Source organism: Lynx canadensis, chromosome C1 (assembly GCF_007474595.2).
Source record: "Lynx canadensis isolate LIC74 chromosome C1, mLynCan4.pri.v2, whole genome shotgun sequence".
Classification (NCBI taxonomy): Eukaryota; Metazoa; Chordata; class Mammalia; order Carnivora; family Felidae; genus Lynx; species Lynx canadensis.
In genome coordinates, this window is record NC_044310.1 from 57,560,678 (window position 1) to 57,831,985 (window position 271,308).

Sequence of the window (271,308 nt, forward strand, 5' to 3'; positions counted from 1 at the left end):
AGGTGTAATTAGTTAGGGTGGGTAGGGAAGCTTCACTCAGAAGGTGACATTTTAGTAAAAATCTAAAGTAGGAGAAGGAGTGGGGCACCCAGTGAGCCACTGGGTGGCTCAATTAAGCATCTGACTTTGGCTCAGGTCATAATCTTACAGCTTGTGGGTTTGAGCCCCACATCAGGCTCTGTGCTGACAGCTCAGAGCCTGGAGCCTGCTTCAGATTCTGTCTCCCTCTCTCTCTCTCTGCCCCTCCCCCCGCTCACACTCTGTCTGTCTGTCTCTCTCTCTCTCTCTCAAAAAATAAACATGAAAGAAAGAAAGAAAGAAAGAAAGAAAGAAAGAAAGAAAGAAAGAAAGAAAGAAAGTGAAGGAGTGAACCATGCAAATATCTGGGTGTAAGATTGTTCTAGACAGAGGAAACAGGTATTACAAACATCTGATATGAGAGCAAGACTGACATGTGAACAGCAAGAAAGACTAAAAGGGATCGTACAGAATAAGTTGGAAAAGTAGGTGATAAGTTAATTTTGGAGGGAAGGTGGAGGTAGAGAGAATCCTGTAAGACATTTTAAGGATTTTGTATCTTATTCAGAGAAAAATGGAAGCCCTTTGGAAGGTTTTGAACAAGTAGAACCTGTGGTCTGACATATTAAGTTATATTACATCACATTGCATTATATTACAGTATGTTACATTACATGTTACATTAATTACATTACATTACATTACATTACATTACATTACATTACATTACATTACATTAATTACATTTCCAGGATCACTTTGACTGCTGTGTTGAACGTAAGTAGAAAGTGGGGCAAGGTGAAGTCAAAGAGACCAGTCAGAAAGCTATAGCAATAATATAGGCAAGGAATAGTAGTATCCTAGATTGAGGTAATAGCTAGCAGTGGAGACAGTAGGATTTAATTTTGGGGTAAATTTGAAAGATATAGCCAGAAGTAGAATCTGAACTTGTAACTTGGACATACTCTCTTTCAATAAATAATATAAAAATTAGGAATACATAATTAGTTACAAAAGTGAATGCCTAGTTAAGATGGAAAAAGAAACTATGAATTGTTTTGAAGCTGTAAATTTTAAATTACAAATTGAAGTTAATAAAATACAATTTTGAAAAATTAGCAAATGACATAGACATCATTAAGTCAAGGAAAACAACATAATGACACATATCTATAATGTTCTCTTTCCCCCTACATTTTGGCTTCATGCTCTTTGACAGTCTTCACATGACACACATTTTGTAATACAATTTTCTATGAAAATAATAGAAAAATAATCCAATCTCTACTCTACCATGGTTTTTATTACTGATAATTCAGAACCATTCATTTCAGCTTTACAATTTTTCACTGATATGCTTTGTAAAATTTTAGGATTGTTGCCATATTTGGGGAAATGTCTGGCTCCAAACATTTCAAGCCTGTTTCTCCTCCACCACCTACGTACTTCTGGTGCTGGGAACCAAAGGAATGTTCATCTTCCAATATATCCTCTGGCCCTGCATTTTCATGTCATGATGGTCAGGGGAGTTTGCACAATGAGCAGGAGTATTTCTGAAAGTCTTTTCTATCCTAGTTGGCTAGTAACAAGTTAACTATATGCAAGCAAGATTGCAAATCATAAAATATATTCCACTAAACCTCTATTGCCATGAAGATTCCTTGTGTCCAGCTCCCAAAAATGTCTGTGGCCAATCCATCACTACATGACATGAGGGAAATTACAACATAGGGAAAGCCATGATAGAAATTATAGAAACATTTTAACATGTCTTACTTTTAACCCAGCATTCTGGGACTGGATATATACCTATATCCCTTTCCTATTGCAGAATTGTAAAAATCTCAGTGGCTTAAAAAAAATACAAATTTATTATCTTACAGTTCTGGAGGTCACAATTCTTAAAATCAAGGTATCACCATGGCTTTGCTCCTTTCAGAGGCTTCATGGGAGAATACGTGCCTTGCCTTTTCTAGCTTCTCGAGACTGCCTACATTCTTCCACCAGCAGCCCCTTCCTCACATCACTTCATTCTCTATATCAGATAGTACATCTCCTACTCTGAATGCTTCCATTATTATATTTCTTTCTCTGTCTTCTCTGACCCTCCTGCTTCTCTCTAGTAAGAACTTTTGTGATTTCATTGGGACCACCCAAATAATCCAGGAAAATCTCATGTCGAGACTCTTAAGTTAATCATATGTGCAAATTGTGTTTTACCATGTAAGGTAATATATTCACAGGTTCTGGAGATCAGGACATGGGCATCATTGGAAGTCCATTATTCAGCCTACTATAGTCGGGCCTCTACTCCCAAAGATTCATGCCTGACCCACATGAAAATGCTCACCCCAACCCAAGTTTCTCAGAAGTTTCATCCATTATAATATTGACTCGAGTGCAGAATTCCATCTAAATCTTATCAGCTCAGAAGTCCCAAATTTGATCATCTGAAGCATCTAAATTAGGCATGGGTAAAGTTGTGGGTATAGTCCATCCTGTAGCAAAATTCCTTCCCATCTGTAGACTGTGAAACTAGAAAACAGTTCATCTGCTTCCAAAATACAATTGCAGAATAGGCATGGGATAACAGTTATAGGGCGGGGGCATGGGGAATAGGAGTACAAAGGGATTCTACACTCAGAAACAATTTCTGAATCCAACCAGAAAAAAACCCATTAGGTTTCAAGGCTTGGGAATAACTTCTGTAGTTCAAGATTTATTGCTCTGTGCCTATGTCTCCACCCTCAGAGTCACCCTTCCCTTTCCAGGAAGGAACACAAGTTTTTGCAGTCAAGTAGATTGAACAACCTATTTTCTACCTCTAGAATTTTGGAACCCTTCAATATTCTTTCATTTTGTACTCTTTCTGTCCCTTTCAGTCCATGCTGGCAGTAGTTCTGTTGATGCAGCAGTCTTAAGGACCTTGTGGATCTCCCTTGTATATCTTGACAATTTCTCCACTGCCCAAGAAGTTCCTTCACAAATCTTCCTTGGATGATCCCATCTCTATTCCTGGCTTCTTCTAAGATGGCTGACAGGTTCCGTGAGAAACCTACCTGATAGCTTCAGAACCCTCTGTGTGAATGAATGAATGAATGAATGAATGAATACTCTGACTTTTTAGTACTTACAAGGCACTGGCCAAAGTCTGACCAGACACACCCTTGACTTTCTTTCTGGAGCACACTTTCCTGGCAGTAAAATCTCCTAATTTTAGCTTTTTTTTTTTTTTTTTTTTTTTTTTTTTTAAATCTGTATAGCATGAGGATCCCATCAAGTCCTGGTTTCTTTTTGCTCAAGCGATCTTTCAATGTATCTCTTTCCTCTTGCAATTATATTGTAATTAGCAACTAGAAACCAGGACACACCTTCAAAACTTTGCTTGGGAATCTTTTCAGTGAAATATTAAGTTTATGTCTTGAAAGTTCTGCTTTCCACATAATTGTATGACACAATTCAGCTACTACGTAACAAAGACCCCTTTTCCTCTATTTTCCATGTTAACATGTTTTTTCATTTCCTTCGGAGCTCTCATTAGGGGGCGCCTGGGTGGCTTGGTCAGTTAAACGTCCTACTTCAGCTCAGGTCATGATCTCACGGTCCGTGAGTTCGAGTCCCGTGACGGAGTCTGTGCTGACAGCTCAGAGCCTGGAGCCTGCTTCGGATTCTGTGTCTCCTTCTCTCTCTACCCCTCCCCTGTTCATGCTCTGTCTCTCTCTGTCTCAAAAATAAATAAACGTTAAAAAAAAAAGTAGTGCTTTTAGCATCCATGTTGCTATCAGCAGTCTTTTCATGATGATTTAGGTATTCTCTAAGATGATACAGATTTTCTTTACCATGCTCTTCACTTCCTTCAGAGTCTTCCTTAGCAGAGGGTCATTATCATCCACACTTCTGCTAACACTCTGTTCAAGGCAATCTAGGCTTTTTCTTTCACAAATTTATAGCCAGAATTTTTCTAGCCCCTGCCTAATTCCAAGACACTTCTACATTTTTAGGTATTTATTATGGCAGTAACCCACTTCCAAGTTCCAAAATATAATTCCCATTGTCAAATGATAATAAATGATGACAAATTTAGTGGCTTAACATAGCATAAATATATTATTTTAAAGTTCTGTAGTGTCATTAAAGCTGTGTTCCTTCCTGAGAACTATTCATTTTCTCTTCTTTTGTAGCTTCTAGAAGCCACCTACCTTCCTTATCCCATGGCCCCTTCCTTGCATCACTTCAGTTTCTGTTTCTGTCATCATATCTCCATTTTTGCCTTCTCTGACTTTCCAGCCCCCACTTATAAGGACAGTTGTGACTACATTAGGACACTTGTATAATCCAGAATAATCTCTCTTCTCCATCTCAACACCTTTGAAATAATAATACCTCTATTCTCCTTTTCCATGTGAGGTAACATACTCAGTTTCTGGACATTAGGATGTGCACAACTATCAGGAGCCATTATTCCCTTTACCATGTTACCCCCCCCCAAAATTTAAAGTATATGTCCACACAAATCTTATACATGCATATTTATAGCAGCATATTCATAATAGCTAAAAAGTGGAAAAAATCCAAATGTCCATTAACTAATAAATGGATAAGTGTGATGTAGTATACCCATACAGTAGAATATTTGGCAATAAAAAGATAGCGAAGGACTGATATAGGTGAACCTTAAAAACAGTACGGTATATGAAAGAAGACAGAAATAAAAGACTATGTATTGTACAATCGCATCTATATGAAGTTTCCAGAATAGACAAATCCACTGTCTATGTGGCAGAAAATAGATTTATACTTTCCAGGGTATTAGGGGAAGGGGAGAGAGGAGAGACTGAGTGTGGTGGAGGGAGGTGATGTATTCTGGGGGAGGTGATGAAAGTGATCTACAATTAGATGGTTGTTACGATTGCATAACATTGTAAGTATACTAAAAGTCACTAAACTCTATATTCTAAGAAGGTAAAACTTATGGTATGTGAATTATATTTCTATTTTTTTTAATCTTAAAAAAGAAAACAAGCTTAAAAAAGAAAACAAGCTTAGTTTTGCAAATTGCACACAACATGGCCATGTAAACACACTGCCAGACTTCCTCCCAGGATCTGGCAAGGAGTTCATGCAAATAAGGTCCTGAAAGTTTGAACCTCATTAAATTTAAAGTACACCTGCCTCTAGGTAGAAGCAACAGGATTTATTGACAGATTGGATGTCAGGGATGAGAGGGAGAATAGTTAATAATGACTTCATGAGTTGAGACCTAAGCAACTAAAAGATAAATTTTCTACTTTTTTTCAAGTTTTTAAATTATATAACTATATAACTATAGTTATATATAACTAAACTACCATCAACAAATATGGTAAAATTGGTTTCAGGTGTAGAATTTAATGATTCATCACTTACATATAACACCCGATGCTCATCACAACAAGTGCCATCCTTAAGACCCACCACTCATTTAGCCCATCACCCACTCACCTCCATCCATCATCCCTTCTGTTCTCTACAGTTAAAAGTCTCTTATGGTTTGTTTCCCTCTCACTCTTGCTTTTTTTCCCTTCCCATATGTTCATCTGTTTTGTTTCTCAAATTCCACATATGAGTGAAGTCATATGGTATTTGTCTTTCTCTAACTTATTTTGCTTAGCATAATATACTCTAGCTCCATCCACATCATTGCAAGTGGCAAGATTTCATTCCTTTTGATAGCTGAGTGATATTCTGGGGTGTGTGTGTGTGTGTGTGTGTGTGTGTGTATCACATCTTCTTTTTTAAATATTTTTTTTTATTTGAGAGAGAGAGTGCAAGCAAGGGAGAGGGGCATGGAGAGAGAGAGAGAGAGAGAGAGAGAGAGAATCCCAAGCAGGGTCCATGCCTAGGATGGAGCCGGATGCGGGGCTAAATCCCACCACATTGGGATCATGACCTGAGCAGAAATCAAGAGTCAGATGCTCAACTGAGACACCCAGGTACCCCATATATATACCACATCTTTTTTACCCATATATATACCACATCTTCTTTATCCATTCATTAGTCCAGGGCCATTTGGGCTCTTTTCATAGTTTGGCTATTGTTGATAATGCTGCTATTAACATCAGTGTGCATGTGCCCCTTCAAATCTATATTTTTGTATCCTTTGTGTAAATACCTAGTAGGGCAATTACTAGGTTGTAGGTTTTTAACTTTTTTGAGGAACCTCCATACTGTTTTCCAGAGTGGCCGCATCAGTTTTCTCTTACATTGTCGGTGGAAATTTCTATTTCTGGGTAGACTACCCTACCAGATGCAAGGTTGTTGTTTATTTTTTCAATTCTTTTTTGTTTTGGGGGGGAAAGCACATAACGTTAGCTACCCTCTTAACAAATTTTTAAGTATACAGTACAGTATTAACTATGAGCACAGTGCTGTACAGCAGATCTCTAGAACATTTTTATCTTGCATAACTGAAGCTTTACACCCAGTGAAGAACAACTCCCCATAAACCCCTCCCCCTGGAAACCACTATTCTACTTTCTGCTTCTATGGGTTTGAATACTTCAGGTACCTCACATAAGTGCAATCATGTAGCATTTGTCCTTCTGTGACTGCCATGTTTCACTTAGCATAATGTCCCCAAAGTTCATCCCTGTTGTCACATGTTACAGAATTTCTTTTCTTAAAGCTGAATAATATTCCATATATATGTGTGTGTGTGTGTATATAAATATATGTGTGTATACATATGAGTATGTATATATATATATATATATACACACATATGAGTATATATATATATATATGTGTGTGTGTGTGTGTGTGTGTGTGTGTATCACATTTCCTTTATTCATTCATCTGTCCATGGACATTTATTTCCACATTTTGGCCATGTGAGTAGAGCTGAAATGAACATGGGAATGCAAATAAATCTTTGAGATACTGATCTCAGTTCTATTTGATGTATATCCAGGTGTGAGATTTTTTAAGACACCTGTATACTGCTTTCCATAGTTGCTTCACCATTTTACATTCCTACCAACAGTGCATGAGAGTTCTACTTTCTCCACATTCTTTTCAACACTTGTGATTTTTTTGTTTTGTTGATAATGGCTATACTAATACATAGGAGATGATCTCCTTATGGTTTTGATTTGCATTTCCCTCATGATTAGTGATGTTGAACATCTTTTTATATACTTGCTGGATATTTAAAAGTCTTCTTTGGAGAAACGTCTACTCAAATTTTCTGTCCATATTTTAATTGAGTCTTTCTTCCATCTTGTAGGAGTTGCTTTTTTTTTTTTTTTTTTTTGCTTTTTTAACGGTTTTTTATTTATTTTTGAAGGAAAGACAGAGCATGAGTGGGGGAGGAGCAGAAAGAGAGAGGGAGACACAGAATCTGAAACAGGCTCCAGGCTCTAAGCTGTCAGCACAGAGCCCGATGGGGGGCTCAAACTCACGAACTGTGAGATCATGACCTGAGCCAAAGCCGGACGCTTAACCAACTGAGCCACCCAGGCGCCCCTTGTAGGAGTTGCTTCTATATTTTGAATAGTAATCCTTTATCAGATATGTGATTTGTGAATATTTATTCTCATTCCTTTGGTTGCCTTTTTACTTTGTTATTTCCTTAGCTGTGCAGTTAGTTTGATGTAGTCCCTCTCGCCTATTTCTGCTTTGTTTTCTATGCTTTTGATATTATATCCAAGAAATCATTGCCAAAATCCATGTCATGAAGTTTTTCTCCGATGTTTTCTTCCAGGCATTTCATTGTTTCAGGGCTAATATTTAAGTCTTTAATCCATTTTGAGTTGATTTTTATGTAGAGTGTAAGATAAAGGTTTAGTTGCTGTCTTCTACATGGAGATATCCTGTTTTCCCAACATCATTTGTTGAAGAGACTATCCTTTGTACATTGTGTATCATTAAACCCTTTTTGAAGATCATTTTTGAGGGATTTATTTCTGGGCTTTCTATTCTGTTCCCTTGGTCTATATGTCTCTCTTTACGCCATTACCTTACTGTTTTAATTACTGTAGCTTCATAATGTTTTGAAATCAGGAAGTATGAGACCTATGCCTTTGTTCTTCTTTCTTAAGATTCTTTTGGTAATTTGGGATCCTTTGTGATTCTGTAGAAATTTTAGGATTGCTTTCCATATATCTGTAAAAAAAAATGTCATTGGGATTTTCATGGTGATTGCATTCAATCTGTAGATCGCTTTGGTTAGTATGGGCATTTAAAAAATATTATGTCTTGCTATCCATGAACCTAAGACATCTTTCCATTTATTAATGTCTTCTTCAATTTCCTTCATCATTGTTTTGTAGTTTTCAATAAAGAAGTGTTTCATCACATTTGGTTAAGTTTATTTCTAAGTATTTTATTTATTTTGATTCTATTGTAAGTGGGATTAATTTTCAGATATTTTATTGAAAGTGTAAAGAAATGCAGATTCTTTTTGAATCTTGATTTTGTATCTACAACTTTGTCAAATTTTTTTATTAGTTATAATGAGTCTTTTTTTTTTGGTGGAGTCAAGATTTACTACATTTAAACCATCTCATCTGAAAACAGATACTTTTACTTCTTCCTTTCCTATTTGAATACTATGTATGTCTTATTTACTCTTGCCTATATGTTCTAAGATTTCTAGTACTGTGTTAAATAGAAGCGGTGAGAGCAGGCATCCTTGCCTCAGTCATGAGTTTCAGTTTTTCACCATTGAGTATAATGTTAGCTGTGGGCTTTTCATATATGGCTTTTATTTTGTTGAGATACTTTATTTTTATTCCTAATTTCTTGAGTGCTTTTATCATAAAAGAATGTTGAATTTTGTCAGTGCCTTTTCTGAATCTATTGAGATGATCATGTTATTTTATTCTTTCTTATGCTAAAGTGGTGTATCCCACTGGTTGATTTTCTTATGTTAAAACATTCTTGCATCTTCTGAATAAATCTCATATGGTTTTGGTGGTTCATCCTTTTAATGTGCTATTGAATTCTGTTAGCTAATATTTTGTTGAGGATGTTTTTCAATTATGTTTATCAGGGCTAGTGGCCTGTGATTCTCTTTTCTTGTAGTATACTTTGCCTGATTTGGGCATCAGGGTAATGCTGGTTTCATAAGTGAGTTTGGAAGTGTTCCCTTTTCCCTAGTCTTTTGGAGAGATTGAAAAGGATTGGCTTTAATTCTTCCAAGACAAGTTTGGTAGAATTAACCAGCAAAACTCTCTGGTCCTAGATTTTCTTTCTTGGGAGGTTTTGATTACTGATTCCATCTCCTTATTTGTTTATTCATCTGTTCAGGTTTTCTTTTTCTTCGCAATTCAGTCTTGGAACGTCGTGTATTTCTAGGAATTTATCCATTTCCTCTAGGAATTGTCCAAATGTTGGTGTCTAATTGTTCACAGTAGTCTCTTATAATTGTTTTTATTTCTGTGACATTAGTTGTAATGTCTCCTCTTTTATTTCTAGTTCATTTTTTTGAGTTTTCTCTCTCTCTTTTTTTTTTTTAGTCTAGCCAAACAGATGTCCATTTGTTGATCCTTTCATAAAAACAACTTTTAGTTTCATTGAGTTTTTTCTTATTGTTGTTCTCTACTCTATTTCATTTTTGTTCTAATTCTTATTCTTTCTTTTTGCTAAATCAGGGCTTTGTTTGTTTTCTTTTTTCTAGTTCCTTGTTGTGTGAAGTTAGGCTGTTCATTTGAGATCTTCCTTCTTTTTTAATATGGGCATTTATTACTAGAAGCTTTTCTCATATTACTGCTTGTGCTGCATCCCATTAGTTGTTTTTTGGTTTTTTTTAGCATTTATTCATTTTTGACAGACCGAGAGAAGAGAGCTTGAGCTGGGGAGGGGCAGACAGAGAGGGAGACAGGATCCAAAGAAGGCTCCAGGCTCTGAGCTGTCAGCACATAGCCCTACATGGGGCTTAAACTCACTGAACAGGATATCATGACCTGAGCTGAAGTCAGACGCTCAACCAACTGAGCCACCCAGCCGCCCCCCATCAGTTTTTATTATGTTATGTTTTCATTTTCTCTTGTCTCCAGATATTTTCTAATTTCCCTTTTAACTTCTTCTTTGGTCCATTGCTTGTTCAGGAGTGTGTTATTTAATTTACACATATTTGTGAATTTTCTAATATTCCTCTCACTATCAATTTCTAGTTTCATTCCATGTGATCATAAACTACACTTGGTATTTTTTTAATCTTCCTAAATTTGTTAAGACTTGTTTTTGACCTAACATGTGGTCTATCCCAGAAAATGTTGCATGTGCATTTGAGAAGAATGTGTGTTCTGCTGCTACTGTGTGAAATGGTTTGTATATGCCTATTAGGTACATTTGGTCTATAGTGTGATTCAAACTTCTTTTTCTTTATTGATCTTCTGTCTGGATGTTCTATCCATTAGTGAAAGTGGGGTTGTAAAATCCTCTACTATTATTACATTGCCATATATTTCTGCCTTTAGTTCTTTCAATTTTTTTCTTTACATGTTTGGATTTTCTGATATTTTCTGGGTGCATATATACTTATCCCACTTGTTCACATTCAGCCTGTGTGTGTCTTTAAATCTAAAGTAAATCCCATGTAGACAGCATATAGCTGTGTCTTATTTTTTTAATCCATTCAGCCAAAAAACAAAACAAAACAAAAACAAACCGAAAGGCCATGACTCTGTGTCTTTTGACTGGGGAGTTTAATCCACTTACATTAAAGTAATTATTGATCAGGATTGACTTACCATTACCATTTTGTCAATTGTTTTGTGTCTGCTTTGTAGCTTTTCTGTCCTTTTCCTCTTCTTGTCTTCTTTCTGTTTTGTTAATTATTTTTGTGGGGACATATTTTGTTTCCTTTTTTGTGTGTGTGTATGTGTGTGTGTGTACTATAGATGCTTTTTCTTTTCTTTTCTTTTTTTTACTATGAAGCTTACATAAAACATCTTATAAGAATGAGAATTTATTTTATTTATGTTTATTTATTTAAACATCTTATGAGAATTTATTTTAAACTAATAACAACTTAATTTCAATTATATACAAAAGCTATACTTTTATTTCTCCCTCTACACTTTATTGAAGTGTATTACATCTTTTATATTGCCTATTAATTTATTTTTATAGTTAATTACTTTTGTACTTCTATACATTTAACTTCTATATCAGAATTGACAGTAATTTGTGTACTACTGTTACAGAATTGTACTATTCTGCATGTGTTTATGTATTTATATTTACCAGCAAGGTTTATACTTTTGTATGCTTCATGTTCCTGTTTAGCATCTTTTCATTTCAACTTGAAGGATTCTTTTTAGGATTCTTGTAAGGCAGGTGTTGAACTCTCTCAACTTTTTTTTAAATCTTTATTTCTCCTTTATTTTTGAAGCATAGTTTTGCCAGATATAGTATTCTTGGTTGGCAGTTCTTTTCTTTTATCACTTTGGATATACCATCACACATTATTCTGGCCTGTAAGGTTTCTGCTGAGAAATCCAATAAGAGTCTTATGGATGTTCTCTTGTATGAGACAAGTGACTTTCTTGCTATTTTCAAAATTCTCTTTGTCTTTGACTTGATACTTTGATTACAATATGCCTAGGTGTTGATTTCTTTGAGTTCATCCTACTTGGACATTTACAGTCTTCTTTAGCTTAGATGATCACTTCTTTCCCCAGATTTAGGAAGTTTTCAGCCATTATTTCTTTAAATATGCTTTCTGCCCTATCTCTCTCTTAGTCTTTTTCTGGGATATCCATAATGCACACATTAATACATTTTATGGTATCCCATAAGTCCTTTAAGCTTTTTTCTTAAGTTTTTAAAATTTATTTATTGAGAGAGAGAGAGCATGAGTATGGGAGGGACAGAGAGACAGGGAGAGAGAGAATCTCAAGCAGGCTCCACTCTGCCAGTGCCAGACCAACACAGTGCTTGATCCCACAAACAGTGAGATCGGCCTGAACTGAAATCAAGAGTCAGATGCTTAACCAATTGAGCCACCCAGGCACCCCAGTTCCTTAAGCTCTTTTCACAGCTTTCACTCTTTTTTTTGTTTCTTTTTTTCTTTTCTGACTGGATAATTTCAAATGACTTATAGTTTATTCTCCTTGATCAAATATGCTTTCTTCTGCATGATCAAGTCTGCTGTTCAAACCCTATCGTGAATTTTTCAGTTTAGTTACTGTATTCTTTTTTTTTTTAATTTTTTAAATGTTTACTTATTTTTGAGAGAGAAGAGAGAGAGAGAGAGAGAGAGAGAGAGAGAGAGACAGAGCATCAGTGGGGCAGGGGCAGAGAGACCCAGAAACACAGAATCCAAAGCAGGATCCAGGCTCCCAGTTGCCAGCACAGAGCCCAACGCAAGGCTCAAACCCATGAGCCACAAGATAATGACCTGAGCCAAAGTTGGACACTCAACCTACTGAGCCACCCAGGCGCCCCAGTTACTGTGTTCTTTAGCTCCCAAATATCTGGTTTTTTAAATATGTATATTCAATATATATTTACATATTAAATAAGTATTTAATATATTTATATTTTCTCTACTGAAATATTTATTTTGCTCATATATAGTTTTCATAAGTTCATTGAGAATTTTTATGATGTCTATTTTGAATTCTTCATCAGTTAATTAACATATTTCCATTTTTTAGCATTGATTTTAGGAAATTTATTTTGTTCCTTTGTTTTGGATATATTCCCTGTTTCTCAATGTTCCATGACACTTTGTTTTGGTGTCTGAACAAAACCACCTACCTTTCCCCGTTTTTTACAGATTAGTTTTGTAAAGGGGAAGACCTTCATCAATTAGCCCAGCTAGAGATTTGGGTTACAAGAAGTGTAGTTTTAAAAGGGGAGATCAGGAGTTCTTTTCTAGAAATCTGAAGTTTAATATGCCTATTACAAATCCAAGTAGAGAATTCAAAAAGTCTATTAATTATGAATGTGGGCAGAAGTTCAGGCCAGATAATATATATATATATTATCACATATATATATATGCACATATATATACATGCATAGATAGACATATATATATGCATGTATATATAAATATATATATACATATATACATACAATATATATGTATATATATCTATGTATGTATACACACACACATATATATATACATGCATAGATAGACATATATATATATGCATGTATATATATACATATATATGTCTATCTGTGCATGTACAGATATACATATATGTGTGTATATATATACATATGTATATATGTACATATATGTGTGTGTGCATGTGTGTAATTTAAAATCATGAGACTAGATGTGATTACCAAAAGGAGGGGTATGAACAAAATGTAATAACAACAATTTATACAGACCAAAATTGTGTATAATAGATAGAAGTAGAGTCACTCTGGTAAAATGAGAGAGGGGTCTGGTACCAAATAGTCTTCTACTTTCTCTAGCTCCACAAAATGCAATTCTATGATTTGTATTAATAGGCTCAATTAACAAATTGAAGCCATTATGAAAGACAGAATTCTAAAATGACCCCCAAGATCTGTACCTTCTGGAATACAGAAGTCTTCTCCCAGTTATTCAATCAAACATTAATACAAGTACTGCTAGGAAGCAATGTTGCCGATGTAATTAAAGTTCCAAGTCAGCTGACTTTAAATAGAAAGATTATCCTGGGTGGATCTAACCATGAGGTTATTGTTAAAAGGGAATGGATTCTTTTTAATTAAAGAGATTGGAAGTGTGAGATGGCCAGGGGAAGAAGCCATATTTCAAGGAATGTAGCTAGCTTCTGCGACCAGAGAGTGACTCCAGCAAGGAAATAGCTGACAGCAAGCAAGGAAACAGGGACCTTTCTCTTGCAACCCTAAGGAACTGAATCTTGCCATATCCACCTAAGCTTGAAAGAGAACTCCAAGCTCCAGATGATAATGCAGCCTAGCCATTACCGTGATTTTAGCTTTTTGAGACCCTCAGCAGAAAACACAACCATACCACGTCCTGATTTCTGACCTAAAGACTGACAACTAATAAGTGAAAGTTGCTTTAAGCAGCTAAGTTTTCAGTAACTTGTTATGCAGCATTGAAAAACTAATACACTATGTTGTACTCATTGTTTTTGCAAAGATTACAACATGTTGGATAATTGAAAGGATTTGCAAGTCTCCACAGAGCATACTCACATAAGACTTTCAATAAAGGCAAATGATACAGTAGAGCAGTAGAAAGAATGCGGTCAAACGTCAGGGGACCGAGAACCTTCCAAGTGCAGCTTCCCAAGATCCTTCGCATTCACACAAGTATGTGCTTCATCTGTAAATAAAACCACCACAATTTGAATGATAAATCTTAGTTTCAAGAGAGCTCCTAAAAGTTATACCTTTCATGCCTTTTGTGCCCTTCTGTACGCATAGCTAGATCAGGCTAACTGGTGATGCCAGGCATAAGCCCCAAAAAACAGATCAGTGCTGGGTATCACCAGGGGAGTTTCAAACTTTAAATAGTACATTATAAATTATTAATTAGCTCATTGCCCTTATCTCAGCCAAGGGTCGGTGCTAGACTTATAGTCTTCCCTGAGAGATAAGCATAGAGCTGCAGCACTTCTACTGTAAAATAATTGCTTAGTTCGGTTTCCCTTTCCTTATTTCACTCTCCCTGGGTCCCCGAGCAGAGTACTACATATTGGCTATGGTAAGTGAGCAAGTAGGTAGACCAGCAAGCAAATGTCATTTGGGGCCTGCAAGAAAGGTAGATGGCAGCAGAGGGCCCTTCTTTACATGAGAAACCTCCAATGCAAAGCCTGCTGCCCATTCCTAGATAATTAATGCTGTGGTCAGCCACCTGTAAGGAGACACTCTAGTTAGGTTGCAGGTCCTCAGAGCAGTCCTCAACCCATCATTTTGTCTAGCCATTGTCAGGGGATTCTTAGGGGCTACAGCTGCACTTGCTAGCAAGATGTGGAGGAATAATTACTGTTGAGGATAAACACATTATAGAATTTCACTGTTGCTTTGATTGTGGCAGCCTGAAGTTAGCTGGAATACTGCCTCCTTCTCTATTTGACCCTACCACTCAGATTAGAAGCCAGTGGGCAGATCTTTAATGAGCAGTTCCAGCTAGTGAAATAACCGAAGTACTAATCCCCAACTATCTAGAAGTCCTTCAATTGCTCCTTATGGGCTGACCATGGCCTATTTTGCTCTCAGCCCCTGCTATTTCACATCTGGAAATTTTCTTTGTTTAAATTGTTAAACTGTTTATATGGCACTTTAGTTACAAAAGTGATTTTAATACAGAGGTATAAAAAGGAAAAAGAGAAAAAATCCCCCCCAGCAACTTCCTGGTCTCACTCATCAGAGGTAAACAAAGTTTAATGTCTTCATGCCTCTTCTTTTTCTATGCAATTACAAAGGTGCATGCGCATATGCATTTTTTTTCCACTGGAGAACATAAAATGGACACTGTACATCTTTTATTCTGTTTTAAAAGTTACATATGGTTTCCTAGAGTGGGCATGACATTATTTATTCTGTAGACTATTGGTGGACATCTATGTTGTTTCCAATATTTTGCTATTTTAATAAGGCGATGACCAGTTTTTCCATATACATGCAAATATTTGCCAAGAACGGCTTGTTAGAGGAGAATTGCTGGATTGTCTGTTACACATGTTTTGTTTTAGTGGGTCCTGCACATTTTCCCTCTCGAAAGCCGTACTAATATACACAAACTTTTGGAACTCATTAGAGAAACCAAACAATTCTGACTTCCCAGAGAGACCCCTTTTGGTTTGTAGTAAGTCACAGGTGATTAGCATTGAATTTTTAAAAAATATAATTGAATCTACTTAGTATCTTCTAAAAAACTCTAAGTTTCTGGCTTCTTAATTTTACCCTTTCCTGTTCACTTGCAGCACTGTTTTTTTCCCTTTTGTTTGTTTTGAATTTTGTTTCTGTTTTGTCCTCTTAATGGAACTCAGAGAGAGATGGGAGATAAAACCCACTTTGACATCTGAATAAACTTGCTGTTTATTCATTCACCATACATTTGCTCTGTATTTATGCAGTCGCTGCAAGCACTGAGAATACAAAGATGAATAAAACATAAATTTACCTTTCAGAAATTTTGAAAATGCAAATGATAGCACCACAATTAGTAAATAAAAGGTAGTTGGAGAAATGGATTATAAAATAGGAGAACCGAAGAGTGACTTTGGGAGGAAAGACTTGAAAGATAAGTAGAGGAGAGAGAACAGCTCATGGAGGTTTCAAAAGAGTAGAAATTAGAAGAGTAGCCTTGGAAAGCTTGAAGTGGTTAGATATGGCTGGAGTATAGATTCTGTTGTAGGATAAAGGGAGGTGAGATTAGAAAAATGAACTAAAGTAAGAGCATCAGAGGCTTTGAATGTCATGCTAAGAATCTGGCAGTTATCCCATGAACGACAAGGAGCCTGAAAATCGTTGAACAGAAAAATAAAATATGCAAGTCTGCTTTTTAAAATTTACCTCTGAGATGAAGGATGAATAAATCACCCAATGAATATTTTATGGATAACCTACTACGTGTCAGAAATTGCAGTAACAACTAGAACTTTAATAGGAATGGATTAAATACAGTGATAAGCAAAAGTTATTGTAATAGTTTAGGAAACAGATTATATGGACAGAAGTAAGAAATGAAGACAGGAGAAATGAGGAGGAACAAAATGTTGGATTCAAGACATAAAGAACTAGCAGAAAGGGATTGGGTGAAAAGAATCAGGTATGTTGCTTTTAGTTGTAACTAAATGAGAAGCCAGAGAGTATTATGCTAAGTAAAATAAGTCAGAGAAAAATAAATAGTGTGTGACTTTACTTACTTATATGTGAAATCCAAAAAACCAAACCACACCAAACCCATACTCCTCAATGCAAAGAATAAATTGGTGGTTGCCAGATGCGCAAGGGATGGAGAGGAGCAAAATGAGTGAATTTTTTAAAAATAAAGGAAACATGTATACAATCAGAAGGGAAGGGTGTTGTGGAAAATAACAAAGCAAATGAAAGTTTTACAAATTTAAGATATTAGACAGTATAACTAATTACTGTTTTTGCTATTATTGCTGTTGCTGAAACAATTTAACCAAAGTACTAGATCTTATCAGAATTTAAGTTTCACAAAATCAGAGATTTTGTTTCCCTTGTTTACCAACATTTCCAAGAACCTAAAACATTTTCAAATAAGGGGTAGGTTTTCAGTAGATATTTCTTGCCTTGTCTGGATGTATTTATTGAACGTGTTATACGTGTTTGTTATAGGGTGGATTAGGGATCATGGCTCTTCAACAGTCACAAATCTATGAAGAGTTTGAGAGCCAGTTCTATAACTTTGAAAAAAAATCTCCAAACAAAACAAAACAAAACAAAACATGTCTTCCTTAAATGTGTAGCCCAAATAAAACTACAACAATCAGTTATTATTTTTTAAATGTTAGAACAGTTAGTTGTATAGAACAGTTACTATTTTTTCCATCCCAAGTACCCATGTTTATATTATGCTAATAAGACAGATACAAATTTAAGAAAATATTTATAGTTGATGTGAAGAAAACAAAAAAGGAGCGTGCCTCTGTAGTAAAGTTCCCAGTGGGCTGGAATTGCATTATTCATTTTCTGACACTTCCAACCTACTCAGAGCATGACCCCTGTGATTGTTGACAGTGATAGTCTTCTCATATGTGGTGTCAACAGAGTAGAGAAAACCCCAGTGGTTCATGGCCTTCCTGCATTGTATGGAAGCCTTCCTTGTGGAAACAAAAGCAATCCCTCTTAATCATTCAAGAAAATTTTTTGAACTCCTGCTGTGTGCCAGACATTGCACTGCATTCTGAAGGACTTATTAAGAAGTATGAAACATTTCCCTTTCTCCAAGAAAAGTATAAGCTTGCTGGAGAGACAAGGCATAAAAAGTAGAATATATTAAGTGTCAAATGAGCTGTCCAAGGAATAAATGTTACTCTGAGTTCTAGTACTCGAAGTTTTCTGAGATCTGGTCCAGTTTACCTTTCTAAAGTGTTTCCCTAAATCTAAAACTACAAGAAAAATAAAAATTGTCCTTCTTATGCCTTTCACTAGCCCACACCGAACTGTTTGCTATTCTCCATACATGCAGCTTGCTTTCCTGCTTCTGTGTCCTTGACTGTATTAATTCTTCCTTCTGGAATATCCTTGCCTTTCCTCATCTCTATATTATAGTTTATAAATCTTACCCATCATCAAGGTTCAGCCCAAATGCAGCACCTCCTCAAAAATTCTCTGATGTTACTAGCTGGAAATTATCTTCCCCTTGTGTAAATTTCTCTATCAAGAAATCTCTACAGTACCCATTACTTCCCTCCTGATGTTACAGCTGTCCCTATCTATGTAGGTACATGATCACAATACACAACCTTCCCTTCTCCCACCCCTACTGCTTGGCAGATATCGTCCATAAAAGGATTTCAATCCCTCAGAAGTCAGTGAGGCTAACTTGTGGTTTCAGTGCATCCAGGGATATTGACTCTTTCTATCCTCTATGATCCCTGAAATCATTTCTCAAGCCTATTCTATTTTTTAATGTAATAGTTACATAATATTTGATTTGTTTTGTTACTAACCACCTGCCCTAACTAGGATGTGAGTTCCTTGAGGGCAGAGAATCTGTATATTCATCTTAGCAACCCCTATGTACAAGCAATGTGTATTAAGGAAACATCCTTAAATTACCATCAACACTTAAAAATTTTTAAGTTGAGACTTCTGGGTCATACTTTTAGAAATTCTGATTCAGTGGGTTTCATGTGAATCCTAGGATTCTACATTTTATCAAACATCCAAGATGATTCTTATCCACAATAAATTTGAAAATGGCTACCAGTTAATAAGTCTTTGTTAAATTAATGCTGACTTTTTTCTCTCTCTCTTAAACTATAGCATCATAAGGGAAAGACTTAATTTTTGTGTTTTTCCCGTCTATGGCCTAGCTATTGGAAAATAGTAGATCCTCAGACTCTGTGGGATTGATGTATGTTAATGGGATTACTGATGACTGGTGTAATTTTAAAAAGTTTTCCATAAGAAACAGGATTTGCTGGGCTTCAAAGAATGAGCTGGATTTAGATAGGTGGGGAGGGAAGAGAGCATCCCAGCCAGGGGATTGACAAGATCATAGGAATGAATGCAGAGGACGAAACACAAACATGCTGAGGGTTGATGATTAGATTAATTTAACAAAAGCAAAGTTTCTTAGGCAGAGGAATGAGAGATGAGGCTGCTTCCCCACTCTATAAAATAAACCTTTGTTAGCAGAATTCTCATTTTCATCTTAATTTAATAAAAGCAAAAATAAGTGGTTTTGATGTGATTAATGACCGACAAGGGAGCTACAGTGCAGACTTGGCAAGCATCCACCTCCATGGCACGTGTAGAAGTACAAGATTTAATACAGAATTAACCTGCCCAAGCATCTGTTCACAACTCCGTATTAAAAAGAAAAAAATAGACTAAAGCATATGTTTCAAGTTGAAGTATGGACAACTTTTTTTTTCATATTACGTTGGCTGGAATTCACATTTTTAGCAAAATCCCTTATTGATGTGTTCATGTGAATTTGAATATTAATAACCATAGTAATGATAAAGCAAAATTTAAAAAAAACATTCTGTTCACACGTGAAGAAGAAATGAACTTGTTATTAAAAGGATAATAAATTTTCAGTTAAAATATATTCCTTTGATCTTATAACACAGCTGGCATCACCTGTGCATCTAAAATTAATCCACTTAGAAATTAATTCCTTCACTAATCTGGCAAATAGTCATTAGCAATCTACTACTTGCAAGGCACTGAACACACAATGTTCATCATAAAGCACCATGTGTAAGATCCAAACTAAAAGATTCATCATTACATGGAAGGCAGATATGGAATCATTTGTTTCAACAAATTGTCCCTCATTCCTTTATCCATTCATCCTTGGATGAATGGATGTAGCTGTATGAGTTTACTTTGTTCTCTGCTTCATCCCACACACTAATATATTTTGGTTGAATATATTTATTGATCACTCTGTCAAACTCTCATATACAAAAGTAAAGTGAAAACAAAGATAGTCCCTGCCCTCATGGAGTTTATAGTCTAGTGAGGGAAACAAATATTAATCAAATACACTCACAAATATAAAATTCCAGCTATGATAAGTGTTGAGGAGTCTATAAAGGAATGTGGCCAAAGACTTTCCTGAAGAAGTGATCTTGAAATGAAATCTAAAGGATGAGTACAATTAACCAGACAAAGAGAAGGAGGAGGTAGGTAAGGTGAAAGTGTATTAAGACAACTCTCAAAGAGTTCTGGAATTATAAATATTATCCAAGGTTATATAGATAATGGAATATCACATTTAAAGTTGACATAATACAAACTGTTTCCAGTTATAATCTTGAAACTCATTGCTCATTTGTAATATAAAAAAAGTTGTCCAATAAAACATACAATTTTTTACAGAGATGAGCAAAACAATCAAGCATGTAATTTCAAATTACATAGCCTTGATCTTTGTAGATTGCACCAATAAATATTATAATTTTACTAAATTACATATTGGCAATTAGCTCACAAATGGGGGTTAATAAAGGAATCAACACAGTACCATAAGAATAATTTGGGTGTACTGATGTGGAACTATATTGACAGTTTAATAAACCCTGGCAAACAACTCATTCAACTGTTGTATAAAACTAATAAAAAATATATATATTTAATTGTGTAGTTCACATAATAGAATTTGTGCAGGAAAAGTAAAGCTAAGACTTTTAAAGAGCTTTAAAGCAAATGTGGAAAAAATGAAATGTTAAAACCTGACTGAAGACACAATTGAATTTATTTTCTCCCTAGTTACTATAAGGTATTTGGTCAGGTAGACTAATATTATTTTCCCCAATTCATTTTGTTTTTCTTTGGCCCTGTATACTACTATAATTTCCACTACAATAGTTAGCTCTCGATCCTATGCCTCTCTCCATTAACCTGTATCGACATTTTGTCTGAGATTGTATTACAATACTTGAGTTTTCCCTCCCCAACATGCACATGCACTTATATCCCTTAACACAGTGCTGGATATGAAGTTAGTGCTTGGTAAGTACTTACGAAATCTTCAGAAGTGACCAGTTATACTATTTATAAATAAATAGTGTATATTTTAATACTAATAATGAGAGGTAGTATAAGCTGTTAGGTTTAGTTTATTATTATTATTATTATTATTATTATTAATTATTATTATTATTTAGATAATAAGTATTACAGTAACCAGGTTTAGGGATAGATGTTGTAGAATGTTATAAATTTTCCTTACCACTTTATATTGTTTATTAGGGATATGGAAAAAATATAAGAAATATCCAGCAATCCTTCCACCATTTGTGTTCTGATCTGATTCTTAACTAAGAATAACTGCATAACATAATAACAATAATGTGCATAACATAATAATGTGCATAACTGGAGAGTAAGAATATATTATAAAAGTATGACATATGACATATGCACAAATGAAGATGACATATGCAGGAACAATAAACAAAAATATATTAAGTAATAATAAAAGAATAATATGCAAAATAAATAACTCAAATTCTACTTAAAATAACCCATAAAACTAATAATGTTTATAAATATTTATGTCCTCAAAATGTAGTTTAAAATCCCATGATGTAGGCTTCTAATTTTCTTTTTTCATTTAACAAATATTTATTAAACATCCACTAGGCTAGGTGGTAAAGATACAATGGTTATGACTCAGTATTAGAATTTCCTAACTGCTACAAATTAAAGACAGAATGGCTTTGGAATTCAAATATAAATGGGTCTTGTCTGAATCCTTTCTTGCCTGACTTTAATGAACTACCAAACACAACAAAATGGTCTTTACATGGAAAGATTTACAATTTTTAATATAGGTCCTCACTTCCACTGAACAAACCTAAGACACTGACATAAAATGTAATTATCTGCCTTATTGTTGACTGACTTTCAGGCAGAAAAGTTAATGCACACACACTTGACAGTTCAGCTTCTTATTTGCTACAATTCTTACTGTTTAGCAGATTAGTGGAAATTTCTTTGTTATTTTCTGTTCAAGTAATTGGTCATTCTGTGGTTTATGGAGAACTAATTATCATATATGCCATTGATTGATTACTGACTTTCAAGAAATTTAAATCCTGAATTTCATTGAAATCACTCTGAATAGAAGTAGTCTTAGGTTCAAGAGTACTTCAGTTTTGCAGTACACCTCTATGACCTTCAAGGGTCATTGCTGGTATTTTTTGCAACAGGCACACTGCTCAGTGTTAGGGATTCAGAGACGCAAGATATGCTCCAGAAGTTAGTTCAAAATAGTGAACTTTCAGTAAAACTGAAAGTTTAAAGAAATTTCAGGTTATTGGCTTGCTGGATACACTAATATTCACCATATTTAAGTGAAATCCAATAATGATATCAAGAAGTACCAAGACAAAAAGTTTTCCAGTACCTATAGAAAATCAGACTAATGCTATAATAGATTCTTATGTACATCTCATCAATTTCATTAAAAACATTTCTCACTGCTATTATAAATTAATCCATGTCAGGGGATTGATCAATGGTGATAAATAAAAAATAGTGACTCAGATATCTATATTGGAAAGATACTTACCTGCTACAAAACAGTTTTAGGTATTTTCAGATTAGCTCATAGAAATTTGTAAATTATGGAATATGTTATAACTATAAGTATATGTATATATTTGCAACATTTCAAACATTAATAAGACATTGGGAAAATAGGCATAACATAGAAATTATACAGTTTAATATAATTATAATTTGCATTAATTAATATCCATACATCACCTGAAGATTCTAGAATTTAAAATTGCATTAGCAACTGCTAATTTTTTTCTCCCATGAAAATACTTACAACCATAATATTTCCTTTATTTAATTGGACTTTAATGTAATTTCTTCATTTCTACATTTAATATTTTCCCCCATGATTTGCTATTTACCCTGTACTATCTGACTTTAGCGACTAAGCACGAAGTCTGATGTATGTAGTTGTATTTTAGGGACCCTCCTACAAAGTAGAGGTAATAATGACTTTCACAAGAGCAGTTTTCAGTGATACCTCAGAGTGTCTTAAGGGTGAATGGCAAATAAGGAAGCCAAGGCAAATAGTGACAAAACTTTTTCTAAGGTGTCTCTGAAGAAGAGCAGCAAATGGGAAAGTAGCTGGAAGAGGCCATAGAGGCAATGAAAATAGTTTTATTTTTTTGTTTTTTGGGGTTTTCTTTAATGATGAGAGAAACTAAAGCATGTTTGTATGACCTGGTAGACACACAGATTGATGCATGTGAGAAAGGGATAACTCCAAGTCTAGATCCCTGCAAAGACAAGACATGGAAGAGACGCGATCTAGAGCTCAAATGGACAGGAAGGGGATATGCATTTGGAAGGGCCAGAGGTGGTTAATGAAAGAGAACCATAGAGGTGACTACAAAACACATAAACATTTTGTGCTAAATCCAAAATAAATGCATCCCCAACTCAGTTTCAACTAAGCCATCTCCTGAACGTGCCACATTATGCCCAAGGAAGTATGATGGAGGGAAAGTCTGTGTAGCAAACCACAGCAATCTTAACCGATTGTCTCTACAATGTATTCCTTTGAAAGTTTGTCTCAACATGTATGTGAGAGGCCTGAAGTCTAAGCTTCATTACCTCTGGAGTGATTCCACTTCTGATTGCTTGTTTGCTTATTTGTTTGTTTGTTTCAGTGAACAATAGAGTAGGTTAGGAACTGGAGTTAAGAGGAGCATGCAATCTTTAACAAGACTGAAGAACTCTGAAATAGTCTCAGAGAATTGAAAAAAGACTTCTTGAGGAAAAGTAATATGGTTGTCTAGCAGTATTCAGTCCTCGTTTCAGGTATTTGTCATGAATTTAAAGTGAGACAAACAGCCACCTTGTGATTTCTTCCAACAAAGTTTAGTGCAGTAAAAAAAAAAAAAAAAAAGCAGAAAGTTGGCTTGGACCCAGGTTAAGTTCAGTTAGGTGAATGTGACGAAAGGAAAGAGGACAAATTTGCCAAATGATGTTTGCAAGAAACCATTTATAATGATGTAGGTTTTATCATGACTCTCAGCTGAGTAAAGAAGGAAAGATAGATGAATAAAGGTAGATTTGGCATGTCAGTCGTACCAGTAACTGCTCCAGGGGAGTTCTATGTTACTGAAGCAAGTGGACTGGCAATATAGGAGCTGATGGTCAGCCAGTGGGGTATTTGCAATTGAGATTTCAGAGTTGGTACAGATACTTGTGTTGACAGTTTAAGTGGGATATTGGGAGTGAGTTACTGAAACAGAGTCGAGGAAAAGATTGATTACGAATGTGGATTGTTTATTTTGTTCAATTCAGATAGAATGTGTGAAACACTAGCATGCACAAGTTACTATGGAAAGTGTTAAAGATACAAAGGTAAATAAGCAGTTCCCTGCTTCAAGGAGCTCACAGTATAATATGCAAAGTGCTCCAGTAGGAATTCCAACACGGAAGGAAGCATACCTAATGCAATCCATGATCAGATCAATAGGCTTAGAGAACAATATTTGCAAAGGCCTGATCGTGAGATAAAGCATGATGCCTTTAGGAACAGCAGAGTTAGGTTTTCTTTGAGGCTCCAGTTTGAATGAGGATGTAGGGAAAGAAAAATGTCAGATGACAGTTGTTTTGTATTATATGTAAAGGTATATGAGATGTGTATTCTTTGGATGGTAGGAAAGCTTTGTTTCAAGCAAAAGCAGACATAATGAAATGGCCTACTGGCTGCAGTGTAGATAAAGAATGGAGGAAGGAAGTGGATGCAGTTTTTTGGAGAAAGAACACCAGAAGACCAGTTTGAATTATGAGATGAGAATGTATGTGTTATACACTTTTCACTCTTAAATTTCGATTTAGTCAAGATCAAAAACTTGTAATCTCTCTGGGGTAGTAGGTAGCATATTAAAATGGAAATTATGTAATCAGAATTGCTTCCCTTATCTAATTGTTAATGTGTTATGGGACATTAGGAAACAGGAAACACCAGAATGTAATCTCCATGAAGGCTTGTTTTGTTCACTACTGTTCCTCCAGTGCCCAGTTCAAAATAGACTCTGAATAAATACTAATTGAATACATTGAGTGAAATAAAGTCCTCTGATTAGCATCTGATCTCCTGCTTGGCACCTTCATTTTAAACCTACCTGCCCAAGTAGCATCACACTAGGCATGAACCACTTAGTCCTTTTCTCTGGGATACCCCTCTCCTTTTGAACCTTACCATCTAACAAAACTTCAAGATCAGGCTCTTGCCTCCCTATATATTAGCCATAAAACTTTGAGCACAGTGATTTGCTTCTTTATGCCTAATCCCCTTGTCTGTAAGGTAGGGATAATAGATAATACTCATTGAGCATTATGCACAAACACTTTTTAAAAACCAGTGTTCCAAGCAGTTTAAATATTTTAATACAGTTAATCCTCATTAACGTGCCACTGCCATTCACCTAGTAGAGATTAGGAACCCAAACCAAGATTTTACAGCATATAATCAACAAAACCTTGAGCTGAACTCAGTTTAGCTCCTGAAAACTTGCTCTTAACCACCCTGCTTACTACCTGTCCAATAATCATTCCTCCCTCATCGGATAGTTGTTGAGATTCAGTAACGTGGATGGAACTGAAGGGTATTATGCTAAGTGAAATAAGTCAGTCAGAAAAAGATATATGATTTCACTCATATGTGGAATTTGAAAAATTCAACAGTTGGGCATAGGGTAAGGGAAGGAAAAATAGATAAAAACAGAAAGGGAGGCAAACCATAAGAGACTCTAAATACAGAGAACAAACTGAGGGTTGCTGGAGGAGGGTATTGTTGTGGGGGGCGGGAGGGTTAAATGAGTGACAGGCATTAAGGAGGGCACTTTTCGTGGGGCGCCTGGGTGGCTCAGTCAGTTAGGCCTCCAACTTCGGCTTAGGTCATGATCTCACGGTTCGTGGGTTCGGGCCCTGTGTCGGGCTCTGTGCTGACAGCTCAGAGCCTGGAGCCTGTTTCATATTCTGTGTCTCCCTCTCTCTCTCTGCCACTCCCCTGTTCACGCTCTGTCTCTGTCTCAAGAATAAATAACATTAAAAAACAAAGGAAGGCACTTTTCCGGATGAGCACTGGGGTCATATGTAAGAGATGAATCACTGGGTTCTACCCTTAAAGCCGAGACTACACTGTATGTTAACTAACTTGAATATAAATAAAATTTTTAAAAAGAATAATTTATGTAAAAGCACTTTGAAAAGTGCTTTACTGTAGTCAGTACCCAATAGAAGTTAGCTTTTGTTGTTATTTTTTTATTCTTATTATTTATATCTTCTTAGGAAACTATGTGTTCATTTGATAGAAGAGTCACTCTCTACTACAGAAAATTAGATTATTTCATTTTAAACAGATCTAGTTGGGAGAAAGTCACTCCTTTTGCAATGCTTACTTACATCTACCTTCCTGTAACTTTCCTCACTGATTCAAGTTCTGAACCAGGGAGGAAGATACGACAAATCCAACCTCTCTGCATACAACAGCCCTCAGATATTCAAAGACAGGTGTCTTTTATGCCTCCATCTTCCATTCTCCAACCTAACCAGTTTACGTCATTTCAGCCATTTCTCCTATGGCATGGTTTCCAGAAATTTTGAGTAAACTCTGGTTTGTTGAAGATACCTTTACACTTGGGCACCTAGAGGGGATAGAATTCTGTAGTCCTTCAGTGGGTTGATGATTGCATATACAATGGGGCATTAACAAAAAGTATCTTAACACAGCCCTTCACAGTCTGAATTATATTCCCAGAGATCATTATAGTGCCTTCTTTGCATGGGGCAGACAGTATTTCTTCACTGAATGAATGCACCTATAAACAAATGAATTCACCAACACTGAGCTTACTTTTGACTTAAATCCTGTTTTCTTCATAGGTACTTCTTCTTCTAATTTTTATGTGTATAATTGGTTTGAGACATATGGCAGGATTTTACATTTCTCCCTATTGAACTGCACATAATTAGAGCTATCCAGTCTTCCAACATTTTCAGATCATTTTGGATACTAATTCAGTCATTTCATGTATTGTTTCTCCCCCCAGCATCATGTCATCAGATTTTTTTTTTTACTGTGTGCCATCAGTATACTCATCTGAGTATTTAAATGGATTATATTTCATTCCTATTCATATTAAAATATTCATTAAACTTTATGGCTGAAAGTGTTTCAATTAATTATAAATTAATCACATTTTCTCAGCAGTAGATTTTATTATTAATTGCTGTTAAGAATATCTATTTATTCATTCAACAACTTATGGAATATACAAATATATTCTTAAATATTAACTAATTACAGTAATTGAATTAAAAACACGGCTTTAAAATAAAAACATTGTAGTGGGAATGACATCTGAAATAAAATTGAGAACTAACGTAAAGTGGAGATAGGTTGAAGAGACAGCTAAACTTTTCATCACCAAAGAAATTAACTGAAGAAGTTAAATGGTCTCAAGGCATATAGGAGAAAACAATTGAGAGAATGAACACATATGCTTGTCATCAGAGCAGAACAATTTTAATCATCCGATTTTGTGTATCAGAAAGGGTTTCAACTGTGCACTCTTAAATGTGTGAATGAAAAATTTTCCAGTTATGAGATTAAAGGGCTAGTAATATTCCAAGCATATTATTAAATAAAAGATTTAAAGAAAAATGGGAGAAAGTTTCTTAAAATGTAATTTTTCTTCCTTGGCAATTTGCAAACACTAAAGATTATCATTTTTTACATTTACAAAAATGTTAAATGTAAGAAAAAATTAAATAAAAATAATAATTTGAAGTACTGATCTTAAAATTTCAAAAAATGTAGTAACTGAAATATCTCAGTTAAATATCATAATTTATGTCAGTTTGTTAGAGAATATAATTTTTCAAATTTGCATTTAGTACTTTACATTTGTTGGTTTGAGAAAACACCTTTTTATTTATCTGCAGTCTATTTCAAAATGTAGATTCTATCTTACTGCCTTTTCATTATACATATTTTCTGGGAGTAACAAGTTGCTGTATCACCAGATCATCTAATCAACTTTAAGGCAGTTAGAGTTTAAAGTCCTTTTCCTAAAATTTAAGATTTTTAATTTTCTTAGTTTAATTTTAACAAAATTAGATACATTTCAGTTAATATGTTTTTCTATTAGTATTTCTCTTAGTCTCATTGAAGGAAAAATTTAATAGATATAAAAATGAATACAAACTAACTCTATTATGCAAATTATTGGAATAAAAGTATTACATATATTCAAATAAATAGAACAACAGACAATTGTATATACATGATGGGAGTTATTGCAATTTGTTGCAGTATTACAAAATATATGTTCCATTTATGTTAATACTGATGTGATAGTTTTCTTAGCTTATTTTAACTAACCAAAGTAAGGTCACTACAAAAAGAATCCTAAAGTGGTTTAAGTGGGTATAAATTTAGAAGCCTAAAACGTTCTCTAATATCTTTATTATTAAATGTAATACCTACATGCTGTAGGAAATTTGTAAAATATAGAAAAAATGTAAAAGAAGGAAATTTTTAATCACGCGTAATCCCACCACTGATATTTTTAAAATTAATATTTTGACATAGTTTCTTCTGATATTTTTTCTTTTCTTTTATTTTTTAATTCATTTTTTATTTATTTTGAGAGAGAGAGAGAGAGCAGAGGAAGGGCAGAGAAAGGGAGAAAAAGAATCCCAACCAGGCTCGGCGCTGTTCAGTGCAGAACCCAATGTGGGGCACGAACTCAGGAACCTGTGAGATTATGACCTGAGCTGACATTAAGAGTGGAATTTAACCAACTGGGCCACCCACGTGCCCCTTTCTACCTTTAAAAAAAGTAAAAACATATAAAAAAGTATATTTTTATAAAGTATATAAATATTTAAATAAAATGTCTTTATAAAATGTAAAAATTTTAATTTTTTAATGTTTATTTTTGAAAGAGAGAGAAAGAGACAGAGCATGAGTGGGGGAGGGGCAGAGAGAGAGGGAAACAGAGAATTGGAAGCAGGCTCCAGGCTCTGAGCTATCAGCCCAGAGGCCCATGGGGGGCTCAAACTCACAAACTGTGAGATCATGACCTGAGGCAAAGTCAGACACTTAGCCAACTGAGCCACCAAGCACCCCTAAAATATAAAAATTTAAAGTAATAGGTCAAACTCCTACCAACCCAAATGAACACATGTTAACTACTTTTTGTGTTTGAGATCAATCTTTTTTTCAAAGAAATAAAACATTATAGATCAAATGGAAGTCTTTTATGTTCTCCCTCCTAGTCTTGTTCCTATCCCAGCACAATTTCAACTTTGAATTTGGTGTGCTTCTATTCCATATATTCCTATTTTAACTGCATGTATATATTTGTGGTGTATGAATTTTTATGCCTATTTTTTCACTCAATATGTCTGCAAGCTCTATCCATCAGCATACTTAAAAATATAGATAATTCACTTTCATTGTTGTGTACTATACCAACATATGATTTTATCATAATTTGGTATTCTGTTCCCTTAGGCTGTTGTTTACTTAGATTCTAACCAACTTTTTAATATTATCAATTACTCTGCAATGATATTTTTCTACAATAAGATTTTTCTATATTTCAGAGCATCTCAGTAGAATAGTTGCCTGAAAGCAGATATGAACATTTTTGAGACATTAGGAACATATTTGAAAATGTTTTCCTTAGAAGGCTATGCTAATTTGTAATCTTCAGAGCACTTTATGTGAGTGCTCAGCTCACACACCTTCACCAGCATTGAATACACTAAGCCATTCTTGAGTAAATTCATTCATTTTTAATGGAAACAACTAACTTTGATATGACATTAAGTACAGATATTCCTTGACTTCACATTGGTTCCACACAATTTTCAACGTTAAAATGATGCAGAAATGATACTCATTTCGTAGAAACCAGATTTCAAATTTTGAATTTTGATCATATCGCTAGCAATATGTGCTGGGATGCTCTCTTGTGATGTGGGGCAGCAAGAGTGAGCCACTGCTCCCAGGCAGCCAGAGGACCACAAAGGTAAACGGCCAATACATTTATAACCATTTTGTACCCACACAACCATTCCATTTCTTACGTCCCCTACAGTATTCAATAAATCACATGAGACATTTAACATTTTATTATAAAACAGGCTTTGTTAAATGGTTTCGCCCAACTGTAGGCTAATGTAAGTGTTCTGAGCATGAAAGCAGGATAGGCTAAGCTATGAAGCTCAATAGATTAGGTGTATTAAATGCATTTTTGACATATAATAGTTTCAATTTCTGATGGGTTTATCAGGATGTAACCCCATCACAAGTCTGGGAAGATCTATAGTGTTTTTAAAAAGTCAGTTTATGGGGCGCCTGGGTGGCGCAGTCGGTTAAGCGTCCGACTTCAGCCAGGTCACGATCTCGCGGTCCGTGAGTTCGAGCCCCGCGTCGGGCTCTGGGCTGATGGCTCAGAGCCTGGAGCCTGTTTCCGATTCTGTGTCTCCCTCTCTCTCTGCCCCTCCCCCGTTCATGCTCTGTCTCTCTCTGTCCCAAAAATAAATAAAACGTTGAAAAAAAAAATTTTTTTTAAAAATTTAAAAAAATAAAAAGTCAGTTTATGTGTAAGGTTGAGTGTAAGCCACATAGTTTCATTCGAAGAGCCACTTAAAATTGTTGATTGATCATGAAATGCCATTGCATCATCTTCATGTTATGGCTTTTGTTTCATCAAAGTCATATATTGATCTACTAAATATATTTTCTCTCTGCTATTATTAGGAACTAGCTGAAATTTCTTCTGTGGCATATGTTATTATAACATCCAGTAATAAAAATATTATATATTTTTTAATCCAGCATATGCTTTACTTTCTTTATTGGGTATCTGTGATCACCAGCATGCTTCATTATTTCAGGTTTTCAGTTTTAAGTGGTAACATGATGTCATCTTTGGAGCTAGAAGACCTGAGGAACAATCCCAGCTATAGTTATGCAATCCCCATAAAATCATTCTCATTTTCCTCAGGAAATGATTATTGGATTCTTCATCCATAAAGTAGGACTATGATTATCTTATTATGTTATTAAATAAATTAAATGAGGACCTTTGAAATAAAGTAGAAATATAGATTGACATTAGTTATCCTTTTCCAAGTAGTCATAGATGCCTCGGGTTCCCAGTAGAACCCAGTGTGAGAGATATTTTAGAGGTATAATTGGTCAGTTTTATCTGCCACTTTATCTGACACAGCCAAGGGACCAAGTTATACAGTGCATCAAAGCCTACCCAAAGTTGTAGAGACCATGCAAGGCCTTATGTTCCCACAGCATCCTCCCCTGCCTACACACCAAAATTTCATACTACCCAAAGTTCCAGCTTCAAGTCTATCATTGCCTGGAACCACTTGAGAAATCTTAAACTCCTAACTCCTGCTCTCATTCCAATTTTTTATCCTCCTATTTCTCTCAATGCCTCATTTCTACTACATTCCTCACTGACCTCATTGGAAATCTGAAGTCTCTTGCTTCTTCTTTTATTTTTCTAGACTTTCAGCCCCCACATGGCCCCCAAAAAAGTTAAAATAATTATCATCGACAGGACTCTTTTGATTGCCCTTACCTTCCTCTTTGACTCCCCTCAAACTATGCCAGTGTGTACCATTCTCCCCAAGTGCTGTATGTGTACAAATTGCTTGACCCCTCCTGCTCAACAGGTTACTTTGCTCTCTACTTCATCAAGAAACTTTGAGACTTTCACACATGCCCTATTTCCACTTTCAGCCTTTCCCCAGTCAAGCCCACCTACAACCACACCACCTTTACCATCTTCCCTGGAGTCTCAGTGAAAGAGATGTCCTACTTCTATTCAAGGCCAGCTTCTCCTCTTCTGTTATCAATTTCACTTATTTGCCACCTTTTAGAATTTACTTAATTAATTTTATACCATTTTATCTGTCTTTAATCTGCCTGTCTTTACTAATATCTTCTTATCAGCTTTCTTTTCCCTTGACTTCTTCAATTTCTTCATAGCCCCTCAATTTCTATCACTAAGGTTACCATTATACTACTATTTCCAAAATTAAGTGGACAGTTTCAGTCTCTTATTTAACTGGACATCTCTCCTGTAAATGATACTTTTATTCACACTTCCTTATTCCTTAACACAACTCAACTCATTGGATTTTAGTAACCTCTTTCTCTCCTGGACTCTATGCCCTCTTGCCTTCTTTTGAGCTTGCTCTTCCTGTTTTCAGCTCTCGAGTGTTAATGTTACCCAAGGTTCTTCTCTCAGCTGTACCTCTGGTTTCCTCACATTCTTCCATAGGAAACTCATCCACATGTATTTATACTTGCTCAGACATATTCCCCAACCTTCAGATTTTAGTAGTTAACTGATTCCTGGACATCTCCAACAGTATCTCACAGTAACCTAAATCTAATCATGGTCAAAACTTATTTCAGAGGAGAGAGTTAAGATGGCAGAGTAGTAGGGGGACCCTGGGCTTGCCTTGTCCCTTGAACACAAGTAGATTAACATCAAATCACTTTGCACACCTAGGGAATTGATTTGAGGATTAAGAGAAAAATCTGCAAAATTAGAGAGAGAAAATATGGTGGTTATGAGGTACAGAGATGTGAATTAGGGTGGGGGGGTGGGGGGAAGCTGTGGTGCCACAGAAGGGAGGGAGCCCTTTCCTTGGACAGAGAAGAGAGAGAAGAAAGGGGAAGAGGAGAGAGAGCCGTGCATTGGGTTCATACAAGAAAAACATCTTTCCAAAACCATTGATTGAGGAATCAAGAGGAACTGATTATCGCAAGTCTTTGCAAACAATGGAGATCAAATTCTGAGGTTTTTTAAAATTTATTTTTAATGTTTATTTTTGAGAGAGAGAGAGACAAAGCAAATGGGGAAGGGCAGAGAGAGAGGGAGATACAGAATCCAAAGCAGGCTCCAGGCTCTGAGCTGTCAGCACAGGGTGCAGTGCAGGGCTTGAACCCACTAACCATGAGATCATGACCTGAGCCGAAATTGGTCACCCAAATGACTGAGCCCCTCAGGTACCCCTAAATTCTGAGGTTTTCAAAGTCCACGCCATTCACCAGAGTCAAGCCAGGTGGGCAGCAGTACTCCTGGAAAGGAGGGCAGAGGCCAGGGAGCAGACAGCATGGTGTAGGGATCCACTAGGTCGCACTAGGAGAGAATACTACCCTTCCTGGAGTACATTTGGAAGAGGATATATTGCTTCTCTAAAGACAAAAGACCCAGTGGGCACCATTGAGCAGACATTCAGCAGCAAGGGACAGAAGCACGTGCAGAGGGCAGATAATCTGTTTGAAGCTTTTCATTGTGATTCACCATAAACTCCACGCACCTGCAACTGCTTTTCTGGGACAAAATGGCACCAGATACAGCAAAGTGAAGCTCTCCTCTAGAGGAGAGGAGCAGGTCTGCACCATGCCACATTCTTTAATATTTGGAGTTTTGAATCCCAGCTGCACACCAGAGATAAAGCACACGAGAACTGTGGCACTAGGCATGCCAATAGCCAGGGCAGATGGTGAGGGCTGGGATCTGACAGAAGCCTGGGACACAAGAGGGAGAGATTGTTTGCTTTTTTGGATGGGCTTCCCCACCAGTGACAGTCATGAGCTTCCATCTGCAAGGGTAAGAGAGCAGGGTGACACCATCCACCAGCAGGGTGGGACTTCAGTGAGCAACACAGTGCCTCCAGTAGAGACTGAAGCCACGTACACCAAACCCTGCCCCCCTGTGTTCTTCAGAGACATCTTTGCTAGGGCAAGTCTGATTGTGAGCCTCTCCCTTAGAGGACCAGCACAGCTCTCCCCAACCCACGCCATTCACCAAGTCTACTGATTATAGAGTATTCCAAAGCTTCGGTTCTGGTGAAATAGTACCAGGCTTTTTTTTTCTTTTTCTTTTTCTTCTTTTTCTTCTTCTTTGGAATCAGGCTTATAGTTTTTGTTTGTTTGTTCATTGCCTTTTCTCTTTTTTTGGATCAGTCTTCTTTTTTAACTTTATTTTCCTTTAGAACCAGGCTTACAGTTTTTTTTATTTAATTCTTTGTTTTAGTTCCTTTTCCTTTTCTCTTTCTAGGATCAGGCTTTTTTCTTTTTTTTATTTTATTCTTTATAATTTTTAATCAGGCATATTGTAACAAACAAATAAAAGCGCACCTCGTTAAAAGTCCAAACACTCCACACTGCAAGCAAGGAGGAGCTCTGCAGAGGACTGGCCTGTGGGAAAGAGCAGCCAAAACACAACAGCAGAGTGCATACAGCATACACCAGAAACACTTCCTGAAGTAACAGGCCCTGGACAGTGTATGACACCTTCTTAACATAGCGGTACTCTCAAGAGCAGGAAATATAACAAGCTTTCATAACATGTAAAAGACAGAAACCTAGACAAAATGAAAAGTCAGAGGAATTCTCCCCAAAAGAAAATCAATAATAAATCATAGCCAGGGATTTACTCAAAAGAGATACAATCAATACATCTGAACAAGAATTCAGAACAGCAATCATAAGAATACTAGCTGGGCTTGAAAGCAGCATAGAAGACATCAAAGAAAACTTGCTGCAGAGATAAAAGACCTAAAAATTAGGCAGGCTGAAATAAAAAATGCCATAACTGAGATGCAAAACTGACTAGTTTTAATCACAATGAAGATGGAAGAATCAGAGGAGCTAATAAGTGATATAGAAGACAAAATTATGGAAAATAATGAAGCTGAAAAGAAGAGGGAAATAAAACTATTAGATCATGAATATAAACTTAGAGAACTCTCTGATTCCATTAAATGCAATAATATCCATATTATAGGAGTCCCAGAAGAAGAGCAAGCAAAAGGGGCAGAAGGTTTACTTCCATAAAATATAGCTGAGAACCTCCCTAATATGGGGAAGGAAACAGGCATCCAAGTTCAAGAGGCACAGAGAACTCCCCTCAAAATAAAAAATTAAAAAAACCAAACAGGTCAACATCAAGACATCATAGTGAAACTTGAGAAATAAAAAGATAAAGAGATAATTATGAAAGAAGTTAAGGACAAAAGGTCCTTAATCTACAAGGGTTGACACATAGGGTTAGCAGCAGACCTGTCCACAGAAACTTGGCAGGCCACAGAACCTTGGCAGGCATGATACATTCAATGTACTAAATGGGAAAAATATGCAGTGAAGAATACTTTATCCAGCAAGGCTGTCATTAAGAATAGAAAGAGAGTTTCCAAGACAAGCAAAAACTAAAGTAATTCATGAACACTAAACCAGCTCTGCAAAAAATATTAAAGGTCATCCTTTGAGAGGGAAAGAGAGACCCAAAGCAACAGAGACTAAAAGGGAACAGAGACAATCTACAGGAATAAGTGACCTTACTGGCAATATAATGGCACTCAATTCTGATCTATCAATAACAACTCTGAATACAAATGGACTAAATACTCTAATCAAAGGACAGGGTGTCAGAATTGATGAAAAAAAAACCAAGACCTATTGATAGGCTGCTTACAAGAGATTCATTTTATTTATTTTTATTTTTTTAATGTTTATTTTCTTGATAGACATAGTGGGAGCAGGGGAGAGGCAGCGAGAGAGAGAGGGAGACACAGAATCTGAAGCAGGCTCCAGGCTCTGAGCTGTCAGCACAGAGCCCGCCATGGGGCTCGAATCCACAAACTATGAGATCATGAGCTGAAGTCAGATGCCCAACTGACTGAGCCACCCAGGCACCCCCTAAGAGATTGGCTTTAGACCCAAAGACACCTCCAGTTTGAAAGTGAGGACATGCTAATAGACATCAAAAGAAAGCTGGAGTAACCATATTTATATCAGACAAACTAGATTTTAAACAAAAGACTGTAGTAAGAGATGAAGGAGAGCACTATATGATAATAAAGGGGTCTATTGAACAAGAAGATTTAGCAGTGCCTGGGTGGCACAGTCAGTTAAGTATCCACTCTTGATTTTGGTTCAGGTCTCATGGTCATGAGATTGAACCCTGCATCAGGCTCCATACTGGGCATAAAGCTGCTTAGATTTCTCTCTCCCTCTTCTTGGCCCCTTCCCTTCTTACACACTCTCACTCTGTCTCCTCTCTCTCTCTCTCTCTCTCAAAAAAAGTAGATCTAACACTATTAAGTATTATGCCCCAACTGAAAGAGGCCAAATGTGTAAATCAATTAATAACAAACTTGAAATTCATTGATAATAATACAATAGTAACAGGAGACTTTAACACCCCCCTTACAACAATGGACAGATCATCTAAGCAGGAATCAACAGGACAGTATCTTGAATGACATTCTGGACTGGAATGGACTTAACAGATACATTCAGAACATTTTATCCTAAAGCAGTAGAATGCACATTCTTTTCAAGTGCACATGGATTCTCCAGAAATAGATCACATACTGGGTCACAAATCAGCCTTCAACAGTACAAAAAGTTTGAGATCATACCACCGTATTATCAGACCACAATGCTATGAAACAAAGTCAACCCCAAAAAAATGTGGAAAGACCACAAACACGTGGAGTTAAAGAACATCCTACTAAAGAATGAATAGGTTAACCAAAATTAAAGAAGAAATTAGGGGTGCCTGGGTGGCTCAGTCAGTTAAGCATACACTCTTGATTTCAGCTCAGGTCATGATCTCATGATTCATGGGTTTGGGCCCCACCTTTGGGCTCTGTGCTGACAACAAAGTCTGCTTGGATTCTCTCTCTCCTCCCTCTCTTCTGCCCCTCCCTCCACATATAACATTTAAAGGAAATAAAGAAGGAATTTCAAATACATGGAAGCAAATGAAATGAAACACCACAGTCCAAAACCTTTAGGATGCAGTAAAGGCAGTCATAAGATAGGAAGTTAGCAATATAGGCATTTATTAAGAAGCAAGAAAGTCTCAAATACACAACCTAATTTTACACTTTTAGGAGTTGGAAAAGGACAGAAAATAAAACCTAAAATGCATAAAGGAATTAATAAAGATCAGCAGAATAAATATAGAAATTAAAAAAAACAAACAAATCAACAAAACTAGTTGCTTCTTTTTTTTTTTTTTAATTTTTTTTTTTTTAACGTTTATTTATTTTTGGGACAGAGAGAGACAGAGCATGAACGGGGAGGGCAGAGAGAGAGGGAGACACAGAATCGGAAACAGGCTCCAGCTCCGAGCCTCAGCCCAGAGCCTGACGCGGGCTCGAACTCCGGACCGCGAGATCGTGACCTGGCTGAAGTCGGACGCTTAACCGACTGCGCCACCCATGCGCCCTTAGGAGTTGCTTCTTTGAAAGAATTAACAAAATTGATAAATCTTTAGCCAGACTTATCAAAAAAAAAAGAGAAAGGATCCAAATAAAATCAAGAATGAAAAAGGAGATTACAACCAACACCACAGAAATATAAAGAAATATAAACAATTATAGAGACTATTATGAGCAATTATTATATGCCAACAGATTGAGCATTCTGGAAAAATGGATAAATTCCTAGAAACATGTAAACTACCAAATTAAACAGGAAAAATGGAAAATTTGAACAGACCCATAACCAGCAAAGAAATTGAATCAGTATCAAAAATCTCCCAACAGACAAGAGTACAGGACCAGATGGCTTCCCATGCCAGACATTTAAAGAAGAGTTGATACCTATTCTGAAACTGTCCAAGAAATAAGATTGAGAGGAAAACTTCCAAACTCACTCTATGAGGCCAGAATTACCTTGATTCCAAAACCAAGACTCCACTAAAAAGGATTACAGACCAATATCCCTGATGAACACCAATGCAAAATTCTCAAAATACTAGCAAATCAAATCCAACAGAACATTAGAATTATTTGCCATGATCAAGTGGTTTATTTCTGGGCTGCAAGGTGGTTAATATCTGCAAATCAATCACATGATACATCACATTAATGAAAGAAAGGATAGAACCTTATGAATCTTTCAATAGGGAGACAAAGCATTTGACAAATACGCATCCTTCTTGATACAAAAAAAAAAAATCAAGAAAGTAGGGCTAGAAGGAGCATACCTCGACATCACAAAGACCATATACAAAGGCCCACAGCTAGTATCATCCTCAATGGGAAAAGACAGCTTTTCCCCTAAGGTCAGGAACGCAACAAGGATGTCCACTCTGACCCTGTTGTTCAGCATAGTACTGGAAGTCCTAGCCTCAGTAATCAAACAACAAAAATAAATTAAAGGCATCCAACTGGCAAGGAATTAAACTTTCATTATTCATAGACGACATAGTTCTCTATGTTGTAAACCCAAAAGACTACAAAAACTTTTTTTGCTAAAACTGATACATGAATTCAGCAAAGTCTTAGGATATAAAATCAATCTACAGAAAGCTGTTGCATTTTTATACACCAAAAATGAAGCCACAGAAAAGAAATCGATCCCATTTACAATTGCACCAAAAACCGTAAGATCCTAGAATAAGCCTAACCAAAGAGGTAAAAGATCTGTACTCTGAAAACTATAGACACTTATTAACAAAATTGAAGACACAAAAGTGAAAAACATTCCATGCTCATGGGTTGGAAGAGCAAATATTGTTAAAATGCCTATACTACCCAAAGCAATCTGCACATTCAGTGCAATCCCTATCAAAGTAACACCAGCAGTTTTCACAGAACTAGAGCCAACAATTCTAAAATTTGTATGGAACCAGAAAAGACCCCAACAGCCAAAGTAATGTTGAAAAAGAAAAGCAAAGTGGGAGGCATCATAATTCTGGACTTCAAGCTGTATTACAAAGTTGTAATCATCAAGACAGTATGGTACTGGCACCAAACACCATAGATCAATGAAACAGAATAGAGAACCCAAAATGGACCCACAAATGTATGGTCAACTAATCTTCAACAAAGCAGGAAAGAATATCCAATGGAAAAAAAAGACAGTCTCTTCAACAAATGGTGTTGGGAAAACGGGACAGTTACATTCAGAAGAATGAACCTGGACCATTTTCTTACACCATGCACAAAAATAAAGACAACATGGATGCAAGACCTAAATGTGAACAGGAAGCCATCAGAATCCTAAAGGAGAACACCGGCAGCAACCTTTTTGACCTCAGCCACAACAACTTCTTACTAGACATGTCTCTGAAGGCAACAAAAGCAAAATGAACTATTGAGACATCATGAAGTTAAAAACCTTCTGCACAGTGAAGGAAACAATCAACAAAACTAAAAGGCAATCTATGGAATGGGAGAAGATATTTGCAAATGACATGTTGGATAAAGGACTAGAATCCAAATTTACAAAGAACTTATCAAATTTAACACCCTAAAAAGAATTAATCCAGTTAAGAAATGGGCAGAAGATAAGCAGACATTTCTCCGAAGAAAACATACCAAATGGCTAACAGACACATAAAAATGCTCAACATCACTCATCATCAGGGAAATACAAATCAAAACCACAATGAGATACCACCTCACACCTGTCAGAATGGCTAAAATTAACAATTCAGGAAACAACAGATGTTTGCAAGTTTGCACAGAAAAGGAGTGGAACCCCTTACAATGTTGGTAGGAATGCAAACTGGTGCAGCCACTCTGGAAATAGTATGGCAGTTCCTCAAAAAGTTAAACTGGACCTACCCTACAACCGAGCAATTGCACCACTAGGTATTTCTCCGAAGGATACAAAAATTCTGATTCAAAGGGGGCACATGCACCCCATTGTTTATAACCTATCACAACAACGAAAGTATGGAAAAAACCCAAATGTCCACGAACTGATGAATGAATAAGAAGATGTAATGTGTATGTATATATGCAATGAAGTAGACAGAGCTAGAGTGTATTATGCTAAGTGAAATAGTCAGTTAGAGACAGACAAATACCATATGATTTCACTCAGTGGAATTTGGAAACAAAACAGATGAACACAGGGGAATGGAATGAAAATAAAATGAGATAAAACAGAGAGGAGGCAAACTATAAGAGACTCTTAAATATAGAGAACAAACTGATGGTTACTGGAGGGAAAATAAGTCAGGGGATGGGCTAAATGGGTGGTGGGCATTAAGGAGGGCACTTGTTATAATAAGCACTAGGTGTTGTATGTAAGTGATGAATCACTAAATTCTACTCTTGAAACCAATACTACACTATATGTTAACTAACTTTAACTTAAATAAAACCTTTGAGAAAAAAACACTAAATTCAGTCTCTCTCTATGTTTCCAGCCCAATATTCTGCATCTCCATTGGTGGCAACTACCAGGTGCTGTGAAACTGGGGGACGTGCATGACCCTCACTCTCACCACTATATTAAGTCACCAAATCCTATTGTTTTCATTGTCTAAGTGTTTTTTGAATTCAACTTCTTTATCTTTAGTCCTCATTATCTCTTTCGTAACTAGCCCTATTAAGATTTCCTGTTTTTGTTTTCTTTTCCTTTTTCCAACAGGATATATATATATATATATATATATATATAAAACACCTATCTGCCACAATCACTTCCTATTAAAAATCTTTTAGTGATGTTCCTTCACCCATGTAATAAAGTTCTATCTCCCTAACAAAACATGAGACCTTCACAGACCCCACCCTCTTTTGTTAGCCTCATTTTCTACTACTCACTCTATTTCAAACTTAACACCCCAGTAAAGCAAAGCGCCTGTTGCCATTCATACATCATGCTATTTCTCATCTCTCTGCTTCTGGCTAAAATGTGCTTCCTCTTCTCTCCTCTTTACTGACCAACTCCTTCTCATCTGAGCTCCATGAATAGTTATGTGGCTTCCTCATTACAAGGGCATATAGGTTCCCCTTTCTTCATTTTCCCATAATGCCATGTATTTGCTTTTTGCATATTTGCTGCAGAAATAAGACCATGACTTTCTTGAGGACAGAGACCACACCATGCGTTATGACTCTAGTGTAATGCCTAGAACTTAGGTGATGTTTAATAAGTACTTACTGAATGAAGGGATAACTGACTTATTGAAGTACTTTGTATCCATTCTTGCCATTCTTTTTTTTAGATATATATGGTGTCACCATGTAGCAGGGACAGTAGTGTTCACCAAATAATTCATGAATTTCTCTTATATTTCTTAGGCTTTCTTAAACTTGAGGCCATAGAAATAGTCTAGATAATTAGGTATAATCAGAAGTGATATATGTCCCTTCTAGTCTGAGATCTTTAAGAGCAATGACTAGTTTTCTATACTGTCTTCTCTGCTTTGGCTCTTCTGGAAGTCTTGAGATGGTGGCAACCCATGACACTGGATGTAGTGAGAGTGGGAAGTAAGCCTGTGGTGTTAAACCACTGAGATTTTGGGATTAATTTGTTACCACAGCACAATAGAGTTTATCTTGAGTAATGTTCACCATTCGAAGTTTATAAATTAATCTCCATCTTATCACATACATAAGGATGTATTGAAGTTTCCAGTATGCAACTTTTATCTCTTTTCATAAAGTCTGCATGGTGCCTGGGTGTAGGAAAATCTGCACCATATGACTGATGTTTTCCAACTGGCCTGACTATTCCTAGCCAGCCCTCTGCTTCAAAGTCTCTGCACATCAGAGTGTGCTTCCTACGACTTGATTTGTTTTCCGTCCTTGCCCAGCATATCATACAGTTGGAGTAGTTCACTGCCTGTTTGCTATTGGTGTTAGTAAAAGTAGGAATATTTTCCTACACACAAAAAAAAAAGTCCCCCACACTTACTCACACATGCCTCTGAGTCCACAGCTGATGCCACTCTCTAACTTTAGATTTTGATCTTTGTTGTAAATGGAATTTCTCCAAGGAATAGTACCATGTTTAATTGCAATTGCAAGCTAAAGGTATCAGAGCCTCTTTCCAAACTAGTCCTAGCAGTTTCTGAAGCCCTTCTAATGTGTCAAAGATGTGTGTACATAACTCCTGCTTACCCACGATTACCAATATTCTCATCTTAACATATATACAATTCCATTCTTTCACACTATTATTCTATAAAATACACTAGTTTTCCTAAGTAGGTCTCAAAGTTTACTGAACTATGGTTGTACTTTGTTTCAGTGATAATTTTTTTTTTAGTTGAAAGAGACAAAACATCTGATTTCAGGTGTGGCTTAATTTTGGCCTAATATGATGTCATCAGGATCCATCTCTTAACTGAAACAGCCTTCCCCTTTTCTTCACACCTGAAGCTCCCAGGGCTGTCCCCTTCGGGTTTCTAATCCAGCAGGGTAGAGCAAGTCTTTTCCCCTGAAGCCTCAGTGAAAGAAACATTGTTTCTCAACTGCTCTGAATGGATCATGTTCCCATCCTCCAGCCAACCCTGTGGCCAGGTGAATACTATGCACCAATTAGCTTAGGCTTTCCTCACTTCCCTCCTGGAAGGAATCAACTTCAAGGGAAGCTAGTGGCCTGAATAGGATAATTTCTAGAGAGAAATCAGAAAAAGGTCATCACGAATAAAAAGATGATGATGGTAGCAATAGCAACCTCTAACCTTTCCATATAGTCTGCTGCCCATGAGGTACAATTTAGAGAATGCTTCAATTTGGGAATTGAAATTTCATTATGCACTATGTGTTACACCTTGATCATATTCTCTCTCTCCTTTCTCTGAACTTCTCTACATTATTCTTTTCTCCCATATGCTACCTTCTGTTTCTGCTATTTATATGCATTTGTCTGTTCAATTAGATCATCCGTTACTTCAAGGCAGTAACTGAGTTTGAATAACTGTGGGTCGTACCCTGTGCCTTACCATAGTAGGCATCCCCACTGTTCAACCAATCAAAATTTGCTGAGTAAATGAAGAGATAAGAAATGAGTGGGTCTGATTCATACTATTATCATATCTCAGTAATGCAATGCCTGGGACGGTGGGGGAGGGGGCAATTGTGTGTAAGGCTCTAACACATACTCATGATAAAAACCTATTGTGTGTCAAGTACCATGGCAAGCAATGGGGATGTGAGGAATAGTGATTAAAAAATAAACATGGGAATGCAAGCTGGTGCAGCCACTCTGGAAAACAGATGGAGGTTCCTCAAAAAACTAAAAATAGAACTACCCTATGACCCAGAAATTGTACTACTAGGCATTTATCCATGGGATACAGGTGTGCTGTTTCAAAGGGACACATGCACCTCCATGTTTATAGCAGCACTATCGACAATAGCCAAAGTATGGAAAGAGCCCAAATGTCCATCAATGGATGAATGGATAAAGAAGATGAGGTATATATATATATATATATATATATACACACACATATATACACACACACACCACACTATATATATATATATATATACACACACACAATGGAGTATTACTCAGCAATCACAAAGAATGAAATCTTGCCATTTGCAACTACATGGATGGAACTGGAGGGTATTATGCTAAGTGAAATTAGTCAGTCAAAGAAAGACAAAAATCATATGACTTCACTCATATCAGGACTTTAAGAGACAAAACAGATGAACATATGGGAAGGGAAACAAAAATAATATAAAAACAGGGAGGGGGACAAAACAGAAGAGACTCATAAATACGAGAACAAACTGAGGGTTACTGGAGGGGTTGTGGGAGGGGGGATGGGCTAAATGGGTAAGGGGCACTAAGGAATCTACTCCCGAAATCATTGTTGCACTGTATGCTAATTTGGATGTAAATTTTAAAAAATAAAATATAAAATTAAAAAAATTAAAATTAAAATTAAAAAGACAATAAAGATGAAAAAAACAAACATTGCTCTGCTCTTCAAAAGCTTATATTTTAGTGAAGAACAGACACATTGAGTAATTAGAGTGTAATAAATGCTACAAAGGATCATTGTAAGGTGTTAAGAGAGAGGTATAGATTTTAATTTTTATTAATGTTGTTCTGATTGTTTCCAGATGAGTTCTAAGTTAGCTATACGAGGGACTCTCAGTTTTGATGAAAGTCTGTTAAACTTAGAACTTCTTAAAGGATTAACATTAGATTCTCAAATAAAGTTTCCAGATTCAAGAAATTACACTTCTGTTGTGCTAAGAAAAGACTAATTGTGTTGTCTTTCTCCCTACCTCTCTTCTAGCCTGAAGTTCTGGATCAAATACAAAATTTAAGGGAGTTATGGATGGATAATAATGCATTACAAGTGCTACCTGGGGTATGTAAGTTTTTATTATGCCACATTGTCTAGCATCTGTGCTATATATTAATGGTAATGATTAATAATCTTAATATATAAATATCAGTGTTTACCTTTCACAATAAAACATTTGTTTGGTTACCAAGTGTTTTTTCACTAGTTTGTTTGTTTGTTTATTTTTTGTATTTCGCATACCTTTTGTAAATAGTATAGGTATACGAAATGTATGAAAGATTCTCTTGTTCTCTTAGGATTATATTTTTCATCTCTCCACATACCGATTTTTAAAACTGAGAAAGTTATATTGTTATATACTGAAAAAGAAAATGCTACATATAATACCAAGTCTTATTTTTGCAAAATCAAACTTATTCGTATAGGTAACTAGATAATAGTTTCTGCTTATGTTAGAGCTTTTCCACAAAATAAAAATCTTTCTCTCAGTTTGGGTGATTTCCATTAGAACCCATTTGAATTTTCGAAATGGTAAATGGCAAATTATCAGGTGTTAAAAATAGAAAGTTCAACTAGAGTCCATTTTTTTTCTACTAACACGCAGACAATCCAGTAATATCTCCTAAGTAGTAGGTTTACCAGTTAACTCATTGAGTTTGAGTATTTAGCCTTTCCCACTCAGTGAAATAGTGGCTTCCAATGAAAACATTGCCTCTTGCCACTCATAACACATGCAGTCAAATAAGCATGTACACACACACACACACACACACACACGGCAACCACAATTGGGCTGAGTAGCCAGGGCAGCTGGATTTATAATAACTCTTCAGCCACTGAGATTTTGATGTGTGTTCCCAAAGCTAATTTTATTCTTCTTTTGACTTGACATTAAAAATTCCTTAAAATAATTGCAAAAGCAACAAGAACAAGAAGTGTTTCTCTTTTGAACAAGCATGAGACCACATAAAAGAGAAAATCTGGCCAAAGATTAAGGAAAAAAATACTTTCTTCTCTTATCAAAAGAATACATTTATACTATCATCACAGAAACAAAACAAAAAAGCATGCACATCTTTTATATATTGATTTATTCAAAAACCGTTTACAAATACACCTCTATGAACCAGAAACCATGCTAATGTTAGAGCTACAAAGATAATATAGTCAATGACCTTGAATACATTTGTTTGAGGAGCTCACACATAACAGGAGAGACAGATCTAGATTCCACTACATGTAGTAGAGCCCAATTTGTGCCATAGCCAAAGTATGTACAAATCCTGGGGCAACACAGGTAAGACACTCACCAATTCCCTGTGCAGAGATTGAGAAATCGGAATGTATGTCTAATAGAAAAGTCTATACCCGCTTCTTCAATATATTTACTAATTCAAAAACACCTAGATAATGCCTAACTCATGATAAATGCTAGATGTTTTACAAATAGATACTCCTTGAGTCCTCATAATAAGCCTATGAAGTAGGGTTTCCTACTATCCCCATGTTACAGATGATAAACTGAAACAGAAAGAATAAGAAACTGGCCCAAGGTCACACAGCCAGTAAATAGTGGAAGTGTAATTCAAACCAACACCAGGGGCTGTTGTTCATTCTCAAGCTCCAAAATCCTGCTGCTAGAGAATCAACAAAGGGCACAGATGAGAATTAGGTTCATCTTATTTTTCATAGTCATTACATTTCCAAAATCCAACCTTAACAATCAATTCAGACCTCATATTGTTTAGTAAGCTTTTTATCTAAATAGAAAAGTAGTGTTGAAACCGTCTGTGAACAGATAAGTGTTGTGAGAATAGATTTTTCTTACATACTGCTTTACGTAGATTTATCACTTTAGTACACTTGAGTTTTTATATTTTATTTTATTCCTTGTGGGAATACCCCCACCTCCCTGCCATAAAGAGGCATGGCTTTCTGAATGTCTGTGCTGGCAAATAGTTGTTATGCAAGGACCTAGAAACACGTGTCTTTGAGAGACTAATGTTGAATGTAGCCTTAAACTAGCCAGTCTATCAGTTTCACAGAATGATTAATCCTAAATATTTAGTGTTATAAGACCCAGGGAAAAAAGCAAGATCATCTTATTATTAGTTCATGTATCATTGTACATTAAAGTAACATACTTTTAAAATACTTTTGGAAGCCTGAGCTATCATTTTACTACTCCATTTTTCATAAATCAGAGAAGAAAGAAGATAATGATCAGAAGTTAGTCTTCTACATAGCTATCTTGTTCACTGTCACTCTAAGATCAATCAACCAAAATGTGACTAAACAATGCATTGAATCACTCTTTATTTTTAAACAAACTCCAGTATCTTCTTTTGTGATGGCTTTTACTTTTTTCATTTACTATCTACTGCTCACTTATAGAGCCCTCTGTATCGAGAGATGTTGGAGCAACATTCAATATCCCCAAGGATTCTGAGACATTAGACTTCAAAGGTCTTTATCACTGCAGGCTACTATTGCTTTTATAAGGTGTTTGAAAGTGAGGGTTTAGAAAGACTCAAAAATAAACACCAAAGCGTTGTTTTGCTTCTAAAAATGATGTTTAGAAACTTCACACCAAAATATTGAGTTGTGCTGGAAATAACAATGAAGGGGGCTTCAAAGAGTAAAGAAATTTCCTCATGATGAAAGAACAAAAAAGAGCCCCCCCCACACACACACATCATTCCTTCCTTGCTCACCAGAAGAGAAGAATGGTTATGGTATCATAATAGCTCCTTAGGGTGGGAATCTATAAGTAAAGTGACAGTATTTTTCCAAGTGACATATTTCCAGGTGTAGGGAGAATTCAGCCCTCTGGCTTCACTCACCCAAAGTACTCAGTTCCTAGCCTAGCAACTATTCATCTATTCCAAGACTTCACACATTCTGTGCCTCCATGGGGCATGAGGTCACAGACCTAGAGATATATGCTGGGTTAATTAGGGAGTTAGAGGTCAGTGACTGCTGATATAATCAATAGGCTTTGTGGTCTGTAATCTGAGAAAAGTGATTTGAATTTTAGCTCCACCCCTCATTAATGGGGTAACCTTGGAATGTTATTTGTAATAATTGCTGTCATGAATCATCCTCCTGGAATGAAGAACTTAGTCTCTATTCCTGAAGCTTCTGGGAATACTGTTTGCAGCTTTCCACCTTCTTCAGGATTTGCTCCAGCTGAAAAGAACCTCCTTACCCAGGGTCACATCTCTAGTCTGGGAGACCTGTACCCAATGACCAGTGATAAAGGCCTGGCTCCTCATCCTTACTTAGACTCACCCTACTACTGCCAGGCAATCCAACTCAGTGACTCTTAAAGGGCCACCCAAGAAGTTCCTCAAGATTTCATTCCAGCTCAGCTGCTTCATCTGCCTAGCTGTGCCTCCTTTCTCCTCTCTGTCTTCCCACTGGTATTGATCCTAAGAACACTCTCTCATAAACTTCTCCTTGTCTCTGCTTCCCATTGTGTGACATTAATTACGAAATTTCATTGTGCGTTGAAGTGCAGATTCTGAGTCAGTAGGTCCAGAGTGCGTCTAAGATCTAAGACTGTATGTTCCTGACAGGCTTCCAGGTGGTACCAATGCTGCTGGTCTGCAAAACACATTTTGAGAAGCAAAGATATGAAGTATTAAATCAAATAATATAGCCAAAGTACTTGGCACAGTGCCAAGTGTGTACTTGCGTGTGTAATAAGTTTATTTATTTTTTTATTTATATTCTGTCAAATAAGTAGAGACAATATATTAAAATGGATACGGGTGGATTAAACAGACAGATGATCCACTGAACACAGTTATGTGTAGGGTATTTATTTGCAAAATATGCCCTGAAAGAAACTGAAAATGAGGACTTTTATCTTGTCCTGACTCCTGTGCTCCATGTCCCAGCTAAGCGGTCCCTGTTACTCCTGTTCACAGTATGACTTTGTTCCTTCCCTGTCCTCAGCAACTAGTTACTAGTTTAATTCCACTTCTGATTTTTTTTTTGAGCCCATCCCTTCTTCTTCCTCACTTCCGCTGCCTTAATTCAGGCCCTTATCTCCTCAGCTAAATTGTTTCTAGGGGCACTTGAGTGGCTCAGTTAGTTACGTGTCCGACTTTGGCTCAGGTTATGATCTCATGGTTTGTGAGTTCAAGCCTGGCATCAGGCTGTCAGTGAATACTCTGCTTGGGATTCTCTCTCCCTCTCTGCCCTCCCCTGCTTGCACACTATCTCTCTCTGTCTCAAAATAAATAAATAAACTTAAAAAATAAAAACTGTTTCCAAATCCTTGTGATGGGTCTTTGCAACTCTCATCAAAGAATCTCTCCTTTGTAGTTCCCTGAAGCTGGATTTTTAAAGCACAAATCTGATCATGTCATTCTTTGTCTTAAAAACCTTGAATACAGACACCTGGATGCCTCACTCGGTTAAGGGTCCAACTTTTGATTTCGGCTCAGGTCATGATCTCGTGGTTCCTGGTGTTGAGCCACTCATCGGGCTCTGTGCTGACAGAACAGATTCTGCTTGGGATTCTTTCTCTCCCCTCTATCTGTGCTCCTCCCCTACTCCCACTGTGTTCACAGGCACGCTGGGGCACACATGCATGCTCTCTCTTTCAACAAAACAAAACCAACAAACAAAAACCTCTTGAATAGCTTTCCTTCCTTAAAGGGTAGAATTTACATCTCCTCATATAATATGTAAGGCCTTTTAACACATGTCTTCTTATAATCTTATAAATCAAATGTCCCACTCTTCCTCAAACATGCCATGATTTTTCACATTTTACTATGAACAGTATACATTTTCTCTTTTAGGTGCATGTTCTCCTTTTCTTGCCAAGCTGTGTCTTCCAGGCAGTTTGCAGCCCTGTGCTTCTATGACATTCTCTACATGTTTTTTTAATTGCATATATTATAGGGTATTGTAATTATTTGTTTGACAGTTTCCTCCACTACTGTGAGCTCCATAAGGGTACAGATTTTGTCTGTATCATGACACGTCTCTCCTCATACTTAGTTGACTTATTCATGATTGGTCTCCATGTATAACACAAGCCCTGTTACATAGTAGACTCTCAAAAAGAACTGTTGAATAACAGAATATTGAATCTGGTAGGATTTAAACCCTTTCTTATACATTTGAAAGTGTAAGAATCAATATGTCAACATATGCTGTTTGGGTGACAATTGTTATTTATTTTTTTATTATTAATTAATTTATTTAATTCAGTGGCAACTTTGAGATTGTTGTGTTTTGTTTTAACTGTTGTACTGAGATATAATTCACATACCATAAAATTCACCCATTTATAATATACAATTCCGTAGCTTTTAGAATACTCACAGATTGAGTAGCCATCACCACAATCTAATTTTAGAACATTTGCACTATCTCAAAAAAATCCCTGAAGCCATTAGCAGTCATTCCCATGTCCCCTTACCCCCAACCTCTAGAAACCCTAATCTACTCTCCATCTCTATAGATTTGCCTATTCTGGACATTTCATACAAATAGAATCATGCAACAGCTGTTTTTTTTTTATTACTGACATTTTTCACTGCATATATTTTCAAGGTTCATCCATTTTGTAATATATATTTGCATGTATTGCAAAATAATAGTACAACATATGGATATAACACATGCTGTTTATCCATTCATCAACTGATAGGCATTTAGGTTGTTTCCATTTTTTGGCTCTTGTGAATAATACTGCTTTAAAGTTTGTGTTTTTGTGTGGACATATATTGCATCCTGGAGTATACACCTAGGGACTGCTGGGTGATATGGAAACTCTATGTATAACATTTTGAGGTATGGCCAAACTGTTTTTCAAAGTGGCTGCACAGTTTTAAATTCCTGCTAGCAATGTACAAGGATTATAATTTCTCAACGTTCTTACCAACACATATTATTGTTGTAGTTGCTTTTAAAATTAGTTTTACAGTATTGTGGTTTTTACAACTTTCAAATGTCTTGTGAAAGTTTCTCAACTAATCCTGAGTTTATGCAATCTTATCAAGTCTATAGGGAAGTTAAAGATGTTGGTATACCTGGATATGTCAAAAAACAGAATAGAAACGGTTGACATGGAAATTTCTGGATGTGAAGCCCTTGAAGACCTCTTACTGTCATCCAATATGTTGCAACAGTTGCCCGACTCTATAGGTGAGAATATTCTATTGTGTCATGAATGTTTATATGAAATATATGAAATTTTCTTTTTTGGCATTGTCCTAGTTTATCAGTAGATATAGGGAATATACTGTTAGCCTGACTGATAATAATGAATTACAAACTTCATTATTTAAAGTTCATTATTACTGGTATAATAGTATTTTACCAATATCTTAAAATGGAATGGTAAATAATTGTCAAACTCAAGAAGGCTCTACTATTAAAATACATGATCCTACCAAATTGATATATTTTTCAATTCAAATCTTTTAAGTTGTAAAATGTTACTGTAAAAAGTAGATTTCTTAGATTTAGAGTAATTTGATAACCATGTATATCATCTTTTATCACCATAAAATTACAATAGCTTCTATCCACAGAGTGTTCCTATATCCTATTTTCAATACTGTTATAACACTGCTATAATCTGAAAATAACATAAAGATATAATAAATATAAAATCTCTTTGTAGTTCTATTATTTAAAAAAAGATGCATTTTCTTTTATATGCTGTTAAGATTCATGACAGCAGAGAATGTCTGTTAGTATTTATCAAGCACCCAATCCATTTTTGTTACAAATTTTTATATGAGTAAGGTAACTAAAGAATCTAATTTAATAATAAGTAAACTGTTTTGTGTACATATCTTACTATTATTTATGAGAGGACTTAGGAGGATAATCAGCAAATTGCCTAACTTTGGGTGTTAGTTTTTAAACACTCTTTGAATACAATGTGTCATATATTCTTGAACTTATTAAAGCTTCTGAAAATTAAGTTACACCTAGGTACTCTAATTAGAAGGAAGCTAGAAGATAAAGCAGTTTTCCAAATTTTTCTTCAGTATTTGATTGCTTCCATTTTCATATTTCTTCAGGCTAATAGAGGATACTAGTTTTGAAAAACAGGCTAGAATTTCTTTCTGTCTAGATTTAATAATTTTTTGATTTATATAACCACATACTGTACTATAACAGTATTTTTCCAACTCATTCCATTGTAAGACTTATCTGACAGTTTTATTAGGCACTTACACATTTCCAGGCTGTTTCTCTGAAAATTCTGATTCAATAAGTTTGTGGTAGGCCCTCTAATTTGTTTTTATTAAACATCCTAGATGAAACTTATAATTAGATAAGTTTAGAAAATACTCTTTTATGTTGTAGAAAGTGAGGAAGTGTAATGGTTAAAAAGAGCATCCTTTAATTAAGATGACAGCGATGATCATCTAGTCAAGATAACCACCTAGTCAAAATACATGCCTTATACTCCCACTCCAGAAACTTGGGAGTCAGGGGAGGTAACTACAAAACTATCAGGCAGGTAGGGGTGAACATCGGTAAAGAGAAAACATTCACTTTCACAAATGAGCATACAAATGAAAATTTTAAAGTAAAACTAATGTTATAACCACAACCAAAAACTCAAACAAATAGGAAAATTTACCCAGGAGAAACCGAAGTCACCAAGAAATGTAAAAAATGATTTTTAAGTATGTGTAGATTGTCAAATACACAAAAGTTAGGATGACATTCATAAAAATAATAACTAATAAAACAAAAATAAGAACTCTTACTAAGAATAGGTGGTTTTTAAAAAAATTAGAAATCCTGGAAATAAAAATGGCACATAGTTAGTAAAACAAAAGATGATATAATTATTTGTTTAAAATATCTTCCTTTAAGAAAGAAGACCAGGAAAGTAGTTTTCTGGTCTGGGAAAGACAGCATGGATAAGTGATAGAAAACATCAGATTGGATACTTGGCTGACATAAAGCCAATTAGGATAGACAGGTGATACTATGTATTTTAATACCTTAATTAAGAATCAGGTATCACCTCACGCCAGTCAGAGTGGCCAAAATGAACAAATCAGGAGACTATAGATGCTGGAGAGGATGTGGAGAAACGGGAACCCTCTTGCACTGTTGGTGGGAATGCAAATTGGTGCAGCCGCTCTGGAAAGCAGTGTGGAGGTTCCTCAGAAAATTAAAAATAGACCTACCCTATGACCCAGCAATAGCACTGCTAGGAATTTATCCAAGGGATACAGGAGTACTGATGCATAGGGGCACTTGTACCCCAATGTTCATAGCAGCACTCTCAACAATAGCCAAATTATGGAAAGAGCCTAAATGTCCATCAACTGATGAATGGATAAAGAAATTGTGGTTTATATACACAATGGAATACTACGTGGCAATGAGAAAAATGAAATATGGCCTTTTGTAGCAACGTGGATGGAACTGGAGAGTGTGATGCTAAGTGAAATAAGCCATACAGAGAAAGACAGATACCATATGGTTTCACTCTTATGTGGATCCTGAGAAACTTAACAGGAACCCATGGGGGAGGGGAAGGAAAAAAAAAAAAAAAAAAAAAAAAGGACGTTAGAGGGGGAGAGAGCCAAAGCATAAGAGACTGTTAAAAACTGAGAACAAACTGAGGGTTGATGGGGGGTGGGAGGGAGGGGCGGGTGGGTGATGGGTATTGAGGAGGGCACCTTTTGGGATGAGCACTGGGTGTTGTATGGAAACCAATTTGTCAATAAACTTCATATAAAAAAAAAACAAAAAAAAACAAAAAAAAAAAAAAAAATGGTTCTCAAATTAGGAAAGTAACTTTGTTATAGTAGCTTACGCCTCAGACAAGATCTTTAAACTCTATTGACCTTTCAGGGAAGATTACATTTATGCATCTGCAGAGTTGCCAGAGTCCCTGATTATACACGTACAATAGCTGACTTCCCTCCAAAAATCCCCTTCTTGATCAAGAGAAGTATCTGAGATAGGAGACTGAGAGCTGTGTCCTCAGGCCCTAAAAGAATTCATAGATTCTGATTGGGATTGATTCTGATGGGAAATTGCATCTTGTCTTCTTTATTTTGACATTATTGGGCTACCAACATTTAAAAGAACAAAAGATAAGAAATTCCATAGTACCAATAAAGGAAAATAGCAACTAAAATTAAAATCTTTACTTCCTTCACATCTATTTTAGTTCTACAGCCATGAGGTATTTGAATGGAGTGATTTACTCAACAACCCCTGCATGCTGAATCCCTTTCCTTGTCTGGTTCCAGGGAAAATGAAGGGGGCTCTTTTGCTCCTCTAGAGAGAGCTTTAATTAATTTTTTTTTTTACTTTCCAAAATAATTTATCTTTTTTACTTAATGGTTAAGGACACAGACTTCATAGTCAAGTTACCTGAGTTCAAATTCTGGCTTTTCTATCTTACTAGCTTTGTGACCTTAGACCAGCTACTTAATCTCTCTGCGCTCAGTTTCTTCATCTATTAAGTGGGGCAGTAGTAGTACCTGCATCATGGGATTATTTTCAGCAATAAGTGAATTCATATATATAGAATTGCTTAGGATAGTAACTGGCACATAGTAAGTGCTTGTATTAGCTATTATAATAATATGATTATTATAATCTCAGATTTGATGAGCACACAGCTATTTGGTTTTTCAAAGTTTTATTATATATCTGTAACTGTCGTGTAAATATTAGCTATTTTGATAACAAATCATATTAATGTTTAAAACATTGCTGCTTATTATATATTTATATGTAAGTAGCTAAAACCATAGTAAAAGGCCTCCTCTTTCTTTCTCTTCAATACTTCTTAGTTGGGAGTGTAGGATAAAGAGGTGGGGAATTAGGGAAAAACCCAAATAGAGGGAAGGAACAAGATAGAATGCCTTTGATTCCTGTAGAGTAGAAGAAGAAAGCCCAAGAAGATATGATATAGAAATGCAGTAAAGGAATTATCTGCCCGAGGAAGTCATGAGCAATGAAAGTAAGGTTGATGCTCTATTTCTGCTCTACAGACAACCATATTCCTTTAGAAGCTCCAGAATCTGTCCAAAGAGCATCCTCTTAGATAGAATATGTGAGTGACAAAGTTGCCACATCACAAATGAGTGAGATTCCTTTAAATCCACAGACATGGAACTAAGCAAAGAGACCTAACTTGCTTCCACCTTTAAAGCTGCAGAAGCTTCTATCAGCTGTCAGAGCCTCTACTCCATTCTTCGAAAAACTTTGTTGCATCAACCTTTTGGTTTTAGTCCCTAACATGCTTCAAGATTTTTTCACCACTACTTTTAGACTTAAGTACTGTCATTCTCTTAAAGGATACCTTGCAACCTGGCTTCATGGTGTTTGCACAGCCATTTGTGACCCAGCTCAAAACTTCTTATGACCCAGTCAAGTGATGTGGAGACTGTCAACCACCTTCTAGCTCCATTGGTGGGCAGGTGCAGTCGTTTGATTAGGGCTACCAAGTCATAAAAAATTTAGCTGTAATTCATCATCCCCTGTTTTCTTTTCACAGTTGATGAACAAGCTTAGGAGTTCTTTCATATTTCCAAGGTTGACATTTTTTACATACACACTAGAGAAGCTGAAGTGATTCACTCACCCTTTAAACATAGATAAATATGGCAGTGGGTGTGCAAACTTCAGAGACAAATTACCCCATTGAGAATTGTCGTCTTTCCCAGGTGCTGCTATCTTCAGCAGTGTATCCTGGGGGCACAAGCTGATGTATTAAGTTTTGATATTTTGTAGATATTTTCTCACAGCAGTTTCACAGTGAGACCCTTTCTCTTCACTAGAGATTCTGAGTGCTTCTACAGAATATGTAACTGAGGGTACTGCAATTTTAAGTGTAATAATTGGTTTTTATTTCAAATATATTCTGACTTTATGCTTTTAAGGAATCCTCAGAATATTTGAGGTGGATGGGCATGATCTACAGCGATGCTTTTCAAAGCACATTCATCAAACACTAGCTGAACAAGACCCTGCACACTTACACGCATTCTGCAATAAGTTTGGAGAGTCACATTGCTACATTAATATATTAAAAGCTCCTAGGAAAACTTCATTTAAGAAATATGTTTAATGTTGTTTAATTTAGTAATTCCCAAACACATTTTACCATGGAACCTACCATATCCATCAAAACTAGTTTTCTGCAAAACAAGTAGCCTATAGCTTATATGCATATTTCCAATATAAAAGAAAAATTAACCATGCTTTGCCCTTGGACTTTGGCTATTTAAGCCATATTGATACCAAAGATTAAATTATGGCTGGGTAAAGGAAGTTGTACTTCAATTACTCTGTGGCTATTACTCCTTAGAACCCTGGGAATAGGCAGTAAGGGTGGAAGGCATAAATCTGACAGTGAAATATAAACAGTTGAAACTTCAATTCTTGGCCACTTCTACTCGGTATATTAAAATTGCAAGTTTGTGTACTTTCTGCTGATCCAAGTTCAAGGATTTATGGTAACAAAAAGAGTATGAGGTCATATGTTGTAATTTTCCAAGTCCATAATTATAATCACTGCATCACAATACCTCAGTGCCCATTTGTTGATCATTAGGCTTAATTCAGATTTGTTTTTAATTTGTATCACAAATAAAAAATGTTATTTTTTAGTGCTTGCGAATTAATTATACATTAAATCACAGCTGGCTTAAAATTTTTCATCTGGTCCATTTGCAGCAAAATAGATAAGGGAAATGTGGTAGTATTGCTGTCAACTTAAGTTTCTATGGAGCCCTACATTTTGTTTATTTGTCTGCTTTGATGTACTTGAACTCCCACTGATGTAGGTAAAGTTTTTGCAACTGGACAGTCAAAACTAGAGCACATGCAAATTTGTAGGTTTATTTGTAGGTTTATATGAACAGAGTGCAGCCTATTGGCATGACAAATATTCCTCACAAGTGATTCCTTTTCTTTCATATTGTATTTTCTGTTAGAGATCTGTTCTTATGTATTAATAAAACTTCTTCTCTGTTTTAGGTCTTTTGAAAAAACTAACTACTCTCAAAGTAGATGACAATCAACTTACAATACTACCCAATACAATCGGAAAGTAAGTGCCAAAGTTTCATACCAGTCAGCCCTTCTAAGCCAGAAACAAAATGATATGTTAGATTTTTTACTTCAAAACATTTTCTACTATCTTAATTTACTTTTATATCTGAACATTGCATTGACATTTAATTATATAATATCACAAGAAATAACTATGACTTTTTCTTAAGCAAAGGGATTACATAGATCTTCAATTATGTTATTGCCTATAATTTCCCAGATACTATTAGCTTGATGTTTTTGACTGAGTAGAAGCTCTAAATTCACTTGGATATGTCTTACAAAATCAAATCAATTTGTATAAACTCTGTAGTCTATATTACCATTACACTATAAATGATTTATATATTATATTAGTAATTGTTTTATAGCAATAGTGCCATATAATAGTACTGTAAAGGTTACTTATAATAATATAATAAAGTTATATTACCAATTGATATTTATAGAAGTTCAATGTATTTTTAGAAGCTAAAGAGATATACACCTGTTTAACATGCATTTTTTAAATGGCATATGCCAATTTTATTATTTCAATGCTAGCATTAAATATCAAATACTAATGGGTGATGGGTATTAAGGAAGGCACTTGTGTTGAGCACTGGGTGTTGTAAGTAAGTGATGAATCACTAAAATCTAGAACAATATTCTATCTCAGGAGTAGAATTTAGTGATTCATCACTTAGATTTTAAATAAAAATTTGAAAGAAAATATAAAGAAAGAAAAAATAAATATGAAATACTAAATAATCAAATGGAAGTGCAGAGCTTGTTCAATTGAATTTTTATAGTTTGTAGTAAATTATATTGCATTTCTCTTAAATTTTTATTACAAATTTTAATGTGGTTATTCTTGAATTTTTTAATTCAGTTTTTATTTCCATTCCAGTATAGTTGACATACAGTGCTATATTCGTTTCAGGTGTACAATATAGTGATTCAGCAATTCCATACATCTCCCAGCAATCATCACACAAATGCGCTCTTTAAATCCCCATCACCTATTTCAGCCATCTCCCCACCCTTCTACCCTCTGGTTACCATCAGTGTGTTCTCTATAGTTAAGAATCTGGTTCTTGGTTTCTCTGTCTCTCTGTCTCTCTCTCTCTCTTTTTTCCTTTGCTTGCTTTTTTTTTTTCTTGCTTCTTAAATTCCACACAGTGAAATCATATGGTATTTGTCTTTTTGACTTATTTCATCTAGCATTATACTCTCTATTAGCTTGCATTTTTGAAAGCTTCAAGATGATGACCTCATAATTGCCTTTTAAGGATAAAATATATTCCATTTATTTGAGAGCAATATCTTCCTAATTTTATGTTGCCATTAACATTTGGTTCACGATTCTTTAAGAAATATGTATTGTTATCAATGTTTCACTGAAAGTGCTTTTGTTTATAACTTGTGTGAAGTGAGGAATTGATAGGCTCTCTTCATTCTAAAATTATGTAAGTTCATTGTATAGGAATCTTGCCTCACACATCAGTATGAAGAATTACAGAAATCCATAATTTAACAGATTTGGGTATATTTGGGGAGTGAGGGAAGAGTGGCCATTTTTTAAAGTGAGATTTGGGGCACCTGGGTGGCTCAGTCAGTTAAGCATCTGACTTCAGTTCAGGTCATGAACTCATGGCTTGTAAGTTCAAGCCCTACATCAGGCTCTGTGCTGACAACTCAAAGCCTAGAGCCTGCTCCAGCCTGTCTCTCCCTCTCTCTCTGTCCCTCCCCTGTTTGATCTCTCTCTCTCAAAAAACTAAACATTAATTTTTTTAAAGTAATATTTAATGTGTGTAATTGACATGTAATAAATTGCACATATTTAAAATCTACAATATTGGGGCGCCTGGGTGGCGCAGTCGGTTAAGCGTCCGACTTCAGCCAGGTCACGATCTCGTGGTCCATGAGTTCGAGCCCCGCGTCAGGCTCTGGGCTGATGGCTCGGAGCCTGGAGCCTGTTTCCGATTCTGTGTCTCCCTCTCTCTCTTCCGCTCCCCCGTTCATGCTCTGTCTCTCTCTGTCCCAAAAATAAATAAATAAACGTTGAAAAAAAATTTTTTTTAAATAAAATCTACAATATGATAGGTTTTGAAATAGATCAAAAGCCATGAAACCATCACCACAATCAAGATGATAAACATATTCTTCAATCCCAAACGTTTCTTGTCCCCTTTTCTCTCTTTCTCCCCTCCTCACCCCAAGTTGGCAAGTAACCACTGATATGGAAAATGGATATGGAAAATGGATATGGAAAATCCAAGAGTAGAACAATTTGACTAAATTCAAATAACAATATCCAAACTTTAGAAAGTAGTGAAAATTTCAGCTATTTTTAAAAATCTCATCTATTTTTAATATTTTAATGTTAATACCATGCAATATATTTCTCTCTGCATTTATTCACATTGTCTCCAATATAGAGAGAAATTAACTTTCCTTTGGGGTACACAAAAGTAATCATCTTTATCAGCCTGATGCTTTAAAAAAAAAACAACTCTTCCTATATAATTATATTCTTAGGCACTAATTTTCTTCTTTAGGTCAATACTCAGGAGAAACTGAATTCAAATCCATTTACGCCTACCAAGATCATGCTTGATATTTTACCACTCATGTTCACATAATTTTATATAAATATATAAATTAATTACCCTAGCTCTGTGAAGACAAATTAAAAAGGGTGGATAATCTAAAAATACACAAAGAAAAGTTGCTTTTTTTAGTATGCAACTTTTGGTGTAAATTTGGTGTGAATTTGGATGCTAGATTAGCTGTGAATTTGGATGCTAGGTTATTTCCATACTTAGTCTTCTTTTAAGCATTTTAATTTTTAAAAATTAATAATTATTTGCCTTTGAAGGTATGAAAAAATATTCGTCAAAGATAAATGGGCCTATTTAACTCAGAAGTTGATTACTGGTTTAGAGGGATAAAGGTTAAGAATTTTATCATAGAAGCTCATTTTTTTTTAGTTATTTTAAGTGTCATTATCTTAATTTGATTATTGTTTCAAGGAAAATAAAAGGAAAGTATTAGAGACATGGACTGAAAAAAAAAAGGTGAAAAAACAAACAAAAGTAAGCCACTGGGAAGTGTGTGGGAAATCTCTATACCTTCTATTCACTTTTGCTGTGAACCTAAGACATAGTCTTCAACAAGAAGGAGAATGACTGACAAACTGGTTATTTAAACTTGGGTTTTTGCCAGACATTTTGTCAAAAATGAACAAAGTGAGCTCATCACTTCAAGGAAAACAACTGACAGAATTTGTGACTGACAATAAAATTTGAGCTGTCAAGCAAAAATTGGAATTTTGGAAAATTCCTATCTGCCACTGTGAGCTTGACAGCTTCCCAATACTTATAGGCTTTTCTGATAAGACTAGTATGACATAAATTAACGTAATTTGTTGATAGTGTATTATGAAATGTGTCAACATCTGGAAAACCTGTGCAACTCAGTGAAGCAATGCTTTCCAAATAACCAACGCATGAGTTACAAGATCAGGCATGAGTAAAAGACCCATTCAAAATGCAGAATAGGCCAGTTGATTTTAATGGATTGGTATGAAGAATAAGAAAAGTTCATTGATATAGTTTCAGATTCTACATTGCAGTTATCCCCTAAAAAACAGCCACTTGGCGAGTTTTGGTGTAGTATCAAAGAATAATCACAATTATCCAAAAAGACTATTGAAATACTCCTCCCTTTTCAACTACGCATGTGTGTGAGGCTGGATGTTTTTATGCACAATTCAGTCAAAACAATATATCACAACAAATTGAATACATAAGCAGATAGGAGAATCTAATATCATCTATTAAACCCAACATTGAAGAGATTTGCAAAAATAAAAACAATGTTACCTTTTTCACTAAATGTTTTTGTTTAGAAAAATATCATTACTTTGAATAAAAATATGTTATTTATCTTAACATGTTATAGGTTTATTATTATTTTACATAATAATTATTTTTAAAATTCTTGTTTTAATTTATTATAGTAGATACCAATAGATATAAAAAATATAAACGCAAGTTTTTAGGATTATCAATAATTTTTAAGACTATAAAGACCAACAAGTTTGAAGGTATCTGTTTTATATCACATCATGGTTTGTATAGTAAAATTACAAGACCATTTTCTAACTTATATTCTCACTTCAATGTAGCACTTGCATATATATAATTTGAATTTGCATGTATGGCAAAAAATATATTATATATCTAAAATTTTATAATATACTTTAATAAGCAATCTGTATGAAGTAAAAATAATAACAATAGCAATAATAATAATAGTTTTATTTTTCTTAGGGAATTCAGAATTGATACATCAGAGGTTCAGTGCAAAGGCTAGAGGTGAAATTTGATTATGATGTTATTTAATGGCATCCCAGATCACATGCAAAAAGTGTTTTGTGAAAAGAATAGTCGGCAGTTTATTATTAAACATTCTACCTAGAACTCTCCAAAATCCTGGAAATGTTATGACCAGCTGTAGTGTTAATCTCATTCTACACTTAGAGTGTTTCAATATGTTAGACTTATCTTTGTTCATTTTTATTTTTATTTTAGAGAGGGAGAAAGCATGCTAGTGGGGGAAAGAGCACACGAAGAGAGAGTGAGAATCTCAAGCAGGCTCCATGCTCAGTGCGGGTGGACCTGACATGGGGCTCAGTCCCACGACCCTGGGATCACGACCTGAACTGAAATCAAGAGTTGGACACTCAGCCAACTGAGCCACCTAAGTGCTCCTCTTTGGTCATTTTTAATAGTCCAACTAGTAAAAAGTGCTGGAAGAATTAATTTTTCAACATTTTTCACAGTTGAAAAAGATTCCATGACTTTTGTGTGAAATGACTTGTAAAATATGATTATTTTTGTTGTCCAACATTAAATTGTACCTAGGAGTTCCAGCCACTCGAAGAGTCAAATATACAATGAAAATAATAATAAATAACTTTTTTTTTTACTCACATGGCACCAGATACCATGTTTTGTGCTTTACCCCAATTCTTATTTAGTTAAAGTCCCCATTAACACCATTCTATGTATATTATTATCTTCCCATCAACAGTTAGAGACTGAGGCTGAGAGAAGTCAATAGATTTCATAGCTAAGCTGTCAATTGACCTATGATGCCTCTTAATACTATATATGATAATTGTATCCTACATTTCATAGTATTTGGTAATTTAATGGGTCACACTGCTGTAGAGGCAAGGGATTTTCCATAGTAAGAAAAACTGCATACTAAGCCCTCTCTTTCTTAGCTCCATTGTCTTGGTCAAAAGTCATAAAAAGTTGGGGTGCCTTGGTGGCTCAGTTGGCTGAGCTTCCAACTTTGGCTCAGGTCATGATCTCACAGTTTGTGGGTGTGAGCTCCGTGTCAGGCTCTGTGCTGACAGTTCAGAGCCTGGAGCCTGCTTCAGATTCTGTGTCTCCTGTCTCTGCCCTTCCCCCATTTGTGTGCGCGCTCTCTCTCTCTCTCTCAAAAATCAATAAACATTTTTAACAATTAAAAAAAAGGAATAAAAACTCAAAAATGTGAATGGAAATTTTAAAATGTCATTCCCTCACAGTGTATGGTCAAACAAATATTTCTGGACTAGAAACCAGACAATCTATGTAACTTAGCAAAGCTGAGTAAGACCTTTCTTCTTGATGGGCCTCAGATTCCTAAGGGATAGTGCAAGGAGCACTGCCTGTGGAGTCAAACATCATGGATGTGAATATTGGCTATGCCACTTACTGTGTGAACTTGGACAAGTTATTTAACCTTTCTGTGGCTTAGTTTCCTCACTTATAATTTCTACCTGCATCTAAAATTCTCTAGTTCTCTGATCCCAATGTTTAGCTTATATGATATCAATACCCCAGATAGTAAATTCCAGTAGTCTATTTACTATACTGTTATCACAAGAAAATAGTGAGCTTTATTCTAGGTACCTGAACACTAAAAACATTCTTCCTTCTGTTTTCCTGTTTCATAGACGGATACATAAGAGACTAGAAATGTACACCAGTTTGGGGAGGAGAATGCGGGAGCTGGTGAATAGAGAAAAATAAGGAGACTTGATTTTATCAAATACTCTGTAGTTCTTGACTTTTCTATTATGTAATGTTTTTCTAGTCAAAAAATTAAAGACAGGGGCACCTGGGTAGCTCAGTCAGTTGAGCATCTGACTTCAGTTCAGGTCATGATCTCATGGTCTGTGAATTTGTTCCCCACATCGGGCTCTGTGCTGACAGCTCAGAGCCTGGAGCCTGTTTAAGATTCTGTGTCTCTCTCTCTCTGCCCCTCCCCCACTCTTGCTCTCTCTCTGTCTCAAAAATAAATAAATGTTAAAAAAAATTTTTTTAATTAAGCACAAAACACACACACACACACACATGCACACTTCACTGGATGAAACTGAAATCCATTTACATAAATATTCAAGTTTTCACATGGTCTAAACTGGTGGTTTTCAACATGTGGTTGTCTGATCAGCAGCATCAGCTTCATTCAACTGGGAATTTGTTAGAAATGCACATTCTGAGACAAACCCAGGTCTACTGAATGAGAAACTTTGGGTGTTGCGCCCTCAATCTCTGTGTAAACAAGACCTTTAGGGGATTATGATATGCTAAAGTTTGAGAACAACTATCTAGATTCAGCTTACAGTTATCAGCTATCTTCTCAAACCTGAATCTGTTGTGCCTGCATCAGAATTACCTGAAGTGCCAGTTTAAAATGAAGCTGCCTTAGAGAGGAAGTTTACCATAGTGTTGATAGCTTTGGTTCTGGAGCCAGACCTTCTGGGTTCAAAAGCAGGCTCTTTGATTCGTTATTGGGCAACAAAGCCTTAGATTCTTCCTTATAAATAGAAATCATAATAATAATGCCTACCTCATAAGAATGTTGTGAGGATTAAATGTATTAATAAATAGAAAGTGCACATATTCAATAAATGTTTTCAAAAAATACGTTTGATAAGTAAAAAATTACTGACTTATTTAATTTGCATTTCTGGGTTTTGGATTTCAAGAAATACGTTACTGTTTTTACAGCTTAATTCTTATTTTCTTCTGCCCCACCAGCCTGCTACAGCTTCCTCTTCTAAATCAAAAGCTCTAGTACACCTACAAGTAGACCAGCATTTTCTGAATTATATTACTCAAAACAGTTATTATTGGGAATTTTAATAGGTATGACACAAAGATAAGTTTCATGGATAGATAAGTTTTGGGAACTATATATATAAGGTAGAGAACACTCTTAACTTGTGATATTTTTTCATTTGTTATGTAAGTTCTTTATTTATCTTTTGTATCATGATTTAAACTTTTCCATTATTTTGCCACGTCCTCCAACTGGAATATAGGCTCCCTTAAGGTTCTGAGATCATGTTTTTGAGAATATTAATCTCCTCATTGTACCTAAGCAGTATGGCAGAGGGGATGTTGCAAGCCTTGGAACTAGACAGATTCCAATCCTGGCTTCTCCACTGATTTAAACTAATGACCTTGGACAATGTCCCTTCACATCTCAGAATGCAATTGTTTCATCTGAGAAATGGAAATAATGATTCATCTCAGAGGTTGTTGTGAGACATCTCAGAGGTTGTTGTTAGATAGCCTTCAATAAATTATAATAGGCTTAATAGTAATAATCAAAAAGACATTATTTACTGCTGTTTATGTTCTTTTGTGTAATGATTAATAACATGATAACATCAAGTTCTTAGAAAAATGTTTTATACTGATTTGCAAGTATAATAATATATTGTCTTAGTCTTCTCGGGCTACCATAATAAAATATCACAGAATAGGTGGCTTAATTAACAACATAAATTTATGTATCACAGTTTTGGAGGCTGGGAAGTCCAGAATCAAAGTGTTGGCAAGATAGGTTTCATTTTGAGGTCTCCTCTTTGGCTTACAAGCAGCTACCGTCTTTCAGTGTGCTCACACAACCTTTTCTTTGTGATGCACAAAAAGAAAAACAGAGAAAGAGGGAGAGAGGCTGGTTCTCTAGCATCTCTTCTTATAAGGGCACCGATCCCATTATGAGGGCCCCATCCTCAAAGACATCATCTAACTCTGATTTACTTCCCAAAGGCTCACATCTAAACACTATCACACTGGAGGTTAAGACTTTAAATATGAATTGGAAGTGGGACAAAACATTCAGTCCATGACATACATATTTGAACTTATAAAATATACTCTCAAGAAAAGCAGTGTTTTAGGGGTGCCTGGGTGGCTCAGTCGGTTAAGCGTTCCAACTTCCACTCAGGTCATGGTCTTGCCGTTCATGGGTTTGAGCTCTGCATGGCCTCTATGCTGACAGCTCCGAGCCTGGAGCCTGCTTCCGATTCCTGTGTCTCCCTCTCTTTCTGCCCCCGCCCTAGTTCGCACTCTGTTTCTCTCTCTCAAAAAATAAAGAAAAACATTAAAAGAGAAAAGAAAAGAAAAGAAAAGAAAAAAGAAAAGAAAAGAAAAGCAGTGTTTGAAATTATTCTATGCTTTTTAGCAGAGTCCTCAGAGATAAGCTTTTAGAATCATAGTATTTGGTTGAAAAGTCTAAGGAGCTAGAGAGAGAAATTTAAGACACAAAAGAAAAAGATTATAATCTATTTCCTGAAGTGGTCGAGTTATCCTTACAGAAAAAATAAAAGTTATTGAGAAAAGTACAGAGAAATGATCAAATGGAATTTCATTTATGATTGTATAAGATTCCAGTTAAGGGACAAAACCAGCAATGATTTCCATTTAAGAGCCATTGTCCTCTACTGCCTAGTTTCTCCTTCACTCCCTGTCCCAATATTTTAGGATTGTGACCATTTATGGGCTGTCACCAAATTCTAAATGCAGCATAAATGAAATGTTTCTACTTTTTTGTTGGTTAAAAAATCTTTCAGTATCCTATCTTGAAGCATATAGAATCTTTTTTTTTTTAGTTTATTTATGTATTATATTGAGAGAAAGAGAGCGTACATGCAAGCAGAGGAAGGGAGAGAAAGAGAGAAATCCTAAGCAGGCTCTGTGCTGTCAGAATTGAGCCCGACAGGGGGTCAATCCCATGAACCACGAAATCATGACCTGAGCCAAAATCGAGTCAGACACTTAACCAACTCAGCCACCCAAGCAACACATATAGAATCTTTTTTTAGTGGTCTTCTTCAATGGCAAAGCTATTTTCTACTCATGGGTTATAGATACGTTCACTTAAAACAATACTTTTAAATAGAATTTTACATTTGGGTGGTACTTTTCTCCTATAATAAAAAAAAAATTATAGATTTTCTTTTCAGTCAACTTAATTAACTTCCTAAAGCGTCCAAAGGAAGGGAAAGATCAGTGATTACTTTGGAAAAATGGGAAAATTGGGTCAAATGAAAAGTATATTATCTTGATAATGATGGTAACTGTTCAAAATCAGTTAACATAGATGTTTCACGGGTAAAATCTCTAAATGATTGACTACTCCTAACAAATGCTGTTTCCACCACAGTTTGACTGATTTCATCTTAGACTGTAGGATTTAGTATAAAAACTGGGTGAGTTTCATTTAATAAACACCATATAAAAGAATTAGTTTAATTTCTGTTAATTTCTTGCATTATGTAGTAGCACAAGTGACTTACCAAATATTAATGAGAAAATTAAGGGTAGAGTCTAAAACTCGATTCTTGGCCTAAATTAAATGAAATTTATTTTACAATATATGAAAATAAGGATAATGGCAAAAGTTACTTAGCATTCACTATGTGCCCATCCTAAATGTTCTCCAAACAAGTTTTATATCTCTCCCTTTAGTTATTACAGATATACCTCATTTTATTGCACTTCGCAGATACTGCATTTTTTACAAATTGAAGGTTTGCATTAAGCAACACTATCAGTGCCATTTTTCCAACATCATTTACTCATGTCATGGCTCTGTGTCACATTTTGGCAATTATCACCGTAATTCAAACTTTTTTATTATTATTATATTTGTTTTGGTGATTGATCTGTGATCAGTGATCTTTGATGTTACTATTGTAATTGTTTGGGGGCACCATGAACTGCACTCATGCAAGATGGTGAACTTCATTGGTAAATGTCGTTTGTGTTCTAAATTGTCTATCAACCAGGCATTCCCCCATCAACCTCCCTCTCCTCAGCCTTGTCTATTTGCTGAGAAAGAATAATATTGAAAATAGACCAATTACTAACCTTACAGCAGCCTCTAAGTGTTCAAGTGAAAGAAAGAGTTGCATAACTCACACTTTAAATCAAAAGCTAGAAATGATTTAGCTTAGTGAGGAAGTCATGTCAAAATCCAAGATAAGCCTAAATCTAGGCCTCTGGTGCCAAACAGACAAGCTGTGAATGCACAGGAAAAGTTCTTCAAGGAAATGAAGACTGCTATTCCAGTGAACACACAAATAATAAGAAAAACAAGACGGTCTTGTTGCTGATATGGAGAAAGTTTTATGGTCTGGACAGAAGATCAAACCAGCCCCAACAATTCCCTGCCCCAACAATGCCTAATCCAGAGCAAGAATCTCTTCCAATTCTTTGAAGGCTGAGAAAGGTGAGGAGGCTGCAGAAGAAAAGTCTGAAGCTAGCAGAGGTTGGTATAGGAAGCTTAAGGAAAGAAGCTGTTTCCATAAGATAAAAGTGCCAGGTGAAGCAGCAATTGCTGAGGTACAGGCTGCAGCACATTATCCAGAAGATCTAACCATAATAATTCCTGAAAGTAGCAACACTAAACAATAGATTTTCTTTTTTTATTTTTTTTAAAAAAATTTTTTTTTTCAACGTTTATTTATTTTTGGGACAGAGAGAGACAGAGCATGAACGGGGGAGGGGAAGAGAGAGAGGGAGACACAGAATCGGAAACAGGCTCCAGGCTCCGAGCCATCAGCCCAGAGCCTGACGCGGGGCTCGAACTCACAGACCGCGAGATCGTGACCTGGCTGAAGTCGGACGCTTAACCGACTGCGCCACCCAGGCGCCCCTAAACAATAGATTTTCAATGTAGATGAAACAGCCACCTATTGGAAGAAGATATCATCTAGGACTTTAATAGCTAGAGAGAAGAAGTTAATGTATGGCTTTGGAGTTTCAAAACACAGGCTGTTTTGAAAGGCCAATGCCTTTCAAGAGGCTAATGCCTTTCAAGAGGCTAATGCAGCTGGTGATTTTAAGCGAGATGCCAATGCTCATTTATCATTCCAAAAATCTTAGGGCCCTTAAGAGTTTCACTAAATCTCCTCTGCCTGTGCTCTATAAATGGAACAACAAACCTGGATGACAGGACATCTATTTACAAAATGATTTACTGAATATTTTAAGCCCACTGTTGAGACCTACTGTTCAGAAAAAAAAAAAAAAAGATTCCTTTCAAAATATTACTGTTCATTGAAAATGCACCTATCATTCAGGAGCTCTGATGGAGATGTAGAATGAGACTGATGTTGTACACAACATCCATTCTGCAGTCCATGGATGCAAGTCATTTTCACTTCCAAGTCTTATCATTTAAGAAATATAATTTGAATTGGGGCACCTGGGTGGCTCAGTCAGTTAAAAGTCTGACTTTTGACTTCCACTCAGGTCATGATCTCATGGTTCGTGGACTCGAGTCCCACATCAGGCTCTCCGTGAGCCTGCTTGGGATTCTTTCTCTCTCTCCCTCTCTCTCTCTCTCCCACTCCCCTGCTGGCTCTCTCTCTCTCTCTCTCTCTCTCTCTCTCTCTTTTAAAATAAATAAATAAACTTTTAAAAAAGATATAATTTGTAAGGCTATAACTGCATAGATAGTGATGCCTTAAATGGATCTGGGAAAAGTAAATTGAAAGCCTCCTAGAAAGGATTCATTCTTCTAGATGTCATGAAGAACATTCATAATCCATGGGAAGAGGTCAAATATTAAGATTAAAGGGAAATTGGAAGAAGTTGATTCCAACCCTCATGGATGACTTTGAGGGGTTCAAGACTTCAGTGCAGGACATACCTGCAGATGGGGTGGAAACAACAGGAGAACTGGAATTAGAAGTGGGGCCTGAAGATGTGACTGAATTTCCACAATCTCATGATGAAACATTAATGGATGAGGAGTTTCTTCTTATGGATGAGCAAAGATGGTGGTTTCCTGAGATGGAATCTACTCCTGGTGAAGATGCTGTGAAGATTGTTGAAATGACAACACAGGACTTAGGATATTACATAAACTTAGTTGATAAAGCAGCAGCAGGGTTTGAGAAGATTGACTCCTGTTTTGAAAGAAGTTCTACTGTATGCAAAATGGTATCAAACAACATCACGTCACAGAGCATTGTTCATGAAAGGCAGAGTCGATTCATATGGCAGACTTCACTGTTGTCTTATTTTAAGAAATTTTATGAAAACCTTCAGCAACCACCACCCTGATCAGTTAGCTGCCATCAACATCAAGGCAGGAGCCTCCACCAGCAAAAGGATTACAACTCTCTGAAAGCTCAGATGATGGTTAGCGTTTTTTAGCAAAAAACATTTTTAATTATGGTATGTATATTTTTTATACCTAATGCTATTGTACACTTAATAGACTATAGTATAATGTAAACATAACTTTTACATGCACCAATATATAATAGGAAAACTAAAATATTCATTTGACTCACTTTATTGCGACATTCACTTTATTTTGACAGTCTGGAACCAAACCCACAATATCTCCATGTTATGCCTATGTATCCATTTCTACTAAATCTTTGCAAATACAATTTAATTTAATTTAATTTAATTTAATTTAATTTAATTTCTTTCATATCACCTTAAATTTGTCTAGCTCCCATGCCTTACTAATCAATTTCAGGTAGTTTTACATTTTGTCTACTAGAAGGTTTTGTTTATATGAAAAAACTCATTTTAAAAACTGAATTACCACAGGATAACTTTTACGTATTTCAGAAACATTGTTCAAGATTTTTTTTAGGGTGCTTTCCATCTTGGCCATTTTAATGGAGTGCCATATCTATACCAGGGGCTTAGCATACATTTAGTCCTCTTTGAAACTCTATATAGTAAGCATTATCAACCAATTTTATAGATGAGAAAACAGGAAGTAATAGTAGACAAAATTACTCAGCTATTAAGTGGCCACACTAGAATTAGAACCCATGCCTGTCTGAATATTTTCTACTGAATTACATTATTTCTAATGAGTGAAAACTGAACAAGGAAAGTGAAGCCCAAACCTATTTATTTTTATGTTTTTTACCATCTACATTAATAGAAGATTTAATAGTATCTAATGGTTTCTAGTGGTCCTGAATGATGTTAAAGCGAAATTATAGATTATCTACATAATATATTCACAGTCTTATCATTTAGCTAGGTACTTGAAGGTAAATGTTACAGTAATAACTTCCCAGCCAAAACTAGTTCATGAAAACCAAACTAGAGAAAAACAGAGAGGGTAATTTTAGAAAATGAAGTCAATACCATTATTGTTTAATTTCAAGCATTACTACCTTCAGTAGCATACTTCAGTAGTAGTCATGTGTGAACTAAGGCAAAGCTTTACAGAACACAACTCTTGTAATAGTTATGGAGATTTTATCTTTTATGAGTATGTCTGTTTTGTGTGTGTGTGTGTGTGTGTGTGTGTGTGTGTTTAAGTGTAACTCTGGAAATATTTGTAAGAGCTTTATTTATTTAAAGCTTTACAACAAACCCAGTGTGTGGCCCTAGGACTAGGGGCATTTACATCACCTATGAGCTTGTTACAAATGCAGAATCTGGGCTCATCCCAACCACTGAATCTGAATCTGCATTTTAATAAGTTTGGCTGGTGATTCATAGGCACACTGAAGTTTGGGAAGCACTACTTTACACTTTCCTTGCTGTTGATTTTTCCTTTCAATGTGTCCAATTATAGACTATAGATAACAATTCTAAAAAAAGGGAACTTTTGGTCTTTCTCTTGCAAAAAGTATACCGAATGTGTTTTTTACTAAGATATAACTGATATAACATTACATTAGTTTCAGGTGTACAACATAATGATTCAATATTTGTATATATTGTGAAATGGCCACCACAAAGTCTAGTTAATAGTCATCACCAAACATAGTTACAATTTTTTTCTTGTGATGAGAACTTTTAAGATCTATTTTCTTAACAACTTTAAAATATGCAATACCGTGCTGTTAACTATAGTCACCAGGCTGTACATTATATCCCCATGAAGTATTTTGGAAGTTTGTACCTTTTGACCACACTCATTCATTTCTCCCATCCCTTACCCTCATTTCTGGCCAGCACCAATCTGTTCTCCGAATCTATGGGCTCAGTTTTGTTTTGTTTTAGGTTCCACATATAAGTGAGATAAGACATTATTTGTCTTTTTCTAGTGACCTATTTCACTTATTTTGATCTATCTTTTGAAAGCCAGTGATAATCTGAGTAAATGTGATATAACTCTTTTCAGAGAGGAGCCTATATTAGAATACCTTAAGTGATTTCTAACAAGATAACCATCAGCAAAGTCAGCTGGAATGTTATGAGTTTAAATCTTTTAAATGTCAGAGATCATTGAAGAGTGTGTGTTTTGCACCACTAGCTTTCTCTCTAACCCAGAGATGTAAAATACTTCGACTATAAATTATTAATTCAGTACAGCCCTTAGTGCAGTCAAATGTCTTTTTAATGCAGGAAGTTCTCACCTTGCACAGTAGCAGAGGATTGTGGAAATGGCCATGGAAGCTGAAACCATGCAACGGTCTTAATAATCAATGAGGGAAAACCATGACAGTACTGCCTGAGGTCTTTAAAACCTTTTTTAGGACATTAAATACTGTTACAATTGGTTATAATTGTATAGGGAAATGGAAAAATAGTAAAAGTAATATTTATCTTGTTTGCTGTCCTTGTAAACAGTAGGAACATCAAGAATTACAGTGATATTTTTTGTAAAAAAAAGTTATCAAGATTAATTTGAACATCACTTGCCTTTTCATCATGTAAATTATAACTCACAGTGAATGTCTTTTCTATGCATCAGTGAATTGACGTTTTAAGTTTGAATTGTCTTCCAAACTTCTGTCCTTTGTGCTTTTGTGTCGTGAAACCTCTCTGAGAGTTCCTTTACTGTGAAGTTTATTACCAGCATGGCTTCCTCCAGGATGTCTTCATCCTTTTCATTATAACCGCTTTCCTCATTTATGTCAATGAGTTTACCAAGTTCCTCTGGCAGCATATTTACAGTACCTTGAATAGTGACAGGCATTATGCCCACAGTCCGCTATTTCTTATTGTTTTTTAAGTTTATTTATTTATTTTGAGAGAAAAAAAGACAGAGAGAGAAAGCCAGAGCATGGGAGGGGCAGAGAGTGAGAGAGAAAGGCTCCCAAGTAGACTCCGCACTGCCAGCACAGAGCCCAAAGTGGGGCTCACACTCACAAACCTGTGAAATCATGACCTGAGTCAAAATCAAGAGTTGGATGCTTAATAGACTGAGCCACCCAGGTGACCCTCTTTCTTCTACAACTCCAGTTATGTTTGATTCAAGTCCTCCAAGGTTGTTCACACATTGTATTAAAAGTTCCTGCTGTAATGCACGTGTACTACTTGCTGTTACTTCCTGCCATGATGCTTAAATACTTTCATTTGTATGCTTTATGTCATATTTCTTCCAAAACTCAGCTAAATAAATTTCATGATCTCCAGTTGTAGCATTGATGGCTTATTGCAAAGTCTGTGTAAGATAATAGGCTTTCAAAGTTGAAATAACTCCTTGGTCCATTGGCTGGATTAGTGAATTTGCTCTTGGTGATCAAAAGCAAGTTTTCACATTTTCATTTAACTCACCAAGAGCATTAGGGAGACCAAGAGATTTTTCAACAGTAATAGTGCTATAAATACTGAATTATTATACCTATAGTATCTATCTACCGCTGATTGACAAGAAGGCAATGCAACTACATGATGTACTGTTTGTGTGTGAACTGAATGACAGACGTTCAGACACAAATCACTGACAGACTTTGAAGGAAGTAATGTGACTAGTCATGATGCCCATCTGTTATTTACATTGTGATTTGTGGACCCAAGAGTTAAGAGCGAAGTTTATACTTTATGAGTTTCTCACAGTTAGTAAGTATACTGATGTTTGAGCCATGTTGTGGGGGTACAATGTTATTTAATGAAACCATGATGATTGAAATTTGTTCATATCAGAACCGCACAAAAGGCTGCCTTACTGTGACTCAAAACTAAACTCAAAACATGGGGGTTTTGGGGTTTTTTTTTAATTTTTTTAATGTCTATTTCTGAGAGAGAGACAGAGCGCAAGTGGGGGAGGGACAGAGATGGAGACACAGAATCCAAAGCAGACTCCAGGCTCCGAGCTGTCAGTACAGAGCCTACCCGGGCTTGAACTCACACACCACAAGATCATGACCTGAGCCGAAGTCAGACGCTTAACCGACTGAGCCACCCAGGCGCCCCTCAAAACATGTTTTTATAAAAGAAAAGAAAAACGAAAAACGTTAATTATATTTTGAACTGTTTAAGTCTTTGACTTCTTCTCTGAAGGTACATCTGAAATGTTTATTTTTGAAAGCCTCTGGCACTTTTATGACCGGTCACTTGCTGCATACATAACCCTAAATCATCCATACATGGTTTATTCAATTCTACCAAATATATTAAGTACACTATGTACTTAAGTACACTAAGTACACTATGTAAGGCACTATGCTAGACTTTTTTTAAAGAAAAAAACTGTTACAGGGTTTCCCACGTACATTGATTCCTGCCCCCACCAACACACACACACATACACACACACACACACACAGAGCCATACACACCTGGTACCCAGCAACATAACCACCCTTGCATGTGCGGCCTCAAAGGTTTTAGAAACGAATTCATCAGGGTTCACTAATACAAAGAGAAAACATTTCCTGAGCATGTATTTTTATGGCAGGATTTAGCAAAGGTGCTAAATCCTTTACTTACAATATTTCATAAAATACTCAGAGCAACTGCATGAGGCAGGAATTGCTAGTATTCTCTTTGCAAATGTGAAGAAACTAAGGCTCAGAGAAAAAGGAAAATTGTTCACTTAAGCAGCACTTGCTTATGAGATATTATTCAAAGCTGAATGCTGTGTTTCACTACATGTGGTTCTAAGTAGCTGAAACTGTTAAGGACTATGAATCATGAGTTACCTCGGTTCGGGGTCAGACTTAACCTACCAAATTATTCTTTCCTGACCCGTGGTTAACAGAACTTGATTTATGTAACAGTACACAGGCTTGTGAACTCATTCCACCCTCTCCATAATGCAAATTTTGATCTTTAATGAGCACATCCCACTGTTACCCACCCCCTTTGGGCACTGACTTTTCCCCGTCAGAGCACTACTCTGTGAATTTCTTCCTTGGTATGTTCCTTTGCCTGGCAGGTAAATAAAATCAGCTTTGGTGTTTGAGCTGTGGTCTTTGTTTTATTGTTTGGTACCCAAGATAACACATCTAGTAAGTGACAGAGCTTGGGCACAAATCCATTCTGACTGACTTAAAACCTATAATGTTTAATTTCTGTGTTTACTCATTAACTAAATGATGGGGGTAAATTGCATTCAAGTCAGCTGATGGAAGCTGATTATACAACTTTAAATCCAACTAACTCTAATTCATCCTTCGCTTTATAACAGCAAGATCCTTGCTCTTGGGGGTTCCTTCCTATCACAGTAATAATGATGTTATGAATGGTAATAACAGTGTAATAATATTAACAACAACATCAGTGACAACTTAAATACAGATAGTGCTTCCCTAGTGACAGGCCATCTTTCTTTCCCAGCTATCTCAAACCAGATATTGAAATTTCTTGTTCCCTGGTGATAACTTGAATGTGCATTTATAGAATTTCTTTCTGTAGATCTGGGTCAAAACTGGCTATATATGGGGTAGTAGGGATTGTGATAAACTAAAGAACTGTGTTCATGTGAAGGCAGTAGCCATTACTCTGTTTCTATTGCCTGTCATGGAGAAATATCAACCCAGTATTGCCAGATCTTCCTCTTTCAACGTTTATTTTATTTTATTTTATTTTTTTTTAATTTTTTTTGGGACAGAGAGAGACAGAGCATGAACGGGGGAGGGGCAGAGAGAGAGGGAGACACAGAATCGGAAACAGGCTCCAGGCTCTGAGCCATCAGCCCAGGGCCCGACGCGGGGCTCGAACTCACGGACCGCGAGATCGTGACCTGGCTGAAGTCGGACGCTTAACCGACTGCGCCACCCAGGCGCCCCCAGATCTTCCTCTTTCAAGAGGTACCAAGAATCTCGATCATTATGTAGAGCTTACTACATTTTAAAATACTATGGGGGCGCCTGGGTGGCGCAGTCGGTTAAGCGTCCGACTTCAGCCAGGTCACGATCTCGCGGTCCGTGAGTTCGAGCCCCGCGTCGGGCCCTGGGCTGATGGCTCAGAGCCTGGAGCCTGTTTCCGATTCTGTGTCTCCCTCTCTCTCTGCCCCTCCCCCGTTCATGCTCTGTCTCTCTCTGTCCCAAAAAAAAAAAAAAAAAAAAAAAATTAAAAAAAAAAATTAAAATACTATGTAAACCAAACTGAACATATCTGCAGGCTGAAATGAGCCCTCTCTGTACTCTTGGCTACTTGGCTACAGATGCACTGGCTAAGAGGCAAGAAAATACAGCAGAGGCATACTGTGTGCATTTAAGCTCCCAGATTTCCTACTTTGTGTGGCCCTGGGCAAATTACTTAGCCTCTTTCAGCCTCAATTTCCTTATCTGTAAAATGGGTTTAAAAATAATAGCTATCTTATAGAGTTGTTATAAGGTAAAGATTATTTTTATCTTTAAAGTGCTTAGTAAACCTAAAATTTAATCAGTGATTTGTTGTTAATGTTTTGCCCCCCTTACTATTCCTTTGTGGACCTGCCCTTCACACCCTTCTACCTATCCCATGCCACTTATATGCATCCACTCCAAGGATATACATTATGAATATCAAGCTATAAATGACACTTAAGTTGTATAAAACAAACAAAACCTTGTGTCATTTTCTTTTTTTTTTAATTTTTTTTAGAGTTTATCTATTTTTGAGAGAATCAGAGAGCATAAGTGGGGGAGGGGCAGAGAGGCAGACAGAGAGAGACAGAGAGAGAGAGAGAGAGAGAGAATCCCAAGCAGTCTCTGCATGGTCAGCACAGAGCCCAATGCGAGGCTCAAACTCATGAAACGTGAGATCATGACTTGACCCAAACCAAGAGTAGGATGCTTAACCAACCAAACCACCCAGGTGCCCCATAAGTTGAGCCACTTATTAAATAGCATTGGTTGAACCATTTGGCTGAACTGATAAAACAATTTATATGATACCATTGTAGTCATAAATGAATAACTTTTTTTTGTTCAGTGAACTTGGATATGTGGCCTTTTAAAAGCTCTTTTGCCATTTTACCTTTTAAAATGTCTAACTAATGTATTTAACTTTTCAGTTTATCTTTATTAGAAGAATTTGACTGTAGCTGTAATGAATTGGAGTCTCTACCTTCTACTATCGGCTACCTTCATAGTCTTCGAACGTTAGCAGTCGATGAGAATTTCCTTCCAGAATTACCCAGAGAAGTGAGAAATAAACTTGTTTTTGTTAACTAACTTTTAATGAATATGTTTTGGGATTAAGTCTTAACTGGTGCAGTAGCAATGTAGATTCATGAGTTGAGCTGTCAATGTATATAGGAGTTATCTGTATAAGTATTTATTGATTATTATCCTTTAAGTAATATGTGATAAGTGCTTATATTTGACTCAGAAAATGCATTTGACTCGAACACTACTTGCAAAGAAAAGTAATAAAATATTGTAAGTTACTCAATGCTAAGGAATGCAGTTTTAGATAATTTAAATATTTTGCTCTTAAGAATAATGATAAATAGCATTCTGGGATCATTACATTTCCATTTCTGAAGTGAAAGATTTTTAATGTAAATAGTTTTTCTAGGTATCATGTGGCATAATAATATTATTTTTATTTTAGAATTCACCAGGAGGTTCTGTTGGTTTTTCTTTCTAAGTGGGATTTTTATTTATTAATGTCAAGAAAAAAATGTGGGGTATATTTTCAATTTAACATTTTATACTAAACATTTTCATAATGAAGGAACAATAATCAATATGCCATTATTTTAAAACCAAAAGTTATGAATAGAAATAACAAGTACCATTGCAACATGAAATAAAACTAACTTTGTCAAGGCAATGTCAACATCTTTTGAGTATGTATGATCTATGAGAAACATAGATGTGTTAGCACTCACTTTGATGGACAATAAAAACAATGTAACTTATTAAAACAATGAAGTTAATGAGCATTCTAAATAACAAAATTATAAAGAAAATTCTTCCTTCCTAATGTGCAAAAGAATATGAGATATATGTTGCCTTAATACCTAGAGGAATATATTTTATATATACACATATTTTAAAGAGTGGGATTATAAAAAATAAAACAATAGACATATTAAGGGAGTCTTAAAAGTGACAAGGAAATCTGTAAATTAAGTATTTTAAAATTAAAAATTAATATAAAATGGTTTACAGTGTATTTCTTTATTTTCTTTTGTTACCCATAGATTGGAAGCTGTAAGAATGTAACAGTTATGTCTCTACGTTCCAATAAACTGGAATTTCTTCCTGAAGAGATTGGACAGATGCAGAAACTAAGAGTCTTAAATTTGAGTGACAACAGGTATTTCTGCAACATTTCACAATCACATATTAGCTATTTACTAAAAGTAAATTATTATTATATCTTGTTAATGATTTAAAAAATATTTTCTGTCTTATGAGGTTTATAGAATGTAGATATCCATGTTTTATTGAGAAAATGGCAGAAGCTAAATTATTTTTAAACTGATATTTCTAAATTTGTGCATTTGATTAATTTCAGATCACAGATTTATTATATGTTTAAATTACATAAAATTTGTACACCCAAATTTATATACTAAAACCCTCCTATATTCAGAAATCATAATATTATGAAAACATGAAAAGATTATAATAAAAAGCTACAAAATTTATTACTTAAAATATGTTTATAAGTATATATGTATGTATGCATATGTATATATTTTTGTGTACATATTTATGTCTCCAGTAAATTAACTGGACAATGTGTGTCTTGTCGACACCATCAAAATGCTGAAAGAATATTGCCAATTAGCTAATATCAAAAGCCATAAAGTTTGTACATAATGGTAAAGACAACCAAATGGCTATTTAGTCATGTTCAGAGCAAGGCAAAAAAAGAAAAGATAGGTGCTCTTCTTGTGACAAAGTTGTTATAGTGGTGGATACGCAAAAACATAAAAGCAAAACTGCAATTCATCTTTGTTTCCACCACAATTGCCCTCCAATAGGAAAGGATAAAAATAAATATTGACTGAAGATAACTACTCAGTAGATAAAATGATTATAGAATAGAACATATAAAATAAATTTCAGTCAGACAAGTGATAGAATGAGAAACAGAGATTGCAATGAAACTGTCAAAGATGGAATCCTTAAGAATGTTGAGATCTGTAAGTTTCAAGATGGATGTACGAGTTCTCATTTGTTTGTTGGTTTGAAGAAAATAATAATAATAATGTGATTTTCAAAAATCACATTCACTTAGTAATTCAATAATATTCCATATAAGAGAATAAGGCATTTTATTAAAAGGTTTGGGATTTAATTTTTAAAATCAAGATGACAAGGAAGCTTCATACCTTGGTACAAGAGTAAGTCCAATCAAATCAATCTCATTCTCCTGTTTGGACTGGGTTACCAGACAGGAAAATGAGAGAAATGCTTTGAATGTTCTACATGACTTTCAGCAAAACATTTTTCAAAATTTTCTAATTATATTCTTGTGAATAAGATTAGGAAATATGATAATGTAGATATAATAGGAAGATGGATTCTCAGTAGATTCCATTACAGTCCCCAATGGAACTGAGCTCCATTACTGTTGTAACTTGGAGAGAGGTTTTCTCTCTTATATTCTTGGTCTGCTCAACTTTTATTCAGTAATAATCTGCATGATGATATAGAAAATATGCTTATCAAATATTTAAAATGACCCATAATTATAAGTAATACTAATAAAGTTGTTTTTTGACTATTTTTATTGAGGCATAATTAACATATAGTATTCCATTAATGTCAGATGTACAATATAATGATTCAATAATTCCAAACATTACTCAATGCTCATCACTATAAGTGTACTCTTAATCTCCTTTATCGCTTTCAGCCATCCCCTCACCCACTTCCCCTCTTGCAACCACAAGTTTCTTCTCTGTATTTAAATGTCTTTTTTTGTTTGTTTCTTGTCTTGTTTTGTTTCTTAAATTCCACATGAGTGAGATCATATGGTATTTGTCTTTGTCTAACTTGACTTCACTTAACAGTATACCCTCTAGGTCCATCCTTGTTTGACCTGGAAAATAGCAAGATCTCATTCTTTTTTGTCGCTGAGTAATATATATTTATAGATATAGGCATAAATATCTATATATCACGTTTTATCCATCAATTTATGGATGGACACTTGGGTTGTTTCCATACCTTGGATATTGTAAATAATGCTACAATAAGTGTAGGGGTACATATATCATTTTGAATTACAGCTTTGATTTTCTTTACCTTAGGTAGATACCCAGTAGTAGAGTTACTTGATAATATAATATTTCCATTTTTAATTTTTTAAGGAACCTCCATACTGTTTTTCATAGTGGCTGCACCAATTTACAGTCCCACCAACAGTGCAGCAAGGTTCCTTTTTCTCCACATCCTCACCAACACTTGTTATTTCTTGTCTTTTTGATTCTAGCTATTCTGACAGGTATAAGGTAATATCTCATTGTGGTTTTGATTTGCGTTTCCCTGATGATTAATGATGTTGAGCACCTTTTCATGTGTCTGTTGACCACTTGTATGTCTTCTTTGGAAAAAAAATGACTATTCAGGTCCTCTGCCCATTTTTAAATTGGCTTATTTTTTGTTTGGTGTTGAGCTGTATAAGTTTTTTTTAAATATATTTTGGATATTAGCCCCTTATCAGATATATCATTTGTAAATATCTTCTCCCATTCAGTAGATTGCTTTTTGGTTTTGTTACTGGTTTCCTTCACTGTGCAGAAGTTGTTTTTTGTTTTTTTTTTTTTTTTTGTATAGTCCCAATAGTTTAATTTTGCTTTTGTTTCCCTTGCCTGAGGAGACATATTTAGAAAAAATATTTCTATGGCCTATGTCAAGGAAATTACTGCCTGCTTTCTTCTAGGAGTTTTATGGTTTTAGGCCTCACATTTAAGTCATTGATCAATTTTGAGTTTATTTTTGTGTATGGTGTAAGAAAGTAGAAAGGCTGCTAATGAAGTTATTTATTCAACAAATAGAGGATAATTCAGTAACCACAATGGGACAGACATATTGCTAGATGGTAGGGCAAAAGATATGAATAAGTCATTGAGAATCTCACAATATCCGGGAACTTATTTCATCAGGTCAGTTATATAAGCTTAATTTTTCTCCTACTACAATGACTAGAACATAGTATAGAGCCAACTAATATTTCTTAGTTAATGAATTAATCAATGACTTGACTTGCAATTAAAATCAATATTCAACCAAATCTGAGGCCAAATTTAACATTACTATCAGAGAAAGAACTGGATAAAAGATTAAATATGAAATGCTTGGATAAAAGATTAAATATGAAATGTCATCCAAATGTCATGACTATCACAATTTCACATTTATAATAGAATGAATTTTAAAAATTTTGGTATTATAGTTTAGGAAAAATTATTCCCATGCACCGTCAATTGCAAGATTGTTCCTATGGTCAATTTATTGCACATTTGTGATACTAAATAGAAGCTCACTTTTAACATACGTTACTGGGGGACTAAGGAGAATTGAGTGTAACTTGTCCTCCTCTAACAGTCTCCTTTCCTTACACTCCACATTTATGACTGGGTTGATGATGATTTGTCATGCATTTTGTTGTATGATTCCGGAGAGTTTCCCCCTCACATAGTTTCAATGTGGCAGAATTGATATTCTACTTTCAATTCATCTCCATATGATGTGGAAAAATTCTTCCCATAACACCTTACTTCATAATTCCTGGCTTCAATGAAATTAAATAACCAAAAACTACAAACAGTTTTTACGTAATTTAGTTTCATGTTATAAATACTAGTATAACAAATAATTTCATAAAAAGAGAACTATGATATAAATCAGTCTCCATTACTCTTTATATGCTTATTTATGTTTTATAAATATTTATGAGCTCAGAGAGGTTATTATATTCTTCCTAAAGTTATCTGGCTAATGCACACTGTTGCTATTTGTATTGGCTATCAATATCTTTTCAAATTTACTAAATCATTTGAAGTGGTCACTCCTTTTGCATATAATATAAACCATTTCCACAATCCTTATTAATTATTGTAATATTTTCCATTTCCATTGTCAAAATATATGTATTCACGGATTGGCTGAAATAATTCCAACATATTAAAGACTTAAGGAAATTTTCATTCCAAGTTCTATCTAAAATGTGTACCTCTATTCAAAAGTGAATATGCAGAAATTAACAATGAATCCAGTGGCAGGCTTTGTTTATATTACCACTTTGCTGAGTAACTATGATGGCAATCACATATATGCCTATGCAATCACAATTTATGCATCATACACAATTTCAGGGATATCAGATAGTACGTTGAAGTAGGCATTTGGCAATTTGGTCCTCCAAAGGCTAAAGCCAATACTAAATAGATCATTTCAATTGACTATCATAGCTGATACCAAACTTCACATACTTCAAAATGCATTTTTAAAAATTCCCTCTTGGAATACAAAAAGGTGACAGAACAAAAGGACATGCTCTCGGGAGTCATCTATAGGATCTGTAGATTCCTTTAATAGTATGACAGACATGACCCCTTCCCATCATGGAGTCTACAGTTCTGTGGGGAGTTCAGCCAGCAAAACTGTAATCACAAAAATAAATATATAATTACAAACTATGATGTGTTCCATCAAAGAAAGTATAAGGTACTTAGAGACTACACTGGGGAAAGTTATTTAAATAAGGAGGCAGGAAAAGCCTCTTTGAGAAAATGGCATTTAAGAGCTAAAAGACATGTGGGAATTAGTTAAGTGAAGTTGTGGAGAAAGAATATTCCAGACAGATAAGAGTTTGGCTACTCCTTGTAGTGGGCTGATAAAAGGCCAGTAAGTGGCACTGGTGGGACTAAGCCAGGAAAAGAGTAGCAGAAGTTTCTGGAGGGGCTTGGAGGGCCAGATCTTGTAAGATCTGACAAGGCATGGTAACAATTTTGGATTTTTTTTCCAGATGTGATAGAAAGCATTTGGAGGATTGCAAATGGGGATTTTCACTTTTTAGAGATTGCTGAGACTACTGAAGGGAAAGAATTAGAGAAAAGAATGAAATCAATAAGTTACAGTATTTTAAATAATTCTTCATAAAAATGAACTATATCCATTGTCACCCACGCTATTAGAATTTTCTTGTTTTCGCAGGTTGAAGAATTTACCATTCTCATTTACCAAACTTAAAGAACTTGCAGCTTTGTGGCTTTCTGACAATCAGGTAAAAACCGTTATTACCTGACTTATTTTGTTTATTAAGATGAACTATAATTTAAGCTTTGAATTACTAACTTATTCCCAGTAGCTACCTTCAGCATATACTACAAAATATAGATCCCTTTATCTTCTGAAAGATTTTTGTAAAGATAGCAGTTCAAGTGTGTATTTCATTGCTACAGATAATACAGTACTATAATCCCCACTCTCTTTAAATACTTTGATTTAGCATCGACTTCATTCTCATGTATCAAACACACAAAACGATCATTTTTATAGCTTTGTACCTCTAAAAGGTACCTCTGTGTCCTTCGGGGATGTTCTTTAATTATATCTCTGAAGGTAAGGAATAAGAAATCACAGAGGGAATTATTATCCAATGTATTCCTTTTTAAAATACTTTCAATTATAATCAACTTAATTCTAAAATTTTATACAAGGAATTTTCAGATATATTTTGTGACTATTATCAGTATTTTCTGTGAAATTGGTTTGATACTATTTTTTATAATCACGAAAATAGATTATATTCAAATCACTAATTGAGTGTTAATGAATAACTTTAATAACTGGAAAATAGCAAGAAATAGTTGAAGACATCTGATTTGCCACCAGAAAAAAAAATGATGGTGGACAATTTTGACATGGCTTATTAATCTTTACTTTTTTCTCATAATCCCAAAATTTTGAAACACCTTTTTGCAAATATGAATAGCCAAATGAAAACAAATCATCTTGAATTTAGTTTGTTATCATTATCTCCTGAGCATAAACGTAGCATTACAGGTAAATGAATTGACCAGATTTCTAAGTATTGGGCTACTTCTGTGAAAAAATTAAATCTCTACAAAACATAAAATGTAAGTGTAAGAATAATGTTTGTGTCCCTACAGTCATTATAGTACTTGCTTCCATCTGCTGAGTAGAGAAATTAGATTCAAATCCAAATCTTATCAATGAACTATAGATTTTTCAAGGCATTAATATATCATTATAAATAAATAATTTCTGGATTCAATGTGAGTTATGCTAATGGAACAATCTATTCTACAGTCTTTCATTGTGAAAAAACATCTGCTAATATCATGATTTATTATTCTTGTGGGAGACTGAACTGAACAATGACTGCATCATTTAACTTTTATTTATAACAGTGATTTAATGTGTTTCTGACTCAGTTGCATGAGACAAGTTGATATGCCAAATCCACTTTGTGTTTCACTCCTATTAATAAATGTCATGAAACTAGTGGATTTTTTAAACATTAGATATCATTTCCAATAAGATATATATATATATATATACATATATATATGGATATATATATAATTTAATATCAGAGTTCTACAATACCCTTCAGAAATTGTATTTGTAAAATCAAATTAATAATAAAGAATTAAATATTACCATCCACAAGAAATATACTGATACATCAGGTACAACAAGAATAGTTGCTTATTTTTATGTGGACTCTGTCTTTGGTTACAAAAATATCTCTCAAAAAATGCTTCTGTTTTAACCTAATTAAATTCATAGATGATCTTGCAGTAGCATGGATTTGATAGCAAATCCCATTTGTCTTTTTAGGGCAGCAGTTTGTGAAAATGAATGAGCATATAGAACCACACCAAAAGCTTACTTTGTTGAATAATTTAATACATCTTGGTCTCTTTAAGACTAAAACTGACATTGCTCAGTGAAGATGATAGGTTTTGTAAAAAAGTATCCTACAGAAAAAGAAACTCTCAGTATGAAGACCTTAGAATTTAAGAATATTCCTCAGCAATAGTCTTTTATGTAATCCTTAATTATTTTATTACTTTTTTCCTTGCCTTTCTTTTAATTGTTCATTCAGCTCAGTGAGGCCAAACTATTGACCATGTCTTATATAAAAGTAATATTCTTCATATTCACTATCTTATTAATGTATTTTGTATGTTCTTTGTGTCTAGTCAAAAGCCCTTATCCCTTTACAAACTGAAGCCCATCCAGAAACAAAGCAAAGAGTATTGACTAACTACATGTTTCCCCAGCAACCTCGTGGTGATGAAGGTAAATTATCAGTAAAAATTTCTCCTATACTTATATAATTATGGATAAAAGGGAATAATTTTATTCTGATATCTGGCCAGGAATACTGACACATGGGCAAGGCTATGAAAATAATTAGATGACACATATAAGTCATCCAGGGGTTAACCCTAAACATAATCTTATCTTCCACAATCAGCAAGGAAGAAGTAAAACCTTCACTATTTGCCGATGACATGATACTCCATATAGAAAACCTGAAAGACTCCACCAAAAAACTGGGAGAACTGATAAATGAATTCAGTAAAGTTGCAGGTTACAAAATCAATGTACACTATACTATTTTAAATAAGATCCCAAAAATGTAACTCTCCCTCTTCATATCTTATATGAAAGTGTTGATTTTTGGGAGCAACTTCTCTTGGTGGATTCTAAGACATAGGACTAGTTAACTAAATGTAGTACCCAGCTCACTGAAATGAGCTAAGAAGGGTCCGATCTTAAGGAAGGTTCAGTGAACTGGTTTATTTCCTGTGTTCACTAATTTCATGAACACAATTTAAACATTTAGTCTGGTGATCCCAGGCCCCAAATTATTTCATGTTAAGAGTCGACCATAAAGAGATAACTTGAAAATAATGACCATTCTTTCTCTTTCAAGTTGAGTTTCTCTAAATGATGTCAGTAGCTATGATAGATATACGTGTTGAAAAACCTAAACCTAAACTTTACTTATATTTTCATATTAGTCCCTAGATTATCAAAATATTTCATTTAAAAAATAAAGGGAAAAGTGAAAAGAATCTCAGATTTGCTGGTCATTTCTGAGATATGGTTGCACAGATTGAATCCCTAATTTATTGTAGGGAATGAGGTAGATCTAGTTAGGCAAAGTGTGATGTTAAGGAATTAGCCAGGTTTTGTTTTGTTTTGCTCTCTTTTGAGGAAAGAAGAGTTGGTAATAGAAAAATTTTTTGAACTTTAAGCAAGTCACCCTTTGGCTTTTTAGGCAGAAGTATAATAAATGAATTTTCAGAATCCCTTGCAACAAACAAGTACATATATGATAAGTGTTGTCCTTTGGGGAAGAATTTAGCCTGAACGAAGTACTTGTACTGCATTTTCATGTGATCTTCACAATTAATGTTGGCAAGGAAGATATTACTATTAGTCCATATTTTGATATAAATTAAATATTTATAAGCCACTTATTTTCCTTATTAATTGGGGATATATATAGAGTAGTTGAGACTGTAATGTTAAAGACTGAATTTCCATATGTTCATAACCCTAAAAACAAGCTCCCCTCCATTTCCTCCCAACCACATACACACAGCAAAAATAAATAAATAAATAAAGCTTTCAATCTTACACACTTTACTGAAAAACCAATGTTATGTAGTACCTTTTATAAAATCCTGATAGAGTTTAGTGGCTACAAATATGGGTATGGGCTGTGTAATCACACAGACATGGAATAGAATCCTGCACTGGCCCAGAGAAAACTATAGTTTTCTCATTAACAAATTGAGGATATATTAGTACTACCCATAGTGTGCTGGTGTGAAGATTTAAAAATTAATATTTTAAAATGTATAGCCCAGCTCTCTTGTATTATCATTAGTAGTAGTATTTGGAGAGCCCATTCTCTGCACTAGAAAACTTCCCAATCCCAATATGTAACTAATATGTACTTAGGAAAGCTGAATTTGAATTAAGATGTAAAAGACCATGTAACAAATATCAAAGGACCTTTCCTCTCTTTTTCTTTCCTTTCTTCTTTATTTCTTTCTTTCTTTCTCTTTATTTTTCCTTTTTTTTTTTTGATTTTGTACTTGTTTATAGTACCTATTGCCATTTTTTTGCATAGTGTACTAAGCTCTATTAATAACACTTCATGTAAAAAAAAGCAATAATACTTTGGAATCTAACTGTAGATTTCCAGTCAGACAGTGACAGCTTTAACCCAACACTGTGGGAAGAGCAGAGACAACAACGCATGACTGTTGCCTTTGAATTTGAAGAAAAAAAGGAAGATGACGAAAATGCTGGGAAAGTTAAGGTGAAACTTTTAATTTTGTTTCTTCTTTCTTCTCATTATCTTTGTTTGTCCATTGTTATTAATACAATAGACTTAGGGACAAATTGAGTGACCTCTGCTTGAAGGTCAGATATATCTTCAAGTGTTCTGGTGGTACTTTTCATTATAGCAGGATGGTAATTTGAGAAGCATTGGTGTGCTTCAGAATGAGACTAACGTCTCTGAGCAAATTTAATACCCATCTTACAGAGTAACAACATGAAAGAGATTCAAGGTGAGAGAAAGCCAAAACAAACAAACAAATCTGGCTGATAGACTTTACCTAAGCATCTTATTATATTTTTGAAACACTAAAATGGTTTTCTTTTAATCGCCAAGCAAGGCATCAGGCAGGCCATATGAGACCCAAGTACACATTTAAGGAAAAACCAACAGATTAATATATTACATTGGCATTAAAATCTCTGAAAGATTCAGTGTCCTTGGGGTATCTGAGAAAATTTTCTGAGTTTTCTTAAATATGAAAACAAGTTTTAAAGGAGGCAAGAATACCAGGGGATATTCAGTTTTTCACCTCAAACATATATTTTTAAAATTCTTCATTGGAACTAATTTAATTTAAGTCAAGTAACAAGGTGAAATTTTACAATCTATATTTTTAAGTATTTAAGCTTGAAGATATCAGAAGTGATATAGTTCTTCTCAACATCAGATCTTCATATTAACATCATGGCAACAACTTGAATCTCTCACTAATTTTTTATAGTATTATTTGTGTACTTTTTCCATCATGGATACTAACAGCTCTCACTCTGAGTGACTAATTGCCTAAGTAATTGTTATGTGCATCCTGTTAATAGATATAGATTGTGTAATGTGTTCTTCTTTTCTTTCCCCTCATTCCCACATTTTCTAAACTTCTTTCTTAAACCAACACACTCTGGAACCTTACTAGATTTAGACAGTAAGGTAATTGACAAAGCCTACCTCTACATCATTGTGGAGAACCCAAAACGGACTCCCAAATCAAAATGATAGCTTTGTTAAAGATTTGGCTTTGAAAAAAATGTTTCTGGATGCTTGGTTAATGCTATCTAATAACCAAAGAAACATTTTTTTAACTTGTGAATTCCTGGAAAAAACAATGCCAAACTAAAAGTAAACAAAGACCCTTACAACATCTCAGTTCTTCTTTTAAGATTTCGTACGTTAAATATAGAACCAATGGATGATGCATTCTATACTGGACCTCTGATTCATTCTTTTTCTTCACTGAATGTCAAAAACTACATACTTATTCCTAAAAATCCATATTCAAAGGATCCAACAAGAAAATAGTACGTTTAATATACTCTGGTATATGTGTCAATGAAAACATAAAATATGGTAAATGCAAACCATTATTTAGAAGCCCTGTTTGTGTGTTATGTGATCAGGTTTGTTTATAATCAGAGTAGGCTCATTATACTTTAGATTGCGTTTTCTTTATGCTTATTTATGTTTGATTTATCTATATTTTGGCGAAACAATATGTGTTTCAAAAATCTCAAACACTTGGTTTTGACTAATTTGAACATTTCCAATGCCATTGGCTATTGGGCAAATTAGAACACAAACAAACTTCTAAATAAATCATCATGGAAGTATGATGAATGGAATGTATGGAAATCTTATAGTAAATTAATCACACGGTTTTGGTTCATTACATATACATTAAATTTAGCACCATTTTACCTTTCATTTACATAAAATCTAAAAAGGAACCACTGACCTATGCCATCAACTTCCAAATGGACTAGAGTATAATGCCCTACTTATAGAGTGTACAGTGTAGTATAACTGCTGCATTGTGTGAAGAAGTGGTGACCCTTTAGCTTCATTTGATATTGGTACCATTTTGTTAGAGAGTTTGAACTAATTTTCTGTGGTTGTTTTAAATGCATTACCCAGAGTGAAAAAAAAAATCAAGAGTAGAAAAATGATAAAGTGAAAGTATTGCTACAGTGCTCCTCTTTCTCCCAGAAAATGGAGATTCCTTCTCCCACAGGATCACTCTTGCCAAGCCCCCTGGGAAAGGGGCCAGCGTGGGATTACTCTCCAACCTGCCAGACTGTCTGGCGATTGCTGCACACCATGGGCCAGGTGTGATCAGCAGATCCAAGATATGCCCGTCCCCCAGAATGACCCACAGCTGGCATGGGGTTGTATAAGTGGCCTCCAGCAGGAAAGGAGCATGTGTACTCCATTGCCAGTTGCAGCACAATCCACCACTCTTCCCTCTCTAAGTGGCAGACAGGTAGGCCTAGGTGTTTGGGGTAGGAGAACCCCCCATGTAGAGGCAACCTTGGAACAGTGGTTTATGGGGTATGTTCTGCATGATTTGGGGTAAGGAATGTCGATCCTATAGAAACCATCCAGTTGCCAGTGTTCGATACCAATGTAAGTTTTTGTTCATTGACATTGGCAATGGGGTGGAGAGAACCAAGTCAGGGGAGGGAACATTAATAATGAGGTGCCTAAGGTGGGATATATGGCATGATTTTTTAGTTGGGTGCTTCATTTTCATTTATGTTTTCATTTTTAAATATTTTTTTCTTTAATTTAAAGTGTGGGAATACCAATAGTCGGGCAGAATGTTGATGACACTGTTGATAACATCTAAATTGTCCCCATACATACATGCATTTTTGTATAATGTCAATTCTGAGGGAGATTAAATAACTAAAAATTGATTCATAAAATAGCATGAGATTTGAATTGGGATTTGCTGAGAGTGGACTTTGAGTACAAAGATGGACATTTGTTGAAAAGTATCGATTTCCCTCTAATTTGAAGGCACAGATGATGAGAATTCCTGTAAGAGAAGATTGGTTTAGGAGTTGTGGCAAATAGGGCTTCCTTATCTCAGTGGGTTGGGTGTTTAAAAGTTTCATTTAAAAAAATGTCTTAATGGGATGTGAAAGAACACTACATTTTTGGTAAGCTTTACCATCCACATGTAATGGACTAGATTCTTATTCTGTGTCTTATATTCTATGCACAATATAAGGCCAGCTGAGAATCCTCACTGAAACTGCTATAGGTTTCCTTTCTGTGTAAAATGTCCTAATTAAATCCCAGAATAAGATATTTAACAATCAATAATCAAGGCATTCACTATTATTTCTCTTACCGGAATTTACAGCCAAACCAAATTAGAATTTAATCATTACATAAGAAAACCACGGTTTTCTTTGTGAATTCAAGATATCATATCTCTAAATGCCTAGCTATTTATGTTAATTATTTCTTCCATTGCTAAACTTTTGGGAGTCTCCAACATCTTGCAGCTGCTATTTGCATTTACTGCACTTGTTTTAGATCTGAGATATACAGAATGTTGTGAAACATTGCTATTTTTCTAAAATTAAAGTGAAATAACATTGCAGTACAAAATCTTGCATTTTAATAAAACGTATATGTAAAATGAACAAATACTTTATGGTGAGTGATATATACAACATTTTGGTAAGAACATAAGTGACAATTTTTCCCACCTATTTGTTTTTCCATCCCATATTAGAATAAGGGAATATTTCTAGCCTATATATTTAGAAATATAAAGAAACTGCTTTTGTATTGGGGCATTACTGAACTATTAATAAAATTGTGTTTATGAGCATGTTTATTCATTTCTAAAGCAGTGCACACATGAGTTGAAAAGTTGGAAGGCATAAAAAAAGAAAAGTAGGAAGGCAAAACAATCTGTAAAAGGATATAAAATATGTTTTTACAGAACTTACAAACATAACAATTATAAAATATTACAGCGTTATTTAAATTTTAAAAGGAATTATAAAAAATTGTTAGCTTTATGTTTTTAAAAATTGAAATCATCTTGTTATTTAACTCAGTAAAATTTACATTATAGATTTACAAACACCATTTTTTCACAAGATTGTACAAGTAGTGTGCTGCACTTCTATCAGACAGTAGCTCTGAACCAAGTAACACTTCCATAGCATAGGCTTTGGAGTCAAAGACCTGAGTTTGAATTTGGGCATTGCTACCTATAGCTGTATGACTTTGGACCAACACTGTTCCCTTTTGGTAGAATGGGAACAGATGCTATAATGAGTTATGCAATTTAAGCTATGTTTAATTATAATTGTTTAATTATTGTTAATTATAATTAGTCAGTGTTTATTTATATTTAAATCTATATGATAAATAATAAAATAAGTTTTATTTATCACATAGATAAGTATTATTTATCGTATAGATAATAATAAATTAAATATCCTTATAAACATATTGCATGTGCCTGGCAAATGGCAGATACTGAATAAATAATGGTTGCTGCTGCATACAATCTGAAAAAATCCAGATAGTTACAGGTAGTATGGTGTTTATATGTATATACATATGTGTGTGTATATATATACATATATGAGTATATAGTATATATAATAGAATCTAAACTGCCAAAAGAATTGAGATTTTAAAAATACCTAAGTAGAATCTGATTTTAGATAGTATTTAATCTCTGAATAGAATTTACGTATTTTCAAAAGACTGTTACAGGTATTATCTCATTTTAGTCATATATTCACCAAAGATATTATCATTCACATTTTACACAAGTGGAAACTGGACAGAAAGGTTAGTGGCTGATAGCTTGTTTGAGGTAAATCTGTGGCTTAAATTTAGATCTTCTGACTCCAGGTCCAACAAGTGGGAAACAAGGAACTTATTGGCTAGGTGAAACAAATCCAAGTTGTATGAGACCTGAAACTCCCACAGTTTGGAGAGGGGCCTCTTTTAAGGAAAAGGATATAAAATAACCATTTAAATACATAAGTAGGGCCCCTCACAAGGCTTTAGAAAGAGGCTGTGCAAGTGACAGGCTCTAAAACTGAAGCTTTATTAAATTCATGACAAATCTGTTTCTGTTTCTAAATTTAAATATTTTTCAAAGATAAAGTACCCAAACATATTCTGGTGATGTGACCAAAATATCATATTAACTTGTTTATAAAATAACCAGAAAATATTGGCGCCATGGCCATTAGTAAATAGTCATCTAATTTTGTCAGATGAGACATAGCATCTATAAAAAATAGATTACATTATTCAATGAAGAATCTAATTCAATTAAAGAAGAACATTTCACACTTTTTTTTTCCTTTTGATTCAATTTAGGAGTATAATTTTAGCATTGAGAATTTTTTAAGGTACATAGGATTTTAATTCTCTACCTGAAAATTATTTTTCATTCATATACCATTGGTTATTAAAAATTAAAAGATGTTCTTAATTGGCATAATAGTCATACCACTCTACAATCTATATTTTTAAATGTAGTTTTTTGACTTTTAGCCCTTTGATATCAAGTACTTTTAAATGAGTTCAACAATATCATTTAAAACTTAGATTTAATTTATGATGAACATTTCTAATACCAACTTAAACAGCAGATCCAAGAATGCATGCATCCCAATGGACTTTGTCTAGCATGGATATCATTCTCTTTATGTTTACTTAAGAATGCATTATAAATTAAGTACCCTGAGCTATATTTATATTACATTCTAACAACTTAACACTTTTTTTCCGAGAAGTCTAAATTTTCCTTGGGTTATATTTTTGTAGCTTTATTTCTATATATTATTAAGTTCATTCTTATTTGTTTGGGAGTGTAAAAGCAAAATTACATTTAAACAATATTTATACTAGCAGAATTATCTGGTTTTTCATCAGCCTTTCAAAAATGTATTGGAAAAATAATTTTGTATGTTTAGTCTTAAAAGAAATGTTAGAAATCATCCAGTGGAGTCCAATCCCAGCATTTGATATGGAAAATGAGCCACGAGGAAGATGAATATGACAAAGTTGGTGGATTTGCTAAATCTGCAGATGAGCAAAAGTGTTTGAATTCATATTTACAATCCTCAGATCTATACCACCATCATAGTTTCTTACATCCCATGAATTCCATGGGTGTGGGCAGGTGGGGGTGCATGTGCCCCCCACTTTCTCCTTTCGTCTCTCATTCCCACTCTTTCCTTCTTCAGCTTTGCTTTCCCCTTCTCCGTTCCTCCTCACCTACCCCCACACACACTTTCCACAGACACATACTCACTACAATCACATAAACCATTCCATTTTGTAAAGTTGGTTCTACTCAGATGCAAAAAGTTGTGACTACTGGAATAAGCCAGGCCAAATAAATCTGCTCCTTATATTTCTTCCCACTCCCTTTTAATCGGCATGAATAAATTGGATTTATTCCAATTTAGGTATATTTTAAATACTCTGATAATGGGATATTCCATAAGGAAGTGTCTCATATTTTCTCCCTCTAAATTAAATGTGAAGAATGATCATTAATATATATTCCCTAAAGGCAGATTGATACACCAAAAATGAATTCAAGAAAGGGGAATAGATATCTGGGTAAATATAAGCCAACATTTATGTGTTTACATAGAATATCTTAGAAAATCTCCTCAATTTTTAATTTTTTAAGACATTACCTACAAAGGAGTATTTTAATATTTTAAGTATTTTAAGGCAGTACCTACAATGTTACTTTATTAGGGTAAAAACTAAATATAAAAGCCACCCTGAAGCATTTTTTTTAGGCATTAACAAGAATTAGCTACCCTTGGGGCGCCTGGGTGGCGCAGTCGGTTAAGCGTCCGACTTCAGCCAGGTCACGATCTCGCGGTCCGTGAGTTCGAGCCCCGCGTCGGGCTCTGGGCTGATGGCTCAGAGCCTGGAGCCTGTTTCCGATTCTGTGTCTCCCTCTCTCTCTGCCCCTCCCCCGTTCATGCTCTGTCTCTCTCTGTCCCAAAAATAAATAAACTTTGAAAAAAAAATTAAAAAAAAAAAAAAAAGAATTAGCTACCCTACCTTTTGATATAACATGCTAATTAATTAACATTGAGCTGATGCATATTTGGTAGCAGATACTGTCAATTCCCCATTTTTTAAAGACATGATAAACTCTACTTGTAAATCTTTTGGGGTCTCCTCCTATCATCTATATTAATGTTCCAAAGATATTTTTAACATGAAAATAATTACTTATAAATAACTAAGATAGGTAAGGAACAGCCTCTAAAGTATAAAAGCAGCTGACAGTAATTTGCTTAAAATCTTCAGATTGCTAGTCACTTATATGTTTGACCTACTCCTATTTCAATGATCCTCAGGGTAGGTCTAAAGCTAGGATATAATCCCCAAATTATTTTTAATCTAGAAGGTGGGCGTGGCGGGAAGAAGCCCCATGAGGGCAGAATATGGAAAGAACACCACTGACAGCAACAGTACAGCTTCTCAGCCAGCTCAACACTCACTATATTGCATTTGGTTTCACTACTGCACATAAAATGGAGTAGTTTTGTGAACATGTTTGCCGAAGGTATTTTTATGTGAAATTTCTTTTTATAAACTTCTAGGTTGAAATAAACCTAAAACGATATCCAACTCCTTACCCAGAGGATTTAAAGAATATGGTAAAATCTGTTCAAAATCTGGTGGGTAAGCCAAGCCATGGAGTGCGTGTTGAGAATTCAAACCCAACTGCTAACACGGAGCAAACTGTGAAAGAAAAGTATGAACACAAGTGGCCTGTAGCCCCAAAGGAGATTACAGTGGAGGTATTTCAAGGTTATTGGTAATTGCCAGTGTGGTTTGGATTTTTTGGAATTACTAAATTCTACGTTTTTTTAAAACTGATTAGATCTCTGATAAGTGCATTTTTTTCCCTAAGATATAAATGAGTTTCTCTACTTTTTCAAACTATGAGAGTTGCATTTACTGAATTACAGGTAAATGACACCCTCATGGCCTAAAATTATAATACGACTCCAAAAGTTCCAATACACACAGAAGGAATACTTGCTCACCTAGCGAGGTCTGGCCAGTAAGTGCATTATACCATTTTCATGGTACTGTTTTGGCTATCCAAACTTTTATTGTATGAGTCATTAGAAAAGACTAAATGAAGTTGGGTTTTTTTGTGTGTGTTTTTGTGGGGGTTTTTTGTTTTGTTTTGTTTTGTTTTGTTTTGTTTTTTTACTCTGCATATCTCAGTAAAATTCTGGATCAGATTTAGAGCCAATTTTTTGTTTGTTTGTTTTAGGGTTTGGGTTAAAACCATTATAGGAAACACTACTATAAATGAAAAACAGGAGATAACTTTGAAATTTAGCTTTTCTGGATCTAGTCATGTGAAGCTGAATGCCTATATTTTAGAATAAACTAGATATTCATCCTTATCAATTTGTGTGGTCTGAAAAGAATTCAACTACATTTATGCCACCTCTGTACTATCTCATCAACTCTTCAGCCAATTTGGTTATCACCTTTTTTATCTTCATTAGAAACATAACTGGTATGAGTACATCTAGAAGTTACTATACGCACTTCTCAAAAATCTAGATTCATGAAACTCTTTTACAAATCTGCATTTCACAGAATCAATTTGTTGCATTGATAAAACACCAACTGTATATTTAGCACTGTGCTAAACACTGTGAGAGAGAGAAAAGAAATATAAAATGTGCACATAGTCCTCAAATAATTTAGAGCCTATCCAGGTAAAATTACCACAGAGAAGGTGATTAGAGAGCATATCATATAAAATACAGTCACATGATTTGTTGAGTGATGGCAAATATAATACTTTAAGAAATTGGAGAGAGATGCAATCACGGCCAATCAATTAAAAAGTTATGTGAAACAGTTTAAAGTTGAACCGCATATTGATATTTGGGTGATTCATCTAAAGTGGAAAGAGAGGAAGTCATTCCAGACAAAGGAAAAAGCTTGAGCAAGAATAAGCATGGTGTGAACATCCGCCAGTGGAGGTACCAGCCTGGCCCAGAAGAGAAGAATATAGCTGGATATCTAGGGAGGAAAATTTAAGTACTCATTTTGGGTTTTTTTTCCATTTACTTATAAAATCAGTATTATTGTCTGATATTGTCTGATAACAGACTTTTATCTCTAAGATATTTGAATAATATAAAAAGGAAGAAAGCCAATGTTTAGCAGGTACACACTGGAGACACTTTGTATTTAAATCTCATGTAGTCACAGTTTAACATCCAAATAACTGTGAGGTCATGATAACCCATAAACTGAGTAATTTTACTACAAAATAAGAAGATTCTAAAATTTCTTAATTCAGGGTTGGGATAGGTGAAGCAAGGAAAAGATGGCTTTGGTCATGAATTTAATAATAACCCTAGTAGAGAAAATAAATCTTAAAATTATCCCATAAACACTTCAAATGAAAAATCCAAAATTAAATCGGATGTTTCTTCCCCAGTTTTGTTTCTGCTCTTATATGCCCGATCTTGATCTCAGCTTGTACCATTATTTTACTAGTCCACTCAAGGTAGAAATTTGGGAGATATCCTGATTTCTTATTCCTTCTTTCTCTGCATTCACTGCCCCTTCCAAACAATCACCTAAGCTTATACATTTTCATCTAAGTGTATCTCCTTGACCTCTTCAGGCCCTCAACTCTGTCCTGCATTTCTATAAAACCTGTCAACTTCTTGACTTACATTGTCCTCAGCCCCCTCATAACTCTGTTAATGATCTTTTAAAAACAAATTTAACTTTCTCTGCTTAAAAACACTACAGTGGCTTCTTATTGCCTATTTAATTGAGCTCAGTCTTAGTCTTTATAATTATTTCAGTGATTCACCCCACCTTTCTTAAGTTTTCTTCTCCTGGCCCTTTATGTTGAGTAGAATTCTCACTGGTAAGTGCAATACTTTTTCTAAAATTTAAATTCTAGATCTTCTTTACCCAACTTTTAGCCATCCTAGAGCAAAGAGAAGCCAATTCTTCATCAAATTACTCACCCAGATTAAGGGGCCATGCTCCATATTTTCAACTTTCAGATATAATTAATACAGACAACCGAGTGTCTAGCTGATCAATGTATATTATATTAAGTGTATAATATTTTCTTGTATGTTTTGCACTTGTTTGCTATTTTGAGTCATTATTTAGTTCATATTCTCAAGAATGTGGAAGAGAATATCACTCACTGCATGACGCATTTATCCGTGTGGTTAAATATGGAAAATGAAGGAAAAAAAAGAATAGAGGTAGGCAGAACCAGAAGCAGAAAACAGTAAGAAAAAACAAGGTAAACAGATTAAAAATTCAGCAGAGAAAAAAGAATAAGGAAATAAATCAACATTTATTGATCACTTTGTTTGCCAAACCTATACCAAGACTCTTAATATATGTTATACTAGACAGAGAATACAGCCGGGAGAGTCATATGAACAAGGAGGATGGGGGGGTATGAAGGTTCTCTTCTACTTCCAAATTCCTTTTATGAAGTTTACGTTTGCTTTTTACCAGTGTCTTCATCCATTCAGGCTGCTATAACATAATACCATAGACTGCATGGTTTATAAACAAAAAAAAAAATTTATTTATCACAGTTCAGGAGGCTAAGAAGTCCAAGATTAAGGCACGAAGAGATTCAGTGTCTCGTAAGGGCCTACTTTCTGGTTGATAGATGGCCATCTTCTCTCTATATCCTCACAAGGTAGAAGGAGATAGGGAGATTTGTGGGGTCTCTTTTATAGTGGCACTAATTTCATTCATGAGGGTTCTACCCTCATGACCTAATCACCTCCCAAAGATCCCACCTCCAAATATCATCATATAGGTTTCAACTTATGAATTTTGAGGGGACACAAACATTCAGTCTTTAGCACCCAGGTCCAATTATATAGCTAACACTTCCATATTTTTCCAACCTTCAGTTTAAAGATTACCTCAACAGGAAGGCTTTCCCTGATCACCATGATCAGTAGAACCTCTGATTTTCTCTATCACATTATCCTGTTTATTTGTGTTACATATAATAAAAATATTTCTAATTATTTTGTTTATTAACTACAGGCTGTGAGTTTCACGAGGTCAGGTATGTCTTGTCTCCATTGCCTTTCTGGGGTCTAGCACAATGCCTAGTACAGAATTGGGCACAGTAACTACCTGTTGAGTATATGAATGACTCTTATCTGATAACATGTGTGTCTCTACATCCAATAGAAGTTAATTGAGGGCAAGAACAATTTCTCTTGGGTTTTTGTCACATTCATAATGAATTAAGTATTGGCTGCAACAATTATTTATATTTTGTCACCTGTGTGTTGAATAACATGTATTTTAACAATAACAATTTGCTATATTAATACACTAATATAATATTATGAGTAAAGGCAAACTATCATGATGAAATATTGGGAGAGTGAGAAAATCAGGGAAGGAAAGAAGAACAGTGTGGTAAATAAAGCTATGATGTAAAATAAGTAAAATCTGGGGGTTCCAAAACCCTTGGCATACAAATGCCTTTAGTATCTTAGTAATTTTGTTACAAGGACCATAGTCCAAAAGAAGTACCTAACAGTTCCATTTATTAAGAAGTTAGTTCTGAACAATTTATTAAATATTTATGCCCTGCCTAGTGGCCATTTGAAAAATAATACACATACACTAAAAGGGGAGATAATAGTTTTATTTCATGCTTAAATAACAAAAGTACTTGATGAAATGTGTGTACCTGTGGGACACCACTTATCTTCTCAAACCTTGGAATCACATCAGTCACTACAATTCTGTTTCATATTGATTTTTGGATGACACTTGATTTTTAATCATAGCAACCACCAAAAAGCCAGCTTCACAAAGACTGTCATCAAAGGAAAGTGCAATCTAATGTTGAAACTGAGAGCCACCAGTTCACACAATATCTGACTGATGTCAATTATTGCTTTGTTTCCCCCAAATATTTAAAACAACCCATGTAACCCTGTGAATTAACAACAGCATCACAGGTACCTTGGAGCACAGTTTAGGAACAAGAAGTGCTTTCAAGTCCAGGAGACATTAATTCAAATCTTGAATCTACCTTGTTACCAATTTTGTGAACTTGACAAGTCATTGAAAACTTCCTAAGCTTTGCTTTCTTTATCTTAGAAATACAGATACCAATAATGCTTAGTTTTTGTGGAGATGAAATCAGACAAAAGCAAATACTTTTATACAACTGCAAGCACAGTTCTTGGCACAGAGGAAAGTTACAAGTGATAATTCCCTTCCCTTCCACAAGAGAATCATGTGCTAATCCTGCCCAACCCCCTTTAATCCTTTTGCGGGCCACTATCTTGCATTACAGAAAACTTCTCACTGGAACCTGTTCACCATGTCCACCATGTTCAGAAAGGTTTTGGACTTTTTCCTTTGTTAGGAGACTCCACCTAATTTCTTTATATAGAGAAAACACATCTTTCTCCTGGTAATAAATAGTCAATTACCATTGAAAATGTCCTTAAATGCTTCTATTGATACTAGGCCTGGACTCTTGAAAGCTCAGACACAAGCTTTTCCCCACCTCTCACTTCTGTCTTCAGCTCCCTTTCACTACAGCCATAGCAGTGGAGATTTAGTTTGAATGGCACAAGATCAATGGTGTTAAAGAAAAAAGAGATTCTACCTTTTCTTTCTCTCCCTCTTCTGTCTCCTCAGAAGCAAATATGGCTCAATGTGCTTAAAATAGGACCTTCATTATATTTGATTCCCTACCAATAGCCTCCACTGTCTTCACCATAGAAGTGGTCCCAAAAGCTTCACCCACTTTTCCAACATGAACCTGATTCCTCCAGCCTCTTTGTAAAAGAATTGATAGAGACAAAGTTGATGCTTAATTTCCTTTGTTGGACAGTTAACTTGTCTTTTCTGTGAAGTCCATTTGGTAGGTGAGCTTTTCTCTGGGTACACAATACATAATATTACAGAGAAGACCTTCCAGTAAGACAGATCCAAGTTCAAATCTTGGCTCTACCATTCACTGAAATTGTGACTTGGAATTATGACTTTACCTCTCTAAGCTTTCATCTTCTTAACTGCAAAACAAAGATGATCATAATAAATAACTCAAAATAATAAATAACAGTGAAAAACAAAGTTGTCTATTAAATAATTAATAGTACAGATGAAGTGTTTAGCATAGTAGCACAGTAGCAGCTATGTAATAGATTCTCCATAACTGATGGCATCATCATCTTCATCATCATCATCATCATCATCATTATTATCATTTTGTTCATAAAGATAATTGAGTCTAACTGGATCAGTGCAAATCCATTGTTCTTACTTCAGTGTTAGTCCTCCTACGTGGAGGGTCTCACAGAACTCTGGAGAAAGGAAGCAGTTCATGATTAGCTACTACCATACTCCCTAGTCACTATGGCTCTTTTTGATTCAAAATAGAAATTCTTAAGCAGTGAGTCACATCATAGCCACCATGCCAAGTTCCAGCCACAAAATTAGGATACAAATTTGAAAATTTGACCTATAAATGCAATATAACTTGCATACTAAATGTGTAAGGCATAAGGGAAAAAAGTAATGAAACCCTTAATTTTATTTACATTTCTATGTTTGTACAACTTTTGGGTTGTTTTATTGACTAAAACAAAATTCCTGTAGTTCTCTATCAGGTGTCATAAGAATATTTCCTTTTTAAAATATTGTTTCAAAATATCATTTCAATGTAACTATAAGTTACATTTAGATTCATAGAGTGTTAGTACTAGACAGAAAATAACATTAATTCCTTTCATCTATTACCTTCATTTTACTGGTGAAATGAATAAGGTACACAGAAGAACACTGACTTGTGCAAGATAACCCGATTAATAAATGATAAAGCAGAATAGAATAGAAATATGCCACCTTGCAACTGAAATAGTTTTGACAAAACTTAACATATTTTATACCTTTCCATGGTACAATTTCTCAAACTTGGGTCTCCTGTAGTTATAAATTTCTACAAAGATGTGTAAAGGCTTTACTCTCTATTCTGTCACCTTAAAATTTTATCATGAATTTCTTATGCTAAGCCTTTGAAATAGTTTTCAAAATCCATGAGAACACAGATTTCTCTCTTCATCTCCAGAATTTCCATCAATCCTACTCTCTTTCCTATCCCTCTTCAACTCTGGAGCTGGATTTTAAGTCTCAGATGTGCTCACAGCTGAGCACTCTAGGAGGCAGCACAATATAAGGGAAGATCATAAGACTGGAACCCCAGAATCCTGCCTCTATGTTGGATCTTGGTCTAATTATCTCTGTAAGCATGGACCTCACTGAGTCTCAAAACCCACTTGTAGAAAATGAAAGAATTTGACTAGAAATGTTTTTTTTTTAAATAATTAACACATATCAGATATACCCAGGTTTTTCACAGGCAAATATTCTCTTAGAAACCTAACCAAAAGTAACCCCAAAAACAAAACTTAAGCCTCAAGTTAAAGAAATGGATGTTTCTTTGCAATACCCAAATACCTGAGCCTGTCACTATGTCAGGCAATAAAATGTATAATAAGAGTTTCTGACTATTACCAATTAGGTGTAAGACAGAACACATTTCACTTACTACATTTTTGTGTTCAAGTGTATGCTTTCTTTGACTTAACAAAATATTTCTAAATGTTACATTATTATTTTAAACTAACAAGTACTAATGAATGAGAAAACTGAAAAATACTAAAAATTATCTTTCGAATTGAAATTAACTTAAGATTTAAGAAAAAAAGAAATGAAGATAACTGCCGTGCATAAATTTATATTGCTACCTCCCCATGGGTATAGACAAGACATTTTTATATGTGGAAGAAAATGAGACTTTCGTATTTTACTTTCCCCAATGCCGTCTCACTATCTGTTTAACTGGCAATAATAATTTTAATTATAGAAGTTTAAATTCATACTTTTTTTAACATGTTCATTTGTCTTTATAAAGTTTTATTCTTGTACCAATGTTGGCCATTACACTCAATGAACGGATTTAGAATGAAGATTCAGCAGGCTATTAATCATGAGAAAACTAGAAATGTTAGGAAGAAGTCATGATAAAACTGAAGAAATTGAAGATAAGACCACTTGTTAAATAGCACTTGTGCATAAATATGACTAAGGATGAAAAAAAAATAGTTGGTCAGTGATAGACTTTCCTCTTAGAACTCTTAAGGAAGTTCTGCCTTTACATGTGTATATACCATATATACACATGTGTGTATATATATATATATATACACACATGTATGTATATATATCTATATGTATATATCATATACTCACATACAGCTTATCATAAGTCAGTCCTGTGTTGTAATGAGATATAACTTATCTCCCCAATTAGATTATAAATTTCCAGGGGCCATGGGTGACATTTTATCTTTCTTTGGAAAGTCCACAGTTCTTTGCACAGTGCCAGGCATATAAACAGGCATTCAAAAAATATCTGATGAATAAATGGACTCATTTAAATTAGAAAAGCAAAATATTTTAGTACTTAGCTCAGAGAAACATATGCACTTCTCCTAGTGCTCCATAGTGACTTAAATTCTAGAGCCCCAATCTTTAAATCTGAGCCAAATAAAGATATTGCCATCTTGGTTAACCAATGTTTAAATGTTTACTTTCATTGTCCTATATTATTATATCTCTCAGGATTCTTTTGTTCATCCAGCTAATGAAATGAGGATTGGGGAACTTCACCCTTCATTAGCTGAGACCCCTCTGTACCCACCCAAACTTGTTCTGCTAGGGAAGGACAAAAAAGGTAACATTGTGAACCTGATGTGGAAAATATGCCACAAATGCATGTGCATGATGAATCACCAGTTGTAAATGATGATACACCATAGTCTGTAGAAATATTTTACAAATATATATTCCTAACATTGTTATGCTATCTGTTTTTCATACTTGCTTTTCTGTGTTTATTCTTGTCAATGTGCATAGCATTATAACATTTTCCCCTTTACATTTCAGAATCAACTGATGAGTCTGAAGTTGACAAAACTCACTGTCTGAATAACAGTGTTTCCTCAGGCACTTACTCAGACTACTCACCTTCCCAGGCTTCCTCAGGATCCTCTAACACCCGGGTTAAAGTGGGGTCCTTGCAGACAACAGCTAAAGATGCAGTACATAATTCTTTGTGGGGTAACAGGTGTGTTTAGAATTCCCTTTTTTCTGTTCCCAAGTGCTTTCTTTCAGCAACTTAAAAAAAATCGAATCTTAATTTTTGAATTGTATTCAGCACATGAGTGGCATAGAAGACAGAACGGGCAGGTAAGCAAAAACAGTTCCCCTGGGACTTCCAGGAGAGGATGAATGGTTTCTAGCAGCAAAACCATTGTTTAAGGGAGAGACAGTGGGAGATTATCAGGTTGAGATGATAGGACAAGAAATTGTATTTTTTTGTAATTTTTTTAAATTTTTTTTTTTTTGAGAGAGAGAGAGCATGTGCACATGCAAGTGAGGGTGGAACAGAGAGAGAGGGAGAGAGAGAATCCCAAGCAGACTCCTCACTGTCAGCATAGAACCCAAAGCAGGCTCCATCTCACAAACTGTGAGATCATGACCTGAGCCGAAATCAAGAGTCAGAGGCTTAACTGACTGAGTCATCCAGGCATCCCTTATAAATCAGAAACCAAAAGCCCTGTTTGCCCAATACTTATTTATGACACATGTGCCCATTTCACTATCCAAAATGGGTTAAAGTAAGATGCATGGAAAGCACTTACTGCCTAGTGTGAAGTAAATAATAAAATTTTCAATGCTGTCATCATCATCATCATCGTTATCATCATCATCAATTTATCATCAGCTGGAAAAGTTAGGATGTAAGTAAAAATATTTAATCTTTCCAAAATAGTTCCTACTATATTATTTCCATTTTACAGATGAAAAATTAAAAGACAAAGAGCACGATAGAGTGACTCCATGAGGTAGTACTCACCCAGTTCTGATTCTTTGTTTTGTAACTTGCTGCTATGTTTTATGCTATAAACAGCAAATACAAATCATCATATGATATAGGTAGTCACTGATTTTGACTCATATTTTATTGATAACATCAGTACTGTTAGCAAGATATTCTTTGGTAATTAATGAATAACTATTTCTACCTTTCAATGCCCGTGATGAAAATATTCAATGCCCGTGATGAAAATATTAGCAAAAACAAAAATCTCACTGATAAAAAAATATATAATTCAATGTTATAACTGTGCAAATCATTTACCATAAACCTAGAAAAATGAACATCTTCTAGAGATACTTTGGTCACTAGTGTAAACAGGCTAATGACCAAAAAATATAATATAATATAATATAATATAATATAATATAATATAATTTACATTCTAAGAAAATGTGTTCTCTATACAATGGATTTAACGTCTTCAATACCTGACCTTCAAATATATGCTATTTGAAGATAGTCTGGGTTCATTAGATATATCAAGTATTTATAAGAAAGGTACTCTCAAACAATAGTTTGGAAATGTAAGAATCAGAAATTCCAGGATGAGGACCAGGAAGGAATCAGGGAATTCTAATTATGGGACAAGTTTCAGGACCATTACTGAAGACCCATCCATTTCTCTCACTCATTTAATCATCCAACAAACACCTACTATGTGCCTACGATGCTAGGCTTGAAGAGAAAAAAAAATTCTGCCCTCATGAGTTTACATTCTAGCAAAGGACACACGACAAAACGCGATAAATAAAATAGGTAAGTAAATTATATGATATGTTAGAAGGTGATAATTACAAGGAGGAAATAAAAGTCAGAGAAAGGTATAGGGGTAGATATGAAATAATAATGCTATCTTAGTCATAAGTGAGGTGTGGTTGGATGATCCGTCAACAAAGGATTGTGGCATTTTTGGATGATGCTTCTCTTTCTGACAAAGACCCAGCTCTTCCTCATTTTCATGTTTCTTCTTCCCACTGTCTTCACAGGATTGCACCATCTTTCCCACAGCCTCTTGATTCAAAGCCATTACTCAGCCAGCGGGAGGCTGTTCCCCCAGGGAATCTACCACAGCGTCCTGACCGGCTGCCAATGAGTGATGCCTTCACTGACAACTGGACTGATGGTTCACATTATGATAACACAGGGTTTGTTGCAGAGGAGACCACAGGCGAGAATGCCAACAACAATCCTCTCTTAAGTTCAAAATCTAGAAGCACATCTTCTCACGGACGCAGACCTTTGATTAGGCAGGATAGGATTGTTGGTGTTCCCCTGGAACTTGAGCAGTCTACACACAGACACACACCAGAAACAGAAGTGCCTCCTTCCAATCCTTGGCAGAATTGGACCAGAACCCCTAGTCCTTTTGAAGACAGGACCGCTTTCCCTTCCAAATTAGAGACAACCCCCACCACCAGCCCATTGCCTGAAAGGAAAGAACATATAAAAGAATCTGTTGAAATACCTAGTCCTTTTTCTCCAGGAGTACCATGGGAGTATCACGATTCCAATCCCAACAGGAGTCTTAGCAATGTCTTTTCTCAAATCCACTGCCGCCCAGAATCTTCTAAAGGTGTTATTTCCATTAGCAAAAGCACAGAGAGGCTTTCCCCACTAATGAAAGATATCAAGTCCAATAAATTCAAAAAGTCACAGAGTATTGATGAGATTGACATTGGTACGTACAAGGTTTATAATATACCATTAGAAAACTATGCTTCTGGGAGTGATCACTTAGGAAGCCATGAACGACCAGATAAAATGTTGGGACCAGAGCATGGTATGTCCAGTATGTCTCGAAGCCAGTCAGTCCCAATGCTGGATGATGAGATGCTCACTTATGGAAGTAGTAAAGGGCCACAACAACAGAAGGCTTCCATGACAAAAAAAGTCTATCAGTTTGACCAAAGCTTCAATCCCCAAGGAGCAGTGGAAGTTAAAGCCGAAAAGAGGATACCACCCCCCTTTCAACACAATTCTGAGTACGTGCAACAGCCCAGCAAAAACATCGCCAAGGATTTGGTTAGTCCTAGAGCTTACAGAGGATACCCACCAATGGAGCAAATGTTCTCATTTTCTCAGCCATCTGTTAATGAGGATGCTGTGGTGAATGCCCAGTTTGCAAGCCAAGGTGCCAGGGCAGGCTTCTTGAGAAGAGCTGACTCCCTGGCGAGCTCCACAGAAATGGCCATGTTTAGAAGGGTCAGTGAACCTCATGAGCTGCCTCCGAGTGATAGGTACGGCAGACCTCCATATAGGGGAGGTCTGGATCGCCAAAGCAGCGTTTCAGTGACTGAGTCCCAGTTCCTGAAAAGGAATGGCAGGTATGAAGATGAACACCCTTCATATCAAGAAGTGAAAGCTCAGGCGGGAAGTTTTCCAGTTAAAAACCTTACCCAGAGGAGGCCACTGTCTGCAAGAAGCTACAGTACAGAGAGTTACGGTGCCTCCCAAACCAGGCCAGTTTCAGCTAGGCCTACTATGGCAGCTCTTTTGGAAAAAATACCATCTGACTATAACTTGGGTAACTATGGTGACAAGCCATCAGATAACAGTGATATAAAGACGAGGCCTACTCCTGTGAAGGGAGAGGAGAGCTGTGGTAAAATGCCTGCAGACTGGAGACAACAGCTGCTTAGACATATAGAAGCTAGAAGGTTAGACAGGGTATGTCTGGCATTTCTCTGTAAGAATATCCCTCCTGCCTTTAGTTTTACTTTATTGGCATTTCTAAGCACATGTAGTGAAGCATGAACTACATGAATGAATAGATGATCAGCATTTTATTTATCTCTATATTGTGGGGAAATCGATCATAATAGTTTCTCATGGATATTGTTTACTGCTCTTCGAGAGTCCATAACCTGTAGGTGAATGATTTATCAGATCTAGCCTAAATATTGTTAGTAAGAAAGAATTTGACTCTATTATATGGGACGGTGCTTCAATTGCTTTCTGGCCATTAAGGCAGAATGCCTCTCCTAGGACACAGAACTGTTCTCTAGTGACCTAAGGAGTACGATTTTTATTGAATCTATAAAAAGTGAGTATTTTGCCCCTTAATGCACAGACTCACTTATAATAAAGTCAAGCCTAATTTGTTTATAAAATTTGCATACAGTTACTGCTATGGGACTCGTAAACTTATTACTTCTAATGAGCAATAATCTTCCCAGCAAGAAACAGAAAGATAAAATAAGCAGAGATTAAATGCCCTCCTACACATTACTTTATTAAATAAAAAATCCTACCATTTCAAATGTTGGCTTTTATAAAGAAATAAATGTTTAAATTCAAATCATACTATAGGCAACAAAAATAGCTGATGTCTTTATGAAGACTACAAAGGTACAAATTAGTGTGTATATTGCAACAACAACGCAAAAGGAAATTAATCCCAATTCAGTTACAAACTGAGTCATAATAAAGCATGGAATGAATAGTGATTGAGGAGAGTAAAAAAAAAAAAATATATATATATATATATATATATATATATATATGTACTGTTTTAAAGCTGAGAATGACTTTTTGTTGCCTGTTCATATCTATCTCTCTAAGAAAAACCTGGTATTCCATTTTGTAGAACTATGATCAATTGACCGTTATCAGTGAGTATACTTCATGGCTTTGGTGTAGAGGGCTTTGCGTACTCTGCATTGACCTTAGAATCCTCAGGTCTCTTGTAAAAATAGAGCCTTTGTTCTCATTTCCTAGGGTTGAAAAACTTAGTGTAAATTGGGGCTCTGGGTAATAATTAATAATATACCATTAGAAAGTTTTGCTCAATAGTTTTATTATTTTATTTGGTGTCCTGTTAAAAACACAGGTCACTGCATTTATTATATATTTCTTTAATATTGAATTTTATGTTTTCAGGTATACTCTTTTTAAGTAATTATATTGTTTGGAGGTCGTGTCTACATGACAAGAACACAATTATTTTTAGGGAAAAGTGAACTGATAAATGGGGGTGTGGGTGTTAGTTTTTCAATGTGGAAATTGGTTCTGCCTTGCAAAATATTTCATCAGAATGTCTGTTTCAAATAGGTGTGCTCAGTCCCATTGAAGGGAGCCTCATCAAAGCCTCATGACTGGCTGTCAGTGGGAGACACCTGGTCAGTTGTCACCATGCCTTACCTCAACTTTTACCCTCCATGTAGACAGATAACTTGGAGGGCGAAAATATTTGGGGCCAAATAATACAGTACAGTTTGGGAACTCTGGCCTCGTGTAGACACGACCATACGTAACAGGGTAAGATGAACTAGTCAAGAAAGGTTATAAGAAGCTTTTCGGAGCATATGTGCAATGGCTAGTAATTTGAGGCAAGAGAAGAGTGAGAACAAAGCATGAGAAAGAAGACAAAATTCTAAGCATTTGGTACCATCATTTATTTACTGGTTTCTCAGATAAACAGTTCCTCTCCTTTGATCAGAGCTACTCCGCTAGCTGGAGCAGGAATTTGGAAAGAAGAAAATAGGTCTGGGGGAGGGGGATTTGGATCAGCAGAAGTTTGGAAGCCTCCTGCCAATCCCAGATCCAGATAATTAAAAGTAAACTCATGCGTGTTTCCTATTGCTGTGCCCACACCTTCCTTTTTAATTAGCTTCCACGTTTCCCCTGTATGTTTATAATTCCCTCAGTCTGTCTTTCATTCCTCAGATCAACTTCAATGTATGTGCAATAGCTTCTTATTTTATTCCAAGAAATTAAGTTACCTGAGAGTATTGCTTCAAGCCACTGGGTTCTGAAAGTTCTTTTTCTTGTTTACTCCACGTAACATTTCTTCCCCCCCTCAATGGAGTTATTGAGCTTTTCAGGCTGTATCTTACTTAAAACTTTCCAGCTATTCACAAACATGAATTCAGGGTACTGAGCACAGTCTCGTTATATAAAACTAGTTTAGACATAGCTGTGCTACTTCACATACTGTTCAAAGTCAGACTGCACCGGAGATTTGGTGTGTTTCTTTCCCAGTGAAATTTAGGTGAAGATTTCAATCCGGATATCAAATAGTTATGTTAGAAACCATAAGATCTTTGTCCATTCTTCATAAGACAGAACTGCCTAGAGGCCTGGACATTGGATAAGCTTAACAGCCCAAAATGGTGTTGGTTAAGGATCTTGCCCGGTGTTGACCTTGGAGAGGCAGCTACAGATAAAAGATGCTGTTTTCTCCTGTAGTTTAACCTCAAGGCTCATGCTTCCACTACAGAGTCCCACTGTGACTGAGAGAATTTAAAACCTGAACCCCTATGTCCGAGATTGCTACTCTTCTGCAGGAACTAAGAAGGCACTAGACTGAAGTAATTTTAAGCCTTAAGGAATCATTCAGGTGCTAGATCGAAATGTTCAGTGTCCTTTTCAACTTTGGCATGGTGACAATGAAAAATCTCTGGATGAAATAATCAAGGATCCATAACAAATGTGATTGGTAGACAAGCACACACCATCAGGAGTACAGTCTTTCAACTGAGTTCAGTAAAACTGATGCTAAAAGTCATTACTTTGCAAACAACGCCCTCAGAATAGAATAGCTGTTTGCTGTTATTGTTCAAGAACATTCAGTCTTTAAAAAGTGTACTAAGTTAATTTGTGTAGTTTTTTTTTAATCCAAAATAAGAGAATTACTTAAAAGGGCCAAATACTGTTAATTATTACATTTTTATGAGAGTTGGAAAGTGGAGATTGTACTAATGGAAGCTATTTGATGACAGGGCCTACAAAATGTTTTAATTTAAATGACGTTCTGTAGAAAAAAATTAGCTATCAGACACTTGGGATAACTTTAGATGCACCGATTGAAGGATAACCACGATGCAGATATCACCAGAGTGCTCTAGATAGTTAGGTATTTTTGATACATAGCACTATGCTTGCTTTGGCAGCACATATACTAAAATTGATACATAGCATTAATAGTTCAAAATTCCTATAGATTCATTATGAAATTTCTCCATTTTAAAATGTAATTTTTAAGCAACAAAAAAACCTTAGAATCCTCAGATCCACATACAAGTTATTTGACTGGTTTTACTAAATTAATCAGTAAATTCAGTTAGCCAATAGTCAGATTGAATGATTTTTGACCAGATCTTTTTCTGAGTTGCTGTAATTATGTCTATAGACAGAAATAAAGGACACTGATTTTGGCTTTAACATTGTAGTACATTCATTTTAAGGCAGCATTAGAAGCTGGCATTTGTCTTTTGTATGTGTTTATCTCACAATGTGAAAGAGACCATGAGATTTGCAGCTGGCAGAAATTGATTAAGATCGCAGTTTTAAATTTTTGAATCAATAGACTGCCACAGATGAACAACATTTGTCCAAAGTCACTACTATCATGATATAGAAGAGATAGGTTTTATGCCTTTGAGTTAGCAGCAAATGTAAAACAGAATGTATCCTTGCTTTTTTGTCTTTTCTGTAGTTTTGGATGGTACTCATTATGTGCATAACTAACACTGTTTACTGTATGCTTCTGTCTGATCAAGTGCATGTTTAAAAGGAAGTTACTGTTTGCCCGCTTAAAGTTAAATGTTATAAATTTAAACATGTTCATGTAATAATCAGTTTGTTGAGCATGTGTTCACACCCTGTCACATGATTATTTCCTCTACTCAGAATGCTGCTTACAAACACAACACAGTTAACCTTGGCATGCTGCCCTATGGAGGTATTTCAGCAATGCATGCAGGCAGAAGCATGACTTTAAACTTGCAGACTAAGTCTAAATTTGATCTACAAGAACTACCTCTTCAGAAAGTAAGTATGGACTGCCTTACATGTGTCAGCATACCAAAGCCAATTAATGTTGTTTGTTCACTTAATGTGTTTAGGCTGTACATACAACCCTGCTTATAGACTCTCCTGAGTTCAAAAAGCACAAGGGCAAATGATGTGGAGCCCAAACTCTTAGCTGCTAAATGAATCTTTGGAGCTAGAACGATTCGCAGGTTCCTGCTTAATAGCTTTGCTTTTTGGATTGAGCAGGCACATGGCTTTTTGAGTTGCTCTAAGGCTCATTTTCTTATTACCCATTTCTTTTTCTTTTTTTCTTTGTTTTCCTTTCTTTCGTGTGTGTGTAGATATATAAACATATATTTTTAAACCTTTTCGAAGATAACCCTATGTTCCCTTGCTGACACATTCTGAGAACAGAGCTAGAAATTATTGTTGGATTTCAGTTGATTCCTTTGGAAACGACATAGAGACCTAAATTAGAATGGAAATGAAGTGTTTGGCACTTCTCGATGCTCCTTCAGCCCATTGTCTTTGTGGGAAATATTACACAGACATAAAACGTGAGGAGCAAGTTGTGGTTTAGCTAGCAAATTGTTACTCACCCTAGACTAATGGGAAAGGAGCACGTTAACATGGCCTTAAGTGAAATTGTGGGCTAATTTGAAATGAAATATACTGGAAGAGGAAACATTTCCATTGTCAAAAGAACATTTCTGCTGTTTTATTCAGGCAAAACTGAGAATGCACATTTTACCTGTTGAAATGGATTAATGCCTCTGTCTTAGTTACATTTTGATGGAGGCTAATGAGTCATTTTCACACAATATGTCATTATGACTATATTATTAATATAGTCATTAACCTAGTAAGTTTTATGAAAAAAAGCAATGCAAAGTAGGGATAACAGAATGACAGTAGCCTCCAAACACTTCTCTCATAATAAAATTGATGAACATAAGGGAAAAAAAACCCCATCCCAGCAAAATGAGGGTCAAAAGACCTTGAATCCATGTTTTATTGTCAAATTAGTCTTAATAACAATCCCTGACTCTGGATAGTTTGCTTCCTACTGTGAATAGAGGAATAAAACCAAAGAGACATTTATATTCACAGCTTTTTCCTCACCCACAATTATTTTGGAAAGAAAAAAAAAGACTAAATTAAGAACTTTTGAATGTTGATTTTCCTGTCCTCAGTCTCCTGTGGCAGGACAAGGGGTGTGTAGGTAACTTTCCTTCCAGGGAGAAGAACAAACCCTGGTTTGTGGTGTTTGCTAATGTCTGTGATGTAACCACTCCCTCTATGGCCAAATTCAAGGTACTAACTTAACATCGCTGAACACAGAACTGGGACATGAGTCCAGTTAGCTCTCACGAGCTAGTACAAGTCAGCTCCAGCACACTATCAGCAAGACCCTTTCTATGGCAGCCTCTACTTTAATGGAACCTTTTCTTCATGTCCCCTCAGATGCCCAGGGTTCTCATCTTCTGCCCTCACAAAACCAGCATTCAAAAGACCCTGAAATGTGTTTGCACTAAGGAGTAAATGAGACATCACAACTGAAATAGGTCTCTCCCCTGGAGGGCTTGGCACTTGGTAGAAATCAAACCCTTAAACTAAGAGGGTGGAATTTCAAAATTCAGTGAGCAGATTAGAGACATGTTGATAGGAAGGGAGCTATTGCTTGAACCCCCTCAAATTATATGGAAAACCCCTTATTTTGTTTAATGTTTAGTCCTATTTGCTTATCCATCTATAGAATGACATAAATATATTCTGAAAAATGGGGCTATACTTGAAACATATATTTCTCAATGTCTGCAGTGTTCCCCAGATATAAATTCAGTACCTCTGTGTTGCTGTATTAATTTTCTGATCTTGTGTGGGGTAGCCTAGAATATGCATTCATTAACTGTTACTATAGCTCTAAGATCATTTATATCGGAAATATTACAGAGTTATCATATTTGGAGACTTTTCAACCTTCCTCGGTTAGGTACAGAGATGAGCTAAAGGAATTCTCTTTGGGAGCTGCATTAAACTGCAAACCAAGAATAATTCAAGTATTGAAATATTCCATCTCAAAACGAATTATCATCAATATGTTATTATCCACACCAGAGAGAGAGAGAGAGAGAGAGAGAGAGAGAGAGAGAAGGCAAGGGAGGGAATAAAGAATACGGACAGGGCAACTACTCCATTACCCCTAAAAGATTTTATGACCCTAAATTATCAGTTTAAGGCCTATAAACTTTGAGCTTTAGACATCTGGGACAACTTTCCTACCTGCTGCCAGTGCAGGAACTTTATTAGGTATGGGCACTGAGTGCTCGATATCTCAATAATACTCCAGACCCTACTTCCATGGATTCCAGTCTGTCTCTGCCCCATTATCTTTGTGCTCAGGCACATCTCTTCCACAGAGCTTCTTTAATTTGAAAATTTCTTTGGTTTCTCTGCCAAGTTTTAGAGACAGCCTCTCTTAAAATTTTCCTTTCTTGGCTCCACTGGCCATTGCTAACAGAACCTATGTTTGAGGCTTAATTTCCCTGAACCCTTCTCACCAGGAGAGGAGACAGGCAAAAATTATTTTCCTTTGCATAAAAACCTATTACAACATGTTCGCTACTTAAGATAATAAAAATTAATGTCAGTAATTTAAGATTTCTTTTCAGTCTCTAAATGCTTGTGAGCCACGAGAATTTCATTGAAAATATAGAGTAAGAGCAATTTATAAACAAACACTTTCAGTAGATAAAATTGACAAAACTGTTCATGTTCCCGTGGAAATACTGAGCTCTTTTTATTTATAAAATTCCTAAATGACAATCCTGGCAATCCTTAGTTAGGTGCTGTGGTAAATGACTCTGAATGTCGAAGGAATCTAAATTAACATTTTCATGCATTACCATGTAAGCACTGGAATTCGAGTTGCAGCTACTTTTGTGTAGGTAGTGCCCTACCCGGGAACATTCAGGGCTGAAATCCACACTCTTTCCCCATACTCTGTTTTCAAGCCTTAACCTCTCTCAATTAAGAGAAAGGAGCACTGTTTGTATTTTCTCTGTCACACTGAGACTATCTTTTTGCAGGTTGCCCAGAGAGGGCACCTTTCAGTGCTTCTGACCTCCCCCGACCTCCATTTTGGTAATTGACAGAAAGTCACTATTTGTGCTAACTGAGGTCCTGACTCAGTGTATTATTTGTTTTTTGGTTTGAGTTTCTATTTAAGTTACCAAAAATATCTAGTTTTTTTTTTCAAATTTTTAAACAAATTTGTAATAAATTATTTAAAGGATATAGCTATTTGTGAATGAAGATCAAAGAATCTATACTTCTATTTTAAAAGTGAATATTTATGTAGATGAAAAGAGAAGACTTTCCCAGATTTTGCTGTGCGTTGAATATTTCTAATTTGTTCATATTTATTACATGGCAGGTCAAGTATTAAACATTTTTCATGAATTACAAGCCACATATAGGCTCCATACTATGAACAGTAAATTACATATTCTATGGTAATTTTATGACATCTGTTAAGATATTAACAGAATGTTAATAAATACAACAAAATTATTTTATTATTTTTTAAATGTTTTATTTTTTTTTGAGAGAGAGAGAGCATCAGCAGGGGAGGGGAACAGAGTGGTGGGGCCCAGGATCCAAAGCGGGCTCTGTGCTGACAGCAGCAAGCTCAATGCGGGTCTCAAACTCACAAACCATGAGATCATGACCTGAGCTGAAGTCGGACGCTCAGCTGACTGAGCCACCCAGGTGCCCCAAAATTATTTTAATATTTAATATTCTTTAATGTTTTTATTCATTGATATTTATTTTAATTTCCTAAAAAAATTAATAGTACTTATAACCAGAACACTTAACCTATATAAATCAGCTATTAAATTATAAAATTATTAATATTTTCTATCTATTCATTTATTTATTTATTCATTCATTCATCCATTTATCATTTATTTACTGCCTCTCCAAAAAGCATTTAAAGCAACTTTCTATGACATTATTAATGGTTCCATGTGCTTCTTTGGATGTGTTCTGTTGTAATTGAGCTTAGCTATTGTCTTGAAATTTTATGTTATTAGAGAGAAATCTAATATTGTAAAATGTCAGTTCAAAATGCCATTTTTATTATCCAGATTAATGGTAGAATAAGAATTTCAACAAGAGAATAAAGACTAGGATTTATTAAGAATCTACTGTGTACCTGGTACCATTAGGTACCTTAAATATGTTTTTTCACACTACCCTCATAAATCCACAAAGGAAGTATTTATCTCATTGTACAAGTGAGGAAACTGAGGCTCACGTGTCACACAAAGGAACTTACCTCAATTCTGTTTCACTACTGTAACCCTGGCACTTAACATGGTAGTAGGCAAAATTTGAATCTGACTCTGCTTGGCACCCTGGTCCCTGCTGTTTTTACTGTACAATGAAGCCTTCTCAAATATTTATAAAACCTGGCATTTTCAGAGAACATAACTCAAAATAGTTGATAAAGTTTGTTCATATACATTATGATCTCACATCATCTTCACAATAATCCAGAAAAATAGATATTATGGAATGGAGAAGAGAATACACAAGTCGAATATATTAACTAATCCAAAACCTATCATGACCCAAATCATTCCCTCTGTGCTACAGACACAGGGCTCTCTTAGCAGAATTTAGTAAATGTTTAATGTTACCTTAAGTAACCTTACCTTACCTTTACCTTAAAGTAACCGCTTAAAGTTACCTCATGCTCACCCATTTCCTGGGCACTCAGTATCACCAGGAAATATGCTTGATGGCAGGGAAAGGCCAAAGATTGTGAATCCCCCAAAATCACAAGTTAATCATTCCTGCTACTGCAGCCCCAGAGACAAGTGGGACTGGGGAAGAAATCACTGGCCTCTTCTAATTCCACCTCTGCAGGTGTGTGGCTGGGGTATAGCATGATCTCTTCCACATTGAAGAAACTGATACTTTTTTGTCTTGTTCCTTTCTTTTCAACTTCTACCACCATATTATACCGTAGCACCCACTACTTAGTGCCTTATTGAAACAGACACTAATATAAATTACAATTCCAGAGGAAGGGAAGTTGAAATGATGGAAATATATGTATTAAATAATCTTTTCATAGAATTTTGCCTGGAAGAAGATGGCCTTGCTATCTGTTTTATTACTTGATACTCATCCTACTATCTTTTGAATTAGAGAAATTTAGATAGAAATGTTTGCACCTATTTAAAATTATTTTTTAAATTTCTAATGTCCTTTCTTACTGGATCTATGCACATGATTCAGGATCAAATAGTACCAACATTTGATATGCATTTATTCACCCTACTCTCATGGGTTACTTAATCCCATTTTTTTCTGCTGAAAGCAAAGCAAGATTTATGTAGCACCTTGGGGCTATAGTTTCTATTGCCTATAGTTTCTATTGATTCTGCTGGATTTATTATTGGCTATCTATCACTCAAGGAAGATTCACTTATCTTTCTAATTATGAAAAAAGCCTCCAGCCTGTAAATCCACATAAATCCTCATGGACAATGACTAACATTACCAACATAATAATGTTAGTACTCATACATACACTTCCTAACCATAATAATGAAATGCTGGTTTAAAAATCATCTGAACATTACATTACCACCTTCAGATTGAACCCCTTGAAATCAAAATCATTTATATTGTAACTTGGCGTATATTTGTCTTTGTAATACCTATTTTTTAAATATATGTGGAAAATAAATTATATTCCAATTTTCACTGGAAATACTTTTGGGAAAATTGTTTTTAAAACATTTTTGAATCTATGGTAATGCCTTTGTGAACTATAGGCTAATTACTAAGCAAAATAGATCCTTGAGATCTTAAGGCACACATCCTGAGATATTTGCAAAGTGCCAAATGCTAATACCACTCTCATATAATTTCTCCAGCTAAATGCAGTAAGTATAATTTGTCAAGCATTCAGTGTATCCATTAATTAGCTAACCCAAGTAAAACTACTGGGTCAGCTAAGCTCATTTATTCATATACGTGAATCCTGCATATACACACATACTCACATAGGCACATATAAACACATGCAGGCACACATTTATATACATGCACATATATATCACACATTTTCATGCATATTTATGTCTCAGCCAAATTAGAAATTACTTCTTCCAGTACACACTTGTGCTCATTCATGGTAGTCAAAAACATAAATGTTAAATCTATAAATGTCCATGGTCATTTTTGGGACAGAGTCCCATCAGCAAAACTCCTAGCATTGGAGTATTTCTTAACAAATATAATTTCTGACTTTTCACTAAATCATAATGACCATTTTGTCTATATTTTGAAATATTAAAGATCTACAGAATTTAGACGCTGAGAAAATGGTGCAATATGGTGATTTTCAATGTCTTCTATATTTAATTGGTTACATATGCTGAGGAAAATAAGATTCATTCCTACTTTTTTAAAGTATCTAAAGAAAACATCTAGAATGTAGTATTAGAAATAATTGAATGAGTAACTGAATCTCAATTTGGTTATTTTCTCTAAAATAACAAATTTCAACAATGATAGCTTCATTACTTTTTTAAATGTTTTTCAGTTGCTCCTTTTAACCTTTGTTAGAATTTTCACAACTCGGCAACTGCATTTATATACAATTCAGTAGCAGTTTGTGAAAAGTATAATTTTTTATTAAACAGCTGTACACCTTAGGAACAGAATGTGAACCCACTATATAATTCTTTTTTAGATTACCCATCCCCCCCCCAACATTGATAAGCTGTTTTCATGGTCTTTCTACTTCTCCAAACTTAAACTCCCCTTCCTCCCAGGATGTCTCACTTAAGAAAAACAAAAAAGGCCAGAGCATTCTTGAAATGAATAAAGGAAATTGCTTTCAGGAAATTCCTTTAATTTCCGTGTCTAGTGAAAGTATTTTTTTCACGTGTCTGCATGTTTATGTTTTCTTTGACCCCTGTAATGTAGAATTGATGTGGTTGCTAATTCTAATTTTAAAAAGAGAGAGAGATTCCTAAATGAATGAAGAACCTACACCATTATGATATTAGGATGTCGACTAAAGGGTTTTCACCTTTTTTTAACACCAAGAAAAATTCTGCAATTCTCAGTTGCTCTCTGTGACAAAGAGTCCTGTCTGGGAAGCTGAAGCATGACTCGTAGAGGAAATAGAGAAGGAGATGGACATGATATAGAGGGGGGAAAAAAAGGGATATCTGTGTTATATATTCTGGCCACTTCTTAAAAGTGTATTTTGCAAACACCTAGCCAGATGAACACATTTTTTATCCCATTTCACTGGCAAAGAAATCAAGCCAGAAAGACATGGATATTAATTTAAACCAAAAACAAACAAAAAAACACCAGCTAGGAGTGCTTACCCTGAACACTTATATTTTAACTGCTTAATTTTAATAACTTGATTTGTTGTATTTTAATATATAGAAAAACTGGGGGGGGGCATATGCAAACGTGTTAATCTGAAAAAGGAAAAGACTACAATGGAAATATTATAAAGGAAATATTAGGAAATAAAGGAAAATTAATGCTTGAAAACAGACAGACAGGGATTTAGTAGCAATCTGTTTTTTTTTCAAGTAATATGTACTTTAAATGTGTTACCTACATGCGAATTTTCAAACAACCACAAGTGAATGCATTCCTAGCTAACCCAGAAGCTTCAGTTCAGGATGGTTTTTCTCTTTGTTCATAGTTTCTGATAGACTCCTGAAAAAGGAATTCACATGGCCAAAGTACAATAAGAAAATTGAGTTACCTCCTTACTTTTCATTATATCCATTATACCTTAGGAAAACTCCATCTGGTATCATAACCCTGTTTTAAAATAGTTCCAAGCAATCCTTTTTAAAACACGCATGCAATCAGCATGCAGATTGGATGGTTATATAATTGTTTTTTTAAAAACCAACAAGGACCACTCTGTATAACCAGATGAGAGCTGCCAAGCCGCCCATCTGTGCAACATTGTGAAGAGAATGGCCCAGTTCTCCCACCCTGGGGTTGGACACTTCCTCACACAGAATAGAGCTGCACATGCACCCTCTAACTAGGCTTGATTTATCCATAGGGATACTTCAAAACATATACAGAAAACGGTGTACGAAACAGCATAATTTCTCATCCACAGAAGAATTCCCCAGCAAATCAAGGAGTAGCTGCATATGTGGTAGGTTAGAGAAGGAGAAAAGTCATTGAGAAAAGTTAATCTCATTCCACAGGAAAAATATACCACTACTATATCCCTCTATGGGAGCCCATCTTTCTGATGGTTGTAATTACCTGCTCAGGTCAAACTATGGAACTCTCTCCCATATCAAATACTAATAATAATAAATACAGGGGTATTATTATTTGTTAAAAATAATAAGCAGTAAATCAGCTAAAAATATATGAGGTGTTTAAACTTAAAGCACAAATGATCTATATAAATAAATTTAGAAACACAACAGTCAGATTTATTTTATGCTGTGATTCTAATAGCACAACGTTTTTGATGTTGCTTTCATATTTCCCTAAAAGCTATCTGTAGATAATGTCATAGTACCGTAAGTCTTACACTATGCTATTATTAACACTATTTTGGATTAGTGCAACGCATGTTCTCCCAGAATCAGTACAGCCTTATAAAATTTGTTTTAGGTTTGGAATATTGAAAGTTATATACTATGTATTATATGGTTTCAGTTTATAGTCTAAACGGTAAGATTATAGTAAAGAAATGAATTAAGCAACTTTTAAATGTTGTGGTTTTTAACAATTGGTTAATGTTATTCGGATTATTTTTTGTTCAGGTATTGTAAATAATCTAAACTTTTCTTTAAAATTCAGTAAATAACTCTAAAGTGGTTATTTTCATTGAATTTCTCATTGCTTCCAAAAACCTGTCAATTCAGAATTCTCATTAAGTAAATAGTGAATAATAATACTTCCAGTTCAGAATATTTGTTTTTCTGCGATTAAACACAATTAATCTTACAGTCACTAGGGACTCTTTTCAGAAAACTATGATAAACTTCTATTACATCACTAAAGAATGCCATACCATTTTTGCAATAGACCCCGTCCCAGCAAAGCAACATTTTAGACAATGGACAAGAAGATGTATCTCCTAGTGGCCAATGGAATCCTTATCCTCTTGGGAGGCGGGATGTACCTCCGGACACCATTACGAAAAAGGTAACCAGTTTCAAATTAATGACACAAACCATGAACCTTGTGCACCCATTGTAATATGTAATCCATATTTTATGTCATAACCTCATTTCTAATTTTGTAATAAATTTAGACTAAATATTTTCCCACTATAAGGAGTTTAGTTAACCATAAGTGCATGAAAAGAATGAAAAATGAACACTGCCAAATGTTCAGAGTTGGTAACAAATTTTTGTAAACAATATCCTGCCACCTCTATGGATACTATCACCTCTTACTAGTGTCTGATACCCACCTTTGAAGTGCAAGTACAGGATTGTGTGTAATATACACTTCTGACCCTCTTGAGTTTAGCAGTATGGTGTAGCCAATTTGTGTAAAATGAAATTCAACTAAAAAGATTGATTTACCATTTGTAAAGTCATACCAGTTCATTCATCTAATCATTCACTCGATAAATACTTACTGAGCAACTGTGCTCAGCTATGTGTTGAGCAGTTTTTAGATTCTGGGGAACAAAAGTAAGATATGGTGTCTTAACTTGAAGATCTTTTAGTCTAGTGAGGTAGCCTAAGTGATTAGTAAGTAATTATAATGCTACATGTTAAATTACCATAAAGGGAATAAGAAGAAAGCCACAACCCAGGAAAAGATAATTACAACATATACGAGAGACAAGGGATTGCTATTCCAGAATATATTTTTTAAAACTCATATAGTCAATAAGAAAAGACATACAACACAATACAAAAGAATGGTAAAATACAAGGAGAATTAGGAGAGTAAATAAACATTTTAAAAAGCAGAATATGTTTGTCAATCAGAAATACAAAAAAAAAAAAAAAACAGATGCTACTTTATACCTACTAGTCCACAAAAATTAAGTCTGAAAAATGTAAACTGTTTGCTAGTATAAGAGCAATGGAAACCTTTTCATAGTTCCTGTAGGAATAAAAACAGCCATTTTGGAATCAAATTATCTTATAAAGATGACCATGAGTGTACCTTATATTCTAAAAATTGTCCTCCTAAGATGTTATTCAAACACTTTTAATGTTTACAATGGTAGAAAACTGGAAAAACCTACCACCAGAAAACTATGTAAATAAATTCTGTTATTCACACAAAAGGATATTTTAAAGCAATGAAAATTGCTTTAATTAATCAGTAATTATGATAATATGTATAAACCTTAGAAACATAATTTTGGTAAAAAACAAGTTTCAGAAGATGGAACACATCAAACCTATCAAATTTATAATTCTCAAAAATAAGCAAAACTAAAATATATTGTTTAGGCATAAGTACATGAGTCAGAAAACTATTTTTAAAAGGGAATGGTTAGCAAAATTTTTGATTAGAGGTATCTCTAAAGAGGAAACTGGGGTAAGATCATGGAGAAAATTTGTATTATTCTTGCTACTGTTTTATTTCTTAGGTTGAATTTTGTAATTATGCTTCATAGCTTACATATATACTACATAATCACATACTTTCTTTGTAATTTAGGTGATGATTTTCCTCTTGATGACTACTTCAGTGCTTTTTAAAATATATATATATTAAATATCAAATTATTTTACCTCAAATAGCTGTTAATACCCTGATTACAGGTGTTACACATGTTATTAATCTGCCTGTTGGGCAATATTTAACACAGCAGATAAACATAATGTGTGATTAGTGCTTTGAAGTTGGGATACAGGGTTATGAGATTTTCTGGAAAGGGCACCTGTTTAGTAAAGAAACTAAAGTTGAGAGGAGTGGTGTAAAATAAGGCTGGAAGGTAAACAGAAGGTTGATCGTGCTGTACTTTATTCTGAAGGAAATGAGAAGGGGAGTTTTGAAATGTTTTAAACATGAGAAAGCAAAGATTAAATTTTCATTTAAAGAACATTCTGATAGCTTTTCAGAGAATGAATTATAGAGAAGAAAGACTGAAGGCAACTAGACCAGTTAAAAAGCTTCTACTGTAATACAGGGGAGAGTAAGTGGAAGCAATGGGTGGTGGAGCGAAATGCATAGATTCAATATCTTCTTAAAAGGTGAGCCAACTTGATGTTGGGATTGACTGGACATGGGGTATAGGAGATAGATATAAGTTCCATAGTTGAGACACAGGTTTCTCATTTGGACAAGGGACTGATGTGCCATTCACTGAGACTGGAAGCACAAGAAGAGTTAATGGTTGGAAGTGGAGGAGGCAAGCCTAGTTTACATTTTAATATGTTGACTTGAGGTATCTTTAGGGTATCTAAGTGGTAACGGTTAGTGGATATTTAGAGATATTTATCTGAAGTTCAGGAGAGAAATCTTAGCTAAAGATACAGACTTAGCAATCATCAAAATATATGTCATAATTGAGCTGTGAGGCAGATGGATGACACAGAGGTCCATGGGACACCAACATTTAGGGATGTTCTTAGGAAGAAGAACAGAGAAGGAATAACCATAGATTTTATCAATAGGGTCTCCCACAAGTTATAGAAACTCCAAGGGAAACAGCCTTGAATATTAAGTAAATATCTAGCTGATTATCAAGATCTAGAGTAAGCCTCAGATTTAGTCTTCAGTTATATTATTTTAAATACTTAGGGTTTTTCTCCCTCTCCATTCTTCTATCCATATTGTTGGCTTTATCCCAAAATTGGTTCCTCTCATTACTTAAGTTGTGTGCCGTGACAATTAGAGATACAAGCTTCCTCTTCCAAATCCATCAAGGGAAAGAGCCAAGTTTCCAAAAGCAGTCTGTTACAAGCAAAACTTTTCAATCCTAAATCCCTACCTCTTCTTAGCAAAACTTTTCAAAACTTCAAGCAAAACTTTTCAACCCTAAATACCAATGTCTTCTTAGATCTCATTGATCCAAAATAGTGAAGGACTTCCCACCCCTAGCAAGATGAATGGAATTATATGATTAGCTTTGACTAATCAGTTGAAGTAGAATAGATAGGGCTCTCAACTCCAGTGACCAATAAAAAACTAGATGGAAAAAAATGTTTTAAGGAAGTAGTGGTCAACAGTGTCATGTGTTGCCAAAAAAAAAAAAAAATTCAAGCAAAATAAGTATGACTAAAGGCTCTCTGGATTTAGAAACAGATTATTGGTGGTCTTGGCAAAAGCAGTTTAATACCTACTTGATGGAGTGTAATTCATTGGAACCTACATTAAGGAGTAGGTAAACATAGAAACCTAGAATATCAAGAAAGGAGCTTCTTCATAAGGAGTGAAAGAATTATGGTAGAATATAAAAAGGGATATAAAGAAGACAGAAGGAATTTTTAAAGTGGCAGACACCTGATCATATCTGAAGGCTGATGAGAAGTTACCGGTGAAGAGAAAGTTGAAAATCTCAGCGAAGAAAGGAGGGGATCTACTTCTTTTTGAGGAAAGATAAGAGGATGAATGTGATGACAGGAAGTTGAGGGAATACCTATCAGAGCCAAGGGGAGGTTGCCTACCCAAGGGGGGAACCATATCCACTTACATAGTTGCAAAAGCTACTATAATTTTCCCATGAAAGAAAAAGCTTTATTCACTTATTATTCTAAATGGAATTAAGAGGTGTTTACATTAACCATCCATATATGCACTTTACCTGAAATCTATTTTCAAGCTCCATAATCATATCATCAGTAAAAATCATGATAATCATTTGCTTGCTTCTCTACTTTTTTTAAGAACCCCATGCAATCCTGTATTGATTAAACATTAGTAAAGTAGTTGGTCTTATTTAAGACTAAAATAATTATTTCATCTATGTGAAAACTTCATAACCTTTGATACTTCTTTTCAAATGTGAAATAATGTAGTATGTCTTTCATGTGTAAACTCATTTGTATCTTCTTCCTACTGTCATGATATGCATTTTCAGATTACCTGAAATTTGCCTAAAATCTGGGATTTTAGAACGTATAGATGTGTCTACCTATTATCTCACAGAGTAGAGAGATCAAAAGATGCTCTAAATATCCAAATTTAGTTTATTATATTCTAAATGAATATATTAAGTTAATATTCAGTGAGAATCAATTTAAGGAAATGAAAATGGTAATGGGATTATTAACCTGGGCTTCAGGATTCACTGAAATAAATATGAAAAAAATACTACTATTTATTGTGTTTATATTTCATTATACAGTGAATGTTTTTAAAAATCAATATTACTTTTGCAGTTGAAGTGAGTAGTCAGGGTAGACAGAGTGAGAATGGAAAATTAAGAATTGGACTACAAATGGAATGGGGAATCAAAGGAGAATAAATGATGAAGTCGTAGCCAGCTCCATTTCAGTGTATTTCTTGAAATCTCTGTATTAGAGTTTTTAAACAATCTTATTATTATTCTTAGATGTGATACTTCAACTGTGTGGTATTTAGTGCTGTGATACTACCATGATCAGAAACCCTGTGGTGCTTCAGAGATTCAGGGGGAGACACAGTTTCAGAAAGGCTTTGATTGAACTGTGGCTCTCCGTTCTGGCTATCATAGCTCTTTGGTTGAACTAATATTGGTAGTACTCACGGATATGCCTGTGAGTACTACAAACACTATAGGAGAACAAATTTGGGTACCCTCCAACACATCAAATATTTCAGACACATAAAATAGACAAAAAGTGCTCATCGATCAGAAAGGATTTTGTTCTTTATCTACTATTTCTTTTTTTTTTTTTTAATTTTTTTTTTCAACGTTTATTTATTTTTGGGACAGAGAGACAGAGCATGAACGGGGGAGGGGCAGAGAGAGAGGGAGACACAGAATCGGAAACAGGCTCCAGGCTCTGAGCCATCAGCCCAGAGCCCGACCCGGGGCTCGAACTCACGGACCGCAAGATCGTGACCTGGCTGAAGTCGGACACTTAACCGACTGCGCCACCCAGGCGCCCCATTTATCTACTATTTCTGTCCTGAGTACCGAGAGTGGCTAATCCATGGCAAAATTTGAGGGTGTTAATTCCCGACTTGTTTTTTTGCTTTCTTTTTTTCTGAGTGGCAAGAGGTGGAATTTAACTGACTTTTTTTTTCTTTTAATGGTGTAATAGTAGGTGGTAGTTTTCAGTTCTCTCTTGCTATGTCAGTGTCCAAAATCTCAAATTCTAAATATCCGTCAATGCAGAGTCTGGGGGTCATTGCTGGAAGAACATGTCACAGCTATGTAAACCTCCCCCTGAATTCCAAACATTACTACACAAGCACTTTAAGAATTGCTATTAAAAACTTTTGAATGCCTGAAAACAACAGTGGTTTCAGGAATATTTGTACGTTAGACTGCTGTCACATCTCTGCTTTCACAGCTGTCATCTGTTGGATTATGCTAAAGTCACTCTGGTAAGAACTATTATGTACCATATATTAAATATTACTCTGTGTCAGGTATTGTGCTAAATGTCATAATGTATTTCTTCATCTAATCCCCATGACAACCATATCAGGTAAGTACTATTATTTTCATTATTTTTTTATTATTTTTATCCGCTGTCCGGAAAACAAACAGTTTCTTCCGAGAGATGTGGGGTTTAAGTTGGATTACTCACCAAGATTTCACAGGTGACTACCTATTTTAGATTACATTCCTATACTTAAGAGAAAATAGTAGGAAGTTCATAGTGAAATTTTGTTTTTCCTTTCTTATGTGAAAATTTTTTCATTTTAAAGCCAGATATTATACTCTGATTTGGTAGACTCCTTCCATAGGAATGACAAGGCTGTTTTTCCCTACTTCTGAAATGACAAACTCTTTTAAAAATATTGAGAGTCTTAAAAAAATTTTGAGAGTCTTAAGGTTGCATATCCTTGAGGAGGTTTAAAATTGAAGGATAAAGCCCGTAAGGATATGTTGCAATGTTGGAGCAGAAAAGCATTGTGGCAAAAAGGCTAAAGTGGCATATTAAAACAAATGAAACTTAAAACATTCCCTTTCTGGAAAGGGTAACCAAGAAACTTTAAAATCCTAGTGATATTAAATCTGAAAATATTTTAATATGTAAAGACTAGACATTCAAAGGTCTCTTTCAGCATTAGCAACTCTTCCCTCCCCAAGTGTCTGTTTTTCTAGGTTAAGTGCATAATGAGTTGGCAGCTAGAATAATAAAGATAGGTACCAAGGGTCAACATCAAGATGGACACAGTTGAGAAGAAAAGTATAAAAATGCAGCTAATTTAGTCTTGGCTCATAAACTTGTCCCTGATGCTGAATTTGCCCAGGATTTTCTCACATCTACAAAGCCAGCTCAGCCATTAAGGGCTTCGTGATTGCCAGATGCTTGTCATCTGTGAGGCATGCCCATGAACTCATTAGGAGAAACTTAAAGAAATTTAAGAAAAATTATGTGGTTTTTTTTTTTTTTTTATCATTTTCATTGTCTTTTTATCCTTTCTTTCCCAGGAACCAAATTAGAATTTTTGCTTTTTCAAATCATATGAAGTATTAAAAGTTTTTTTAATTAAGTTCCTGGGAAGGAATATTCATTCCTTATTTTAATTTTGGCATTTCTCATGTATCTTAGTATAATGCATTTTACCATTTCTTTCTATACATACTTAGAAAGATAAGATCTAAAATACCTTCTGAAAATCTTATGTTGCCTTGCTGCTGACCATATGGTCAAGATATCATTTTTATTTTAAAACAAGTGAATCAAATTTTTACTAGAATTGGTTTTCCACTTGGTAATAAAAGTCCATCTATTGTAGAACTTTCCAAAAAAGTGAGATCATTTTTAAATAAAAAGTAGATATTTAAAAGTGTGACAGATGAAAATTAACCTGTATATTTAGTTGTTTAAATAAAAAGCATTTTACTATTCTGCCATAGATATCTTATCTAAAATATATAATCATTAGAGATGGCTCAGTTGGTTGAGCATCAACTCTTGATTTCAACTCAGGTCATGAACCATGGCCATGAGATAGAGCCCCACATCAGGCTCCATGCTGAACGCGGGGCCTGCTTAAGATTCTCTGTTAAAGAAGCATATATTTGTTAGGCAGGGGAAGTTGAGATTCTGTCTCTCCCCGCTGCCCCTCTCCCTCACTGTCACTCCTCTCTCTAACATTAAAAAAAAAAGTATTTAAAATACGTGATTATTAAGTTATAGCCATTGAAAAGTAACTTTTTCCAAACCCTTTTCCATTAAGAGCAAATACTGCTATACGCACTGTATATATGTGGAACTGAAATAAAAGTAACAATAATTCACGACTTTTGTAATTTAGCTGAGACACAGCAATAGTGCTGTTGGAATCCCTTATATCAAAGGCAGGGAGGTGGGTAAATATAGCTTGCTTATATGGAAATAGTGGAAAGTCTAGAACAGGTAAGAAAGAGAGATGAATATTTAAATACTGGAAAAAGTAAGGATGGCAAAAGTAGAGTAGATCTTGAGGCTATAAGAGAGCAAGTCAATATGTGGAAGAAGCAGATAGGAAAATCAACCCAGTAAACCTTGCATATAGGAGGTAAGATACAGGGAAGTAGGTATGTTTCTCATTTCCATCAACTACATCAGAGCCAAGTTCCAGCTTAAAATAAAAGTGAAATAAAAAAAATATTCTGAAACTTAGTAATTGTCAATTCTGTAGCTAACCTCTCCTTTTGTACAGAAAGAAATGTCAGGTATAGTAGGTTTTGCCTGAGGCTTTGTATTTTTCCCTCCCAAAGCAATGCACATTATTAACAGTAAAGAACCACAAGGAATAAATGCCTCGACTTTGTCAGTCCATAAGCAAATGAGAACAACTTTCCCTATCACTGTGAGTAATGCCAAGCACAATCCTGGCTCCTGCTTTTCTGCTTCTCTTTTCCGGGCCTCATTTTTCTCCTCTGATAGAGGCACATTTTGCACTGGCCAGAGTAAATATTTCTTTAATTTTTCTGGTAGACTGGGCCATCCCTGAAAATCAAAAACAGGTTGGAATCCTTTGTATAGTCATTTTAAGCTCCAAACATTTTTTCTAAACATTAGGAAAAGATTTTTCTGAGTCACTTGGTAGACTGAGATTCTCCTTGTTTCCCTCATCCTCTTCCTGTCACTCTCACTCACGGTGGTGTCACTTAGGACTCTGTATTGAGCTCTATCGAGACCACATTGATATCCACGGTGACAGCATATTCCACTGAGGCTGCTAGGCTTCAAGAAGAAAGACCAGCCAAATTCATTCACTGTCAGGGAGCTCTGCCCAAAAATGAAGAAATGAGTCAGTGAAAGGGCAAATTGATGACGTCATACAATTATGGATTTTTAAATTAAAAAAAAAAAAACTCTTGGCACAATCTGTTGCCCCCAGAGAGACATTTCCTACACTAATATATGCAATTTTTCTCTTGACCAAAAGCCACTTTTTTTCAGGGAACTAAAGTTTAAAAAGGACAGGGGAACAGTGGGAAGATAGCAAATGCATGAACCTTAATCCCTAGCAGGATTTTGAAGACAACTTTCTGGATCTACAATAATGCAACTATACTTTTCTTTGATATCCTGGAAAGTAGGGTTTTGGTATCCAGAAATAATCTGAAAATGATTATTTGTGTGCATAGTAAGTACCCACTCCTTAATTTTGCCCTTAGATTGAAAAAGGAGGGTTTTTTTTTAACGTTCATTTAATTTTGAGAGAGAGAGCTAGAGTGACTGGGAGAGGGGCAGAGGGTGGGTGACAGAGGATCTGAAGCAGGCCATGCACTGTGAGCGGAGAGCCCCACGTGGAGCTTGAACCCACAAACCATGAGATCAGGACCTTAGCTGAAATCAAGAGTCAGAGACTTAACCAACTGAGCCACCCCAGCACCCAAAAAAAGGAGTGTTAAGCAACACATGAGTTGCCTGGGAAGCAAGCATACCCACCGTCATACAAATCTCCTTCCAGGTTAGGAGGGGTCAAGAGTAGGAGAGGGAAGTAGGTGAAAACTCTATCTTATATGATTTATGGTTAAGTATCAATTATTGCTAATATTGTTAGGCATCCACCAAATATCCATTGGAGGCTCTTTGAAATTTCTGATGCTTATGTTTAGTGACTACATTAAGACATGCACTAATGTCCCCTGCCTAACAAATATATGCTTTTATATCTACTAGCGTAGCCTCAGCATGGTCTTTATGGCATAAATATCAGTTATTGTTCTAGAACAGGATAAAAATGTACTGCTAGGTGTTAAAATACATACAATAATCCAAAGAATAATTGTAGGAATTGTAAGCTAAGGGCTCAAATCTAGTCTTGAGAATTTCAAGTTGCACTCCTTTTATGTTACCAGTATCAGAACCATTATTCAGATGAATTAAATGTATGCTTTTAAAACATAGCTTCCTGATTGATTGCCATGTTATCTATTCCAGTAAATCAGTGCAGCCATGTCTTTCACTATACTAGAGAAATAAGAATGAATGCATCCAATTAGATTCAATGCCCCCCATAATTGTGAATTATTGAAATAAGAGAGAGACGCCTGAGTAAATAGTAAGACTTGCTTGTTAAATAAGAATTAATTGCCAAAGCAAGAGTACATGGCCTGTAGGAAGTCAAAACTTTCATGGAAAGGGGCCCCTTCAGGGGCAGTTCCACGTCCTCGGTAATAGTAGCTGAATCAGGAAGAAGCGTTTGAAGAAATCAATGAAGTAATTTCCTCTATTTAATGATCCATTGCAAAGAATTATTTTGTTAATCTGACTAGCTAGAATGATATATTTTTAATCGATTGATGTACTATTATTAATGTGGATAGGAGTTTGTAGAAATGTGAGTGAAAAAAATCTCTAACTTGAAGCAAAAGTGGCAGTCGAGTAAAACCCTGTTTAGTTTCATGCTTGCTATTTTTAATTATTTTTTTTTACTTAATACAACATTAATTCTTTAATTTCCAGAGTACATCCCTTTATCTCCTAATGTAAGTACAACAATACAGCTGTGTCCAGTAGTGAAAGCCATCGCTGTTATAAAATCAGGAGATTGCTCTCATCTGGACTGACTCTAAATTATTTCCTCAGTGAGAGTGCAAACCCAAAGAACGTCTATCAAATGACTGATAAGTCAGAGGTTAAAAAAAAAAAAACAAAAAAACCTTGCCACAGAGTAAAACAATAAAGTGGCAGATTAAAACTACTTATTCCATCAATTCTTGTTGTTCCTTAAAACAAATGACTATTCTGCCTAGGAAAATTGAAATAACTCAATAACATTTATACTATCTTCATTTTGGAAGACATATAAAAGCAAAAGGAAAATGAAAAATTAATCCAGTGAAATAAAAATGTCCATGACCGAGTATGTAATTTGAAGATCTAAACAACATGGCAACTGGCAGATGATCAAGGATTGTTGCCGAATAGAAGATATCACAAGAGTAAGATCCCATGTCTTGCCACTTGATTTTTATCTGACTTTATCTGGCTATCTAAAGGCTCTAATAAATCTTAAGGGTGAAAGGAATAATTGTCAAATTTTTGTTGTTACTGTTAACATCTTTTTATTTTATTTCAGGAATGTAGTAAGTTAGCATCATCACAAAACAAATTGTAGGTTGAAGAGTATAGACTTAGCTCTAATTTCATCATTTCGCTACTGTGGATCCTTTATTGTTTTTTTCATTTGGTTAATAATTTCCAGTTCCATAGCTGTGTTTTATAAGTTGACATTTAATCATAAGAGAATATGCTTATGAGATTCAATAAGCCGGAAAAGACTGTCTGCACATATCAGCCAGCTGTCATCCTAAGGCGTATGCACTGAAGGGAAAGGGCCTATTGCCTCACCCTTTTAACTGTCATTTGGGGCATTGAAGTATATCACCAGTTTTTAACTCTTAAAAAATTGAAGTCAACAAGTATTTTGAATAACCCCCTCTAAAAATATTGCACTATGCCAGCAGAATGCAATGTCACCCAGTCCCCAGGACAGGAGAAAGAACATCTTCCTGCCCCCTCTCTTTTAAGCTTCAGAGCTCCCTTCCAAGTATCTGTGCTTAATTGTCCCCTAATGCCCAAATGGGAGAACATAGATTTTTGGCATCAAAACTGCCCCAGCTGAATATTTAAAATACAGAGAGAGAGAGAGAGAGAGAGAGAGAGAGAGAAGAAGAAGAAGAAGAAGAAGAAGAAGAAGAAGAAGAAGAAGAAATAATGCTTACTAGTTTGGTTAGCATAATTATAAAACAATTTCTACAATACAGAGTAGGACTGTACTAAGTTGTTTAACATAGACACTCTCGTATCATCTTCACAACAATCTTATGGGACAGGGAGCCAGAGGCATGGAATTGAGGAACACAGGATTGGAGCCTAGTAATGTCTGCTTCTACAACCTGGTCTAACTACTATGTTATACTACTAAGGTATTGTATCCCTCCCACCCCACTCAACCAAAAACTTTCAGAAAACATTATAGCATAGACCTGTTGTAATAGTAAATAACCCTCAATATCAGCAATATATTTGATACGTAGTTAGCTAGAACTTTTTGCCACAACTTGGTATTGTTTCTTCTCTTCCATGTTCAGAAGAGAGATTGAAACCCTGGCACCAGTCATGTACTTAAAAATAATTTTTGAGTCCTCTTCAACTTGTTCTTCCCAATCCTACACAAATCGAATTTAGATCTTAAATGCACTTTTTTCCCCTAAACCTTCATTTTCTTTCATCCGAAACATTTGCAAGTTCTTTACTTACTTTTGTGAATCCAGAAGGAACAGATGTAGGAGCTCTGGGCATGACTGAAACCTACCTACAGATTCTTCTATAGTATTGAATTTAGTTCATTTTGTTAATTCTGTTTCTCAATAATTTAGCTCATCAAACTTCCTGATTATATCACCTAAGATTCCAACCACCACCCCCTATTTAACACTCTCTCCATTTTCCACAAAATAACATAAATCCTGTTACCAAAACCACTGGTAAACGTGATGAAACTGCACTGAATATTGAATTAATCCCTGCAAAATGACAATTATACTAAAACATAAAAACTAAATAATGCACTAAACCTGCAGGGAAAAAAATCTCAATTTTTTATTAGTTCTTACGATCGTGTTCTTTTTTTTTCTTTTAAGCAGGAGTGCAAGAGAAATTATGAACTTGAACTTTATCTTTGATTGGCCCTTGCGCATATTAAGCTTTGCTGTTGAATTTCCAAAATGGGGGAAAGAGCACAGTGATGCATACCTTATAGAGTGGTTCTAAAAATTAACACCATGATGTAAAATATTTATCACAATGTCTGTCATATTATTGTTTAATTATTGGTAGCTGTTATAATATTATTTTGGATAAAAATCTGTTAATTAGGGACAAGCTAAGTTTTCATTTAGCGGTGTTCCTAACAGCAGGCTGTTAATGAGACCAAGGTCATGAGTTAGTGTCTCTTTTGAATTACTTATACATTAAAACTGGCTGTACTCTTCATCTGGACAGTTTTATGAAATCATATAAATAATGGGGATGGAAGTGTCTATGGGAAAAAAAATGAAGGTGAATCACTGCAACTTAAAATATTAGCTGTATTAGTGAAGAGTGAGTAGCATCATCTCCACTTATGACAGAATTGTGTTTTTTACATTTTTTTTAATGTTTATTTATTTTTGAGAGAGAGACAGACAGACAGGCAGAGCGTGAGTGGGGGAGGGGCAGAGAGCAAGGGAGACAGAATCTGAAGCAGGCTCCAGGCTCTGAGCTGTCAGCACAGAGCCTGATGTGCGGCTCCAACCCACGAACCACGAGATCATGACCTGAGCCAAAGTCGGACTCTTAAATGACTGAGCCACGCAGTAGCCCCAGAATTGTGTTTTTTAAATTTGTATATGTGGTATCCCTCCATAAAGAAGCCATTTTTCAATATCTGAGGCAAAACATAATTTACTGCTTGCTAACAAATAACTTGTAGGGTACAATCTCTGAGTAAAACCACAATCTGAGGAAGCATGGAGTTCAAGAATTGATGGATTTTCAGAAGTTGGAATATTTAGGGGTTAATTGACCTTGAACTGGGGAAGCATGGTTATTTGAGTGAGACTCTTGCTGATTGGCTAACTTTCAGAAGCAGTTTATAAAGCAAGTTGACATTGATTAATTGCCACAGGTTTAAAAACAGTTCTTTTGGGTGATTATCTATTGCTATGTCCAAAGAACAATCAGATCTTTAAGCAGCAGAGAACTTTTTATTCTCATTGCAATTATTGAGTACTTACTATGTACCAAGAAATTTGCTCAATTCAATACATTGTCTTCTTTATTCCTCACAATATTCTATGAAGCACTTATTATATCTACAGTTTTCATATGATAAGCAGAGGGCTTGGGTAGCTTGTATAGGATTGCACAACTAAAAGCAAGAAATAAAACCCAGAGTCATCTACCTTCAAAGACTGTGTTATCTGTACTGCCTCTTATTTTTTAAATTAACTCCTGGCATTTCTACAACCCTCCATTTCTATAATTTTGTGGTTTGAAGAATTTCATACAAATGGAATCCTATAGTATGTCATCTTTTGGGCTTAGCTTTTTTACTCAGCATAATTCTCTGAAGATTCATTCATATCGTTGTGTGTGTGTGTTAATAGTTTCTTACTTTTTATTGCTGTTTTGTATATTATGGTAAGGACACATCTGTTTGTTTGACCAGTCACCCACTGAAAGAAACTTGGATTGTTTCTAGTTTGGGGCTGTTATGAAGAAAGTTGTTCTAAACATTCATGGACAGGTTTGTGTATGAATGTTGGTCTTAAGTCTCTAGGATAAATGCCCAGGAATATTACTGCTGCATCATATGGTACTCCTTGCATGTTTAGTTTTTTAAGAAACTGTTAAATGTTTCCAGAACGGCTCTTACCATTTTACATTTCAAGCAGCAGCAGCCTCTGAGTTTCTCCTCATCTTTGTCAGCATTTGTTGTCACTATGGTTTACTTAGTCAGTCTGATACATGTGTAGTGATATCTCACTGTGGTTTTAATTTGAATTTCTCCAATAGCTAATGATTTTGAACATCTTTTCATGTGCTTATTTGCTGCCATCTGTATAATCTTTGGTGAAATGTTTCTTCACATCTTTCAACATTATTCCAAATGGATTATTTAGTTTCTTACTTTTGCATTTTGAGGGTTTTTTGTTCTTGATCCCATTCTTGATTTGCTAATCTTTTCTCGAATTCTGTAGTTTGATTTTCATTCTCAACGTTTTACATTTAAGTCTGTGATCTATTTTGAGCTAATTTATATACATACAAAGTATGAGACGTCGGTCAGGTCTCATTTATTTTGCCTATGGATGTCTAATGGTGCCAGCACCGTTTGTTGAAAAGGCTATCTTTTTTCCATTGAATTGCTTTTGCACCTTTGACAAAAAGTCATTTGGGCAGATTTGTGTGAATCTATTTGTGGGTTCTCTGAACTGTTCCATTTATCTGTCTGTCCCTCTGCCAATATCACACAGTCCTGATTACTGTAATTATAATAATCTTGAAATCAGATAGGCTTATTCTTCCTGTTTTCTTCTTCTTTTTCAAAATCATTATATTCTATTTTTGCTGCCTTTCAATATAAATTTTAGAATAATCTTATATATATCCATTAAAAAATCATGCTGGGATTTTTATAGGAATTTGTTAAACCTGTGTATCAATTTGGAGAGAATTACGTCCTTACTATGTTAAGTCTTCCAATCTATAAATATGTCTTCATTTATTTAAATCTTTGATATCTTTCATCAGCTTTGTGTAGTTTTCAGCGTATAAGTCCTGTGCAAGCTTTGTTTGATTTACACCTAAATATTTCACTTTTGTGTGTGTGTGATTGTATATGCTGTTGCTTGAAATTTCGATGTGCACATGTTTGTTGCTAACGTACATAAATACATTTGATGTTGTATCCTGCAAACTTGCTCGACTCACTTGTTAGTTCTAGGAATATATTTTTGTTGATTCTTTTGATTTTCAATGTAGACAGTCATGTCATATGCAAATAAGGACAGTTAATTTCTTCCTCTTCAATCTGTATGCCTTTTATTTCCTTTTCTTGCCTTAGTCTATTGACTAGAACTTCCAGTACTGTGTTTAAAAAGAGTGGTGAGTGTGGACATCTGTGCCTGTACTTCATCTTAGGGAGGAAGTATTCAGTTTGCAACATTAAGTATAATGTTAGCTTTAAGTTTTTTGGAAATGTTTGTTATCAAGTTGGGTAAGTTCCCCTCCATTCCTATATATCTCAGAATTTTTGTTATGAATGGGAGCTGAATTTTGTCAAATGTCCTAGGCTTCCATTGATAGGATCACATGATTTTACTTCTGTAGTCCATTAATATGGTGCATTGCATTGGTTGATTTTGAAATATTGAGCAAGCTTTGAATCACTGGAATAAACCCTACTTGGTCATGGTACATAATTCTTTTATATATATATTGCTGAATTCTATTTGTCAATATTTTGTTAAGGATTTTTGCATTCATCTATGAAGGAGGTTTGTAGTTTTCTTTTACTTCCTCTTTTTTTTGGTACTGTCTTTGTCTGGTTTTGTTATTGGGACAATACTAGTTTTATAGAATATATTGGGAATGTTACTTCCTCTTCTGGAAAAGAGTGTGTGGAATTGACGTTAATTCTTATTTAAATGTTTGTTTTGTTAGAATTCTCCAATGTAACCATCTGGACCTGGAGATTTCTTTCCTGGAAGATTTTAAATTACAGATTCCAATCTTGATAGTTACAGGGCTATTGAAATTATCTATTTCATATTGGATGAAATATGGTAGTTTGGGTTTTTCAAGAAAGTGGCCCATGTCATATGAATTGTCAAATTTATGTGTAGAGTTATTTTTAGTATTACCTTATTAGCCTTATGATGTTTATAGGACTGAAATGATATTCCCTTCTTCATTCCTAATTTTGGTAATTTATGTCTTCTTTCTTTTTTCTTTTTAAGTCTTACTAGAAATGTGTCAATTTTTTTATCTTTTCAAAGAACCAGCTCTTTGTTTCATCTATTTTATCTGTTAGTCACTTTCCATTTCACTGATTTCTGCTTTTTTTCTTCTCTTTTTATAATAATAAAAACTATAATATAATAATAACTATATAACTATATTATTATATAACTTAATAATAAAAACCAACTTGCTTTGGGTTTATTTAGCCCTTCTTTCCCTAGGCTCTTGATGTAGGATCTTAATTATTGATTTGAGGCTTCTTCTTTTCTAGTACCTACATTTAGGGTCATAAACTTCTCTCTTAGCACTGTTTTAGCTGTGTTCCACAAATTTTTATGTGCTGCATTTTCATTTATGTTCAGTTCAATATATTATTTTATTTCTTTTGAGACCTCTGTAACCCACACATTATTTCAAACTGCGTTGTGTAGTTTACAAGTGTTTAGATAGTTTTATCTTTTTGTCATAAATTTTTAGTTTGATTCTACTATGGTTGGAGAATACATTCTGTGTTATTTTATTTCGTTTAAATTTGCTGAGATTTGTTTTCTGGTTCAGGATATATTCTATCTTAGTAATTTTTCTATGAAAACTTGAAAATACTGTGTATTCGAATGACGTCAAGTGGAATGTTCAATAAATGACAATTAGATCTGGTTAGTTGATGGTATTGTTGAGTTCTTCTGTATTCTTGGTCATTTTCAGTGTAGTTCTATCAATTGTTGAGAGAAGAGTGTTGAAATCTCCAACTCTAATTGTGTATTTGTTTATTTCTCTTTAAGTTCTATCAATTCTGGTCACGTATTTCAGCTTTGTTATTGGAGCTATCTATGCATTTAAGATTGCTATGTCCCCTCAGTGGACTGACTCTTTTTTCATAACATAAGATCCCTCTCTATATTGAGTGTATTTGCTCTGCTCTGAAATCTACCTTATCTAGTATTGATACAGCCCCTTCTCTTTTCCTTTAACTAATATCTGCATGATATATGTTTTTAATGCTTTTACTTTTTATCCTCCTATATTGTTATATTTGCAGTAATGTCTGCATGTAGTTTTTATAGTCTGCATATAGTTGAGTAATGTTCCTTAATCCCTTCTGCCAAGATCTGTCTTTTAATTTGTGCATTTAGTCTCTTTGAATTTAAGAACTGACACATTAAGGTTTAAAGATTTAATGTAATTTTGTGTTTGTTGTTTTCTCTCTCTCTTTGCTTCTCTGTTTTGTCTTTTTTTTTTTGCCTGCTTCCTGTATGTTATTTGGACATTTTTTAGAATTTCTATTTTATTTATCTACAGTGTTTTAGTAAACCTCTTTGTGTAGCTTTTTAAATGGTTGCTCTGGCTATTATATTCTATATACATAAATTACTAGAGTCTGCTAGTGTCATCACCTAACAGTTCAAATGAAGTGCAGAAACTTTACCTGTCTTTCTGTCACTTCACCCTCCTCTGCTTATAGCTGTCTCAAACATTTCCTCTACACACATATAGAACCACCTCAGATAATGACATAGTTTTACTTCAGTCATCAAACATTACTTTGAAAATTCAAGAAGATAAAGAAGGCTCATTATATGTATCCATATATTTGTTTGCTATGTTCTTTCTTTCTTTCTAATGTTCCAAGGTTTCCTCCTTTATTATTTCCTTTTTTATTTAGAGAACTTTCTTTAGCCATTATTTTAGGATAGGCCTGGTGGTGACAAATTTTCTTCATTTGTCTTCAGCTGAGAATGTCTCAATTTCTCTTTCATTCCTGAGGAACATTTTCACTGGTATAAAATGTTAGGTTGACAGTTCTATTCCTTCAGCGATTGAAAAATATTGTGCCACTTCTTTCCTTTCTCTTTGGTTTTTGATGAGACATCCACTGCCATTTGATTTGTTTTTAGTCTCTGGTGAGATGTCACTTTTCTCAGGCTGCCTTAGGACATTTTTCTTTGTCTTAAGTTTTCAGAAGTTTAATTATAAGGTGTCAATGCATGGTTTTCTTTGAGTTTAATCTGTGTGATATTCTGCTTCTCAGATCTGTAGGTTTTTGTCTTTTGACAAATATCAGAATTTTTCAGCAGTTATTTCCTCACTTAATTTTCAGCCCCATTCTCTTCCTCCTTTCCTTTCAATAATATGATTGTTAGGTCCCTAACACTCTGGTCATTTGTTCCAGTGTGTTTTCTTTATTCAGATTGGATCATTTCTATTGCCCTGGCTTCTACTTTACTGTTTCTTTTCTTTGTTTTCTATATTCTGCTTTTAAGCCCATCCATTGAGCTTTTCAGTCATTGTATTTTCCAGCTCTAAAAATTCCATTTGTTTCTTCTTAATATCTTCTATTTATTTGCTGAAATTTTATATTTTTTCACTGGTTTTTTTTTTCATTTTGTTTAAGCATATGCATAATTGGTCATTGATACATGTTTTTAATTAGCTACCTTAAAATTTTTGTCAGATAATGCTAATATCTCCGTTCTCTCAGTGTTGGCATTTAGTGATTATCTTTTTCCATTTAGTTTGACATTTTGCTGGTTCTTGGTATGATTTAAACCTAGAAATTTTGTAGAATGTTATAAAACTCTGGATTGTACTTAAACCTTATGTTTTAGCTATCTTTCCTTGAAACCACTCCAACTGGAGAAGAATGGGGCACTGCCTCATTCAGGCCAGGTAGGGAGAAGTCCAATTTTCCCATTCAGTCTCCGTTGACACTTGAGGCAAAGTCTTCTTGTTATTGCTAGATGAGGATGGAATTTCCAGCTCCACAGTGGGTCTCCACTAATACCTCAGTGGGAGTAGCCTCATTGAATGATAGAGAAGGTCCTGACTCTCACAAAAATAAAACCCAAGAGATTCAGTGTCATGTTGTTGCTTGGTCTCCAGATCCGTAATTGATCTGCATTATTCTGTCTTCTTTCCAGAGTTCCCTTATATTTGTTTATATAATTATATATATATTGTTTATATATTTGTTTTATATTATATGTCCAAGTTTCTTTATTATGTCCAAGGTTTTAATTGTTCTTAAAGGGAACAGGGAAAAATCAGTCTACTTCATCTAACTGGAAGCAGAAGTCCAATTGTCTATATTTTTTAAACTTAACCTGCTTACTAAAAAAAGTCACTACAGAACATATGGTATAAATGGAAAGTGATTAGGACTGTTTTGTGGTTTTTGTCGTTTTACAAAATTATTGTAACTGACTCATTTAAATGAGCGTCACTGGTTCCTTGAAATTAGTTACTGAATTATCCTTTTTAGATGATTCTGTGTTGTTGACACTGCTCCCAAACATTTTTGAACTCTGTTGGACTTAATGTGAGAGAATGAATTGTGTCCATTTGAATATTCTCAGCGGCATAAACTGTCATCTTTCGAGGCTGTTCGATTTTTGGAAGCAATCCTAAGTGGTTCAAGAGCCAAGGTGGCTAGTAAAACAGATGACAGATGAATTGGGTAATATACTTCTCAGTCTAGCATTCTTCACTTAGAGAATAGTGTGAACTAAAGCAGCGCTGTAGTGAGAAAGTCATTTCTTTTATATCCTATAAAGCCTCCCAAACACTTAAAATTTGTATGTAATAAGCTGGTTTGGCTGTGGGCAGAATTTTGTATGAACAGTGCCATTTGGTATCAAATCAACATTTCTTTCCTGTGATGTTGACATAAACGTTTTCTTGGGTTCTATGGATATTGGACTTTTTCCCTGTAAATTCTGACAGTATGGTTTTGGGTCAACTTGAAAATACTATGTTTCATCACTATTCTCCTCAAATACATGTTATTTTGTCCAACCTCCCCTTGAAAGTTCAAAACAAATGTCAGATCTACTCTATTTCTTTTTATCATTCAAAATGTGTAGCACAGTCTTTACAGAAAGCTTCATGTTCAAATTCCCCTTCAGTATGAGTCAGTGTTCTCAAGACTAACCCTCTGCTTGAACAAATCGAGCCTCTGACATTTTCTACATTTTCATTAGCCCTTTGTACTTCATCATAAGCATCCTCATTACCTTTCTCAAGCCTTTGTGCCAGTCAGAAAAAACCCTCTTTACAGTCCCTCCAACACTGTAATTGTCCCATTAGATATCTTATGTCATTTATGTTTGCTTAACTTCACACAAAATGTAGTGTTAACTCCTGGCTTTCTTCTGTATCTCCCTCTCCCCATTCACTGCAGCCTGTATCCCCAATAGAGAATGAAAGAACAGTACTGATGCAAACAGAATCATTTTACAGCACATTCTTTTCATGCCCATTTGATGTTTTACCAAACCATGTGAGAACATGAGCTTCATTACTTCATAATTATGAAAAGATTGCTAAATACACTTATTTGCCTAACTATAATAATCTGTCACATCCATAGGATCTAAAATAGATAACAGACCTAATTCAATAAGTAGTAATGGCCCTTTGGCAAATTAAAGAACTGCTAAAGAAATTTAATATATCCTAAACCTGATCCTTTTGTTCCTTTTCAGAACAGAAAAGTCAATTTGGGGGTAAGGAGATTGCAGTATAGTTTTGTGTTTAAGAGAATGACCTTTAATAGTCAGACAGCCTTGGTTCAAATCCTGATCCTGTCAGTTTACCACTAGTGCAAATTACTTGGGAAAGCTACTTAACCTCCCCAAGACTTAGTTTCCTCCTTAGCAAAATTGGGTAATATTAATTCATAATAATTAATCTCTAATGCTGTTATAAGGACTAAAGGAGGTAATATGTATAAGGTAAGTTTTAATGCATTGTTTAGCACCTAGTGTTTGGATAGTAGTCATTATTTATTAAATGCCAGTTACTGTGCAAGTCATTAAAGATGATAAGTAGGATATAGAGCTTGCCTTCAAGGAGTTCCAAATCAAAGCATAGTCCTGGGCTGCACCTATCCCATGAGAAGGTAAAAATAAACCAGAAAAATAATTCTACAGGCTATTATATAATATATTCAATCAGCTTTTCACCCTTGGATAGACCATTATAAGAATATTCTAATCAACGAAGGGGTTGTTAAGCAGTCTTTATTGATGTTTTCATGTAGATTATGCATCCATGGGTTTAAAGTAATGTTCTAGACCACTCTAAGTTTTTCTTTTTTTTTCTATAATTTGCTTATTTTTTATAATTTACATCCAAGTTAATTAGCACATGAGGCAACAATGATTTCAGCAGTAGATTCCTTAAGCCCCTTACCCATTTAGCCCATCCTCCCTCCCACAACCCCTCCAGCAACCCTCTGTTCGTTCTCTATATTCAAGAGTCTCTTATGTTTTGTCCCTCTCCATGTTTTTATATTATTTTTTTTTCTTAGATACCATTTTTATTTTTTTCCTTTTTTTAATTAATTTATTTATTTTTTAGTTTATTGTCAAATTGGTTTCCATACAACACCCAGTGCTCATCCCAAAAGGTGCCCTCATTACCCATCACCCACCATCCCCGCCCTCCCACCCATCAGCCCTCAGTTCACGTTTTTATATTATTTTTGCTTCCCTTCCCTTAAGTTCATGTTTTCTATATCTTAAAATTCACTTATGAGTGAAGTCATATGGCATTTGTCTTTCTCTGACTGGCTAATTTTGCTTAGCATAATACCCTCTAGTTCCATCCACATAGTTGCAAATGGCAAGATTTCATTCTTTTTGATTGCTGAATAATACTCCATTGCATATACATACCACTTCTTCTTTATCCATATATCCATTGATGGACATATGGGCTCTTTCCATACTTTGGCTATTGTTGATAGTGCTGCTATAAACATTGGGGTTCATGTGCCCCTTCGAAACAGCATACCTGTATCTCTTGGATAAATACCTAGTAGTGCAATTCCTAGGTCACAGGATAGTTCTATTTTTAAAATTTTGAGGAACCTCCATACTGTTTTCCAGAGTCATGGCACTAGTTTGCATTCCCACCAACAATGCAAAAAAGATCCTCTTTCTCTGCATCCTCGCCAACATCCGTTGTTGCCTGAATTGTTATTGTTAGCCATTCTGACAGGTGTGAGGTGATATCTCAATGTGGTTTTGATTTGTATTTCTCTGATGATGAATGATGTTGAGCATTTTTTCATGTGTCAATTGGCCATCTGGATGTCTTCTTTGAAGAAGTGTCTATTCATGTCTTTTGCCCATTTCTTCACTGGATTATTTGTTTTTTGGGTGTTGACTTTGATAAGTTCTTTATAGATTTTGGATACTAATGCTTTATTTGATATGTCATTTGCAAATATCTTCCCCCATTCTGTTGGTTGCATTTTAGTTATGCTGATTGTTTCCTCTGGTACACAGAAGCTTTTTATTTTCATGAGGTCCCAATAGTTCATTTTGCTTTGGTTTCCCTTGCTTCCAGAGACAGGTTGAGTAAGAAGTTACTGCGTCCAAGGTCAAAGAGGGTTTTTTAATTTTTTTTAATGTTTATTTATTATTGAGAGACAGAGAGAGAGAGACAGAGCATGAGCATGGGAGAGGCAGAGAGAGGGGGAGACACAGAATCTGAAAGCAGACTCCAGGCTCTGAGCTGTCAGCACAGAGCCCGACTCGGGGCTCAAACTCACAAACCGCGAGACCATGACCTGAGCCGAAGTCAGACGCTTACTGACTGAGCCACCCAGGCACCCCTAAGGTCAAAGAGGTTTCTGTCTGCTTTCTCCTCAAGCATTTTTATGGCTTCTTGTCTTACCCTGAGCTCTTTCATCCATTTTGAGTTTATTTTTGTGTATGGTGTAAGAAAGTGGTCCAGGTTCATTTTTCTGCATGTCACTGTCCAGTTTTCCCAGCACTATTTGCTGAAGAGACTGTCTTTATTCCATCGGATATTCATTCCTGCTTTGTCAATGATTAGTTGGCCATATGTTTGTGGGTCCATTTCTGGGTTCTCTATTCTGTTCTTTTGATCTGAGTGTCTGTTTTTGTGCCAGTACCATACTGTCTTGATGATTACAGGTTGTAATACAGCTTCAAGTCTGGGATTGTGATGCCTCCAGCTTTGGTTTTCTTTTTCAAGATTGCTTTGCCTACTCGGGGTCTTTTATCATTCTGTACAAATTTCAGAGTTGTTTGTTCTAGCTCTGTGAAGAATGCTGGTGTTATTTTGATAGGTATTGCATTGAATACGTAGATTGCTTTGGGTAGTATTGACATTTTAACAATATTTGTTCTTCCTATCCAGGAGCATGGAATATTTTTCCTTTTTTGTGTGTGTCTTCTTCAATTTCTTTCATAAACTTTCTATAGTTTTCAGTGTATAGATTTGGTTAGATTTATTCCTAGGTATTTTATGATTTTTGGTGCAATTGTAAATGGGATTGGTTCCTTGATTTCGCTTTCTGTTCCTTCATTATTGGGTGTATAGGAATGCAACCCATTTCTGTGCATTGATTTTGTATCCTGCGACTTTGCTGAATTCATGGATCAGTTCTAGCAGTTTTTTGGTGGAATCTTTTGGGTTTTCCATAAAGAGTATCATGTCATCTGCAAAGAGTGAAAGTAAGCCTCCACCTGGCTGATTTGGATGCCTTTTATTTCTTTGTGTTGTCTGATTGCTCAGGTTAAGACATCCAATACTATGTTGAATAAGAGTGGCGAGAGTGGACATCCCTGTCTCCTTCCTGACCATAGGGGGAAAGCTCTCAGTTTTTCCCCATTGAGGATGATATTAACGGTGGGTTTTTCATATATGACTTTTACAATCTTGAGGTATGATCCTTCTATCCCCACTTTCTTGAGGGTTTTTATCAAGAAACGATGCTGTAGGGGCGCCTGGGTGGCGCAGTCGGTTAAGCGTCCAACTTCAGCCAGGTCACGATCTCGCGGTCCGTGAGTTCGAGCCCCGCGTCAGGCTCTGGGCTGATGGCTCAGAGCCTGGAGCCTGTTTCCGATTCTGTGTCTCCCTCTCTCTCTGCCCCTCCCCCGTTCATGCTCTGTCTCTCTCTGTCCCAAAAATAAATAAACGTTGAAAAAAAAATTTAAAAAAAAAAAAAGAAACGATGCTGTATTTTGTCAAATGCTTTCTCTGTGTCTGTTGAGAGGATCATGTGGTTCTTGTCCTTTCTTTTATTGATGTATCACATTGATTGGTTTGCTGATATTGAACCAACCCAGCATCCCAGGTGTAAATCCCACTTGGTCATGGTGAATAATTTTTTTAATGTATGGTTGGATCTGGTTGGCTAGTATCTTTTTGAGGATTTTTGCATCCATGTTCATCAGGGAAATTGGTCTATAGTTCTCCTTTTTAGTGGGGTCTTTGTCTGGTTTTGGAATCAAGGTAATGCTGGCTTCATAGAAAGAGTTTGGAAGTTTTCCTTCCATTTCAATTTTTTGGAACAGCTTCAAAAGAATAGGAGGTCCCTCTTCTCTAAATGTTTGGTAGAATTCCCCTGGAAAGCCATCTGGCCCCGGATTCCTGTTTTAGGGAAATTTTTATTACTAATTCGATTTCTTTACTGGTTATGGGTCTGTTAAAATTTTCTATTTCTTCCTGTTTTAGTTTTGGTAGTTTATATTTTTCTAGGAATTTGCCCATTTCTTCCAGATTGCCCATTTTATTGGCATATAATTGCTCATAATATTCTCTTCTTATTGTTTGTATTTCTGCTGTGTGGGTTGTGATCTCTCCTCTTTCATTCTTGATTTTATTTATTTGGGTCCTTTCCTTTTTCTTTTTGATCAAACTGGCTAGGCGTTTATCAATTTTGTTAATTCTTTCAAAAAACCAGCTTCTAGTTTCGTTGATTCATTCTACTGTTTTTTTTGGTTTCTATAACATTAATTTCTGCTCTAATCTTTATTATTTCCTGTATTCTACTGGTTTGGGGTTTTATTTGCTGTTGTTTTTCCAGATCTTTAAGGTGTGAGGTTAGGTTGTGTATCTGTGACCTTTCTTCCTTCTTTAGGAAGGCCTGGATTGCTATATACTTCCCTCCTATGACTGCCTTGCTGCACCCCAGAGGTTTTGGGCTGTGGCGTTATCATTTGCATTGGCTTCCATGTACTTTTTAATTTCGTCTTTAACTTCTTGATTAGCCCATTCATTCTTTAGTAGGATGGTCTTTAGTCTCCAAGTATTTGTTATCTTTCCACATTTTTTCTTGTGGTTGATTTTGAGTTTCAAAGCATTGTGGTCTGAAAATATGTATGGTGTGATCTCGATCTTTTTGTTCTTGTTGAGAGCTGATTTGTGTCCCAGTATGTGATCTATTCTGAACAACATTCCATGTGCACTGGAGAAGAATGTGTATTCCACTGCTGTAGGATGAAATGTTCTGAATATATCCATTAAGCCCATCTGGTCCAATGTGTCATTCACAGCCATTATTTCTTTGTTGATTTTCTGTTTAGATGATCTGTCCATTGTTGTAACTGGGGTGTTGAAGTCCCCTAGTATTATGGTATTATTATCAATGAGTTTCTTTATGTTTATAATTCATTGATTTATATATTTGGGTGTTCCACATTTGGAGCATAAATGTTTACAACTGTTAGATCTTCTTGGTGGATAGACCCCTTAATTATTATATAATGTCCTTCTTCATCTCTTGTTATTGTCTTTATTTTAAAGTATACATTGTCTGATGTAAGTATGGCTACTCTGGCTTTGTTTTGGTGACTGTTAGCATGATAGATGGTTCTCCATCCCCTTACTTTCAATCTGAAGGTGTCTTTAGGTCTAAAGCGGGTTTGTTGTAAACATCATTTAAATGGATCTTGTTTTCTTACCCATTCTGTTACCCTCTGTCTTTTTAATTGGAGCATTTAGTCTATTGATGTTTAGAATGAGTACTGAAAGATATGAATTTATTGCCATTACGTTGCCTGTAGAGTTGGAGTTTCTGGTGGTGTTCTCTGGTCCTTTCTAGTCTTTGTTGCTTGTGGTCGTTTTTTTTTTCTATCTTTTCTCCCCTCAGAGAGTCCCTCTTAAAATTTCTTGCAGGGCTGGTTTAGTGATCATGAACTCCTTTAATTTTTGTTTGTCTGGGAACCTTTCTATCTCTCCTTCTATTTTGAATGACAGCCTTGCTGGATAAAGAATTCTTGGCTGCATGTTTTTCTGATACAGCACATTGAAGGTATCTTGCCATTCCTTTCTGGCCTGCCAAGTTTCCGTGGATAGGTCTGCTGCAAACCTGATCTGTCTTCCCTTGTTGATAAGGACCTTTTTTCCCTTGCTGCTTTCATGATTCTTTCCTTGCCTGAGTATTTTGTGAATTTGACTATGATATGCCTTGTTGATGGTTGTTTTTTGTTGAATCTGATGGGAGTCCTCTGTGCTTCCTGGATTTTGATGTCTGTGACTTTCCCCAGGTTAGAAAAGTTTTCTGCTATGATTTGCTCACATAACCCTTCTATCCCTTTTTCTCTCTCTTCATCTTCTGGGACCCCTCTGATTCTGATGTTGTTCCTTTTTAATGAGTCACTGATTTCTATAATTATTAAATTGTGCTCTTTTGCCTTAGTCTCCCTCTTTTTTTCTGCTTCAATTTTCTCCATAAGTTTGTTCTCTATATCACTGATTCACTGCTCTGTCTCATCCATCCTTGCCACTGTGGCCACCATTTGAGATTGCAGCTCAGTTAAAACATTTTTTATTTCATCCTGACTAGCTTTTATCTTCACATAATGAGATTCTAATCTGTTTTCAACCCAGCTAGTATTCTTATTATCATGATTCTAAATTCTAGTTCAGACATCTTGCTTGTATCTGTGTTGATTAAGTCCATGGCTGTCATTTCATCATTTTCTTTCTTTTGGGATGAATTCCTTCATTTCATCATTTTGAAGGAAGAAAGGAATTAATAAGGTAAAAAACATTAAAATTAAAAACTTAAAAACAGTACAAAAGGGGCGCCTGGGTGGCGCAGTCGGTTAAGCGTCCGACTTCAGCCAGGTCACGATCTCGCGGTCCGTGAGTTGGAGCCCCGCGTCAGGCTCTGGGCTGATGGCTCGGAGCCTGGAGCCTGTTTCCGATTCTGTGTCTCCCTCTCTCTCTGCCCCTCCCCCGTTCATGCTCTGTCTCTCTCTGTCCCAAAAATAAATAAAAAACGTTGAAAAAAAAAATTTAAAAAAAAAAATAAATAAAAAAATAAAAAAAAAAAAACAGTACAAAAAAATCAAATAAAGGATGCTAGATCCTAGGTGTGTTCTGGTCTGGTTGTTGAAAGGAGCTTGATAGAGTAGAGAAAGAAGGAAAAGATAAGGAAAAAAAGGATAAAAAAGGAAAATGTTTGAAAATTTGAAAAAATGAGTACAATAAGATGAAATGATGGAAGGAAAAAAAGAATTTGAAAGTTTTACAAATAAGTAAAAAATAGAGTAGAAAAAAATTAAAGAAAAATATTTTAATAGAAATGGAGAATAACAATAATTTTTTTCCTCTTTTTGCATTCAAGAATAAAAACAGAAAAAAAATGAATAGATGGACCAGCAAACAGACTGAAGTACGATTAAAATTACATTGGTTTCCCTTAGAAGTTGAACTATGAAATACTTTATAGTCCATAAACTAAGCAGGCGGAGAGACTTATCTTGTTCCTGAAGAGTGGGTTTGGCCCAGTTGGGCTGGGCTCCATTCTCCACTAGATAGGGCTGTTTAGCTTAGTGGGGTGGATTGTTGTGGCACATGTAGGTGTGTATGCACATGCGTGGGAGAGGTGAAATTGGTGTCACCCAGCTACCCAATCTCTAGTATCAGAACTCTGTGCTCTCCCTAACCAGCAATTGTACATCCCTCCTTTGTCTCTGGCTTCTGTCCACTTCCCGCTTTTACACTGTGACCAAGCCATCAGGTTGCCAGGCAGCACCTCCCTCCTGAGTTTTATCTCATATGTGACTGTGTTTCCCAACCCCTCACTTCTGAGGGACTGCAGCTTTGACCTACTCAGACCTTCTAGGTGAGGGTCTCACAGAGCAATGGCCAGATGCCAGCCCACCCTCAGGACTGTTTGGGAGACCACGCTGCGGCCGATGCCCAGAGACTGTAGCTGGGTGCCAGCCTGCCCCAGAAAAAAATCATGCAATCATGTAGCAGCAGCATTTCAGTGATTATGGAAAATCACAACACACATCTGTTTCCAGGCTCCTCTTAACATCCTTGTTTCAGCACAGTGAATGTGATTGTCTCTGGGGACCATTTGGGACCTTTGCCTGTGGAGAGGCCGCACAGCCTCTACCAAGTTTCCTCTCAGCAGGGGAACCTCCTCTCTCCATATGGCCTGAGGACCCTGAAGACCTCTTTCTCTCTGCTTCTGGGGATTTGCCCTTCCCACCAGAGCATCACCAGGTATCAAGCTGCAGGGTTTCAGACTCTGCACTCCCCCTGTTTATAGAATCTTGATGGAATTTAAACCCTCTCCTTTCTAATTTCTCCCTTTTTTGTTCAGTCCTTTGTGTACACTTTCTTTTCTCTCTAGCTGCTTTTGGGCATTGGAGGTGCTTTCTGTATTCTCTCCCCCTCTCCGTCCTCTCCCACAAGCAAAAACAGCTCCCTGCCCTGCACAGCTCCTCCTCTCCCCCGCCAGGTCACCTCTCTGCACTGCGTACCTGCTGAGTTCTCTGGTTCATGTTGTACAGATTGTTGTGTTAATCCTCAAATCAGTTTTCTAGGTGTGCAGGATGGTTACATTTCAGGGACGAGAGATGCAAAAAAACTTCCATGCTATTCCACCATCTCTGCCCCTCTAGATCCCTCTAAGTTTTTCTGGGTGTTAACAATTCTTTGCTTGTCTATGTGATCACTTTCATTTAAACTGATGGTGTTCCTCTTTTCCACTGGCTCAAGCACTGACTGAAGACCCATGAATTATGACAGTGGAGGTGACAAGCAGGTATAAGTGTAAAATCAATTTATTGTTCCATAGCCAAGTTGTACAGCTTCAGTTGGCCTACATCATCAGCTCCTCTAACTCCAGGAAATCAATGTCTAGCTATGTAACTTAGCATAGCTTAGAATGCCAGTGAGTTCATTCAGAGTATAGCAGCTCAAAATGTCATACAGCTTATCATGGCTTTTCTCTCCTCCCGAACAAGAGAATGTGAAATTCTATAGAGGTAGGAGAGGATTAAACTAAAGACAAAAATTTGACCAGGAGGGTGTTCAGTCATCTAGAATAGCTCTCAAAGTTGCAACATCTCTTTTCATTTAGATTTCTGAGAAGGGAATAGGTGCAATAAAGAAATATATTTTTGCCCTTTATAAAGCTATCTTAGTTGTGTTTATGATGTTATAGTTTTGCCATTCTTGGTTAGTTGTGTTGGATAACATTGGATTGGTAATTATTTTCACATTGTGCTCGTTTTGCCTGACACTCTTTTTTTGCATCTTTTCTTCCAATTTTTCATGACTGACATATGTTTAGTGTTTCTGAATGTAAAAAATTGTACATGATAATAAGCTAACCAGTTGGGGTCTAAATATATATTCAGATGGTTGTTTACTTTGCCATTCATATTGTGAAATAATAACTTTGAGTATTTTTTTTACTGAAATCACCTTTTGTTTGGAACCAAGCAATATACCTCCCATCTTCTCCAAATGATATTCCATGATCACTATTTTCTATGTCTCACATTGCTCTTTTTTTAAGAATTTTTAAAAATTCAAATTAATCTCTTCCTTGAATACATGTTTAATAATGTTTCCTTTATTCCCCCAATCTGATTTCTTAATCAAAAATCTTGATTAGTCAGACTTTCCTAGCTAATGAATTACAAATTTGTTACTAATAGCAAAATTCACAGCCTTTCCTAGCTAATGAATTCTAAGGTAAAATTCACTTTTGAATTCCAAATTATCTACCCTTAAAAGATCAAAAAAAAAAAAACTAATTCAGGAAGTAACCCCTCAGATGTTTTCCATAGTAATAGGTGACGTACCAAGCACAACAGTAAAACATATGTTTAAAACTATTAATGATAAGCATTCACTTTCCATGTTAGACCTCCATGTTAAACCATACATAATTTTGAAAGGCGTATGCTAGGTTACCAGCCCACAAGCAGAACTGGTTGGTTGGTGGAAAAGGTTTCAGAAAGAACGACTCAAGGAACCAATGCTAGAACAAAGGCGATAAAATCAAAGTGAGCACAGAACAGTGGTATGCACCATATCATTTGAAGATTGGAGACCAAGTGAACATGTCTTCTCCCTCCAACAGCCACCCTTAAGAAGTGAGAAATGATCATTACTGGGGCAATTGGTTGGCTCAGTTGGTTAAGCGTCCAACTTCAGCTTAGGTCATGCTGTCATGCTCATGAGTTTGAGCCCCACGTCGGGCTCTGTGCTGACAGCTCAGGGCCTGGAGCCTGCTTTCAATTCTGTGTCTCCCTCCCTCTCTCTGCCCCTCTCCCATTTGCACTCTGTCTCTGAAAAATAAACAAACATTAAAAATAAGTAGATTGCTTTACATGAGGTACTAATAATCTCTCTAAAACTCACAATGGGATGATATGCATGCAGAACTCACTTTGAAGACCTTTCCATATCTAGTGCCTCCATGAGTTACAGATACTCACAAGAATTTATCATATCATTCATTTTCAATGTGACTTAAAGATTCCCAAAACCATACTCTTGATTTAATAATGCAGAAAATGAATAAATACTGATTAAACTCACCTGAACAAGCTCACTATGCACTGTGGCACAAAGGAATATATACACTTCAATTCTTTTGCTACAGAATTAGGAACTGGGTTCTGTCATTCTCCCCCTGATGTTTCCTATACCACATCTCTCTCCCTGCTGTTATTCAAAATAAAATGCCAGAGGGGCGCCTGGGTGGCTCAGTCGATTGAACGTCCGACTTCGGTTCAGGTCATGATCTTGCAGTGAGTTCGAGCCCGCGTCCAGCTCTGTGCTGACAGCTCGGAGCCTGGAGCCTGCTTCGGATTCTGTGTCTCCTTCTCTCTCTTCCTATCCCCCACTTGTGCTCTGTCTCTCAAAAATAAATAAATGTAAAAAAATTTTTTTTTAATAAAATAAAATAAAATGCCAGATAGAACTCCACTTTATTTTTAAGTTGTGACTTCTTTTTCTTCTTGAAATTTTTCAGGGAGAATTTTGCTCCCTTAAAATCAGGGACAAAATAATCTGTGGCAAGACATAAAATGACTATGAATGTATTTATTGCAACCTTGCTCCAATATTAACATTATCACAAACCACAGTAGGCAGACCCTTACTGTTTTTTCATTATCCTTTCCAGCAGTGGCTGAGAGCCCAAATGATGCCACTTTACCAGAGAGGTATTCTGTACGTGTTTTCTACTTTAATCACATCCTTTCAACACCATGAATCTTCGTCTGACAAATTATCTTCTCCACAGGCAGGAAGCCACATCCAGACTTTGATGGGGTCCCAAAGCCTTCAGCATCGGAGCCGGGAGCAGCAGCCATATGAGGGAAATATAAACAAAGTGACCATCCAGCAATTTCAGTCACCATTGCCTATTCAGATCCCCTCTTCACAGGCCACCCGGGGACCTCAGCCTGGACGGTGCTTAATTCAAACTAAAGGGCAAAGGAGTATGGATGGATATCCAGAGCAGGTGAGAAGAGTTTTTATAATTGATGAAGTTTCAGAGAATGTTCAGGGCAGTCCAATGAATCCATGGTTTACCTTCTCTCATTTATGTAGTCTGGGACAAATTAATGCTGTCACCATGTTGAATGGAGTGGAGCATTCTTTGTAGGGGCTTTCTCATTATTTTCAGTGGTTAAACACTACAACACATAAAAATTGATTGTTGATAAAATGTCCTTTTCACATAAGGAAAATCTGATGAACTGGAAGTTTTTCTTGTTTATCCTACACCATCTACTTAATTTCAACTCCAATTTAGCTCTCTTGCACGGCTTTTGAATATTAGAATCAGGGGATTAAGTGTATTTACCAAGGCCTCTGGTGAAACTGACAGTGTAAAACTGTGGGACAGTGGGAACCTTTTTTGAAAGTCCTATCTTCTGATTGTTGAATAAGACAAAGATAAAGCTTTGCTCTGAAGAAAATGATAAAGAGCAGTTTGAACGGAAACATTTCTGAAATGCTCCAAAAACTACTGACAAATACCAAGTAGCACAAAAATTGCTTCTCCTTTGACGTATCTAAAATCAGGATTTACTTTTCCATTACAGAATCTGTTTTTCTTCCTTAGAACCAGAAAACTGAATAGGATCTTATCTATTAAATTACATTACACTTAGAAAGCAAGACATTAAGATCTTAATACTCCCATAAAATTAATTTCTCTTATTTCATTCTTCAGATAACTTGGCAAAGCTCCTACTGACTTCACCAACTCCTTAATATGGTATATAAGGATTTCATTTTATTACTGCCTACTCTAAGCTTCACACATTACCCTACCTTATTTTCTGAACATCTCAGACATTACCTTCGTCCTCCAGTTTTTTCTTTTACACTGTTAATAGCCATTCATTATTTGGATCCCAGCTGCTCTAGACATTGCCTCTATTTCTTAAAATCCTTCTTGAAGCTGAGATTATGTCTTAATCATTCTCAGACTCATTGGATTTTTTTTAAAGATAATTTTCATCCTATCCTGCCTTGATCTAGGTCAAGTGTTGGATTTAAGGTAATAAGGAAAATAAACCAGAAAGGTGCCTTTAATCAGGTTATGATATGATGTTTTTAATTCTCCAGAGATTCTTAAACATTGATAAAGTTTTAATTATGCCTTATTTACAGGCACCTAGAAGGTTAAAAATTATTCATATTTCCTCTCCCACAAATATCATAACCTAACCCAGTTCTCTGATTTAGTTATTTCTATTAGCAGCTACATGATCTTTTTTCACCTAGAATCAGCGCATTTAAAAATTCACTGAGATCAATGCCCTTTTTTACCTACTTTGAATAATAGGTTTAGTGAGCACTGTAATTTTAAAGACTTTTTTACCTTATTTCCCAAAAATACATAAATTGTATAGTTTGACCAATGAGAGGTTTACTAAATTCTACAATTATATACTAATTACATTTAAAACATCATGATTCTTTTAGAGAAGGTATTTGTAGTTGCTTGCAAATGTTTTGATCCAGGTGCCTTTCAAACTGAGAGGTAAAAACTGAAACATTCAATGGCTTTGTTAAGAAAGGGACTTAAGCAAATTCCTCTCAGCTTCCCAATTTTTTCTGCATTGGTTTCAGACTGAAATGGTTTGGAATGCTGAGATTAAACTTTGGATTGACCATGAGAAGCCTAAGGAGTCTTTAAATAATGAGCACTAGTCCCCAAACTATGCTCCCCATTCCCCTGAGCTATAAATCTGACATTTTCTCAAAACTTTTTTTTCACAATTCATTGTAACATTTTACCTACCACCGGTGGTATGCTAGATTCATACTGGATCGTTACTTCCCAACTCCGCCTTCAGTGACATCACACCATAGGATGAAACTATGGGCATACGTACACCAGGGAAATTAATGAACACTACAAATCAGGCTATCCCTTACCCTCAGCCAGCTTGTAAACATTTTCCAGCACACCACCAACTACTACACTGTTTTCTTTCATCTCTTTTTACCCCCTAACTTCTCCACCTCTTCACCTAACCCCATAGCATTCAGGAAAGCGAATACTAGGGGTGGGTCTCAGAATTTGGAGTTGAGTCTCATGTTAATGCTTATTAGTTGTGTGACCCTGGCCAAGTCATTAACTCTTTCTGAGGTTCTGTTTTCCTCCTTATAAAATGAGAACATTACCACCCACAAACAACGTTCAAAGATTTTTGTAAGAGTCAAATGATACAATTCTACACACACATACACACATAGTTAGCCTGGCACTGAGAGTACAGAAATAAGAAATAGAAGAGGTAGAAATACATTTTAAGAATTAAAATATTGGAGGGCACTTCATGATATCAGTCCTAACCTCCTTAATCTACAAACAGAAAATCAAAGCAAAATAAAACCAAAAAGAGAAAGAGACAAAGAGGCTGAAAAAGGTTATGTATATCACTCTCATAATGAAAATATTACATGTATTTTTTACTTTTCTGGGTTATAATTCCTTTGAAAACTCAGACCTCTCCAATGTGTGTGTGTGCGCGCGCGCGCGCGCGCGCGCGTGCGCATGCTTTAACGACTTTTATCCCATATTTAACAAGGGAAAAAAAAGCGAGAAAAATATTTAAAATATTTTAAAGCTATATAGTTTCACATGAAAACTATAGAGTAGTGATTGAAATGCAAAGATCAAGGAAGTAACTGAAAATTTCTAATGTGGGTTTCAGTCATATAAATCAAGACACTCTATTTTAATAACGCATTTCTAGTGGTGCAATTAAAAAGCCATAAAGAGAAAAACAGAGTTTTCTTAAGTAATGACAACAATGTTAGTTTGGCCAAGTACAGACATCTCCCAGCTTACAATAGATTGACTTAACGATTTTTCAACTTTATGATGGTGCAAAAGCAATACTCATTCAGTGAAAACTGTACTTTAAATTTTGAACTGTGATCTATTCCTGGACCAGCAATATGCAGGACAGTACTGTCCCCTGAGGCTGGGCAGTGGCAGTGAGCTGCAGTCCCCAGTCAGTCACAGCATCACGAGGGTAAACACTGATGCACTTGTAACCATCCTGTACCTGTGCAACTGCTCTGTTCTCTTTTTTAGTAGGGTATTCAATAAATTTCATGAGATATTTAATACTTTATTATAAAATAGGCTTTGTAATAGATGGTTTTGCCCAGCTGTGGGCTAGTGTAAGTGTTCTGAGCACATATAAAGTAGGCAGGCTAGGCTAAGCTATGATGTTCAGTAGGTTAGGTGTATTAAATGCATTTTATGACTTACAATATTTTCAACTTATGATGGATGTATTTGGATATAATCCCCTTGTAAGTCGAGGAAGATCTGTACAGTATGGAAAAAACCTAAATTATTCATAATTTTTAAGTGCAAGGAGACATTATAAACATAGTATAGAGAGACTACACAGCATGATGAAGCACCATAATTTCTATTAAAGTTTGGAGATTTTACATTTAAAAAAAAACTAATCATTTTAAAAAATAAAAATAAAAGAGGGGTGGGGGCGCCTGAGTGGCTCAAATTGTTGAGCATTCAACTCTTGATATTGGATCAGGTCATGATCCCAGGGTCATGGGAGAGGCTCTGCCTTGGACTCCACACTGAGCATGAAGCTTGCTTAGGATTCTCTCTCTCTCTCTCTCTCTCTCTCTCTCTCTCTCTCTCTCTCTCTCTCCCCCTCTGCCCCTCTCCCTGCTCCTGCTCTCACTCTAAAAAATTTAAAAAAATTTTTTTAAATAATCACTTATTGCAATGCTATAGTTGAAAAAAATCCAATTACAATGAATACAAATTTTTTAATTTAAGGAAAAGAAATCTGAATGAAAATAGGAAAAGAAGTGACAACAGTTACCATACATTGAGTGTCTGCTATGCTAAATATACTATATACAGTAGCCCCCCCCTTATTCATATGGGATATATTCCTACAGTGAATGCCTGAAACCATGGATAATATCGAGCCCTGTATATGCTGTGTTTCCCATACATACAAATCTATGATAAAGTTTAATTTATAAATTAAGCACAGTAAGAGATTAACAATAATGACTAATAATAAAATAGAATAATTATAACAATAAACTGTAATAAAAGCTATGTTAATGTGGCCTCTGTCTCTCTCAAAATACCTTATATTGTACTCACTCTTCTCGTGATGATGTGAGATGATACAAGGCCCACATGATGAGATGAAGTGAGGTGAATGATGTAGACATTGTGACATAGCGTTAGGCTATTATCAACCTGCTGAGGATTAGTCAGAAGGAGGATCATCTGATTCCAGACCACAGTTCACTATGGATAAATGAAACCATCAAAAGCAAAATTGCAGATAAGGAGGGACTACTGTATAGTATATATGTCGTATATACTATGTATATTTTTTTAATGTTTATTTTTGAGAGAGAGAATGAACAGGGGAAGGGCAGAGAGAGAGAGAGGAAGACAGAAGATTCAAAGCAGGCTCTGCACTGACAGCAGACAGTTGACGCGGGGCTCGACCTCACAAACCGTGAGATCATGACCTGAGCCAAAGTCAGATGCTTAGCCGACGGAGCCACCCAGGTGCCCCTATATTATGTATCTTAAACACAGGCAGGCTTCAGGGGTGTGTGACCAGTACAGTTACACAAAGTCTTCCACTTAGAAGTACCTCACACTTGGTTTAATGCTCTGCTGTTGCCATTGTGTCATTATTAATAATCATTGAACAAGGAGACTCACATTTTCATTTTGCACCACTAAGTATATAGCGGGTCCTGCTTACACATAATGTTTTATCTAATCATCACAATAACCTTTTCTTCTTTGTTGTAAATGAAGAAACCAAGGCACGGAGAAAATAAGTAACTTGTCAAAGGTATAATTGGTCAAGTTGGAATTTTAACCTAGGTTTGTCTGACTCAAAACCGAAGTTCTGTGTTCCAATTCAATTAACCACATGATCTCAGACACTTGCCTGCTGTGGCCTCAGTGTCCTCTTCTGTCAAATAATATTAATTAAATCTGCTTCAGCTACAATTCAGACTTACAGAACTGCCTCATGCAGATGGAGTGTTGACTTGAACTCACATGAGCACTTCCAATGCTTTGAAAATCAAAAAGTACTGAATAAATGGAAAGTGTTATTATTAACAAAAACATAGCTCTGCATCCCTTAATGTGACCTAAAGAACTAATGCATTTCTAATCTTATTAGAATAAACTCCATATAGCAATAAGCATATATAATAAATGCCACCACTGAGGACATTGAATTAATTAAAATGAATGTCATTTTTTACCTGGCCAGAATTCTTAACCTTGTTTAACCATAGAAAAGCACTTAGTAAACTTCGACGTTCCTCCTCAATGATGAAACATCTCAACTTTCAAACCACCTGCCACAACAAAACAGGGCAAAATGTCCAACAGTTCTAATTTAATGCACTTATATTTACATATTTATTTTTCAGAGGTGTTGAAAATCAAGTCTGTTTTCAACTCTAGGATTAAATTAAATAAAATATATGGAAGTAAATTTTAAACCATAAAGTGTTACCCAGATTCAAGTCTATTAATTTCTATAGACTATAAATCTGATTTCATAATGGATGTTCTTTTTAACAAATTATTTACAACACAAAACCATGTGCATATTACTTGAAGTTCATTTTCAGGGGATTTTACTTAGAAAAGAGATTTCAATGCATAAGCCATCTTGACTATTGACAAACATAACAGAGGATTTGAGTCAGAGTTACATTAAGCAGTGGAAGAGTCTCAGCTCTTCCCTTTGTTTCCCAATCCTAGTGAGGATCCTAGCCTTACCATCCCCTGTACCGTACAATACTGTATATTGGTTGTTCTCAACCTCAGCTGTACATTAGAATCTGTTCAGGAGCTTTAAAACTGACACCTTGGCCTCCTTCCCAAAGAAACTAACTTCATTAGTCTAGATGTGACCTGGTTAATGGGAACTTTTGAAACTCCCCAAATGAATTCTGTTGTGTGGCCAAGGCTAAGAGCCAATACTTTAGATATTGTATAACTCAACAATTTACTGCTGGGTAATTACATTATTGTCACTAATTTGATACATACATTGTCCATAATTTGCTGAATATTTTTAAAAGGAACTAACATTAACTTGGTTTTTCTTTTTTGCAAATGTATAATCCAAGGCAAAGTATATTTATATATATGTGGAACATACAGATATCAAAGCAGAAATAGGAAAGAAAAACATCAACATGATGCTTCAAACATCTCAAAACCCTTTCATGTATTAACTTATTTAATCCAATTAATAATGATCTGATAGAGGTAGAGCACTTTCTGTTTTATTAACTAGAAAAGTAAGATTCAGAGAAGTTAACGTCTTGCCTGTGGTCACACAACCATTTAGAAACTAAGCTGGTATTAAAATCCAGTTTCTTGAGTCAAACACATTATATGCTGCAGTCTGCTGCACTATAGCCAAACACAGAGATCAAGAGCAAGCCCACATGGAAACAGTGGAGCACCAAAGTTTTTAATTTTTTTTTTCAACGTTTATTTATTTTTGGGACAGAGAGAGAGACAGAGCATGAACGGTGGAGGGGCAGAGAGAGAGGGAGACACAGAATCGGAAACAGGCTCCAGGCTCTGAGCCATCAGCCCAGATCCTGACGCGGGGCTCGAACTCACGGACCGCGAGATCGTGACCTGGCTGAAGTCGGAGGCTCAACCGACTGCGCCACCCAGGCGCCCCTAAAGTTTTTAATTTTTATAAAGTCCACATGTCTGTGTGTCCAGACAAGAGGACACACCCGCTAATCGACCTAACATACAAGGATGGCAGGAGTTCCATAGATGTCTCTTGCCAGTTCCCATGAGTATACATTCAAACTAAAGTTTGTCCCTGAAAGAGAACTTACTACCTTCGAATTACATTAGAATTAACTTCTGTGAGTTATACAAAGTGATCTGCATCCCTCATATTCAAGGGAAAAGAAACAAAACAAATTCCAAAACCACCCCAGTCTACCTTGGAAGAAATCATTTTAATATTTAATAATATGTGGAGTACATGAAACAGTTGGTGAAAAGATAATATTTCAGACATTTCTTTAGATGCTCTGGTCAGCTGCCTAAAGAGCTCATAAGGGTGAGCCTTTCATCTGTTGAGGTCAAGTGAAGAAAACATTATTCTGAGTGTTTGATATAAGAATAATAACTTGGAAAATTTTATTTAAATTATGGATTTTTAAATTAAAAGGTAATAATTTGATGAAGATGGTTAGAAAATAGGTATTAAAATGGTTTTAATATATGTTATTTACTCAGTTTGTTTCAGGGACATCCCATACCTCATTCTATTCCACTTAAAGTATTCCTATTTATATTTTTCCTCTAGAATTTTATTCTTCAGTAACCAAAATAATACTGCAACTCTGAAGTTATAATCCACAGTTTGAAACAAATAATATGTAACTCAGCACCACAAATTCTACAAAGTAGAGTTCAGTAAACACTGCAGTAGGAACAGAAGGCCTCTGTCAGTGTTCCACCAAATATATGTTTGATTTCCTTGGTTTCTTTCCTCAAGTGAAGGAAGTGAAGTGAATGACCTTTATAATTTATTTACAGACAAAAAAGCATCTGAGTTTCTTTTTTTATTTTTATTTAAATTTTAGTGAGTTAAGCATTTGAGTTTCTATTTCTTAGATACACACAGAGTCGGCTACTTTTTTTCTGGAAGATCTAGAAAATGGTACATCAGAGGACTTTACTCATTAATCTTTATTTAGTATGTCTTTTCAAAAGATTTAATTAGCACTTTGAGTTGGACTTACATCTCTAATTCACAACAAAAAAAGGTATGAACATAGAAGAATAAAAAATTTAACTATTCTTGAATATTAACATTTATATATTTGATTATATTATATAATTATCACATATTATCATATAATTATTACAGCATATAATTATATATAGTAATATATTATGTATCATGTAATATCAGATCATGTCATTATATAAATCATATCATGTCACACTTCTGCTTAAAAAGCCCTAGTGGCTTTGAAATTTCTGGAATTATATATATCCTGGCCCTTGCCAGTCTCTTTCGCTTTCCTTCCACTATTCTTTCTCTAGTCATGCTGAACCTGTTGTTGTTACAGCTTTATTGATATAATTTACACACCTTGAAGTTCACCTGTTTCAAGTGTACAAGTCAGTGGGTTTCGTATATTTATAAAATTGTGCAACCATCACCATAATGTAATTTTTAAACATTTTCATCATTCCAAAAAGAAACTTTGTACCCATTAACAGTCACTTTCCATATGGCCTCCCCTTCATTTCCTCCCAGCCCTAGACAATCACTCATCTACTTTGTGTCTCTATACATTTCCCTACCCTGGGTATTTAATGTAAGTGAGATCATACAATATGTGGGAGTTTTGTGACTGACTAATTTCAATTAGCATAATGTGCTAAGTGTAGAATGTATTACTAATTCATCCCTTTTTGTATTGCCAAATGATATTCCATTACATGGATACACCACAAATTATCCATCAGTTCATGGTCATTTAGATTATTTTCACTTTGGGGCCGTTATGAATAATATTGCTAAGAACATTCATTTCTAAATCTGTGTGTGGATGTATGTTTTCATTTGGGGGGGGGCAGTTACTTAGGAATAAAATTGCTCAGTTTCACAAAATGGTAATTGTTTGTCATTTTGAGAAGTTTCTAAACTCTTGTGTATAGTGGCTACCACAAACTACATTCCCACCAGCAATGAATGAGTATTCTAATTTCTCCACTTTCTCACTATTATTTATTATATTTATATATATGTATTACATATATGATATATTATATATGATGATTATTATATATAAAATAAAAATATAGATATATCTATCTTTTTATTATAGCTACACTATGAAATAGTATGTCATTATGATTTCAATATACATTTCTTTAATGACTAATGATGTCGAGTGTCTTTTCATGCATTTATTAGCCATTCATATGTCTTCTCTGCATAAATGTCTATTAAAATTCTTTGGCCATTTTTAATTAGGTTATTTGGCTCTTTCAATTCCTGAACTGTAAGGGTTGTCCATTTAATCTGGATATAAGACCCTAATCATGTATATGATTTGCAAATATTTTCTCCCATTCTGTGGGTTGTCTTTTCATTTTCTTGGTGGTCTCCTTTGGAGCACCAAAGTTTTTAATTTTTATAAAGTCAATCATATCTTTTATCACATTTGGCTTCATATCTAAGAAATCATTGCCTAATTGAAGATGATGGAGATTTACTCTTAGAGTTTTATAGTTTTAGCTCTGACATTTCAGTCTCTGATTTAGTTTGAGTTAATTTTTGCATGTGGTGTGAGGTAAGGGTAAAAATCATTATTTTTTACGTGGATATCCCATTGTATGGGATAATGGTACATTGTCTCTGTGCCATTTTTTGAAAATACTATTCTTTTCTCACTGAATCACCTTGGACCTTTTGTTGAAAATCAGCTGACCATAAATAGTAGGTTTTGTTTCTGGACTCCCAATTTTATCCTTGTGCCATCTTGTTGTTTCTTGATTTTATAAATACCCATCTGTCTTTAGGGCATTTAAAATAACTGAGTTGGAGCCTGGCAGTTTTGCCATTTTTCTTTTTGTTTGTTGCTTCATCTTTTACATTATTCATACTTCTGCTAAAATGTCACTTGAGCATTTGAAATGTAATTTCTTGGCTGTTCTACGTAAAATAGCTCTGCACTCCTGTTCCATCACTCTCTACTACCTTCCCTGCTTTATTTTTCTCACAGCTCATCTCACTATCCAAAATTGTTTATTGTTTACATGCTTACTATCTGTCTTCCCCACTAGAATGTAAGTTCCATGAGGGTAAGGTTATTTCTTCTGTCTGACAAGATACCTGGCACTTAGTAGGAAATCAATAACTATTTGTGGAATAAAGGCATGAATCATGATTTCTACGATTTTTATTTTCAAAGCTATAATGGTTTTACCAATCGGGTAATTTATTAATTGAAGCATTCCTTTGAATAACTAGCATACTTACTAATAGCTGATCACATGTTTTAAGAAGGAACCATTATATACTTTTGACAATGCATATTTGAAAGTATCTTTTGTCACACATCATATTTCTAGGGGATATGGTGCTTTGTTTTAGGCCTACATAACATGATCCGTCCAAAGCATATAGGCTGAGAATAGGAAAGTGGGTGATTATTCAAAGAGAAATTAAGGTTATAGCTACCAGAATTAGGATGAATGGATCTTGAGCAGCAAAAGCAATAGGTATCCATTGAAAGCTTTTATACTTACTGCTGGGAAAGGGAATGGTAATTAGAACATAGTAAACCGGTTCATTACAACATCACCAAATATCCTTCTGTAATGCAACGCCCTAAACCTGAATGACACCTCCCAACACACACACACACACACACACACACACACACACATATGTGTTGTTTTTATGTCATGTGTATACCCAAGTGCTACCATTTCCTTTGTTCTTGGCACTAGGTTGTAGAGCATTGCAAGGCCAAATCAGATTACTACCTTCTAGAGATTATAGACTATGACCTCACAGGGCCTCACTGCCACATTACCAATTCATTTTATCATAGACATCTCTAAATTAAGACCCGGTATTTTAATTAGAGCAAGATTGACAGAGACCCAGACGCATCAAGTGATGGAAGCAGCCTCTAAAAGAAGCAAACACACCCTTGACTTCCAGGCTGATGTTTATATTTTCAGCCAGAAATTTCATTCATTGATATCAGTATATTAATAGAAAATTGAAATGCTATTTTCATTAAATAAGCTATTTATTAGCCTCTTAGTTCTGACCTTTTGCTAGAAAACCACGTTTCCGCTTTGATAATCCTCTTTCGTTTCAGACTGCTTCTTGGCTGTGAGGTATCGTCTCGTCTTACATTTTATGACCCTGTTTCCAGGCAGGTGGAACTCCTTATATTTGAGATGATACTCTCTCTGACATGCTTTATGGGACACAACAGTCACAACACAACCTATTAGCCATACCACAGCATGCCCAAGGGCAGTCTAGCTTCAGATCAAAATTTATGGCTGTTTGTCACATTTATAAAACCACAGTGTCATCTTTATTATTTCTATTATTAAAAAAATTTATTGAGGCAGTTCTTCATATAGTTGGCACATATGAAATTTGTTTCCCTTAGATTTTTAGTGCCTTCCAGATTGACAATAATATAAAATAGATACAGTTGGTACATTGAAAGAGAATGACTGGAAAGTACTCTCAGCAATTTACTTTGTAAATAAAATGTGTTGCATATGTTTCCTTTCAGGTTTTATAGTGGCCTGGGGAAAGCCAAAAGTGTATATACCTTCCACATAGTTCATTGTACAATATAAAATGTTCACATGAGAAAGATGTAACCCAAATCTCAAATAATTTAATTGGAAATGCACAGATATATGGGAAAACACAAAGATAAAATGTTTAAATTATATTAGTTTCTTTCTTCCTATTTTCTAATTAACCACTAATAACAAAAAAGGACTATAAGGTAAACCGGTATATTGAATAAAGCAAAAATATTCCTTCAAGCTACATCAAGCTATTATATGTTCATATCCACAGATGGTGAGCCATATAAATACAAAGCTATTATAAACTATAGTTGCTAATACCCTGTGATAACTAGTTTTAACAAATCTAGCTCAATTAGAGGAAAAGTTATAATTAAACATATCTTTAAAATAAAAATATGGGAAAGTACTTATGGTAATTGCAGTTACCCATAATTTAGAAACTATTCATTAAAGACTCTACCATAAAAATCACATTAGTGGATAGTTCTTTGCCCTTGTGTTGCAAGTGAACTCTGTAATAGTTTAACATTATATTTATTATTATGAAATATGATAGTAAATTAAGGGTAGTCTCATTAAACAGCCAAACCTAATTAATCCAGTTCCCAGCAACTCATAATATATGCTAATTAAGCCAGGCACAGTACTCAAGTTTGCCTTGATCTATCCAAGAGGTAGAGATTAAAGATACCTTGAAAATAAAAATATAGAGAGCATTTGGGCATGTGCATTTGTACATAAGCAAATCAACAGGCTAACTAAGCAGGATTGCTAGGGAAAATAGTAAGCTACTTAAGAAAGCAAACATTTCCAATCATCTTTAGGAACTTTCCCAGTATATATTTACATAAATACAAAATATATGCTAATGTATTTCTTTAGGTTTTCTTCTTAATTCATTATTAATCTTTTGCCTCCCAATCTCTAGTAACACTTGGTTCACCTAGTTCCAGCACTTGTTCTGTGCTTAGAAGTTGTAATAAAAGTGTGGGGTTTTTTTGTTCTTTCTTTCTTTATGTAACCAAAGTGTATGCTACCTCTGGGGTCCCAAGTCTTTCAATCACCTAGGGTCACTCCATCCCACTTTTCATGAAAAATTAGCTTTTTCACCATGGTCTTCATACATATCCTAGCTCAGAATCATCAAGAATTCCTAGGTTTGCTATAATTCCTCTAGGTCATTCATGGCAATGATTTTCCTTCTGCTGGATTCTTGATCTACATTTTGCATACACTCTTACAATAGCTAACATCTTTACTACAGCCTTAGCATGATTTGGACCTATTCCTGGTGCCATCTTTTCCCCATAGGTCTCAAAGCACAAGGCTCTTGTGTTTAACAGACTTTCATTTGGGCTTAGGAAGATAATAAAGCACAGAATACTAGAAGATTATCCTTCATGTTCCTAAATACTCACCGACTATTGCCTATCACCGTTTCTCCATATCCTTGACCTCTTTCTTTTCCAGTGTCCTCTGTCTTCCAAGGGCTCTAACTGTCCCTCCAGGAGCTGGTGACAAACCCAAAATATTTATTACTGAGTATTTCATTCTTCCTCTGTTCCATATACACTCAGACTATGTTCAAAAGTTCTACTCTTTTTCAAAATAAAAGCCCTATATTTCTAAACAATAGAACCATCTACCAAGGAGATGAACTACTCTCCTGGAAAGCAGTGGCAACTTAATTAAATAACCATATTTTCCCCAAATGTACACTTGCAAATTTTCTTTCACTTATTCATACAGTCCCTTCTAAATTGATCAGAACATATGTGGATTTAAAGTAGGTAATTGAGGGGCGCCTGGGTGGCGCAGTCGGTTAAGCGTCCGACTTCAGCCAGGTCACGATCTCGCGGTCCGTGAGTTTGAGCCCCGCGTCAGGCTCTGGGCTGATGGCTCGGAGCCTGGAGCCTGTTTCCGATTCTGTGTCTCCCTCTCTCTCTGCCCCTCCCCCGTTCATGCTCTGTCTCTCTCTGTCCCAAAAATAAATAAAAAGCGTTGAAAAAAAAATTTTAAAGTAGGTAATTGAAATAATGCACAATCTTGTTATTGTTATAAATCTTAATTTTTAAAAACTGTTTGTCAAAATGTATTCCTAAACATAGTAATGAGTAAATTCTTACTAATATCTGCTTTACCAGGTAATTTCAAGCTAGTTTCAATGATAACTTATGCCTATAGGAGCACTAAATAGTTTGTCTTTTCTGTACTAAGTTAATATAGGCTAACCCTGACAACTTAAGTGAAATGTGAATCTCTCTACTGTGATGCAGTTATTTGAAGATATTTAGCCTTGAATATAGTTGATCACTTTTTTTTATATCTTTTTTACATAGTTTTGTGTGAGAATAGAAAAGAATCCTGGCCTTGGATTTAGTATCAGTGGTGGAATTAGCGGACAAGGAAATCCATTTAAACCTTCTGACAAGGTAAGAAGTGAATTTCTTATTGACAGTTTTAATTAGGAAAACACTGTCTTCTACCAAAGGAAAAAAATGTCAGAAAAAACCTACTGGGCTTTAATAAACTAGCTAATTATTAATCCAATTACACACTTTTTCAGCACAAGGGAAACGGAATTCACTGCAGTGCTTGACAAATCCTAAGAATAGGGAGAAAATTAAGCATTCTCTTTGAAAGAAAAGGTTTTTTGGTTTCTTGTGTTTTGTTTTGCTTACATTTGTATATATTTTCAAAGAAAACTATACAGGCAATTTATAACAAGTTGTTTCCAAAAGTTTACTTGTAGATCACTTATTTGGGAAAATGTTTTCTCATAGTAACAGAATGATTAAATAATGCTTCATGGCCAGGGCCAGCTGACTGAAATCTCTTTAAGTTATCATGGTCATAATGTATTTCACTAATAGAAGTATGGACTGAAAGACCACCGAAAATAAATATTCTATGGGAAAATTAAAGTTAGCCGTGGCAGAAAAATCAGGGCCTCCTCTTATGCTTAGCCCTGTTTGTCACACCATGAGTAAAAGTTCACCACTACCTCAATGCTGAACACCGAACATGCTGTCCAAATTCATATCTGGCCTGTATGATCCCATTGTGGACCTGGACCACCTGATTTTTTTTTTATTTTGGAAAAGTTACCCTGAGCTACCCTGCTGGCATCAGAGTTTAATGCTCTCAACTTTGAATCAATCAGTAATTATAATTATATTATAATTGATGATAATTGAAACTATTTGCTTTTGACCTCATCAAATTTAATTGCATTTAAGTGGCTTAAAACTTTGGGATGATGAAAACAGACAGAAATTAGATATGAATGAAACTTCCACAAGGTCTCGGTTTACCTCTGAGTCACAACCTGGGACTGATTCTTTCCACTTATCACTATTATTTAAAAAAAACAAAAAACAAAACAAAAAAACAAAAAAAACATACATCAATTTCTGATCATAAAACCTGCTTCTGAAAAACCATGGATGCCCCTGCTCTGGAGATTTCTATAGCCTGAAACAGGATTTTATCTCTTAATTTCCTCTACTTCTTCCATCTTCTTGTTTTCAAATATTGTTTGTGCCCTTCTTTGTTTCATTTCTGGAGAAGAAGAGAGGAAGAGGTAGACTATAAGGTAGAATTATTCACACCCAACATATTAAGATGGAAGGGACTATAAAGAATTCCCCAGTGGCTATAGATAAGCGTTCCTTTGGTCGACTGGTTGGAGCAGCTATTCATATATAAGTAATGTATATGAGGCAGCCCTATGTAATTAGGGGAGTGCCAGTTAGAAATGTCTGTGCATCATTAACTACTGCCTTTCTATTTTGAAATGATGTTGAGGATAACCATTGATATAGAATTAAAATACTCATGGTTTAGCAGGACCAAGTGTTTATTTAATTTTGATAAATTATCAATATATCTTAAGACAAAAAAATTATGAAAGTTCACAGTTATCAGAAACATATGGTGGTATTTTTAAAAGACTCAAATCATTATGTTTTATTCATCTTAACCCTTCTCTTTGCCTCTGGTTTCACATCTTCTCCCTAAATTCTTCCAATGAGAAGTTAATAATCTTATCATTCTTAAGACAGTTAAAATCCAAAAGACATGTTTTTCACTCCTTTCTCAAGAGCATGTACGTTTTTTATTATATTTTTGGAAGGTACAGGGTAATAAATGTTTTTAAATTAAGGATGAACAGATTGCTAAGTAGTCAAGAGGTCTGAATGCTGTTGATTTTCTGCTGTGATTTTCAAGTGAAAGAGACAGTAAATGTGAGACTTTAAAATTATTCCTGTAATTCTTCCACTGTGACAAATATGAACGCTTTATAACTATTAATTTAATTTCACATTTATGACATTTTGATGTCTCTAGTGAGACTGAACTATTTCTATGACATTATAATGTGCTCTTGTGTTAAATACAACGGATATAAAGCTTGAATTGATACTGTGTCCACTGAAAGATTTCCCCTAAAAAGCACTTTTATTCACCTGATTCCTCTCTAAAACACTTCACAATCTGAAAAGTGAATCTCTATTATTGCAAAATTGGTGGGAGTAATTAAAACTTCCAAATCTGCAGAAGACTGTCAAGACTGCTCTTAATTTATTGACCACTTTTGATGTCACACCAAACATATGGTGGATATTTAATTAGAAGTGTCCAGAGGATCTAAGATATTGGCTCTGACAATTATTACAAGAATTTAATTCACTCACAAGGAAAGGGATTAATCTCTTGGAAATTCAGTTGCATCTCTTTAGCCCCATGTCCCATTCTTATAGTGGTTGCATAAAATTTAGAGTAGAACCCAATGCCTAAATTAAACTAAACTATACTAAACTAAACTAAACTTAAACTAAACTAAACTAAAAATGCCAAACAGTAAGAAAATGAAAATGAACTTTAAAAATACTCCTCTCGGGGCGCCTGGGTGGTGCAGTTAAGCGTCCGACTTCAGCCAGGTCACGATCTCGCGGTCCGGGAGTTCGAGCCCCGCGTCGGGCTCTGGGCTGATGGCTCAGAGCCTGGAGCCTGTTTCCGATTCTGTGTCTCCCTCTCTCTCTGCCCCTCCCCCGTTCATGCTCTGTCTCTCTCTGTCCCAAAAATAAATAAACGTTGAAAAAAAAAATTTTAAAAAAATACTCCTCTCTTCACTGCTGAAAAACAGACTGTTTTTTCATCAGGTGGCTGATTTACAGCTGAGGGTGAGGAGAACCAAATTAAACAGATGCTTAAATTCAACAGATACTACCTGAGTCAGGGTGGATGCTATGTAAGGAGTCCTAGTCAAAGTTAAGCAAAAGCTTAAACTTTAATATGATATATATTCACTTTCAATAAACAACTCATGGATTAGAAATATTCTCCAGGGGCGCTTGGGTGGCTCAGTCAGTTGAGCGTCTGACTTCGGCTCCGGTCATGATCTTGCAATCAGTGAATTCAAGCCCCGCATCGGGCTCTATGCTGACAGCTCAGAGCCTGGAGCCTGCTTCAGATTCTGTGTCTCCCTCTCTCTCTGTGCCTCACTCACGCTCTGTCTTTCTCTGTCTCTCAAAGATGAATAAATGTTAAAAATAATAATAAATAATAATAATAATAATAAAATAAAAAATATTAAAAAAAATATTCTCCAAAGCACACTGTATTATTTTACTTACTGTTGATGAATGAATGTATGACTGTTTTGTAATGACACTCAAAATTCTAAATATCCAAGATGCCTGGATGTCTTCAAGGCATTGAGAACTTTCTGTATAAAGTAGCCAGTAGATTTGTTCCATTCTCTTCATTATGATTAATGGGAACCACTGTTTCAGCCAAATATCAAGGTCTATTGTGAGACAGGATCCAAACGGATTGCCTATATATAGCCAGATAAGGAAAGCATGAAGTGTGAAGTAATCATCCCAAAACGCTGGAAGTATGAGAACAGGGCAAGAGTGAACTGTGTTGTTCAGTCTGGTAGAAGTTCCAATTTAAATTCTGGGGTTGCATGAGTTTATGCAGAAAATACTTAAGACATTCCAAAAGCTAACTGAGGCTTTAGGGGGAATTCAGGATTAATCCAGATATGGGGACTATTTTGTACTGGACTTTGAGAGCTTCAGACAGCACCTGGTGTTATAAACTTAACTCCTCTCAAAGAGCACAAGGTAATCCTAATCAAATATAGTCTCCTGGGGCTAAATGGATGGAGTACCATTAGTCCTACAGCTTGTGTCATTGTCAGAACAAGGTTTAATAACTGAACAGACCAATTCACTTATCATGGAGTTCATTATTTTGGGCTCACTGCCAGGTGAAAACTGCTTTTACATACTTGGAAAGAGAAAACCAGATGAAAATGGCCCTATATAATGCTTGCCTCTGTCCTCCCAGTAAGTGGATGGAAGCCATGATCTGGTCTCTTATCATAGAGAAACATTGCTGTCAGGATAGCCATATGCTGCAGAGAGATGAAAGATTTTGATCTAACAAATCTGATGATAATAATAAAAGGAATAAGAATAATAGCCTTTAATTGAGTATCTACAATGTGCTGGTCACTCTGTTAGGCTCTTTATGTACATGCACTTATCTGATCTTCCTAACAACTTGTGTTAGTTGAGTATTATTATCTGTCATTTTGCTGAGGCCCAGAGGTGTTAATTAACTTGTCCAAGGTCATTTGGGTAATATGTGGCAGACAAGATTTGAACACAAATTGATCTGACTCCAAATCCTTTTCTCTTAATAAGCACTATGATGCATGCCACACTCTGCAAATGCCACTTAGCGGAAGAGCCACATGACAAATTTATACCCTGTAGAGTTGAGACTAATATGATATTCTAATATTGAAAGTATTACAAAATCCTTTAATTAGTCAAGTCTAGATATTTGCTTCAACAAGTCCTTGGAAGTCAGCATGTATTCTCCATTGAACCTAGATAATTAGAAGCAGACTGTACACAGTGGATTGCTAAGCAATTATATAACTTCTGCACTAAGGTATCATTAGAGTGGTGATTCTGCCAGTGGAAGAAACCACAATAATCTCTGCCTATTTTTAAATGTACATGGGATAATAACTCATGATTGCAAAATTCAAATAATTGACCAATACAGTTTCCACTGGATGTTGTTAGAAAGAAGAGACTGGATTAATGGATGACTGATACTGTATTGTTGTAGTGACTTCGTAAGTCAGCCCAAGACTCTGTAGATGAGTGAATTTTAAATGATGCGTTCACATAGTTCATCATTCAGAGACTGCTATCCCTCCTTGCCTTATTTAAGGAGGAAGGATTAAGCTCCTAAAGTTTAAAGATATTAAAGAAAACTCTTAGTCACTTTTTCTATATATTCTAAAAGTATAGTACTGAACAGTCCCACAAACAATCATCTAGTCATAGTATCAAAATGAAAGCTATATTATGGATATCCTCAAAATACTTGATATCAGGAAATACACATACTGGGGCACTGGGACCAAAGAATCACTTATTCTCCACCATTTCATCATAATACCCACATTCAATTGATGCCATAGAGTCCACCCATATTTCCACGGATTTGGGCAGTCTGTATGTAGACACAGAAATGAAGAAATGAAAAATTTAAAAATGCCTTAATTCGTCTACAGTACAGGTGAAGTCCCAAGCCCAAGAAAAATATTGTAAACATGGCAAATGTGAAATATAATTGCCAAGAAACCCTAAATAAATGTTCTGGAATTTCAGAATAAGTTATTATATTCTATCCTACGTCACTTCTAAAAGATTGACTCCAGATGCCAAAACAGCCTGCAACAGGACTCAACTTTACACTCTTCCTTCAACACCTAGAAAAACAATGGGATTTTTTCTTTGTGTGGAGATGAGTACTACATCAAATGAAAGTTTTTGTATGATAAATATTAAGAGAAGATGTATTCTATGAGCAGAATCAAAGCATTTACTTGATACCTTTACTCAGGAATAATAATACTCAGAGGCACACTGGGCAGTGGCAAGTTAGAAAATGCACAAGAATAATTTTCCAGGTTTGCTTAGATTCATGGCATTGGGTAATTGGTAAACAAAAAGATTCAAAAGATACGTTCTTGGCCTATGAAAAAGGTACATGCCATATGTCTATTTCTTGTCATGTATTCTTCACAGATATAAAAATCAAGAATAGCAAACACATTTGTCTAGAACTCCACATAGCATGTGATTTATATTTACTACATAAATATTAAACTGCATATAAAGGGGCACCTGAGTGGCTCATTTGGTTAAGCATCCGACTTCGGCTCAGATCATGATCTTGCGGTTTGTGAGTTCAAGCCCCACATCAGGCTTGCTGATATCAGCCTGTCAGTGCAGAGCCTGCTTTGGAACCTCTGTCCTCCTCTCTCTGCCCGTCCCTTGCATGTGCTCTCCCCCCAAAAAATAAAATAAAATAAAATAAAATAAAATAAAATAAAACATAATACATTCTTGGTTTCAAATGTGTGCAACTGCAAAGCCCTTTTTCTTTAACGTACACTTTCTAAAAAGTTACACAGATAACAAATGAAAACATTAACATATATAATTTCAAATAATATAGCAATATAGAGAGACAAGAAAAACAAAAACAAAAACAAAAACCTTCCTTGTCACTCCACGCTATACTGCCAATGCACAGCCTTGGCCACTTCATCAGTCAGTGTGTCAGGAATTTACAACTGTATGCCTTCCAGACATTTACCACTGGCCTTTTTGACCTCCTGAGTTCACTGCCATCTCTGAACAACACTTCTAGCAAGGTCTAACTATACAACGATGTGTTAGCCATTATATAAAGCCAAATTAAGTCTAACAGAATCATAGTTTGACTGAATATAGCTTACAAAATAATTTTTCACTTAAAAAATGTTATTTTAGCATAAATGACAGAAAAAGTTTTCACTGAATTCTTCACTTTTCACTTCATTATTTTGAAATGGACAGATAGTGTCAAAAATTATACCATCGAAGGGGCTTTGAGGAAGTCTGCAGTGATGATAATCAGAAAGCTGATTACCGATACTATTTTAGGAATTGCTTCAAAGAAGAATCCACAGGCACCTACAGTAACCTACTCCTATTTTTAATAGTTTCTACTATTTTATGCCATATAGGAAGCTGGAAATAGAAGCCACGAGAGGTCCTGACAGCATCAGTAAACTGTAGGAAGCTCAGCAACCCAAATATTCAGTAGCAGTTGAGGTGGTTTATTAAATATAGACTTTAAAGAATTCATAAAATAAAAGAAATGAAAACATGTTTTTATTTTTTCCAAAGAGGCAAAAATCTTAAAAGACAGTGTGTGAAGGAGTGTCATGATTTGTCTTTAAGAGAAAATATGAAAATCAAATGAGAGAAACCTTTTTTAAGCTCAGGAATTTCACCAAGAAGTGAGCAGGAAGCAAAGGTACTTTCAGTCACCATGGACAGACAGCCCAGAGATGTTTCACTGTTAGTTAATAATTGGAATACTGGAACAATTAATAAATGGAAAATTAGGGGTGCCTGGGTGGTTCAATCAGTTGGGCGACCAAGTTTGGCTCAGGTCATGATCTCACAGCTCGTGAGTTCGAGCCCCACGTCAGGCTCTGTGCTGACAACTCAGAGCCTTGGAACCTGCTTCGGATTCTGTGTCTCCCTCTCTCTCTGTCCCTCCCCTGCTCACACACTGTCTCTCTCAAAAATAAAAACTAAAAAAAAAATGTTTTAAAGAGTAAAATTATAATTATAAGGTAATTAAAGCCAAATATAATTTTAACCCATATATTCAGAAAAGAATACTTCATGATGATCAGCATCAAACCATAAAAAGATTCTAGTAGTTAATTTGTCATTTCTTAAGGAATCTCAAATAAAGGGGAATAAATAAGTTATTTTGGACGCTTTTAGCAAATCAGAAAAGCAGTATCTTGAAAAATATACATATATATGACTATAATATAAATACGTATATTATGTATATATATGTTATTTGGCTACTAAGCATATATATTTAGAATATATATTTATATACCATCTATAGTGGTATTTATGTATATTTAGTATATATAATACAGATTTTTAAAAAAATTTTGGCTACTAAACAAACCCTTAAAATGACCTCAAAGAAGGATACAAGTCTAAAGAGCAAACAATGTGTAGTTCTTCCTCTCCATTATAGTGCCACCAGGATGTTTGTAATCATGTAGTTAATTTCTATGGGTTTTACCAGTCTCTGTGTTGCTCCAATGAATTATTAGTAATTTTTTTACAAATGAAGGTGAGTGATTTCCTTGTTAATGTTTATTTAAAAACTTGTGAAAAGGAGTTTGGTGTTCCTTTAAACATCTGTGCAGAATATTTTTGTGAAATTTTTAGTGGACTTTGGTCAGTTGTAGCATATTTATATCTCTGTTTTTTTGAGGCTCAAGTTTTCTAGGCTTCTAAACAATGATTTCTGTTTATCTTTTATGGATTTTATATTTCATTGTTTTGTTGACTTAAGTTCATTCGTACACTGAAGCATCATATTCAGCTGCTAATGCCTCTTTTTCTTCCTCTCACCCTTCCCACTCTCCTTCAGTTTCTAATGACCATGGTATACATTTCTTGTCTTGGTACATATAGATTCCTCAGTTGTTAAGGTAGCAAATTGCTCAAAGCCAAAGATTTGATACTCAGCAGTTAGTCTTAAAATATTTTATGATCACACTCCTGATTCATACTGAGGAAAACTATTGATAATAATACCTTTATCCTTGATGTGGCATGTCTTCCACTAATCACAGGGGTTAAATTTAGTCTATTTTATATGTGTAATGCTGTTTCTATGAGCCACATCCCAGCTTCATATTAACTTGGTCCAACCCATGAAAAAAAATTATTTGCCCTTTTTTTGCAAAAAAAAAAAAAAACAAAAACAAAAAAACTTTAAAAGCTATTGAATCTATAGCTGTGTTTGCTCTGAGTCACTTTTTCCTCCAAAAATACTTTTTGAACTATCTTAAGTATATGAGAGCATAAAATACTATATTCTATGATATTTAACCAAGGTGTTCTGAATTGTAATGGTAATAGTATGCAATTTTTATTTGAGATATGGCCTTCCTGGAAACCAATTTCTTACTGTCAGCTAGAGCCAAGACTTTTCAGAATTTTAAAGAAAAACATATTTCATAAATTGAAGTTACAGTTCCCTTAAGACAAGTTCTATTTTGGGGTCTACATTTACAATCGCTGAGACTGTCACAGTCATTCACCTTCATCATTAAAAAGCCATATAAAGTCCCTTTCTCCTCTAAAGTTAGAACGTTCAATGTTCACCTTGTAGACTAACTTTCTGAGTCCATTAATGTTTATGTCCAGAGGTCTATAGACTAGGGAACCAGTAAGACAAGGTCTGATTTTAACTCCATGAAGAACTTCCCATACTCGTGACTTTTCAAAATTACTTGTGAAAAGTAAAACTTTTTTAAAAACCCATTCTGGGTACTTTTAGAAAAAAAAAACAATTTATGACTTGCACAAAGAGTGATTTAAAAAAAAAATGGGGAAGAAAAATGAAATGGCAACAGGTTCACCTATTAGTAGCATCTGGCCAGCCCTCTCTAGATTAGCTCTGGTTCAAACCTGTGGGGGTCCCTCTGTGATGCATGAGTCCAGGGAGGCTGTGTCTGACTCAAGCACACCCAGATATTGGTGTCTGAGGAAAGCAAACATATATTCTTCAGAAAGGGCTGCAGCACATATTTTGCGGCTCTGTTGTGAGATGCTGTCTAGAGGGGAAAGTCATTATGCTGGTCGGGAGATGTTACACATTAGAACAACACACTCAGAAATGCCATAAGCCAGTAACTAGACTCTAACAGCTATTACTACAAAGAGCTAACACTCCTGACTTGGAGCTATGAAAGGAAGTAGCACCTGAAAGTTACTAAGAACCATCAGAAAGCCCTCTAGTTGGCACCCATGTCCACTACTGAGAGTGAACAATAATTGGAGCCATTATCACTGAGAGCCACCACTAGGAAACCACAGATGAGATAGCAGAGACTTCCCAGCTCTCTTCCTGTCCTCTTCTCTAAACAGGAGATGCAAATCCTTTTATCTGATGGGCATTCAAGAGAAAGATAACAAATGTTGGCCTTTTAATATACTCCCAATTGAGGGTAAAGAAGAATTTTCAGGCAATCAATCTAGTACAATTGGAGACTCAGAAACTCTCAATATGGGTTTTACTGGCTATAAAGACCTTGGATTGTAGCTCAGATTTCAGACTTTCAATAATTATAATAACATTTATTGATGCTACACTGAGTGCCATGCACTATTCTAAGTATGTTTGCATGTATTTACTCAATCCAATAACTATGAGGTATGTGCCATTACCATGCCCATTTTACTGATGAGGAAAAGATAAGTACACAAAAGTTAATTAACTTGCCCAAAGTCACCAAATAATGAATGGTAAACATAGGCTAGCTCTAGAGCTATGCTCTTACTCACTTCTTACACTATGGGGAAGGCAGAAAAAAAAAAAAAATGCCCCCCTAAAGATAGCCACATCCTAATTCCTAGAACCTGTAAATATGTTACACTACATGGCAAAGGGACTTTGCAGGTGAGTTTAAATTCTGGACCTTGAGGTAAGGAGATTATCCTGGATCCAGGTGGGCCCAGTCTAATCATGTAGGTGAGAGAATCTTCCTTGGCTGTGGTCAGAGGGACATATGAACATAGATAAATGGTCAGAGAGATGAACAATTGCTGACTTTGAGGATGGAAAATGGGACAATGTGCCAAGAAATGTGTTCATTTACTAGAAGCTGGAAAAGGCAAGGAAACAGCTTCTCTCCTAGATATTCCAGAAAATAATGCAGTTGTGCCAAAACCTTTGTCTTAGCCCCATTAAGACCTGTTTTGGACTTCTAACCTACAGAGCTGTAAGATAATAAAATTGTGATATTTTAAGCCACGAAGTTTGTGTTAACTTGACAGCAGCAGCAAAAATACTAATATATACAACCTTGTTGAAAAAGAGTTACTGAGGCATTTTCCTTCCTTGGGCAAAATGGTCTTGCTATAACCTTAGGTATATAGGTTGTTTCGCTTGTTTTGAATGTATTACATGATAGTTTGTCCCACATTTATCACTCAACCAAATATTACAAGAAGCTAAACATACTTGGGGCACCCAAGTGGCTCAGTCAGTTAAGAGTCCAACTCTTGATTTCAACTAAGTTTCATTGAGTCCGAACCCATGTGGGGCTCCGCGCTAACAGTACAGAGCCTACATGGGATTCTCTCTCTCTCTCCTCTCTCTACATTCCCCCCTCTGCTTGCACTCTCTGCCTCTATCAAAATGAATAAATAAACTAAAAAAAGAAAAGAAAAGAAACTGGACATACTTTAAATCTTGCAGCAGAGTTATAAAATAGATAATGCCATGATATGGATCTTTGATAAGTACATGATGGTTTTTTACCAAACAGTAGGAAGTTATTACTCTAACATTTAGAATACAAATAGTTTGATTCCTTACCAAATTCTGTCATCAGTGCCAAAGTATTCTTTGAAGTCTCAGATAAAATGAATTTGTTGAAAAGATGAATGACACATTACTATAATGAGATTTCCCAAAACTGCATCAAAGTCATCAATATTCATCATAGCAGAGGCCACAAAATGGGTTCAGAGTTATTTTTTTTTTCCTATGGCTGTATTTATGTACATAAATAGAATGAAAAATCAGGGCACTGGCCTTTGCAGGCAATCTTTTTGGAAACATTCCACTTACACAAATAATGAATGCCACAGAGCATTATCAAAGATAACACTCATTGCTATCTGTTTCAACTAATGTGGCAGTATGCAGCCTGATCAGACATGTATGTATATATAAAGGAAAAAAAATATTATACCAGTGGGCACTAACAGTTAACATACAGTGTAGTAATGGTTTCAGGGGTAGAATTTAGTCAATCAATAAATTTCATCAACTAAGAAACTAATGTTGATTTAAATGTTTTAAAAGGGAGGGGCACCTGGGTGGCTTGGTCGGTTAAGCATCTGACTTTGGCTCAGGTCATGATCTCACAGTTTGTGAGTTCCAGCCCCCGCCTCGGGCTCTGTGCTGATAGCTCAGAGCCTGGAGCCTGCTTCAGATTCTGGGTCTCCCTCTCTCTCTTTCCCTCCCCCACTTATGCTCTATCTCTCTCTGTCTCTCAAAAATAAATAAATGTAGACAATTCTTTTTAATTTTTGAAAAAGGGAAAAAATAAAATGATTTAAAAAAAGAAATATTAAAGCTTTAGAAAGCAGCAATAAATGCTTTGGAAGACTCAGGCCACCATAAGAGTAAGCTTCAAAGCAAGTCTTCAGAACAGCGATTGAATCCCACAGAGCTTTGTGATGGATGAAATTAAACCTGTCACGTACATTACACTTGTATTCTTTCAGCAGTCAGGTTGTGGAGCATTACTATTCCTCCCAACATTGCAGATACAATACCCATAATTTAGCTCTTATGGTCTGGATTCATGCAAACGTTATTAAAAATGGCTCCCATAGAATAAGCTGAAGAAAGGCAATCAAAATTAACTAGGAGCCCAGACTTTGACTGCTGGGATAAAGTAATATTCAAAACAACTTCACCTCTGGCACCCAGAGATGTAGTGGCTTATTTTGGGTAACAGTGACAATCTGCCTGTTGCACAGAGACCCCGAGGGCAAAGAGGGGGACTACCAGAGGGACCAATTGCACATACAATGTCCTGGACTGATGGCATGAGTGCTATATGCCCAATGTGTACAGGGCTGTAAAAATTATATTTATTTTCATGACCAGTGCCATTCACTGGTCGGGTGGATTAACCATCATGCCTTATTTTACTGTCCTTTTCAACCAGTTTTCTTATTCCTTTTGAATTGACCATCTGCACAACTGAAGCTGAGCACTCTGTCACTCTGAACAGTGACATTATTAACCTATTTTTTTTAAGTTTTATTATTTTCTTAATGTTACATGTAGGACATAATCATTATAGAAACATTAGAAAACACAGAGAAGCAAAAAAGGAAAAAATATACATTATATACATATATGAAGTGTCATTACCCAGTAACAACCACTGTTAATGTTTAAGAACATATCCTTCCAGGGGCGCCTGGGTGGCTCAGTCGGTTGAGCGTCCGACTTCAGCCCAGGTCATGATCTCGCGGTCCGTGGGTTCGAGCCCCGCATCGGGCTCTGTGCTGACAGCTCGGAGCCCGGAGCCTGTTTCAGATTCTGTGTCTCCCTCTCTCTCTGACCCTCCCCTGTTCATGCTCTGTCTCTCTCTGTCTCAAAAATAAATAAACATTAAAAAAAATTAAAAAAAAAAAAAAGAATATATCCTTCCAGATATTTCCCACATAAATATGTATATAAACATGTTTCAGCAAAGACAGGATCATAGCATAAGAATAGCATCACACAGTATAATGTTTTATTGCCCTCTTGTTTCACTAAGCACTAGTGAACTTCTATGCCTGCCATTTAGGACTTCATTTTTAATGACCACATATCATACTACTGTATGAGTTTACTGTAATTTAATCAATTCCCTGTTATTAGACTTTTAAGTGTGGTTGGTATTTTTATTATTACAGATAATTCTATGATTAATGTATTAGTAAATGAATGTTGCCACTTGTCCAATTACTTCCTTAAGATAAGTTCTAGAAGTTGAATTACTCGTTAAAAGTTATGCAGTTTTCTAAAGACTGTCTGTCGTTCCATCTTTAATTTTTTTTTTCTTTAATATTTGTTTATTATTGTGAGACAGAGAGACACAGAGTGTGAGCAGGGGAGGGGTAGAGAGAGAGAGGGAGACACAGAATCCGAGGTAGGCTCCAGGCTCCAAGCTGCCAGCACAGAGCCCGACGCAGGGCTTGAACTCACAAACTGAGATCATGACCTGAGCCAAAGTCAGCTGCCCAACCAACTGAGCCACCCAGGCGCCCCTGTAGTTCCACCTTTAAATGGGAAGGAAAACTGCTTAAAATCAGAAAGATAAAAACCATTCAGATGCTTTAAATGAATAATTCATAAAGATCTGAAATGCTAAATAAAAACACACAAAGACGTATTTCAATTCGGGTCTTTTTGTTAAACCATCACACACGCATATAAAGCTAATGGGCTTAAGGGAGAGTCATCAAGTTTACAAATCAACAATTAAGATGATTTACTGAATAACAGGCAATGACATTAAAATATTATCTTCTATTCTATTAATACTTCTTAGGAACAAAAAAATAATAACTGTATTAAGATATAATTTTTATACGTTGATATATATTTTTATATAGATTATTTATATTTTTAATTTTTTTATAATTCTTGTTTTCTTGGCTTTTACTATATTGTGAGCTCATTGAAGCCAAAAATTATATTCTGTGTATCACTATAACACTAGCAATCGAAACCTAGCATATGGTAGACATTCAATAATGCTTGCTTTATATACATGATCAAGAAAATTGTTTTGATTTTTTATAAACTAAATTAATCAATTTAGGGGTTTTGTAACTATGTGGGTCTAAACTTTATGCTTGGAATATTTTTATGCTTAATTTGTTCATACACATTTTATATTAAAATTCCCAGTAACGTACAAAGTAATACTGATTAAAATAAACCAATATTTACATGTAATTCTGATAAGGTTTTTAAAGTGTACACAGATTACAACCTATTGAATAGAATACATTTTCAACGAAGAATACCTTAGGACAATTTCAGAATTATATGGAGAATGGCTTAGTACCATATTTCAAACTATTTAAGAAAGCGATTAAGACTATGCTATGAGATTAATTTATAAATTATAAGTGTATTTTAAAAACAAGATAAACCTTTGTTATCCAAATAAGATGTTGCTTCTCTCAAACTTGACTTAAAGAGTGGTACCTTGCTTAAAATGCTGTAATAACCTTTGAAGCTTACATATGTAAACTTTTTCTAGTCTGTCTTCATTGTTTCTATGTGAATGAAAAAATTTTTTTTAACTAGGGCTAGTTCTTGATAATAATCCTAACCTCTGTTACTTCTGACTTATAGGGTATCTTTGTTACTAGGGTTCAGCCTGATGGACCAGCATCCAATCTGCTGCAGCCTGGTGATAAGATCCTTCAGGTAAGAGAGATAAAAAGCATTGTTTTCAAATGACAACATAAAACAAATATGTATCCATGTTATTAAGTTGAATGACTTGAATTAAATGATTGGCAATAAGTCCTTCTCACATTTTTTATTTGCCTTTATTTGGGGGGGGGGGGTTGAGAGGCAAGTCAGAAACAAATTCAATCTCATATAATTCTTTACATTCCACGATTTGGCATATGGTAGATGGTCTGCATATTTTTGTTTATATGAATACTGTTATTTGGTAATGGAAGAAGAATTGAGACATACAAGAATCTATGCATAGCTATCAAATATGAGTCATGAGGTACCAAAATAGGGTATCTATGTGACTTTGGATGAGGAAGAAGGGACTCGTCCATATTTAATTCTCAACAGTAAGCTTATTACTGTTTGAAAACTGTGAAACACATGGTTATATCTCCCTCCTCCCCCTTCTCAGATGCTTGAACAAGCACCTATATATAAGATGACTTATTAAAATGTACTGTCTGAGAGAAAGGACTTTTTCTCTAACTTAAAGCTCTGTGGAACAGAAAAGGGTCACTCCAGTAAACAGCTAAGTAAATGCTTGGTATAACCATTTTGCTTTCTTTGTTCCTCTCTCTGAATTCACTTCTGCTTAATTATTTCCTACACTGCAAAGAAAGGGACTTAAGTATCATCAGTTTATTTAAGCTTCAGTATTTTGACTTATGACCCCAGAAATTTCTCGCTATATCACTAGGCGGAAGTATCTTTCATCACAGATATTTAAGAATTTGGAGCAATTATGAAATGGTTCAACATAATCTATCAGGACACTGGGAAGAAAAGACATGTCAGAAAGGATCCTTCTAGATTGGCTCTGCAAACATTTACAACAATGCAAGGGCCCAATACAACTCAGCTCTGAGGAGATCTTCTATCTATTTACCAAACACTTTCAAAAAGTTATAGGAAAGTAGAAAACCTATATAACTATATATACATATATTTTAATATTTTATTCCCAGAAATATTTTTTTTATTTTTTAAGTTTATTTATTTTGAGAGAGAGAGAGAAAGCACAAGCAGGGGAGGGGCAGAGAGAAGGAAAGACAGAATCCCAAGCAGGCTCCACACGATCAGTGCAGAACCCGACGTGGGACTTGAACTCACCAACTGTGAGATCTTGACCTGAGCAGAGATCAAAAGTCAGATGCTTAACCAATTGCGCCACCCAGGTACCCCAGAAATATTTTTTTAATGTTTACTTATTTTTGAGAGAGAGCTTGAGTGAGGGAGGAGCAGAGAGAGAGGGAGATGGGATCCAAAGCAGGCTCCGCGCTGAAAGCACAGAGCCTGATGAAGAGCTCGAACTCACAAACCTTGATATCATGACCTGAGCCGAAGTTGGGTGTTTAACTGAGTGAGCCAACCAGGTCCCTGCTCAGAAATATTTTTAACTAGCAGGATCATGAAAACTCAAGTTTTCAAAAATCATAGTTCTCTGAAAAGACTATGGGTTGCTCCGACGTGTAGCATTGTCACAGTAGAAACAGCATCCAACAGGTTTGAGTCCAGTCCATGAAGACAGAAGACCAAGCCAGCAGTTGATCTCTAGAGTTAAAATATTGAAACAAAATACACACATAAAATAATCTGAATTTATTTTTGCCATTTTGTTCTGTAAGTTCTATATTTTTGGATTTCCTAAATAGCCCTTTGATCTTAAGCATTTTATATCATATCTATGGGACTCACAACTGTGTAGAATGAACTGTGGTTTATGTTATATCTAAGGTCCTCTCAGCTTAAATATTCAACTCTTCAATGATTTTATAAATTTCGATGGAAAACAGTCAAGAATAAATTAACAATGTAGTTTCCTAACACTTGGTAAGTGCTACTGTTTAGCAAAGGAAAGGACTAGTTTTGTTTTGTTTTTTTTTTCTCTACTGAATTTCAAACAATTATTTTGAATATCTGAGCCTGAAAAAAAGGTAGGCAGTTAATCTCAGATCTCTGATCTTTGGAATGCCAGGCTGCTTAGAGAAGTCTCCCATAACTTGAGACAAGGCGAAGAGTTGTCTTCATTCATGACAGAGGTAGCAAAAGAAAGATTTTTCTCTCTGGATTCAGGAGAATCCAGATATAATGCATAATATATGTTTATGTTACATGCTAAAATGTTACATATCCATATATCTATAGGTAGGTGATAGATGATGGTAGATAGATGGATAATCAGTATAGATGAATACAGATATACTGAATAAGGGAAATGAGAAATCAGTGTCTAGTCTCAGGGTTAGAATACTCTTCTCTAGCTGTGCAATTCTAGAAGGCTTATATGTAGGAACATGGGAGTTTAGTATTTCTAGTCCTTAAGAGGTATACAGCAACAGCAAAGTGCACTAAGGAATCATTTCCTAATGCAAGAAGTAGGAAGGAATCATAAACCCAATCTGTTAAAAGCCAAAAATCTGCAGAAGAGCTGCACCCGGGTTAGCCCTTCTCTCCACAAATGACTATGAAAGATGTAACATTTTATTTTTTGCTTTGGAACTCATTTGTATCAAGTACAATAAAATCAAAATTCATTTTCAGCAAAAGAAAAATGCACATAGACCTTAATCAAATGAATTACTATATTCACAGTTTTACTCATACTAGTTAAAAAGCAGACGTGGGTTATACTTTCAGAAAGAAATAGGAGGATCTTTGCTCCTTACTGGAGCAAATTTATTTACAAGCCTTGTTACCAATGTAACAGCCTAGAAAATCAAGGTAAAAGGAACAAAGAAATAAACAAAAATCAACAAATGAGCTCCCTAAGTGATGGGAGTTATTGGGTTTGATCTAACCCAGTAGCAAATAACTAAAGAGATATTAAGTAGCAAAAAAGATATGCCTTTCCTAAATCTCCACCAAACCCCAAATTTATTATATAAGAGCTGTCCCCTTCTTTGTCTAGAACTTATTTTACCCACTATTCTCTTCTTACTCTGCTATGGGATCAGGAACATGTCATAGGAATTACATGAAGAGGTGTGCATGAGAGGATGATCTTAATTAAAATATATTTGCATGATGTTTCCGACATTTCACTGTTCATTTTTCCAGAATAAATACACTATAATTAATGAGCATATTCAAATGACCTACTGTGTTTAGTGAGTCATGTTGCTTTATGAACCTGTTAGATGAGAAGCTAGCGCCATGCTGGGAGACTTGAACCCCCCCAGCCTCATCTTCCTACGTAAAGTCAAATCCTACAGGAGTGAGAGAGAACAATAAAAGCACATTCATCACAAAAAAATTATTAGATTGAACCATGTGAATTTGCCAATATTTGACCATTTTTGAAGTAGTGATTTTGTTGGTTTAACATCATAGTTTCTTTTTTTTGTAACGTTCTTTCCAGTTAAAAAAATTTCAGTCTAACTTATTATACATTTTAAATGTAAAATATGTTAAAATGTAGAAAATGTAGGGGTCTCTGGGTGGGTCAGTTGGTTAAGCATCCAACTTTGGCTCAGGTCATGACCTCGCGGTTTGTGGGTTAGAGACCCACGTTGGGCTCTGTGCTGACAGCTCAGAGCCTGGAGCCTGCCTTGGATTCTGTGTCTCCCTCTCTCTCTGCTCCTCCCCTGTTTGTGCTCTCTCTCTCTCTCTCTATCAAAAATAAATAAAAACATTAAAAAAATTTTAACTATAGAAAATCTATTAATTATAGTTATTCTGTTGAAAAATGAATAGACTAGAGAAAATAATATATTGTACTTGATATTTAACATGATTCACAGTTATAGCATAATGCTCATTTAAGTAAGTATATTACATATTATATTACATATTATATTTATAAGTATAATATTCTACTATATGACCGTAGTCAAAATATTCTCATTTGTCTGTCCACCCCTAGTCCATACACAAGTGCCTAACTTTGGCAGGAGAAAAGAAATTAAATGATTTATAAATACTTATTAATGACATCCAAATTTTACCAGTCATCAAAACAGATTTTTCTCATATAAGGTATACTAATATGATACATAATTGCAGATCATTTCATACTCTCTTCTACCTTACCATAATTTTAAGAGTTTCCCAAAATATATTCCTGGTCTATGGCTATATCTCTAAGATACCAAAATAAAATAATCAAAAGATATGATAATTCAAAAAAATAAGGTATTTCCCCCTTGTTTTCTAGTCATAAGAAACTCTGGTTGTACAATTCATATAGACAATTCAAGAACCCACTCTCAACAAACAAGCCTATCAAGTTTCAGCTAGCTGTCAGTAGGTTGTTTGACTTGGAGTGTCTTATCAAGAGAATTTACTCTTGATTGAGCAGGAGTTGGGTGCCTTGGATGGCTCAGTCAGTTAAGCATCTGATCTCACAGTTCATGAGATGGAGCTCCGCATCAGGCTCTGTGCTAAGCAGCATGGAGCTTGCGTGGGATTCTCTCTCTCTCTCTCTCTCTCTCTCTCTCTCTATCAAAAAAAAAAAAAATAGAGAAAGAGAGTGATCAGGAGTTACCCCAAGCTTAACAGGGAGGAGAAAGGAGTATAAGTAGCAGGAGGAATAGCTGTGGGCTAGCCTGGCAACACTGTTAAGGAGCAGAGGTGAGAGACTCAATTCAGAATGAGTGAGTGTGGAGTTCAAAGAGAGAATACTGGAGAGAGAAATTGCAGGCTTAAAGAAAGAAAATCCTAGAATTTTAAGATTTTGTACTGAGTTGGAGAACTGAAACACGAAGGGGGCTTAGAATGGGGAGGAGGTGGTGAGATACAGCTTTCAAGGCTCAGAATGTGAGAAAAAAAGTTTAGACTTCCCAAAAGTCTAAATGAAATGTCCACAGATGCCTGAATCTGTCATATACAGATATATAGTGTTGTATCTGTATCTGACCACCGGATCAAACCTTCCTTGTCTGAATGGAAGCTTTATACATCTTTGAATGACCAGTAGGTATGGTTAGCTGCTAACAGTGTTATCTTACTTAGCTTAGCATATTTCTTCAACACCTCAAAACAAAGTGCTTCTGAGAAGCCATAATTAATGTCACAAAGCCCATGCACTAAATATCATGCCTTTTACTCATAAGACCCGATTTCATACTTGGATACTTGGAATCTTTTGCCTACCTTTCCAGACCACCAAGGAGAAACCCTCTGGATCCAGGCACATCGTCAGAAGCAGGAAGTCATAGCTGACAGTTTCACTGTGCAGGAAGGGAGAGAAACTTCTTTTATTTTTTTTTTCACTATATGAAATTTATTGTCAAATTGGTTTCCATACAACACCCAGTGCTCATCCCAAAAGGTGATGATCCTCCTCAATACCCATCACCCACCCTCCCCTCCCTCCCACCCCCCATCAACCCTCAGTTTGTTCTCAGTTTTTAACAGTCCCTTATGCTTTGGCTCTCTCCCACTCTAACCTCTTTTTTTTTTTTCTTCCCCTCCCCCATGGGTTCCTGTTAAGTTTCTCAGGATCCACATAAGAGTGAAACCATGTGGTATCTGTCTTTCTCTGTATGGCTTATTTCACTTAGCATCACACTCTCCAGTTCCATCCACGTTGCTACAAAGGGCCATATTTCGTTCTTCAAGAAACTTCTTTTAAAAGACAGAAACAAAATTCAAAAAGTACAGCAGGGTCATTAAGTATAGACTATAAGGTGTTTCCCAATGGCATCCCTTAAATTATCTGAGCCACCTCAGATTCTATCCCTTGCTTCAGGATTTCACAATGTATTAAGCATTTCAGACCCTGAAAAATCTTTCAAACTTATATTTCCCAACATATTTAACCATACATCCCTCTTAATAACAACATCAATTAACTACCTCCACAGAACACACTTTAAGAAATGTTTCTTATAGAAGCATCTAACTGGACCCACAGCTTTATCCCACAGAGAGTTCATGTTCATAATTATCATCATGAGTCATTCAGAATGGGTTAGAGTATATTCATGTCTCTGAATTTTTAAAAATTTCTCCCAAAAAGGCTACAAAAAGTAGAGTGAGAAATTTTCATTATGGTTAAAAGGAAGTATGAGACTCAAAAAAAATAAATTTAAGGTATTTGGAAATTTCACTAAAGCATTTCCCAGCAAGGTCAAATGAGTTAATGCTTTTCTTTATGATTTTATTTGGTGGTTGAAAATCAAAAACATAAGAGAGGCTGGAGGGAAAGGTGGGGGAGGGGGTCAGTAATCATGTCATGTCATTCTTAGTGTTTAGAGAAACTATTGCTTATAATGATGTGATACATTCAAAGAATAAGATTTTTTGATACAATTTGATTAGAAGACAACAAAAAATTATTTTCAAAATTGTTTATGATTTTATATGCCAGAGTTTCACTCCATATCTCATTCCATTTATGAAGTTCAGTACAGTCAGCTAATAAAAGATTGAGTAAATACTTATTGTACATCAAAAAAATAAGAGATAAGGAAAACAGGTAAACCAACAAAAACAAGTTAAGCTCATTAGTCTGCCTTTAACTTCCATAATTTGGCTGAAATAAAAATAACAATTAAGTACCTCTATTGTATCTTTTATATCACAAGACAACCCTGCAAGGTATCTACTGTTGACAGAGGTTAAATAACTTATTTGACCTTCTTCCATTATACAATACTGGCTTTACTGCAACAAATTTTACTGATAGCACCATATTCATCACATTTGCTATTTATATATTTGGAAAATATGTATTAAACGCCCACTGTGTACAAAGTATTGTGCCAAACAATGTGAACAATGTAATAAAGAATGTGACTAAGTCCCTGGCTTCATACAACCTAGCCCAGGAAGCAGACATGCCCAAAATTACCTGAGCAGAAAACAAAGAAGGAAGAGAGGATAGATAGAAGGGGACTTTAAACATTTAATAAAATCAGCTCCCAGTCTGTCTTCTTTTAAGAGAAAATGTTTTACCAAATGGAAACCAACATGGCTACAATGAGCCCCTGAAAATGAGAAGTTGATTTTGCAGTTCGGTTCACTTCGCAGTTTCTATTTCTTTTAAAATAAATAACATCTATCTTATCAGGGAACTGCTCTGCAAAACAAGGCAGGGAACCCATTTGTTAGAGATGCTCATTTAAGATGTTTGATAAGAAGAAAACAGCATTCTAAAATCAGATAAATAAGTAAATGTCTTCAAGATGACTATTATCAGTTCCGAAATTTTTTAAACTTTTTTTTGTTAAAAAATTTTCTTAAGTTTATTTATTTATTTTGAGGGGGAGGAGGCAGAATCCCAAGTAGGCTCCACACTGTCAGCACAGAACCCAATGCAGGGCTTGAACTCAAATACCATGAGATCATGACCTGAGCCGAAATCAATAGTAGACACTTAACCAACTGAGCCATCCAGGTGCCCTCCATGCCCAAACTTGTAAACCAAAAATTGACAAAGTATTTAGTTTAGTTGAGTCTATTCTATCTTAACATGTCTTTTTTGAGCCTGAATTCATGAAATATTCAAGCAGCAATACATGTGTGCACTTCAGATAGAAGAGAAATTCTTATCTATGTTTTATTCTATAAAGAGTTTTTAATACTAAAGTAAAAGCCATTAAGACTTCAGACTTCTCACATTTAAAAAGCTCTGTGTAAACTTTTCATAGGAACTCTCCCAGAATTTAGGATCTATAGTTCAGATTTTTGATAGAAAGGAAAAGTTTCCAAATGACTTGGCATAAAGTCAGTGTAGTATTGATTATGCAGTATATTCAATTCCAAATATATGCCAATATTTAATGAGAGCACTCTATCAGATTAAAATTTTGAAATGAGAATTAATTCCAGGTAGCTAATGTGAAACATATTTATAATTATTTAAGATTTCTACTGTTTCTCATAATGTCTGGCTGTCAGGATTAAACACCATGAAGGCTTGCCCTTATAACTCTAATATGGTTGCTGTATTTTTTTTTTTTAAGTTTTCCCTCATTCCAAGAGCCCAGGCATTCAAAGATATTAATGTACTAATGTATATCTAATATACAAAATACATGCATATGGGGTGACTGGGTGGCTCAGTCTGTTAAGCATTCGACTTTGGCGCAGGTCATGATCTCGCGGTTTCCGAGTTCAAACCCCATGTTGGGCTCTGTGCTGACAGCTCAGAGCCTGGAGCCTGCTTCAGATTCTGTGTCTCCCTCTCTCTCTGCCCCTCCCCTGCTCACACTTGTCTCTCTGTCTCTCTCTGTCTCTCTCTCTCTCAAAAATAAACATTAAAAAAAATTTTAATTAAAACTGCATCTATGCTGACCCTTTAAATATTTGTCCTTGAAGGTGAGTTTCAATCAACCAAAAATCACACATCTGAGTCTCTAATTCCATTTCTTTTTTGTATCCTAAAAGAGTCATGCTGTCCGTCTTATTGGATAATACCACCTACCTTTCGGCCAAGACTCCTTAGCAATTAGTTTTTAAATTTAAAGCTTTGAATAATAAGGGTACAACAAAATTCCTGAATCTTGAATTACAGAATCCTCTGTAGAAGTTCTATAGTATAAACATCCATAATTTATCCATTTAACAAAGCATTTACCAGAAGGAAATCAAAGATAGATCTTGGAAGGAAAAAAAGGATGAAATCCAGAAACCAAGTATGTTTTATAGTAAATTGATTACCATAATTGCAAAGCTCTACTTTTTGTTGTTATTGTAAATATTGTTTTTCATTAACCCTCCATCTTTCCATATCTAAATCATGCAAAGGGGCAATTAAAAATCATTTTATGGCACAGATATCAAATGGAATTTTTAAAAGGTAGGATATCTTCTGGAAACAATACAAAGATTATACAGTAAAATGTTCCTTTATACATTCAAATCGGCTAAAGCCAGAAATCCATTAGCCATATATTCTGGAAGCATAAAATTTTCAGAGTATCTTTTCATTCCTAAATTTTTTTTATTAACTTCATTTTAACTTAATAAGCCATTTCATTTATTTCTCATTTTTTCATTAAATTGCTATTTCCTCTAAAGTGCACACATTTTATTATAATCCACAATAGACACTGTGTTTATATAAACATGTATGTGGCCAAATGTGGCAATGTATTTTAAAATTTTATTAATTTAGCTGGGGCACTTGGGTGGCTCAGTCAATTAAGCACCCAACTCTGAATTTCAGCTCAGGTCATGATCCAGCCAGAGTTTCCTCTGGCTTCACCCTGCCCAGGCATAGTTCACCATCTTTCGGGTCCTAACACGTGCGCTCATGCTCCACCTCCCCGGCGTGGCGGGCGAGACGGGCCAGTGGTGTGCTCTCGGCTTGTAGGTTAGAGCCCCACACCGGGCTCCACACTGGCAGCACAGAGCCTGCTTGGGATTCTTTCTCTCCTCTCTGCCCCTCCCGCACTTATGCACACACGCTCTCTCTCTCTCTCTCTCGCTCTCTCTCTCTCAAAATAAATAAATAAACATTAAAATTTCTCTAATAAATAAAAATTTCATTAATTTAACATATAGTCTTCCAACCATCTTTTGCATTTCCATTATGTATATCCAAATTATGAAATGCACAAATGTAGGTTATATGCATCACTTTCAAAGCATCATTGGATTTATACCTTGCAATTAATATTGCATAGTACTGTCCTTTATTTCCTCAGCTCTTTTTCTAGTCAGACACATAAGACAACCATAAGTATTCAAACCCCTCTTCCAACCCTTTCCATCATTGTATCCCCCAGCATCAGGTCTAACATAATGTTCCATATCAAGAAATGGTTCAATTAATATTAAATATTGAATTCATGTAATGAACCTAAAACAGTCATTACCAACCTCACAACATCCAATGGGATGAATTATGCCAAGATGCAGAGTTGACATCTGTGACATAAATTCCCACCTAGTCACTAGCACTCTGAGCTTGGATATTTCATGTACTGTCTCCGATCCTCCTCACATTTTCATCTTTAAAAAAAATTAAGGTTAACTAACAAGAAAAAAGAAAAGTTCCTCTGACATTTTGTCCTTCTGTTTGTGACTCCATGAAAATTCAAGAAAATAATAGTGACGTAATATTAATAGTAGTAGCTAACATTTGATTGATTTATAATTTGCCAGGCTTAAGCACCTGACATATATTAACTCATTTAATCTTTAGTGAACTTTCTAAAATAATGTGCTTTCTGATCTTTCAGAGTCCTCCTGGTATTTTGAAGCCATTCCCAGGCAGTCCTTAGTTGTGGCATTTTGAACAGTCCTCTTGAGGTTCACCAAAGCTTGGGTTTTAGATCCAAAACATGTCTGGGTACTAAAATTGCATGTAGAGTCCTAGTGTTTATTTAACTTGGTGATCTAAGTTATCAATCTGCTTATTTCCTTCTGGAAAATCAGCCCTGTATTTGAGTTTCCAACCACATAACTCTCATCTTTCACTTACAAAGCATGAAAACAAAAAGCTGATATTTAAAGTGATATTGAAAGCTCATTTATACATGGGATCTTTCTAGCCTTGAATTAGAACCCGGACTGTGATTCGGAACATCTTGAAGCCTGTTTTTTGGAAACAGACCCAGATACAAGGCCAGACTTCATCTAGCTATTCCTTTTCCCTGCTTTTTTACTCTGCTGCAGAAAACTAGGGTTCACTGGGGCCACTGGAAAAGATTTTACTTTCTTGGATTTCCTGCTACTTTATGAGCACAGTACCTTGATCCCCCTTCATGACAACTCTTCCCAGTTATTCTCTTCCCGGGAGCTCTCAGGAACCCAGCTTTCCTATTCTCTCCCCTTCGTGCATCGGTCCCATGGGAACCTCTGTTCTTTAGTTCTGCCATCCCTGGGCAGGAAGGATTAGGCTCTGCTTTACCTTCCCCGTCCTTAATTCAGACAGGTTTTCTTAGATGCCAAGGTCAACAGCAAACACTATCTCTCAGCTCTGCTCTCCATGTCCCAAGCTGCAGCCCCCTCATACTCCCCTGGTTAGATTTTCCTTCTTTCACAGTGTTCCCTTTTAAACTTATTTTCTGATAAATCTCTCAGCCTTCCATGTGGTGAATACCAAACTGCAGTAAAACCTAACCTCTGTTGCTAATACTGCCATTCCGACCTCCTTCCTGAACTCTACTCTTTTGTTTCTAAATATATGATCAATGTTTCCCTTGCACACATTGCCATGACCTCAAACTCCATTTTCATTTCCATTTTTCATTAATTGTATCACAGTTTGATTCTTATTTCTTATACCCATGTTCAATGAGATGCCAAATTTATAGATTTTACCCTAAAATTTTTCTCCTTTTTTAATCCATTTCCCCTCAAGTTTCCTGGCACTGTCCTAGCAGATAGCCTGACTTAGTCTTTCCACTTTTGAGAGCGAAAGCTCACATATGGCTACAAGAACCCAATTAAGCCAGAGTTAATACTATAATAAGAATGAGAGATTCAGCATTTCTGGAGATGCTAATTTAGGATTAAATGTTATTTCTACCAGTATTTTTAGAATGAATTAAGTTAATCCTGATAGGAATCTGAATGAGAAGTTAGGTTTTGCAGTGAAGAACAAAATTATGTCAGGAGGTGATATAGCAATAATTTCAAGGGGAAAATGTTCATTATTTTAGCATAATCAGTGAAATGCCAGCTCAAATCGATGGAAGCAATTGTAGTCTTATTATTTCAGTGAAGTATTGAGAGGAATAATGAGAAGAAATATTATGGTATCAGATTATTCAGCCCTGGCTGTGTGGCCTCAGTCACTTAGCTGGTCTCTCTGAGATATAACTCTTTCATTTATAAAATAACAGGATTAGCTTAGATCATGCTTGCTCTCACTCTCACGTTTTCTCTCTCTCATTCCCGCTCTCTGTCTCTCCAGAAAAGTTCTGTTTAAATGTTTCACATACTGAACTATCTCTCTTCATTTTGAAGAAAGGAATCTATGAACTAACCCCACATCCTATCAAGCCCCTCCACATTAGTTTAATCTTATGGTTGCTTCTTATGCTAAAGCCTAAGATCTCAACTCACTGGTATTTTTATTTTTAAATTCTCATTAAAATGATTACATACCTGGATCATATAAAAACTCTTTTCCCTGCATCGATTGTTGAAAAATTTACTTGAAAGAGCCAATTGTTCATGTGTCTAAGGCTGGAGAGAACCCCAGCCTTGAGACAAAACATTGATTGTGGCCCTTCACTAATCACATTCTTGCCAGATGTGACTACCAGGGAAACTTCTTATGTACCTCAGAGAAACAACTTCTCTGGAAATTTAACCTCTCTCTTTTCCTTCCACTGAGCTACGCTAGTACTTTATTTATCTCTTCTGATATTAATTCAATTCAGCAACTGCTGAGTCCTTACTACAGGTAAGGCATTTTCTACATTGTTTTTAGTTGTGTCCATGGCTAATTTCCCCTTCCATATAGTCACCTCTTTGATGGGAGCGTCCCTGTCTCATCTCTTTCTTACTTCCTATCCCCAGTGCCAAGCACAATGCCTTGGGCACAGTTAACACGTAAAGATTTATGTTTGATTGAAAAAATGGTGGAAACAGAGCAACCTTTTTTGAAGAACTTTTGATAAAAGTATCACTAAAAATTAACAGCTATGATTAATTTGCTATCTGGGTTCTGTGTCACTTATGCCCTTAAAATTGGTATTTTTTTTTTTTTTTTTGAAGAGCCAGCCACAATCCCTCCCTGCCCAGTTGCTATATCTCAAAGCTACAGCCTCAGCTCTCTCCATTTCTATTCTTTGCCTGGAGAATAGGGAACAAGTCAGATTCAAAACCTCAACTCCATGTCCCCCCATTCCCAACACAGACGAGGCAAAGCACTGGGCTGGGGTGTATATGGGTGGATTTACTCTGCCTCCTCTTTCTGTACAGTCAGTATAAGAACACAGCCTGTGGTAAGCACCAGGAGGCTCAAAATTGACATTATTTTGAGACTAGTAGTTGCTAAAACCAGGAACGGTGAAGTCTAATGGTGGACAATATACCATTGATGGCCTCCAAATCCCAAAACATTCCTTTTCCCTGAAACACCAAGATATTTAAATTTCAAACAATGCTCTGAAAATTCTTGGTGGGTTTGAGTTCATTCCAATTTCCAGGTTCTGAGTCTTCTGATAGAGGAAATCTGAGCACTCACAAAGTTATTAACAATATTTAACATTCAAGGACTCCATGGTTAAAATTAAATTTAGAAGCACTTGGCTGGCTCATTCCGTAGAACATGTGATTCTTGATCTGAGGGTTGTGAGTTCCAACCCCGTATTGGACATGGAGCTTACTTAAGATAAGTAAGTAAATAAATAAATAAATTTATTTCACAATTAAGGTATGCCTTTTGGTCAAACTGAAGCATTAAGGTAGTTAGATTATTCCTCAAAAATAAACATACCTTTCACCCAAGTTTGCTATTTTCCTCATGTCAGATACAGATTGAGAATAAAAAGAATGTACCATATGCTGTGCTCTCTCTATTCCACATCACCGTCTAACCAGAAATAACATCACACAGAACCCAGTTGTCTGCTTTTAACTATAACTTAAAGCAAGAAATTTGGGCTGTGTAACAAACCCAAAGTTCTACCCAATTACTGTTTCCTGCCACTGCAACAGCCAATGCCAACCTTGATAGGCATTTCAATTAACTAAATGTTATTATACATATTAAAGGAGATATAGATAGATGATAGGTACAGATTTATATATATATATATATATATATAGAGAGAGAGAGAGAGAGAGAGATGAAAAGAGTAAGGAAAGAGAGAATGAGGGAAGGAAGGAGGGAGGGAGGGAGAGAGAGGGAGATTCTTTAATTCAAAATAAATTTAAACTTCTAGTTATATGGGTTTTCATGGGTTTACATTTTTGTGTCCTAGTATTTTCCTTATTTGTTAGATGTACTTTGGTTTAAAAAATGCAATATTTTAGGACTTTCTTTTTTATCACATCATTGGCCAACCAATTTTAACAAACTAGTGATAACATATATTGTGTCCCACGATTTTCATCTATGATATAAAGACTATCCAGTAATGCTAGAAAGCTGCTGTTTTCAATCTTATTTATTTGTTATTTATTTATTTTGAGAGGGAGAGAGAGAAGATGAGCAGGGGAGAGGCAGAGAGAGAGAGAGGAGAAAGAGAATCCCAAGCAGGCTCCCTGCTGTCAGCGCAGAGCCAACATGGGGCTCCATTTCAGAACTGTGAGATAGATCATAACCTGAGCTGAAATCAAAAGTGGGAGGCTTACCCAACTGAGCCATCCAGGTACCCCCTACTCTTATAAATTTTAAAAAGTCAAAAACAGTGAAATATCTTGAGTGGTTATGTGAAATATTAATCATATTTTAAGAAAGCATTTAAAAAATAAAACAAAAAAGGCAATGGATTCCCAAAATTAGTTTCAGCAAATTGAAAATTGAAAAACTCAACCAATTAACTGGCTCTATTGTACATACTTTGCCAAGTAGTCAATTTGGCTGACTCTTCCAAATCAGTGGCGTCCCAGCCTATAAGGAAAACAGTTACATAATTGTTGCCTATTAAGTTTCCAAGATTTATTCCTACCAAATTCCAGTAAGATTGGGTTTTATTTTGTCCGTCATGACAGTGAAGGTTTATGGGATCCACTTTTGTATATATTAATAATAAAAATCATTCCAATCAAGAGAATCTGTAATTTAATGTAGAGAAGAAAAATTAAAAAAAAAAAGAAAAAAGAACCATGAGCAGTCACTACAGAAAATTTTTGAAATGTTAAATAATAGTCAGTTGGAATCCCAAAATTGAAACCTTAGGCTAATTATGTTTACAGTGGACTTGGGGGGCAGCCTGGGTGGCTCAGTAAGTTAAGCATCTGACTCTTGATTTCGACTTAGGTCATGATCTCAGCGTTCAGAGGATAGAGCCCCACATTGGGCTACACACTGACAGTGTGGAGCCCCTGCTTGGGATTCTGTCTCTCCCTCTCTCCGCCCCTCCCCCACTCTTGCACACTCCTTCAAAATAAATAAATAAACTTTCAAAAATGGATTTTGAATGCATAGATTGATGATTCTTAACTAGAAGATGGCAAGCATCTTCACTGTTACTAATGTCAATGTGCTTTACCTCTGAGGGATCGATCTCTTAGGTATATTAGATGGCATCCTTGAGAACCACTGGTATAAATAATGAATATACTTGGATTTAGCAATGGGAGAAATAAAAATGATCTCTTTCGTATAAAAATGCATAAACTAAGAACTTTTCAGTAAGGCAAAATAAGATTTAATAATACTATGAGTGCACAATCATGTGTGTCATGAGTGAAATATTTGACCTTGCCGATGGATTTATTCTATCAGAAATTAAATGGCAAGAAGGCAATGGTCCTGTGGGCACTTCCAAAACATCTCAACTAAGTTCCTGCAAAAAACAAGCAAATCAAAAGAACAACCACAGAACAAGTACCATATTTCAAACACATTTGGCTCTTATTCACCAGTGTATCTCCATGATTAGCAGAGTGGCCAGGACAGTCCCAGATAGGACATACCGGATGCTTCATAAATATATTTGTTGAATTAATAAATTGAGTCATACTGGATGAAATTAATTCGTTGTTTCCATAGTTACAATTCTGTGAATTTTAAAAACTGATAACTTATGGTTGCTCAATACTCCCTTGACTCCTATGATGAGAAACAATGGTGAAGTGACATACAAGTATCTTGCATTGATTGCCCTGTTTTATTTGTGTGTTTACAGGCAAATGGACATAGTTTTGTACATATGGAACATGAAAAAGCTGTATTACTACTGAAGAGTTTCCAGAACACAGTAGACCTAGTTATTCAACGTGAGCTTACTGTCTAAATATTTTTTATAAATAGTGAAGATACGTCTAGCCAGACCTAATGTTCAAAAAATAAATTTATACATAGAAACAAATTTTGCCAATTGCTGGACCAATGGCAAACATTAGTGCCAAATGTATAATACTATATGTTAGCACTGATCATCCTTAAAAATGTTAACTATATAAATATGATGTTCATGTGGTTATGTATTAGTTTTAATTGTCAGCCTCTGGCTGTGCATTGGTGCAGTTTTGTTTTTGTTTTTGGTTTGTTTTTTTAATCAAATAAGTTTCTTCTCGAAGTGGATTTCATATAATTTCAGAGCACGGAAGCACATACAAGCTCTTTACGAATTCTGCTCTCCATCAGAAACACTGCCTCAAAGTTGTATATGCCTTTATATAGAAAATACAAATATAAAGAATTGTAATTCCCATAAAATATTTCTAGCACAGGTATATGTTGGCATATATACAAAAAGAATATAGAGAAAAATAATATTTTCATAAACTAAACATCTCGGATTGAGAAAGAAACTATATCTTAAAATAAGACTTTACTATATTGAATCTTTTTCAATAAAAATTACATGATAATGCCTTATGAAAGTAACTGTACATATGGTATAAAGTGTTTATATTTGGTTCCATATTCATTTGCTAAATTCTCATAACACAGAGTGAAATATTTCATAAATTAGCCATTTATCTCTGGGACCTGAATAAAAATAGGACAAACTAATTTGTTCAATGCCTTTAGCTAATTACAATACACAGAGTTAAGATACAGACTAAAGGTCATTATAGATAAATCTTTTTCACCACAAATTTAAGCAGTGAATGATGGGTGGCAGGAAAGATATTGCTTTATTTCTTTCAAATTTATGTTGATTATAAAATGTAGCCCCTGTGATTTCTTTACTTGTAAATGTGGAATTTATTTGTGTGTTGCTTTATCTAATTTGCTACTTTTAAATCATTTAAAATGAGTTTTGGAGATTGATAAAATTTATCATTAAGAAAGACTGTTGTTAGAAAGTTATGGTGGATGATTAAAAAACTTTAGTATTTAAATATGAAACTGCAAATATAATTTCTCAGAGCTGTGGTCTACCTGTAATATTAATTTCAGTGCCTGTTTTTGTGGGCAAAAATAGAGAAAATACCTTTTTTCCAAAAAAGTTTCAAAGTATATAAAATCCTGAGTCTGTCTTACTGGAGAGAAAGACAAGCATAGTTAATATAGAATTAGTTATTTTTTACATTAGAATTGTTTTCCTCTATAAATGATCAAAATTCATTTTATAATCCTTTAAAAATATTTCTTTTATATATTAGTCATTAATTTGATTAAAATGTTCATTTGAAATTCCAGAATAATTTCCCAGAGTTGGTTGTATGCATGTTCCCCCTCATAGTTCCACATTATATATATATTATATATATATAATGAATTTAGTTTATATGCTAGCGTTTCAAGTATTCTATAAGGATTTTCACAATAGTATCACATATTGATGTCACCAAAGCTCTGAGAGTAATATTTGTAAGTTAACTGTTTTATGGGGACATTGAAAATACTGTATTTTTGTAGGGTCTATTAAAATGAGTGTCACTTATTAGAAGTACAGTGGTATTTTTTGGCAATAGAATTTGTCACTTGAAGGCAAATGATACTTCACTTTATAGATGATGCACTAATTTTGATGTTGCTTTATGTCAGGGTGACATTATACCATGATTTTATAGGGTTTGACATTTAGCAAATGATTAAATGATTGGCCTATTTAATATGTTTCCCAGAAGTAACTTTTAAATGCATTTTAATATATTGACAGTTTCTGATGAGAAATGTCTTTCAGAGCCTAATTTTCTTTGTCAAACACTCACACCAAACCATGGTACCACTGTTTCCAGCTCCTAGTATAGAATGATCGTCATGAATCAAGATAGATGCCCCCCACCCCGCCACTGGCCTCACAAGATCACGTAAAGGAAAAACAAACTCATGGGTATAGTTTGGTGGCAATGAAGCATCTCAAGTCATCCCATCAGTTTTGTTTAATCTTTAACAGGAGAGGTGAGAGAAGAGCCAGATAGAGGACTTCCCAAGTCTCTTCTTATGTCAGGTTTCCACATCAAACCCAGGGTTTCAGGAGATGCTTCTGAGGCACAAAGCTGAGAGGATCATAGTAAACACCTCTGCCACTCCTGATGTGACAACGTTGTCCTGGGCCAATGCTTTAATCCTTCCTCTCCCATAGGAAGTGAGAAAAAGTGAAAAGGGATCCCTGACCAAATGGAAAAGAAATGTGATGTGCCAAAGCACCTCATTGTCACTTGTACTGCCATGCTGCATACTGAGAAAAGGCAGGTAATAATGAAAAGAAGCATTTTTTTTTTAGATTGAATAAAATCACTAATTACTTAAGGGGGTTAAAAAATCTAATTTATTCCATACGTGACCAAAACCAATAATACATTAATTTGAGTATTGACTTTTTTTGGAATAACTGCTTTTGCCGCCTGAATTTAGAATCTGGCCCCTCACCAACCCCACTCCTCCCCCAAAAAGTTAAAGGTGTGCCTTTAAAAAAAAGAAGATTGACAACAACAAAGGAGTGGAATTCATGATGACTCCAATAGACTCACCTCTTGGTCTTTGATTTTTATTGAGATCTTTTTCCTGAGGCAGCTGTCTATATCTGGTGGATCAGTAAGACACAACGAAGGGGAATGAGAAGGATCAGAGGTGCAAAGAACAAGCACTGAAAAATACTGGTAGAATTCCTACAGATTTGCAAGCCAAATAGACATTAGTGGACAACTTGTAAAAACCAACTTACATGGCTTATAATACATTGTCACAAAAGCTCCCTTATGATAATTTCCACCTTCAGACATAAGTCATCTAGACATAGTAATTTCAAAATATGAGTGGATTTTTGGCAAGGAATACTCAAAATCAGTATAACATGCTAATATTTACATCGTGCTGATTTATCACTCATTGAAACCTGTAAAATACATGCATCCCCGTTAATTAGAACTGTTAATTATATAAGCATCTAACAATCCCAGTCACTTCCGGGTCTTCCATTGGGTTACCACTTTCAATATGAAAAAGGCAGTTTTAAAGAGAGGATGACAAATCAACATTAATTTGTTTTTAATCCTAAAGATGGCTGCACACATATTACTAATAAAATTGCTTGCTTAAAAAGTAGTACTGAAATATATTTCACCAGGTGAACTGAAGAGAAAGTGTACTCAGATGAAAGAAAATGAAGAAATTAGATTTATACATTCAAATATTAAGTGAAAAGTATTTGAATTTGCCAAAATGACTAGATGAAGGAAGCCAGAAAAAAACATTTTACTATAAATCATAAAATCTAATATCTTCACCAAAATTTAAATATTTAGAAAACATAGTGTGTTTCCTAACCTGTCTTTTCATTGGCTGTTAATGCCGTCCTCAGTCAATTTCTGCCCCTCATTGGCACACAGATCAAGAATGTCTACTCTGATGGAGACACTGTTATCAAGAGGCAACAATACAACATAACCAGATAAACCACCATGTCGGCATGTTGGTACAAGACTATTACTCTAAGCCTTTGGTGAATTCAATCAGACAATATGTTTGACTGACTCCTGATATACTGACCAAAGAGCAGGTTTATTGAAACACTAGGTCAGTAAAAAGTTATGCAAATAATGAAATTCAATAAGTTAGGAAGATGGATCCTTTACGTAGTATCAAGAAGAGCAGGGTTGAGTTTCCAGTAAAATTCCTCTCACAGCAATGCTAAATCTTTGTGAGGCTCAATAAAATGTTCAAATACTGGGTTGGTGATGTGCCCTCTCTTATGGTTGTAGTTATCTGGTCATCTGGTTATTGGGGGGAAATCTTCAGATGTGAGATCACCTGCATGAACCTTTTTTCCCAAGCAATACAACTGCTTTCCACTAAGAAAAGCATCTTGCCTTGGCCCAGAATGTTTCCCCATAACTCAGTAAGACCATCACCCAAGTATACATTATAGAAAGATAATAGAACATGGGCTGTGGAAAAAAGGATGTGCATAGAAAGCGTGTGGGTTAATATTATAGGAGATCCTGGGTGTCAGCTCTCCAATGCAGCCTTTCAGCTTCATTTGATCTAAACATTTCAGAGAATGTATTTTCTGAAACATCCCACTCTACAAAAGTCAAAGCAGATGCAGTCAAGTTTTCTAGTTATATTTGGAAACTTTCGGGGTCATTTCTGTTTCTAGTATGTAAAACTGACCTCTCTTCATTGCTGCTATTGCTGCTATAGATTCATCCCTCTAACTCCCCATGATGTTCCAAAGGCAGTGGCCGGCTGCTTCTATCCTGTTGACACAAGACTAAGAGGGCCCCTTAGAGTTCTAATTGTTTGGAGACACTTGAGTATCTACTGATGGTTCCAGCTTCCAGCTTGGGAAGAACTTTCTTGGGTGATCAAGGAACCTGGATTAGTAGCATTAACCAAGGTGCAAAGGTGGAACACTTCTGTCTCTGACAACAAACTGTGTGTTCAAGAGCAAGGGTGACAATGCCTTAATAGAACCGTGTTTCCACTTCTGTTTTTTAAGTGTTGAATTTTACCATATCGAGGACTCTCTCTAAGCCTGCCAGCTGATTGCTAGTGGGACAGGTTCCAATCTTCCTCACCTTTGACATTCTCTGCAAGAGAATGGTTTGGAAACATTCTCTTGTGAGGATATAGATTGCAAGCCTTCTATTTTGGAGAAGCCAGAGATTTCTGATGTTTGATTAAAAGGAATAAATGAAAATCTAGGAATATTGACTCCCCTGGACTTTTAACAATGTGATTGTCATAATCTACCCAAAGAGCAGTTCCAGGGGAAGTAAAGAGAGAAAACTGAAAGGGAAGGGAAATAATACACTGGTTCCAGCTCTAGAAGCATTACTTCATCTGCTAGTTTCCCTTGTTGGATTTTGTTGTAGGACAGTAAGCTCACACTTGGTAACAACTCACTGAGCACTAAGCAAGATAAGAAATGGAACTGGATGTAAGCCAGGCACAGATAAGGATATCTCTGAAGCTGTACCAGTATCTCCCCAAATTATGCTACAAAACACTTTTTTTTTTTTGCCTAATATTATTAATTGCAGTACCTAAAGAGTGGAAGATTGTGAAATCCTGACAGTGTTTATGTAAAAAGCACTGAAATCCTGTGACTCTTAATAGTCTGGTATCAGAACCAATGTAGGCCTGACCCAAAGAAAAAGCCATGGGTCAAATTTTTACAAATATTATTTTCAAACCTACCATAATTTTCAATGAGTGTGGGAACGAGTGTTGAGTAAAAGTTAAATAAGTGATCCAATCTTTCTCTAGTTTGAAAGGTATATATATACATATATATATATATATATATATATGTATATATATATTCATTCTTAAACTATCACTGTTGCACAATTGTATTATTTGTGCTAGTTTTTTTTCCCCCAACTTTAACATGTGTAAGCAGTGTATAGTCAGGTATCTCTATACCTGGAGTAAAATATCTTACACAGACTTATTTTCATCAGAAAAATCCATATTTCCTCCACAGGAAAACAATTACTATAGCTGAATCTCAGAAGCTTAAGGTATGTCATTCAAAATTCAAAATATGGGCATTTTATTGGAGAATATAATGAAAACATTAAGTGCAATGTTTACAACTATTTGTGGAGCATCAACTATAGACCAGGCTCTGCAAGGGATACAACATGGTCTCCTCTGCACAGAGTCTCACAACCAAGTGGGAAGATGAGAGAGCTTCCAGAAAAAAAGACAGTACAAGGCAATGTGGTGAGTCCCTTTGTCCCTGCCCTCAACCTGTGTATAGCAAAAGGAAGTAGCATCTTTATCTAGTCAAATCTCTCTTGTGTTAGAGCATGGTTGTTCCATTTGGAGCTATACACATAGTTCTCCCTACCGGGTCTTATGGCCTTTGGGAGGCCATTATCAATGTTTGCCAAGATTTAGGGCAAGATTTGATAGGCTAGAAGTGACAAGAGAAGAGACCTTACTGGACAAGATAAGTAGCAACCAGAGTCCCTTGAATCCGTGGAAGAGAATTTTGCCAGTTTGTTCGTTCTAAAGAAGAGAAACAACATAGTGAAAGATGGTGCTCCTCAACAGCACTGTGTCTATAGGCCCCTGACATGTTGGGGGAAGGAGATGGAAGCCAGTACTTTAAAAGACATGGACTGTTGGATTGAAGAGTTTCTTCTGTGTTGTGTCCCCAAAGGTTTGCTCCTATGACCACTGCCTCTTACCGACTATTGGGGAGCATGGGAGTCCTGATTATCCAATGTTAGAATGATGCACTCAGAAATGCAATGAAGTGAATATTAATTCAGCAGCTGCATTTCCTGTTTGTTTACTTCACTTCCTTCAGTGGGGTGAGGGACATTTTCGCTGAAGGCTGTTCATTCCACCCCATGACTTTGCGTGAGGTTAGATCATACATATTTACATATCATAGACATCTATTTATTCTTCCAAGGAAATCTGATTCCTCTGAATCTAAGAATTGTTGGTTTTTTCTTCACCTTAACTATACATAACCAGTGATGTAGACACCTAGAAATCCTTACCTTTCCCTGAGTATTCCCTGTGATTTTCAACCTCTGCCTTTACCCACACTGGTCCCTCCACTGTGATGTCTTCCTCTTCTCATTCCCTTTCTAAATTATCGAAATTATATCCAGCTCAAGCATCACCACCATCATAAAACTTTACCTGATCTTAACTGGAAGAAATTTCTCTTCCCTATAATAATAAGGTCTTATTAATTTTTTTGCATATTTTATAGTACTTACCACATTCTGTTCTATCTATAGCACTTATCACATAGCTATTTGGTATTTGTTCGTTCTCTCCCATCAACTCCTTGAAAGGATCAGATAATACTTAAAAGAGGCATTCTAGACAGAAGAGCTTCCAGACGGCACATCTGGTTGTGCTTACCATGGATCATTCGTGCCTGTCATAGACTCAGAAGCATAGTAGGTGCTCAATAAATGTTTATACAATAATTGAATGGGTGACAGGATTTTTAAATTAAGTGGGAAGTTTATGTCCAGTTTACACAATCTTAACTCTCAGTTTATTCACCATTCTTAGTCTTTTGTTTCTAGTGTTTTTTTTTTTTTAATTCTCCCTTTTAATCTAATCTTCCTCCCCTCCAATCCTCCAGATCCTCTCCTAAGACCTTTTAAGATCCTCTTCCACGTGTTAGCAATTGTGTTTAATTTCCCTTATTTGTGTTCTAAGGACCTTAACATTTTCCAAAAAGTTTAAGAAGTGGCTTTTGTTCATTGAATTGGAATATATAATATCTATCCTTTTGATTTATTTGGGTTTTTTTTCTCATCTTGGAAGAAGTCATGCATATAGATTCCAGAAATGTTTCAGAGAAATGAGTGCATGAGGTTGAACTTACAGAGCCATGGTTTTGGCCTTACAGAAATCTTAGAGATAATCAAGTCCTGTTTCCTCATTTTATCAGAGGCCCAAAGTCGTAGAGAGGTGATGTGACTGTGAACTGAGAAGACAAACAGATGGCTGGATCTGGTTTTAGACCCCCTTTTAAGGCTCTTCTCCCTGTACATTACGACTTGGTAGATTACTTTGCTCAAGCTACTTTTAAAATTTGGAGGCATGGGGAATGGTAAAGAGTTGGGTTGGGAATGGGATTAGGGAAAGGTAGTTGGGAAGAGGGAGTCCCCAACCCTATTTTAGCTCTAAAATTTAACTTCTGCCTCATGCTGTCCGTTCTAGAATAAGGAAGAGTCTGTCCAGAGGCCTTTGACCATAGTTCACTCTGACAATGTTTACACATTGCATTTTGGCATCATTTCATGGACAGATTCCACCACCTGTATCCCTAAAGTGAAAATGTCATATACTCCAGCCAAAATTATCAAGAAAAGCCACAAAAGCTATAGCATTAACATGATGAACTATTTAGATAGATCACAGACAATCTGCATTACTTGATAAAATCACGTGCCCCATGCCAAACTTTTATAGAGGTCAGAATCTGGTCTGTTGATATCAGAGTAGAGAGAAAATTATTTATACTGCCATTAGCATCAGCTTCATTAGATACTTCCCTCATCTAAGGGTTTGAGGGGAAGCAGAATCTAGCCCCTAAAAAGAAAAACAGCATCTAAGAGAGGAAAGCCCTAGGTTGGTAAGCTCCTAACCACATTTCCTTCATTGCCTCATAGGATCTTGATTTCCTTCTAAGTAAAGCATTTCTTTCTTAGCTTTCTCTCAGAATTATTTCCCATCTTTTTCTATTTGAGTTTCAACACAAACTGACTACAGAATTGAGTGAAATCTTCCCAAAGTTAAATCCATTTCTCATCTACTATTTTGCTTATACAGATAATATTAATTACTCCATCTGCCTGTCTTTTAATCTCTTTGTGTGAGGGGAACTTGCTACCTCCTCATTATATGAGGAGAACTTGCTAGCTGGCTGATGATGGCTTCTTTTCAGGATTTTTTAAATTCTAGAAACCATAAATATACATTGAAGGAAACTCTCATCATCATTTCCTTTAAGAGTATGGTGCCTCAAACTCACCAGAGACCTACGCTTTGCTCTTGTAGCCCAGTGTTTCTATATTTATAGAGGAAAAGAATGCCAATGTCTGTTTGAACCAATTGAAGTGAAAAATGAAAAGTAAATTATCAGTTGATAGAGTAACATTTTAGAGTAGTAAGAATATTTCAGAATAGTAACAGTAATTGAAGTATTTTAAGTAAGAGTATTTTAGAATAATAGGAGTGAAAGCAGGTGTGAGAGCTGGTTGGAGAGAAATTAGTACATTAGGGAAGTAAGAATGAGAAAAAAAGGGAAAGAAGGGAGGTAACAGAGTGATAGAGAAGAACAGAGAGAAACTGGATGACAGAAATCACATTCAGATTCAGACACACTCTCCAGTCTGTTGGTGACAAAGCCCCTCCTTCAGACAGTTCGAGAATTCCCTTCCCCTCCCTCCCCTCTCTCCTGGCTGGTAGAGTGATATTTCAGCTCTCCTTGGTTTCTGGCCTCCCTCCCACTCTTCTAGAAGTAGAAAGAATTCAAAATGAAAAACTGAGGCATGTATTAGAATTATATTTCATTTAATTGCTATTTGTTTCTAGAAACTACTTTCATAATGTAGTGATAATTTTTTGGACAAGCAACTTCTCAGTATTAAAATCACCAAAAGTTATCTCCTTACAACAAATAACAGGGAAATTTTCTGAAATAAAACCTAATATCAAACAATATATCCATAAGTAAATTCTGAGGGAAAACAAGGGAAATTATTGTCCTATCAGAAGATAGAAAAGGACCTTGAGAAGATCTGGTTAATCTGTCTACCTTCTGGGAAGAATTAATGCTTTTTTAAATTCCTCCAGAGAACAGGCTACCACTTTCCTCAGTAACCCACCATGCAAAGGAAACAAAACATATGTTTCATCCCAATAAGACCCTCCGTTTAAATTGCTGGATTCAAATCTGACATATACTGTCCTCATCTGTAGTTGCACAGATCCACATACATTTTAGGAACATGTCTGCAGTTAGGAAGAGCTGCCACTAGATGGAGCCCTTATATCTATATTCTATATCCAAATCCTGGCAATTCTCTAGTTTGGATTACCCAACACTCTCGACAGTCCATTCTCATACCTGTTATGCTGATGTACCTGTGAAGTAAGTGTTAATAAATTGTTGATGAAACTTTTAACACCCATTTCTATACTCTTTTGAGACAATTAATTTGAAACAATGCTTTAAATTTAAATATAAGAAAACAAATGAAGAGCTTTGGGTTTATTTTAAGTAGTTTCTATATTTTTTACTAAACCTTTCTGCTTGTATCCCAATCATAAAGAGACCCAATCATAGGGCTCTCTCTAAGCCTCAGTGAATGTGTGATTTGAAGTTTTGATATTCCCAATTGTTCAGTTTAATTATTACATCCACCTTTTTAATAGTTATTCTCTAATCTCATTGTGATTTCCAAATATTTTGTGCCTATCTGCCATTATTGTAAGAAGCTTCCTTACAATGTGCTCATTCTAAATATGTAGAAAGATATTTGCCACAAATTATTTAAAATACATGTTTTTAAATGAGCTGTCTAAAACTTAAACATCAAGAAGTAAATGTGCCTAGCATAGTCTTCCTTACACAGTTCTACAACTAGTTCAACCCAAATATGTGTGTATCTGTGTATGGCTTTATTTCCAGCTGATATCTGGCAGTAGCTAGGCATCTAATATAAACTCCTAACTTATCTGTGTAATTAGCATAATATAATCAGATTGTACCTTATTATAAAGGGAATAAGGAATGTATTTCAAAAGATTTCTCATTAAGTGATAATCAGATTCCGAAGGTAGTTTAAAATCTCCCCCACCTCCCTTCTTTCAGTCAGAATGTCTGGGTATTGAAGACAGCCTCTGGCAGTTTGGGTGACATTGTCCTCAAGCTGTTTTGATTCTTAAATATTTGGAACTTCAGAGTGTCTGATGGCTCGATCATAGTTTTAAAACCCAAATATTTCTGTTTACTGCTTCTAAGCTAATTATATCCTCACCCTCACAACTTAGCCAGCACCCTTGTATGGGACTCTCCTTTGCTAATTCCATCGGTCCTATTTATTTGTGGGTTCATGGTTTCTCTTAAAACCATTTAATCTTTTCTTCTTCCAACCCCAAGCAAAAATAGAAGGAAAACAAATTCTTCTTTCCCGAAGTCTATGTAAAACTACTTAAATCCTCTGGTGTTTTCCTCCAAAGGAAGCCATTTCCTTCTGGCCCCCTGATCGGAAACCACTAATACAGTGCACTCTTAGGGAATTCATTCAACCTTCTTTGGGGACTAGTCTTTGAATACAATTCTTCAGCCATACTTGTGGTGTCATTCAACTTAGCAATAAGTATTTTGCACTTGATAGAATCACACAGCCTTGTTATGATCAAGACAGATTTCTCTAGCAGGCCATCTCTATGATATGTTCTTTATAAAACCATGAAGGCTGCTGGCAAACATTATAGATACAGGTTTGTGGCCATTTCCCAGGGAAATTCAGACTTGGGACTCTGTGTCTCACGCGCGTGCACACACACACATACACACACACAAGTCAATCATTTTTTAGGTTTTCACTTATTTCTGAAAAATGATATTTACTATCCCTGTGATCTAGGGACCCAAATCATCATAAACCACTCAAAGGTAAAATACTATAACTTCTTTTATTTTTTAAACTTTCCATAAATATCTACAGCATCTTCACCTACACCCTCACAATATATACCCATATTTAGAGCATTCACCCAGGTCTGTGTATGGATTGGAACAGATCTAGCTTCAAGAGCTGTTAAAGCATTTTTCTCTAAGTCCTCCTCTGGACCACCCTAAGATTTGGTCTCTGGACAATCTATGTGTTTATTCTTTTAAAAAAGTTATCAGGGGCGCCTGGGTGGCGCAGTCGGTTAAGCGTCCGACTTCAGCCAGGTCACGATCTCGCGTTCTGTGAGTTCGAGCCCCGCGTCAGGCTCTGGGCTGATGGCTCAGAGCCTGGAGGCTGTTTCCGATTCTGTGTCTCCCTCTCTCTCTCTGCCCCTCCCCCATTCATGCTCTGTCTCTCTCTGTCCAAAAAATAAATAAACGTTGAAAAAAAAAATTAAAAAAGTTATCAGTAATTGAAACAGTTTGTCTTGCTGTACATGCAATTTAATCAACAAATATTGATGAGCAAAGGATTTTGAGGACAATGGGAGATATAAATAAGCCACAGTGCCCCCTCTCAAGAAACAGTGTAGTGGGGAAACAGACACAGAAAGTCTAATAAATGGTACTGTGTAGGTACAAAACATGCGGGCAGAACGGAGCACAGTGTATTATCACCTTCTCTCCTCCTCTAATAAGATGGCGAAAGCTTCCTTTCACCTTTTTGTTTTAACATAATATGAATGAGGAATATTTTTCTATTTCCTTAGGAAGAAGGCAGGCTCCTGTCCCTCATAGATACCCTTTTCCAAAAAAGGACAATGTCTCAGGTTAATGGAAATAACTGTAGTCCTCCTCTTGAATGAACCATATCAGGGAGGGATAGTCTCTAGGCTAGCTGAGTTCTGGCTTTCCACTTTCACTTGGCTTTGTCCTTCCAAGGGGTTGTCCCTTAAGGGCCAAAGTCAGAGGGGCTGAAGGACTCAATGGCAGCTCCTCTTTCCTGGAGAGAGAGAGTACTGAAGCTTGGCAACAAAGGCCTAATGTGCAGCTTGAAGAGATCAGTCTGAAGAAAGGAGAGAATAGAATGGTGAATGTTTGCTGTCTCTTGAAATTTTGCTTTAAAGTATTTCATTTGTATTTTAAACACAATTAATTCTGGTAGACTTGCATAGTCTAAATATTTATATACTTACATAAAGGAAAAGATCACACTCTTTACTATTAGCAAACACCTCACCATTAGGGGGATGCTTTGTGTTTAGGAACAGAACAGGACTCATTAGAATTCAGTACGAAAAGCAACTTGAAGAGCACCTATAATGAAATTTTCTAGGAAGCAAAAAACCAGAGAGTGGCTGGACAGAGTGACTAGCAGATACAGATGCGTGCTGTCCAGAGAGATAGACAGCTGAGGTGCTATGGGGCCCATCCCCAGAGCCTTCTCTAAGGTCCTTCAGCATCGGCAATTTCACCTGGCAACATCTCTAAGCACTCAGCTGTGGCAGCCATCTAAATTCCCATAAGTTATATCCTGAGGGAAAAATCTTGTCAGTGACTACTACATTGGCAAGAGAAAGAGAGATACGGTTTTACATCCAACAAAATCCCAGCGTTTTTGTTTGTTCTTTGAGGTTAACGTGAAGGTTTTTATTTATTTTACTCTGGTTGGATTGAGCCTAGAGGTAGAACAGCAACTATATAATCAAGGTGGGTTCAAAAAGTATATGAGTTCAACCATGGTCTGGAAAATTAGTTGCCATTTGGAGACGAAGTGGTGGGTTTTACCTTAGAGCAATTTAGTGTCTTTGTGCACCGACTTAGAAAATATAAGTTTATTAAAACTATGCAATGGATTGTGAAGCATGCTCACAGCTATGAGTTAGTGCGTCTTCAATACTTAGTCAGTGGGCTTCTGATCCTCAAGTACCACTTTGGACATAGTGCCGGAGATGAAGTTTGAAAAGTATTGGAAAAAGCCCGGTATCCACATATATTCAGTGGCCAACATGAAAAAAGCCACATTTTTTTTCACTATTAAATTGAACTGTTTATTTATTTAACAGCTATGGAGTGTGATGCTCTTCTTTTTTAGTTTTTTTTGTTTTTAATAAAAATTGTATATTTGAGGTGTACAACATGATGATTCAATATACAAATACGTTAGCGAATTATACTACAGTCAAGCTAATTAACTCATCTCCTCACATAGCTACCTTTTTTGTGTGTGTCTGGTGAGAGCCCCTGAAATCTACCCTTTAGGTGATCTCCAGTAGTTAATATGATTTTATCAGCTACAGTCCGCATGCTGTACTCTAGACTTATTCCTCACATTCCTACTATGCAAATATCATCATTCCACCCATAAGACAGCTTTTATATTTCCAAACTGTTGTGAGAGATGAAAGCAATACAAGTCCTAATATTGGCAAGAGTGGTTCTTTTGTGAACTGTATACGCAACTGTATGCAAAACTAGAGGAAACTCTGTCAAAGTTGTGTCTCTAACTCCTCAGCGTTCGTGATAGAGCAGGGAATCACTTACACAACCTCAAAGAAAATGGAGAGGAAAAACCAAACTGATTAAAATATTTGAAGGCATCAAATTTAAATTCTCAATACATCATGACATTTGTTAGGACAGTTTTTTAAATTGGCTGAAGAATGAATGGATGTGGTAAAACTATTAAATACAAGAGTGTCAGAGGTGGCCTCCCAGCCTGGAGGAGCTGAAGTTTGTCTAAGATAAGATCTCCCAGTGAGACAATCAGTACAAAGTCACAGAAAAAGCTAATCGTTTTAGTTTAATCCAGAACAGTTAGTATTCCTCCAGGCATCTGCTGCCTGATTTCAGAGACCATATTAGAAATGAAAAGAAGCAGTGTCGTATTTATGACATGTCAAATTCAAAGGCATAGCTGCTTGTGAAGGCCCTGTTATGCTTTGTTCACCTCAGAAAGAGATGTGCTTACCTGTCTGTCCCTCGTACAAAGCAGTCCTGCATGTGACTGTAAAGATTAGTCCTGTGTCAGGTCATTGTAATGCCCCCTCCCTGCAAAAACCAACCATAGATGTCTCCAGTCCTGAAATTCACTGGAATATTTATATCAGAAATTATTTTAGCGTAAGCAAGATCACTGTACTCAAATCTCTGTTTATCAAGTTTGCCTCCAACTCTGCAAGTGGAGGAAAATCCAGGCATTTTATTGGATTTCAGAATTCTCCAAGAACTCTTGAGAAAACAGAAATTAATGGGCTTTTGGCATTTCAAGAACCCATTGCTGAGATTATCAGAGGCTTCAGTAAGAAACTCACACAGAACAGTAAATCATTAGTAAATAAACATTTCTAGTGAAATCTATCTCCAGTGTACTTAGCACTGTGCAAAGATCATATTTTATCCAGACCATTTGCAATTAGATGTACCCTAAAGACAGCTATCCAACAATGGCTTGTCTCCTACTTCCTGGATGGTGTTTCTAGTTTTTAATGTGTGTGTGTTGGGAGGGCGGGTCAGGGGAAGGGTGTCACTACCACTTGAAAATTAGCTTTCCGGGAGGGATCCAATCGAGTCATCTACACTGTGACTTTCCCTCATCTCCTCAGGACAACTGCATTTAAATATGGGCCAAAAGCTTAAGTCACAGGAACGAGGCAGTAATCGTTGGATTTCAGAAAATAGCCTTTTGGGAAGCTTAAGGGACACAATGGTGCAGTCTCCCTAGAACCTCTGAAAGTACAATGTGTACGTCTGCCTTCCTCAGATTAGGTGGATGCTTCAAGTCCTGGTTGAAGATTGCCCTGGAATCCTAGAGTCTGGTTTGATCAGTTTATGATCAACTCCAGAATGACAGAGGCATATACATAGAGAGGACTTGTATTGGGTGAAGTGAAATAATTATTTCCTTAATGAAAAACTAATTTAAATTCTAGGTTACAGTAGCTGCTTGTTGGGGGCTGGCAACCACAAATTTAAAGTTGTGATTTTTTTTTTTTAATATTCAGGAATGTGTTTCAAGCAATAATATATTAGGTGTGCAATACTTTCGTCAGGTAGATTGTCCTGGCTTTGGAAAGGCAAGAAGAAAATTGTTATGGCAGTCTGCTTTTATTTTTCAGGTTAAGCATGGACATGTCTTTTGAGGGCAGCTTTGATCATATGGTTAACTTGACGTTTGGACTGACGAGTTTAACCTCACCAGGGATGGGACTGGATTTGAGTCCCCCTTGTCCAAACTACAACATGCTTACTGCCTTCTCCCCCACATCCCCCACATCTCAGCCTCCAGGATCAGCTACCAACAAGGCATTTTGTCCATTTTCATTGGTCTGGCCACCCGAGGAACATCCTGTTTCTTTAAATCCCCAGTGCTCAAATTGCCATGTAGAAACCAACTCCCTATCAATTTTCTCCACATTTAATCCTCAGCTCCTTGTCATATTTTCATTTTTCTGCATTGGTTCCCATGGTAACGAGTCTATTGGCAGAGAAAGTGTGACTCTGCTTTTAGCCTTCCACACAATACAAAATCCTTCTAGTGATCCTTGGGCAAGTGTCATACTAAAAGGCAGGAAGAGACTACAGTTCCCTAGGCTAATGCCTCTAATCTCTTACCCTACTGCATTTATTTCCCACCTATCCCCAAACCAGACCCACGGCCCAGAATCCCTTCACCTTTTGCTATGAGTATTCAAAGCACCCCCCCCCCAACCAACTACAGATGCAAGGATTGAACCTTTTGTTCAGATGGCTTCCTCTTCTAAGTGCCAGTAATTTAACTGACATAAATGTATAGTTGATGGCAGTGGCCATTTGAAGGCAACATGGGAGAAGCAACTTGCACTCATTTTTCTACAAAATATCCTCAGTATGCATCTAAGATGTATACAGACCAGAGAATAAGTATGTCCTGAATCGAGCCTTAGGTCAGTGTCTAATGTTAGGGATGGGGACATTTAAACAGATTTTCTCCTGACTAGTTAGTGGCACATGAAGGGAAGCCAAGGAGATATCCCAGAGAACAGAGCTCCTGAGGAAGAGGAAGAGATAACAAAGATGTAGATGAGTAAAGAAAACATTGTAACTGGTGGCTGAATGTGGGCAAGGGAGCTTCAGCTGGCACAATTCAGGGTTCGAGTAGGGAAAAGGTAAGAAAACCATTGAAAGCTAAGGAAATGGAGCATAGAGAAAAAAGGAGTTTTTGAGCTGTCTGCAGAAAGGGAGGGAGCCTGCAAATGAGAGAATAGCTTTACGCAGACTTTGGCCCAACTGCATCTACAAAATATTTTTCCAAGTAATGTTTCTCTTAATAACAGATTATATTTTGTTTTGAATTTTAGAATTCCATTGTGGCTTGGCAGTTAGTTATATGCCTAGCAACCCCAAATCTCCTATGTCCTCAATATTTAGAAAAATTTCAGGAACTGTTCATCAGAAATTAAACAGTCCTCATGCTGAATGTGCTTTTTATTTATTTTTTGAAAAGTTAATGAATTCAGGGGAATGAAAATAGATGTTAGAAGTAAAAATGTGGGTATCTATATTTAAGAAAATTATCAAATGTAAGTGATCTCTTTTTTCGTTGGGTCTTATAAAATATGTGATACTTAAGCACATTGAAGTTTTCAAGTCAGCTGATAATATTGTACAAAGGTATTTTTGGCCCTTTAAAGGTTATTTTCCTACATTAAGAAAAGTTTTCTTATATTAAAAACTTTTTATTGTGACTCAGGTTTTGTGTCTTTGTATAGACACACATATGTAGGTGTTTTTCTTTGCACACTTGTTTTGCACAGGTAAAGCAATGAGATTAATGCCCGGGTATGCAGGTCAACTGACTTTTATGATAGCTAGATTAATGAAGGTATTTGATGAATGGACAAAAGCAATCATATTATAACTCTTTGTATCTTTCCATCTCTCTTCCCCTTCCCCAGCACTCTACTAAAGAACATCTCTGATTTAGTCAGGAAATCTTATGTAATTTTTTGGAAAGTCCACAGGAAAACCAAGTTGCAAGTCTCAGGCAGATAGAACATAAAACAGTTCCATATTTGTTAGAATGATCATTAGTTTTCAGAATGTAGTGCCAGAATCAATTCCATATTCAATACTTGTAGTCTTTCCTTGCAGAGGACTCTTACTGGTCTTGAATGTGGAAAAGGCATCTGTTCAGGGCAGTGAGTAGTGTTGTCTGTTAAGTTTTACTCTGGTAATTTGGTTTTAGCTTTGATGACACCTAGTGTCAATGGAATGCAATAAATGTTTTATACCGCTTTATGATGTTTAGGTATTTCCCTTTAACACCCTCAACTACATTTTTCTCCTTGAAAACACAAGCCTTACTGTTTTCTGTTTGAAATGAAGAGAAAGATAATTGATAGGCAGATAAGCTGGATATTTTTGTCTCAAAGCCAGTCAAGTTCTCTTTGTACTCAGCATAGAGAAGGGACTAAAGGAAGCTTAAGGACAATGGCACTGTCCTCATATAAAAGAGCAATTTTTTCCTAGTTAAAAAATCAGAGGTGAATCTACCAAATTGTTTGCAAATTTCAAAGACCATCTCAAATAACCTTGCAAAAGTAAGGCTGCAAGTACTATAGTTTCATTTTCCCACTGTCTAACCACCGAAGGGCACCCTCCCCACCCAGCTGCATATAAGTAAAACATAAGGTGAACTATGGTCTCTTTCTACTCAGAAAAGAAATATTAACAGCAGCAATTCTAAATAGACAGTGCTAGACTTTTAATTGGTCTGTAAAGAATTATAAGTAAAAGGATACTAGATGCAGGTTTTTAGAATTTTAAGTACCCATGAAAATTATTCTTTCATTCCTAAACTACTTGACAATTGATTACTTTGGACCTTAGTTACTTGGAGGGACACAATCCTTTTATTACTATATAAAAAAGCTCTAATTCCACCTATTTATATTAATATTTTTCCATATGCTAAACACATGCACACACATATAAACTGTCCATTTTTCCTTTGAGAGCATATAATCAGCTAGTGAAATATTTCACTCTTCCGTAGGTTTAAGAAAAATTCCTATGCAGTGACGCAACACTGGACCACTATTTTAGTAAGATGAAGACAGTCTCTAGACTCATTCTTTTTCAACATCTGACTTCACTACCATATGTGCAGCACAACAGTGACATCTTAAGGCCAAGTAACTAGAATTCCTTTAGCCAGAGAATTGGGATCTGTTTTCAAAGAAATTTCATTACGTTATCAAGTAGTTTTCAAGTTCACAGTCTGCAACTGGTAGATCTTTATAAATGCTTCTTTATGACTTCTTTTGCAGTCTTTGTGAACATTTTAATGTGCACTGGTAAACACTAACATTTTACATAGACATATTGTATATTAATGCATGCATTTCATTGCATAGGTTATTGACACTCCCCTTGTAAAGCTTTTATGGAAGAAGCAACAAGCCACAGCAGTATAGCAAAAGAGGCTTAATCTTTATAAATTGGGGCCTTTTCTGTCTCTTTGCTAGGCTAGGTGGCTGTATACAAATTCGGGTGGGAGGGGCAGGAAACACCTCTTAACATTTAAGGTTTTCTACATGGGTGAACTGTAGCCAATTCAAAACAAATTGCTTACTTTAATAACAAATTTTACCATTTTATAAAAAACAATTAAATCATGACATGTTTAATTGAAATGGCTGTATTGTAATTAATATTTTGAGATAATTGTGATTTTGAGCTTAAATTATATATAAAAAGTTGTCATTTTTGTATGTGTTAACAAACTGTATCACAATTAACAGTACTTTTTAGTTGAACTACATATTGATGTAAATAAAAACTGAATGAAGACATATTTACTACTTTATTAACATAGATTGTGAATGTACTTAATGGTTTTTTTCTTTTGCAGTATAAGACCATAATGACCTTGAAAGCTGCTTCATTTTATGTGCAAAGGAGTCCTATGAATCTATATTTTAAATTTACTGAATCAGTGAAATTAATTACTTTGTCAGTTAATTTGCAAATGCAAGCTGTATTCTCCAGTTTATTTTATGTACTGACACTAATTGGTAAAGGTGTACAATGTGATTAGAATGCATTTTGAAGATGCTTTCTGTACAGATACAAAATACAGGGACTAAAATAATGCTGTGCAGTGTATAGCAGAGCCATTTTTCGGCTTTGGTGTACTCAACTTTTTCAGTATTTAAAAACGTGTTTTGAATAACATAAAAGTCTCTTTATTGTATAAATAATAAAATGTCACCTTATTGTAAAGTGTCTTTTGTTTAATATCAAAGCCGATTTCTTAGCCACAGAGTTGTAGTGTGAAAAAGGCATGTTTCTTTTAAACCAAAAACATAACCATTATAAGCAATAGTTGAAAAATGTAACTTTTATTACGGACATGTAGCTATTTATCCTTATTGGCAATGTTTTGTTTTGTTTTGTTTTCCCATAATATGAGCATGCCACAATCACTCAAAAGCTAGCTAGCTAGCTACCTACCTACCTGTCTATATAAATTAATAGACATTCTGTTGATTGGCTATTTAATAGATTCACATGGTAAGTTTCATAATGACTGATCAGCCTACTTCTGGTATTTTTGGTGTAAATAAAAATGTTTATATTTTATTTTTTACTAAATCAAGTTAACCTATAACAAATTCCCTTTCAGAAAATTACCACATTAACTATAGGTTCAGTCTTATGAAGATTAGAAGCAAATTTGAAAAGTAAGGCTCTAGAAATAAAAAAAATGCACGAGGTTGGGTTAGAACACACCAAAAGAGTAGGTTATGTGTACAAATACCTAAGTAAGTATTTAAGAAAGTACAGGTCAAGATTTCATTGCAGTATATGTTGTTAGTTATTTTCTGCTGCTGATAACTATAGAATTAATAAAATAAGGTCTTCAGGACTTTAAAAAGAACAAAAGTTATTTTTAAACACTCATACTTGGGACATAAAAATATGCAGATCCAATCTCTTTAAATTTTTTGAATCCAGAAGTACTAGATTATATTAGTATAGAGAAATAGACATATTGTATATTAATACATGCATTTCATTGCAAGTTTTAAATTCAAAATTGTGAGAAAAATTATAACACTTTTACTGTTTTCTCTACCAGTAACTACACTTCATGTAGCATTTCTGACAAAATGGTTTCATAAGATATGGGGAAAAGGCTAGAAAAGAAACATTTCAACTAGATTAAAACAAAAACAAGACAGTGAATATTAATTTAAAACTTATACCAAGACTAACCGTATCACATAAGTCTTATCATGGGTAAGAAAAAGTCTTATTTTTTTAAACACCAAAGAACAGTTTTGAATAAAATTCAATCCAATTTTATATCTAACAAAAAGGTAGAAATTAGATGGTCATATTCAAATTCATTGGTCACATTATATGTAACACAATGAGAAATGGGGAGAAAAAACCCACTTCTACAAAAATGCTTTATCATTATAAAAATATTAAACTACATTAAATAAAAATTCACATCTGAAGAAACTGCTATCTTATAAGGAATGAAAGTAAGATAAATCTTATGCAAAACAATCAGAATAAATGCATTAACACTGTATGTGGTTATCACCATTATAAATGCACACGATACCTTAGAAAAACATTACTTATCAATGTTAAGAAGTCTAAGAATGAACATGATCAAGATTATAAAACAACTCCAATTTAAGTAGGAATCCGGTCTCTCAAATATTCCAGAATAGCAGCTGTTCCTTTCATTAATATGGCTGCTCGAGGAACACGGAATGGATTTCCATCTAGCAGTAATGTTCTAAACAAAAGAGAGAATTAAGAATTTCAACATTTTCCATTAGGAAGGCTTTTATTCTAACTTCATTTGCAACTTTATAAATAAAATGTGTGTATTATTTTCTACTTGTCCCTTTTCAAATCTAAGCATTTCAATAGTTGGAATTAGAACTACAATAATAACCCAAACAACATTAACTGAACACTTATTATATGAAAGGTATTGTGTTGAGTAATTTATATTCACTGACTCTCTTAATCACCTTACAACCCTATGATCTAGACAGCATTAATATTCCTATCTAATAGATAAGGAAGCATAAATCCTGAGGAGTAAGAAAGACATGTCCAAGATCATTCAGCTACTAAACAGAGGAGCTGTGACAGGAACCCCCATTTTACCCATCCTCTTCTCAATCTTATAATGATCATATACAACATGGTTCAATTATATTTACACATTAGAATGAGCATACTGACAAGTACACATACCAAGGACTATAATATAATCCACATATCCCACTTCCACCCTGAGAAACATTAACACGTGTCTGCTCTCCACCTCCCTTGACCAGATACACATACAAAATCTATTCACATGTCCTGAAATGAGGTTTAATTTGAGATTTGAGTGCTGTTTGATTTGTTTCTTTATATAATTAATGAAATAAATTATAAAATAAAGAGACTTTTATTTTAATTTTCAAACTTAGGTGTGTAAATAAAGTCAAACGACTCACACCATATTATACAGTAGATCTAAATTACATCTTCAGTATTTCTATGGTCCATGGGGATTCTTTTAAAGGCTGTTTTCTTAATTTATAAAAAGGAGTTCATTACAGTCAATCCTCCTTATTCACAGACTCCTTATGCACTAACTTGCCTATCATCAAAATTTATTAGTAACCCCAAATCAATACTCATGGCACTTTCGAGGTCATTTTTGGATATTGCACAGGGCAGCAAAAAATTTGAGTCAATCAATAAGCACATTCTCAGCTGAGGTTAAACAGGTGATGTTCTCCCTTCTTGTGTCAGTTCTCATACTGTAATCAAGTGTCCTTTCTGTAGTCTACTTAGTACAACATTTTTTGCATTTTTGTACTTTGTGTTGGTGATCTCATTGTTTAAAATTGGCCTGCCAAGTAAGGACTCAAGTGTTGTCTAGTTTCCCTAAACACAAGAAGACTATCGTGTGCCTTACAGAGAAAATACATATGTCAGATAAGCTTCATTCAGGCATGAATTATAGTATTATTTGGCCATAGTTAAATGTTAATGAATAAATAACATGAAATACAGAAACACACAGAGAACAAGGTTATGTATTGACTGGTTCATGAAAATGTGACCAGAGGCTCAAAAGAACCTAACTCGATACTTCCCCAGCAGAAATGGCTCAGTATTTATGAATTTGGTGTTCACAGAGACTTTATAGAATACAAACTACAGCAAATGACGAGAACCAACAGTATTTTACTCTTACATTCACTAATACGAGGTACCAAAGCAGATGCCAGTGCGTCCTAGTAAAATATGCCAAGCCATCATCAGTTTCAATAAATTACTTCTGAAACATTCTGCTTAAGCACTTGGCTTTCTGTTGACATCTCAAACTCACTTTCTATTTATTTAACCAGCACTTATTGGGTGCTTACTGTGTTCTAGGCACTGGGACAACTCTTTTCTAAAGGAGGTAAAAGAAATGGTATAAATGAGTCCAAACAAATCAGGATGGAAAATCAGAGGAGGGACTAACTGCTTGGAGAAGCGAGAAAGTTTTCAAAGATGATACTTAGGTTGATTGCTGATAAAAGCAGGGTAAAGGCATTTGAGACTAAGGTAACAGCTAACACAAAGAATAAGGAAAACCATGCTGGGCTTGAAATACATGGTGACAGTCTGTAACAGATTCTGAAAAACCTTACATGCACAACTGACATTTTTACACAGTGGAGTTTCAAGTTAGACATATATATAGTGATGACCAAAGTATCAGAAAACAGTTACTACACTATATTATACCATATAAGCAAAGCTAAAAAATATATATATTTGCTAAAACCTGAAAAGCACAATTGGTATTCTGGATTTTGTTACCTGTTATTTTTAATACAACATCAATTTTTTTACTTCAACTGTCCTGCAAAAGTACCTCAATAAGAAAGAAAAAAAAAATCCTTACAAATCAATAAAATCAATGGAAAACTCTAGTAGAATGGTTTAGCTACCTTAAGTTCACACAATTACCAAGCTCTGGTGGAATCTGAAGTAGGTCATTATTTTGAAGGTCCAATGTGATCAGCTTTTCCATTGCCTTCATTTTCTGAGGGTCCACAGATCCAACCTGATTGTTACTAATCAAAATTGTTTCAAGTGTGGGGATGTGATACAGAACTTCAGGTAGTATTTTGAACCTATTAAAATATGAACAGAACACCTAAATATATTGGGATCAGGGCAAAAGCATTCTTTCAAATAGATTATCTTAAGTCTGTTATCATGATGTAGTTTTCTTTAGTGTAATTTATTTTGTATTTGGTATAAGTCCTCTATCCCAATTTTCAAGAAAATGAACTGATTTTGGAAACCTTGAAATATATGTTAAGTGGACAGACTTGTAACACTTTTTACTTATTGTGTAAATCCAACAATGTTTTTCTCCCATGTTTTTCTCTTCACATTTAAGAAACCAGGAAATCCTTCTGAGATTCTCTATAAAATGTCTCCATGTAGGTATTATTCCTTAGCTCATTTTTACTTCTTATGAGACAGAATTACTGCCAATGTTTTAAGTAAATGTTAGAGATTTGTATTTTGCTTTGATGAAGCTTCCAAATGAGTGTATTCTTGGTTCTTCAAAAGATGACAGACTAACATAGCCTGCTGCTTCCTCATCCAAAGCAACACTGAAGATGCCACAAGAAAGAAGGGAAGGCTGACAGCTCTCAGCAATTAATGCAACATTATTGAGGATCTTTTGGGGGACAGTGGCTGGTTTGGTTTCAGTGTGAGATAAACTGTGTCATGGACTAGAAATGACAAGGGATGGGCTGAAGGACAGTTTTATAGTTGTGGCCTTTTTACTTCCACATACAGGCCTTCTTTTGCTGCCTTGATGTAGAAAGAGAGAGAGAGAGAGAAAGAAAGAGAAAAGAAAAGAAGAGAGAGATGGAAGGAGGGAGGGAGGAAAGGGGGGAAGGGAGAGAGGAAGAAAGAAAAGATGAGAAAAGGAAAGAAAAGAAGAGAAAGACTAGCAAAGGTAAACTCAAGGCAGCTCTGAAGTTCCAGAGGGACTGGCGAGTGAATAACTAGGAGCACAGATGGACTGAACAGCCCCTAAGCGGTCCTTCCTCTTTTTCCACACCAATGCATGAAGAAGCTAATTTAAAAAGGTGTAGCTCACCTGTTCACACAGAAGTTAGGTTAGCTTTTGCCATCTCCCACAGACGTTACTTGACAGTGTGATTGACAGCTCAATAGAAAACTTAATAGAGAACTGATAGTTTGATTCACAAATAAAAATTAGCAGAGATCCAAGAAGTGGATATATTTTTAAATAATGACAATAATGATATCATTGTTGACCTACACATGAGAAAGCATGAGCAATAATGAAGCAGACAGGACAAAAATTTAAAGAGGCAGTATTTTAGTTACATCACTGTGCCTTAGCCTCGTCAACTGCAAATGAGGAATAATAATAGTACTAAACTTACACACTTGTTGTAAGGACTGAATAATTCTATTTCAGCTGGAATACAGTAAGTAAATGTTAGCTATTAATATTTAGTTTGTTAGCAGAAACACTTTCATCATAGGAAACACTATGACATAGTTGTTAAGAGCCCAACTCATGGAGGGAAACCACCTGGGCTCAAACCCCAGATCTATTATTTACTATTTATGTGAACCTTAGGTGAGTTACTTAACTTCTAATCCTTGATTTTTAAGTGAACATAGTAATACAGAACTATAATGACAGAAACCACCTTTTCTGAGGATTAAATGAGATGTATGTACTTAGTCCTCTATCAGCAGATAATAAGTTCCCATTAAATATTAGTTTCTCTTCTTTTTTAAATGACTTTATTTATTTATTTAGAGAGACACAGAGAGAGAGAGAAGAGTGTGCAAATGGGGAAGGAGCAGAGAGAGAGGGAGAGACAGAATCCCAAGCAGGCTCTCTGCTATCAATGTACAGCCTGATGAGGGGCTCGAACCCACAAACCATGAGACCATGACCTAAGCCTAAATCCAAAGTTGGAGGCTTAAATGACTGAGCTACCCATATGTGCCCCAATATTAGCTACTCTTAATTATTAGCACTATCTTTATAGTGTTTGCAGAATAAAATCTATTATTTAGTATATAAATCCCTCAGAGGGCCTGCTACTGCTTATATGCCAACTTCATTTGTTACTTCTACTTCTCTAGCCCCTTACTTTATGGTCTGATCCATATCAAACTGCTTGACATGTCCCAAACACAAAGTGTTCTCACATTTTTGTGCCTTAGTATATGTTATTTACTCCACCTTGGATGCCCTATCCCTGTGTGTCTGGCCAACATCTAATTTTCAAGTCTTACTTTCAATGCTGTCTCCTCCACCTTCAAGCAATCTCAGGAAATACATTTACCTATGCACTGTGTTTTCCCTATAAAAATTATAATTATTTATTTGCATATCTGTCTTCCTACTGGGCTGTAAGTTTCAGTTTCTTAAAATTGTTACAAGGAACAAAATGTATACTAGACATCAGCTGTGAAAATTCTAAGAAAGCAATATCACTTTTTAATTCTAAGTAGAATAAAGCGAAAATAGACCTGAATATTTAAATAAAGTAAACACATGGGGCTGTTTTATTTGGTTCTTTTAGCTGTATTCTCTAGTAAAACCTACAAATTCTCCACAGAAAAATCCTTAGTCATGGATTAGTCGGTTCTGTCTCTCACCTGTTAAAGGAAAGATTAATTGTTTGTAGTCTTATCAGTGATTCCATTTCTTCAGGCAAAGAATTTAAAAAATTGTTCCTAAATTGGAAAAAAAAAAAAAAGATGATTTACAAAGTTTGAAAATCTGTACAACTTTAATTTATAATTAAAGTGTTGATCAGACAAAAAAATTACGTAGCTTGGTTTCTCAGTCCTTGATCTATCTCATTATAGCTAAGTCCTAAGAATTCTGAATTAGTCAGCTGTCTCAGGTATTTGATTTGTATGCCAAATCCTAATACCAATATGCAACCAATTGATAAAACAACCAAGTCTTTAATAATAGATTTAACAGGGCAACACTGTAAACTAATCCCTTATCTCCTTTAAACTGAGCTCATCAATACTTCTCACAGATAGGGCCCTTGAGATCATGCCTATGAATATCACATTATTTGATTCCACAAATATTTGATTGGTGTTTAATACCTATATCTTGCACACAGACATGAAATTCTACTCCAAGCAGAAGTGTAAAATTATATGAAAAAAAAAAAAAAAAAAAGAAGGGAAAAGTAATGAGATTCTATGAATTTAGAAATTTGGAGCTTTCCACCACATAGGCATTAAGCAAGTCCATTTCAACTCTAAGTTTATAATTTCAATTTGCACAATGCATATTTTTTTTTTAGAATCTTATGATGAAACATGGCAGTAAACAGAATCACATTTATTGTTGGAAGGATCTGGGAACAATGTTAAAAGAAAGGCTAATAAGAAGGTAGGAGGATTCTAGAAACTATATAATTACTAATAATAGAAAATATTTGTGAGAAAATTATATCCAACTAGATGGCTACCTATTAGCTGAATTTTTTCTAAATTTCTTTGCATTCCAAAGTCAAGCCTAATATGTTAAGTCATACTTTCTACACCTATGTTCTTTTTTTCTTTTCTCCGTACCTTTCTCCAGTTATAAAGACAGTTATTATTAAGTTGTACTGAATGCACTGGTGATTTCTATCCTTTTCCTAGAGTCATAAATACCTACTGATATCAGATATAAAGTGTATATTAGTCACTTAATTAGAAACCTAAAGGTATAGTTATAGACAATGGCATACACACACACACACACACACACACACACACACACACAAGAATGAGACAAAAGTATAGATAGCAAGAATGAGTACATGAATTCATTCTCTCTGAATTCATTAATTCTCCATTAATACTAAACTAAAATATGGTTTTACACTACTTTGCCAGTGTAACTACCAACTCAAAACAAGCAATTCTACATTTAATACGAGCAGAGTATTAGTAGATTTGCTTTAATTCCATAAGAAAAAATAAAAAATGTCTCTATAGAAAGAATAGAGAATAAATTCTCAAACAGATATAACTTAGCTTGTTATTTGCCTATTATTTGAGCAGAATAAGAGGAGCTATGCCTTAAATAAACTAAAAGCACACCCAGTAACAGTATAGGAGTAGGAAGCCTAGAAAATAGAGATATAGCTTTCAAATAAAGACTTAAAGCCCAAACAAATAAATGACTATCTACCCCTGAGCCATTTATTATTACCCTCAAAGAACTGTGACAATTCTGATGCTGTCTCTTCAATTTAGGACACATTTAAATTAAACTTCTTATTAGCACTGCAGGGCTTTAAATAGTTTCTTTCCTTTTGTTGCCACTCAGGCTGTTCTTTTTCTTTATTTCTGGCCTTGCACATTTAACATAATATTTGAAACCACAAAGGTTCTTTTTAAGAGAAGCCATCCTAGCTGCTGTGCCAGCAGAGGATTTTGACAGTTTTAATTTACTTTCAGGAAAGGAACAGTGTGAAACAAACACTTTCCATGTGTTATTTGTAAGTTTGCTTACATAGGAATTTAAAGAATGTGTTCATATTTTCTAATTTTTCAAATCATTATTTCTTATTTAACTTATAAACTGCCTACAAATGATAGATGTTTGATTAAATTATTTCCTAAATGCTTAATTTTAGACTTGTCCTAAAATGTTATTAATTACCTAAAGACCAATTTCCACGATTGGTTAGGAAATATGAGAGAAAGGGCAAATGTTAGGCAAAACTCAAAGACACATTACAATGAAAAAGTGAGGCAATAGTATCAATAAATACCTGAGATCTAAAAAAGTCAATTTTTGAAGCATGCATAAATCCAAGGATATGGAGGAAAGCCTATTAAAACTGAGATTGACATCAGAAACCATTTCCTTCAGTTCCACAATCCTGAAACAAAAAAACATTTTAAAATTTTAGCCCTTGAATTTACTGTCAGAACTTCAAAACTATAAGCAGACCATAGGGGGGAAACTCTGATATAATTTTTGCTAATTAAGATTTTCTAGGGGCGCCTGGGTGGCTCAGTTGGTTATTGTCTGATTTTGGCTCAGGTCATGATGTTACGGCTCATGAGTTCAGGCCCTGCATTGGGCTCTGTGCTGATAGCTCAGAGCCTGGAGACTGCTTCAGATTCTGTGTCTCCCTTTCTCTCTGCCCTCTCCCACTCATGCTGTCTCACTCTCTCAAAAATAAATACATTAAAAATTAAAAAAATAAAATAAAAAGATTTTCCGTAACTTTTACTTTTCTCACAAAATTTCAGTTTAGATGTGTATTCTGTATTATAGTAGTTTTCTTTTTAGACTGCATAATACAATATTCTCAGTATCTGAGTACTTCACAATCTTTTCTATGATATGTCAACATTTTCAAGTATAGATGATATGTCAACATTTTCAAGTATAGTATTTTTTGTCCAAATTATCATTAATCATGAATGGAAGAAAACATTAAGTTAATTCCTAGGTTTGGTGTCACAACTAAGCAATTTAAGTCAAAGACTTAAATGTTTCTAAGCAAGCCTAATCAACATTAGTCATTTTAAAGCATGCTACTAACTATAAGAACAAAAAATGTTATATAAAATTTTCTTAGAAATGTAAGTTAAGCTATAACTATAAATCATTTTTTTCTATCGTATTAGCAAACTGAAGAAAGAAAGAGTTATCAGCTGCTAAAGAAAGATGAGTTTGGATAAGTAACTGATAAGAAAATTTTGGAAAGTTTTTGGATATTTGAATTGAGAGTCATACCCCTTTTAGGAATTCTCCTGGAAACCTGGCCTAAAGAAACAGAATGTTTTGCTTTACTTATTGCCATAATTAACCTATGGTATATAGATGAATTAGATTTTATTTTTATTATTATTTTTTTTAGAGAGCAATACAGAGTACGAACAGGGTAAAAGGGCAGAGAGAGAGAGAGAGAGAGAGAGAGAGAGACAGAGAGACAGAATCCCAAGCAGGCTCCACATTCACCATGGAGCTTGACACAGGGCTCAATCCCACAACCCTGGGATCATGACCCAAGCTGAAATCAAAGTCTGACGCTCAACTGACTGAGCCACCCAAGTGTCCACAGATAAATTAGATTTTAAAAGTATTGTTTACAACATAGGGAAACACTTATGACATATAAACCAGCTGGGATACAAATGGTATATATAAATCTAAATGGGAAATAGCTTGAAATGAAACATGCCATGAATAGAATAAATCAGAATAAATCAATAAATAGAAATGATCTGTCCTTTCATTTAGTTCAAATGTTTATGAATAAGTATTATTTTCACAATCAGGAAATAATATAGTGAAAACTGTGACTTGTGAAATAAAAATTTAAGAAAGAGGGAAAATGACTCAGAAACTCTAGATCAAGGTATGTCTTTACTATCTTTCTTCTTTGGCCCTCTAATTGCTAAAAAAAATATATGAGGAAATAACAGAGGTAACAGAAAACCATACTGTCATGCATACAAACAACCAGATTGTCAGGTAAAAAGAAAAAGTAAGTTATAAGGTGATATCTTTTAACTCCTTCCATCTTCGTTCCCAGTTTTGATCCAGGATCTCCAAGGCAAACTTATCCTGAGAGCAAATCTAAGTGCTTAGTTATTCTGTCAAATACACTCTGAGCCCTTTAAATGAGAGATGAACTAGTTCTCCTTTTGCAACAGAATCTCAAAGTTAATTGTCTTTTAAGATCTGTGTTCTCCGGGGTGCCTCATGGCTCAGTTGGTTAAGCATCCAACTTTTGGTTTCAGCTCAGGTCATGAGCTCATGGTTTGTGAGTTCAAGCCTCGTGTCAGGCTCTGTGCTGACAGTGCAGAACCTGCTTGGGATTCTCTCTCTCCCTCTCTCTCTGCCCCTCCCCTGCTTGTGATCTCTCTCTCTCTCTCTCTCAAAATAAACTTAAAAAAAAAAATCTGCATTCTTCAAACTATGGTCTGTAAAATAGAAAGCAAGTTATACTTTGTCTGACTTTAAAAATTTTGAACATCTAAAAATTTTTTTTGGCAGTCAGATGAAAGCCATTTTATTTTCCCACTCTCTTTTTTTTTTTTTTTTTCCCTAATACTTAAGTGCTTACTAAGTGGTAGGCACTGGTTAAATGCTTTGTGGGGATTATGTCATTTAATTCTTATAAAACAGGGACTTTATGTCTTCACAGGTAGGAAAACTAAGAGCAGCTAGTTAACCTGTTCAAAGCCACACAGCTCACAGATCTGGGATACAGATATATGCAATGACTCCGCTGTCCAAGTTCTTTATCATTTCACCATTCTGTCTCCCATATTGTTGTTTTCATTGCAAGGTTACTTGTCAACTTTCTTTGGGTATACAGATTACTGTAAGCTAACAATCATTTTAAAAGTTCAATATCATAAGGGCGCCTGGGTGGCTCAGTCAGTTGAGAGTCCGACTCTTGGTTTCATGATCTCACACAATGAGTTTGAGCACTGCATCAGGCTCTGCTTTGATAGCAAGGAGCCCGCTTAGGATTCTGTGTCTTCCTTCCTCCCTGCTCCTCCCTGCTCGTACTTTCTCTCTCTCTCTCTCTCTCTCAAAAATAAACATTAAAAAAACATATATATATAAAAATTAAAAGTTCAACATTATAGTAAACTAATTTTGTCTCATAACTTAAAGATTTTGCTATAATTAATATCAACAAAGATACACTGAATAATACAAAGTACAATGCACATGCACTAATATTCGGAAGTCAAGAATTCTTTTTTGGGAGGAAAATATTAATAGGATTCAATCTGTTTTGCTTTTACTATCAATGGAAAAATTCAGTGGCTTGGTAATTCATTAACATGAAGCTCAAAATGAAAATTCCTATTAAGCCACATGGCCCTGGCTTTGGACGGTATCTTAAAAATGTTCTCTAATATTTCATTACATGGAAAAAGTAACTTATACTTTTAATAATTCTAATGACTACTTATAGGTATATTATATTATAGGTATAATAATTTTAATACCTATTTATATTATATCTAATACTTATCAGTAATTCTAATACCTAAAATTCTAATACCTATACCTGTATACCTCTCAGGACAAATGTTAATATGTCTCAGAGAATACTTAGGTGAATTTTGCTAAATCCTTCAAGTAACATTAATGAAGAAAACTACACATATACTTTCAAGTTAAAAAACTGTGAAAAATAATAATTCTTGGCACTGAGGTGCAAAAACCACTGAGAATGAGTCACAACTTAATAGAAATGACATGATGAGCAATTCTCACCTTTTAGGAATTTCACATAGCTGATTCTTACTGAAGTTAACAGAAGTGACAATGTTGCTTTTTACTGCATCAAATACTTCATCAGGAATCAAAGTTGTTTGTTTATCACTAAATGGAAAATGGTTTAAAATGCATCATTCTTAACAGTCCAGGAAGATATGATTATTACTTTTCACTTTTAAAGGACTTTAAAGATTTTATAAGATTTTTCAAGGCAGTTGGCTAAGAACATTTTGAAGTTCTGTAAAGAATGCCACAAAAACCTGCCAACTCACAAAATGTTCACCATTAAGAATTCAGACAACATGTTGTATCATAATACATTGTATCATACCTTCTGAGCATTCACATACTCCATGTGAATAAAAACAGATGTATCTTCAGAGTCTAAGATGCTTAGAAGCCATATAGTAAATGGACAGTAATCAGTAAATGGATTCCTCTACCTCAGAATAGAACTAAAGCTATAATTTTAAAACTGTTGTCATCCCTTTTCTAAAAATCTCTAACAGGGACTATTTGCCAATTTTATGTAGTATACAGTTAACTGCAAGGTAACAGTAATTTTTTAAAAGTTCAACATTATACTAAACTGTTTACTCATAACCTCAACCAATTTCTCCCTCCGTTAGCATGTGACAAAGTAGACAGGATAGTGGCCTTCAACTAAACTATCCCTGGTCTTACCATTAAGGGAGCTTTGTAATTTACTTTGTCTTAGCCTCAGTTCTGTGAAATTGAATCTAAAGAGTTATTCATTGTTATGTGTGCCAGAAGTTTTGCAAATGTATAATGTATACTGTAAATAAATTTCCTTTTCAATTAAGTATACATTTAATCTTAAATGAAATATAGTAGTACTCTGACATTTGCAGATTTACTAATTTGTTGTTATAATTAGCCATTTACATTCTTCTTTTACAATTTTCAATGCCTAATATGCCATCCACTTAAAATAATTGTTGATGGAATACTAAATTAATGACTATATGGACAAGAAAACAATTATTACATATAATGTGTAATATGGAGGAACTTATAAGAAAGGCATTGTAATATAGATAGATAAAAAGACAGCCAAAATTTCAGTTTTTACGCCTTCGACTTCTGCTTTCGGGCCCTATTTTCTATTGTGCAGATGTAGCATTTTTATCTTTTCCATCAGAAATGCTCAAGTCACAGGGAACTGATTTAATCAAATGCTGAAGATTCACACTCTTAAAAAATTTAGTTCAAGGCATTTATGCCTTGAGATTGGGACTTCATTTATATTTTAAATGGAATACTCCTTTGCAATTAAAGTCTCTGAGGAAAATAAATTACAATAAATTTAGAATCAAAACAATCTAAGATGTATGGTCTTCAGTGCTATCTTTATAACACTTTTGTGGTATCTGTGACTTTAAAAAGTGGGAATGGTTATCTTAAATAAAACGTCTCAGTATTACTTTATAGACTGTTTGCAGGATTAAAAGCAACAGCATCTGTAAAATATCTAGTACAGTGCTCAGCATAGAATAGGGACTCAATAAATGGTACCCATTTATTGGATTGAAGGAATGGTGGAGGGAATAAAGGCAGAGAAAAAAGAAATTCTAAGGAGGAATCAAGTCTGTCTTATCATCATTTGGTGTTTTATGACACCTAGCATAGGATTTGATACCTATTAGGTTCGAAAATATCTATTGAATAAATGGATATATTATGTGTAATATAAGACATGCTAAGTCTCCATGCTATGCTATGAGAGAAGAAGGATACAAATTTAAGTATGGAAGAGTACTATCTTGTGTTATAGTGTCAAAAAAGGAAGTTGGTTTAGAGCAGTGATTTCTACATACACAGAAGAGTGTCAGACTAGAGGTAAAAATGTTAATGAAACAACAGATCTGAAATAGAAATTGTATCCTGACTGCTGAGAAGATGCTTCCTACTGATACAGTAAGGCAAAGAGGCTAGACACTGATGCTGGCTGTTAGGTAACTAAATAAATAAATCTAGTCACCTGACTTGAATCTGAGTCTGTATTCTTTTGTATTACCGTTATAATACCCAGACACAAGCCAATCAGTGTAGGAGCTTTGGCAGTATTGGTTAGTTTTATCATTGTTGCCTAGATAGTATTGAAAAAAGACTTGCCAACCCCTCCCAACCTGTACATAGGTATCTTCTTTCCCAGTTGAATAAACTTCCATAATATAAAAATGGTTAGGCTTTTGTCTCAATTTATATAACAGTATTACAATTGTTTCAGGTTAATATATGTATACTAGAGCATAATATTAGGCTCCAGTATATTAGATTTATATGCTCTATAATATTAGATTTATTAATGGGGTACAATCTCTCAAGCTCTGCCTGCTTGAAGTCTTCATTAACTAAATGATACTTACTTACTAACACAGACCCCTGCAATATAAAATTCTCTCTTGATGCTGGTTACTGAGTCAAAATTTATTACCAACCAGTACTGTCACTCTTTTATTTTTGATAATAATAAAATATTCTTTATTATAATAATTTCAGTATTAATAACCATCTATATACCTCTTAAGTGTAATAAACACAAAGCACCTAAGGAATGGGCATTTAAGTTCACTGTACTTTTAATATGCTTTTATCTCATCACTGATTTTACAAATGCTATTACTTTAAGTACTAATGCACTCTGATGAATTCTCCCTTACCAACTGTCCTTTTATCTGAAGGATTATTTCTCAAAGTTTCCTATGTGTTATGCAGTATTTAAGAAAATTACATACCTATAGTCTAGTATTTTTAATGTGACGATAGCGTGTACATTGACTCTGGATTCACTTGGTAGTGTCATGGCAGTCTCAGTAACAGGATCACTTTGGCTAGGTTCATCATCTGGCAAGAAACAAATTATAAAAAATCAATATTCATAGTACAAAGTCATTTTTAAATTTTCGAAAATATGTAAAAATGGTATGCGTGATTTCTAAATTATTATTGGTGAGAATGTCTTTAGTCATATACTGTATTTCCAATGACTCAAATCTGGGTCTAGAACTTAATATTTAATTAATAGAAAGTAGATAACATTACTACTATAAGGCTTTAAAATCTTTTAATAAATCTTACCATAAGGAAATTTAGGAGTAGGAAAGAACCTTCAAAGAATAACAACAATCTCTCAGAACAAACAATGACACTAAACTTCCTTCTTAAGAAAAATAATATGGTCTATTAGAAGAAATTTGTTAACAAAGGAAAAGTATTATTTCCCACAAATATCTACCAAATATGCATATGCCTATCTTCTCAGTTTAGGACACAAGGAAACTGATTACTCTCAATCACTTAAAACCTGGCAATTTACATAATCAAGTAAGCTTTTGGTACGTTATTTATGTTAAGAGTTTTTCTTAGCAAATGCAAGATTTTATTTTCAATAGATGTTTTCTAACATATATGCATACTCACACATTCACACACAATCAACCCCCTCACTAGTCTCCAGACACTGTTTAACACTGCCATCATATGGTAGAAAGAGCAAAACAAACACAAATCATACATTTTAAAAATAAATGGCTTTACGATTTTTTGACAAGAGACCACAGCAATCTAGACAAGAGTAAAAAAGACAATTTTCAACAACATGAAAAAAATAAAATAGTCTTAGCATTCATATGTTAAGACAAGAAGGCATACTAAAGGAATATAAAAAAAAATTAGTAGTATCCCTGGGAAATTAATGAACATTTGTTGAATACTATAAAGTACATTTCTCTTGCATTGAGTTCATCAGTTATTCACTAATCAACAATCATTAAACTAGTATTTCTTATGCAAATATATGGATATTTTATTTATAGAAGTAGCACAAAATAAAAGACAGTATCAAATAGAAATAGAAGACATCAAGATAAATATTAGCATTAAGTAAATGCTTTGGTATTTAGAAGTACCCTGGCAGTTTGGTTATGTCACTTTAAAGAGTATGTAATATATATATTGCCAAATTATACCAGCAGATAGAAAACATCAAACCAGCAACAAAACCCAGCATTATTTTTTACATATACATGTACACTAGCATGATTGCATACTAAGAGTATTCTCAACACTTTCCAATGAGCTATTTTTATTTATTTTTTTTTTAACGTTTATTTTTGAGACAGAGAGAGACAGAGCATGAACGGGGGACGGTCAGAGAGAGAGAGACGCAGAATCTGAAACAGGCTCCAGGCTCTGAGCTGTCAGCACAGAGCCCAATGCGGGGCTCGAACTCACGGACCGCGAGATCATGACCTGAGCCGAAGTCGGACGCTTAACCAACTGAGCCACCCAGGAGCCCCTGAGCTATTTTTAATAATCAGCACCAAGGAGAATGTAAAGAGGGGAACTATTATCCTTTGGGAAGGGACTATGAAAGAGATGGATTTTCTTCTCATTATATATTTTTGTATGTTGGTTGAATTTTTATCATCAGCATTTACTGACCTTTTAACTAAAAAACCTAAGATGGCAATATTCCCTTAATTGATCTACAGAGTCAATGTAATCCCTATCAGAATCCCAGCTGATTTCTTTGTAGAAATCAAAAAAATGATTCTAAAATTCATGCGCGATTGCAAGAAACCCACAACAGCTAAAACAAGCCTGAGAAAAAAAGAATAAAGAATTTATACTTCCCGATTTCAAAACTTCCTACAAATCAATGGTAATCAAGATATTGTGGTACTGGCACAGTATAGACATACAGATCCATGCAATAAAACTGACAGTCCAGAATGAACCCTGTATTTATGGTCAACTGATTTTCAACAAAAATGACAAAACCATTCAATAAGGAAAAAACAGTATTTTCAACAAATGGTGCAAGGAAACTAAATAACCACATGGAGAAGAAATAAATTGGAATCTTATCTCATATCATATATAAAAATTAACTCGAATCAAATACTTCAGTATAAAAAATGAGTCAAATACTTCAATATAAAATCAAAACTTCAAAAAAAACACAAAGGAAATAGTTTTCACAAAAAAGATTTTTGCAAAGGATTTTCAGATGTGAAACCAAAAGCATAAGCAAAAAAGAAACAAAAACAGATAAATTAACTTTATCAAAATAAAAAAACAAAAATAAAAATTTGTTTCAAAGGACAGTACCAAAAAATGAAAAACCAAACCCACAGAGGACTAGATATATGCAAATCATATATCTGACAAGAGATACAAAAGAACTACTACAACTCAATAATAAAAAGATAAAAAATTAAAAATTGGGGGCACCTGGATGGCTCAGTTGGTTAAACATCTGACTCTTCCATGATCTCACAGTTTGCGAGATCAAGCCCTGCATTGGGCTCTGTGCTGACACTGTGGAGCTTACTTGGGATTCCCTCCCTTCCTCCCTCCCTCTCTCTCTCTCTCCTTCAAAATAAATAAACTTTAAAAAAAAAATTAAAAATTGGGCAAAGGATCTGAACAGACATTTCTCCAAAGATGTACAAACGGCCAATAAGTACATGAAAAGATATTCAACGTCATTAGTCATCAGGGAAATGCACATCAAATCTAGAGTGAGATACCACTTCACACCCACCAGTGCATCTAGAATCAGAAAGTCAGAAAACAACAAGTGTTGGTGAGGATGTGAAAGAATCAGAACCCTCATGCAATGCTGATAAGAATGGAAACTGGTGCAGCTGCTTTGCAAAATAGTCTGGCAGTTCCTGAAATGACTAAACATAAAATTACCATTGATCTAGCAATTCCACTCCTAGATATATACACAAGAGAAATGAAAACACATGCTCACACTGAAACTTGTAAATAATTGTGTATCACAGCATTATCCATAATAGCCAAAGGGTATGGAAATTCTTTTTGAGGTAATGAAAATGTTCTAAAATTGACAACTCTGTGCCCACAAATTTAGTAACCTAGATGAAAAAGACCAATTTCTTGAAAGACACAATCTGCCAAAACCCACACAAAAGAAACATACAACCTGAATGGGCCTGTATCTATAAAAGAAATTCAACCAATATTTAATAACCTTCCAAAACAGAAAGCAACAGGTCCAGATGGGTTCACTGGTGAATTCTACCTAACATTTAAGGAAGAAATTATATCAATTTTTCAATCTCTTTCACAAGCTAGAAACAGAGGGAATACTTCCTAACTTATTCTACAAGGCCAACAGTTATCCTAAAACCAAAACCAGAAAAGATATGACAAGAAACTAGAAAGCATTATCTCTCATGAATATACATGTAAAATTCCTCAACAAAATAATAGCAAATTGAATTTTAAAAAGTATTTAAAAAATTATACACTGTGACCAAGTGGGATTTGACCCAGGTATACAAGTCTAGTCCAACACTCAAAAATCAATCAATGCAATGCTTCACATCAACAGGCTAAAAAAGAAAAATTACACGGTCATATCAATAAATGCATAAAAAAACATCTGACAAATGCCAACACCCATTTATGATAAAAACTCTCAGTAAACTAGGAATAGAGGAGAACCTTCTCAACTTAAGAATATCTACAAAAAACCTACAACTCATATCATAACTTGGTGAGAAACTTGAAGCTTTCCCCCTAAGATTAGGTACAAGGTAAGGAAGCCCCCTCTCACCACTCCTTTTGAACATTATACTGGAAGTCCTTGGTAATGCAATAGGTAAGTAAATGAAGTAAAAAGAATATAAACTGGGAAGGAGGGCATAAAATATTCTTTGTCCACAGATGACATGATCTAGGTAGAAAATCCAAAAGATGTGACAAGAAAAACCCCCTGAAACTGGTAAGTGATTATAATAAGGTTGCAGGATACAAGGTTAATATACAAAAGTAAATTGCTTTCTTTTATATCAATAATGAACAAGTAAAATCTGAAATTAAAAACACAATACCAATTACAATTACATTAGCATCAAACGAAGCGAAATGGCTACATATAAATCTAACAAAATATGTATATGAATTCTATGAGGAAAACTACAAAACTATGATGAATGTGATCAAAGAACTAACGTAGAGAGATATTCCACGTTCATGGATAAAAGGACTCAATATTGGCAAGATGTTTATATAGAGCTGTAAAAGACTCAAAAGAGCCAGCACAGTATTGATGGAGAAGAACAAAGTTGGAGGACTGACATTATCCAATTGGAAGACTTACAATAAAGCTACAGTAATCAAGACAGTGTGAAATTGACAAAAGAACAAAGAGATCAATAGAACAGAACAGAGAGCCTATAAATAGACCTCCATTAACACACTCAATTCATCTTTGACAAAGCAGCAAAAGCTATAAAAACAATGGGGCAAAGATGGTCTCTTCCACAGTGGTGCTGAAACATCAGAAGATCCATGTGCAAAAAAGAGTAGATTTATTCATAATTGCCAAAATTTGGAAGCAACCAACGTATCCTTTAGTAGGGTAAATAAATAAACTGTACTACATCCAGACAATGGAAATATTATTCAGTGCTTAAAAAAAAGAACTGTCATGCCATGAAAAGGCATGGTGGATGCATAAATGCATGCTACAAAGTGAAAGAAGCAAATCTGAAAGATTCTAATTACATGACATTCTGAAAAAGGCAAAATTACGGAAACAGGGAAAAGATCAGAGATGGGTGATAAGAGGGGATGGCAGGATAAACAGGCAGATCACAGAAGATTTTTAGGGCAGTAAAAATACTTTGTATATTATAATGGTAGATATATAACAGTTGTCCAAATCCGTAGAATACACTACACCAAGAGTGAGCTCTAAGGTAACTATGGACTTGGGATGATTACGTGTCAATGTAGGTTCATCCTTAGTAAAAAAAAAAAATGTACCATTTAGGTAAGGGATGTTGATAATGGGGGAAGCTATGCATATGTGTGGGCAGAGGATATAGGGGAATATCTGTACCTTCCTCTCAATTTTGCTGTAAACCTAAAACTACCCTAAAAAATTTAGTTTTTAAAAAATGTTTGGATTATTCTGATATGACACCTAACTGATTATTTCAGAATTACATTTTTCTGGGGGAGAAAGCATACCTAGAAATTGGCAGGAAATGAAAGTGTTACAAAATTATGTTAATTTATTGGAAGGTCAAGGTGGAAAATGGAAATTGCTGAAGCATTCAATTACCTTATTCATTTTTTTTAAATGTTTTATTTATGTATTTTGAGAAAGAGTGCTCAAGTGCGAGCAGGAAAAGAACAAAGAGAGAGAGAGAAAGACAGAGACAGAGAGAGAGAAAATCCCAAGCAGGTTCCACGCTGTTAGCAAACAGTGGGGCTCGATCCCAGAAACCATGAGATCATGACCTGAGATGAAATCAAGAGTTGGTCTCTCAACCAACTGAGCCACTCAGGTGCCCCTGTTATTCATTTAACATATGGGCAATATGGTGCTAGGCTAGGCTGTGCATAACCAACAGAGTTGTGAGCTAAATTAACAGTTGCTGTATCTAGCCACTAAGTTGTAGAGTGTTTGTTATTCAGCAATACACTGGTACAACTGATTTTTTCTAAATGTTCTAGTGTATCCTACAATGACATACATAAAATAAAAATTGGGATATAGCACAATTTTAGTATAGCATTAAAAATTAAATGTATAGTGGGGCACCTGGGTGGCTCAGTCTATTATGCGTCTAACACTTGGTCTCGGGTCAGGTCATGATCTCATGGTTTGTGAGTTTGAGCCCCGCATCGGGCTTAGTAATCTAATAGTTTACTGAGATTTCACATATGCATATCAGTGCAGAGCCCACTTGAGATTCTCTCTCTCCCTCTTTTCTGGCTTCTCCTGCTAGTACTTTCTCTCTCTCTCAAAATAAATAAATAAACATGAAAATTTAAAAACAAAATCAAATGTATAGTATCACTTTCTCTTTGGGTGCATATTCATACTAAATTAACATATCCTGAAAAATGTGTTTTATCTTTATATCTGTTAGAACTTGGCAAAACTATGCATGAAGCAGATATTCAAATACTATTAATATACCACCAGTCAATAGAATTCATTTACCATAAAAGCCAAGTTTTGCTTTTTTTTTGCAAGTTAAAGCACTAGAGTACTTATTGAATCTTTGTTATATTTTCCAGTTGGTACAATGTAGCGCAAATCAAATAAATTAAGGATAAAACATTATTATTGTGAATTTAAGGATGTTTTTATAATTTCAGCATATGTATGGCCTATTTGATTTCAGAATTAGAACCACACCTGCCATGGACCATTTCCTCTAATTATTTATACCCCAAATACATGTAAATTTATGTATTGTTAGCACTTCACTACCTTTCACATTTTCCTTCAAAATACAGGAAAATATAGAAAAGTACCTTTAATCTTGCTTCGCAGATATTTTAAGACTTCTTGGGTTCCTTTCTGAAAACATGGAGAGAAGATACATATTCACCAAGACATACTTTGCAGTTTCATAGATCAACATGCATGTTTGAATTTCAAATTTAAAAACATAGCTGAGTTCCAAATATGCTTACATTTATAATTTCTCTTCGAATCGTTCTCAAAGGATTTCCTTCTAGTGCCAGAAATTTCAAATGCAGTTTTCCCAATGAACAGGGTAGACTACAAAAAAGATTAAACATAATTCAACCAAATAGTTGGCTATAAAACTAGTAACATTTGACAAACTATATCATATAACCATGTCAAAAACAGCCCAAGTAACATAGGCCTAAAATAAATCCCTTTGAGATAAATGTTTAACATGTAAAAGAAAAAATAGATTTATTTTGAAATTGTCATATTGTGATTGCTAAAAAAATGTGAACTTTAAAACATTTGCTAAATAAAAACCATAAAAAGCAAATCTGAAAGAATCAGTGATTCAGGATAGCCATACTCATTAATATTAAATGTTTCGATTTTGCTCTTCAAGTAAGCAAAGAAAATTCTTCCCTAATGATCTAATAGTTTACTGAGATTTCCCATATGCAAAACCACTCCTATCCCATGTATTCAACCCATAATCACCAATTTTTTTAATTTTTAATGTTTATTTTTTTTAATTTTTTTAATGTTTTATTTATTTTTGAGAGCAAGAGAGACAGAGCATGAGTGGGGAGGGGCAGAGAGAGAGGGAGAACTGGCTCCAGGCTCTGAGCTGTCAACACAGAGCTCAACACAGGGCTCAAACTCACAGACTGTGAGATCATGACCTGAATTGAAGTCAGATGTTTAACTGACTGAGCCACCCAGGCACCCCATGTTTATTATTTTTTTTAATGTTTATTCATTTTTTGAGAGAGGGAGATAGAGAGGGGGAATGAGGGGGGGGTGGGACAGAGAGAGACAGAGACACAGAATCCGAAGCAGGCACTGGCTCTGAGCTGTCAGCACAGAGCTTGAGCATAGGGCTCGAACCCACGAGCTGCAAGATCATAACCTGAGCTGAAGTCAGACGTTTAACCAACTGAGCCACCGAGGTGCCCCAAGTTTATTTATTTTTGAGAGACAGAGCACAAGCCAGGGAGGAGCATAGAGAGCAAGAAACACAGAATCTGAAAGCTGCAGGTTCTGAGCTCCGAGCTGTAAACCCAGAGCCCAACGCAGGGCTCAAGCTCAAGAACCATGAGATCACAACCTGAGCTGAAGTTGGACACTCAACCAACTGAGCCACCCAGGAACCCCACCAATTTATTTTTTAATGAGAATATAATCAAACTGGTTCTCCTCTTAATCTTTCAGTAGCTTCCCATCTCTTAACGAATGAAAACTGACTCTTCACAAGCATTTTACAGACCACATGGCCTTAACTTACAAGTCCTAAATTCCCACAGTCTCCCTTAATTTCCCTTATTTACCAGGTAAACTTGATTCCTTGCTGTTCTCTAAATATATCCCTACAATTTCCTGAACTTTCAAAGCTTTCTTTGTACAGTTTCATCCTACCAAGGCAATCATTCTAATCACCTTACATGTGTACTTAAAAATCGCAGTCATCCTTTAAAGATCACATGGTGGGACTAAAGTGAGGCATGGCCCTGAAAGTAGGTATGATCTTAAATTTTGTGCTCTTAAACACTTAACTTGATTCACACTAGTCTAAGTCCTAACGATCATCTAAAAACATTTCTTCTACATAGTCTGCCCTGATTCCTCTCAATAAATGGCTGGTTCCTGTATCTCTTTTAAGCCCCCAAAGCACTTTATATCTCTTCCATGTCTTTACATTCATTTGATAAATTCAAGAAATATTTATATTTAAATATAGGCACCTTCTATATACCAAGGCACTGATCTAGGAGTTAGAGAGAGCGCAGTGAACAAAACAGATAAATATCCTGACTTCTTAGTTTACGTTCTAGTGGATTAGAGTAACTTGCAAAATAGATCTGATTCTATTAGTATTTTAAGCTTGCTGCAAGGACCAAATCTAACTATTCTTTGTAGGTCTGTACATGATACTTGTTTACTAAATATTTACTGAATTCAATTTAGAAAAAAAAAGATCTCCACGTTTTTCTCAAATATTATTAACTTATTAACTTCTGAATTATAAGCAAATGCAGGCATGATTTCTTATTCATTTGATCTTTAAACTTACCTACTGATATCATTGTTGCTTAGGTCAAGCCTTTCCAAAGACTGTAGTAGTGTAATTTCATCTGGAACAGATTTTAACTTATTATCCCGCAGGTCTAGCACAAGGATAGAATTCAGATGCTTAAGATGTTCTGGCCCTAACATTTCAATCTGGTTTTCACCTACATGTAATTCCTACAAAACCAAAGATCAATTACATGTATTTCTGTATTCAATTTTTATTAGGTAATAAAAATAATATTGAAATCTAATCACTGAAAAACACATGGAAAAACATGTTTCTAATTACTAAGGTGCTTAAATTTTCAATTACAAGTAAGCTATCTTACACCTAAAAATGGCAAAAACAGAACACTTTCAAGGATTTTCTGGAAATTTAAAAATAATTACAGATTTAATCTGGCAGAAGCTCAAAATCTGTAAAACCAAACCACAGAAATTATTTAGTAGTTAACATTTATAGAATAAAAATACAAATCTAAGAACTATACTAATAAAAAAAAAGTTTTAATACAAATCAGAATAAGCTTAAAAAGTTATTTATATCACAGTTTGTTATTCAACATTTTCATTAGTGATTATTATATATACTGATTTCCCATTAACAGAATCTATAAATATTAGATGTATAATTAATCTTTAAACAATAACATTTTCAGTTCCTTTTATCACTGCCACCATTCTGTTTAAAAGAAACCCTTTTGGAGCACCTGGTGTCTTAGTGGGTTAAGCTTCCGACTTCGGCTGGCTGGAGTCATGAGGTCACAGTCATGGGTTTAAGCCCCATGTCGAACCTTTCCCCACAGTCAGTGCAGAGCCTGCTGTGGATTCTCTCTCCCCCTCTCTCTCTGCCCTCTTCCACTCACACTTTCTATCTCAATGTAAAACTTTAAAAACTAAAAAACAAATAAGTAAAACTCTTTTAACTCTAATACATAACAGTATACATGAAGAAAAACAAAACATGACAAATTTAAAAGACAATGTTAACACTATATACTTAAAACCATAAGAAAGTGATTAATTTTAAAGAGACCCAATTATGATCAGGTAAACATGAGAGGTGGTAACTTACAGAATTAGATACATATTCCTCCCTAGTATTCCAGGTCTCCTACAGTATGGCTCCAACTTATGACGTTAGTCTCAACACCTACTTCTCCAGTTGTATACTACTCCCCAGATGAAAGAGACAAATTCCTATTTTCAAGTTGACTATTTCTTTAAAAAAAAGTCTATTACTAGCAATACCATGAATGTATTTAGTCATATTAAAATTCTGAAAAATATAGGAAAAACATAGCACCTATAACTAATACATATTCCCAAGGTAAATCAAGATTAAAATTTTCATTTTCATAATTAACTTTCGGAAAATACATAGTTATTTAGTAATCAAGTAAATATTACCTTTAATAACCTACAAGAAGGAAATTCTGGTAGAAAACGTAATTTATTCCTCCGCAAATAGAGCAATTCTAGTGACTCCATGTTAGCCAATTCAGGAGGTACAGTTTCTAAGAAATTTGAATTACAATCCAAATGCTTTAATCCTGCAATACATAGTAAGTGAAAAACAAAAATATCTTAATAAAGAAAAATATTGGTCTATAATTATATATACATTCAAAGAATGTGTACATCATCATGAGGATGATCATGAGGACTTATAAACTCATGCAATACCAATATAATAATCAAGAATCCTAGAATTAAATAAACGTAAAGTAAGATTTTTTTTACATTTAATTATAATTAAAGAGAACTGATATTAAAAATAATGTTTAGGGGCGCCTGGGTGGCTCAGTCGGTTAAGCATCCGACTTCGGCTCAGGTCATGATCTCACGGTCCGTGGGTTCGAGCCCCGCGTCGGGCTCTGTGCTGACCACTCAGAGCCTGGAGCCTGTTTCAGATTCTGTGTCTCCCTCTCTCTCTGACCCTCCCCCGTTCATGCTCTCTCTCTGTCTCAAAAATAAATAAAACATTTAAAAAAAAAATGTTTAATAAAAGTCCAAGTCATCATATTACTTGGCAATCAAAAAGAATGAAATCTTGCCATTTGCAACTACATGGATGGAACTAGAGGGTATTATGCTAAGCAAAATTAGTCACAGAAAGACAAATATCATATGACTTCACTCATATGAGGACTTTAAGATATAAAACAGATGGACACAGGGAAGGGAAGCAAAAACTATATAAAAACAGGAAGGGGGAAAAACATAAGAGACTCTTAAATATGGAGAACAAACAGAGGGCTGCTGGAGGGGTTGTGGGAGGGGGGAAAGGGCTAAACGGGTAAGAGGCATTAAGGAATCTACTTCTGAAATCATTGTTGCACTACATGCTAACGAACTTGGATGTAAATTTAAAAAAACAACAACAACAAAAAAAACCCAGCCACATCTTAAACTCACCAAGTTGTGCACATTAAATATGTATAGCTTTTTGTATCAATCATTCATCAATAAAGTGGTTTAAAAAAATAATAATAATAGTCCAAGTAATCTTTGTAATGGTAAAAACCAAAGTACTCCAGTACTCTGTTAAGATATTCTAAAATACATCAACTACATACTATGAGATATTATTTCCCTCAGTAATTATACATCCTTAAAAAAAAGCTTAAGGTAGTTAAAGACATATAAAGACGCATGCATACTAGCTGTATGAATGGATATTAAACAACTGTGGCTAGTAGTAGCTCAGACATATACATTTAAATTAGGCAAGTTGACTTTCTGTCAAAAAACCTCGGATTTCTATGTATGCCTTCCTATTCTTCCATCCATCCATACTACTTTTCTCTCCCTGTGTTCTTTCCTTTCTTTTTCTATTTTTGTTTAAATTACGTTTTTTTCTAACATCTTAGCTAACACTATGGACAAGAATGCATACTATATAGCTCAAGAAGGATGTTCTTACTTGCAGCATCTCTCTCTTACCTCCTGGATCTTTCTTTCTTAAAAGGCAAATCAAAAACAAAATGGATAAAAGTAAAGGTCTTCTTTCCATTAAGAATTCAATAAGCAGTACTCCCCCAATCCATATCACAGATTCTTCAACTTGCAATGGCCACCACACCACATATTTTCCACCATTCAGTCTCAACTGTCTAGTTTGAATAGGTGATAAACATTTTTTGCTATATTTTGAGCCTACCAATTTTAACATAATGCAAGACTGAGTTGATACATTGCCTTAAACTGCCTCTTTAAGTATTTAAAGAAGTTGTTTTTCAAAAGAAATGTACTACTTTCAACAAATAATGTAGTAATTTATGTATTATTTGGCTACAGCATTTTTAAAAATGTCACAATGTGATCCACCCCAAATCCAGTAAATTCTATGAAGAAAAGTTGGTTTTAAAAGCTACAGACCTATTATAGGGACCCCTGGTGGCTCAGTGGGTTAAGCGTCCAACTCCTGATTTGGGCTCAGGTTATGATCTCAGAGGGTCAGGGAATCTAGACCAGCGTCAGGCTCCATGCTGAACATGGACCCTGCTTGGGATTCTTTCTCTACCTCCCTCTCTTTGTCCTGCCCCCACTCTCACACACACATGCTCGCTCTCTCTCTCTCTCTCTCTCTCTCTCAAAATAAATAAATAAACATTAAAAAATAATAATCAAAGTTAGAGACTACAGTTCTCACAATTGTTTGCATTTAAGAGCACTGACTCAGAATATAAGCTGTGTGCAGTGGAAAGAGCAATGGGGATGCAGTAAGAGGATTCAAGCTCTTACAGGATCCTTGGCTTTACAATTTATAAGATAATTTCTAAGTCTAGGTTTATGAATCTTTAAAATGTAAACAATACACATCCCCCTAAAGTATAGAACCTTTGTAATGGCAAAACAACATATGTAAAAGTATTCGTTACAAAGAATCACACGAATGCTAGAATATTGTTCTTAGGATCCAGTCATTAATAGTGAAATAATAAACAAATGTACTACTGGTGATAATTTAAAAGTATCACTGTCATGGCTAAAGGAAGAAAGTATCTAATCATGAATTATGCTGCATATTGGAAAATTTGCCATAAATTCAAAGTAATTTTCTATTGATTTCTCTATCTTTTCCCATCTCTCAAGATAGGTCCATCTAATTTATGGGAAAAAAAAAATCCATGCTTCTTACATACTAACTAGAGATAACATATTTTATGTTTAGCTCTACTTTTTAATATGTTTACTGAAAAAATGGCAAAGACAAGCAAAGTCTTAATTACTCGTAACTCAAGCAAAGGCTCCCCTAGAATATCAACTTGATTTATGGCAGATTTAACTTATGCATTCCTATTACAAATGACTATTAATCTAAACTAAAACAGCACAATTTTACAAATTTATCTCAAAATGATCTGTAATCAACTGCACAAAATCACTTCCATAACTTCCACAAAAGGGAGGTTTAAAGAAATGAAGAGGGCTTACATATGATTAGCAGAAAAGACTATATAAGGTAAACAGTGTAAGGCTGACACACACAGTGTGCTCATTAACCAAGAAATAATAATAGTTTGCCTTTAAACAACAACAACAAAAATTACCAAGATTTTGGCCTCTAAATCAAGAATTCTAAGATGATTAAGTATAATTATTTAAAAGGTACTGAAATCTGCCTTCTATTTTTTTATCACTTAATATTATTAGTTCTAGAATACATTAAATATAATGGTTCAATGATAAACTTCAATAGAACCACTATTTTAACCTTTTTTAAAAAAAAATGATTGACCATTTGGACAAAACTAGACCATCCCTGACATCATTATTTCTGGGCCATGAGGAACTACAGCTATAATGTAACCACATAAGCAGAATCACCTATGGGAGGGGAATAACCTCTTAGTGAATGTTGAATGAATGAATGAATGAGGAGATAGCATAGCTCAAAACCCTAATCAATATCTCAGATATATAATTTTACCATAGTTCATAATCATATTTTATTTTCCTCTTTTTGGTATGCCAAAATATGTTTTTAGTAGTAGCTGTTTAGGAAGTTAAGCTAGACAATAATGCTCTGAAGAAAATCTGGCTACTTGCTATTGTTTGCTTTGCCAGTATAAAATCTATTATTTTATTTCTCTGTAACTATATTAAAATTTATTTTTCTAAATATAAGTTGCACCAACTTCAAATTTATGTATTTTTTAAAATAGAGATTTACTTTTCATTCCACTTATTTCTGCTGGCAAACTCTTCAGTTGATTACTGGAAAGATTGAGTCGCACCAGACTGGACAGAGAACAAAAACTAGCAGGAACAGCTGTAAGACGATTATTGGAAAGATCCTTTAGAAAGAGAAAGAAAGAAAGAATGAATGAATAAATAAATAAATAAACAAACAAACAAACAAATGATCCCTAAAAGGGATTTCAGAAGTTTGAGGAGATTGCAACCTAAAACAAGACTATTTCAGAGGTGGTATGTTTTGTAGCCCCCATTCACAATTTCACAAGTTGTCATTCATTACCTCAGTATTCTACAGGACCACTATGTGCCTAATAATGTAGCAGGAAGAAATCAGAATGAATTCTGACTTCAGAAATATTTTACATAAAGGTTTCTGTTACTACTAAGTCATATCATGCATCATGTTTTTAATTTAAAAACCCATTTGTTCATCCAGTATTTATTGACTACCTATGATAAATTAGGCAAACCATATAGGTAAATTGCAATATGAGATGAAAAATTTATTTGCAAGAAAGAAAAATTCTTCAAAGAAAAAAAAATAAAGCTGAGAAAATGGACATTTTAATTTTTAAGGGAAAAATAGTCCCTCCATTCTTCTGCTGATCTCAGCAAATCTGCTTTAATAGAGTCCAGAAGTTTGCTCTCTATTTTTCCTTCATTCAAGCTTGCCTAATTAATGTCTATACCTGTTTCTTTAAATCACTGTTTCTATTTTTTCATTAAAACATAAACAGTTATGAGAGAACATTTTTTTTGAAACTGCACTTAAAAGACATTCAGATAATACTTAATGACAGTTGAATTAGGTGTAAGTACTTCACTAGCTAACAGCAAACTGTTAGATAGGGACAATTGCAACAATAGATAAGAAAAAAATGACTTAAGGTAACTTGTTCTCTGAAGACTTTCATTTAGTCTAACATTAAACAGTTGCATTTGTAACCCTAAATCAATTAAGATGATAGAAAAAGGTAAAAATGCTAGATCAGTTATTTTTTATAAAACACACTGTTACTATCATAAATAACACAGCATATCATAAACTACAACAGGAAACAACAATCTACAACTCTAATACTCTATATACTAAGAGATTACTAATAAATAAATATTTTGTTAATATCAAAAGTTACTGACAATAAATGCAATGTGGTATTCTGGATTGGATCCTGGAACAAAAAAAAAGGACATTAGTGGAAAAACTGGGAAAATCTTAAAATCTATAGTATAGTCAGTAATATTGTACCAATGTTAATTTCTTAGTTTTCAAATGTGCTATGAGTATGTAAATTGTCAACATTAAGGAAAGCTGGGTGAAGAATATATTAGAACTCTCTGTACTATCTTTACATTTTGTAAATCTAAAATTATTTCAAAATAAAAAGCTTAATTAAAAAGGGTTTTGATACAGAAGAGATTAATTCACAAATTCTTAAGACATTTTAAATAACCCAAATCAACAAAATTTACTAAGAAATTAAACATTATTGCAGTTAATAATTGTATTAGATATAAAGCATTGTGTCTAGTTTAATGCATCTACTTTATATATTATTAAATACATTATATATAAATAAATCCATATTTATGCTGTCATTCCTTCAGTAAATATTTATTTAGTACCATTGCTAAGCAGTTTTTATATACCTTTAAGAAATACTACTAGCTTGGGATGCCTGGGTGGCTGAGTCAGTTAAGTTTCTGACTTCAGCTCAGGTCATGATCTCACAGTTTGTGAGTTCGTGAGTTTGAGCCCTGTGTCAGACTCTGTGCTGAGAGAGAGAGGAAGAGAATCTTAAGAAGGCTCCATACTCAGCGGGGAGTCTGATGCAGGGCTCAATCCCACAACCTTGGGATCATGACCTGAACCAAAATCAAGAGTCAGGTGCTCAACCGACTGAGCCACCCAAGCTCCCCTAATATGCTTATATTTCTAATGTTGTAATATATTAGTGCTCACATTTATGATATGATAAATGAGTCCTTAAGAACACAATTCTCAACTGAAATATCCTTTCATTATGCATATGCCTATCTGGGAACCCATAAAAACAACTGGGAACTGCTACAGTTTATTACGTTTCCTTTCTAATCTAAATACTCTTCTTTTTTTTCATCAATTGCTATCTTTTACCATTAAACTTTATAAGAAAATCTGATGGCTCCCTCCTTAGCCATTCATTTTATCTACCTATGCCTTTTGCTTTCCAAACCTTATATCCAATTTGATCAGATTGGATATTGACAGATACTGAAGGAATGTCTGAGGACAGTATATACATTGATTTCAAACACTACAGCAGATCAGGGAAATATCAAGGAAGATGTACTTAAAAGTAAAAAAACAGAGGTAAAAGAATTACTTTTTCCTTTAATGGGAAATAAACTTTAAGACTAAAGTGATATAAATAAGTTCTTCAAAGTATGTAATAGGGAAAAGAACAAGAATATAAGAGGAATTAACCATGTACAATAGAGAGTATATATTGGAACAACTAATCTCCATCTAATCTAGCTAAAGTCTTTCAGTTTGCAGATTTTACAGTGGAATCTTACTCCTTCAGGGGTATAGTGGAAGAAAAAAAGGGATACATTTTGGAGTCAAATTGACTTATGTTAAAATCCTAAATTCCTTACTTATTAGTTATGTGACTTCAGATGAGATGTTTTTTGTTTTGTTTTGTTTTGTTTTGTTTTGTTTTGTTTTTATAAACCGTAATTCTGTATCTATTCTAGGGGATAAAACTATGTACCTTGCTATAGGTAAAGCAAAAAGCCAAGTGTCTACTGTTTCTATTATTCTTAAAATAATATCGTATTGCTTTACAGTTATTTCTATTTAGAATATGACAGATAAAATGAAAATTTTGTGAGGTAATGTGGACATTTTGAAAAATGGGGACGAAAAGGCAGGCCTTAAAGGGATTATCTAGACACTCATAGGACAGGAGGGTCACAGAGGCAATAAAGGAGGATGGGTATACAAAAGAGAACTGGTATATGCTACAGACACCCGTGCTCTATTTTGCAAAACCATAAAAATCCTCTGAATAACAGTCATCCTTGTCACCCCTTTCCCACACTCTCTTCCTAAATTCAAACCTAAGTTGATTTCATAAGAAAAAATAAGAAAAACTGATTTTATAATACCTAATTTAGCAATCTAATTGAAATGCAGTTTCTGATAATCCAGTCATGTAATCAGCTGTCCATGTTCTCATCATTTCAATCATACATTCAATTTCTAAGCCTGGTGAAAAATCCCACCTGCCCCAAATTACATAAAAATTGGAAAATCACAACTTACCAAGTCTTCTAGGTTGAAAAGTTGTTCAAATCCCTCTGGTATGCAAGTTAGTTCATTATGCTGGAGATAGAGGCCCTTCAGGTTTCTCAGATTTGTAATTTCTTCAGGGAGTATTTGCAGTTTGTTATGGCTATTGATTGACAAAATAAATGCTGAGTAATTTGGTCACAACACAATACATAATTGTAAAGGTATTTTTGCTAACTACATGGGCTCATTTTAAAAAATAAAATATGGTGACTAATTTTAAGGACTTCTCAAACTTCACATGCTAATGATGTTAACTCATTAAAATTACAGTAAGTAAAGCAATCAAATAGAGAGTTTCAAAGAAAACGAAGAAATACAGGTTTTTAACCAAATAATTTATGAACTTTTAATTGTTTCCTTATAACCTACTCTTGATTTTATATGCAATGTGAAAGGATATACTGGACAATTTTTCATACTATGTCTGAATTTTAGAATTTTGACAAGAGACATGGGCACACATACATTATAATGGGAGTCACAGCTCATATGGGGATTATGTTTTTAAGCTAGCACTCAAGACAAAAATAGCTCTTTTTAAGAGCCTGGCATGTCCAGCTGAATGCAATATGTGACTCCACTCTTCTTTGTACTTAGTCTTAACTTTTCTACTCAGTTCCTCTGTAGAGATACTTGGTTTATTGTTTTAGAAGTCCCAAGTCACTGAGCATGATATATTCCTTGATAATTAAGAGATGACCTGACTTAACCTGTTCCTAGATTTATCTTAACTATTTACTTAGGAATCCATTCTACTTTCACACCATATATAATTACTTAACAAGTAACAGGGTGAAATGAGAAATATAACAGGGTAAAAATAATCTTAAATTACATAAAAATAAAACTAGTTAGAACAAAAATGCCAAAAGATGCATTCTAAAATAAGAAACACTAAAAAATTGTCAAAAATTGGTTACTATTGGGGCTCCTAGGTGGCTCATCTGACTCTAGACTTTAACTCTAGATTTTGGCTCTTGCCTTTACAGGCCATACCCATGCCTTTGACTTGTATGGGGAAGAGGTTCTGATGTAGCTCTAAACAATTAGCACCTTTTGTGTGTAGCTATTTTTGCTTTTGTGGTAATTTTAAGTTTTTCACCAGATGAGGGCTGTAAATTAAGGAACCATTTTCCCTCAAAGCAATGAACTTACCTCCAGAACACAGAGACTTGACTATGCTATGTTAGATAGATCTGTAACCATACCTATTTTATAAACCACAGTTTTTCAAACTATGTTTTGAACACTTAGACCTCTTTATCTACTAAATGAAATCTTCCCAAATCCCTTTTCCCCTAACCTGTGCATATATAACATATAAGGTAGTTATTTCTTAAAAGTCTAGAGGTATAGATTAAAGGGCAAACAAAGTTAGTGAGAGCCTTAGCCACCTGGCTTCCCACATACCTAACAAGTACCAGAACCATATCCACAGAGTCCTCAGAAAAGTTTAAAAGCTACTAATACTAAAGCCATGACATTTTTCATCACTAATGAAATAACTGTTTCAAATTTCTTCCTTTGCTTGACCTGCATATTTTAAAGAATATCAAAGTAACTTAAAACCTGAGATATTAACAAAAAGGTTTTCTAAAATAACCTCTAAAAACTGTTATATAAAAATAAAACAAAAAGTACTTTAAGAAAAATCAACTGGACATTTGTAAAATCAGAAAAACATGTGGGCAATTAATTCTAAAACAAAAATAAATAATCTGAGAAAACTTAAAACTCTTACTTTTACCACTTTCTGAGATCATACAAAAATATTTTCTAATGTTAAAAAATATTTTTAAAATATTAGATTTATACCATTATATTAGCAATACTGAAATTAAATAAGCTTAAATTTTACCTGACATTAAGTTTCTGAAGATTTTCTAACTCTCTTATAGCAGAAGGAAGGGATGTCAGCTGATTATCATGTATCTAAAAGTTATTAAAAGACAGTCAATATCTTAGTCTTATAATTAATAATACATGAGCATGAGTTTGTCACTGTACTGAATACTTCCACAATAATTTTGTTACTGTAATTCAACAGTATTGAGTTGGAGTCTGGTAATTTATTCCACATACAGAAGAGGAAAAGGAATTTGAAGTTGACCACAATGCTGTTCAGAAACCGTGAAGTAATAAAGTCATCAATTTTAAATATTACAATTAAAAAAATAACTTTATCTCATTGAGTGGAATTTCAATCTGAAATGAGAGATGAGAGCTTTAGAAACTAATAGCACTTTGATGGTATGATTTATGTCAACATATAGCAAAAAAAAAAAAAAGAGAGAGAGAGAGAGAAAGGGTAGGGGGAACCTCTCTCATGTTCTCACAGAACCATATTATTTTGAAAGTACGAGAAACCTGAGAGAACACCTAAAGCCAATCCATTCATTTTACAAATGAAGAAAATAAAAACGTATCTAGAAATTTCACCAGATCCAACTTTTTCAAACACGAATTAGAAGATTTCTGATGTTCCTACATAAAGTACATCAGAACTCTGTAGATTGTGAAACAAACTACTCATGCTTTACTTCACAACACATGGCAACTAGAGACTAAAAGCAGTCTCTTAATATACACACAAAAATTTAAGTTCAATAATTTAAGTCAGCGTTGAAGACAAGTTTAGAATAAATTAATTTTAAGTGCTGCTTTCATGTCTAGAATAATGATGAGAAAAATAATAGCAATGAAAACGGATAAGCAGCAGCAACCACCTGTTAAATGCTGATTCTGTTTGCATGCAATAATGCATTTAGTTCTAAGAACAAGTTTTGGGGCGCCTGGGTGGCTTGGTCGGTTGGGCGTCCGACTTCGGCTCAGGTCATGATCTCACGGTCCGTGAGTTCGAGCCCTGCGTCGGGCTCTGTGCTGACAGCTCAGAGCTTGGAGCCTGTTTCAGATTCTGTGTCTCCCTCTCTCTCTGCTCCTCCCCAGTTCATGTTCTGTCTCTCTCTGTCTCAAAAGTAAATAAAAGTTAAAAAAAAAATTTTTTTTTAAAAAGAAAAAAAAATAATTCTAAGAACAAGTTTTTAAAAATAGGTAGTAGTGTCAGTCCTGGTTTATAAAAGTGGAAACTGAGGCACAATGAAGTTACTTTGCAAGGTTACACAGCTATCAAGTGGCACAGTCAGAAAATGAAGCCTGAGTTCTGTATGTACACTCTTAATTATCATGCTATACCCACCAATAATTTGTTATTCTTCCTACAGTCTACCAATTAAACATGGGTTTTCTACTTTTTTCTGCTTATGAAGCCTAAATTTAGCCTTAGAGTCTCTTAGAGTTGCAACTAATGACATATTTAGAATCAGTCAACTTACATCAAGAACAGTGAGTGCAGGCAGCAGTCGGAGATCATCTGTAAGTGACTGAAGTTTATTGTTGGATATGATTAGTTTGGTCAAATCCGTCTGCTCCCACCATCGCTCAGTAGCACTGAATGAAAGATTCTGATTAGCTTCCTCAGGGATATCCACATTTATTCTCCAGACACACTGAGGTACTATTTCCATCACCACCACACCAAAAAGAAAAAAAGGAAAAGAAAGAAAACAAGAAGTGAGATACTAAGTGGCATATTTTTATAATAGCCATGCAGTTCATCTATTGGAAAGTAATTTCTGAAACATCAAAAAAAAAATACTTAAAAACAATTCAAACGAACAATGAATTACAACTAAAGTTGATTTTATTCAAAAACAGAATATGATATGTATTTTACATATTAAATATTTTATCTTCATTCAACTATATTTACTATATACATACTCTGCACAGCACATTGCAGTCGACATATAATGCAAATAAAGAAAGGACTCTACCATTGCACTAATAGAATAGGGAGAAGGCATGGAAATCAACATTTATAAGGTGATGTCATAATTTTATAACATTAGTATATACTGTCTGAGAAAACACTGATGTTAATAATAGCTAATGATAATAGCTAACACTTACAAATACCAGGCAATTTTCTAATATACTATTTAAACCTCGTAACAACTCTGCGAGATAGGTGTTGTTACTATTCTCGTTTTATAGACAAGAAAAATGGGCACAGAGAGAATGTATAATTTACCCAGGGCTACACAGCCAGTAAGTAGCAGAAATGGGATTCAAACACCTATAAAGTTATACTACTGTCTTGACTCTCGGTGGATATTTGGAAAGCATAACTGACTCTGGTAGCTGCTCTCTATTTTACCTAACATACAATTTTATTTCTTACCCCATCACACAACATTGTGTGAATCCCATTGGAACAAATATCGCAACTCCTGTAACACAGCAAATAAGACTGTAAGTTGAACATGGAGAGTTGAGGTTCACCACTATAAAAACTGAAACCTCAGGAAGGTACTAACTTGCTATAGCGTTGTTGCAAAACTATTTTAAAGAGTCCTTCATTCCATCATATAAGTAGGACTACATATCAGTCTGATTTAGAACTTTAAGCGTTATTAATCAAGGCAACAATCAGTTATACCCTGCAGTCATTGACTACGATTACAGAATGATACTAAATGAAAAAGTGCAAAGTTTCAAGTTCAGGATACTGAAGTACAATTCAGGCTTACTAGTCTGATACATTGGATTTATGGAAGCAAAGCAAATCTCCTTAAATCTATGAGACTTACACACACTCAAAAAAAAGGTTTCTATGAAAAAGGTACAGCTGACATTATACATAAAGGTGAAAGACTAAGGGCTTTCTCTTAGTGTTTTCTTGATGCACATTCTCACTACTTTAGAATTTTACTATGGATCCTGACCAATGCAATAAAACAAAAGAAATAAAAGATGTTCAGGTTAGAAAGGAAAAAGTAAAACTGTCTCTTTAAGAGACAACATGATCATCTATACAGAAAATCCTAAGGAATCTATAAAAAAAAATTATATGTAATTTTAGAAAGTGCACATATAATTTTAGAAAAATTATATGTAGTTTAGAAAGTGCACAGAATTCAGGATTAATATACAAAACTCAACTGTGTTTCCATGTATTAGCAATTGATAAATGAAAATATTCTTTATATGTTTAAAGATTTATAAGACACACAATCTAAAACCATGAAATATTCAGGGTTCAGCTTAACAAATATATGCAAGTCCTGTGGTATGTAAATATAAAATATGAAAACTTAGAGAAGATCTAAGTAAGTAGAGAAATATACCACATTACAAACTAATTATTAAGATGTCACCTCTCCCTAAGGTGGCTTACAGCTTCAGCATAATCCTAACCAAAATCTCAGAAGGCATTTCTATAGAAATTAACAAACTGATTCTAAAATGTATTATCAAAATGCAAAAGAACTGAAATAAGTTAAATAATTTTTTGAAACAGAATAAAGTTCTAGAACTTAACAGTACTTGATTACAAGTCTTACCATAAAGCCTGTCAAGACACTGTGGTATTAGCATAAGGATATATTAATCAATAGAAAAGAAAAGTGAAGGAAAATTCTACACAATAATATATTATCCATTGATTTTCAATAAAGGTGCCAATTTAATGAGAAAGAAACAGTCTTTTCAACAAATCACACTGGAACTGTAAATTCATATGGATGAAAAAGGAACTTCAACATTTACCTTATGACATACTCTGAAATTAACTCAAAATAGATCATAGACTTAAATATTATAGTTAAAACTATAAAAATTCTAAAAGAAAGCAGAGGAAAAATCTTCACAGCCTTTGGATGTAGAAAATTTCTTAGTTCAGAAAAAGTACAAAACCCAAAAGAAAAAAAAATGATAAACTGGACTTCATCAAAATTAAAACCTTATGTTCTTCTAAAGAAATTATTAATCCTCAGACTAAGAAGATATAATAGATTATCAATAGAGATAGATATCTGAGAAGTACTCGTATCCCCAAAATAGAAAAGGTCTCATAACTTAAGACAAATAGTTCAATTTAAAAATAGACAAAAAAAGGGGCGCCTGGGTGGCGCAGTCGGTTAAGCGTCCGACTTCAGCCAGGTCACGATCTCGCGGTCCGGGAGTTCGAGCCCCGCGTCAGGCTCTGGGCTGATGGCTCAGAGCCTGGAGCCTGTTTCCGATTCTGTGTCTCCCTCTCTCTCTGCCCCTCCCCCGTTCATGCTCTGTCTCTCTCTGTCCAAAAAATAAATAAACGTTGAAAAAAAAATTTTTTTAAAAATAGACAAAAAATATGAACACTTGGCAGATATATAAATGGTTAATGAGCAGTTGAAAAGATGCTCAACAACATGAGGCATTAAGGAAATGTAAATAAAACCATAAGGATGTACTACAACACGATCCCAAGAATGGCTAATGTTAAAAAGGCTGACAATAGAAAATGTTGGTAATGACGTGCAGCAACTGATTCACTCATGTTACTAGAAGCAAACAGCTTGGTAAATTCTTAAACAGTTAAATGTACATTTATTTATCACTATATGTCCACAAATTCTACTCTTAGGTATGTAACTCAATAGAACGATAATGTATGTCTACACAAAGACTGTATTTGAAAGATCATGGCAGTTTTATTCATAATAGTCAAAAACTACAACAATTTGAGGTGCCTGGGTGGTTCAGTCGGTTAAGCATCCGACTCTTGATTTCGGGTCAGGTCATGATCTCGTGGTTAGTGAGTTTGAGTCCTGCATCAGGCTCTGCACCTTAGTGCTTGGGATTCTCTCTCTCTCACTCTCTCTCTGCCCCTCCCCTGCTTGCTCTCTCTCTCTCTCTCTCTCTCTCAAGATAAATAAATAAACTTAAAAAAAAACAACTAGAAGCAACTCAAATGTATATCAACAAGTGATTGGATAAACAAATTGAGGTATATACATACAATAGACTTACTCAACAATAAAAAAAAAAAAAAAACTACTGATATAAACAACATGGATGAACCTCAGAAAACATACTAAGCAAGGGAAGGCTAAAGCAAAAGAAATCAAAATTGCAAATGTGTAATTCCATGTAAATAAAATTCTAGAAGAGACTAATCTATATTGACAAAAAGCAGATCATTGGTTGTGTAGAACTAGTAGTAGGGATTGACTGCCAGAAAAGGGGCTTAAAAGGTAATTTCTGAATATTGAAAATGTTCTACATTTTGATTGTGGTAGTGATTACACAAATGTGTGTGTGTGTGTATGTCAAAACCTACTGAATGATACACTTAAAATGGATGCATATAGGGCACCTGGGTGGCTAAGTCAGTTGGGCATCTGACTTTGGCTCAGGTCATGATCTTGCGGTTCGTGGGTTCGAGCCCCGTATCAGGCTCTGTGCTGACACCTCAGAGCCTGGAGCCTGCTTCAGATTCTGTGTCTCCCTCTCTCTCTCTCTGCCCCTCCCCCACTTATTCTCTCTCTCTCTCTCTCTCTCTCTCTCTCTCTCTCTCAAAAATAAACATTAAAAAAATTAATTAAAAAAAGATGCATACATTGTTTGTAAATTATACTCCAATAAGGTTAATGCAAAATAAAAATACAGATGATGTACTATATCAGGATAATCTTATTAACATATACACATTTATTCATTTATGTATCTATGTATCAACAAGTGAATGAATAAACAAATTGAGGTATATACATGTATAAATACACATACATATATACACACTGGTATACTACACACACACACACATATATATTTCTCTCAAGATAATAATTGCGTTGAAGAGCACTACCCAATACAACTTTTTCAATGATGAAAATTTCCTATATGCTGCACTATATGATGGCCACTAGCTGCATACAGTTATTGAACGCTTATTAAAATGTGGCTAAAGTGACTGTAGAACATGATTTTTAATTTTATTTAATTTTGGTTAATTAAAATTTAAATAGCCATAGGTGACTAAGGCTTCAACACTGGACAGAATGGCCCTTAACAAAGACTGAGAAAAGATTTCTTTACATGTTTTTTGGCATATTACTCTTTCTTCCACTTACAATAGTTAATTATAGAAATGGGGAGGGGCACCTGGGTAGCTCAGTCAGTTGAGCGTCCGACTTCAGCTCAGGTCATGATCTCACAGCTTGTGAGTTCGAGCCCCGCATCAGGCTCTGTGCTGACAGCTCGGAGCCTGGAGCCTGCTTCAGATTCTGTGCCTCCCTCTCTCTCTGCCCCAACCCACTCGCATTCTGTGTCTGTCTCTCTCAAAAATAAATAAACATTAAAAAAAAAAAAAAAGAAAAAGGGGGAATACAGATGGGCTGATGGTAGAGAACTGTATAATATGGGGAAGATACTTAGAAGTGAGTAAGGGAAGAAACAGAGAAGAAATTAAAAAAAATGATTAAAATGGTGTTTACATGGAGAGATAAAAGAATGTGTAGCCAGCAAACCATAGGAGCAACAGATCATATGAGACTTAAAGGTCTTTTTTGACCGTTTTAAACAGTTTCATAGACATAAAGATTACCCACCATATACGATGTTTCCTTAAGTAGAAAACCATAATCATTCCCATTAAGGTCTATATCCTAGTCTATGTAGATTCCATCTTCTAAAAAGCTGTAAATATATTAAACTATGATACACAATAGGACATAATGGGTGTATCTCTGACCAAAGAGTCAGGGAACTAAGATTCGGTGCAACTAATCCAACTGATTGTCAATTAATATCTCATCTAATATCTCTGGTTACCAATTTCTTTGTTGATTAAATGAGAGGGCCCCATCATAATTTAAATGCTAGGATCCAACAACAGTAGTACAAAAAGGCTTTTGCTAGGTGCAGAATAATATTTTAATAACAGCTTATCCTACAAATGCCATTCAGTAAACTGTCTACCCCATTATGAGCATTTTTAAAAAATTATGAGAATCGAATATAAACCAGTAAGTCCAACACTATGTAAAAGATTAGGAAAAGCTCCATTGATAAACATTCCAAATTTCTCCACAGTTTATTCATGACAACCAATGGGCTCATTACACTAAAGAAAGAATCCCATATCGACAATCCACAATACTATGTCACTTTCAGACTATCTTTAAAGCTTAACAAGAAAAAAATTCACGCATACACACACACACACACCCCAGAATAAAATTATAGTTACATAGAAGGTATTAACTCAGTTGCAGCTTGAGATTGACACAAAGAGATGTATCTTTGTGCTTTAGAGCACCTGAGTCATTGTTACGTTAGAATACATGAAGAGAATGGTACTCTTGAAGTCCAGCAGGATACTATAAGAAAAAATGAAACAATGTTTCACATATAAAAAAGAAAACATTTTTACCAATCACTTTAAGAGAAAAATATGCTTGAATTTATTACTTTCACTTGAGAGTACATTCAGCTTTATAATGAACATAAGCCTCACTGAAACTGTAATTCCATTCTTCCCAATACTTTTTTTTTCCTGTGACAATATATGACAGATGGCATTCACTTAACTCTTACTCAAGAAAACATTACAATGCAAGTTAATGAACATGACATTAATATAGAGATAAATTTAAGTTTGCACTCATTTATTAAGCAAATTTTGGCACTGACAATAACTTGAAATACACATCAAGAGTTTGAGACACTAAAGTTTAGAATTATTCTAACAGATCAAGAAATAGGAATGGAACTTTTAATTAATTATCTAATTCCTTGTTCCAGACTTCCCTGGATTTCAGTATGCTAAAAATTAAATGTTTACCTCAAGATTCTGCCATCATATACAGATTAAAACACTTTCTTTTTGCTTTTATTTCTAAGAAATGTTCAAGAATTAGCTTGTTTTAATGATCTACTCATCTGGAAATATAGTTTCTTTCTGGAATTATTTGTTGTTAAAATCTGATACTTTGGTTAATTCTTATTAGCTGTTTAGAATATTATAGTAAATTCCATGAAGACAACCAGTAGTCAAAATACAGAGTCAAGGTAAATAATAAAGCAGAACATGGTTAATACAGATGTAAGGGTGTTTATTTAAAACTTGGGAAGTATACGGTTTATGTTACACTTTTTATAGTGTCATAACAAACTCTACATACTGAATAAGACAAAATCTCACTACCTCAAAATAGATGACATGACATCTGGAGGCCTAGAAGCCCTAGACCTATTTACTTAATTCCACAAATGGAAACTAACCAAACTGCTCTTTGAAAGGTAAGGCAGGATAGCCTTATACCTTTATTTCCCTTTCAAATAATATGGTTTTTGAATAAACATAATTGGTTTGTTTAATAAATTATCCACCTACCAATTTTCTTGTCAGTTCAACAATGTGGTTTCTTTAAAATTTACAGCATTCTTTTGTTCCAAACTCTGGCCCCTTTTTCTTTCATTGAGTTTTTGATGAATCACCCAAAAACATGTTCTATACTATTGTTCTACCAATGGCAGGCAACCACAAGGCAACAATCAATACCTCCTTTTCAACTCCATCTTTATTTTATCTGGTCCAATGAAAAAGCTGCAATATCTATACTAAACCAAACAATGATATATTTTTGTGTACTTGCTCAGAAAAAAGAGCAGTCATTTAAAATTTCCAGAATATTTCTAATGTTCTCTTTGAAGTTGGTTATTAACAGTTATTTTGTTCAGGCATAACTTTGTGAGTAACTTATAAAACTGACACTCATGAATGGTAATTTTAAAACTACCAATAACATTCAGATGTTTAAGAATATTATTGTAGTCATAAAATGAAATATTATGGTCATTAAAAATAATCAGATTATGTAAGTAACACCAAAAAATGTACAAACAAAATTCAGAAAAGAGGACTCAGTACAATTAATTTGTTAAAAATAAAAAATAAAAGGTAAATTATACATCACATTCACACAGAAAACTATAGAAGAAAAACCTTCAAAATATCAACAGTGATTAACCCTGAATGGTTATTTTCACTTTTTATGCTTTCTATAGATAGTAGTTTTTCTGTCATAGATACAATGCTTTATAAAGAAGAAAATAATAAATGGGTATTTCCATAAAAGAACTACAGCCTATAAAAAGAAAGGGTACTAAAAATCCCCAAGAATACTCAGATTTCAGTTACACAGAAAAATTAATCTGTACTGGGTATCAGATAACACCCTATCAGGGAAATAAAGTGTCCCATTGTTCTTAGAGCTTCTGCTAAGAAGAATCAATTCAAGGAGGCCACCATCTAAGAGAAAGAATAAACAGACTGTTAACTGTTTGGGGTTATATACCTCAAAATTAAAGGCTAGGTTCTATTTTTCAAATGTAGAAATTATGGACATGACAGTACATTACAAATGTACCTATGCATTACTGCATAAATAAGAAGGGAAGAAAGACCTGGAATACAACACAAAAAAAATGTTATTTAACAAGTGCAATTTTTAATAAACAAATTTGAATAAAACATACCAAAATGCTTATGTGACTATAAATTATCTGAAGTGTCAATTTGCTTCTTCAGCACAATATCTGGAGAAAACATACATAACAGGTATATAACAAATGCAATGTAAATAAGTATCTGTCTGTAGCATTCAAACACTTTCATATGCTCATATCTGTCATATAAATATCTCATGATATCTCATATATATTGATAACAATCTGAAAGAAGCTAAGTGTGATAATCGTTTTGAACATAATACATAATTTTAGGTAATAACATTTGGAGATAATTTAATGAGAAGAGATAATATAAATTTGGAGATAATATAAATAATGAGAAGACTTTTTAAAAAAGGAGTATGTTTTTGAAAAGTATAACAATGTGTAGGCCAGTAAAAGGGACAAGTTAGTAAAAGTTTATCAGAAAAGAGTAGTAATCATTTTTCTGCAATTACTTGGTCAAAAAAAACCAATACTTATATTGATTTTATCTACTCTTCATATAATATTGACTTTAAAAAATCCTGACTAACAGGCCACTGGCCTTCTTCTATATATCACTTATTCATTGAATCCTGAGTTACTGAACAGAGACATGTTGCATGAAAAGACAAAGGACAACCATGCTCAACAATAAGAAAACAACCCAATTAAAAAATGAACAGGGGTGCCTGGGTGGCTCTGTCAGTTAAAGGTCCGACTCGTGGTTTCAGCTCAGGTCATGATCTCACGGCTCATGAGTTCGAGCCCCGCATCGAGCTCTGTGCCGATGGTGTGGAGCCTGCTTGGGATTCTCTCTCCCTCCCTCTGCCCTCCCCCACTCACTCTGTCTCTGCCTCTCTCAAAATAAATAAACTTAAAAAAAAATGAACAAAAGATCTGAACAGGCATCTCACCAAAGAAGATAGACAGACGGCAACCAAGCTTATGAAAAGATATCGCACATCATATCTAAAACATTGAGATAGGACTACACACTCATTGGAATGGCTAAACTCCAAAAACCTGATAATACCCAAAGTGGCAAGGATATGAAGCAACAGGAACTTTCATTCATTGCTGGAAGGAATGCAAAATGGTACATGAATTCTGGAAGACAGTCTGGCAATTTCCTACAAAGCTAAGCACAGTCTTATTATGTGATCTAGAAATGGCGCTCCTAGGTTAACACCCAATTAGTTGAAAATTTAGGTCCACACAAAAACCTGAACACAAATTACAGCTTCATTCAAAACTGCCAATAACTGGAAGCAACAAAGTTGTCCTTCAAAAAGTAAATGGATAAAATGGTACATACATCTATACTATAGAATATTATTTAGAAATAAAAACAAATGAGTTATCAAGGCACAAAAAGACATGGAGGAACCTTAAAAGCATATTGCTTAGTGAAAAAAGCCAATCTGAAAAAGCTACCTATGACTTCAATTATATGACATTTTGGGAAAGGCAAAACTACAGGAACAGGAAGACTGGTGACTGCCAGGCCTCAGGGGAAGCAGATAAGGAATGAATAAGTAGAGCTCGGAGGATTTTTAGGGCAGTAAAACTGTTCATTATGATACCGTAATGGTGGATACATGACATTAGGCATTTGTCAAAGATAAATCCTTTTAAAAGGATATCTTGATGATGACACTGATTTAGAGGGTGAGATTTAAAGAAATCCAGGAAAGCACTTAGAAAGTTATTACAATGTTAATAGTAATAACAGTAATACTCATTTTTACTGTGTACTTTTTAGTACCAGATACTTTGTGTGTATTATCTCATTTAAACCTTAGTAGGTCCTATTATCACAAACACATTATAAATGAGAAAATAAGGCACAGTAAGATTAAGCATCTCAAAGTTACATGAGCAAAGATATGGAGATAAAGAGCATGGCCCCATAAGGGACTTTACATAGTTCAGAATTACAGTGGTTTGGGTGGCAAAGATTGAATGGCAAGAGAAGTTGAAGGCTACAGTTAAACACCTTCTACATTATGGTAACAAGGATTTCTTTTTTTTTTTTCAACGTTTTTTTATTTATTTTTGGGACAGAGAGAGACAGAGCATGAACGGGGAGGGGCAGAGAGAGAGGGAGACACAGAATCGGAAACAGGCTCCAGGCTCCGAGCCATCAGCCCAGAGCCCGACGCGGGGCTCGAACTCACGGAGCGCGAGATCGTGACCTGGCTGAAGTCGGACGCTTAACCGACTGCGCCACTCAGGCGCCCCAAGGATTTCTTTTTGATAATAAACTACAAATACCATGTGCTTCTCCCATTTATATTTTTCTCCCCTATGAAATACTATACATCCACTTATTCAACATAATTTATGGAGTACCTAATATGTGCCAGTAATTTTGTTAGGTTCTGTTTATACAATGATAACCTAAACGGCCCTGATCATGTCATCATGGAGTTCAGAGCCAAAATTCATTTGCTCCCTTAAACTTACTAGACAAAATCATCTGGGTCCAATCAAAAAGTACATTCCAGTATACCACTTAGTATTTGCAAATATTCATTCATTTACTTATTCCTTCCACAAATATTTATTTAATAAGAATCTATCACGTACCAAGTACTATTTTGGGTTGTTAGTAATAACAACAACGAATAAAACAAAGCTCCCTGACTTCTTGAAAATAACATTCTATTGAGAAGGCAGGGAAGACTATAAACAAATACATAATAAATTCTGATAATGACAAATGTTATTAAAAAATCGAACAAGAAAACAGTGTTAGCAATGGTGTTTGTAGATAGAGTAGTTAGGAAGGGCCTCTGAGAGGTGTGACCTCTGAGCAGAGTCCTACAGGAAGCAAGTAACCCCTAGTCAGGTATCAAGGAAACTGTTCCAGGCTCTGAGAAAAGCAAATGTGTATGTATATCTGTAGTTTTAAAATATTTACGTTCCCACTGATAAAAAGCTTTTGCAGATAGAGCAGAGATTTTATGTCATATACCCTTTCATTCGTTCAGCAAGTGTTTGCTTCATCTGCTCTATACATGGCACAATAAAAAAGCAATCATTAGATGAAAAATGGAAGGTTTCAATCTCGGATCGCCTAAAATCTGAATAAAAGAGAAAAACACTATGGGAAGAATGCTATATTCTCTCTCCCCACTTCCCAGTCCCTCCTTTACACAACAGACAATAAAAAGAGCATTTGGCTATTATTCATGGTGTCCAAATCTGTGCTTGTTGATCTTTACTAGGTTTTTCAGGATGGTTCCAAATTCACTTTGTGTGACATCTATCTTGATCCTCAATTTAGGAAATATGCTCACTATTCCTTGAGAGAAAGTAGGAACCGAACCGTACTGACCGAACCAGTGTAACTGTGATGAGTGCCTGAATTAGAGCCTGGGAGTCCTAGCTAGGAGACTGTGGCAGTGGCCAAAAGCAGGCCAAGGAAAGGGTGCCAGACAGGGGCAAGTGCTTTCTAACAGCACAATCGGGTGGTACCTCTGGATCTTACCTTCACTAAGATTCCGACCCGACAGGTTTAACTGGCCGCTCTTCCTCGCTGCCTTTAAAAGCCCCTGGGGTACGGAGGCACCGCAGTCTCTCCTCTCAGCTCTGAAACCCACTCGGGGATCCCGCTCGGCCACTCCCTTCAGGCGCGACATGTTCAAACCCTCAAGTCCAGAGGCAGAGCCCCGCGCGTGACGCTTAAAGGTGGCGCCCGCGTGTCACCCCGCCCCTGTCGAGAGCGCGCGCTCCGCGCGCTGTGCTCGTGGCCTTGAGCTGGGCCTTAGCTCTCGCCGGCGCGGCCCCGATGTCGTCACCGCCAGCGCCTGGGCTGGAGGGTAGAGGAGCCCTTCCCGTTGCCGGTGCCGGCCTTGTGTCTTGGAATTACTTTGCTCAAGTAAGTGCGCTTAACGGACTGAAGAGGGACTTTGGGCTTTATTGTTTGTACTGTTACTGCGACTCCAACCTACTCTTCTGGGCTCCCGCCTTGGCCAGGGTGTCGGGGAAGGATAACCTTCTCTCCTCGCCTGGCCTGAACGTGGGCCTTGACCAAAACTTGAGACCTGGGCGCGGTCTGCAGCCTCTCTGGATCCTAGCCTGTGTTTGTCGTTTGTAGTGGTGGCGCCGGACATCCGTCTGGCGTAGAAGATAAAACAGATTTCTGTTCTTCGCGCATATACCGCGATTCCTAGAATTCGTGCAGCTTGCCTGTTGTTGTATTTAGTTTATAGCCCAGCATAGGAGGTAGCGTGAAATGGAAGGGCTGGCATCAGACAAGGAAAAAGAAAGATCAATGATAAATGTTCTCTCTACTGGACAGTTTACGGAGATAAGCGGAGGCGCAAACTTTAGTGTATTGAAAACAGCTTGGACTTTGAAGCGCAGGAGATGTGAGTTCGAATGGAGCTGCTTCTGTAGCTTACCAGCTGGGTAACTAACTGTAGGCAGTTTGACCGTTTTTAAAGTTTACTCCTTTTTCATTAATTTAGGGATAATTCCTCTCTCGTTCGTTTTTTTAAATAATTAAGTGAAGATAGAACTTTAAATATTGAGTGTTTGGTGAGGAAAGGGACTCCAGGATAGAAGATAAAAATTTTATTCAATAAGTCGGTTTTCCTGGATAGTTTTTCCCTGAAATGTACACCTGTATTGATTGAGTCAACAAATAATAAGGAAGTCATCATCTTCAGTCCTGTGCTGGGTGCTAGACTTTTCTTTTGGCTGAAGTGATTTTGTTCTAAAAAGCATGCACATAACCGGGAAATCTCCAAACCCTCCATCAACTCGGCTGCGAACCAGGAGAATTTTGAAAAGTGCGATGACGGCCCACTGACAAATTCTGCAGCCAGAGTCCAGGTTCTTGCTACCTGTAAAATTCGGTTTTTAACCCCCTCTCGCTCTGTATTCTTCTTAGTTCTTTGGAGTCCTTTACACTGAAAGTGAGTAACAGCTAGGTACCAGTAGTTACACTACCAACGAAGGAGAGTGGGTATTAATGCAAGGATCGTAATGAGCCTCCTCCGCAGCCCAAGTTTATCTTGACAGTAATGATGATTGTCACCCTACTAAGTGCCAGTCACAGTGCTAATAATATCTCCTTTGCTCTTATTTAGCACAATAACTATTTTTGCAGGTGAAGAAATTGAGGCTAAAAGGGATTAAGAAACTTACTGGAGGTCACAAGTTTCTGTAAGTGGTATGGTCAAGAAGGTGAACCTAGTTCTCTCTCCAAAATCTTTCTTGTTTATCATTATGACTTGCCTAGTGGCTTTTATTTCATCATTTTCAACACCTTTATCCTAGAACCATTTTAAGGGACACTTCAGTTATGTTTTAAAGGAAGCTTTTTATATTAGAGAAAACACTTTTTCTCTTTCATAGGATTTAACAGCCTTTGGAGGGTGAATTACTCAAGTATAAAAGTTTACAGTAACCACCTCTCCCTACCATAGATTCTTTTTTTTCAATATTTTTTAAAAGAATGGGCAAGGTATAATATTTTCATTTATTGTGCTTCTATGTGAAGTTAAATATTTCATTATTGACATATAATTATAATAAACATTGCTGCACTTTGTATAAGAAGAGCATAATTCTGCTTAGTGGCAAAGTAATTCTGAAAACTCCAAGTGACCATATACTTGTGGTAAACTTCAATAGATATAAACTGACAGAGGTAAACATTTTACTACTATGTATCTATAGTAAACTGTATATTGTACTGTGTACCAAGTGCAGATTAAGTAAGTGAGGGTGAAAATTATTACCTCACACAGAAAAGTTACATATTTTATCTCAAATTGGTAGAAACTGAAAGCTTATCAACTTGAATTGAGCTCCTTTATGAGAGAGTATAGTTTTATATACATACATATATGTATGTATGTGTTTATATTCATGGGACTTAGCAATTTATAGCAGTTGTATTACTTTTGGAAGAATGCATTACAAACAAAAAAGCCAATCCTTTTTCAACTTGAGCATTTCAGCAAAAGCATTTACTTTAAAAAAAAAATGGATTTTTAAAATAATATGAAATGGATGTCTCCTGTGCAGGGGCAGGCATCTACTGAATAATTACTTTTTGAAACAGAATTTGCCAGGCTGCACTTATTATATTCATCTTAATAAGGTAATGGAAAGTTTCTCTCTTCTATTTTGTTTGCCAGATGAAAAAAAAAAAAGAAAGTGATTATCTTCTTTGCCAAATGAAAAAAGAAAGTGAAGAAACAAAAAATATAGGAGCCTAAGAATTACATCAGCCAGAGATGCCTAAGTGGTTCAGTTGATTAAGCGTCTAACTCCTGATTTTGGCTCAGGTCATGATTTCATGTTCTGTGGGATTGAGCCCAGCATGTGGCTCTGTACTGAGCGTAGGGCCTCCTTAGGATTCTCTCTCCTTTTCCCCTGCCCCTCCCCTGCTTGTGCACACATGCACAGTTGCTCTCTCTCTTCTCTCTCTCCCTCTCAAAATAAATGGATAAACTTTATTAAAAAAGTACACCAGCCAAAAATGCTGTTATGTTTCATAACAGAAAGTAAACTATTATCAAAGTAAGATAGAGTGGCATGTCTGTACCATTAAAATTTAATAAGACATTTTCAGACATATCCATATTACTCTTAAGAACATTGCTACATGTTAGATTTTTTCTTTTTTTTTACCTATATCTATGTCTCTATACCTATTATCTCTATCTATTATCTATCTATCATCTATTATCTACGTACATATGTATGTATGTATGTATCTATCCATCTGTTTATCTAATCCATCAAACTAGAGATAAAGAGAAAGCTGAAAACTAATGCAGGCAAGGTTTCTATGTTTAAATCTTGAAGAGAATTCCTTTTTCTTCGCAAAATCTGTCTGTGCTTTTAAGGCCTTCAACCAACTGGATGAAGCCCACACACATTGCAGAAGGTAAAGTGCTTCACTCAAAAATCTACTGATTTGAATGTTAATTACAACTTAAAAAAATATTTTTACAGCAACATCTAGAGTATTATTTTATCAAACAACTGAGCACTATAGCCAAGCCAAGTTGACCCATAAATTAACCATTATAGGAGACACTGAATTTTTAATCAGGAGAGAGACAAGTAAGTTTTTTCTTCCAGAAGTTAACTTTGGGGATGAACCCAGGGAAGAAAGAGCATGTATGAAGACGGGAGGTATCTCCCTAGGAAGATGATGCAGGAATACAGATGAGAGATGACACTGGATTGTTCCTGTTTTGATCAAGAGGACTATCTAGGAGTTTGAAGGATGTAAAGGAGGCAAGATTAACAAGAGTGGGTGAGGATTACATATTTGATGTAGAAGGTAACAAAAGGAAGGCATCAAGAATAACCACTATCCTTCCATAGTTAATTTGATTTTAAAATGGAAGCCTTTCTACTCTTTTTTTTCTTTACATTTTTTTTTGAATATATGAAATTTATTATCAAATTGGTTTCCATACAATGCCCAGTGCTCATCCCAACAGGTGCCCTCCTCAATACCCATCACCCACCCTCCCTTCCCTCCCACCCCCCATCAGCCCTCAGTTTGTTCTCAGGTTTTAAGAGTCTCTTATGCTTTGGCTGTCTCCCACTCTAACCTGTTTTTTTTTTTTTTTTCCTTCCCCTCCCCCATGGGTTCCTGTTAAGTTTTTCAGGATCCACCTAAGAGTGAACACATATGGTATCTGTCTTTCTCTGTATGGCTTATTTCACTTAGCATCACACTCTCCAGTTCCATCCACGTTCCTACAAAGGGCCATATTTCATTCTTTCACATTGCCACGTAGTACTCCATTGTGTATATAAACCACAATTTCTTTATCCATTCATCAGTTGATGGACATTTAGGCTCTTTCCATAATTTGGCTATTGTTGAGAGTGCTGCTATAAACATTGGGGTACAAGTGCCCCTTTGCATCAGTACTCGTGTATCCCTTGGGTAAATTCCTAGGAGTGCTACTGCTGGGTCATAGGGTAGGTCTATTTTTAATTTTTTGAGGAACCTCCACACTGTTTTCCAGAGTGGCTGCACCAGTTTGCATTCCCACCAACAGTGCAAGAGGGTTCCCGTTTGTCCTCATCCTCCAGCATCTATAGTCTCCTGATTTGTTCATTTTGGCCACTCTGACTTGTTAGATTTTTTTCAAAGCTGAAAGGTACAGTAGGTAAGATGGATTTACTGAGGCAAAAGAGAAACAGTAGTAAAGGAAAATGGCATTAATTTCTGCAAAATTTTTAAGCACATTTGTTTAAAAAATATTACCAACTAAGAGCAAAGTGAATTTGCTTTTCAGACATTTCTAGGAAGGATGTGTGTGTGTGTGTGTGTGTGTGTGTGTGTGTGTGTGTGTGTTTGTAAATTAAGAGATTTAGATGTAGCCTACTTTGAATTAGTATTGTTTATCTTTCAGAATATTGCCTAATCAGTGAGAACTGCTATCTTATTGTAAAGTTATTGAGAGAGCATTTTGCTTTTTAACACTGTTGTTATTGATTGGAATTGTTGAACCTAACATATATTGCTTATTAAATGTTTTCTTAAGTTGAATTTTTTACATTTTAATATACTTACTACTCAAATTTTTTCTATGTTTGTCCCTTCCTCTGTCAGTAAGTTATTTTATTTTATGTTTTTAAAGTCTTTATTTATTTATTTTGAGAAAGAGAGAGAGAGAGAGAGAGAGGCAGAGAGGGGGGAGAGAGAGAATCCCAAGCAGGCTCCACACTGTAAGCACTGAGCCCAATGTGGGGCTCAATCTCACTAGCCATGAGATCTTGACCTGAGCCCAAATCAAGAGTCAGACACTTAACCTACTGAGCAACCCAGGTGCCCCGTCAGTAAGTTATTTTAAATGATCAAAATTGAGAGCAAATTATATAGGACAGGGGCTCTCCATGTTTTAAATATTCAACTTTTCAGATGTTTGTTACCCACATCTTTCAGTTTTCTTTAAAAATTTCATTTTGCAGTTTCACGTTTGTTTTCCATTTATGCCTATAACTACCAACTTTTAAACATTCTATACTATTTCATTGAAGACAGTACATATTTTGCATTTTTATTCATAGTTTTAAATCTGGATTTGAATTGTATTTTGTTGTAATAACAACAAAATTTTTGGTAATTTTTTCTGATGGAGAGAGTGCATTTTATTTTAGGAAATTCATTTGTATGTTCCCTGTGCTTTTTCACTTTTGAGTCATAAAGCAGTGAGCTTGTTCTAGGTAGTTTAATATTTGATTCAAGTGTTGGGTCTTATATTTCTCTCTACTTTCAATACAAGAGAATTTTGGTCCACCAGCTTTAGGAAACTATCATTTTCATCTTTTATTTATTTTTTTTTTAAATTTTTTTTAACGTTTATTTATTTTTGAGACAGAGAGAGACACAGCATGAACGGGGGAGGGGCAGAGAGAGAGGGAGACACAGAATCGGAAGCAGGCTCCAGGCTCTGAGCCATCAGCCCAGAGCCCGACGCGGGGCTCGAACTCACGGACCGCGAGATCGTGACCTGAGCCGAAGTCGGACGCTCAACCGACTGAGCCACCCAGGCGCCCCTCCATCTTTTAAAAAGGCTTTTATGTGCTAGTGTTTTTCCTGTGAAGAAAAGTGGAGGAACTAATTAAAAAATACATTTTTTAAAATCCTAATTACTATTAGTTTTATTTTTTGGTTTATTTCCTTTCTATTGAAAAAAAGCTGAATGGGTGGTTATAAAGCAGTCTTCTTCTGTCATTAAATAAAAGGCACTATGGTATTGTTTATTGTTTTTTCTAAAATCAGCTGAGATTGTTTCCCATTATTCCCAGTGATTCCTACTCCTAACCTTTAAGAGCTATTTTCTTGCTCATTTTTCCAAGATTAATGTTTCTCTGACTGAAAATATTAATTTTATAGGGTTTAGGAATTTGTCTGCTTTAAAGTAGTAAAGTAATACAGAGGGAAAATTAGGGCACCAAATCCTAGAGTGTGCTTTATAATATCATTCTATCTTTATATTAATACATACAAAAGCACTAGTAATAAATCTGTTTAACATGGTTGGTTTTTTTTCCCAATGTTTATTTTGGAAAGAGAGACAGAGTGTGGCAGGGGAGGGGTAGAGAGAGAGGGAGACACAGAATATGAAGCAGCCTCTAGGCTCTGAGCGGTCAGCCCAGAGCCTGACCTGGGGCTTAAACCCACGAACCATGAGATCATGACCGGAGCCGAAGTCGGACGCTTAACCAACTGAGCCACCCAGGCCCAACCCCTAAAAATTGGTTTTAGTAAAAATCCACTGTTTTAAAATTTGACTTTATATCACCCCTGCTGACAATTTTGTTCCGTTGAATTCAGCTTGCAGCTTCATTTGCTCAATACTTTAAGAAAAAAAAAAGGAGTAAAATTACATGATTATACATGGCGTATATTGTTCTATATGAACGGTTTTTATAAAGTTTTAATAAGACAAGATATATGGTCACTGAGACTTTTTTCTTAGTGTCAACTTAAGTTGATAAAAAAGAAATATAAGGATGATTTGATAGTTTGTTGATAATCACAATCAATAGATTTTTATTTAAAAATTTGATAGTCAGATTTCAAGACAGAATATTTATACTCACAACTGAAATTAAGATAAACACTAGTTTAACTTTAAGAACCTTTAAGACTGTCCACAATTTTTTCCCCATCGGTTTTTTTTCCCCATCATTTAAAATATCACAGTTACGTATACTTCAATAATTTGAAAGGTACCATCATTGGGATATTCAAATACTAGTGAACATTTAAATACCTGGTCCTGGGGTGCCTAGGTGACTCAGCCAGTTAAGCATCTGACTCTTGATTTCGGCTCAGGTCACAATCTCATGGATCACGAGATCGAGCCCTGTGTTGGGATGTGTGCTAACAGCACAGAGCCTAATTGGGTTTCTCTCTTTCCCTCTCTCTCTGTCCCTCTCCCACTTGAGCTCTTTCTCTCTCTCAAAATAAGTAAATAAACTTTTTGAAAAAATAAATACATACCTATGTACATACATACATATCTGGTCCCTACAAGGCAAATCTGTGAACCCAGCTTTGTTCTTCATCATTCTGGAGATACATGTTTTGCCCTCATTACTGAATTTACATAGTTAATACGGCTTTGATTATTTTCCATTTTTAGAGAGACTGACCTTTTTTGTTTTTAATTCATTTCCAAGAAAGTTACTTTTCCACCATCTCTTCTATCCAAAATAATTATTTGATCAACATCTCTGTGTTTTTAGACCTTAATGTGAGCTAATTGCAGTTCATAGTTACAGTTTCAAGTGACTGGAATGGCATTTGGGAAAAAGCATTATGGTCTTTAGCTTATCGTTTGTCAGGAATTCAGATGGTCTCATGTACTTAGTAATATTTTCCTTTTTTTTTTTTCTGTGCTTTGGTCATTTGATGGTCTGTTGCTCTAACCCATGTCATAGTACTTTAAGATTAATCAAGCATATATGCAATTGCTTATGTCTTTTAAAATACGAATACTAATACTCTTGCTCTAAAAATGTAGAAAAGTAATTGAAGCCTTCCTAGAAAGATTTTTCCATGAAACATTTGCATTTTACCAAAAAAGGGATGCTTTGTTTAGCCATTATCAATTATTTGTGCATGCTGTTTGTATTAGGATCAAAATGAGTATGAAAATTTGAAATCTGTTGGTGTCGTTTTTCTGTTGTAGCAACCTCTTAAAGAAGAAAGGACACCTAGTAATTAGTTTTACATGTTTACTACCAAAATATTTTCACGTTTGACAATAATGCTCTGAGGGAAGACATTGAAAAGATAAGGTGAACACAGACTTTCCTATAATGATAGATACCATTCATTGAGTGCCTATGTTCTGGACACTATGCTAGGTGATTCATATTCATATTATTTTTAATTTTAAAAACACTGGTACTTTTGTCCTCATTTTTCACATAAGGGAATTAGGGCTCACATGGCTAATTATAGGCAGCCCCTATTATAAAGGTTGAGAACATGCACAGAGGAGTGGAATGGGGGACTTGGACTTTTTAACACTTAAATAGTTTTAGTATTTAACATTTGGCATTTATTATTTTATAATTTTTAAATAGGCCAAAAACAAAACCTATGTTAAAATGTGAAGTCTTGGGGCAGCTGGGTGGCTCAGTCGGTTTAGCATCTGACTTTGGCTCAGGTCATGATCTCACAGTTCATGGGTTGAAGCCCCGCATCGGGCTCTGTGCTAACAGTGTGGAGTCTGCTTGGGATTCTCTCTCCCTCCCTGTCTCTTGCCCCTCCCCCATCAGTGCTCTTTCTCTCTCTCAAAAACAAACAAACTTAAAGTGAGATCTTAAGAAACTCTTCTATATATATTAGCTTTTCTGATTAATATCTTTCATGTGAATGATGTCTAAGGCACAGTACTAGCCTAAAATATAGTGATAGTGTAAATAAAATGGAACCCAGTTGAGGTAACTATTCATTTTTGAAAATGGAAGATCTTTAATTTGTAGAGTAAGGATAATAATAGAAGTTAATATTTTCTTTTCTAAGCCTTTGTATTAGTATTTTCATCCTCATAACAACCCACTCTTATCCTATTTTTCAGATGAGGAATGTGAAGCATAAAGTAGTGAGCCAAAGGTCACAATTCCCTTCATGGTGGTAGAGCCCCCTTTAGTTTAACTCTAGGTCTGCATTCATAATCACCTTAAGTGTTGCCAGGATTAAAAGGCGTTATAAAAGCATTCCAATGTAGGTCCTCTTTTTACTGAGTTGAATGCACTTTCTTTTTTTCCCAGTTTTATCAGACCTTAGAAATAATTTTCCTTCATAAACAGAAAATTTTATACCATAGGAAAAAAAATAAGTGCTCAAATGGTGCAGATGCCTAATTCCTTGATTAAGGATAACTTTAATATTAAAATGCTTGAAACTGCTTACTTAGAATAAAGATACGTGTAACTCTACTGAATTTTTTTAACGATTGTGAAGCAGCCCCTCAAATGGCCTTTTCTCAGTTGAAACTCCAAAAGAACCTTCTATAACATAGAGGATAGTATTGAGTTGTATCTGGAGCTTCTCCATCCAAGTATTTATGTTGACCCTCTTCAATCCAAAAAGCCAAACAAATCTGTAGAAGTAAGTTGTGATTTTCCAAGTAATACATATGCATTATGGCTGTGAATACTGTGCATATGTATATATAGGCAACAGCATTTTAATGCTCCAACTACTACTTTTTTCCTCTATGTTAATATTCAGGGTATAATAGACCCTGTGCTGTCCAATTGAAAAACATAGATATTCCTGCTACTGGTAGACAGTACAAATTAATACAAAACTAGTATTTGGAAATAAATTTAAGTAGACTTTTTTTCTGTCCTAGTATGTGTGTCCATTCATCCATCTATCTGTTGGTTGCATAATGCTAACTATCCTTTAGCTTCTCCTCTTCATTTAGATGGAGAAGAAGAAAGGGGAGCGTGAG

At 35.2% G+C, this 271,308-nt stretch overlaps 3 protein-coding genes and 1 non-coding gene across 4 annotated transcripts; 2 read left to right on the forward strand and 2 right to left on the reverse strand.

Annotated features, from left to right (window-relative positions):
• Positions 1 to 33,716: 33,716 nt before the first annotated feature.
• LOC116738214 (leucine-rich repeat-containing protein 7-like) lies at positions 33,717 to 76,005 on the forward strand. Its single transcript, XM_032594086.1, has 5 exons — positions 33,717 to 33,977; positions 44,259 to 44,333; positions 50,294 to 50,438; positions 56,271 to 56,343; positions 75,846 to 76,005. Exons 1-5 carry the CDS (start codon positions 33,717 to 33,719, stop codon positions 76,003 to 76,005), a joined length of 714 nt encoding a protein of 237 aa, XP_032449977.1.
• A 976-nt stretch (positions 76,006 to 76,981) lies between these two features.
• LOC115521426 (leucine-rich repeat-containing protein 7) lies at positions 76,982 to 196,079 on the forward strand. Its single transcript, XM_032594322.1, has 14 exons — positions 76,982 to 77,098; positions 81,955 to 82,024; positions 83,973 to 84,072; positions 85,989 to 86,113; positions 88,140 to 88,388; positions 93,535 to 93,735; positions 101,630 to 101,741; positions 101,954 to 102,134; positions 103,937 to 105,617; positions 118,824 to 118,943; positions 150,150 to 150,371; positions 164,111 to 164,203; positions 178,848 to 178,922; positions 194,663 to 196,079. Exons 1-14 carry the CDS (start codon positions 77,010 to 77,012, stop codon positions 194,768 to 194,770), a joined length of 3,426 nt encoding a protein of 1,141 aa, XP_032450213.1. The 5' UTR covers positions 76,982 to 77,009; the 3' UTR covers positions 194,771 to 196,079.
• LOC115522654 lies at positions 191,697 to 191,826 on the reverse strand. Its single transcript, XR_003971540.1, has one exon. It is a non-coding gene; the product is annotated as a small nucleolar RNA SNORA51 (small nucleolar RNA).
• Positions 196,080 to 214,415: 18,336 nt separating the features above from the next.
• On the reverse strand, positions 214,416 to 261,520 carry LRRC40 (leucine rich repeat containing 40). The gene is made up of 15 exons (XM_030326291.1): positions 261,330 to 261,520; positions 249,850 to 250,031; positions 248,376 to 248,449; positions 246,488 to 246,617; positions 243,152 to 243,275; positions 239,383 to 239,525; positions 237,974 to 238,146; positions 235,905 to 235,992; positions 235,743 to 235,788; positions 229,166 to 229,274; positions 226,404 to 226,511; positions 222,919 to 223,029; positions 220,784 to 220,861; positions 218,059 to 218,244; positions 214,416 to 215,846 (listed from the first exon to the last, which is right to left on the reverse strand). The coding sequence occupies exons 1-15, from the start codon at positions 261,478 to 261,480 to the stop codon at positions 215,741 to 215,743; spliced, it is 1,809 nt and encodes a 602-aa protein (XP_030182151.1). The 5' UTR covers positions 261,481 to 261,520; the 3' UTR covers positions 214,416 to 215,740.
• Positions 261,521 to 271,308: the final 9,788 nt, after the last annotated feature.

What these genes read in the sequence shown, in the direction of transcription:
- LOC116738214 (XM_032594086.1), top strand. Translation starts at nt 33,717, where the DNA reads ATGCCAATAGCCAGGGCAGATGGTGAGGGCTGGGATCTGACAGAAGCC. An exon ending in TCAGAGACATCTTTGCTAGG is followed by an intron (nt 33,978 to 44,258) that starts GCAAGTCTGATT and finishes CCTCTCTTCTAG; the next exon opens with CCTGAAGTTCTGGATCAAAT. An exon ending in CTACCCAATACAATCGGAAA is followed by an intron (nt 56,344 to 75,845) that starts GTAAGTGCCAAA and finishes TTAACTTTTCAG; the next exon opens with TTTATCTTTATTAGAAGAAT.
- LOC115521426 (XM_032594322.1), top strand. Translation starts at nt 77,010, where the DNA reads ATGTCTCTACGTTCCAATAAACTGGAATTTCTTCCTGAAGAGATTGGA. An exon ending in AAAATGCTGGGAAAGTTAAG is followed by an intron (nt 86,114 to 88,139) that starts GTGAAACTTTTA and finishes CTTCTCCCACAG; the next exon opens with GATCACTCTTGCCAAGCCCC. An exon ending in TGGATGGATATCCAGAGCAG is followed by an intron (nt 150,372 to 164,110) that starts GTGAGAAGAGTT and finishes TTTTTTACATAG; the next exon opens with TTTTGTGTGAGAATAGAAAA.
- LRRC40 (XM_030326291.1), bottom strand. Translation starts at nt 261,480, where the DNA reads ATGTCGCGCCTGAAGGGAGTGGCCGAGCGGGATCCCCGAGTGGGTTTC. An exon ending in AGAAATAAGTGGAATGAAAA is followed by an intron (nt 239,526 to 243,151) that starts GTAAATCTCTAT and finishes TATGTATTGCAG; the next exon opens with GATTAAAGCATTTGGATTGT. An exon ending in TTCGAAGAGAAATTATAAAT is followed by an intron (nt 235,789 to 235,904) that starts GTAAGCATATTT and finishes CCATGTTTTCAG; the next exon opens with AAAGGAACCCAAGAAGTCTT.